This window comes from Schistocerca nitens, chromosome 5 (genome assembly GCF_023898315.1).
Source record: "Schistocerca nitens isolate TAMUIC-IGC-003100 chromosome 5, iqSchNite1.1, whole genome shotgun sequence".
Taxonomy (NCBI): Eukaryota; Metazoa; Arthropoda; class Insecta; order Orthoptera; family Acrididae; genus Schistocerca; species Schistocerca nitens.
Genome location: NC_064618.1, coordinates 522,226,748 through 522,515,105, shown reverse-complemented (window position 1 = coordinate 522,515,105; position 288,358 = coordinate 522,226,748). Strand labels below are relative to the sequence as shown.

The window sequence follows — 288,358 nt, the reverse complement described above, 5'->3', positions numbered from 1 at the left end:
TTGCACAATGTTCACGACTGTGCTGAGAATGAGGCACTAGATCACATTGTTAGAAATATTCGAAGCACTTCACACATTACACCTTACTGACATCACATAGGGCTAAACGTCGGGTGTTGTTGCTATGTTGTTGAAACGGCAGTAGGGTATGCTGGAGCATCTGCAGTACTCTGTTGAGATTGGACCAAGACCCACCCATATGATGACGGCAGTATGGTAGGAAGACACAGTGATAGGCTCTCCTCACGTCGATTAATTGTCTCTGAGGTCTACTTGTTGGGATACATCACTAGTCTAGGCCTCTTCTCTCGCTGGACAGTACTTTATGTTTCCCAATATTGCAGTTCGACGAGGGATGATGGCACGTGGAGTGACTATTGTTAAAACTGCTCTCTAATAGAGAGGAGAAGTAAGAAATGAGACCATACATTTGTTAGTGTGGCACAATACTGCTTTGTGTATGCAGATCGGCCAATCCTAGTGAGTTGTAAAAACGCAAACAGGTGAGTATAGAGCGTCCCTTTCTGTCCTGAGGCACATGAGGCGCAGGTTCTGACACGATATGTGATCTTCTTCGTGTACTCACGACAACGTGGTCTGCCGCAGGGAATCCCTCCAAACGGCTGCCGCGTCTGGAGAGCTAGCAGGCTGTCGCGTGTGGGTCGCGTGTCAGTGTCAACGGCCAGCCTCACTTTCGCTTGTGGCCTGGCGAGGGTCCCGCGTAATCCCTCAGGTATGCGGCCGGGTGACTGTCAGCCTGTGGACCGGATGCTCTCGCCCTTCACGTCAGGTGGGGTGCTGACGCTCTTTTCTTGCAGGTAGCCGTAGACCTCTTGTTCCCGCTCAGGCCGGCCTCCGCATTGCCACGATCCTCGTCATCTGCACAATTCTTACAAAAATCTTATGCCTAACTTTTTCCCATGACCTTCTATGTTATAATAAATTTACATAATGAAACATTGATGGTCTGTCATTTCAGACACTCTTATTTTACTTTTATAGTTATTAATCTATGGCAATCATTATAACATCTAATCTAGACATGGAAATAATTTATTTTCATATATGTGTAGAGACCGATCTCAGTATGTACATGGTGTGTGATAACTGATGCTTTGTAATGGATGAACAACTACATGCGCGGGCCCGCACCAATATTACTATTACTTCCATAAATCGACAGTAGATATGCTCAAGAATTAACTATCATATCCCAACGATCTACATTCTACGTCTTTTAATTAAATTATGTTGTTATGCAGGTCTAAGTTTTACTGTGCTATAAAGAATATGCAACTATGCTACTTTCGCTCGCCCGTCGTCACTTCCATCTCGGGTCTGTGGTTTGGTGACCTGAAAAATAGCATCTCAACAGGCGCGCGCCAAACACAACACTTGTGGTAGAAAACCCCCACAATATTAATCTAGTTATTGTTAAATCCTACACTTTAACTTATCCTAGTATATCGTACCCTTTTTTTATGTTTACCTTATACAATACTCTTACATAATTCCTGTTACGTTGAGATGTCTCGCTGCTCGCCGCTATTGCCGACAGTGATGTGTACGCCTCACTGAAACTCCAGAGACTGGGTTAGCCATGGCTATACACGACAATAAATTTATAGTTGCAACTTCTTTTTTTTTATGTTATGCAGTCTTCGCGATCAAAGCACACCTTTCCAGAGGCAATGTAATATGACCAAGCCAGGACTGGTTCCTGTTGAGGATTCAGTCGCCCAACACACGCCAGCTACACAGTGTGTCACGAATATCCAAGTATAAGTCCCTGGTTATTCATCTGTGACAGTCATGAGCAACACGCTAAATCCCCAACCAGCACATTGGCATGGTAGGCTTTATGCCCGCATTTCTCTCGTCTAGGGCACCATTGGAGTCAAACGCTCACAGGTTCACCCCGACTTGCAAGACAACGATGCTGGCGCAGCTATGCAAAAAACTATACTGCCCATATTCATCCTCGAAATCACGCAATATACCACAATCTTGCAGTGCACTGACGCGTGCCTGCAAGCATTGGTATGAACGTCTCACGAACTGGTTGTGTCCGCTATGGAGCGTATCACGACTTCTCAGAACGCTTCTAAGAGCACGTTCTTGTATGCGCCCGTTTGTGCGACATCTCGTCACTCATCTTTATCCCTTAACATGGACACCAGATAGGAAAGGACAAAAACATTGCTCATGGAAAGGTAGTGTCTCTTACCGCAACGACAGAGGAGATCCCGAACATAGACAAAAAAAAGTTAACAGCAGAAAATTCTTATGCGAGAAAACGCAGCGTGTTAATACTTTAACAATCTTAATCTATTAATGCAACGATTATTGTTCCCCGAAGAAAGGTTCATATATTTGCCTATTCTACTATGTACACCACTTAAAGTACTATTATTCCACGAACTTCTTTGTGTGAGAGAAGTGGTGGAGTCCTATGGACTAGCGTCAATCTCTTCTTAGACTCCCCCTCCTCTGACGTGCATTAGGATTTGGAGGTCTAATTTCAATCTCCTGGTTCTCCTGTTGTCCTTGATTTCGCTCTCTCCAATTACGGTCGCTTTGCCGTTCGTCATTCCTCCTGTCACAGATTGCTTGTCTAGATTGACCCTGTTCCCTGACGTTCTGGTTTCCGTGTCTCTGGTTTCCATAACCTTGAATAGCGTAACCTTGATTTCCGTAACCCTGGTTTCCTAACTGACCAGTGCGATTATGCGATCTGTTGTCGTCTTCCCTTGCTGGCCCGTGGTATTTGTTATTTTGCGCCTTCTTCCTGTCCTTTGCGTCTTGTTTATCGAAGACTACTTCGAGTTCGCGCAGTAGACTCTTGAATGCATCTATGTCAGATCCACACTTCCCGACAAGTGTCTGTTGATACCTAACTGGCAATTTCGAAAAGCAAAATTTAATGATTTCTCCGTTGCTATATGGACTATCTAAAAACTGATTCTTCTTGAGTAAATCATCAAAAAATTTGGTTGCGCTCCTATGCCCGGACACTTCCAGTTCAGGACAAAATATTATTTCCTCTTTAATCCTGTCTTGCGTTTCCTTTGACCAGTAGGTCCGCAGGAATGCACCAACAAATTCCTGATAAGTCCGACACGTCGCAGCCACGCCCCGCATCTTTTCCGCTGCTTGGCCTTCGATGTGTCCACACATGAATTCTAATTTTGCCTGGGTTGGCCATGATGCCGGTAATGAATTTGTAAACTGCATCACCCAGCTCTTCGGATGCATCGACCCTCCATTTTCTTTGAACTTCTGGAATTTTAGAATCGACAGGAAGTGATTGTGATCAAAATCCTGTCTGATCCTCGCACTGGTGTTGTCACTCGTTTCCGATACTTGCACGTCTGCTGAGTGTCCTGTTCTATCTTGCTGATAACTGTGATGTGCCACGTCTGTATCACAGTGGAAGTGGCATTCAGCATTCACTCTTCTAAGTGGGCTGCAATTATTGGAGCTATTACTCGCTGATTCTGCGTGTGCATTGTTCGTTCCGCACGCTGTCACTGGGCTAGAGCACGGCGGGCTTTTCCTCGGAGACACAATCCTGTGTACTCCATCATTGGTATCCGAACGCGCAGTGCTCGTGTGCCCGTTTCGCTCTAGTTTCGCTATCCGACTCTCTACTTCTTTCATTCGTTTCGTGATGTTCGTAACCGCAATATTACCTTGAGTCTTTAAGGCCGCTAGGGATTTTGAGTGGACTTGTGTCGCACGTCGCAAGCGCTCTGCGAGTTGAGAAGTTACTCTTGCGATTTTTATTGCCCCTGTTGCTGCAGTTTTGGCTAGGCCTGCTACTTTTTGTCCTACCATTGACATTTGTTTTGCTTCTCCACATTCTTTCTTTATTGTTAATAATTCCCCACGAATTTCCCCTATATGCGAAATTATTGCCTCCGTGTCCTTCTTACGCTGTTCGTCAGCTTCTTCTTTCTCCTTCTTACGTTGTTTCTCAGCTTCTTCCTTCTCCTTCTTACGTTGTTTCTCATCTTCTTCCTTCTCCTTCTTACGTTGTTTCTCATCTTCTTCCTTCTCCTTCTTACGTTGTTTCTCATCTTCTTCCTTCTCCTTCTTACGTTGTTTCTCATCTTCTTCCTTCTCCTTCTTACGTTGTTCATCAGCTTCTTCTTTCATTGATCGTAGGAAGCTCAGTATTGGGTTTACGTCATCTTCTTGATCCTCTTCAAACATGGGCGATGTAACTCTGGACACCTGGGCGCTAGAGCTCTGACGTGACCGAGCTGGCCTCTGTCTGCACTCGTTCGTTTGACTATAAACTTCTGCTGCTGTCTCGACCTGTGTGCCTGTCTCTGTTCCATCCTCCAATTCACTATCATAATCATGGCCGCGACGTTGCTCTAAGATCGCGTCCAAATCACCGTCCTCATCAATGACCCTGTCGTCCTGTGCTGCTAAAAATGTGCCCATCTCATCTCTGAACCTATCCTCGTTAGTAACCTGCCTCTTATCCATTATGCTATTCTCTTTTGTTTTAGTTTCGCTCGCTAATAGTCGTGCCTTACTTCTCGTGATCATTCATGAAAAAACAAATTTATCTAAAATATACAGTAAAAATTATCTACTCACTGTAGTTTTACACATAGACATAAAATTTCAACAACGCTGTTCCACCGCTGTAATTAACAACACAATTTGATGTGGTACAGAAACCGCACACAAATCCGATAAAGTGCGATGTACGGACACCACATCAACGAAACACAAAAAAAACAATGAACAAAAAAATATATACACTGAAAACAAAAACTGTAATCATGCGCCGCTACTTAAAACTAAACGCGGAACTACCAAAAAAAAACAAGTTGGGTATTAATCATTAAAAAAGTAGAGGAAAAAAAATTGAATGTTACTACTAAGAATCCTGTTTGCTTATCAGAGATTCACAGGAAAGATCCTGGCAGGGTCGCCATTTTATGCGAGGTGCCGGGGCTAGCAGTGTATTTATCACTAAGTTCTACTAGAATCCACATATGTAAATAATGCTCTAAGCCCCCCCTATTCTAACTCCGACTTTTGCTGTTGCACAAGGATAAAAGAAATACGCGAACTGACTCTAATCAACCCTGCTAGTGGAGTAGAAGAGAGTTTGGCACCTGCAATAATTTAATTTGATAAATAAGTTAAATAAACCAAGGTTTCATTAGCATAGTGAGGAATGATAGGGTTGCTCTATCGATTAACAGAATGAAAGTTCTGTCCAAAATAACAATATGATTTATTAAGATTAAACACAGAATAGTAAAAGAAATACAGGAAATATTTATAAAACATCAAATTGGCTAAAATTGGAGATTCATACAAACACTATAAAGGTGAAGTTGTCCCTAACTTAGATCGTGAGGTTTAAGACGAAGTGGTATGTGGAGCCAATTCCTTTCCACTCAAACCTCAAGAGACACACACAGCTAACCCAACAGTAATTGCTGCTACTCGAAACAGAACAAAGTTAGAAAAGGATGAACAGGCGCGCTCTGCTGAGCTCTGATTGTCACCTAGGAAAATCCCTATCTGCCGGTGCTGCGGACGTACATTACCAAACGGTCTTCTTATCTCCCAGAACACGATCTGGCGTACCGCAGGCGAGGGCTGGTTGCTTCGACGTCCTCGACCGAAAGGCGACTGCCGACTCTCAGAGCACCCGTACAGGCCGAACACACAACATTCCCGCCCCCACGACAGTGGCCGTGGTTACGTTCCAATCATCAACTCGAAAACCGGCGGAAATTCCACTCCATTGCCGGAGCACTACCATTCCACCAATGGAGATTCTTGGCGCCAATTTCTGTGCTGATTTTGCTCCGTCACGGAGCTATGCCCTGAGCAAGCCAATCACGGTTCCTATTTTGCAGAAAGCGCGGGAATTTTCCCGCCACAGCTGCCTGGGTACATAAGTCATTCCCACGCCTCGCTGGTAGCCCGCCAGAAAGTGTTTTCGCTAAGCTTCTGCGAAGCAACGGAACCTCCAGCCCAGCCGCCACTTCCGGCTCCCGCGGGCGCGTCTCCTGACAATGTCGGCGTCCGGAAAGTATTCACTCGACCCCCCACACCTGTCGGCCTACCCTTTCAAAGTCAGAAGAGCCCGTCTGTCACTGGACCACCCGGGTGGCGAGAGACGCTGCATGGGAAGTCCGCGTGTGAAGGAATAGCAACGGAACCTCCACCGCATGCAACTAGAGAGGAGAATCGTAAGATAGAAATATGAGAGGGGGCTCATGCCACCTCTCACAGAGTGAACAAAGACATACATTTATAAGTGATAAAATCAAGCTAGTAATGGCAACGGCCCTTAAATTCCAAAACTAACTCTTAAGGTCGGATAACGCATCAGTACTTGTTATTTTCTACTCTCTCGCCTTGTCAGACGGCATAAAATACGTCAGACAAACCTACTTCAATTACCAAATTTTCAATAAGAGGGTGGCTGGAAAACTGAGCTCTGGTAATCACAGTTGTGCGTAATATCGGATTAAATGCCGAAGCTGAGCATCACGTTACCAAATGCAGCGTCGTGGACACGTCAGCAAGCTGCCGATGTCGTCTGCGTCGTCGAGGAGCCTCAATTGAAACAAAATTAATTTATTTTCGCGAACAGGCTTCCTGTTCGTAAACTCCTATTCAAAAGCTAGTTCTGCTTTCTTTCCAATCGTCTCGCACTCGTTAAGACGGGACTCACCAACCCAAAGGCGAAATCCAGTAACGTCTTTAATAAAGTGTGGGTCAAGGAAATTGCTTTGCTCCTGTATGCTTCCTGTGAGACAGTATTCCCAACCGTAATTAGCCGAATCAGCCTGTCTGTAACAGTAAAACATGACAGTACCCCTAACTGAATACTAGTTTCAGTTGCAGCTGGCGGACTTATTCAAAGTTCTGCACAGCACACTGAAAAGAATTTACTTTCCTACAGCAGAGCCGAAAGCACGACGTCCGCTCGCTACAGGAGCTAAGGCGCTTCTCCCCGATAACAGCTCCAAAAGCTTCCCTCTGCAAAATAAGCACCCCCACGCTATTTTTCGAGCTGGCCAATCCCGTGGCTCTAGACCAGCTCAGTTCGCTCCCACTATTATTTCCTGGCTTCTTCCAGCCAATTAAAACATTCCGCGCCTTACTGCGCCTAGAATGTTCTGGAACAAACTGAAACTCCGTTCAAAATTGAACCCACCAATCGTGTCTCTCTGTTCGCCCTCGCGCGGGAAAAGGTCATTGTATTAGCTTAACTTCGTTTCTTAGAAAGCCCCAGAAAACGTTAAGATTCGTGGGAAGGCTCCCTTAGGCGCCAGCTCATCTCGACATAGTAACGCCCAGCGCCAACGAGGCGCCGTCCCTCCAGGGCCTGCCTGTTGTCCGTGCAATGGGTGCCTACCTGCTCCGGCGGCGAGTCTCCCCCAGTGGGACGCTTTCGCATGCCGACTCGTAATGGTCGGTTGTTAACTTCTGCACCCCTCTGCGCTGCCTTTGAGCAGTGCCGCTTATCCGCTCCAGCCAAACTCCATGAAAATATCACCCGAACCCCGACTTCATGCAACATGCGAATTTCTTAAAGTTAATACGCGTCTTATGCCGTCTGATACTCCCTACATTAATTTCAATAGGCTGATTGCCTGATGAATAACATAATAACTGATATCTAACTTGTCTTTGCAACACAGTAAGGTGCAAAATACTGCTACCCATCCTTCTCCATTAATTTTGTACAAGTGAGCTGACTCATTTGAAGTTACCTCACGCCGTACAAAATTCATATCTGTACATACTATGAGCTCACTACATTACGTTTGTGAGAAGGAAATTTAAGTGCCAATGCCTCCTGCAGATTCACTCGCCAATCATACTTGTATAAATACATTCATCAAGATATTATTAATCATTATTATGGAACACGGACACTTACTCTATTGCCGCCTCTATTTTGTTGGATCATAGTCCTGAGTTACGACAAATGCAAACAATTTTTGGTCTCATGTTCCCCAAAATACTCAAAATCAATTAAATTTGCTATGGACACGAACGCATTTACATTTACATTTAAGTCATCCTCTTATGCTGGTACATAGTCCTGAGATTACAAAAAATAACTAAATACAAGTCAAAACTGATTCGTGTCCCACAAAGAACTGAAAGGCAAGTAAATTACTAATGGACAAAATATATTTACATTTATTCCCTTCCTCTTTGCTGGAACGCAGTCCAGAGGTATAACAAAACTCAGCAAAACTTACTCTTGTCCCTGATCAAATGAATTTTAATTATTTATTTTCAAAATTAATACATCCTATCCTGTTCATGATTTTGACATAAGGTCCATTCATCCCATTCATCCTTCCCTACTTTACAACTACACATTAAAGTGTCCACTGTTTTCGACAGGTAACCTCTCTTTAATTTACGCTCAGCAGATTGCCCAAATGTTGTACAAAATAATTTTAACATATACTTCCATTTGAAGCTCACTTCATTCAGTCAAAATCGTGTTCCTGTTTCTGGATGTTTTCGTGTTTGTGGTGACAATGTGACATTCTAGCTTTACAAAATTTCAATATGGTCTGTTCAGGTCCAGTGCCTGTCAAAGTGTTAACATTTTGTGAAATAGCACAGAAATAATTATTGAATTAGTGTGGCAACTGCTGGCAAGAATAATATCACATCTATGTGGATTCTCTCAACACTATCTACCACACAAAGAATTTCGTAAAAACATATTCAAACAGTGGCCAAAAACACATAGTACAAAATCACATAAAACAATTGGCATATATCAGAGAGGTGACCCATAAAACAACATAGTACACACAACAAATTTAAACACACATGAATCAAATCAATACAAGACAAAATAAACAAATACACAAAAACTCCACAACATATACATTAATAAAATCGACAAGAAAATTATGAGTGATGACCAAAATGAGCCTTGCCTTATTCATTAACGTTAATCATGAGGCAGACGTATTGTCAAAACTATGAAGTGACCTACTACAGTGAATCTATACAAAAGCAAACACATAAATGAGGTTAGTGAGTACAGAGTTCCTAGCTGTCTTTCAAATTTTGTGGCTAGTGACTTAGCGCATATTGTTACACTTTTGTCACTTTGTATGCAAGCATAAACACAGCAAATTTAATTCAAAAGCACTGGCACCATTCGCAGGCACTTAGCACATGCTAACAAATTTAGGTGGCAGCTCTGAATTCTGCAAAAAGACCAACTGCTCTCAACTCGATCGTACCACTGCACCCACGGCCATGGCGCAGTGTCCCGTCCGGCTCCAACCTCGTCGTCACCTGGGCATAGCGAATCGCTCCCTGCGTCTCCAGTGGTAGCCTGGTGTGCGACTGTGAACTATCTGTATCTAGTTGTCAATCTTCATGTATGAACATCTAAGTAGTGTACCTAAATACAGGCTCTTCGTGTTTGTTCGGTTCTTGCAATCTCATGATTTAGGATAAGGTAAAGGTAAGGTTTTAGGTTCCTCAGCAGAACGTCCATTTGTAGGCATTCCCATCTTCTGTCCTCCACATTTCACAAGCATTCAGTCGCACGAACCAGACGCCTGGACTCACGCTTCTCTGCGTGACAGTCCTCCTCTCTATGTTGCTTCACCTGCCCGGCGAAAGGGAACCTCAGAGCCCAGACCGCTTCCCTGCTTTCGTAACCCCCACCTTCCTTCCAGCTGGGCCATTGTGTCTGCTGGAGAGCCGCCACACGCTGTGCTGACTTACGCCGCCGGCTCATCCATCTCGTCTCGGGCACGCGCCGCTCTGCGCTGTGCCCTCGTGGTTCTCGTCTGCTGTCCCGCTCGTCGTCAGCTGGCCAGTCACCGCCACAACGTGTAACTGCACTCACTAAGACTACGATATTTTATACATGATTACTTATTGCCTAAGCCACTTCCTCTTATGTCATCACGTACAGTACATTACAATTATTTTACAGAAAGATATTTCCTAAACAAAATGTTCAAAACAAAGTTATAGAAACAAGCATGATGGTCTTTTGCTGTGGATAAAATAAACGTTTATTAATTTAGTCATCCCATCACCACATGGTCTCTAACTACTAATTTCTGTATTTCTACTTTCTACAGTTGACGTCAACATGCTACTACTACATACTGTGACCTTTTATAGTAAACTTTCCCTGGCGTCGCTCATTTGCTGCTATTATCTGTGAACAATTAAAAACATTTGTTTCACATTATTGTAGGTTACTGTAACTCACCGAATTTCTCCGATACCCCTTTGATGCTGTGCTTGTTTGACTGGTTATGGCATTGGTCTTCCGTTCCTAGTCTGCTTCTGTCTGTAACGGTAGGCTCAAGTCAACGTCATGCTTATCTGTTGAACAAAACAAGAGCTAGTTTTGCACGTTACAGCAAGTAAAAAATCAGTAATAGTGGTCAAGGTTCTTGGCTGGACTTCTGTTCAGAGCATCTATCTCTTGTGGTGAACTTCGTTATCTTCCTTTAAACTGAATGGCGTGTTGTTTTAGCGTCTCTGCTTAACTCAAATAGTGAAACCCAGACTCAGCTAGCGTCGCTAACACGTCTCTACAACACTCCTACGGCGCAAATCATCAATAAGGTGTGTCGATCACGCTATTGCGTGCGACCAGCCACCTGATTTACGTCTTTCTATGACGGCTCAAAACTCGCCGTTTCACACAACGCCCTCATCGCTCCCATTACGAATTATCCATGTTTGGTGCGTCCCTAACGCCTAATTGCGATTGACTGGCCACCGGATAATCGTTTTGATCACCATACCCACACTAGCAACACAATTGACAAAACAGGTGTGTCTCGAACACTACTGCGTCGGACAGACCACCTCATAATTATCACCCGAAACACCCACTATCGCCATACGCTAATAACGCAACTGGTGGGTCCTGAACACTACCGCGTCGGGCATCACATCCCGCACTCGTCTCAAGAAATGCAACACATTCGGTGGAACGCAATGTCCACCTACCACATCACAACACGCTCAACACACCCCAAATCCGTCCACCACAGGTCCAGATTTTGTCCTAAAAGTTCTCCTGTCCAATAGCCTTGCCATAAAATTTTGTATACGAAGTTACCTACAAAAGATAACCCCTTCTATAACTAATCTAATACTTCTAAATATTGTTTGTGTCATAGCTGAAGCAAATTTTCTGTACTAAGTGCCCAGTGGTCCCCATACAACAAAATTTAACATGAAACACATAATATAGACAAAATCCATACCAAAATAAGACAAACACATGAAAAACAGCAAAATACATACACACAACATAAGACAAATAATCACAAAACACAAATAAAACACTGCCTATACTAATACAAATAACCATAGCCAACAAATCACAAAACTCTGATCTAATTATACACTACTTTGTTACCGGCCGCGTTCTGCCGCTGCCGAGTGTGTCGCCCTAGTCATTCTTGTCTGTTTTGCGCAGTTTGCGCGCGGCCAGGGTTCGCCGGACGTATTTCGATTACTTGTGCAAGTTGTGGATTGCGGTCTTCACTCGCTCTCCAGTTCTACACTGGTTGCTCCCTTCCGTTTTGATTGGCTGGGTTCCAGTTATTATTACCCTGGTTTCAACTACGGTCCTGTGGCGGAAAATTTTGTCGTCTATTATCGCGACACTGTGGGTTGTTTCCCCTATTGTTACTGTTACCGGCATAGTTATTCCTCACCTGGTTTCTGTTTCCTTGCCAATTCTGGCTTCTGTTTCTCTCTATATTCGCGCCTTGGCCTTCCTCATGCGGTTCCCTTTGCTTCTTCTTCTCACGCACCTGCTGCTCGTTAAACTCTCCAGTTCCCTAAGAGTGCCCTTAAATGCTCCTACGTCATTTCCGCATCTGCCAGCTAGCGTCTGCTGATATGTAAGTGGCAACTTCATATAGCATACGCGTATAATCTCCCCAGGGCTGCACGGTTCGTTCAGATACTGATTCTTTTTCAGCATCTTGTCAAAAAATTTCACAACACTTCGAAAACCTGAGCTCTCGAAGTCGCGTGTCATAAGGATTTCCTGTTTAATTCTGTTTTGGGTCTCCTTTGACCAATATCTGCTCATAAATGCGTCGCGGAACTCTTGGTACGTTCTGCAACCTTTAGCAACACTACGCATACTTTCCGCTGATGCACCTTCCAAGTGAGCACACACAAAGTCAAGTTTGTACATTAACGGCCTCTGTGGTGGTAACGTTAGATCAAACTGTCCAATGAACGTTTTTGGATGTAACGTATTGTTATCATCCTTATAGTGCTGAAACTTGCGTACCGACAGAAAGTGTTTATAATCAAACGGTCTAGTTTCATCTTTCTGCGGTCGCGTTTCGATGTTTTCATAAACTACCTTCGTGTGCGGCTCCTGAATATCCTGTTGCTCTCGCAAGTGCGTGGTGGATCGCCTAAGCGGGTAGCAATTGCTTGCTCCAGGTGTTCTGCTATTGAATTCCGCCTCCGGCAAATCATTTATTACGCGCGGTACTTCCGTATGTGTGAATCGCGGTTCATAGCTGCTCTGACGTTCTAACGGTCTGGTTTCCGGCATGCGTGCTTCATTATCACGTCGGTTCACAACTCCTGTGACAGATACTGTGTCCCGTTGCCGTACTTCCGAGGCTACCTCTTCCATGGATACTGTCTGAATATCAGCTCCAGTTTGTCCTGTATTTGTAGAAGTTCTGTCGACTGACAATGCCTCTGCCCTACTCTCGATTTGTCCTTTAAATTCGGCAAATTCTGCTATCAGTGGTGCCTCTACGGCTTCCTCCTTCCTGCTCGACACGGTTTCCACAATCTTTATCACTCGCGTCTGCAGCTTATTTATAACAGTTTTGCCGACTTGGTCGTGTTCTCTGTGACCTCCTCCGTTTCTCTCGCTATTCTGTTGGCTCTCCGCGCAATTAATTTCGCCTCATTGGCGGTTCTTTTCGATTCGGCTGCCTCTCGCTCTAACTTCTCGCGCAACGCTTTTACTTCATCCTTCACACCGCATGTTTCACGCTTTATGATGGCAAGCTGGACCCGGGTTTCCTTTCTACACTGCTGTATGCTGCTCTGTGTTTCTTTACTGATTCTTTCCAGACTAGCTTGCGTCTCCTTTCTACATGTTTCAATTCTTTCCTGCGTCACTTTCGTACTAGCTATCTTCTGCATCATACGCTCCAAGAATTCAGCGATAGCTGAACCGTCAACCGCCAAGTCTCCCCTTTCCGCATGATAACTACTGTCATGACTTGCAGGTGATCCCCTGCTCATTCTTTCGTCTCCTGTCGAGTAAGGTCTAAAACCTGCTCGGTACGACAGGGTCGGACTATTCCCTTCCGATCCTCCTTTACGTAACCCACTCATGCTTCTCGTAGGTTACCCAACAAATCCCACAAATTTTCCCCATCTCTGCGGATCCTATTCCCAACCAATTACTCTCATTATTTCCATAATCCAAAATATTTACTCAATCTGTGACAAAACACAGAACACGAAACAATGCAGTAATCCCAACAACAACAAATTAACCACGCGCCAGCAATACTGAAACAAATACACAACATAAATACACAAACACAAACATAAAGAATTTACGTCGCACAAATAACTGCCGCCGTGATTACTAATCAGAAGATTACAGCTGTCTACGCATCCTAGGCAGGGTCAGCCACGTGGAAGGGGTTTCTTTCAATAATTGATGATAAGGGACCCTAGGCGGGTCCGCCAAATGTCGAGGGGTTTTAACAAGAATGCTTTTACTTGTTCACTTTCCCTACTGGATCGGGTCGTTGGCTCTGGCTGAAGGCCTGTTATGAGACCCAACCTGTTAATTAAAACTGCTCCTTTACTAATTTTGATTAATATTTAATAATTAAATAGCGTTCAGGGAACTGATCACTACTAAACAAACAAGGATAGCATTGAACACATTTATTTAACAATAATCTTCCTAACATCAAAGTGAACTAAGACATACATTTATAAGTGATAAAATCAAGCTAGTAATGGCAATGGCCCTTAAATTCCAAAACTAACTCTTAAGGTCGGATAACGCATCAGTACTTGTTATTTTCTACTCTTTCACCTTGTCAGACGGCATAAAATACGTCAGACAAACCTACTTCAATTACCAAATTTTCAATAAGAGGGTGGCTGGAAAACTGAGCTCTGGTAATCACAGGCGTGCGTAATATCGGATTAAATGCCGAAGCTGAGCATCACGTTACCAAATGCAGCGTCGTGGACACGTCAGCAAGCTGCCGATGGCGTCTGCGTCGTCGAGGAGCCTTAATTGCAACAAACTTCTTTAATGCAGCAGCATTACGACAACTGCCACACCAATAATGAGGCACTCCATGTAGAAAATGCCTGTCAGCTCAAGTGTATCAATGACACTTTGACTGTCCTCAAATTAGCACACAAACAGCTGTCATACATGGCATCGACCATCACATGCAAACACTCACGCCTGTACTCATGCCATCTGACTGTACCTCACAAGGGCCACTGCACAACACGAAGATTAGTGCCACAATATCTGCTTCATCGCACACAGCCTTGTACTCTGCTTTTTCTTCATTCTAAAAAGCCCATATTATCAGAGCATGTGCAGTCCATGATGTCAGTGTGCACCAAATCTTATCAACCAATGGCCCCTTCTGTATGGCATAAAGCACACCGACTAGCACTGGCGAACTTGCATGCTGCTAGAGAAGCGATTGATGAGATACTGTAGGCTGGCACCATTTGTCCATCTGATAGCCCATGGGCATTGGCTATCAAATTAGTACCGAAAAAGGTGGCACTCTTCGCCTCTGTAGCGAATACAGAGCCCTCAGCACCTGTACATTGCATGACAGTTACCCAGTACCAAATATACAAGACTTTACTCGTGCACTGGTAGCTGCACACACCTTTAGTGTATCTAATTGTATGAAAGCCTGTTTACAAACAACCTCTATGCACATTGAAGATATCGCGAAAACAGCTATTGTCAGTAAGATGGAAAATACTGCTACCTTACACAATAATTATAAAAATTATTGTGTTAACATGATCTAACAAGTACCTTTTCAACCACATACACTTCTGTTTCCTTATGTAACCAATAAAAAAGTAAAATCACCATAAAATTACGTTAGGATAAAATCAGAATTAATACTGATCTTCAAACATACAACGCAATGTCAAGTAACAACTTCTATATATAAGAGTAAATAAGGTCAGAACAGAAATATACAAACTTCTTCGGTATTAAACAGTGCAACAAGCCGCCTGGTACCACAAAACAATCAAAAATAACTGTTTTAAGTGATACAACTTTCTCAAACACAAAAATCTGTTGTGGATCTTACAAGAAAAAATTGTGGTATCATCATTCACATGAAATACTGATCTTATATAATATACCATTTTTCTATTCGTATTTTCTACCGCCGTCTTTTGGGTATATCCTGCTGTTATTGTATCAAGCTCTACAGTTTTTCTACAATGTGACTTACAATATCTGATTCTTACTCTATATACTCAATTTCATAATGCACTGCATATTCGTTATTGCATCAAACTGTGTGTGTATTTGATGAAATACAGACAACATTGATTCGTATCTGTATGAATAAACGAAATGGAATGACAATTTTTCTGACTTTTGCCACCACAAGTGGCTGACATTGTCAAAACTTCACCTCCCATTGTTAGTAGTGGAGGGTGAAGCTTAGACAATGCCAGCTGCTCATCTTGGTAAAATTTTAGAAAAATCGTCAAACAAGTATTGGCAGAAGAACCCAAGACAGCAAGTGATAATGGAAGTCTCAACAATTTTGAAATGAAATGAAATTGAAGGCTCTACAGACAATAACGGTAGTTACTTGCATAACTCTACTAAAAATCCTACAAAACGTCTAATACCAAAAATGTAAATAACTGAAAGAAATATTCTTCCATACCTGATGGAATATCTTCGCCTTTTCATTCTTTTGTAGGTATAGATCACTGCTCTGAACTATCTGGACAGTGGAGTAGGAATACCCACAGAGTGAGTAATCGTGGTGCTCACCAACATATATTTCCTCCAAAATCACATGACTGTTGTACAGAGTAAGGTTTATCAAAAAGCACCCCGCAGATTTTTGAATGTAATTACATAGCTAGTACAAACTGGCCCCATCAAATATCCTGAGCATTTTGTACATGCATTTCATAGGCATTTTAATAACTGGTATGAACTTGGCTGGTCATATGTAAAGTACACATATGGTGAGACACAATCAATACCTTCTTTGCTCAATACTACGGCAATATTACCGATGACAGTATCACTAAAGTGCTTATTAAACTTAGTTTTCCCAAATTCATTCACCAAAGAAGATGAAAGAAAATACTGCAGAATTTGAGTCAAGAACAACTGCCAACGTAAGTAAATTAGAAGCAAAAATCCTCAGTGTAACGAAGCAGAGTATGTTGATACAATAACGCCATATTTAGCAATCATACACAAGCGATCGCTCTACGAAAAATCTATACCGAAAGCCTGCTCAAAAAAGGAAGTAGAAAAAATCCGATGAATTACAGATCCATGTTACTGACATCAATTTTCAACATGATAATGGAACATGTCCTGTTTTCACAGATTACAAATTACCTTGAAGAAAACGGTCTATTGACAAGTAATCAGCACAGATTCAGAAAATATCATTATTGTGAAACACAACTAGCTCCTTATTTGCATGAAGTAATGAGTTCTATAGACAGGGGATCTCAATTTGATTCCATATTTCTAGATTTTCAAAATGCTTATGACAATTCCTCACAAGGGTCTTCTAATCAATTTGCATACGTATGTAGTATCGCTTCAGTTGTGTGACTGGAGTCATGAATTCCTGTCAGAAAGGTCACTGTTCATAGTAATGCACAGAAAGTCATCAAGTAAAACAGAAGTGGTATTCGGTGTTTCACAGGGAAGTATTATAGGTCCTCTGCTGTTGATAATCTATATATACGATTTAGATTACAATCTGAGCAGTCCTCTTAGACTGTTTGCAGATGATGCCGTCATTTACCATGTAGAAAAGTCACCAGAAGATCAAAACCAACTGCAAATGATTTAGAAAAAATATCTGTATGGTGAGAAAATGGCAGTTGTCTCTGAATAAGCAAAAGTGCAAGGTCATCCTCATGAGCACTAAAACGAATCTGTTAAACTTCGGTTACACAGTAATCACGCAAGTCTGAAGGCTTTCAGTGTGACTAAATACCTAGGGGTAACAATTACAGACAATTTATATTGGAATGGTCACACAAATATTGTTGTGGGGAAGGCTTCTTAAACTTCGTTTAACTGGTAGAAAACTTAGAAGATGCAGTAGGTCTACTAAAGAGACTGCCTACAGTACACTTGTCTGTCCTCTGCTAGAGTACTGCTGTGCAGTATGCTCCCTTGCAAGACAGGATAGATGGAGGACATCGAAAAAGTACAGAGAATCGCAGTTCGTTTTGCAGTATCGCGAAGTAGGGGAGACAGTGTCAAGGATATGTTAAGTGAGTTGGGGTGGCAATCATCAAAACAAAAGCGTTTTGCTTTGCGGTAAGATGTTTTCAAGAAATTTCTCCTCTGCATGAGAAAATATTTCACTGTCACCTACCTACATAAGTAGAAATAATAATCGTAATAAAATAAAAAGAAATAACAGCTTGTACAGAAAGATTTTAAAGTTCATTTCCCGCATGTGCTGTTAGAGAGTAGAACAGTAGAAAAAGGAAGTGGTATGAAGAACCTCCGGGCAGGCACTTAAGTGAACTGCAGATTAAGCATCTCTTTGGAGAGAGCCAAATGAGAACAGGTCCACTAAGCAGCAGAGCCTAAGGCCAATAAGTTAAGCTTGCACAAATATACCCACAACCTAACCTTCCAATCAACTGACCTACGAAAACACCATACTGGCTTACTGTCACACCACTTGGCTTGAAATAGGCGGATTCATGAACGTAAGTGACGCAACAGTGCCCTGATCAGCCTGTGATTGCACGAGCCATGATGTCATAGTGATGCCTGTTCACAGAGGACAGTGTTTCTTCCCGGGTGTGGCAGTGGATTTGAGCAGCCACGATGGCAAAGTTCTCGGACGGCGATCGTAAGGAAAAAAGGAAAAACAAGTGAAAAAACTTAAGTGAGTCAATCAGCCATGGAAAAGTAAGAGTAACAAAAGTGGAATGTGCTGCACTGTAGAGTGAACTGATGGGTGATTGAGCAGGTTTTATGAATATTTCAGAAAGTAAAAAAAAAATGCATTCAACTTACTACTGAACAAGTTGGAAGACAATCTGAAAAAGCGAATCATACAAAAGAAACGCAATCACGCCAACAGAATGGCTCGTGATTTGCTTGAGCTTAGTTAATACCTAAAAAGATTAGGCACATGAATAACAGTGAACTTCCACAGTTCACTGGTAATCAAATATCTTATGTCAACATTCATACACCACTGCAAAACAGAACACACATATAACAAATCAGATAGATGTTACACAAGTAAAACTATGCAAGAGATAAAAATATGATTTATTTGTTAGTATAAGTACATGCAAAACTTGTTGAAAACAAAAATTCATTCAGACATTCAAACAAATCATGACTTTGGCATAAAACTAGAATACAACTAAATGTAAAACTTTCTTTTAGACTGATTTTTGTTCAGCAGGCGTACGAAAATGCCGTTCCAGTGAATTTTTGAGTGAAGTGGCCGGTTTTTTTTCATTCCTTGAAGTAGAATAATGAAAGTTTTGTGCAAGGGAAACTCGTTCAGCGTACTTCGGAACAGAATCAGTTCACAAGTGAATGACTCCAGAAATTGCTAATAGTCCATGAGTATTCTGAACTCACATTTTTGAATGCCTGTAAATATATCTGCTTTGACATAATGCCAATAACGTAATGGTTATTTTCCAGATTAATAAAAGCGTCAACAGAATATAGTAGTGGTGATGATACTTTCTGTGTTTTAATGAAGATATCCACTACAGTAGCAGCAGAAATTTCTGGGGTTGTAGCGTTTGGTAGCAACTTCTTTGTTATCTTTTGTGGAATAACACAGCGAATGGAGCGTCTTGGCTTGAGATTGTGTGGAGCAGGACTTTGTGAATTTACGGTTTCAAGAGTATTGGCAATCTTGCGTAATTTTGAGTGTTTTCTTCATTTTGGCGCGATGCTAATGTGAAATTTTCATTTGTTATTTCGTCAACGTATGGAAGTGTAATATGGACGGTAAGCAGATTAGACTAGAAGAGAATAGATGATTTTGAAATGTGGTGCTACAGAAGAATGTTTAAGGTTAGATGGGTAAATCATGTAACTAATGAGAGGTACTGAAAATAATTGGGAAGACAAGAAATTTATGTTACAACTTGACTAAATCAATGGATTGGTTAACAGGACACATTCTGAGACATTAATGGATTACCAATTTAGCGTTGAAGTGAAGTTGGTTGGGGGGGGGGGGCGGGGAGGAATTGTAGAGGGAGACAAAGACATGAATACTGTAAGCAGATTCAGGATGTACGTTGCAGTAGTTATGAAGAGGCTTGCACAGGATAGAGGAGCATGGAGAGCTGCATCAAACCACTCTTCAGATTAAAGACCGCAATAACAACATCAATGTTAGTGCTGGCTTCTGTAACCTTGAAGAATTTCTTAAAAAAAACCAGCTGCTTCGAATATTTGTAACGCTTCACATTCTGGCTCTTTTGGCCATTCACAGTTTTAGTTTTCTTCGAAGACTTTTTGAAGCAATCTCTAGCATTCCCTTCTATAGTTTGACATGACAGCCCTAAAACATAAAAAGGCGCTTTAGCGAAGTGAAGTTTCTGTATTCTCAACTTTCCACTAATATCAACTAATTATCTCTACTGTCTATATTTTTTGAGGATATTTGGCCTCTGGAGATGAGTTAAACATGATTTCATTTAATTATCACATGGGGTGTAGTACAGTTTGTAAGATCATACAAGAAACCTGCAAGACAATCACAGACAATATGATGTACAAATTGATGCCTAATCTGACTGAAGAAATGGGGAAGAGCATCCCTAAGGAATTTTATGAAACGTGAAATTTTCCTGACTGTAAAGCAGCTTTGAATGGGAAACACTTTACTATCCCAGCTCCATTCAGCACCACATCGCTGTTCTTTAAGGGATATGCACGTGAAACACATACTCTCATGTCATCAGACAGTTTTCCTGAGATATTAAAGATGAACAAGTAAAATTTTATATGATGGTTAGTAATAGTATGATGCAACATAAAATTCAGTTTTCAAAATGATCATTCGAATTTAGAAATTATTATAAAATTCTTAATTTTAATAAATCTGTAATTTTTTGTGTTTCTTCTCCCTATATCCCATAAAACAAATCACTGCCAAAGTAGAATTTCTTTCTGTCTACATTCATATAAACAATTTACATCAGCAATTCTGAATATGTTTGATATCAAAACTGATAATATTTGACATCTTTTTTTTATAGGAATCGCTGTAGGAATTTCGGCATGTATATCTAAATTACTCAGCTTAAATAAAACATCTGAAAATTTAGCACTGTGTATTTGTTTGTTACAATGTAAAAGATTTATGGACCAAATATCACGGTATTATATCACAAATGTCCAGAGAGAAAGGTACGTAAGTGTCACTAAAGGTAATGTCTGGGAAATTGAAATTGAAAGTTAAGCTTGTGGGACTGACTATCGACAGTCGACAGAAAACTATGAGCATGATCTCTGGGGCAAGTTTCTTTGGGATTAAGTTTGAGAAGTGTGTTTCGTTTTCCGCTTGATGTAATTAGTTGTTCTATCAGGCTGTATAATACACTACTGGCCATTAAAATTGCTACACCACGAAGATGATTTGCTACAGACGCGAAATTTAACCGACAGGAAGAAGATGCTGTGATATGCGAATGATTAGCTTTTCAAAGCATTCACACAAGGTTGGCGCCTGTGGCGACACCTACAACGTGCTGACTCGAGGAAAGTTTCCAACCGATTTCTCATACACAAACAGCAGTTGACCGGCGTTGCCTGGTGAAACGTTGTTGCGATGCCTCTTGTAAGGAGGAGAAATGCGTACCATCACGTTTCCGACTCTGATAAAGGTCGGATTGTAGCCTATCGCGATTGTGGTTTATCGTATGGTGACATTGCTGCTCGCGTTGGTCGACATCCAAAGACTGTTAGCAGAATACGGAATCGGTTGGTTCAGGAGGGTAATACGTAACGCCATGCTGGATCCCAATGGCCTCGTATCGCTAGCAGTCGAGATGACAGGCATCTTATCCGCGTGGTTGTAACGGATCGTGCAGCCACGTCTCGATCCCTGAGTCACCAGATGGGGATTTTTGCAAGACAACAACCATCTGCACAAACAGTTCGACGACGTTTGCAGCAGCATAGACTATCAGCTCGGAGACCATGGCTGCGGTTACCCTTGACGCTACATCATAGACAGGAGCGCCTGCGATGGTGTACTCAAATACGAACCTGGGTGCACAAATGACAAAACGTCATTTTTTCGGATGAATCCAGGTTCTGTTTACAGCATCATGATGGTCGCATCCGTGTTTGGCGACATCGCGGTGAACACACATTTGAAGCGTGTATTCGTCATCGCCATACTGGCGTATCACCCGGCATGATGGTATGGGGTGCCATTGGTTACATGTCTCAGTCACCTCTTGTTCGCATTGACGCCACTTTGAACAGTGGACGTTACATTTCAGATGTGTTACGACCTGTGGCTCTACCCTTCATTCGATCCCTGCGAAACCCTACATTTCAGCAGGATAATGCACTACCGCATGTTGCAGGTCCTGTACGGGCCTTTCTGGATACAGAAGATGTTCGATTGCTGCCCTGTCCAGAACATTCTCCAGATCTCTCATCAATTGAAAACGTCTGGTCAATGGTGCCCAAGCAACTGGCTCATCACAATACGCCAGCCACTACTCTTGATGAACTGTGGTATCGTGTTGGAGCTGCATGGGTAGCTGTACCTGTACACGCCATCCAAGCTCTGTTTGACTCAATGCCTAGGCGTGTTGAGGCCGTTATTACGGCCAGAGGTGGTTGTTCTGGGTATTGATTTCTCAGGATCTATGCACCCAAATTGCATGAAAATATAATCACATGTCAGTCCTAGTATAATATATTTGTCCAATGAATAGCCGTTTATCATCTGCATTTCTTCTTGGTGTAGCAATTTTAATGGCCAGTAGTATATTATCAATTCAGGAGTAGTGTCCCAGATTTTGGAGTTCATAGAAAAAATGAACTTAAATATGCTATAATGTTAAAGCAGCGTGGTTTCCAACCACACCGGTCGTGCCGTCGTTTCCCGCGACACTGCCCCAAAATATTGCCTCTCACAGCCAATCTACAGGACACAGTGAAGTCAAGCCAAATGCTAACATGTTCACTTTTCCGTCACCCGCGCCAGTGACGCTTCTGCGAGCTTTTCACTCGCCAGTTCTCGCCGCCCAGCCACGTCGTGATTGCAAATTCGGGCCCCGCCGTTTGTGCCCATACACCTGGAGATGGGGTTCACTGTTATGGAGAACATTTTCGTGCAGCAGCAAATAGTAGCTAATTTCGAACAGTTCATGTCGGTGATCTGCAACCTTGATCAATATTCTTCATCGGTGGTGTCAGATATCATTTACACCCCTCTCCACAGCAAGCTTACGTAACGCTAAAGACGGCATTAATCTCTCACTGCACAGCGACTAACACAACTCCTGTACTACAAGAAGCGCTTTGACAGGTTGCCTTGAGGTTTTGGAGGCACTTACACACTATGATGGAACCTTGTGTGCTTACTTTCGCACATTTGGCTACAACAGCTGCCTCCACAGGTGCATTTAACCTTGATAGTGTATGCGAATGAGTTATTAAGTGAGCTGCTGCAAGTGGCCAATAGATCACTTGCCCTGCTCTGCTCACGTGCCAAGGTGGCGATCGGTGCAACCACCATAGAAAACGAATCCCCCTGAGTGTGGCCGATCTGGTGGATGCTGCTGCCTGGCCTATGCTGCCACGGCTGCCTAACGACCACCGGACATGAAAAAGATCTTCAATCCCTCCACACCACTGACGCTCAGCTGCAGCACTTATGTCAACGAGAGGTCGCAATAGAGGATGCACATACACGATCGCGCCCCACGATGCAGTCAGCACGATAGGTGAACAATGAAACTGGTTATTGCTGGTTCCACAAACGTTTTGGCTCGCAATCTACCAAGTGCAGGGCACTATGTTCACTCCCAAATGTCTCTCATGGCCTGCCTTACGCGCAGCCGAACATGACGAACACTATGTGCGCATAAACTCACAGCAGAGCAAGACTCTCCCATTTCATTGCGAGCCTATATTATACAGATTGACTTCAACAGCTGTTCATCACTGATTGCTGTATTGCATGGATTTTTTTGGTCGACACTGTATCTAATGTCATTACCCTACAGTTAATTCCTTCCCCACAGACAGATGCACAGATGAAGTTCAATTGAAAGCAGTCAACGACTCATCCATTCAAACATATGCACGAAAAACACTGGCAATTGACAATGGAAACGCACAGAAACGCAACTGGCTCTTCGTGCTCACCGAAATCGACCAGCTTATACTGGGGGGCGGGGGGGGGGGGGCGGGGGGGGAGGAGCCTTTCTTGACGAAGTACGCATTGACTGTGTAATTACACAATGCGTGCCTCGTCCATTTCGCTGATGGCCGCATTCTCCATGGAATACAGGGCAGTTAACACCTCATGCCTGGGCAAGGGTGGAGAACCTCAGCGTACTTACATTGGAGGGCGACAGAAGCTCGTGGAAGCATTATAACCACAATCTGTAGTCGACCACCCATAATTTGGGGGAATAGTGGTGCAAACACAGACATGTCCAACAAGTTAGATTTAGAAAACTACCATGCCAAAGGGACTCTGACCTGCAGACAGCTCAAATGACCATAAAATGGTTGATGGTGTAGCAACAGCACACCCCACCTCCATCCCCTCTGCTTCCCTTGCAGTGGCAGCACCCGAGCCACACTGACACAGAACAAAAAGGGGTATGTTTAGGCACAAGACGGTGTACCACACCTGAACAACCCAGGACCACTGGTTTGTTTCCATTTTCGCATACTTGCAACTGATTACCTAGGTGAAACGAAGTCCGCTTTCGACGAGATGTTACAAGAAGGAATCACCCGACCATCCAGTAGCTCGTGGTCCTCCCTGCTACACTTTGTCCGTAAGAAATATGGTTTGTGGAATCCGAGCAGTGACTGTTGGGCACTGAATGTCCAAACAGCACAGAGAGTTGTGATACAGGGCATGGCAGAAAACGTCAAACTACGCAAATTTTGTTTCGCTACTTCCCATAAGATTTCGAATAGGAAGCTTTTGGAGCTAAGGAGCTAGTTGTCAGTAAATTTTACTGTTGACTATAAAAAAATGAAAAAATAAGTTTTTGCTCACTTTTGCACACATCACACGCTTAGTTACAAGAAGACATTCTCCATGATTTGGTCGGCTCTTGCAGACACTCGCTGTAACTTTATTGCCACTGAGTCTGGTGCATATGGAAAGAGCAGTAGTGGATGAGCTTTTTGCCAATTCAGAATCAGGTAAAACGCTTCAACAAGGCTCCTTGAATATATGAGCAAATTCTATGATAGCAGACACTGATACTCAGTTTCCACCTATTATTGAAACCGACAAAGCAGTTCCTCTGAAAACATATTTAATACAAAAACATCCAGGGAATAATTTGACGATCGTAAGTGTGACTACGACCCTTGTTTGAGTCATGCCTTGAGGAAATCAGACAACTGTTTCGGTATACTATCTCAAAACTTTTGACTTTACCGTAGGCAAATTCAAGCCACTCCGACATTTGTGGATTACATAATAATGCCCACCTGATTACTGCATAATTTTATGAAATAATACAATAGAAATACATATGATTATGTAACTCAGGAAGTGGATAGAGCAGGGGGGGTCACACATTACAAAATGTGCATTTGCAAGGAGGGAATATAACGACAGACACATTTAGTGTGAAAGAAATGCTCACTGAATACCTCTTTTCTGAGACTGACGTTCTGATCCGATTATCAAACACACAGATATAAAAAAATGTTACAATTATGGCTAAAACTCTCAAAAATAATGTTTTACCTAGCTTGGTTGCAATTATTGGCGTAAAATCAGAAATATAAGCATGTTTACTTCCTAGTTGCTTTTATTTCTGCTCCTATTTCATTCCAGAATGTGTTCTTGATCTCTGTGTGCATATATTTAGGACTGGAGAGGTTATACAACAAAGGATAACTTATTGACTTAATGCAGCTTCCCCTCTACTGCCCAAGAGTTTCAACAGCTGCCACTAGGTGCATTCTCTGTCATAAGGCTTGCTCTCCTTTTACAGCACAGGTCTTTAACAATTAGAGTCATGACAAAAAATGGATTCTTTCTTCAGTTCGACATCAACAGCTGTTTACCCTGATTGCTGTATGGCATGGATGTTTTTGGTCGACACTGGATCAAAAGTCATTACCCTACAGTTAATTCCTTCCCCACAGACAGATGCATAGATGAGGTTCAATTGCAAGCAGTCAATGAATCGGCCTTCAAACATATGCACGAAAAACACTTGCAATTGACACCGGAAACGCAGAGATTAGCAGTAAAATAACACATCATACTGTAACATGACGTATTTTGTAAGTATTATTACGGAAAATGTGGGCTTGCTGAGGTTCACGTTACCTCATAAGTTTCAATATTCTGAAGATCATTTGGTTTAAGTATAATTTTAAAATTTTTGCTTTAGAGTTGGAGTGTAAAAATAACAATAAAGTGAAAATACAAAAACAGATTATGTCTCCACAGATTTAAAGCTACTTTTGACCTGAATTAAATCGTTTGATAACTTAAAGCCACTTTTACACTAAGTCTGAAACATATTTTGCAACAATATTTGCAGCACTGTTTCCTTCTACTACTTGGATATCGATGTTTGCAACATGTTCCGAACAGAAAAATTATGTTCCATGCCAGTGCCGTGCAGATCAGAGGAAAAAGTATTGTTTCCAGTGTGCTACCACTAAATGGCACTGTGCGGTGTTAGTGTTTCTTTATTTTCTAACATACTTCATATAGCAGAGTATCATAAGTTAAAATGCCCATTGTCTTGTCGAGACAACAAAGGCAATAGATATCTGATCTTATCACATCCTATGAAGCAGAGGAGTGTCTATGGAATGCATGATGTGAAAACTATATGTTCCAAGTTAAAGCAGGATTCCAGCCAGAAAATCGCTGTTTTGTATAATATCAGCAGCAGTGATGCTGAAAATAAGTTAAAGTCTCCACCAACATAATCCAGAAAAATTGAGATAGAATTGAAATTATATAAAAGAACAGAACTGAGTGTGGATACATCAGAAACATCAACAACGACAATGTTACTTTGAAAGGGTACAGTACCGCCCGACATTGAAAATAGGTACAACATACTTCATTATTTTTGTCAGAACAACACATTTTTTTCTAATAATAACTCAATTTCAATAAATACAGCGAAGACGGATACCAGTGTGGGAAAGAATGACAATTTATTTATTTAATTGATCACATGTGCACTCTCACAAAATAAATCCCTACATCCAGTTTGGTGAGATCTGTGAAATGAATGAATGTATGGTCGTCTGCTAACCGCAGATAGTGAATGTGAATATATGGTCATCTTTGAGACGATCCTTTGGCCACCTTTGGTGGGACCAAAGAGATGAAATTTACCTGAGCTTTGAGCGCCTGAAATGTGCCTGACCAATACGGTAGCAAGGTGCTCCCCCACTTCGGCAGAGGTGCGAGAGGACCTGAAGAACGGCCATGTTTCGGCACTCTGCCGCTGGATCTTGTGCTGTTCAGACCTGTCTTAGGTGTGCTCCGTAATGACAAAAGAGTGGAGACATGGTATGCATGTGGAATATTTAAGAGTAGTTTGAAATAATAATTTCTCTATTTCAGGAACTTTTGTGGGGAGAATTAAATGTCAGGCAGGTAATATTAATGGGATCGTAGTAATATTCGGAAGTGACCAATGGTCACAATGAAACCACGTGTAGCAGTAAGTTGAAATACTTCCATGTGCTTAAGTTAAGCTGAATTACTAGCGTGTGTACTATAAGTTAAAATATTTAAGGAATGGTGTGTGCAGGACTTGAAATTAGAGACGAGTACTTCCACGTGGTGAGTACTGTGTGAGTCTCAATCTGTGTATGAGACAAAGGATAAAGAGAAGTACTCGTCCATGGTATCAGTTGAGGACTCATGTGTGTGATGAATATGTTCTTAATATTACTTTGCGTGATATGTTTCCGTGTGACGCTTGATTCAAACTATAATACTCTGAGAGAGAAGCAAGGTGAGTCAGCCGTCTATTCAGCAACGCCACTTGGCTTGCATTGCACAGGAAGACGTGCATATATCTCCAGAGTTCATAGTAGGAAAGTAGAATTACGAAGTGGGGCAGTGTCGTGTGAAACTGGGATAAATATTAATTGAAGTGGGAAAGCGGAAAGTGATAATGTTGTGACTATTACCTGTGTTGTATTTCATGTTGTAGTGTGGTGTATGTCATGTAATTTAAGTATGTGTGGTTTGCATGGAAGAGTAGCAAGGTAGTTTCAGAGGTAGTGGGTTATGCGTGTTCCTTTTGTACCGCTCGGTCTGGAGGAAAGTTTCGTGACGATGGTTGTGAGAGTCGAAGTGTGAGATATAGCAAAAGATCCACCATCCTATCCAGAAAGTGCACGGTAGCGTTAAATAATTACGAGACCATAAGATAGAGAATCACCAATGTACAGCCATGCCCACTGGGCGGAATTTCTCATGTGTTATTGTTGTAGGTTATAGAATTTGTGTGTTTAGGTTATAGAATTTATCGGAATAAATAAGATAGTGAAAAGAAAAAGATTGGTGGCCTTTTCCTTCGAACTGTATGTTGTCATGATATCCAGAAATTATAATGTGTGCGCCACTCATATTCAGTGCGATGGCCACGTGTTGATAAAAGCCGTTAAATAAAAAAAGAAAATGTGGTATTGCCAGTGCGTAGTGAACAGTCAGAGTTCTGTAAATTACTGATAGTCAGATGTGTGTTTCCGTTGCGTATTATTCCTATAGGAGGATAACTTGTAACTTAATTGTGAGTACGAGAGTTCATGTTACTCGATAAATAAGAATGAATCCACTCGCTTGGCAGACCACTCATCTTGCAGGCCTGACTGCTTGATGCCACAGTATGAGCAAGGCATGTGGGTGCCTTTCAACTTTTATATTTGGATTGTATTTTCATAAACCATCAATCAATTATTTACAAAGAGCAGGAACTTTCTGGGATATAGCTGACTTTGAAAAAATAGAATAAATGTGCAAGGCTTTGAAATTAATCTCCTATTGACAAAAAGTGAAGACTGGCAGCAAATCTTTGTTTCGCAGAAACTGATTTTCTGAAATTTGTGTATTTCTTTAAACAAGAAGCCCTAACAAATCTGTTACAATTTAAGAACTAGAAGGTAACGTCCCTGTGAAATTACAAATAGCGACTCCTTCCTCCTCATTCCCGCCACATCTGATATAGTATCCTTTTGTTTAAGATGATGACTGTGCTTTTGTCTTTGTCTGCTTGTACTATGAGTATTAATAATCAGTGCCATGTATCATTAATTAATCCTCTCCCCTGGGCATAATGTAGCTGTCTATTTGAATACACAATGTGAAATGTTCAACACAGCAGAAGATACAGAAATGTTTGCCACTAGGATGACCAGAATTGTGAATGGCGAACATAGTTGCAAACATGTTGTATGCTTCGTAGGAAACAATTTTGCGAAGAGAAACATGTTTCCAAAATCATTGTAAACGCACCTTGGTAGTGTCTTTCTTGTTGCAGTCACTGTATGATCAATGTCTATGCATAACAGTATCACGTTTTGTAGAAAATTAGTCTACGTGATAAATTATATTTACAGTATCTACTTCCGATGAGAAACCTGACTAACTTTAACAACAAAAACGAGGCAGAACTGCTTGTTGGGATAAGGGGCTTACTTTCCAGGCTGTTGTAAAAAGCAACATGTCTGTCTGAAAACAAAATAACACCAAAGGTCGTTTGATGTGAAGCGAGGTAGACTGTCAGTGGTGTTATACAACGTGGGGTCCCCCATGTGCATTACCCACCATCGTGTTCGAGAGCTGCGATTCATGCAGTTTCTACTGGCACAGGTTTCAAAATGGGGTACTGTTCACGGAAAATAAATAATATTTCCATACTGTCTCGTGTTGTAAATGTTCTGCACCATACCTACACCATACAGGTCGACATTGGTGCCTCGCGATGGCCGCGAATTACGACAAATACGCACTGAACTGTGCACTATATATCAATAACGCAGCCACTGTGAACGACTACGAGTCAAAATTATGGAAACGAGAGCAGCGCCTTTACATACAGTGCTGCGCCACCAATTCTCCAAAGAAGTTTACTTGTTAAAAGTGACAATGACACTCGCCAGTCAAGTGCCGAACAATGGGACATTCACCTATGTTACCAACGCCAGCCCTCCTGCAGTGTTGCATGACAACCTAGTATAGGGCAATAAAGCGGGTAAAATGTTCAAAGTCCCAGAACGAATCTATCTCGCTACATTACGGTAATTTCACCACTGAAACTCAGTCAGCGCAAAACACAACATGGGTGTCAGAAAACAGACTACAGCAGAATGTAGTGAGTCAGAGCAGCTAAATAGGGTCACGTCACTTTCGTTATAAGACGAATGAAAGGCTAAGCCAAATGCAACAAACGGTATCAACAACTTCACAAACCAATTCTACGTTATAACAAACTCTTTAAGCAAGCACAGCAGAGGGAAAACCGCTGACACCGTCATAATAGAAAGATCTATGTGGTCATGACGAATCACGTTGGGTAAACACTAGCTGCTACTTTGCTCCATAAATACCCCAGCAGTTTAGCTCGTAAGGCAGTTGATCAGATACACATGGCTTACGTAACGTTCGCACTCGAGTCCCTGATTGCAGTGAAGTGACGTCTGGCACGAGTTGGTTGTAGGTTTCCTGCATGCTATGGACAACAAGAGCCAGTACTGGGCGAGATGGCTACCTTGCCATAATCACCAGTCGCAGAGCGTCTGTTGCAGATGGAGGACCAGAAGATCTTTTCTTCCCATTAGGATCAGGACACCAGCTTTCCTGACATTCTAGCAAACTGAATAGTGCCTACCTGGACGACAGGGCAGGCCAATATCGTCGAATTTCACAACTACACACATGGTGGGGACAGAGCACCTTCAAAGTAGGTGTGTGTATGTTCAATACATGTACCACTATCACTCACTGCCTTGGTGTCACGGTACAGGGGCCACTGCAAGTGGCGAACTACTAGTGCAACTGCCGGGTTGACTGAAGTGTGTGGTGTCAGCTGCTGTGAGCGAGCTGAAGGCTGCTTACAACACAATTCCTCAGCAGGCATTGATGGACAGTGCCAAACATGAGTCAAGTGGCTACCTGTATGTTTATGGAAATAAATAAGTAATTCTGAATCTTCTTTCACTGCACCTATCAGCGACCAAAGGTCAGTACCATCCTTATGAGGAAAAATGGCAAGGAGCGGATTGGAAATGTACCTCTTGACACAGAACCAACTGTACTTATGCCCTCCCAATAGTCGCCTCTTGTAGTGGCAACTGACATGGCCACCCACAGTGGTCGCCTCAAAGTAATTTAGTGCTTATCCCAACATACTGCCATTCCATTCCGATTAGCCCTCCTTGTAGTTCGTTATGATGGGCAGCATTCTCGCTGCTCATGGTGTATCAGTGATGCTGCAAAATTTGTCATACTCCACAGCCACTTGGGTGAACATGCAGACATGGCTAGCGACATCTTCGTTGCACCACTGGTGGACAATAAGTATTTTACAGTGAAATAAGCACTTCTGCAACGTCTTTCCAGGACTCTTGAAGAACAATTACAAGAAGTACTCTAAATGAACAATTAACAAACAGAACCACATCACAATTACAACATTGTTTACAAACATTAATCAACTTGTAACTGATGCCTGACTATACATTGTTGATATTGTGGGTAGCTGACCTCCCATCTCAAGTACAGCTTTCCATGATCACCAACGAGGAGAAGCATCAGACTACACACTTAAATTACTGGACAGAATTCTTACTGTTACTCAACACGCAGTATCAGTTTAGTTGACAACAATACCACCATGCATGGACAGCAGCACCTGTCTCAGTGTTCACTGTTCCCTGCATCAGCCAAACCAGCCTGACCACACCCTACTGTTGTCGACTATGACGTCACAGCATCCAGCCAGGACAACGATCTTCACATGGCTGTGTCAACAAAACAAACTAGTGACAACTGCACTCCGCAAGACACCACCCTGCGCCTATGCTGGTATCACGCACAGTTTGGTAACCCTCTGCACAACTGCAGTCCGTACTGTGACCACCCAAAAGGGCTGTGCTGCTTGCAACAGGTGTATCGAGCCCCAATTTTGATGCCACTCACCTCATCTTAAGTAGCAAGGGACCACTGCACATTTCACCAAGATGAGACAATGGCAGACTCTGTATCTGGGATCACCTTTTACAGCAACGATATTTGGTCGATTTCAGCTCTGAAATCAGTGTGGCACGTCTGACATTACCCAACACACCCTATGACAAAACGGCAATACATCTCCAGGCAACAAACAATTTGGCAATCACTGTAACATTAAACTTTCTAATCACAGATGAGTGAATCAGTAGTCAGTGCCAAATTTCTCTGTTACTTCTGGCTCCTATTGGACATGTCCAATGGCACACTCATCCAACGTGACACAGGTTGTGTCGTCGCCAGTGTCATCAACCACAGCCTCCTCGAAAAGGAACACACCTTTATTACATCGTCTCCAGTCTGCAAGCAACAGTGCACCCCAACAGATGATCACTATCGTTTTTGATTGCATCAACACGCTCGCAAAAACTTAACAAAACTAATTTCTTTGCTTCAAAGCTTGCATGCAGTGTCTAGTCCTCTAACAGGAGAATGAAACAATATTATTGGCAATACAAAAAACTACTGAAGAGCTAACCACAACATGAAATCACCGACAAAATCTTCGACCAAATCAACCATCAACAATGACTTCCAATGTGCCTACAACAGCTTCAGAGGCACTGCTGCCTACACAGCCTTCTCATATCGACAACATTGGTAATGCACCTCTTGCTCAAGTGCTGTCCACTCTTAATCCTGCCACCCATGAATTCTTCGCGAGTGTTATTCACTCAGTGCGCCACCACAAACAGAACAGTATACAGGATCCCTACCAAGTGTGTCCCCTCAGTCCAACCCGGACCACGCTGGCTCCCACCGGGCAAACTTCATGCTGCCAAGGCAGCAGGCGATGAACTTTTAAAAGCACGAATTGTTAGACACTTTAACAGTTCATAGGCTTCACCAATTAAACTAGCGCCAAAGGAAGATGGTATCTTACATTTATGTGGTGACTACAGAAATCTTAAGGTCTATATTATAACTGACAGTAACTCGGTACCAAACATACAGGACGCTACTCGCTGCCATGTGTGTATTTCTGTCTTCAGTGTCCTGGGTTACAAACAAGCTTATCACCAAATACCGATGTACACATAGTATGTACAAAAGAGAACAATCATTACATATTTTGAGCTATTTAAGTACCTTTTTACGTCATGTGGACTCAAAAACGCAGCCCAAAAATGGAAACGATTTCTGGATGGTATCCTATTTTAGATACCCTTCTGCTACGCTTATCCTGATGACATTTCATTTTTTCTCGGGATAATGATATTTACGAATTTTTGATGTGCTTAATGGAAATGGCGTCATTATTAATTATGAGGAAAAAAAACCGACTTCGACAACCTGAGGTTATTTTTCTCAGCCATGTTGTCAACGCTGCGGGCATTTCCATACACCACAATGTGTCCATAGGGATACCACGTTGAGTAACCACGCTGAATGTCGATCTTGTTTTGATGTTGACTGTGCAGTGACAGTGCGTTCATGTAGACCAGATGTGCTTTGCTCACTGTATTCTGTTCGCTAAATATAATGAATATTTCAGTACGGTGTCGTGTTGTATATATTGAGCTTCATACCTACCTAGGTCATACGGATTTACAAGTATTTGGAAGTTTTCGTTGCCAGTGGAATCAAGGCTCTATGCTCCATAGATGCTCCTACTGTATTCCGAACCACTTATTGTCATCTTTGCTGAAATGTTGACTAAAGTGTTAGTAAACAATTTCATGTTATGCTAGTGTAATTGTGCATACACAGTCTGCTGTAGTGGTATGTGTACAATACAGAAAAATGGATGAGGGGTTAAGTGAATTAGAAGTGTTATACTCCATTGATGGTGAATACATAACGGATAATACGTGGGATGTGGTGGAGAGAGTTGTGAATTCTTCGTTATTGCCGAAGTTAGACTCCGGGTTTGATCTACCACCTCAAAGAAAAGATTTCGCAAATCATATACCCGTTGTTGCTCGCAATTTAAAAGCCCTCAAAGATTTTATGAGGACATTGAAGTCAAGTAGTAATTACGGAACAAAAAGTGCGAAACTTAAATCGAATTTCGCTGTTTCTTTGTTAACACTTTGTGGTGAACATATTAGTGAAAATATATGGACAAATCAAGAAACGAATACCAACAGTCGTGAAATAATATCTTTGCTGTGTGAGATTTTCGTGTGCGATAACATTGGGGATCTTCTCGTCGGCGAGAAATGTTACTCAGACACGGAAGTTCCAAGATTGTACAAATCAGTGTTAACTGCATTACGCCCAAAACTTCTCAAAGATACATGGAAACATTTCCCAGGGGCAGTTGCGTGCTACTATTGGCTGTTGTTCCAGGTGCATAGAAAATATTTAGGCGATTATCTCGGAATGATTGTTCCTACAGCGTTAATTATGACAGATGACTTCATTCCAGAAAATGCCGCGACAGGCATAAAATGTATTGCTTATATCGCAGAACATTCTACTAAGGCAGATTTATACTGCCATGCAGAAGTTATGTATTCAGCAATAAAGCAGTCTTTGGTTCACAAGAATCCACAAGTCGTTAAAATTGCTGTCCCATGCCTTGTTAATTTATTGGACAAAATTGAAAGAAACTATTTGAAAGATGAATGTATTACAGAGTGGTCTAAGTACGACGAAACTTTCGAAATCATACTTGAAAATCTTGAACTGTGGCAAAAAACAGACATTAGGGAAGCCTACATGGAAACTTTACCTGTATTTCTTGAAAATATGCCATTAAGTCTTGTTAATTGGTCGTCTCGCCTTTTGGAATTATTCAGTAACTATATGGAAATGGGAGACCATTCTAGTCCAAGTTTTTTGAAATATACTGTGTTGTCTCTTAAGGTTTATTTACAAAAAGTATGGCCAAGAATCCAGCATCATTGTAACAGGCTGCTGAGGATGCTTTTTAGATTCCTCATAGATGTGACAGACATACTACACAATCCAGATAATACAAAGTTGTCTGTCTGCAATGTAGCTATTTATAATGAAGTTCTGAAGGAGGCTGAAGAATGTTTGTTCATAGTTGGGTATTGTGCCCCTGAACAAGTGAAGACCATATGTTCCATACTGTTGGAAAAAGATTTATTCAGTGAAGACTTCCATAAAGTTATTCAAAAGATTGTTACATCTCTTTAATCGATTTTCTTTTCTTAGAAAGGAATGATAAGTGTATCTTGATGTTTCCATACAAGAGGCAGGCAGATTGTTTCTGCTATCCTTGTGGGATGATACCACAGTAATGCTACATGAACTGATCATCTTCAGCCTTTATTTCTTTATTGATCAAACTTGTCAATTAGAATACATACATCCTTAACATCTAGGAATGTTTGCTTTATGACTAGTGCCTTTTAAGTATGTATTTCTAATGCTATATCTGACATGCCTCACACCACAATGAATAGCTATTCTTTTATGTTTGCACTTATGTAATGTATATTGTATATAAATTGTTTTTAGTGGACATTACACTGAAACCATTTGCTGCAGTTGTGATCTGTCTGTTAAATATGTTTTGTTGTAATAAATTAATGAAGTACATGTGATTCCTTAAACTTGAAAATCTTATGTCTTGTTGTTATGTTTGTTACTGTGCACATCAACCAGAGTAATACATTGTATTAAGTAGTATGGTGACAGAAAAAAATGGGAACATGTAGGCCTACATACTAATCTGACTGTACAAAATATTAGCTGCTCCTTTAAAAGAGCACACTGGTCTCTTTGAAGCACTGCAAGTGGTGTAGAACTGATACTAGGTAGTCATTTGATCATCCACAGCTGATTTAACACATAGCACTGAAATGGTGCATATGTGCCAGTCAGTTGTATGGAACCAGCAGAGTAAGATGGACATGGAGACATCACAGAAAGGAACTATCGTGTTTGGACATGCCCAGTTTGTTAGTGTGTCGAAGAACTCTCTCCAGTGTGTCTGTAAGAAACAGTGTACAATTCATACCCAGGTAACAATGTCTAAGAACAGTCATTTTAAAAGTGTCATAAGTGTTAGGGACTGGAGATGAATGTTGTTGTTATACACAGTAAGTTACACTTACTAATATTGTGAGATAACTGCCAGTCATTATACCGTGCATTTATTTTCTGCAAATCCTCATTGATTTTTTCACAACTTACGTGTGATACTATTATCCTGTAGACTACAGCATCATCGGCAAACAGTGTAATCCCACTGTCAATACCATATACCATATCATTTCTGTAAATCGTAAACAGCAGTGGACCTATTACACTGCCCTAGGACACACCTGATGTTACACTTGCTTCTGTTGAAGTCTCCCCATTCAGGACGACATACTGCTCTCTGTCTGTTAGAAAACTTTCTGTTGTTGTTGTTGTTGTTGTTGTGGTCTTCAGTCCAGAGACTGGTTTGATGCAGCCCTCCACACTACTCTATCCTGCACAAGCTTCTTCATCTCCAAGTAACTACTGCAACCTACATCCTTCTGAATCTGCTTCGTGTATTCATCTCTTGGTCTCCCTCTATGATTTTTACCCTCCACGCTGCCCTCCAGTACTAAATTGGTGATCCCTTGATGCCTTAGAACATGTCCTACCAACCTATCCCTTCTGCTAGTCAAGTTGTGCCACAAATTCCTCTTTTCCCCAATTCTATTCAATACCTCCTCATTAGTTATATGATCTACCCATCTAATCTTCAGCATTCTTCTGTAACACCACATTTCGAAAGCTTCTATTCTCTTCTGGTCTAAACTAGTTATTGTCCATGTTTCATTTCCATAAATGGCTACACTCCATATACATACTCTCAGAAAAGACTTTCTGACACTTAAATCTACACTCGATGTTAGCACATTTCTCTTCAGAAATGCTCTCCTTGCCATTGTCCATCTAGATTTTATATTCTCTCTACTTCAACCATCATCAGTTATTTTGCTCCCCAAATAGCAAAATTCATCTACTACTTTAAGTGTCTTATTTCCTAATCTCATTCCATCAGCATCACCTGATGTAATTTCACTACATTCCACTACCCTCATTTTGATTTTGTTGATGTTCATCTTATACCCTCCTCCCAAGACAATGTCCATTCTGTTCAACTGCTCTTTCAAGTCCTTTGCCGTCTCTGACAGAATTACAATGTCATCCACAAACCGCAAAGTTTTTGTTTCTTCTCCAAGCATTTTAGTTCCTGCTCCAAATTTTATTTCCTTTGCTGCTTGCTCAATATACGGATTGAATAACATCGGGGATAGGCTACAACCCTGTCTCACTCCCTTTCCAGCCACTGCTTCCCTTTCATGACCCTCAACTCTTACAACTGCCATCTGGTTTCTGTACAAATTGTAAATAGCCTTTGTTCCCTGTATTTGACTCCTGCAACCTTCAGAATTTGAAATAGAGTATTCCAGTCAACATTTTCAAAAGCCTTATCGAAGTCTACAAATGGTAGAAACGTAGGTTTCCCTTTCCTTAATCTATCTTCTAAGATAAGCTATAGGGTCAGTATTGCCTCACGTGTTCCAACATTTCTAAGGAATCCAAACTGATCTTCCCAGAGCTCAGCTTCTACCAGTTTTTCCATTCGTCTGTAAAAAATTGGTGTTAGTATTTTGCAGCTGTGCCCTGTTAAACTGATAGTTCAACAATTTTCACATCTGTCAACACCTGCTTTCTTTGGAATTGGAATTATTATATTCTTCTTGAAGTCTGAGGATATTTCGCCTGTCTGATACATCTTGCCCACTATATGGTAGAGTTTTGTCAGGGCTGGCTCTCCCAAGGCTGTCAGTAGTTCTAATGGAATGTTGTCTACTCCCGGGGCCTTGTTTTGACTTAGGTCTTTCAGTGCTCTGTCAACTCTTAATGCAGTATCATATCTCCTATTTCATCATCATCTACATTCTCTTCCATTTCTATAATATTGTCCTCAAGAACATTGCCCTTGTACAGACCATCTATATACTCCTTCCACCTTTCTGCTTTCCCTTCTTTGCTTAGAACTGGGTTTCCATCTGACCTCTTGATATTCATACAAGTGGTTCTCTTTGGTTCAAAGGTCTCTTTAATTTTCCTATATGCAGTATATTTCTTACCCCTAGTGATATATGCCTCTACATCCTTACATTTGTCCTCTAGCCATCCCTGCTTAGCCATTTTGCTCTCCCTGTCGAACTAATTTTTGAGATGTTTGGAATTCTTTTTGCTTGCTTCATTTACTGCATTTTTATATTTTCTCCTTTCATCAGTTAAATTCAATACCTCTTCTGTTACCCAAGAATTTATACTAGCCCTCGTCTTTTTACCTACTTGATCCTCTGCAGCCTTCACTATTTTATCTCCCAAAGCTGCCCATTCTTCTTCTACTGTATTTCTTTTGCCCGTTGTTGCCAGTCGATCCCTAATGCTCCCTCTGAAACTCTCTACACTCTCTGGTTCTTTCAGTTTATCCAGGTCCCATCTACTTAAATTCCCACCTTTTGCAATTCCTTCACTTTCAATCTACTGTTCATAACTAGTAGATTGTGATCAGAGTCCACATCTGCCCCTGGAAATGTCTTACAATTTAAACCCTGGTTCCTAAATCTCTGTCTTACCATTATATACTCTGTTTGAAACCTTCCAGTGTCTCCAGGCCTCTTCCACGTATACAACCTTCTTTCATGATTTTTAAACCAAGTGTTAGCTATGATTAAGTTATGCTGTGCAAAATTGTACCAGACAACTTCCTCTTTCATTCCTTACCCCCAGACCATATTAACCTACAGCTTTTCCTTCTCTTCCTTTTCCTACTGTCGAATTCCAGTCCCCCATGACTATTAAACTTTCATCTTCTTTCACTGTCTGAATAATTTCTCTTATCTCATCATACATTTATTCAATCTCTTCATCGTCTGCGGAGCTAGTTGGCATATAAACTTGTACTACTGTGGTAGGTGTGGGCTTTGTGTCTATCTTTGCTACAATAATGCATTCACTATGCTGTTCGTAGTAGTTTACCCATGCTGCTCCTATTTTTTATTCATTATTAAACCTACTCCTGCATTACCCCTATTTGATTTTGTATTTATAACACTGTATTAACCTGACAAAAAGTTTTGTTCGTCCTGCTACCGAACTTGACTAATTCACACTATATTTTACTTTAACCTATCCATTTCCCTTTTTAAGTTTTCTAACCTACCTACCCGATTAAGGGGTCTGACATTTCACGCTCCGATCCGTAGAACGCCGGTTTTCTTCCTCCTGATAACAATGTCCTCCTGAGTAGTCCCTGCCCGGAGCTCCAAATGGAGGACTATTTTACCTCCAGATTATTTTACCCAAGAGAACGTCATCATCATTCAACCATACAGTAAAGCTGCATGCCCTCGGGAAAAATTACAGCTGTAGTTTCCCCTTGCTTTCAGCTGTTCGCACTACAAGCACAGCAAGGCCATTTTGGTTAATGTTACAAGGCCAGATCAGTCAATAATCCAGACTGTTGCCCCTGCAACTACTGAAAAGGCTGCTGCCCCTTTTCAGGGACCACACATTTGTCTGGCCTTTCAACAGATATCCCTCCGATGTGTTTGCAATTACGGTACGGATATCTGTATCACTGAGGCACGCAAGCCTCCCCACCAGCAGCAAGGTCTATGGGTCACGGGGAGAGGTGAATGTTATACCCTTTCAATAGCAATCTGTTTCAAACTAGATTGAAGTTGCTGCTGTCGGTGAAAGTTGGTCCACTTCAACCAGATCCTGAGCACACATTGTGTGTGCAATGCATATTTGGAGTTGGATAGCTCTCAAAAGGCAGTTGCTCGCAGCAGCATGTACAGCTTCTCCACACTAAGGCGATGATTTGCGCAGTTGCTGTCAGTAATGACACGAGGCGTGCTTTTCCCCAAATAAGGAATGTCAGGGAGAGAGGAGCAGTGACAGGAAGGCAGCATCGTCTGCTTCCTGTCATGCTGGCTCCATTACCCTTGACAATGTGTATAGTAATACTTAATGTGTAGGGGCAGCTTAAGGTTGGCGGCACTTCTCTGTTTATGGCTACTCAAGTAAAATCAGTAACTTATCATGGACAAACTGCATAGCTGGATGTTTTCAGTGGGCAAATTAAACAATAGTTGAATGGAGACATGAAGTGTGGTCTACTGATTCGCTGGTTTGCCTCTCTGTAAATGATACAAGATTGTGAGTGCATTACAGTTTCCGTGAGGAATTTAACCTGCAATGTGTGGATGGTTTAGTTCAGAACAGATATAATCTTTTGGGGGTGTTTTTTGTATGATGACTTCAGTGCACTCGTTCTGGTTACCATGAATTTGAAACAGGGTAGTGATTTCAGCATTCTCAGTGCCTAAGTATTGTCCTTTCTTTCAAATTTTCATTGTGAGTACACTGTGGACACTACAGTCTTGCGTAATGACAACATTCGTGTTCACAGGGCTCCAAGCATACGTTCCTGGTTTGATGAAATCTTAGGGACTTTATCACACATCAAGTGGTCCCTAAATCTGCCAACCTTGACCCCATAGAAAATGTTTCAGATTATTTTTTACAGCAGGTAAAAGATAGCATTCAACACCCCTGGAATTTGGTAGTTCTAAAGGATCTGTCACCAGTGAGTGGTCTCAGCTGGGCATTGCATATCTGGAGAAAATTTTGGACTCTTCTCCATGTTGAAGAGAGGCCATTATCAAAGCTAGAGGCAGTGTTATATGGTATTGATGTCTGCTGGGGTTGATTAATTTTTGTTCAGTTTGCTTATAATGCAGTCTGTTTAATAAGTTCCAGCTGTGTGGCTGTAGCTGTGTATTTGCAGGGAATGTATATGGAAAGGAGGTGGGGGTGTAGTAGGGTGGATGGTATCTTACATATGGCTGTAGGAAATTTATTTTTGTTCTGTGCACATTTCACAAAACACTGTTAGCACTAATAGAAAAGGCATCATTATTGATCTTCTTGTAAAATGTTGACTGACAAATCTCTAAAATGTAGCATTCAAAGATTTCGTTGCTCACCTACAAGCGGTATTATTTTCAGAGTTGCCGTCGAGGACTGGCTGTGTGTTAAATTGTACTGAATCTTAGAGGGGGTCCAACAACGGACTCCTTGATTTTAAAATTAAGTAACGTGAAAACTAAGATCAATAGAAGGATGCAACAAATGGTAAATTTATTATGAAAGCTATAAGAATCTTATACAGACATTCAAAATAGTAGCTGCTAACAGGTGGTTCTGTACAGCTCATATCAGCATGCATAAATGAATTTGTCGTCTGCAGGCAGTCTTTACAATCACATCACAGTCTTTTCAAAATGTCCACAATTCATATTACAGAGGTGGTGCAAATGAACTATGAATTTTGCAACTTGAAATGTCTCAACAAAAATTGATTCAGTTGACAGACAGACTTACTATTCTAGCTCGTCCAGTGGCTTTCAATTCACCCCACAAAAAGTAGTCACAAGGAGTTAGATCATGTCAGTATGGTGGCCAACCCATTCTGGCATTTGTAAATATGGGACAGTAGTGACTCTATCTTCATATTGTTCATCATGAAAGAGAATTGCCTGTTCATTGCAATGTGATTGGACCACATCTCGGATGAATGATTTTACGCCTAGTTGATCGTTCAGCATTTGCTGCATTGCAGCAAAGTGTTCCATAATAGGAATGTAATGTTCACTAATTATCAATTCTCGCATGAAAAAAGGTCCAGCAGTGCCTCTGATGCATATCTTAGGCCCAAACAGTAACTTTGAGAGAATGCAGTGGTTTTTCTTCACACAAATGGGGATTTCCAGAACCCCAAAATTGCCAGTTCTGTTTATTCACAAATCCCTTCACATGAAAATGTTAAGCAGATGGAGCCAGTGTCAAATCCTTCACTATCCATAACTGCAAGAAACTGCTTTGCAATGCCAGCCCTTTGTCACACATGACTTCAGGCATCACAGTGTGATTTTGGAGTTTGAGTGAAACTGTGCAGACTGTGTCTCAGTATTGTACGCATGCTAGAACATTTCAAAACAGTTTCTGCAGCAATTTTTTCGATGAATATCCTCGGATTTTGCTGAATATGTCCAGAAACTGTAGCTGCATTTTCAAGAATGACTTCAGCTGGTCTGGGGCCAATATTCCCCATTATGCAGTTAGCCACACTGCCTGCTCATTCAGATTTGGTGATGAACTTACAAATGTTTTCGCAGTGGGTCCTCTTGTAACATTAAATCACATTTGAAATCTGTGTCTTGTTGCCAAATTTTGTGTTCTAACTAATAATATTCCAGTGCCAGAAACACGTTTTTCAATGGAATACATGATGTCAGCATCTTCGTTGAGTACGCTAAACTCCTTTCACATTTCAGCAGCGGACATGCTTGGTCTGGACTTCGGAATATTATTTATAGGCACTGTGTATTGCGATTACAGCACAATATGTTAGAAGCTTTTGTTAGTAATGCTTTGAAACACCTGTATATAATTCTTATAACTTTCACAATAAATTTACAGATTTCTGCAGTCTTCTATTGATCTTTGTTTTCATATAACTTAATTTTAAAATTGTTTTAAGCTACTTCTCCTGTTTGTTTTACAACAGATTGTGTTAACTCTACTCAGTGCAAGCATGCAGTTATCTACTGTTAAATAATTAACAGTTCTTCATTTTATCTGCAACAAATGTCAATACAATTACAACTAACTTATATTAATGTATATTAAATAGTGGCATCTCTGCAAAGACTATTAAAACTGTAGTTTTGCTCTGGCATCCTACACTAGTAAAATGTGTGCATAGCAGTGCCTACACAATCATGTTGATTCTCAGTGTAAACCTTTTTAGGTGTATAAGCTCATGTAACTTAAAGGATTGAATTATTAGTTATATTCATTTGAGCTGCTTCGTCATCTTATTCTGTTCCTCAGTGTGTGGAAGGTGCAGATAGACTTTTCTGATAGCTTCTAGACATTCTTCATCCATCTAGTTACTTATTTTGTCTGTGGTGTTAACATAGTGACTCTATTCACAAAGTATTCGTCACAGTCTTGAGAACAATCACCATCACCTCTCTTGACATTGTTTTGCCCTTAAACCTCAGAAATACTTCTCAGTGCAACCTTTTCACAGCTGTTTTGAATCTGGCCCAATTGAAGCTTATGTAGCACTAAACTGACTGCAAAATATACCATTGCAGTTATGATAGCTTTTTGTGAGCTCTTGTTCAGTATGGTAGAATGCTATGAAGTTACTTGTTTCTTCTGGCAAAATGGACTCTCGATAACATGGAGCCATTTGATAATTGTGTTTTAGACCACAATTTTCTTATTATTGTGATATATACTCTTTAGTTTACTAACACCTTGCATTTCATTTGGGTGCAAAAATACCCTGTGGCTCATTACATTTATGTTCCAAATGCGCTCTGCATTTTACTATTAGCATTTATTCTCGTTATTGTGAAATGTTAATAATGGTATACCTGATATTCACTGTGACAGTGCTACATCCTTAGAGTGTTAAGTACATCACTATGCAAAATTATGTGTGTTTTATTCCAGTAATTAATCCTATCTAAATAAATGACCACCTTTTCCGCGAAGTAGGCAATTTGCAGCCCTATCACAGAAGCACTACTACAAGTAGTTATTACTAAACCCAGTCTACTACATTATATAATATACTACCAGTTTAAATTTACTGAACAGTGTGTTACAACATCCTCTGCAGTCATTGCTACAGTGACTGTGAACTTCACCCTCAAAGCTTGTACTTTCCATACTCATGCCTAGCCTACTGGCAGTAGTTTATATGGCTGTTTGGTTAAGGGGTGCAGCATTTTATTTAAATTGCTCTAATGCAGGAATTATTAAGTAAAAGTAATCATTTTTTAAGGAATTGTTAACATTAGACCTTTATTATACTTAAAACAAAATAAACTTTCAGAGATTATAGTTTGAAGCAATCTTGGAAACAAAGTACTGCAGCACGGTCTCTTCAGTTTCTACTAGTTTTATATAGAACTTTAAACATTTTTCTTTTCTTTCATGAGAAAAGGTTGTAGTTTCTGATTAACCTCGATTCTTTTCCTTTCTAACAAATATCTAAATATTCCATCAACATAGATATACCTCCATTTATCTGACAAAAGTTGTGTTACTCTTCATCAACAGATGGCAGAGAAATATAGTTATTACCTGCAACACTACTGGTGGCAAGCTCACGATCACGCTACTGCCAGTGCAAACACTTACAGAGTATGAGTGCATGTTCGAGATTCCCAACTTGACATGTTAACACACCTAGTGCCTGATTGTGCCAGCATTCGTATAGTTTGGAGGTTCCAGGCTGACAGTCAATGATTTTTGCCATTGTATCCCTCCACTGGCCAGAGTTTAATGGATGACCTGTAGCAGCCATACACTTTCAGCTAGTGTCATTCATTTGTACTTATTTTCAATGCTTTGGAAAGTCATCCAATACCTTTCTAGGCACTGACTCTGTTCGGCTAGTAGTATAGACCGTGTTTGCATATCTTTAACTGTTTCAATTGTATTTTTATTTGGCAATGCCTGTCTTCACCAGAGGCCAACTGGATATATACACAGAGCACGCATGTATTATATAAACGTGATTTCCCTTGGCAGCACTATGCCTGAGGAAGACCGTTTTTCTGTCCTACAATTATATGCCTAGGGGCCATGGCCTGTACGTAAGTGCAACTTTTCACATGTTGGCTTGGCTCTTAAGTAAATTAGAATATTATGGTGTCACTGGCAATGCTGTGAAATGGCTTGAGTCTTATCTATCTAACAGGAAACAAAGGGTGTTGTTGTTGAAAAATATCTGTGCAGTAAGCAGTCAGTCTTCATATGATTGGGAATTAATTACATGTAGTGTTCCTCAAGGTTCCATCTTGGGTCCATTGTTTTTTCATGTGTACTTTAATGATCTCTCGTCTGTTACATTGCCAGATGCTAAGTTTGTTTTGTTCGCAGATGATACAAACATTGCAGTAAGTAGCAAGTCAAGTACACATTTAGAAATAGCTGCTAATCAAAATTTCACTGATGTTATTAAATGGTTTAAAGCTAATTCACTGTTATTAAACTTTGAGAAGACCCACTATATGCAGTTCAGATCCGGTAGAAGATTTCCTTCCAGCATACATATAATATATGAAGACATGCAGATTGATGAGGTTGACGGTGTTGAATCTCTGAGATTACAACCTGATAGAAAATTCAGTTGGGAAGGGCATACCACAGGATTGCTGAAGTGCCTAAACAAGCCCGAATTTGCAGTGAGACTGATGTCAGATATAGGAGATATAAATGTTTAAAATCTTGAAATATAAAAAAACTTTCATACATTGCTTACTTCCATTCTGTTATATCATACGGGACAATATTCTGAGGTAACTCTTCAAACTGAGCAAAAGTTTTTAGGGTGCAAAAGCGTGTGATAAGAATCATTGTGGTGTAAATTAAAGAACATCATGTAGAAAACTGTTCAAGGAACTTTGTATTCTAACCACTGCTTCTCAGTATATTTATTCCTTAATGAAATTTGTTGAAAGTAATATATCTCTATTTCCAAATAATAGCTCAATACATAGTATCAATACTAGGAATAAGAACAACCTACATAAAGACCGAAAATAACTTACCTTGGTCCAAAAAGGGGTTCAATATTAAGGAACACACATTTTCAATGAATTGCCAGCAACCATTAAAAACTTGGTTTCAGATAAAGCACGGCTTAAAAGAGTTTGAAAGACTTTTTGATAGTCAACTCCTTCTACTCTATAGATGAATATCTTAGCAGAGACTGTTAAGCCAGCTTAAGTAAAACTGTCTGTTAGATTTCAGTTTTGATAGCACTTGGTCGTAACAGTCAAGATTGGTATTTTGTGTATGACAAATTTATTAATAGTGCATAACTATGTTTCATTCTGACAGCGTATTAATTCTGTAAGTACGAGGCGTGTTTATCAAGTAAGTACCATTTTGAAGTTTAAAAAAAGACATGCTAAGATATCTCAATAATTTTATTTTTACATGAAAACCTGTACCTTAATCTACTTTTCTACATAATTTCTGTCAATATTGAGGTACTTGTCATAATGTTGTACCAGTTTTTGAATACCCTCCTCATAGAAGTCTGCCACCTGACTTGTTAACCACTGCATCACCACTGTTTTCACTCTGTCATCGTCTTGAAGACGCTGACCGCCCAGGTGTATCTTCAAGTGCAGGAACAGTTGGTAGTCAATGGGCGCAAGATCGGGGCTATACGGAGGATGATCTAGAGTTTCCTATCGAAAAGATGTGACGAGATCTTTGGTCTGATTTGCCTCATGTGGACGGGCATTGTCTTGCAGCAAAACGATGCCCTTGCTCAACTTCCATGGACTGTTGCTTTGATTCTGGTGTGACGTAGGCCACCCATGTTTCATCGCCCATAACAATTTGGCTTAAGAAATCATCACCGCCATTGTACCGCTAAAGGAAAGTCAATGCACTGTCTAAACATTTGGTTTTGTGTACATCCGTCAACATTTTCGATACCCAACGTGCGCACAATTTTCAGTAATTCAAGTGCTCGGTCACAATGCCATACAAAACACTATGAGAGACAGGAAAGGCATCCCGCAAGGAGGAAATCGTAAAGTGTCTGTTTTCTCTCACCTTATTGTTCACTTCCTGCACCAAACTTTCATTAACGACCGAAGGACGCCTACTCCGTTGTTCATCATGCACATTTGTGCAGCCATCTTTAAATGCTCTCACCCACTTTCTTACCATTCCATCACTCATAATGTTTTCTCCGTAAACTGCACAGCTCTCATGATGAATATCGATCGCTTTTAGGCCTCTAGCACTAAGAAATCTTACAACAGCCCGTACTTCACAATCGGCGGGACTCACGATTCTCGGAGGCATCTTAAACATTCAGTACACAAAGTAAACAAGGAAGAATCAGACTGTAATGGTGTCAGTGCATAGATTAAGGTACAGGCTTTCATGTAAAAATAAAATTATTGAGATATCTTTGGACATATTTTTCTAATTTCAAAACGGTATTTACTTAAAAAACACGCCTCGTATTAGCTATTCCAGTTTACTGCATTATATTCACCTATTTTGACAAATGATCAGGGTAGTAAGTATTATATTCAAATGTTTTATGTTATACTTTCTGACATGTACCACACCCACGAGAATCATCTCATTTTTTTGGTCTGTGGAATGAAAACTGAATCTATCTATCTATTTTGGGAAGTTACAATTTTAATCTTTCTCATACAATGCAAGAAATTATAAAAATTCTTTAGAATACATGAGAGATTGCTCATTGTCTCTGCTGTAAATATAATATGTCACTTTCAATTTCTTGCGTCCTAAATGCTGGTTGAAAAATTATCTATTTAATTTTGTCAGAATTCCCATTATTTAAGCAGTAACATGCAGCTCACTGTAGAGAGTATTGATAAGTACTGAAGGGATTATGTATTTCCCATAACAATAAGCATCTCATTAATTCATTAATAAAGGAAATAAGTTCATTTAATGAGTCTGTGATTATTATGAATGTGTTAATAAAGCTGTCTGGATTGCTTGACATTTTTTGTCACTATTATTACAGTATTCCGTCTACTGCCATCAACAGATCAAAACTTAGAACTTATCAAATTCCAGTGTCAACTGCAAATGAAACAAGCCCTGGCCTATTTATGCACACGTTTTATTGCAAGTGGCACTGATCGTAGTTTGACATGTCCAAAGGCCTGATCTGATGATGACAGTAGCCAAAACCTCATAAAAAAATGAAAATATAATGAGTGATCTGAACAACATTATTCCCAAAAATAAACATCTAATTTTCAGTCATTCCAATTAAAGCTTCGGTGTTCTGAGACTGGCTCTGTGACTGTGGCTTTGAATGTTATCCCAGAGGAAGAAATCTGTGGAGTGAATATATTCTGCTGGCAATATCTTAATCTCTGTTTGTACCGTTTTGTCTTTTCAATAGTTCGTGGAACAACGGTATATGGGCATTATGAGGATGCCAAGGTTTTATGAGTATGTATTGCTATTTTGATGTTTACTGCATCATATTCATCACAATTGTCATAATACTATTGGCCTAACTAAAGGGATTATTTAGTACTGTTGTGTCTCTTCTAAGACCATACCAATTTGGGTTCAGTTCGGCTACCCTTTTGTAAGCCAGTAGTAGATTGCATAAGAGATTTTTAATATTTGACCCAAAGTATGTAACAAACACATGGGTCAGTATGATTTTACTACTGGTGGGCCTTTTTTTCCATTTCTTTATTATGATGCCTTGGACTTCCATGTGCACAAAAATTCTACCTTGGACAATTGACTTAAAATTCTGCCCTGGACAATTGACTTATGTTAAAATTCTTCCTGAGAAATTGTTTGCTCCCTTGCTTTATGGAGCACTTCTGTACAGATTATATTTTAGTTCAATTTCTTCCACCTTGTCAATAGCACAACAATCATTGATATCCTTAGTGTGTGAAGAATACACCAATGTGCTCTGAACATTGTGGTCATTAGTTGAATTTTGCTCCATAAAGTGAGAGAGCAACCTATTTCATCAAAACTTTAAGCTAACACCTTTCTTATATAGGTTTGACAGCTGTAGAGTCTATCTGATCCCCTCTGGTAAAATTCTTATAGTATTGCATTCACATTTAATTTTACTTTATCAGTATTACCACTACCAGTGCCCCTTTCTTGAGTTTTGTGCCTTCTCCTGATAATTGCTCTTGATTGTTAGTTCAGTGGCATGCGTTTAAACCATTTCTCTGCCTGGAAGTGATTTCTGATTTCCTCTTTGTGTTGACTCTGTGTTTAGCAAACAGATTGCTACAGTCATGCATTTAACCAATCCTAGTGATGAGGATTCTGCTGCAGAGGCATGTTCCTCAGTGACATTCTTTGTTCTGAAAGATTCCTTATTCACTCACAATATCATAAATACTTTATAAGTGTCCAGTGATGTTTGGAGCTCAATTTCCAACTCCTCTAGATAAGCTGTCATCAGTATTGAATAATTCTGTATCCATCTGTATGAATGTGATAAGTTACTCATTGATGTTATCATCATGTCCCGCACAACATGGCTGTAATTAAAGATCAGATATTGTCTTGTTAATGACCAACAGATTCATTTCATCTATTACTTTTTACAGTTCTCCATTGTTATTCTATTCTATTCTACAGAATGGGGTTACAGGTGCGCACATTTATAGGAAGTTAACTTGATGAACATACTCTAGCATTATCTGTCAAACACTGCAGTGATTTTCTTTTTGTCCCATTACAGGGGCTGTCATGAGCATGCTGATGGCAGACATTACTTTATACACAACTCTTCAGTATTCACTAACATAATCTATGGCTTCTACCTCCCTATCACTGTCCAGTGGCCATTTAAATAATTCTGATTCAGAATCATTGCATCATGGGGATATAAAATCTCTCCATCCCCATCCATTTATTCATTCAGTAATCTACTTTACATGATATTCTTAGTGTTCCTTTCTGCTGAACAAACATTTTATGTACTTTAAATTCACTGCCCCCAGGAGATAATTCCATTTGAACACAAAGTGAAAATACACAAAATAAGCCAACACACTTTTCTTTATGTCAACACAGTGACATGTTTCTAAGGGCATAACATTCTGAACTGAGCTTCTTGGTTAGTTTCTGTGTCTTGGCTCCATTTTAATTTGTTATCCAGCTGGACCCCAATAAATTTTACAAATTGTGCTTTGTTCAATGTATGACCATTAATTTCTACTTCCAGTGCTAAAAGGACATTATTGCTTGTCTGAAACTGCATAATGTGAGTCTTTGTGAGACAGAAACAGGAACTGTTGGCTGTGAATCACTTCTACACCTGTTCTGCTATTATCTCAGCTGTGTGTGATAATTTTGAGCTTCAATCCTTGATGAGTATGCTTGTGGCATCAGGAAACATTGCAATTTTTGAGCTGTCCTTTAAAGTCAGTGGAAGAACATTCCTATTGTTGATTCTCCTGTCCAGGATTTTTTTGGAATATTTTGAAACTGTCTTGATTTTGCTTAAAAATAACATTGGAACCTTACATATGTTCCACATAAAGAAATACAAATGGATATAGATCATGACTGACAATATGAAGTCAGTTTGTAGTAAAAACATTTCTGTTACTGATAAGTCAGATATACACTATGTAGCCCGCATCTCGTGGTCGTGCGGTAGCGTTCTCGCTTCCCACGCCCGGGTTCCCGGGTTCGATTCCCGGCGGGGTCAGGGATTTTCTCTGTCTCGTGATGGCTGGGTGTTGTGTGCTGTCCTTAGGTTAGTTAGGTTTAAGTAGTTCTAAGTTCTAGGGGACTTATGACCACAGCAGTTGAGTCCCATAGTGCTCAGAGCCATTTGAACCATATACACTATGTGATTAAAAGTATCTGGACACCTAGCTGAAAATGATTTACAAGTTTGTGGCGCCCTGCATCGGTAATGCTGGAATTCAATGTGGTGTTGGCCCCCCCTTAGCCTTGATGACAGCTTCCACTCTCGCAGGCATATGTTCAGTCAGGTACTGGAAGGTTTCTTGGGGAATGGCAGCCCATTCTTCACGGAGTGCTGCACTGAGGAGAGGTAACGATGTGAGTCGGTGAGGCCTGGCACAAACTTGGCGTTCCAAAACATCCCAAAGGTGTTCTGTAGGATTCAGGTCAGGACTCTGTGCAGGCCACTCCATTACAGGGATGTTATTGTTATGTAACCACAATGCCACACACCGTGCATTATGAACAGGAGCTTGATGGTGTTGAAAGATGCAGTCATCATCCCTGAAATGTTCTTCAACAGTGGGAAACAAGAAGGTGCTTAAAACATCAATGTGGGCCTGTGCTGTGATAGTGCCATGCAAAGCAACAAGGGTTGCTAGCCCCCTCCATGAAAAATACGACCGCACCATAACACCACCACATCCAAATTTTACTGTTGGCACTACATACACAGGCAGATGACATTCACCGGGCATTCACCATACCCACACCCTGCCATCACATCACCACATTGTGTACCGTGATTCGTCACTCCACACAACGTTTTTTCACTGTTCAGTTGTACAATGTTTACACTCCTTACACCAAGCGAGGAATTCTTTGGCATTTAACGGCATGGTGTGTGGCTTATGAACAGCCACTCGACCATGAAATCCAAGTTTTCTCCCCTCCCGCGTAACTGTCATAGTACTTGCAGTGGATCCTGATGCAGTTTGGAATTCATGTGTGATGGCCTGGACAGATGTCTGCCTATTACACATTACGACCCTCTTCAACTGTCAGCGGTCTCTGTTTGTCAACAGATGAGGTTGGCCTGTATGCTTTCACGCTATATGTGTCCCTTCACGTTTCCACTTCACTATCACATTGGAAATAGTGGACCTAGGAATGTTTAGGAGTGTGGAAATCTCGCATACAGACGTATGACACAAGTGACACCCAATCACCTGACCACGTTCGAAGCCCGTGAGTTCCGCGGAGTGCCTCATTCTGCTCTCTCGTGATGTCTAATGACTGCTGAGGTCACTGATATCGAGTACCTGGCAATAGGTGGCAGCACAATGCACATAATATGAAAAACATATGTTTTTGTGGGTGTCCGGATACTTCTGATCACATAGTTTTATGTAGAGTATTTAACAGTCACTTTCTGAGCATTGCTGGTGAATTAAATAAAAACATGATATCATTTTATTTCATATAATTTGCTATCAAATGTACAGTTCAGTTTTAGAAGTGGTTTAACTGCTGAAAATGCTATATTCTCTTTCCTCTGTGAGGTATTAGATGGATTAAACAGAAGGCTTTGAACACTCGGCATCTTTTTTTTATTTAACTATGGCATTTGATTGTGTTGATCACAAAATATTGCTCCAGAAGTTGGACAATTATGGAATACGGGGAGTAATTCTCAATTGGTTCACCTCTTACTTGAACAACAAACAGCAAAAAGTCATTAGAATGGCTATGACATGGGGTCTGAGTGGGGCATGGTTAAATGGAGGGGGGGGGGGGTACCCCAAGGATCAGTGCTGGGGCAATTCCTGTTTCTTATTTAAATGAATGATATGCTCTCTAGTGTTACAGGTGACTGTAAAATATTTCTGTCTGCTGATGAGATTAGCTTGGTAGTAAAGGCTGTTGTGTGCAATGTTGGCACTGTTTCAAATAATGCAGTTCATGACATAAGTTCATGGATTGTAGAAAATAAACTAATGTTAAATCACAGTAAGACTCAGTTTCTAACACACAATTCAACAAAACACCATGTTTTAACTTCATAGAATGGGTCTATGATTAGTGAAACTAAACAGTTTAAATTTCTAGTTGTTCAGACAGACAGTGAACTGTCATGTAAAGCCCACATTCAGGATGTTATTCAGAGGCTTAATGTTGCCATTCATCTGAAGTAAGCAATAGTTCAACATGAAAAGTAGTCATTCGCTTATGACGTATGGTATTATATTTTGGGGTAACTCTTCCCTTTCTCAAAGGATATTTTTGGCTCTGAAATGGGCAATTTAGGCAATAAGTGGTGTAAGTTTGCAAACCTCTTGTCGACCCCTGTTCATTAGTCCGGGTATTCAGACATCGTCCTCTCTGTCTGTCTCTCTCTACCGGTTTTCTTGTTAACAAGATCAGCTTATTCCCAAGAATTAGCAGTTTTCACTCAGTTAATATTAGGCAGAAACCCAATGTGTATTTGGATCACACTTCCTTGCACAAAGGTGTGCAGTATACTGCTGCATCCGTTTTCAATAAGCTACCACAAGAAATCAGAAATATTAGCAGCAATTCACATGCTTTCAAATTGAAACTGAAGTGTTTTCTCATGGGTCACTGCTTCTATTCCATTAAGGAGTTCCTTGAAAAATTAAACTGATTCCTGTGTTATACTGTTGATTGTGTTTACATAAACTTGTGTGTTGTAATTTTTTGGATTTATAAACATTTCAGTTAATCTGTTATTACTTTTATGTTGTAATTTCATGTATTGACACATTCCACGACCGTAGAAATTTGCTCCTCAGTTTGGTCCTACGGAACTAGATGTGTAAAATACAAATAAATAAGTAATGGTTATGAAGATACTTGCACAGGATAGACTATTGTGGGGAGCCACATCAAATGAATCTTTGCACTGAAGACCACAGCAACAACACCAGAAATTAGGAACAGCACAACAACATCGGAAATTAGGAACAGCATCAACTACTAGCAGTCACATTGTCTCTGAACAGCCATGAAAAAACAGTGTGCACCCATTTCCAAGGGTGTTCTGGTGTGGGTCACAATGAAAATTATTGTGTGGTGGAGGACTGGTTTCATGAACATGCATGGCAAACTGTTTGTTTCATTTCATTGTCAATGAATAACCTGTTCCTGAAATATTGCCTTCAATCTGCTCACACCACTTCTGCCGCCACCACCACCATTACACATTCCCCACTAGGTCTGCATCTGTAATGCCAGTCTCTGTGAACTATTGTCCTATCACTAATTTCATGAATAGCTGTCCTGCTGTGGTATGGGGCATTGGTCTCAGTCCAACTGGGTGTTGGCAGTTGCCTTAAAATTGCCACATATTCCTATAGCTGTGCTTGGTTTCTTTATCACTATAACATGTAGCCCACTAACACATTAATATAAGAGTAATTATTGTAATCAATCAACATCTGCTTTTACTGTATCTTTCAATGTACTGGTTGTGCTCTATAAAAAAGCTGTTTTGCCAATGTTTCAAGTGTCAATTGCACATGAAGACTACTTGCTCAAACTAACACGATTCAAGTAACTCTTGGTAATCATTCTACAGTTTTTCTAAATCCATGTATGGAATGTCCATTGGTACTAGATCGCTTTGGTTTTCATTTTTGAACCCATGTAATGTAATATCGCCAAAGCCAAATTTGCTACTAGTCATAGGGGAATTAATGAAGAATAGATTACAAGCTACTTGTAGTGTGATTTGGCTCGCATTGGGATCATGATGATCTCACCATTCTGGTAGTGCCGGAGTGACAATTTTCTGTCTGCTCCTACATTAGAGTATCTCATGATGCTGTAGGAGTTACTAATATAACTACTTTACTGGCTTCTGTACAAATCATTGCCTTGTGAAAGTGAGTCTGGTAATGATGATGATGATGATATACTTTCATCAGATGACAAATAACTGCAAAATTGTCAGTTCATGAAATACACTCAGTCAAATGTTTTATGCAGAAAAATAATTATTTCCATAGATTAGGCTTTTTTTTTTTTTTTTTTTTTTTTAGCGCTAGGATTGGAAGCACCTAATGCCTTGTCATGTACTTTATAATCAGAAGCAAATCGGTTGATGATTTCCCATTTAAGAAAATTCACATAGGAAACGTTGAGGAAAAAAGATGAAGAGAGAAAGAAAGAAACACCTGCCATTTAAGGTTGTGACTGGACTGTAGCCAACCAGTAAAATGCATTTTTGCTATCAAAAATGTTAAAAAAAATTCTAGGTAGGTTCTACTTACCAGTGCAGTTTTTGGGCCACTTCTTATGGAGCAGCATTCAAAGAAAGCAGCTTAATTTGTTGCTGACTCAGCTCATTAATATTATTTACCTCTCAAAGCACGAAGTGATGAAGGTAAGTTGCAAGCATCTCAATGGATCACTATGCTGCTGCTCTGTCTGTCACTAATGTTTTAGTGTCATCTGCTGGTGTAGCTCGTGCTACTGTTGTTGCAGCATTAACTCCTGCTGGCCCTACTCCCAGAACTTTGTACTCATAATGCATTGAAGACTGGTTTGATGCAGCCTTCAATGCTAGTCTATCATATGGAAGCCTCTTCATCTCCGCATAGCCACAGAGACCTACATGCATTTACTGCTTACTGTAGTCAGGCTTAGGTGTCCCTCTACAATTTTTACACCCCTCTCCCCCACCCGCACATTACACTCCTTTACCAAATTGATTCCCTGGTGCCTCAGGATGTGTTAAGTCAGTTCAGAACCTCCACATTAGTTATGCAATTTATCCATCTAATCTTCAGCATTATTCACTAGCACCAATTTTCAAAAGCTTCTGCTCTCTTCTTGTCTAAACTATTTATCATCCATGTTTCCCTTCTGTACCAGGCTACACTCCAGACGAATAACTTCATACTAGACTTCCTAACATTTAAATTTATGTTTGATGTTAATGATTTTTTCTCTTTTAGAATTACTTTTCTTGTTATCACCAATCTGCACTACTCTATTTTGGCAATAGTCAGTTATTTTGCTGTTCTAATAACAAAACTCAACAATTAATTTTAGTGTCATTTTTCAATTTAATTCCCTCAGCATCGCCTCATTTAATTAGACTACATTTCATTATCTTTGTTTTATTTTTGTTGTTGTTTATGTTATGTCTCTCTCCAAGACACTACCAGTTTCATTCATCTGTCCTTCCAAGCCCTTTTTTGTCATTTTCACAACTGCAGTGTTATCAGTAAATTTCTGAACTCCAATTCATTTTCCAAATTTCTTCTTTCTTTCCTTTGCCAGTTTCTCAGTGTACATATTGAACAACATGGGGAATAGGCTATGACACTGTCACTCCCTCTCCTCATCTACTGGTTTTCTTTCATGTTGTTTGACTATTATCACTGCAGTTTAGTGTCTGTACAAGTAGCAGATAATATTTTGCTCCTCATATTTGAGGCTATCAGCACATAGTGGCCTAACCCACAGCACAGTGGTTTGTGGGAATGGTCACTGGAAGATATCGACGTTTGCAGAATTGATGTGTAGTGATTGTGGCGTATAGCAATGATTGTGGCATACATAACGTGGTATGGTGTCCGGTAATTGGCTATATGTGGAGTTAACCGTAATAGCATTTTTAGACCATTTTTTGTGTGGGTAGGGCCACTATTGTTTCGGCGCACTTGGCTGTAATACACGAAACATGTGGGATAGGCCATTATTGCTTTACACACTGTAGTCGAACATTGGACAAGATACCCATGAGGTGTCAATGTTCACCATCCGTATCATCATTTACAGGGATGGTGTTGCCACGCAGCTGTGCAGATGTCTTCAAGTTACGGTAATAACCATGGTGCACTGGAGGTATGAATTGCAGCAAGGTCATTAAAACGGTCTTTTTCAATGCACTGATAGCATGTCCTTTGGGATGTAGTACATCCAGAGTCTCAATTACTTTTGACCCTGGTTTACCAAAACTGACGCCGGTAAATGGGACATCTGGCTCATTGGAGTACTTATAAAGCATGATATGGGGAGAAGATGCTTTATACTGAAGCCACTGAATATGGAACCATTGCACCCTGGTATTTTGTGTCGACACTTTATGGTTGTAGTGGTAATGACATTCATCCAGTCAGAGGGTGTGTATATATTCAGGTGAATTTTCCTGTTCTTTGCGATGATACTGAAGTCCTGGTCACATGGTAGTTATGAATGCCCATTGACTAGGAATTTATGGTGGATTACTTCTGGTGTGAATTGTGCATGCAGAACCATGAATTGACACAGTAAGGCCATTTTTATATTCTGATTTTGCCCACAACATTGATCCAAGTACATAATCAGTTGCTTTGTTTGGACATTATGTTTAATGTAATGCATGAGACACAATCTAATTTCTTGCGATCCTCGGGATGCTTTGTCCTCACTCCATACATACATGGTAGGTTTCTTGGTACGTAGATCGTGTATTCCAAGGCAGTATGTCCACAATTGCTGCTTGTAGTAACAGATACCTGTCGTAAGTACCAGTGTCGGTAACGTCCTCATCAAATCAGAGGCAATCTCATTCGTATCATTGTCCTGATGCCTCCCTTCTGCTACATCGTGATGCATTCCCGCCCGCGCGGTCTCGGCCTTTCATTGATGTAACTCTCTTTTATGTTCCCATTTACCATTCTCTTCCACAGTGTTGGCTGCAGCATGTTTGATTTTATAGAGGTCACATTACGGCAGGAATCAGTTACAGGGGGGATAGGGGGATGAAAGGACAAATTAAATCTTGTATTAAATATCTGACCAAACATGTAGTATGAGACCGGATCATCATGCTTGTCTTTATGTAAATGGTATAACTTCCCCATGCTCAGGTCTAGTGACAAATACTTCCGACCACAGCTTCATTCATTTATGCATAACGGCTCCGATATTCTGGAAATCATTTTATGAAGTTCTCTACCGCAACCATCTTTGTTATTGGTGTTTTGTTTTTAGCAGGACATGCGCCTCGCTTATTGATGGGTGCGGTCTGTTGCTGCATTTTGTGCGAAAGAACCCTTGTAATCCTACCATCTGATATTTGCCAAATGTTCTTAAAGAACATTTTACACACCTTCATGTCCATTTCCTCTTCATGCTGGAAATGGTACAGGTGTGTTACTCATGACTATGTGGTCCCAGAGTAATATAAGCATGCCGTAGGGACTATCTTCACCATAGCAGAAATGTATGCCAACTGCAATTCGAAACTACCTAATGCATAGAATGAGTCGGAGAGATGTTGCCAGTGTTCAGGTGAAAAATGTTGACCACATTCCTTCTGACGTGTGTATGCTCTGAGGATGGGACATTTCTTTAGCACTATATTTCCCTTCACGTTAATGTATTCTTCCCCTTTCGATCGCTTTTCTTTTCGAATGTTCGGTGCCCACAGGTGTGCATTCTGGACCCATTTTCTTCCTCATTGCAGTGCAATTACGGTACCAGTACTACGATCCCCCTCCGATACGTCCATGGTTGACGTAGTGGGTGTGGTGTCCTTCGATGTATTGGGTAGATAGGGCTCTACCAACATGACATGTAATTCATCCACTGTACCACTTGCACGCTGGCTGAATTGGCCAGGTGCATAAACAACATCTGGTGCTGCCACATTGTCCATGGCATCCGAATACATGTCCAGCGATTGTAGGATGGAATGGTAGGGTGTAAAGTGATGTTCTGTGTGAACATTTTTTCCAAAAATGTGGTTAAGGCCACTATTGCACTGGTAGCCTCTTTTAACCCTGCTACCTTTAGAATTTCATTGAGAGTATCCAGTCAACATTGCCTAAAGCTTTCTCAACATCTACAAATCCTATAAATGTGGGTTTGCCTTTCTTCAATCTACATACTAAGATAAGGATCAGTACTGTCTTGAGTGTTCCAATATTTTTACAGAATCCAGACTAATCTTACTTGAAGCTGGCTTCTACAAGTCTTTCCATTTTTTTTATATATATTTTTTTTAATAATTCGTGTTAATACGTGCAACCATGATTTTTTAATGACAGGTAAATATTGTCACCTGTCAATACCCACCTTCTTTGGAATTGAAATTCTTACTTTTTTCTTGAAGTCTTAGGCTATTTTTCCTGTCTCATATATCTCGCACATCTGGTAAAATAGTTTTTTCATGGCTGAATCTTCCAGAGATCTCAATAATTCTCAGGGAATGTTGTCCCACTACAGGTGCCTTGTCAAATATAGGTAAGATTCTTATTGCTCATTTTTACACAATAAATTCTTATTGATTCAGCTTCAATGCGTTACAAAATTGCTCTGTAAGATATCAGCTGGTGACAGTGTGCAAAATATGTTAGCATTTTTGTATGCAGTTCAAGACAGCAAGATGCACTTCTAATTGCTAGTCAGGCTCATCTGTGTTTTATGATCAGCATGTTCAAGTGCTGATCCCATCTCAGTTATCTGTCCATCCAAATGCCATAAGGGAGGAAGATCAGGTTTTAGCATGAAGTCGATGGTAAGGTCATGAGAGTTCCAGGACAAGTCTGAATGGGTCAAGGATGGTGAAGGAAATTTGCCACACCTTTTTTCAAGGCAACATACTGGCAATATCATAACCAATTTAGGGAAACCACAGAAACTTAAAACAGTATCGTCAGGCAGGAAATTTTAAAATTTGTCGCCCCAAATATGAGTCTTCATGAAACGGTAAATGTCAAAAAATAACAGTCCTGACTGGTTGACGAGTTACTGGAGACAATGAATGAATGAGATTTTGACTTGCACAATTCGGAACTATCAGAAATTTCTGGTGAAGAAGATTCCTTACAAGATACAGTTAATAATGACAGCAAGTTACAGTGATGACTTTGATGGTGGTAACAAAAAATGACATGATTTTATAACAAAATTATTTAAAAATTTGTAGGAAATAAAGTAGTTCATCTTTTCGGTAGGTCATGACAAGGAATCAAAATCAGAAACTGGTTCCAGGAAAGGCATTTTCAAATAATCTATGAAAAGACAGACAGTGGACAGAACCATACTGCCCAATTGACTACATCACTGTGCTATTTGTGTGCCAGTCTTTCAAAGGTGAATCAGTTATTGACAAACATCAAAATGATTAAGTGAGGAGGCAAAAGTTTTCATATGAATGAGAGCTTTGGTTGAGGAAATGATCAGTGCAGATAGTTGGTGTAATGAAGGAATGTTGGTAAAGCTTTAGTTTCAGTCAATGAAGAAACATTTTAAGTTGATAGCATTTGTTGAGGAAATGTTGAGTAGCAGACAGTTGGTGTACACTACAGATGTTGGTAAAGGATGCAATTTCAGACAGTCAAGAAACATTAAAGAAAATTTCAACAAGTAACAAGTATTTATTAACAAAGATGGCATATCAAAACAAGGCACAAAACTGCATGACAAATACTTCAAATTTTTTTCTGAAAACAATTTGCATGCTTCCATTCCAGTGATGTGCAGCTGCACAGCTGGCAAAAGCTCTCAAACACAATATCTTCCACAAGTTTCTATTATTTTAGAAACCACTTGCATGATTTGCAATATTATCTACAGTAGAGTGTGGAGTCTGTATTCTTGAATGAACATGCCTAAGAAGCTATAAGAAAATCTGATACATGAAACAGAGCACACACATATGTTTTAAAAAAGTTAAAAACATCTTCCATAGTTAGTTACTCCTCCACTGTTTTTATTTTAGTGACAAAAAAAAAAAGCTAAACACAATGGAAAGCTCAGATGTTAATAAGATGATCAAATATGTTGTGAAGGAAATTTTCTATAGAATGTATAGCAGTTGCAGAAATCACACGAATTGCTTGTTTTAGTCACATCATGCATAAACATGGAAAATACATTGTCAATCTCTGTAACTGCTATGACATCTTTCACAGGCATTGCAAGCCACGTGGCATGAGGTTTATGGCCTCATACTATGTGAGCTGGTTGCCTGGACTGTTGTAAGCCATTTTGGTGTTCATGTATGTCCACAAATTAAAGTGACATCTGTATCCTCTTCATAACACATCCTGCAATCTTCAGGACAGTGTTTATTTTGGTTTTTGGACTTTCGTATATCTGCTACACTAAACTCATGTCTGGATGTGTACTGTGATTGGGTTTCTTCTCCTGACTTGCCTGCCTGAGTCTATGGTGAATTTACCTGTTTCTTGTTTTATGAAGCGTTTATTCCATGTATTTGTACAGAGTCTTATATGGAAATAAATGTTCAGTGATGTCTACAGAATCCAAAAGATCAGCTCGTGATCAGACATATGTACTGGTATTTTCAACTACAAAGTATGCTTGCAAAGTGCTGTGATGTACCAGTGGAACGGCACCAAGTGAACTTTCATTTAGGAAGGCTGTTAAGTCATTCAATGGTTACTCAAATAACAGCAGTAGCAGCAGACAACGTCAGTATTAGACTCCTAAAAGCAACTGCAGAAAGCAGTAACATCTGTCTCAGTTTGTCTCAAACAATGCAGAGGCATTGTATCAGTCTCATTATTTGTGACATACCTAAATTTAAAATCTTTTCATAATGCAACAAATTTTATCTAGTTATTCACCAAAAACCATTTTGGGCCAAACTCCAAACTTGTGAAATTTTCAATATTCAGTTTACAAGAGCATACTGAAAAGTAAAGCTTCTGAATTTTTTATGTGAAAACTCTTAAATCTTCTCAAGCAAAACAAATGTTATTAACATTCTACACTTTTATTTTTTATATCTGCATATTCTCACCCTGATGACGAAACATTTCTCCCTACAAGAGAGGAGTTTTTTGATACTGGTGCTGTAGAATATTTGACTTTGTTGACAGAGCCACAATCTTATCTCTGCTTGCACCGTTTCATCGCTATCAAAATGAAGTTCTTGTAGATATTCTTTAAATCTTGGAAACAGTTGGAAATCAGAGGGGGGCCAAGTTGGGGCTGTATGGAGGATGATCGATGACAGTAAACCCAAGGTGTCGGATTGTTGCTGCAGTCATGTGTGTTCTGACATTGTCATGCTGAAGGAGAGGATGTTCCATGCAAGGACGAACTCTTCAAATTTCCGCTGTTTCTCATGCACCGGCACAGTTACATTACACACCTCTATGTTACATGCTACAATTTGGAGCCATCTAGTGGTACAGGGCTGCAAATGTGTAGACATGAAGAATAAAGATGTAGAATGTCAATAATGTTTGTTTTATTTAAAAAACTTTAAGAATTTTCATGTAAAAAAATTGGAGGTGTTACTTTTCAGCATGTAAACTCATTGCAATAATGTTCAAAAGCAGATGCACTATCTATTTTGGCTATGGAACATGATCCAAACTTTCATAACCAGGAAACTTTGTTGTTGCAAATAAACCATCACATTGTCCAACCCTCAGAGAAGTTCCCTCTCACGCGTTGGGATGCGCCCCTGTGATAAGGCAAGCTCCTACTCTCAGCCAAGTACTGTCTTATATGCAACAAGGTTGGTGAACCGCACTATTAACAGCATAACAGACCAGTCTTCATTTATTTGACAAAACAACACCAACCGCATGATTTCAAAGGAGTTACCCTCTTAACATCTGGAAATGAAGTGTAATGTGGACACTACAATGTAGCAGCCAGCCACAAAAAAAAAAAAAAAAAAAAAAAAAAAAAAAAAAAAAAAAAAAAAAAAGGGCCCAGCTCACTATTGCAGGCATGGCAGTCTACATGCACATTCTTTCCTTCTGCTAAAGCAAAACTGATACATGGTTGCAGGTGTTGCTGAACTGTTCTATGGTAGAAAATATATTGAACTGTGTAACTGCTGTGGTCGTACTTAGCCTGGGAGTTTATAATCAGATTGTGTTATGTGAGAAAGTCATTATCCTGACACAGGATAATTGTTTTGAATATCTTCCTAAACATGGGAATTAATAATATTGGCCTATAGTTAAAGACATCTTTCTTACTTCCCTTTTCATACACTGGTTTCACAACACTCATTTTTAGAACAGTTGGATACATTTATCTAATGTTGCAATTACTCATGTAGGTAAGAGGTTTTGAGATTACTTTTAGGCACATCTTAGTAATTGCACTGGGTATGTTATGCGATACAGATGATTTTTTTTTTTTCTTTACCATTTGTGTTACTTTGCCAACTTCCTGCTCATTCACCTCCACAAATTCACATTCGGCATCTTTGGTGACGTGGTATGGGGTCTCAACCCGTGTATTTATAATAAGGGTTGGTTTAGTTACTCCCAGGATGCTTTACTTATATTATCAGAGTGCTCCATGCTTTGTTGTTAATCTGCTTCCTAAGATTAGTAGTTTCAGTTTTAAAAGTTTTCTTTTCCTGGTTATACTTTTTCCTTAAAAATCTGTAGATTACTAGCTTTACGAAGCAGGTTTAGATTGTATATGCTGTGCCTGAGCCTAATAAGACTTGGTGGGAGCTTCAGTCTAGGGTTACTTCCATTTTGACAATGCTTAACTACCTTTTGGGTTTCTGTGACAGAGCAGCAATAAACGTAATGTCTCAACAGGCTGGAATAGAACTCTTTCCATACATCATTGGACCATTTCACCTGGTACACAGAATGCCATTTATCCTTTGCTAGTTTATAATTAGGAACATTCATATTTGATCAGTTCAGAGCTTGTTTCTGGAGAACAACCTTCACCATTTTGGCACAGATGAATTTAGGTACTCTGACAAAAAACAGTCAGAGTAATGAAAATTAAGCTTACTATAATCACCTTATCCATAGTATTTCTGCTGATTATAGCTTAAGGTATTTGTCTGGAGTGTAGCCTTGTACAAAAGTGCAGTTCAGACAAGAAGAGAGTAGATGCTTATGAAATGTGGTGGTATAGAAGAAATACTGATGATGAGAGAGAGAGAGAGAGAATGCAGTAACCAGGTTCAAATGGATGTATGTATGTAGCAGCAGTTATTCACAGGTGATGATACAGTAGCATTGAGAACCACATCTAACCATTCTTCACATTGATGACAATGACAAGTTATGAGTTAATATGCAGAAGCAGCCATTGCAGGCTACTATCAACTGATGACGAAATTCTTTGATGTGTGCTTTGAGGTTCTTGCAGTTGTGATTACATTCTTTTATTCTGCACTTTCTTAACTTTAGTAGCCGATACAGAAGACAGTACCACAAAACATATCTTTTATCATGAAGCAGCATGCTCTTTTATCTGCTGCTCAATTTGTTTGTGTTACTCTGCAGTAGTTGAAACAATACTGAAAAGCACTTTTTAAATAGATAATTGCGAAATACTTACATTCCTTCACCTGATGGAAGTAACTAAATTTTTGCAGCTTTTTTTAATAATTAGTTGTAGAACAGTTATGATGGTTTCACTCACAAATAAAACTCAAGGAGAAACTGTTATGAACTTTTGTTTCTTATATGACATAAACTGTTATAAACAGATACTTTTTTCCCACGTGTCTCATGCTGGATAATTTCAGTGGTATCAGAAAATAGCACTATAATGTATTTATGTTTTGTGGCACAAAAATATCATGTAACAGTTATTCTTAATCAAAAGTTATGGAATTACAATATATTGCCATACATTAGAAAACTTTAAAACAAGTCATGCATATTTTCCTTCATGCTGTTCAGTAGCATTAATCCTTGAGAATTTCTCCTGAATACGTAAGTTCCTAAATGTAAGACTATATCCATCAGACTGTTATGTGTGATACAAACCTCTGCAGCACTGATAATAACCTGGCACTCTTATACACCACCATTATGAAATACATATGAAATAAAAAAAAAGTCAACTCAGAGCAGTTCATTTATTTTATTTTTATTTATTTATTTACAAACCTCCTCATATAAAAATTTGTCCTGTTTCTTAAATACCATTGAGGTACTAGACAAAGGGGTTATTTAAAGTAACCATTCTGTACCAGAACCAACAGCAAACTCAATGTGAATCTTTGCAGTATGTCATTTATACCAAAATAAAATTCCAATAAAACTGCCGCATAGCAAATTAGCTTATTATGTTTTAAAAACTGACAAATCTGACTGACCACGTTCTTCCTCTCCATCCCCCCACACGAATGAAAATGAAAACTACATGATTAGAAGCAAATTTATTGCTATATAACACATGTGTGCAACACTTGGGCGTTTCCCTTAAAGTTCCAAAAACTGATAGTATCACATGAAATGTTTTAAATCACTAGATGAACCAAAGATGTACAGAAATTACGAAGCCCCTTCACAATTTTGCATGACCATAAACATTTTAAAAGGTGTAAAACATCCGCTAAAATACTGTGCTGCTAAACTGTTTATGAGAAAGCTCTCTTTTGGCATCATTCATACAATACTACTATGCCTTTTACGCAACATTAGGCATATCGTGTATACAGTTGTTCGGTGACATTAAAGTATCCCTTTATCCGCGATGAAGTTCTTTTACTGACGGTGAGATCCCAAAACGTAACAATCACGTACAGCACCTATAATTTTCGACTTTTTGTCCGTTTTCCTACGATATTTAAAGACAACGTTTAATGTTTGTAGTTATGGCTAAATCGATGCAAATAAACTTATGTGAAGAAAGAAGGGAGGAAAAATATTACAGATATACTGCAATCCTACACTAGAACTCCCACATACCCACGTCTTCCTCATTACAAAATTCCTTGATTTGATACCGCGTCTCTGATCGCTCTTCGATACATGTATCTATGGTCAAAGATGTTATCACCTGTCTACATTACCAACATTTGCCTAGACTGAAAGGTTAATACATATTTCCATAAGCAACATTTGAACCATCGTTAAAAACCTCATTTATGCTACTCTAATTTAGCATGTAAGTACAATGCGTTATGTAGGAGTTTCTTTTTTGTAACGTTGGTATCACAACATTTTGCTGTCAAGCTCAGCGACGAACCTCTCTGATATAGCAGAATATAGTTGTTCTAGTCGATGAAGGTGCGAACTGTGCGGTGGTTGTTTGGGAGTCTAGGTGCTAAGTATACAGCTGACTTCGCATTGATGCAACTGTGTGCTTTAAATAAAGCCTCATGAGTGAAAACGCGTGTATACAGACCGAATTCCTCATCAGAAGCCTCTTGAATGAGTGTCGCTGAAAGCTGACATGACCCTTGAAGATCCATTCTTTGTAGTCAAAGAGTGAGTAAATACAATTAACTATATCTTTTCCGTAGGTTACCTGCACTCACACTAATATGCATTATTTAACAAAAATATTTGTTGTCTTCTAGTTTCTTATTACTAATACGACATAAATTAATTATTGCCTTGAGCCGGTGCTGCGGGAAAAAGTTTTCGAAATCCAGCGAAGAATCAGAATTTTGAAACTTCTCTGGTCTCTGTAGCGATCTAAAGCATTTCAGACGATAAAATTCTTTCCTTTTAGTGAATGTGCCTACGTGTTCAATATTTATCGCAACGCAGACGGTTCCTTACGAATCACTGAAGTTGAAAAGTTTCAGCGACAAAGCAATATACCTTACGGTATTTTACATTTCTCAGTATGTCAGATGTGTATATGCAAGGAAGAAATAGATGTTTCTGAATTCTTCTTCACCTCCCAATAGTTATTGTGCCATGCGTATAACAGTGCCCATCAAATTCCTTCGTTCTTTTTTCGACAACTTTTGTTTGCTAAGTTAAAAAGCGCACGTCAGACATTTACAAAGACCTTTTTATGATTTACATCAAAGTACAGAGTGTTTTTTTTTTCTATGGTATTCGTAAGGCAAAGTGAGTGTTATATCTGCATTGTTCCAGTAATTAAATATTGTGGATCTTCCAAGACAATTTGAAGTTCACTTTTGTACTTTTCCATTAAAACAATACAACACTTTACAATTTGTGTATTGTATTAATACAGCATTGAACAAGCCCTTCCTTTTTCAACTGTAAAACATTCATTACGAAGTCGTTGCTTGTACTGAAGGTTTTTTCCACCTTGTCACCCGAAAAAGATTTACTCACATTCCAGCCGCTATGCCCCGACTCGAACCCCGCGGCTTTGTCATTTATGCTCTGACAGTCAACAATGAGACGGATTCTACTCGTTTATTTTCTGTTTAACTCAGTTGCCTGACGTTAATCAGACGCCGAAGCATCTTGTCTATGCGCGGATGATAATGAGTGCGCCGAAGTTTGTGCTTTAAAAATACGGATAGTGACGTTCTGGAATTTCTTTTCACACTGATTCGAGAACAAGGCAGTGTCTTGTGTAAATAGCGTATGTTTAAATTCCAGAAAAATGTATGTTATTCGATTTAAAATGGGCAAAGTAATGGACAGTGGAATTATGTGAAGCTTCTGCGACAAAGCGATTTCTGCCGTGTCAAAATGTCAGGTAATAATCTGTCAGACAAAAAGAGCGAGCTAAATGTAGTAGTTGCGTAGAAGCAAAAGTGAAACAGCTATGTTCGATCAATATGACTCACGTGAACGCCTGCTTTCGTTGTACATGCTTCGATGTTAACGAATAAATGAACCATTGCACGTTATTTCACTGTTGCGAGTTTTAAATTAGACTAAACATGAGAAAGAAAAGCAACAGCTGTATGTAGATCTAACAATCGAATTTGTAGTACCAGTGCTGAAGCCATCAGGCAATAACAGTAACTTACCTCATTATATATATATATATATATATATATATATATATATATATATATATATATATTATTAGAACTGAAAAATATTGAAGTGAATACGTCTGATAATAGTAGGAAAACCTTAACAGACGGAACGGAAAATTGAGATGCAAAAATAGTTTCCAAAATCTGTAAAGAAATACAAGGACCATGCATTTCTTTAATTGCCAGAGGCTAGGTCGCACCGCCTTATTAGCGTGCGAAGATCACCGACGTGTTGGCGATACGAGACAGTTTCTCACGAACCGGGTAGATGTTAGTGTACCTCATCCTGTATCAGCTGATGGAGAAAAAATGTCATATGAAATGCAAACTGTCCAGTTTTCCTCGGAGACGAAAAAGTGCAGAAGAATTAAAGACTCTATTTTCTAGACCTAGCTTAGTTCCATTGTGAAACCCCGCGCTTTTCATGTCAGTGCTCCAGCAGACGCACAAGCAAACATAGAGGCAATAATAAGTTTCCTTGTAAATTTACTTGTGAAGTCGCACCTTCAGTAGATACCTCCCATAAAATAATGGCTGTGGTCATGCCTGGGCGCATGCCCACGACAGAACTACTTTGGGCGGAAAGGCTTCTTTAAAACTACTTTGTTGTGTAGGCCTATGTTGTTGCTAAAATAAAAAAAAGGGGGGGGGCGAAAGATTCAGGCATCAAGAGTGTCGGATGTCGCAGGTCAATAAAGTCTGTTATGAACGTCGATAACTATTACAGAACTAAGCAGTCCACCGCTTTCTTCGCCAGCCATTGAGAGAAACTCTTTCCCCTCCTTGTTTTCGGTGAAACTGAATGATGAGGGATAAGGAAGAAAGGAAAAACATGACTATTTATATGGCTTCCTTATGACAACGGGACATAATTGGATTCAGACCATATGTGGAGTTACAGAAGTTCTAGGAACAAAAAACCATTTTGCATGTGCTTACCAGAACCCATTTAAAAGCCATTGACACATCTAAGAGACTACTAGCTCCATAGGCAAGATGAACTTACTAGAGAAGAGATTAAAGGCGGAGTGGATATGTTTGTTATGAAACATATCATTGTTTCCTAGTTCTCGCACTGGCTTTCAGCTGTTGAGGTTCCTGCACAAATCAAGATCGCAGTGAGTTCTTTATGCCTGCCATGATGTGTCCCACTGGATGAAAAAGTGCTTAAAGAGGTCACGGAACTCCTAGTGGAAGACTTCATCGCGTTCTGTGTGTTATGAGGCTTAGTAACCGTCTGCCTCTGGAGTCGAATGACTGAAAAATCGTTCATGAAGGATCGCCTTTGGCCATTGATCTCTGTTCGTCAACCCCCATAGACACTACATATGGGGAAGTGACCAAAGGTTTGTATTCCAGTGACAATACCCCAGTAGTGTCCAAAAGGAGTCAGCAAAAATGGAACATCTGCAAGGCAAATTTAACATCATAATGCTAGATGACTATTTTAAACGAGACAGTAGTGTCCGGAAGATGGAGGATAATAAGGGTAGCGCGGTTCAACAAACCACAGAAGAATCTATAGGTAAGACGGTCTTTCGACTGGTAAAATGAAAAAAAAAACAAAAAAACACTTCGCAGTTGGTGATAGGTGTGCTTTTATGCAGAACTTTAAATTTAATCAATCGGCAGAAAATGCTGCAGGCTTTCGAAATGTGGGAGCAAATGCATGATGCATGGTGTGTGAGAAAAGTACTGAGACTGATTTATCTACCAAAGTTTATATTTTCGAATGGTAGTTACCCCTTCCAAGTGTTGCCCTTTGGCAGCTATACACCAATGGCGCTGAAAAGCTTAAGTTGGTGGTGGGGCCTTTTACATGTCTGTCACATTCTTTTTTATGTTCTCCAGTCCCAAAATGACGTCGTTTTAAGACATTTTTCAATTTCGGGAAAAGAGAAAAGGCCCAATGACTCAGATGAAGTGAATAGGGGACCTGTGGAACAACAGGAATGCCTTTTGAGGTAAAAAATTCCGTAATGGAAATGGCTGTGTGACCTGGAGCGTGCAGCCCACTTGTCAGTGGTGGCCAGTCATACTCGATTCACCCATTTTCTCAGCCTTTCAAGAACATCTTTGTAAAACGCTTGGTTAGTTGGCTGGTGAAACAAATTGTTTGGACGCGATACCCCTACTATCAAAATAATAATAATAATAACTAAAGAAGGAAACTAATCAGCATTGTTTTGATCTGCTCATTCGAGCTTTTTCGGTTGAAGAAATCTCTCTGTGTGCCATTGCTTCTCACTTTGCTGCTTTGTCTCAGGATCGCACTCAAAAATCCAGAATTCATCATCTGTGATCACACCACTGAACCATTCGTAGTCATTGGAAATCCTGTCAAGTAGAACAGTGTACATGTTTCTTAAATTGCCCTTTTGCTCGGCTGTGAGATTTTGACTATGGAAACTCTGAACGATACCTGATTGTCAGTCTTTATGTACTCAAGTATTGGTCCACGACAAGTAGAATGCCCACATGTATGTCTGTCCAGATGGGATCGGAACAATACCTGTAAATTTACGCTGACGAAAATGGGAAAGTGTTACACATTGAAGCACCAGTCCGATATTTCTTAAACTTTTGGAGATGCTCATCACAAAACGTGTAATAAATGATTAAATTTTGATTCCATTCGGAACCGATGTCCTTCATCAACATCAATATAAACATAGACAAGAATACATTTTTGTATTCGTTGTGGCTTGGAAGTAAACGGCCTTCGAATGTCATCTAGTGGAGTTTCTTACCAGACACAGATGATGTGTCAGTTCATGGAGATTTCTGGCTGGCTGCTCGTATGGAAGTATGTCATCTCGTCGCATCCCAATCATGATCTGTGGGTAACAAATGGGATAACTGGGCAGGCCAGTGGAGGATTCATACATTCTTGGAGGCGCTTGTGTGATCTGCATTGTCCTAATCTTCATTATCCTGCGGGGATGTGACAGCAGGGTGTACCATTTCTGCCACTTATTCATGGACATGCAACTTCCCTTCAACAATTACCAAATCACTCCTGTTACCATATTCAGTAGCTCTCCCCATAGTTCCAGGAGTTGAATTGGAATGCTTCTCGAGGATGTCTGCTTCCGGCCTACGGACACGTTGGCGTCAATCTGACCACCACAAACAGAAGTTAGGCTCATCGCTGAGCACGAGAGGATGCTACTCAGTGTCTCAGTTTTACTGTGGCCGTACATCAGAAATATTGCCGTTATCTGTGGTATGGTGTTAACGGTAAACGACCCATGGCAATTTGAGATATCAACCCAGTTTCCAGTAATTTGTTCCTGGCGTTTCGTGGCGACTCTCCACTACCACCTTTTACCCGTATTCCAGCTGTTGTCATCCAGCTATTCGTCAGAACCAGTCGAGCAATGAAACAATATTCTCGTGGTATAGTTCTTCTGGAAGAATCGGTGTCTGCTCTCTTTGCTCTTTGTCACACTGCTGTCGTGAGTCCATCTCGTCTCTACTCGTTTTGCAGTAATTCCAGTACAGTCAGTTGCCTCTGTGGTCTGTCGGTGCGATACTTCCACGTTCCTCATGCCAATGGTTCGACCCCTCTCAACGCCTGAAAGATGGAGATAAGATGCTCGAACATATCCTTTCGGCATGCTGTATTGCGATTTCCGACTGAAAAGTTCCAGTAACATTAGATACACCGAACAGCAATCATGTGCTCACACCATCCTTCATCTGTAAGAATGCCTTTTCTTCTGTACTGGAAATATGCGCGAATAAGAATGGGATTTTAATCAACATATCCTACGCCATGGGCATAATACTGGAGTATTAGTTTGGTAGCGTCTGGTCAAGGTGTTCATGGTCTAACACTTTCCATTTCCGTCAGTGCTGTTATTTCCAGGTAAAGAAACACATTTTATCTGATTATTGCGTGTACCGCGTAACAGACAGGCTCTTGGATGTAGATTTTGTATCTCATTCCACGACAAAACAACTAAAATAAGGCAGTTAATGCTGCAGCTTTTATAGGTTGTAAGTTACTTGTAGCACACTGTTTCATTAATACTTTATCAATATTGAAAGCATTATTGTAATCAAACTATAAAAAAGGTCGAACTTAAATAGTTCTGTAATGTTCAGGCCACAAAATTTATAATACGGAAAAACATCTTAATAGCACTGTGAAACAAGAAAGTAAATGAACAGAGTAGCTAAAACTGATTTAAGTATAGATTGACAGGAGTGAACATATTTGTCATTGCCTTAATATATATATATTTTTTACCTTAGTAGTACATGATATATTGTCCATGTTTTGTTTAATAAAGTTATTTATTACAGTGAAGTATGCAAAGCTTTAAACAAAACGAGAGGATTGTATCGTCGTTGGCTTGAGCTACATGATGACCCAGGTAATAGTGTATCAAAAGATGAATTGGAATGGACTACAACAGAACTACGAAATGCGCTTCGCAGCATTGAATGGGATCTAGAAGATTTGGAAGATACTATTGATATCCTTTTTGAATGAATTAAGTTTTTTGGCAACGTGAAATAGTATTAGTATACAGCCTTCCTTTTTCATATAATTAATTTTATTGTGCGAGAATTACTAATGTCCGAATAGCGTTTTCTCTTCTGCCACAAACGTCGCATCCAAGCTGTGACGAGATCTTTTGAACTAACCTCGAAAAAATTCTTTTATATTGCGTCTTGCAATACAGTATACCACATTCTTTTGTGAAAGATTTGAAAAACGGTGTTTCCTCTTATTAACCGCGGTTAAGCGTATAATATTTCAACGGAAGAATAGCGATACCTGAGGCGATTGTTTAGACAATCATTGTGTGCAAAATTATAGTTCATTTATGGTCTTTAAATATTGTACGACTTCCTATGGTGACTAGAGACTCTGTAGTTTGCAGCTAGCTTACCCTTGGTGTTTGCCAGTGTGCGGCGTTAATTGTATGGGGTGACAGAAATGGAACAGAAAAAATACTGTTGATGCATAATACCGTCATAGCGCCACAAGTTGAATGACAGTACGTAGACACATGAATAATCGAGAAAGACAGACCAATAAATAAAGAGAATAGACTCATATCACTCTCTCGAAGACCAAGCGAAATAGTTGAATGATAACGAGTTTTTAATATCGGCGTACTAATTTTAAGTATTCTGTCGTCTCCTCAGAGCACAGCGTGCAAGTTTTGTCTCCAGTCAACGCCAGACACTTTCCAACCGTCTTCTCGTCTGATTCGCGACGACGGAACATCTAAACGAAAAACTGTAGTAAAGAATAGAGAACAGAAGACGAGAGAAGAGGACGACCTGGTGGAGAGAATCTTAAGTGTAATTGTTTTCAAAAGCGTCACTTGCTTTTACTGCTTTTTTTCTTTTATCTTTGATGTGCACGGGACATAATGTAGCAGTTAACGATCCATACAGCGGACGGACCATTGTCGCCAGTTTTTAATCCAGTTTATCTGACGTATAGCAGGACGTTGGAAGTTGTACGGAAAACATTTGTAGGAGCCGCAAAGTACTCTGCAGTCATAAAATGACAAAATTTTTGCTGCATGACAGTAGGAAATAATTAATCATCCATTCTCGCTACCATAATCGATTTCTATGTTCGAGCCATTACGAATATGTTGTGAACTGAAATGAGATGCGGAAGCGGACATTATATTCCTACAGCTGAAATGTTCACCGAGCGAGGTGGCGCAGTGGTTATCACACTGGACTCTGATTTGGGAGGACGTCGCTTCAAACCCGCGTCCGGCCAACCTGATGTAGTTTTTCCGTGGTTTCCCTAAATCGATTCAGGCAAATGCCGGGATGGTTCATTTGAAAAAGGCACGGCTGACTTCCTTACCTATCGTTCCCTAATCCGATGGGACCGATGATCTCGTTGTTCGGTCCCCTCCCCTAAATCCACCACCCCCACCACCACTGCTGAAATGTTCGCATTTCGTTTCGCCAACCAAAGTGAAAACTGTGTGGTGTGGTGGTTACTGAATAGTTCTCGAACTTATTATATTGTTTCCCGTGTTTGCATCTTCTTAGGAGCTCTTCTTGACCATTCAGTTCCAGTCTACATACCGAAGCACTGATTGATGATGGAAATAGTTTTGAGATTTCACGATGAATGGTTCTGAATGTACTTGCTACTAATCATTATCCATTATATGCTCCGCCTTTCTTCGAGGTGATACGTCTACTTGCGTAGCAGAGTAGGATTAAAGTTCGAAGTATTTTTTTGTCTACGGAGGATAGGGGCAGTTGAAGTTTCGTCTATTTTGATTCAAGGGTAAAGCAACCTTCTGGAAGCATAATTCTATTCTCACTGTTCCTAAAGGAACAATATGTAAGAGGTTCAAAGACATTCATTGACTTCTATGTGGCAAGCAAATCTCAGAACTTTCAGAGTATGCTTTCATAGATATTTGGTTTATTTCTTTTTCTTTTGAGCGTCTGTCAGTTTAAATTTTGCAGCATTTGTTCCGTATCCTCTCACTAGTCAAACCAGTCTGTGTTCATTCACGTTGCTGTTGTATGTAGTTGCTCGATGCAAACTAGAGAACAGGGAAATGACGTTCCGAAACCTAAAAATTGCATTTGATTATGTGCTAACGCTTTGGGACCTCCCCTGCAGTCTCTTCACAGGGGACGGCAGTCGCGCGTGAAAATATAATTTACATCAGCGTGTCAATCTGTTTATCGTACTACTAACTAGTCGTACTGTCTTTCGGGGGTGGGGGATTACTCACAAATTCAGAACACGGAGTTGATCGTATTTAATTCATTGTATTCAAAAATTAGTACTGAGCGTTTGGGTCAGATACAGGAATCTCGCTTTTCCATCGTGGGCAAGAGTTAGTTTGAAGTTGTCTTATCACAATCAGTAATATGTAGAGTTCCTTGTGACGTGTGGTGGATGTATTGGGTGAGAGGAAGCAAAACTGTGAAACGCGGAGGCGGCACATAGCTTAGTTACTCCTCTAGAATAACACCAAGCGTGGCACTGAGATTAACGTTTCCATTCGAACGGATCACAATCAACAGTGTAGCATGCTCCCACTCGATGGGACACTGCGAAGAGATTTGGCAGCCAAGAACGGTCATTGCCCCCATTTTTTAAAGATAAACAACTTTGCTGCGCCGCCACCTGTCTTACCTCTACGGGCCAAATCTGCTGAATGTATCTTCCGCTATCATTAATAAAATTGGCTACTTCTGAGTCGAGTGCCAGCATGCTGTAGTGCGTTAACGTCCTCGGCGGGGAGGTGGGTTTGGGTTCGTAGTATACAACACCAATAAAATATTTCTCCTAGACTTCCCTTGGAATCTTTCACAAACAAGTCAAAATAAACTTTCGTAAAATAACGTACCAAGATTGCATTAACATGAAATTAATGTCTGTGTTTACAACTTACTATACTAAAACGTTTCAACACGCGAGGAAACACCAGCAATCGATGACGTTTTGTAACCTTGAAGAAAGTGTCTTTGTTAAAGATTTATGATTTATCAACACAACTAGAATCACAGAGAGTATACACGGCTGACGAAAAAAGTCAAGCACCCCGAAGACATGGTTGGATGATAATGTAACTTCGTACACGTACATACCCTTGAAGTCTAAGTAAATTATTACAATTGTAGTTCCGTGTGACAGGTAGAACCGCCACCAGAGAACATTAGTTTTGTTCGTTTTTAGTGCTGTTGCCATTCTCGTAGGGTATGGGAGGCGCATGAAAGCGTTAGGCGTTCAATGACAGTTGCGAAGGACCCAGATGCCGCGTACTCGTGTTAGACAGCATTATCAGCACCGGACAGAGTGTGGAAAATGCCGCATTGGGGGTCTCCATTTGGCCTACTGGCCCAATCGTGTAGCAGCCATCTTTCTGGGACATTCGGATGTGTTGGTGGCCCAATGTTGGAACTTAGGGGAACGTAAGGGTCGGCATAGTCGTCGTCGATGCTCCAATCGACCATGTCTAATCTTGACGAGGTAGGATCGCCATACCGTGCACGAAGCACATCATAACCTCTTGACATCAGCTCTTGCCATCCGAGAACAAGTAGTGGACTGCCAGCAACATTGTATATTCCCGTACCATTGGTCGGGAACTAGCATGTTTAGGCTGCCGTTAACACTACAACACAGACCGCTGCGTTTTGAGCGATGCCGTGACCAGGATGCGTGGACCGCTCCTCTCGGTAGGAGTCCACTGTTTTATGCCGTCTACGCATTGGTCATACCAGGCTCGCCCATTGTTTCCTCCTGCGTAACGAACCACTCCTGCAGTGTGGGTGTGGAGCCAGACTGACTGTGTCCCACATATGGCTGGAATATCCCCTTCTTTTGGCCCTTCGTGCTAAGTCTAGTCTTCCCGATACCTTAATTTTAATATTAGCAGACGATTCACGGATGGTTGAACTGGTCCTCAGCTTCCTCTCTCAAAGTGGTTTTTATTTCCAGATATAAGGTTTTGCTTTACTTCGGGAGCAGGGGCAGGGTGGTTGTGGTTGGGATCTCTCTTCAGGTCTTGAGGTCTGTACCTCCATGACCACTCCCCCATGGAAAGACCGCCCTTTTTTCCAGTTTTTAGATTTGGACTCGCCTTCTATGCTTTTTACTATGCGTATTTTAACTTCATTTGTTTATAATTTGACTCCCCTGACTGGATTCGTCTACTTTTAGCAGACAGTACCTTCGGAATCGCGGGGCTGATGACATTGCCGTTTGGTCCCATAAACACTCTCAATGAATCAATCAATCACGAAGCGTGGGCAGCTGATGAGTGGCGTTGCATTGTGATCAGCAATAAATTGTGGCTCTACATTATTACGGATGACCGTCGTCAGCGAGTACGGCGGCGGCTGTGGAGAGGTCCCATCCTTCCAATGTTTCATAGAGGCACGGCAGTGGTACTCTTGCCGTCACGGTGTGGGGTGCCATTGTGTATGATTTCAGGTCACGTCTGATAGTGACTGAGGAAACTCTGACAGCACAATGGTATGTCACGGACGTCCTGTATCCTCATGTGTTAACTCTCATGCGTTAATATCGTGGTGCCATTGTTCAACAGTACAGCGCTCACACTTGGCACGTGTCTTTATTGTGTTCGTGATGTTGAGGTACTACCGTGGTCAGCAAGATCCCCAGATATGTCCCCAATAGAAAATGTGTGGGACCAGCTGGGTCGTAAACTCCGCCCTAGTGCCTGTATCCAGGATATCAAGGATCAGTTAAAACAGTTGCGGGCCAGCTTGCTTCAACAGAGGATGCGACAGCATTGACACCTGTCCCAACCTAGTCAGTGTGTGCATCTACGCCTGAGAGAACGCAAAGTCTTATTGATATGTGGGCTTATACTGCCGAATTCTTTGTCACTTTGACTCGATTTTGTAATCAGAGAGATAACATCACGTACACTATGTGATCAAAAGTATCCGGACACCCCCAAAAACATACGCTTTTCATATTAGGTGCATTGTGCTGTCACTTACTGCCAGGTACTCCGTATCAGCGATCTCAGTAGTCATTAGACATCATGAGAGAGCAGAATTTGGGGGGGGGGGGGGAACTCACGGACATCGAACGTGGTCAGGTGACGGGGTGTCACTTGTCATACGTCTGTACGCGAGATTTCCACACTCCTAAACATCCCGAGGTCAACTGTTTCCGATGTAATAGTGAAGTGGAAACGTGAGGGGACACGTACAGCACAAAAGCTTACAGGCCGACCTCGTCTGTTGACTGACAGACACAGCAGGTAGTTGGAGGGTCGTAATGCGTAATAGGCAGACATCTACCCAGACTGCATCAGAATCCACTGCAAGTAGTATGATAGTTAGGCAGGAGGTAAGAGAACTTGGATTTCATGGTCGAGAGGCTGCCATAAGCCACTCATCACGCCGGTAAATGCCAAACAATGCTTCGCCTGGTGTAAGGAGCGTAAGGAGCGGCTGAACAGTGGAAAAACGTTGTGTGGAGTGACGAATCACGGCACACAATGTGGCGACCCGATGGCAGTGTGTGGGTATGGCGAATGTCCGGTGAACGTCATCTGCCAGCGTGTGTAGTGCCAACAGTAAAATTCGGAGGCGGTGGTGTTATGGTTGTGGTAGAGTTTCTCATGGAGGGGCCTGCACCCCTTGTTTTGCGTGGCTCTATCACAGCACGCCTACATTGATGTTTTAAGCACCTTCTTGCTTCCCACTGTTGAAGAGCAATTCGGGGATGACGATTGAATCTTTAAACACAATCGAGCACCTGTTCATAATGCACGGCCTGTGGCGGAGTGGTTACACGACAATAACATCCCTGTAATGGACTGACCTGCACAGAGTCCTGATTTGAATCCTGTAGAACACCTTTGGGATGTTTTGGAACGCCGACTTCGTGCCAGGCCTCACCGATCGACATCGATACCTCTCCTCAGTGCAGCGCCCCGTGAAGAATGGGCTGCCATTCCCCCAAGAAACGTTCCAGCACCTGATTGAACGTATGCCTGCGAGAGTGGAAGCTATCATCAAGGCTAAGGGTGGACCAACAGCATGTTGAATTCCAGCATTACCGATGGAGGGTGCCACGAACTTGTAAGTCATTTTCAGCCAGATTTCCGGATACATTTGATCACATAGTGTACCTCTCAACCCGTGAAGTTTCGTCTCCTCGCCACTCTGTATTTCCATTGTAGGCTTTTCCTCATATTTTAAAATGTTTTAAAATGCGTGAAGGGACATGAAAACAGACTGTTTTAGTGAATATTAATTTGTAAGTGGAATCGTGGAAAGACCAAGTATCGAAACGATAACTCGTTATCACAAAAATTTTGTCACAGTACATGTAAATGAACTGTGTATGGGAAGAGCCTCATCGCTAAAGACTGTCAACTTACAAAATACTGTAGCGGAAGGAGAGCAGCTGTGATGGTGAATGAAAGTAGAAATGTCGATAGCTGATTTCTAGTTTTTAATGCTAGCTCTGTCTCACGTAGCTAAACTCTATACTCGTGTTTTATTCATTAAAGTTTCCCCGTGTGGCTACTCCTCGTGAAATTCTTACAGCGAACTCGTACATTTACAGTTCACTCTGGGTTTGTAGGATTTGTAATTATCGGTAAAAAGTTTGTGTAATTCTGCTCCGATATTGCGAACTTCCTAATCTTGGAGGCATCTGTGAAACCAGGCGAGTTGTTTCACTTGTTTACGAATCGAACTCGCATCCGGAACAGAGTGAGATGGTGCACTGGCAGCACACTAGACTCGGTCTCGCGAGAACGGTGGTTCGTAACCTTGTCCAGCCAGGCTGATTTAGGTTTCCGTGATTTCCCTAACCCTGTTAAGATCATTTCAAAAGCCACGGCTGACTTCCTCTCCCAATTCGAGCTTTTGCTTCGATTCTAATGACGTCTTCGTTAATTTTCCGTCCTTCCTTTCGTATCCAGGGGGAGGAATTTCCCAGAATGCCTCAGGCAAAGATAGGGATGATATATTGATAACCCCGACATCTTTCTCTCGTTTCTGTCCAAATGAAATGGCACTCAGTCTTCAGTCACCTGCATATTGACAGATCTGTCTTCTAATACTCTTCCTCCATCTTGAATAAGGAATGTACCGTAGGCTATTAAGCGTATTATGTATATGCTCTTCACCTATAAGTAACTATAACCAATCTCATATTTGGAAACTTTGTCTATTCCAGGCAGCCTCCACTAAAATATTTCTTTATGACAATTAGTTTCAAGAATTCGATTCTCAGATGTCACTGTTGCCTGCTTCACAAGAAGTGATCCTTGTGATATTTTAATACTAGAGTGAATTCTCAGCACTAGTTGCGCCATAAAGAAAAGCTTTACTCAATCTTAATGGAGTAAATACGTAGCATGTTTGATCAGTCGCGTGACCTACGTACAAGTTCATCTTCGTGTTGTATAAAGCCCTACATCCTCGCATTATTAAACGTATGCAATCTACATCTACATGGATACTCTGCAAATCACATTTAAGTGCCTGGCAGAGAATTCATCCAACCACCTTCACAATTCTCTATTATTCCAATCTTGTATAGCACGCGGAAAGAATGAACACCAATATCTTTCCGTATGAGGTCTGATTTCCCTTATTTTATTGTGGTGATCGCTTCTCGGTGTCAACAAAATATTTTTGCATTCGGAGGAGAAAGTTTGTGATTGGAATTTCGTGAGAAGACTCCGTCGCAACGAAAAACGCCTTTGTTTTAATGATGTCCAGCCCAAATCCTGTATCATATCAGTGACACTCGCTCCCATATTTCGCGCTAATACAAAACGTGCTGCCCTTATTTGAACTTTTTTGATGTACTCCGTCAATCATGTCTAGTAAGCATACCACACCGCGCAGCAGTATTCTAAAAGAGGACGGACAAGCGTAGTGAAGGCAGTCTCTGTAGAAGGTCTGTTATATTTTCTAAGTGTCCTGCCAATAAAACGCAATCTTTGGTTAGCCTTCCCCACAACATTTTCCATGTGTTCCTTCCAATTTAAGTTGTTCGTAATTGTAATTCCTAGGTATTTAGTTGAATTTACGGCCTTTAGAGTTGACTGTTTTATCGCGTAACCGAAGTTTAACGGATTCCTTTTAGCACTCTTGTGGATGACCTCACACCTTTCGTTACTTAGGGTCAACTGCCAAGTTTCACACCATTCAGTTATCTTTTCGAAATCGTTTTGCAATTTGTTTTGATCTTCTGATGACTTTATTAGTCGATAAACGACAGCGGCATCTGCAAACAACATAAGACAGCTGCTCAGATTGTCTCCCAAATCATTTTATAGGTAAGGAACAGCAAAGGGCCTATAACACTACCTTGGGGAACGCCAGAAATCACTTCTGTTTTACTCGATGACTTTACTACGAACAGTGACCTCTCTGACAGGGAATCACAATTCCAGTCACATAACTGAGACGATATTCCATAAATTCCATAAGCATGCAATTTCACTACAAGCCGCTTTTGTGGTACATTGTCAAAAGCCTTCCGGAAATCCAGAAATGCGGAATCAATCTGAAATCCCTTGTCAATAGCACTCAACACTTCATGTGAATAAAGAGCTAGTTGTGTTTCACAAGAACGATGTTTTCTAAATCCATGTTGACCCTGTGTCAATAGGCCATTTTCTTCGAGGTAATTCATTATGTTCGAACACAATATATGTTCCAAGATCCTGCTGGGTATCGACGTTAATGATATGGGCCTGTAATTTAGTGGATTACTCCTACTACCTTTCTTGAATATTGGCGTGACCTGTGCAACTTTCCAGCCTTTTGAGCGAAAGAATGTTCTTAACATCTGGAAGAATGATCGGAACGGTGGCAACCACATGAGTGAAGGTACTAACTAACAAGCGAGCGGAGTTTCAGTGCGTACGCAACCTCCGGTATAACTAGTGGAAACACCCAAATTAATCTTCCCATTAATAAGTGAAATATGATGTTGGTAAATATGCCTCTACTCCGGAAATTGTTTCTGTCGCTGTATATTAGGAGGTCTTGTCCTTGCCTTTTGCAACAGGTAATTTGCGAGTTTTGAGAACTGTATTCCGGTCCATCGTTAAACATGTAAGGTGGACACATGAGAGCATAATACAGTCTAATCATTTATTCCGAAATTCGCTCTTGTGCGACTTACAAATGCGCTGCAAAAGTTCTTCATTGTTGTGCTTGGTATGTCATGGAGCCGAGAAATGGGGGGCTTTGCGTGTGGATCTAGTAAGGACGCCCGTTAGACTTTGCCAGCACATCATGTTTATTTTGAGGCATTGGCCACAGACCGTCTTAAATTTCTTACCACGATAGACGTTATACATAGAAACTCTTATGTCTATAGGTACTGCAACAAATAACTCAGTAACAGAAGGGTGAGTGTTGGGAGCTGTTAATTGTGGCTCGATAGTTTTTATTCTGGAAGGATATGGTTGATTTTCGTCATCTGGAGGCCATATATGATTCTACCGATCAGAAGCATGGGAAGAGACCTTTGTCTCGTGTGGGCCGAATTAGTTTGCATACGTTCGCGGAAGGTGGATACACACCTTCAATCGCAACTGAAAAAATGTTGGACAGTTTTGTCAAACTGGTATTTTGGAGCGAGGTTCCGAGGTAAGGGGCGAAAGACAAGCTGATGTGGGACGTAGTTTCTTCACGACAGGCAGCCTGCTCACAGAGCGGCCAAAATAGAAGCATTCCTTGAGAACACCCGAGTCGACACCCTTCCGCACCCATCTCAAAACTAAGTCCAGGTCCCATGTCATCCTCTCAGTACTGTCCATAACAAGACAAGCCATTATCAGCATCGATTTGAGTCCTCGGAAGTGGGTGTCTGCTTACAAATCATTATTGAATACTCCATCTAAAGAGACGTATTGTGGCCCCTCACTAAGTGGTTTGAGATTATTTGTTCCTGCATATCATCTCCAGAATAATTTGAGAATATGCGAGTGCAAATTTCCTAACTCCAGGAATTTGAATTACTTTCTCAGAACTTTGAGTGATCCTCACATATAATTACTGTTTTACATTTCTAGCACAACACCTGTTAGTTATTTATTGTTTAACAAGTCTTTTGCGCTGTCATTATATTTCAAAAACAGGAATTTTATCTGCGTTTGGAACATACATTTATCGCCATAAATGTAAGTTCTGTACAGAGTTGCGGACAAAACTCACTTTTGTCTCTTGTAGAAAAAGAGTACCAAGAACAGTAACTACAGTGCAGAACAGGTTTTCTGATAAGAAGTTATCAAATGTTTTGCGAATTCATCATCCAAGGAATATTCAAATTGAATGGTCAGATACTATTTTTCTAATAGACGCAGAAGAATTTTACGGTTTTTTTTTCGGTTTGTGAACAATACTTCGATGGAGTAAGAAAAGATGCATCTTGCTGAAACATCTTGTTGGGTAGCAAGTAATATGGCTGAGAATGCGCTTCTTGTGCCCACACTCCTTGCTGCTGCACGGACATTGGATTGTATTTCCCGTGAATTGTACGTAGCACCAGTTGCAGCGTTTCACTGCAAGGAAAGCTTAAGGTAATCTGATTTAACCCACACCAAGCATTCATTTCGGCCCATCCCGACCACGTTGCTCCAGTGTGTGGACTTCATCATCAAAGATGAAAACATTTCCACGAAACATTCCCGAGAAGGTCAGTATGAAATTTGATGCGAATAAGCATATCTACATCCAAACCACGCAAGCCGCTTTCAAGTGTGAGGTAGCGAGTAGGCTACTCATGATGCCACTATCAGGCCCCCCTTTCTCCAATTTGTGCCATTTGCGAATGATGTATGGGAACACAGACTATAGGTAGGCCTATGCATGAGGTCTAATATTTATAGCAAATCGACTTCGACGTTAGTTGTAGACTAATTTGCCATTATTTCGAACTTTGAGGTCTACTGGCGATTTGCCGCAGCTTTTTGTACGTTTGGCGATATGTTATTGTTCGATTAACATTAAGTTTTATTTTTGTTTGACGAATAATATTTAGTAGGATTACGGGGCACAACTCTGCCGTTACCTTCACATTTATGCCGAGAATTCTCCGACATGCATTTTAGTGTATTCCCAGTACGGTACCTAGAAACTCACTGAACCTTCTCCATTTATAATAGAAACGCACTTCGCAATTTATTCGCCTATTTTAGTTTTCGCTGTAAGTGAATCATTTGGGACGCTGCAGCGAATTTGCAATTTGATGTCTTAACAACACTGTCACTTACTGTTGGAGAATAATCAGTAGGTAATTACGTGGACATCTTCTTCGTAGGGGGGCGTAATACTTACTTCTGTCAGCCGTTGAAATGTGGGAGATTCGAAAGAAACGCGCAGCATTTCGGCGAGGAAAAATGGTCCGAGATGTACATTAACAAATTTTTTACTATTACTGAAAGTCTATCAAATGTTCATCTGTGGCGATGTTGTTTTCTCCGCTAACCACATGATTCTCTGGTAAAATGCTGAACTCGTAAATTCAGACGTAGCGGCGCTACCCAGAAACTTTTTTCCATCATGAAATCAGGCTGATGACTGAACTGTTTATTTAGGAAAGGCCACACTCGCGTTCTTTTTTTATCATCTGAACAGACGAATCTTTCGTCTATAGGACGGTGAATAAAGAGAGAACGACGAAAACTGGCGTATAGCAACCACTGTTAGTGACACTGAGACTTAGGCCTGCCTGTCCTTTGGGCGCTACAGTCTGGAGCCGAGCGTCCGCTACTGTCGCAGGTTCGAATCCTGCCTCGGGCATGGATGTGTGTGATGTCCTTAGGATAGTTAGATTTAATTAGTTCTGAGTTCTAGGCGACTGATGACCTCAGAAGTTAAGTCGCATAGTGCTCAGAGCCATTTGAACCATTTTTTTTTTTTTTTTTGTCCTTTGGGAAAGTGTTTCCTCGGTACTGGGCAACGCAATAGCAATTTTAGATATTCCCTTTGAGTCCTTCATCGTGTACGATGACCAGTCGTAAGTGACTAGTTGGCGGCGTTGTGTGGTATCTCAAGCACCTCAACCGCGTTGTACTCCACGCGAAGGCTACTTGATATATGGGTCGCGGAAACGATACGCTCCGCGGAACACCAGTTGCTCAAGAGAATGGGATTTCTGCAGACACGGAAAGCAAGCAAGCGTGACTATTTCCTTGTCTCGGATTTGCCCTTGAGTTTCCTATTATTGTCTCATTCAAACGTGTTACACCTCAATGGAAAAGCGCGTGGAATTTGCATTTTCCGTTTGCGGCAGGTGTGTAGATTCTCGGCAAGGTATCAGCTGGACAGGCTGTCCTGATGTACGTCTGATATGATTCTGCAAGTGTGCAGTGCATGGCGGAGGGTACTGCGTACCAGTATGAGGATCTTCTGTCTTATTCCATTCACGTATTGAGCGAGAGAAAAATGGGTAAGGACTTCAAACGCTGGAACAGTGATCTAGATTTCCCTTACAGGTGCATTGCACTTTCCCAGAACCCTTCCAATAAATCTTACTTCTTCCATTCACCTTCCCGAATACTGATTTCACGTGATCGTCAAATTTCATGTCGCTTCTTAGTAGTGTCCCTGTAAGATGCGGCGTTCTCAAGAAGTTCGCCCCTAATATTCTAATCCGGTACTATCGGATTCTTTCTCTTTCTTATAAGTATTATCTTGCAAATATCCACAAGTAAAGAGAGCTGCTATTCATTACACAAAGTGGAAATATTTGTCCTGGTCTTTCTGTAGTTATGCCTATTCCCAATTTCTGTCTTCATCCTTAGCTATCATGGTTCTGTGCCCTGCAATGAAGCATGACGGATATTTTAGTGTGGTTGATGTTCAGTGCTACTTGCACAATTTTACTGCTCATAGATGACACAAGTACCGTTGTGCCAAAGGAAAAAAGAAGAGGACTATCTGTGTTGTCTAGCTGCAAAGAGAGAATGTAATTGTCAGTGCCCTATTAGAAGGAAGCACGCGGAATTGCCTTTTAACGAGTCAAGAAAACCACGGAACACTTAAATGTTGATGGCGGGACGGTGATTTGAACCCCTCTCCTCCCGAATTCAATTTCATAAGTTCAAATGGCTCTGAGCACTATAGGGCTTAACTTCTGAGGTCATCAGTCCCATAGAACTTAGAACTACTTAAACCTAACTAGCCTAAGGACATCACACACATCCATGCCCGAGGCAGGATTCGAACTTGCGACCGTAGCGGTCGCGCGGTTCCAGACTGTAGCGCCTAGAGCCGCTCGGCCACCCCGGCCGGCAATTTCCTAAGTACAAAGGCATAATTACCTCCCTTGAATTCGAGACAATACACGCAATTTTCACGAGGCTAGTAGAGGAGTCTCACACGTGAGGCAATGACCAATTTATTGGCCGTTTCTCGCCTGTTGTTGTTATCATTAGTAAATGCGTTTTATTGCTCCTACTACCACCACGTAGTTGTCATGTGAAAAAAACCCTTGAGATGATCGTAATCATCAATTACGGACAGTGATATTGTTTTTCATAGGGGATCTGTAGGGTTTGGAGAGAAGTATGGAAATGCATGCTTTAACATAAATGCAGATGCTAGCCACCCCCTTCAGGTTGCGCTGTTGTATTTGACCACGGACGGCACCTGTGCAATGCGCTCAATGCGTGAATGCTTTATGTGGATAATCCAAGACAAGGACCCTGTCCAGAGTTCACATCGCCCACGACTGGCTTTGTGAGAACGAAGATGAACTGTCTCTAATCTCCCCTGGCCAACAGTCACCAGGTCTCAATATTATTGAACCTTTGTGGCCATTTTGGAGAGAAGGATGCGCGGTCGCTATCCACCTCCATCATCATTACCTGAACTTGCCCCAATTTTGAAGGAAGAATGGTGTAAGGTTCCTTTGAAACCGGCATATAGGACCTGTATTTCCGAAACAACTTGAAGCTGTTTTTAATCCTAACGGGCTTTCTACGCCTTATTAGACATGATAAAGTGTTGTGTTTTTGATGTTTCCATATGTCTGATCTACCTCTGTACGTAATATTCTGTAATGCTGTGTGTTTCTTATTGACAAAAGCGCTAACGTCGAACTTAGCCAGTGGCAAAAACTGTAATAAAAATTAGGACTGTAAGCGCAAAAATGACCACTTTTAAATTTCTCTTTAGTATCTTATCCTGGGAAAGTACGACGTGTAAGTTTCGAAACGGAAATGCTTGTTAGTGCGGCAGTTGCGTTGCCAGAAAGGCGTACGATAAGCTGCAAGCAATTAAGCACACCAAAGGGAGAGGTGTGATACAAGAGTAGATGTATCAGTTCCCCTTGATCAGAAGAGCCAGATCTTTCAGGGTCCATTTAAGCATTAACACAAGTGGTGCCGAGGATTCATAGCAAAATAAATGTCTCCGCTTTTTGGATATGTGAGATGTTTGTCAGAAGTACACTCATGCTCATAAATTAAGGATAATGCTGATACAAGGTGAAACAACGCTCTGGTGGGTGGTTTCTGGGTTTAAATCACCTCGAGGTATGACAATGCGGTGCATCTGACCTGCGGTCGTCGCACAGTGGCGCTCGCAGCAGTCCACATACGCAGAGGTGTGTTGGTGCATGTCAGAATACGGTGCAGCGAGTAAGTGTGCAGAGGTTTTCAGACGTGCTAATGGTGACTGTGTGTTGAAAATGGCTCAAAGAACACATATTGATGACGTTATGAGGGATAGAATACTAGGACGACTGGAGGCTGGTCAAACATAGCAGGTCGTAGCACGGCCCCTCCGTGTGCCACAAAGTGTGATCTCAAGATTATCGCAACGATTCCAGGAGACAGCAAACGTGTCCAGGCGCTACAGTACGGGACGCCCACAGTGTAAAACACCACAAGAAGACCGATATCTCACCATCAGTGCCCGCAGACGGCTACGGAGTACTGCAGGTAGTCTTGTCGGAACCTTACCGCAGCCACTGGAACAGTTGTCTCCAGGCACACAGTCTACAGACGACTGAACAGACATGGTTTATTCGTCCGGGGACCTGCAAGGTGCATTCCACTGACCCCTGGTCACAGGAGAGCCTGTAAAGCCTGGTGTCAAGAACAGAGTACATAGTCATAGGAACAGTGGTCCCAGGTTACGTCCACGGACGAGTCCAGGTGTAGTCTGAACAGTGATTCTCGCCGGGTTTTCATCTGGCGTGAACCAGGAACCATAAACCAACCGCTTAGTGTCCTTGAAAGGGACCTGTATGGAGGTCGTGGTTTTATGGTGTGGGGTGGGATTATGATTAGTGCACGTACACCCCTGCATGTCTTTGTCAGAGGAACTGTAACAGGTCAGGTGTATCGGGACGTCATTTTGCACCAGTATGTCCGCGTTTTCAGGGGTGCAGTGGGTCCCACCTTCCTCCTGATGGATGATAACACACGGCGCCACCGAGCTTTCATCGTGGAGGAGTACCTTGAAACAGAATATATATCAGGCGAATGGAGTGGCCTGCCTGTTCTCCAAACCTAAACCCCATCGAGCACGTCCGGGATGCTCTCTGCCGACGTATCGCTGCACGTCTTCAAACCCCTTAGACACTTCAGGAGCTCCGACAGGAACTGATGCAAGAATGGGAGGCTATACACCAGCAGATGCTCGACCACCTGATCCAGAGTATGCCAACCCGTTGTGCGGTCTGTGTACGTGTGCATGGTGATCATATCCCATACTGATGTCAGCGTACATGCGCAGGAAACAGTGGTGTTCTGTAGCACATGTGTTTCGGGACGGTTTTCTCAACTTGTCACCAATACCGTGGACTTATAGATCTGTGTCGGGTGTGTTCCCTATGTGCCTATGCTATTAGCGCGTTTTGTGTAGTGCCACGTTGTGTGGCACCACATTCTGCAATTATCCTTAAGTTATGAGCATGAGTGTATATCGTGAAGACGTTTGAACTTTTGCTGACCAATTTTCTGCGCCACTTACAATACAGCGCCCTGAACCCGGTGATGCTGGCGTTGGTGTGAGTCGTTATCCCCTGGAAATCTTAGCGCGGGCCCCACCGCGGCAGCCGCAAAGTGCCGGCGAAACCTTAGGACGGCGTGCCGCCGCAAAGAGCCTTACCTACCGCCTGCTCCACCCGTCTCACTTCTCGGCGCCCCTTACTTGTTTCCGCGACTCACAGGATTCTCTGGCACGGAGACTCCAGACAATCGAGGGTCAAACAAGCAGTCGTCATTGACAACACTACCACTACCACCACCCCCTACCTGAAGTTTTAGGCCTTTCAGTCTGTTGCGAACTTCATGTTTCATGTTGAATTGTTGATTTTTGCTTCTAGTCTTCGGTCGTCTACGCACTCGTTAGAAGGCCCTAAGCCAGGGGTTCCCAGTCTTTGTGGGACATTTACTCATAAACGAGAGCAGATGCGAGCCATTATAAACAACAAATTTTGCCACCAAATTCACCCTTAGACCGAAACAAAATCTAATTTTTTTAAAATTGATGAATTCATTTATTTTACGCATCCAGGATACAAAATTATTACAGAACTCGGAGCATTAACAAAACACACACACACACACACACACACACACACACACACACACACACACACACACACACACAGAGAGAGAGAGAGAGAGAGAGAGAGAGAGAGAGAGAGAGAGAGAGAGAGATATTAATTACGTTGAAAGAAGTTACAAAGGATATTCAATGAAATACAAACATAAAGTACACGACTGACCATTAAAATTCCTACACCACGAAGACGACGTGCTACAGACGCGAAGTTTAACCAACAGTAAGAAGATGGCTGTGATATGCAAATGATTAGCTTTTCAGAGCATTCACACAAGGTTGGCGCCGGTGGCGACACCTACAACGTGCTGACATGAGGAAAGTTTCCAACCGATTTCTCATACACAAACAGCAGTTGACTGGCGTTGCCTGGTGAAACGTCGTTGTGATGCCTCGTGTAAGGAGGAGAAATGCGTACCATCACGTTTCCGACTCTGATAAAGGTCGGATTGTAGCCTATCGCGATTGTGGTTTATCGTATGGCGACATTGCTGCTCGCGTTGGTCGACATCCAAAGACTGTTAGCAGAATACGGAATCGGTTGGTTCAGGAGGGTAATACGGAACGCTATGCTGGATCCCAATGGTCTCGTATCGCTAGCAGTCGAGATGACAGGCATCTTATCCGCATGGTTGTTACGGATCGTGCAGCCACGTCTCGATCCCTGAGTCAACAGATGGGGATTTTTGCAAGACAACAACCATCTGCACAAACAGTTCGACGACGTTTACAGCAGCATGGACTATCAGCTCGGAGACCATGGCTGCGGTTACTCTTGACGCTGCATCACAGACAGGAGCGCCTGCGATGGTGTAATCAACGACGAACCTGGGTGCACGAATGGAAAAACGTCATTTTTTCGGATGAATCCAGGTTCTGTTTACAGCATCATGATGGTCGCACCCGTGTTTGGCGACATCGCAGTGAACGCACATTGGAAACGTGTATTCGTCATCGCCATACTGGCGTATCATCCGGCGTGATGGTATGGGGTGCCATTGGTTACACGTCTCGGGCACATCTTGTTCGCATTGACGTCACTTTGAACAGTGGACGTTACATTTCAGATGTATTACGAACCGTGGCTCTACTCTTCATTAGATCCCTGCGAAACCCTAAATTTCAGCAGGATAATGCACGACCGCATGTTGCAGGTCCTGTACGGGCCTTTCTGGATACAGAAAATGTTCGACTGCTGCTCTGTACAGCACATTCTCCAGATCTCTCACCAATTGAAAACGTCTGGTCAATGGTGGCCGAGCAACTGGCTCATCACAATACGCCAGCCACTACTCTTGATGAACTGTGGTATCTTGTTGAAGCTGCATGGGCAGCTGTACCTGTACACGCCATCCAAGCTCTGTTTGACTCAATGCCCAGGCGTATCAAGGCCGTTATTACGGCTAGAGGTGGTTGTTCTGGGTACTGATTTCTCAGGATCTATGCACCCAAATGGCGTGAAAATGTAATCACATGTCAGTTCTAGTATAATGTATTTGTCCAATGAATACTCGTTTATCATCTGCATTTCTTTTTGGTGTAGCAATTTTAATGGCCAGTAGTGTATTATTAATAGAAATTAATACGTACGACAAATATTTATAAAAATTTGTAAAACAGACAGGAAGATAAAAAATAAGCAGCAAGCTAATGCTCTTAATATTCTGTGGAGAGCCCAGTATTCGGTGGTTTTGATTATTTTGTTAGCTGCATCAAGATCACTGGCAGTATGTGTCCGGCAAGTTGCTGCAGACCACTAAACGTTATTGGTTCTGCAGGACACCACACTGACAAATTTCATCATCACTGCTGAAGTCCATTATCTTAGGTTGACTTTGCATCGTGACACCTTAGTTCTCAATTTGTTCAGCGTCCTGCATGTCACATAATGCATGTGTGAACCTGTGGCTGGCTCCTCTATGACATTCGTTCAGTGTGCTTCGGACAAAGAATCTCCACAAAGTTCTACGCCGCGAGTTCCGGAAGATACAAGTTATGTAGTTGTTTGCACGAAGCTCTTGATGTGATTCTTCGTCGTTGATGCCTGTGCCCAAACAAGAGATCCCTTGGACCAGTTTTTTGTCTGTCTCTCCACTTCTGAAGCCAGAATTTGGTACAGTTTATTGGTGGGAGCCGGTCGTAGACAGCATGTCACACTGCGTCTCGTTGGAGGCTGTATCAGCCTGTTTGGCAGCAAAGTGATGAATAATAAATCATACTTAGTTAACTGATAAAAAAACGGAGTGTTTTTGCTGTTTTTTTTTTTACTAAGTAAGAAATAATGAGTTACTGAGGGGGTTGATTCTGCAATTTTCTAATAATGCTTTTCCATAAAAACGTAAGTCGCAGCGACATTCTTGGTTAAATGTTTCTCCGATTTCTTGCTGCGTCAGAAAGGTGTGTAAACCGAAGCTTTCAGCAACTTTCTCTGTCGTCATCGTAAGGAGTTATGTCATACGAAAATGATATGTGGTATTTTCGTATTTATGTCATGAAGGCTTCACGAAGTCATGAAATTTCCATATGGTACTATAGATTATGTCGATGTCTATGATGAACATTGTCGTGCCGATTCCGTTAGACGGTGGATAATTCAGCTTATTTCTCTTCGCCCTTTCAGTACCGTTTCAAAGCGTCAGTGAAGGTATACCTCCTGTCCTGGTTAAAGTGTAACAACAGGAAACACTGCCCATAGCTCTTCCGGAATAGGAAACCGAGTTGGTCTTTTTTAGGTTCATGGCGTTTAGTTTCCACACACTGTTTTGTCCGCTGCTTCGTTGCTGGCATGAAGTTGTGAATCCACATTTCATTTACCGCAACAGATCGTCGACAAAATTCGGAGGGATTCTGTTCAAAAAGGCCCATGCATTGCAGACATATTTTCCTGTTTTGATGGACATTCGGAAAATGCGGAATTCATATCGAACATATTTCTCTTAGTTGATTCTTCCGGCCATATGTAACGTACTACTTTCTGCAATATGTCTGTGGCATCAGCCGTTTCAGACACCTTTCATGGCTGATAGTCCAATATCATTTTGCACACTTTCTCCATTTCATCATCCGTGGTTTCACTTTCAGGGCGTCCTTCGCGTAGATGTGTTCAAGCGAAATAGGGCCACGTTTAAATTCATCCGCCCATTTATTAACTGTTGACAATGATGGCGCAGACCTTTCACCGACGTTGGTTAATTCGTTGATAAACTACCAAGAAAAAAAGAGTTTTATGATCAAACGTTATTTCATTTTACCCTTTTGAATGATACATATACAACACTACTATAAAATGACGGTCAAACAAAACTGTTCCGCAGATATAGCTCAATCGCGACTTATATTATGGCATAGCGGGCACCAAAATTTTTAAAAAAATCTATTGGTATCATTGCTACCTCTGTGCCCCGCTGAGATTTCCCTCGCTTTCTCCTGTGTGGTTTATTATAGATTCATATGTTACATAGATATAACAGAAACATTCGTATTCGCATCGAGCGAGTAGAAGCAGTGGCAAGAGTTAGGACTCGTATTCAGGACGAAAGTGGTCCAAATCCCTGTCCCGACAATCCATATTTAGGTAATTTCCCTAAATCGCGTAAGGCAAATGGCGGGATGGTTCGTTCGAAAGGCAACAGCCAATTAATTACCTTCACCGTCCTTCCCCGACCTGAACTAGTGCTCCGCCTCCAATGATCTCGTCGTCTGCGGGACGTTAAACTCCCAGCTTTCTGTACTTTTGATTCCTTTGCTCGTGGTACTGTATAAGCCAGGAACCAACGCATATTAGGTGTTGTAAATAGCTGGTAGCTTCATAACTATTCAATTAGCGTTAAGGTGGCACGTCTTTCGTGGTAAAGTTAAAATGAACGAAATAATTAAAAATACATTGATCTACTCGTAATCAGTAGCATACTGCAAAGCGCTGTGGATTAACCACTACTATTTAAAAAACAGAGAAATAAACGACAGATATTTCAGCTGACAAATGTGACTGACGTCACTGGTAAATGGAGCAGCTCTCTTCATGCACGGGTGCATGTTGGTTATAATTAAAGTGCAACTGCTCACGAAGGTCCATTGTGGACTGTAATTATTGTATGGCAGCGAAACGTAGTAATTATGCTAATGCGTTAATGTGGGACCGATTTGCGCTCGAAAAAAAATTAGTTCCAGTTTTGGCCACCAAGGTGCTAATATGACACTGTACTCAATTTGTACGATGATATGACATCCACCCAGTCATTTGACAAGCCATAACATGAGTCAGCAGTATGGCTGTCAAGAAAAGAGAGACGATGCACTGTTAGTGAAACTGTTTGATGTCAACGCCAACAATTACAGCACTCCATTGAGTGAATATCGCCGACTGAAAGGTCAGAGGTTTAAAGAAGACGATAAAGAAATTCGAGAAGTGGGATAAACTTGGTGTGGCATATGTAAGAGGGAAGCGTTCTATCCAGGTGGAAGTTGTTGACGAGGCTGCTGTTCTTGTAACTGAGCATATGCTTTTGCAGTGTCTCGAGAATTGTATATCTCACGGTCAACAGTACGGAAAGTTTTGCTGTCTACGTTACACTGGTACCTGTGCAAGATGCAGGTGGTGCAGCAACTGAAACTTCGTGATCCGCAGCGACGTTCTGAATTTTCTCTTCGGTATCGAACACTGGTCGTAGTTGATGGCATGTGGCTGGTCAACAAGCACTTCTATTCTTGGTCCATCTTTCCGTGAAGAGAATACACACAGAGGGCGTGTCAGGGGTACCGTGACGTCTGGACGTCATCGAGGCCTCCTTGTACAGCATGTGATTCCTGCATTGGAAGAGCGCAACTGTGTGGACACTACTGTTTTCATGCAAGGTGGAGAAACACCTCACTCAGTGAACGAGCTGCTTAATGCTGCCTCCACGAACGTTTCATGTCCTGAGGTTTTCCAGATGCATGGCCTGCAATAACTTCTGATATGAATCCATGTGACTTGTAGTTCTGCGGATATTTAAATGAACGCGTGTAGCAAGGACACGTTTGGTATCTGTCTGATCTCAAGGTCAGTAGACAGGAACACGTTGTCAGATTCCAGCGGAACTAATGTGAGCTACCCTTTGAACACGCCGTTTTACAGATGAAGTATCTCGTTGACGTCTCCTGTGCTCATCTTGAACAAATTGTGTAAGCAGCGGATGATAATAAAATCAGCGTTATGCCTTTCTCACTTGTCGACCTTTTCTGCCCACATTTTTATACGTCTTCCTAGCATTCACAGCGCCAGATTTGCACCTAGTCTTCAAAATTGGAACTACTTTTTTTCCAGCGTAGATCGATTCCGCATTATCACATTAGTAGATTACCAAATTTCGCTGTCATACGATAATTATAGCCCACATTGGACCTATGTGAGTAGCAACACTTCAATTATAGCGACGCGGTTCTTGCTTATGACAAATTTCGAAAGTGTTCCCGTATCGAACTCGCTATAGACTCAGATACTAGCCAATCGCCAAAAATGTGATATAATAACATTTAAGAGATGGCGCACACGGCAAGCAATATCACTGTCCTTAAGTATCATTAATCCGTAAAACAAAAAGCAAATAATAAATACGTCGTGATTGTTGAAAATCTGTGCCAGACCAGTCTTCAGTCCACATTCCCTACTTTTGGTAAGTAGTCATCATAACTATTAGACTCTCTGAGCGTACATCCACGGGGGACTGATGACCATAGATAAGTCCCATAGTGCTCAGAGCCGTACATCCACGACTGATTCAAACTTCCATTGTCACCGGAAACTTTGGGGAACGCTGTCGTTGGAGGATCTTGGCTGACCCTGCCACAAGGGCAGCATGAAATCAGTGAAGAAGCAAAGACATGAAATCATAGCAGTGCAGACCGCTCAGAATCGCTGACCCTGTAATGTGTCGAGCCATCTATTTCATTTCATTACATTACTTTCTCATTCAATCCATAATAGATAAATAAATGAAAGGAGACATAAACGCACAGAAAGAATGTATCCAGCACTTACCGGTGGCACACTTCTGTAAAGTTTCTTAATTATTCGTTTCGCTCGCAGCAGTCCTCTCGTTAAGTGAATTGTCACGGCCTTAAACTAGTCTGGAAATTCTGAGTGCCTGCTTATACACTTCACGGGAAAAAAACCCGGACAGACTCAGATAAACTGAGAGCGTGAAGGGCAGACTGTTAGTAATGGTGTCTTGGCGCGTGCTCAGCAGACAATGGACAGTACATCATTATCCAAAAACTTTGAGGAATTATTTTAGAGTTCTATTAACCAATCGAAAGTATTGGCATTTAAGTCCGAAGGCTAGTTCATTTCTAGTTCATAAGGGACGAATTAAATGTCGCTTTAGTGGAGGAAGCATTTTAATGTTCCGTAAAGTGGTTTGGATAAACCATGGAAATTCTACAGCTGCAGTGCATGTTGCAATTTGATTGCTGTTCTTTCCGAATAAAAGTGCAGTTGCCCCACATCGGGTACATTTTTAAAGTTTGTCAATTGACTGAAGCCGGGCGAGGTGACGCGCTAGTACGACACAGGACTAGTACTCAGGAATATGGCGGTTTAAATCCTTGTCGGATCATCCAGATTTAGGTCTCCCGGGATTTCCATAAATCGCTCAATTCGAAAGATGCCGGAATTGCTCCTTTGAAAGTGCTCGACCGATTTCCTTCCCACATCTGAGCTTCTGCTCAGCTTCTAATGAATCTTTGTCGATGAGTTTTTAAACCCTAATCTTCCTTGCGAGATAAATAAAAAATGGAGACGTGAGTAGATAATTCAAGATGGTCCACACAAACATGGCAGCTTTCTGTTTGTGATAACAAAGGTAAACGTATTTGACAGTGTACTTCAAACTACTCGACCGGGACAGGTCTCGATCTGGTACCCTTGTCTTTCGTGGACAGTGATCTTGCCGATTTTTAAAAGACAGAATTCACCGTTGTGAACATCCCTGGACGTCTGTATTACATATAAGGAGCTGTATGAACTGCTTTTCAGCAACTCGCCATCCGCTTTCACACCTTCGTCTGTCTCTGCTACCCAAGTTTCCTGACGATCTGGGGTCTGACGCACTGGAACTCTCACAAAAGAGAACACTCCTTGCAGAATAAGAAATTCACTGCGACCTGTGTACTTTGTTTATAATTTTCGAATGGCAATACAATACCATTTGTGTATTACAACCGATCTGATTAATTTTTTGAACAGTGCATTTGTCAAATGTGCCCCACCAATCTCGGATACAGCTAGAGACTTCACTATATGTATAAGTGACTTTATAGATGACGTCGGAAGCAGCAGGAGACTGTTCGCGGATGTTGCTGTTGAATACAGAGAAGTCGCAACGCTAGAAAACGGTAGCGAAATGCAGGAGGTTAGACAATTGGTTCAGTAATTGCACACACAAAAAAGCGCAAAAAATAGGTGGAAACTGCCGCTGTATGTTTACACTGTTGCTGAACGAGAACTGGAAGGAGTTACACCCATAAAATATCTGGGAGTGAGTATAAGGAGCAGAGCGACTGGGTCGAACGATCGCGTAAGAAAGACAGAAGCCAGACTGAGATTTTTTTGGAAGAATCCTCAGGAAATGCAGTCCATCCACAAAGAAGGTAGCTTACATACGAAACACTTTTTTTGTCAATACTTGAACAGAGCTCGTCAGACGGGGACCCGTACCAGAAAGTATTGATAGAGGAAACAGAGATGATCCAAAGAACAGCGGCGCAATACGTCACCGGTTCGTTTAGCGAGCGCGAAAGCGCCACAGAGATGCTTAGCCAACTCCAATAGCAGACGCTAAAAGTGGGACGTTGTGCTTTACTGTACGGTTCACCATTAAAATTCCGGGGAGCGTACTTTCCTGGGAAAGTCAACCTATAAACAATATTTCTTACACTTTCGCATATTCCGCGTAAGGCCATGATGGTAAGATTAGATATTCGAGCTCACTCGGGCTTACCGAACATCATCCTTCCCTCGCTGTGTTTGCAACTAGAACAGGAAGAGGAGAAAAAGATAGTGGCACACAAATTACTCTCCGCCACGCACGTAAAGGTGATTTGCAGAGTAAAGATGTAGATAACCCATTCAGTCAGATAGAGCCTGAAATATCACGCGGATCGTCAACTGGATAATGTTCCGAGTAATGCTTATGTACATATGCGATTTAAGATGCCTTGAAGGAATTAGTCATCTAATCTCTGTATGTCCATCTATTTAGCGATGGTTGCAGGACTCGGCTATTCTATAGAGGATGTCAAATTAAATGCCTTTCAGCCGTCAATTTTCAACCTTATTTTACTGGGCAACCAGTTTCAGCGTTTTACTACCTTCTTCAGGTAGGTAGTGGTCGAAGTGGTCACTGCAACAAATATCTACTAATACCAGTATTCCTGGCCCCTGTTTTGATTCCAAGCGAAGTAGATTATTCCTACACGTCGATCAGGGGACTGGAAGATGGCGTAGGAAAACGCTGAAACTGGCTGCCCAGTAAAATAAGGTTGAAAATTGACGGCTGAAAGGCGTTTAGTTTGACATCCTTTAGTCACCTAAGGTCACGTCTGGCGAACGTGCAGGCGACGGAATGTCTCCTCTCCACTGGATCACGTACTGGAAACATATCTTGCCTCTGGCAGGATGTGCTGTAACGCCATCTCACTGAAATCATTTCCCCCGGCTGGAGATTTCACGGCGGCACTGAAAACACGAATGTAGCATCCGCATGTGCCGACAAGGATTAAATGACAACCCTCCCACGCTTTAAAGATGTATGGACAAGGGCGTACCCTCCTAGGGTTAGGGGAGGCTAGCTACTCCCTCCCTATCCCCGTAACGAGAAAAACTATACATATTCACCAACTGAACTCGCAACTTGCCCCGTCAAACACCGAAATATCAGTTCAGTATCAGAGTGTAGCTAGCCAGAACGTTTAATGTGTAATGACTAGTAGCAGTGTTACCCAGAGTCAACGTATGAAATGTCAAAATTATTTCGTCCTCTGCGAAACTGATATGATAGCTACTCCTCCACTTTCTCTCCGCCTTCCCCACCCCCACTTCCCTGCGCATTTTTCGGAACCGAGCCGGAGTACCGCGATGGTCAGCATACTGGAGTCGCAATAGAGAGGACGACGGTTCAAACCCGCGTCCGGCCATTATGATTTAGTTAATCGCTTAAGGCAAATGCCGAGATGGTTCCTTCGAAAGGGCACAGCCTCTTTCCTTCTCCATGCTTCCCTAACCCCAACTTGTGCTTCGTCTCTAGTGACCTCGCTGTCGACGGAACGTTAAACACTAATCGACTCATCCTCCTCTTCCTCATTCTCCTTCTCCTTCTTATTCGGATCCTGGTTACGCTCTTGCTTTGTGCGTGTAGAGTGTATTTTCGCGAACTGGGCTATGAAGAGGACACATGACCAGCAGCAACGGATTTGCTTCTGACCAGTAAGGAAAATTTTTTCGTTTCACCTTACCCGATATAAGGTTACGGGTTTCTTCACTCATTGTAAGAACCGTGTCATAGGTCAGTTCATTAAGGAAAATCTCGCAGAATGCGTTACAGTTAGTTATGTCACAATCACATATACATCTATACTCCGTGAACCACCTTGTGGTATGTGGCGGAGGGTACTTCGTAGACCACTGTCACTTCCTCCGTTTCCTCTTCCAGTCGTGTATGGTTCGAGGAAAGAACGATTGTCGGTAAGGCTCCGTCTGGGTTCGAGTCTCTGGAATTTTATCTACATGGTCTTTTAGCGAGATCTGACTTATTCACTCTTCCAGGAAAATATGCTCTAGGAAATTTTACACTCAACACACCGTGATGCAGAATGCCTCTTTTCGCAGTGTTTGCCACTGGAGTTGGTTGATCATCTCCGTGACGCTTTAGTGCTTACTAAATGAATCTGTTACGAAAGGCGCTGCTATTCTTTGGATCTTCTCTGTTGCCTCTATCAATCCTATCTGACACGGATAGCACACTGCCGAACAACATTGACGGACCCTATTCCTTGAGAATTCTTCCAGTGAATCTGTTTGGCATCTTCTTTTCCTGCAATTACTGTTATGTGATCGTTCCCTTCAAATCGCGTACTCTTAGAGATTTTGTGCGAGTAACTGCTTCCAGTTCTGCAAACGTGTAACCTTACAATAATGGACCTTTTTGTCTATTTATACGCAATACGTTATTTATGTTGGCGGTCGCTTGTCCCTCCCTGGACAAAGTGTCGATCCTGTGCATGTCGTCCTGTGTTTCACAACAGTTTTCTAGCATTGCGACTTTGCTGTATATAACAGCATCGTCCGCGAAAAGTGTCATAGAACTTCCGATGAACAATTATGGACCTATAACAGGCCCATGCGGTAAGCTAGAAGTCACTTCTACGTCTGAAGACTGAGTTCTTATATCACAGATATTAAAGTTCAAATACTCTTTCAAGATTTTGTGGGAAACTGGTACGAGTTACCTGAATTGCGGCTCATAGTTTTCATATTGAGTGTGGAGAGCTCCTTATCAGCGCATGCTTCAGTGGTCGATATTAATTGGACTTCGTACACATTTTATACGACGAGTTGGTTTCATCTTTTGAGTGAAAGCTGATTCAACGGAAGGTACTAATACAAAAGCCTGTTTTACAGTGTAAAGAAAACTTAAAGATCTTCTATAGAATCTTCGACGGCTCCCCGCGATATTTTGATGATATCTTTTATAAACTTGGACTGCGTTCGTCCCTAGCTTTTATAAAAGAATTGTCAGTTATCTTTGAGAGAGTAATACTGGCTAGATGGATGCTGTGTTGCGGCTAGTGACGCGACCGTGACGTGCAATATTGAAATGGCGACGGAACAGTCGCCGCATCTTCACGACGGAGGCAACCTACAAAAAAGAAAGAAAAAACTTTACTATGAACACAGTGTGGATTACTACTAAAGTAACGTCTCTTGTGTAAGCAAGCAGGAAGTATACTCAGCGCAAATACTGCAGTTTGGTCAGGCTACCAGTATTGTACTCAGCATCCTTTAAGGTTCCTTGGGTCTCACCTTGTGTACTATCTCAGTCTGAAGGAAAGTAAAATTGCAGTTGACGCATACATCTAGTAGATCATCGGAAACACACAGAGTATGCCTTCCTTGCGGTTTCTCGTGTGTGTGTTGCGAGCAAGATCGAATTCAGTGCCGGTTTCTTTCCTGTAGCAGAGTAAATATAGAAGGCCTGGACAACCAGCAAGTTGTTAACTAGTATGTTTGCGACCACTGTGGCGTAACAGCGACTAGGAGAATCAGTAGTTTCCTGTTCCCGGCTGCACGTCTGCCTCACTGCACGACTGTCTCCCTTTTATGTAAGACGCAAACCGGACATTAAGAAACGTCGTTTCATAACTTCCTTAACCCATTTCCTCAGTCGTTCTCTGTCCCTCCTGTACGTGTGTATACATAAAGAGGACAAATTCTTCTATTAAAAACGCATCAATATTAATGCACATTATAATGCAAGGAGGTCGGCTCCACAGTACAAAGCGCGATCGCGCTATACTAAGTAGTGATACAAATTATCACCATTCAGTAGCCGCACTGGTTCAAAGATGACTTAGTCGTTTTGAAAACAGTCGGAAACTGATAAAGCCCGTAAACGCCCATATGGAAAATGTCAGGTCCTACCAGAATTTGCAAGTGAATTAGCTCGTCTCGTGACTGTAATTGGTTGCAGATTTCTTGAATAGAACACAGCTTTCTGCGAGCAGGAAAGGTGTGGGATCACTGTAATCTACAAAAAAGGCACCAGAGTGGATTCCACTCCCGTCATCGTCACTCACCTCTAATTATAGCAGCCTTCTGTAGCGTATTCTGATGTCAAGCAAAATGACCTACCTCAAGGGGAAAAACAGAAATCACGTAACTAGACGACACTTTCTTAAGACAAGGCAATTAATTGCTGGTATGGTACCACTGAAAGCGCACCACAGATTTTCTTCCACAGTCTGAGCTTGTGCTCTGCTTTAATGATCTTGTCGTTGACGAGGCGCTAAATCCTAAAGACACACACACACACACACACACACACACACACACACACACTACAAAGTGTTCCACAAAGAACTCTGTATGTCCGAGAAGCTTTTGATTCAGTACACCATTAATAAAGAACGTACGTTCATATGGGTTATTTCTCAGATGTGCGATTATCTTTGATGAAATTATATCTGACGTAAATTGCAGTAACATCTAGTTATATGCTAATAAAATATAAAACTGCTGTAAATATTGGCATCTAGCCGGGGTTGAATCCCAAGTCACTTTGCAATGTTTTAAAGACTGAGTCGTGCTGTATCATTGGACAGTTTTGTAACCGAAGGCCTAGTTGAGAGGCTATTTTCTGAAGCCATGGTCCGACTTGGGAAGGTATCTCACACAATTTGTCATAACTTCAGCGTACAGCCGGCGGAAGTGGCCGAGCGGTTTTAGGCGCTTCAGTCTGGAACTGCGCGACCGCTACGGTCGCAGGCTCGAATCCTGCCTCGGGCTTGGATGTGTGTGATGTCCTTAGGTTAGGTAGTTTTAAGTAGTTCTAAGTTCTAGGGGACTGATGACCTCAGAAGTTAAGTCCCATAGTGCTCAGAGCCATTTGAACCATTTTAGCGTACAGAAATGCATATACAGTAGTTTGTGAACTTGTATTAATGCTAATAACATTTTAACTCGTACACTGTAGAAGTGGAAGAGTACTCTTAAATGCTTACCCCGTGTAGGGAGTTCTGACACGTGTACAGAACACACTTTTCAAATTCACAATGGAAATATTTTTGAAAAATAGATTTACTCTCAGCTAGTTTACAGTCTTCTAGCATTGCAATGTGCTAGTACGTAGTCTGGCATAGAATATGAAAATGTGTTTCCAAGTAGTCAGTTATTTCTCGATAAAGGTAAGGGTAAATACAAGCCGTAACATAAATTAATTTTGCGTAGGCACGATCGCATTCAACTGCAGAATTTTGGCCACTATTTTCTTTATTAAAAAAACTAATTTTATTAGCTCAGCCAGCCAGCTCTATAGCGTTAATTGCTAAGCAGAACAACAACAGTCAGTTCGCCGATGAAAAAGGCGACGGAATATGCTTCCAGGATTATAAAGTGTTCAGAGTGACAACTGGTAAAATACGGAACGGGAGATACCATGTGATGATGGGTGAAATTCCAATATTTTCTCCCAAGCGACGAAAGTACTTAGGTGTTCTTTTCTCGCAAGAGACAGAAGTACTTAGGTGTTCTGTATAAACTACTCTACATAAAGGTGCTGAGAGATAACTGTCTCTGCGTACTATGAACAGTGTAGTCACTTGCTTCATCTCTGTATATTGCAGTTTTTGTATCACAGAAGTGGACTTTAAAGTTAGCCATGGGAAAAAGACAGTTTGTTTTACCGATACGATCCTGTTTCAAAGGTGCCAGAATAGACCAGCGACCAAGTGCTAACAGCAGACCTTTGTTGCCGCTTGGAGTTTTACGATGAAAAATACAATAGGAGTCTAAACGGCTATTGATTTACTTACATAAGACCAGCATTCGCATAGTACAGGGCGAGTGAGTGTTGGCAGAACGACACTGCTCCTCAATGTTTGTTTTTCCGTCTCCGGTTCATTCAGTAGACGAAATTTTGCAAAAAAAATGTTCTAACCACTCCGACAGCCACTTTACCGTTCACTGAAACCCATAAAAATAAACATACATCGAATCCTGTAAAAAATCCGGTGTCGTTTCAGATTTAAGTGCTTAAAAATAGCATTCTGTCTGTCCACTGACAGTTTTAGACGAAAAGCGCTATATCCTAAATAAATAAGTCAGAAATGCTGAGATGACTCATATATTGGCGAACTATGGACCCTAAAAGATGTTCCGCTAGACGCTAAGTACCTTAGCGAAGAATAAATACGGCCATCGGTGACCGAGGTGATGGAAGACAAATCCTTAGCCACAGGTGTCGACTGCGGAATCGCCGTAGGAACTACTTGCGCACATACTGTCAGAGAGACGTGTTAGCAGCAAGACAGGAAGTTAGTCTTGTTTGTTTTCTTGTAGGAGCTTGCCAAAATTTTAGTAACGTGTACTCAGCAGCGAATAAAAACATTCTACTTGTAATAACAGTGGATGTATCTGGTTTATGCCTCAATCTTTCTCGGTCGCAAACACGACGTTGGCTGATGTCAGACTTATCCATCATCATCATTATTCTCCTCCTGCTTATTCTTCTTCTTCTTCATCTTCATGCCCTTATCGATCCTTCTCTTCCCTGCCCGTCTTCTTAGTATGTCGTGTTCTGCTCCTTTCTGAAACCACAATCTGTTCTATGTGGTTCCATTTGTTTGAGATGACTAAACCACTCCAGCCTGGCCTCAAAACCAAGTGGTTGTTTGATATATAAGGCGCGCGCGCGCGTGTGCGTGTGCGTGTGCGTATGCGTGTGCGTACGTGTGTGTGTGTGTGTGTGTGTGTGTGTGTGTGTGTGTGTGTGTTTGTGTTTTCTGATATTGTTGTTGTCTCCATTTTTTAATCATAATTGTGAAGTACTCCATCTCCACCACTAGTAATTTGCTATTCCTTTGTTGGTTTGCGTACATATTTCTGGACGTATTTGGTAACTGGTACATGGAACATTTATACGTACACCGCCATATTTCTGCTATATTCTGTATTTCTTGTATACAGCAGCTATGGCGACTATATGATCGTACGGCAGACATTAAAGTTTCAAATCGTGTATGCAACATACCCATTATCCTAAAGTGTCTACGTATCTATTTAGTGCTGTGGAAGCAAGTGGGGCTGTCGTACACACGACATCAACCAGACCACAGCTCTACGTAGATTTGAAAGACGTTTTACAATAATGGACATGTGGTATACACCACTATCTAACTTTAAACTCTGTCAGGTGATAACATACAATGTCGAAACTAGTTGTAATAAAATAAAACCTAAAACAATTTTCTGCAGTGTGCATATGAGATATATGTCATCAAAGCTGTGGAGTAAGACCTAAAGAAGATTTAATAGAATAAAGAAGCTCCTGTAAAGTTACTTTTGATTTTAAGGAAACTTTTTTATCCCAGTCAAGCTTTCTCGCCACGTGGCTAAATTATTGTCCAGTGCATAATCGACCAGTGATTTCAGCAGATGGTTGGTTATCAGTTGTTGCTGCAATACCAATACAACGGAACTGCCGTGCTTGTAACCACTTTTTCGTGCACTGTGATAGTAGTACATATGTCCCGTTGGCTAACGGTAAAACTGCCGGTTTGGACTTTCTTATTTTCAGAACAAACTATATATATATATATATATATATATATATATATATATATATATATATATATATATATATATATATAAAATATTGAATATTATAATTGTTTAACTTCTTGTTTGTGATCCTAATTTTCGTCCCCTGTTAAATTATCTGCAAAGAGAAGAACCTGAAACTCATCTTTGTTGTTGACTCTTTCGATTCTCTTATTTATTTCATCATTGCTGTGATGAATAAAATTGGTGAAAATGCATTGCCATGCTGTACTTTCTGCTCGATCCCTAGGCACTCGCGGCCATCATTTATTTCAACAGAACTCTGGCAGTGTTCGTACACCATTTTGACCCGATCAATTAGACAGTACGACGAGATATACTCTGAGTATTCCCAGATTTTATGTCTGTACTTTTCCAAGCCTCCTCAGTATAATCAAGGAAATGAAGATTTTCCTTTATCGCAGTGCTTCTTCACGATCAAGTTTACAGAATATATCAAGCGTGTTTCTTCTAAAACCACACTGCTCTTGGAACTTCCTGGCAGGTTAAAACTATGTGCCAGATCGGAATTCGAACTCGGGACCTTCGCCTTTCGCGGGCGACTGCTCTGCCGAATGACCTATCCAAGCACGACAACGGAAGTACAGCTGTGAGGACGGGTCGTGAGTTGTGTTTAGGTAGCTCATTCGGTAAACCAGTTGCCCGAGAAAGGCAAAGGTCCAGAGTTCGAGTCTCTGGCACAGAGTTTTAATCTGCCAGAATATTTCATATCAGCGCATACTCCGCTGCAGAGTGAAAATTTCATTCTGCATACTGCTCTTCTTCAAGGTTCTGAATTTTCGTTCAGCGTTCAAATCCAGTATTCTGAGTCCATCAGACAGAAGAGTAATACCCATGTAGTGTTGGTATCCGTCTCTCTTCTTTAAGTTTATATTATGAGGTAAAAATTTCAATGTTTTGCTAGAATGTAGGTTTCAAAATGGCTCTGAGCGCTATGGTACTTAACATCTGAGGTAATCAGTCCCCTATAACTTAGAACTACTTAAACCTAACTAAACTAAGGACATCACACACAGCCATACCCGAGGCAGGATTCGAACGTGCGACAGTAGCGGTCGCGCGGTTCCAGACTGAAACGGCTAGAACCGCTCGGCCACAGCGAATGTAGGTTTCCTCGTAATTAAATTGCTGTAGAGCAGAAAGCTGAAACAGGTGTTGGCTGTAGTCACGACATTACCAGATGGTCGAAACTCTTTGTAGTCATGCACTCGATAGCTTGTTGTAAGAGGAAATTTCTTAGCAAATGCTACATCAATCCTGGGATCACAACTTTTTAAACAATTTGCACGGCATTGTGAAAGTCGAATCTACTGCTGAAGATTTAGAGCGCCCCTGTATTAATTCACCCACCGATATCTCTTCCTGCGTGACGTCCAAATGAGCCCTAAGACAGCGTAAGCTGTTAGGTAGCTGTGTGTCTGTCTTCGCCCTTCGTCGGACTATAACCTCTTGTTTGGAACTGAACACTATTCCTTTATCTCTGCCTGCCTTGCATCTGAACTGTAGTTGACCCCAGGTTTGGCTTTCCGCTTGACCAGTTACTCAGATAACAGATCTAGACAATACTGTTTATGGATGTTAACCCAAGCGTAACATTTCAGTGCATATTCTTCATAGGTTGACTCTTAATTTCTAAACCGCCATATATTTTTACACACGCTTGGCGCCAGTTTCTCTATTGTTTCACGTAACCACATTCGTATAGTAACAATTCTTGCCGATTTCAATCAGTTTTTTTTAATACTTCCGTCCATCTAAATATGAGTAGTAGCGTGCGGTGTAGTAGGAACAAAAGACAATGTGTGTGATAAATATTGTAATTTTTAATTAATATGTAGTGTACGACGAAAACGAAATATTTGTAAATCGCTGTCATACTAACTTGTTAAATAAATGCAAACTTGAACTGTTACTGTGTGTTTTTTATCTCAATGAATTGGACTTCGTGACCAAATAAACGAACTATCGTTTGAATGTTTTTTAACAACGGCAAAAATCAAAGTGGCGAATGTTTTCTATTCAGCTATTGTAATCTAAGCAGCAGCAAATATCTCTAACTACAGTGTTCTTTTTATCGGTTTGACGTTAGTCAGTGGAGGTATTTTTTTGGGTACTATGACTCGTTATCGTTACAACATCGCTATTTTAAATCAACAGCTTGTAATGAAAAATTTACAGAATTTTCACCTACGTGTGCAAAATAATTTTTTTAAATGCTTAAAAGTAGAGTTCACATCGTTACTGTTATTCTTTTTAAGGATTGTTTTTAAACTTCCGAGCGACGAGCGAGATGATGCAATGGGAGTCACTACTTCGATTTCGTGAGGAGCAGGAATCAAAATCCCTCCGGTCAACCGAATTTAAGTTTTCCGCGCTTTCCATTCTAGTTCGACAAATGCCGAAATGGTTCCTTAGACGGGGCGCGGCCAGTTTTCATCGTCATCCTTGTTCATCCAGTGTTGTGCCCCGTCTTTAATAGCATAGTCGTCAACTATTCGATGACTGTCTTGTTCATGTGTGAATTGCCTTGAGACAAATATTTAGTTTTGTAATTTGTCTTAACAATATCCATTTGCTCAAGTCTGTCTGTCATTTGTAGAACGCCGTGCCGTTTCATTACTCTCAGAAACAATAAAGACCTTACTCAACCTCGCCGTTAAGTCTCTGTTCAGCTTTCGGACCCGCGTGGCGAACTGCTTCATTCGTCGTTGCTATCTAATCTCGATTGAGATATGGGCACCGAATACGCCGTGTCCAACACTAAAGGCGAAGATACCCTTTTGGAAAAATTACTTCCATCTGCGTTCTTCTTCACATTTACGGTAGTTTAAAATCCATAATACCACCTTTGGACATTGTAATTGTGTTCGTTGTGGATTACATCTTACGCCACATTCTGTATGGGAGGAAGTGCAGAACAATTATTGTAAAGTTACCATTATCTTATATTTCGTAAAATTATCGAATGTTACAAATTGTGCAAAGTGGATGTTTGTGTGTATTATCGTTGATGTATTTTACCATGCAGATACCGACGTAAGGCAGACAGGTGAGTGTCAAACTTCACGAAGAAAAGAAAAACAGTGGACGAAACGCTTTGAAATTGCATCTTAAAAAATCATATTTCACACAAATAACCGGTAAATCAATCACAAAGTTCAGTAAGTATAAAAGTTTCGACATCCGTGTTGTTACTGGTCTGCGGACATCAGCAATCGAAAGTTAAACATATTTATTTCATTTTATTCTGTCGGCGATATGGATATGTGACATATCATCCTAGAATAAATCATAACACACACAGAACTTATTGATCTAAAACAAAATATAATACTATAGATGACATATTCGTCCCAAGAGAATCAGCAACTGTATTGCTATTTGAAACCATTTTCATTTACTCTTCATTCTCAGTCGCACAAAGAAATGTGCAACTGACCGAATAACGAATAGGAAGTACTCAAGTTTCCAACCGCATCAAGTAATTAAAATTACACGAGCTTTCGACGAAGCATTCCTTGGCCATTGTCAAGTGCTATGTCATTCCACTTGACAATGGCCAAGGGCTACTTGGCCGAAAGCTAGTGTAATTTTAATTATTTGACGCGGTTGGAAACGTGAGAATATATTATTAAATGTTACCACTGCGAGACTTTGTATTGATACTGAATAATAAATGAGAATTATTTCAAAACAGAATAATAAAATAATAATGCGCCATGAATTTCGTGGATCGGTATGACAATAAAACAACATTATTACGATAGTAATTAAATTAGTATCACTGTTAACATTATTCTACAAATATTGATAACTGACAAAGGAATGGGAACGCTTAGGCTATGGTGTGTTACTAAGCACTGTTTCGGGATTCCCGGAAACAACTTGGAAGTCCCATTCAAACATCATAGTTTTCCTCTTTCAGGTAAATTTACCCTAAGTTTTACTTTCGAATCCATTTACGCGACTAGCTATATGAAGGTATATTCTTTTAAGTAATTCCGCCTAAGGAAAATTTGGAAGGGGCCATGGAAGATACTGGCCACCAGCGGTAGGTACGTCTTGCTTTTCACTTTTCTTTTTTAACAACATTCCTCTCGAAAACGATATGATCGTTAAATTTGATAAGACAGATAACAAGTCACATACATACGCTTAGCTTCATAATTCTCGGGCTGTTCTGTAACTTAAAGTGGGATTAAACTTTACGTTAAGGAATTCAGTTCATAGTCTTGATATTGTCTCTTCAGCAGCAGACAAAACGGATTCAGTAATTAAAGTTCCAAACGAGAGTGTCACTACTATATATATATATATATATATATATATATATATATATATATATAGACAATACAACTGTTGAATGAAGTCCGTCTCAAGTACCTCATATCGTACATTTTAATTATTTTGTTCTAATATTTTACAGCTCTTTGGTAAAAGTTCTTCTACATTTCCTTTCTTCTTCTTCTTGAAAATCATGCAAGTGTATGATTTTTCTTTAAATATTTCTTTGTTCTGAATATCTTCTAGGTCTTTATATTTTTGCTCTCTTTGATATTGATGTACTGAAAAATTAGTTTGGTTAATCTGCACTCTCTCATGCTTCTGATGCACGCAAAAAACAAAACACGTCTCTTCTGTGATTTTAAGAGTTGTGTGTTATTTTTTTAAAGTTCTTGGTTGTTTCTTAATACTTACTTGTTTTTGCTCCAGATTTTATCGAAGCATTTTTCACTCCTTTTCGCATAATGTGCTCTTTGCCTTACTTTGGTCAAATCATTTATTTGTATTACTACTCCAAGCTAATCAGTTCTTGCACTTTATTGACTTTTACAGAACCAGTTTTTAACGCCTTGTGTGCTGCGCAAATGTTGGTCGTGTACTCTATTTTGGATGTGGGGATTAGAGGGCTTGATTTGTTTGAAATTTTTGCCAAAATATCTGTTTATATGACGGTTTTAGAAAAAATAGGTATATTGTCTCCGAAGCGAGGCACTTAAATGGACGACTTGATATTTGGTCCTTAATTTGCTTTGGTTCTTTATTGCAGTTTCTGGCAGTGACTGATCCCACTGTTGCATTTTTAATTTTTTTTTTCCAGGACACAGTTAAAGAGCACGGGCGACTTATATATAGTATGCCCCATTGTCAGAGTATTGTTTTCATTTCGATTAGTTGTGATATTTTTGCTAGAAACTTGGCTCACTATTTGTGTGAGAGTTTTTGATTCAATTCATCAGTTTGTTTTGTACTATACATCAGGTTGCGTAGGGAACAGAATTGATCCATGACTCGAACGCTTCTTGGAAATATACAGAAGTCATGACATTCTGCTTCGTCATCGTGTTCTGTGTTGAGGTTGAAGATTTGCTCAATATACTTTTCGGAATGTTGCCCATAGCAGTAAAACAAGCAGAAGTGTCGTGCAAGATTAACGCACTTCGTAAGTAGTAAAATACACATATATATTAATACAGAGGGTGTAATAACTGTCTTTAACGTAAAACTATAATAAAATCGTGAAACATGATGCGTGTAAATGTGTATATACTGGATGGGTCGCTTAAAGCGTAACACCCCCTTTATGTCATGGACGGTTAAGATTTTCGACAAATAGTAGTACGCAGAGGTGCACTTAATTGTGGTGCGTGTTCAAAAGTCGTAACTGTTGTAGCAACCGAAATATTGGAGAAAGTATATTTTTTAATGGAATTATGTAATTTTTAACGCCGTTCAAAAGTTCTTGATATAACGCATGTTCGTATCAAGCCATTCGACTGTTTACTTGTCTGCACTGCGGAAGTAGCAGGATATTCTTGCTGCAGATAATATCCGAGCTTTGCATCGGAGCTCCGTTTGGCGGCCTTTACACTGCAATAGCTGATTTCGGCCATCTTGCCAATTTTAAAATAATTCTCGGATCCCTTTACGCAACATTTCGATGCAGACATTAACAAGATATACGCCGTACTCGTACTTTCTAGAGCTTATGACTACCCACAGGAAGAAAAATACACTTCCATAAAACAGCAAACTCGCTTCAGTACCTCGGTTGATACAACAGTTAGAAGTATGAACCATGCAACAAAAATTATGTGGCCCTCTGTGCACTATAATTTGCCGAAAACCTCGTTCTGGTATCTTGAACCATTCACAAATTTAAAAGTGAGTGAACTTCCGCGAATCACATTGTGTATCAGGCTACTGAAGATACTTCATATTAAATTGAGAAGAAATTGCACAAGGTAAAATATACAGATTGTTTCAAAGTCTTAGAATCAAATGTCTAGGGGTGATGGTTTGTGTTAGATACGAAATGTTGCTTCCCGGCGATACTATGCGTCGTTTTATTTAATTCACCGGCCTTGGGACGACAAGATTTCACCGAACTAGCAGGATCTACTAACCAGGTGTGCTGCATCTGCATACTACGCACCTCAATAAATTGATAAGAGCCATTTTTAACAAGAAAACTATAAGAATGGGTGTCCGTAAGCGGTGAAAGGTATGCGAGTCCAGTGTGCTAACCACTGCGCCACCTCGCTCGGTTCCAAGGAACAGCGGCGTTTCGTCACGGGATCGCTTAATCGACACGAGAGCCTTACAAAGATGCTCAACAAATTCCATTCGCAGACATTACAAGAGAGGCGTTGTGCATCACGGAGGGATTTACTATTCAAATTTCGAGAAAGCACTTTCCGGAAAGAGTCGGACAGCATATTACTTCCTTCCACGTACGTATCGCGAAATTATCACGCTGAGAAAATTCTAAGAGTTAGAACTAATACAGAGGCTTACCGACAATAATTCCTTCCACGCGCCATTTGCGAGCGGAACAGGGAAAGGTGGTTGAGTTTGTGGTACCAGAAGTACCCTCATCCACACACTGATAGGTTGCTTGCGTAGTAAGATGTAGATGTGGTCTATCGCCCTTAGACGTTTGATGTGAAGACTTGAAACAACCTGTACGTGTAAAATTGCATTCAATCATGTGGACGTAGACGTAACCTCGGTGTCATCGATACAGTGTTGCTACCAAAAACCCGAGGATGGACAGATCAGCGGTATTAAAAATATTTATCCCAGAAATTTCGATATCCTTTGCCTTACTGAATAATAATTTCCTGTTCACAGACATAGTAGTGCAGTCTTGTGTCAACAAGAATGAACTGCAGGAATGCTACGTAGATCGCTGATGGCAACAAGATAATTGAGACAGAACGAAACGGGAAAAACATGCTCAGTTCTTGAAGCAAGTTGGAGTACCTCTGACAGCTCTTTCTAGAGACGTTGCGAAACTGCGGCTTTCGCGGGGATTCGCTCGTGTGCATACTACTCACGTAGCTGCCGGCATATCGCGAACATTTGTCTCCTCGTCCCCGCAACGGCCCTGCATAAAAGCGGGCCATTACCGCCGCCCCGCGAAAAAGCTTTTCCGGCCCCGAGATGGCGTTGTGGCCAAGCATGCTTCAAAGAAGTACAGCATTGTCTACGCGCGCCTGGGTAGCTGGGCATATCCGCACAGCCTGCCAGTCTATAAGCAAGTGCTCCCTCCCTCCAAAACCATCAGCCGGGGAAGCCATCTAGCTGACTGTGAAAGAGTTCCCAACTAGAAATGTGGCCGTTCGGTGAACTTAGTTAAATCGGTTTCGATGTACCAACGCTTTTCAGCACTTATTCTATGGTGTGGGAATTTAACTATGATTGTTGTACTGCCGGTGAGCATTTTTTGTACTTCTCTCTTGGATCAAAGTTTCCGAATGTGTAGAAATTGCAAAACTTCAGACAAATAAGATTTTTTCGCGAAGATTCACAACTGAAGCAAACGCTGCCATAACGCAGCAGAAACCATAGCACCTTTGTTCAATGCTGTTTCCTTTAGTGTTCCACACCTCGAGTATTTTCTGTGAGTATCGGCGATGAAGAAAGGAAGATTATGGTTTAACGTCCCGTCGACGTCGCGGTCATAAGATACGGAGCACAAGCTCGGATTCTTTCAAGGATGGGGAAGGAAATCGACCGTGTCCTTATAAAGGTACCATCCCCGCATTTGCCGGAGTGATTTAGGAAAATCACTGGAAACCTGAATCTGGACTGCTGGACACAAATTTGAATCATGGTCCTTCCGAACGCGAGTGCAGTTTGCTTACCAGTGCGCCACCTCACTCAGTATCGATGATGAAACAGAGCATTTTCTATCGGGAGACAACAGGCGGCTCCTTGCGGGAGACGTAATTTCATTCTCGTTTACATGATTTACGTAAACCTTCATTAGCTTGACATATCAGGTTTTTCCCTTGTAAGTGCTTGGAATGAAATATTGTTTCAGTTCTTCTGTGTGCTGCGTTAGACACACAGTGAGCTTATTATATTTATGTGTGAGCTGGTACTTACTCCATTCGATCCTCGGATCAACCCTCAGGAAGTAGCGCTGAATTTATCAACATACAATAAATTACTTTCTATTTTCTTACTAATATTCGATTTATTTATGGTTTTTAGGAACTGAGAAAATTCTTGTTGTGCAAATGTCGAAAACCAAAGGTTGGTAAAATACCCGTAAATGAAGATTAAACAGATGTAATTCATTAACTTGGAACTTGTCTATGCATAATTTCGTTCTTACCATGACGAAGAATTGATCACGTAATTTCACGTGTGACAGGCATTTCAAGCAACATTCACCGTGTGCCGGGAATGAATATTAATGGCCTAACGCTCCATCGACAACCATGTACGTAAAGACGGAACACAAGCTCGGATAGGACAGAGTTGGGAAGGAAATCGATCGTGTCCATGTCCAAGAAACAGTCGCGGTAATTGCCTTAAGCAGTTTAAGGAAAGCACAAGAAAAACATAAGAATTAGCAGGCCCGAACGGGAATTTCAACAATCCTTCACCGGAATAAAAGACCATTTTGCCTTAACCACTGCACCTTCTCGTACGTGCAATGTACGGGAATTCGAAAAACACTGTGCACCCAAGAATAAGACAGTGGTTTTGGTATTCAAGTTAAACTAAAATACAAAGTGGAAGAAAAATATTATTCAGTTGATTTACGTGTTACATATCATAGACACAGAAAACGAGCAATATGTATGCAGGGTGAATCATCTAAAACTTGCACCGTAAATACTGCGGAAATGGAAGGTGCTACTGATGTGAGGCTTTCACAGAATGGATTGGTAGACAGGGGCTCGTATTGTCAGCCAAACTATATATTGTAATGATACTTAGAAAGTGTTTTTTTGTGCAACATGTATTTCTTTAAAAATGGAGCAATGCCTATTGACATTAACAAACTAAAAGCAGTGTAAATTAGAATGTCATTGATGTTTGCTGCAGGATTCTAACGCGAAGTCGTTTACGAGATATCGTACTTGATAAAATTCCCGCACCGACATTTGTACAACCTAAGTGCACACAAGTTATATGGATTCTGACCAGTAACGAGACACTTGACCATCACAGGTTGTGTTCAAAATGACCGCCGGCAGCGGCAATATACGCTTCCAGTCTGGTATGGAACTACTGCTGCACACGTGCTAGCATTTCAGCGAAGATGTCAAAGCAGGCTGCAGTAATAATAGGTCGTTGCATATTATCGGGTGAAGTTGGTATGTTGTTGTAGACAGCGTTTTCCAGCTTTCCCCGCAGAAAAAAAGACTACAGTTATCAAATCCTGGAACAGGCCGGCCGAGGTACAAGTCCTCTGCATCCAATCCAAAGACCTGGAAACAATCCGCGAAGACATGCTGTAGTACTCCGTGCATTAACGACTGGACAGCCATCATGTTGCTACCCCAAGCTCCTCTTAGCCTGCTCAGGAACCTCTTCTAGCATCCGTGGAAGATGGTCTGTTGAGAGGCTACGATACTCGAGCGCGTTCATTGTTCCGCCTATGAAAAACGGCCCCATGAGCTGATGGTTCACTATCCCACACCACACGTTTACACTCCGTGGACGCAGGTATTCCAACTAAGGAAACCAACGGGAATTGTCAACAGACAAATAGTGCATGTTTCTGCGGTTTACGTGCCTATGTTTGGTAAATGTGGCGTTAACAGTGAACGAGATACATGCTACATCTGGAGATGTTTTAATGCCCATGTACAGAAGTTAACAAGATTCTCATAATCGTAATCGTGTAGCTCTTGATGGGGTGAGACGTGATAGGATGGAACTTATGTTGATGGAGAATGTGGAGGATATTTGCCTGACTCATGCCACTTCCTCGTGCGATTGTGTGAGAGATAACGTGCGGATCAAGTGGAACAGCAGCAAGAACATCAATTGTCCTTTCTTCTGTCGTCATTTTTTCTTCCGTCTGTTACGTTGTCTAGGTGTTACGTTAACACTTTCTCGTAATTGGCTGAAGAGGCTGGTAAATAATTACAAGATAGTTGACATCTGTCAAGATATCTTGCCGCATAAATCGTACAAGAACGAATAGTATTCTTCCTACACTCTCTAGTCACCATGAGTATATTGGCTTTTTCTGTATTGATAAATCGCATCACCTACTCACAACGTACTGCTTGTACACAATCACAATGTAAGCAAATTTAACATCGTATCTAGCAACTACGCAGGTTGAATGGCGCAAACAAGTATCCATGTGGAAACTTTTCGAAACGCGATATCTCGTAAACGACTTTCTAATTTACCCTACTTTTAGTTTGTTAATGTCAATTGTATTTAAAAAACGTATGTTTGCAAAAAAAAAAAAAAATTCGAAGTATTATCACAATCTGTTGACTGATTAACAGTACGAGACCTGACAACACCGTGTTCTGTGGAAACTTCCACATCAATAGCACTTTCCATCGCAAATATTGCGGATCCACCCCTATATTCATACATGGACACATAGGGTTAAACAATGTAAGACGTGCAGCTGCCAAACTAACGTGTTTGGAAAACAAAAAATGTTGCAAAGTACCAGCATTGTATTGTTTCTCTATTACATCATTAGTTTGGTTCGTTGAACATATCGGGTCAGTGAAGATGTGTTGAAGTTCGGAAGTCGTCGCAGTCATAAAGATAGCTGCTATCAATTCGACGGACTCTCCATTTCATTGCGCTATGTTTAGTTCTTGGCATTCCTGATCTAATTCGATTGCTAGATCTCTCCATGTCTTTCATCCACCTTCCGCGCTGCCGGGTAACTTTTCCCGAGTCTGAATACATCCCTAGTGTCGCCCAAGCACGCAGCTCATTTTTGCTTACGCGCTGTTTGGGTGTGGTTGTGATTTCATTGTCGGTATTTAGAAAGCTCTTTGTGGATAAAAGTCGCTATCTTAGTGCAGCAGTGATGACTGGGTGTTGTGAGGTGTCCTTAGGTTAGTTAGGTTTAAGTAGTTCTAAGTCCTAGGGGACTGATGACCATAGCTGTTAAGTCCCATAGTGCTCAGAGCCATTTGAACCATTTTTTTCTTATTGCAGCAGAGCACACGGCGTGATATGCCCCGAAGAGCGAAATAATCTGGTACACCTGTCTGATATCGTGTAAGGCCCTAGCGAGGACACAGAAGTGCCACAAGACGACGTGGCATAGACTCGATTAATGTCTCAAGTACGGCTAGTTGGAAATTACACCATGAATCCTGCCGGGCTGCCCATAAATCCGTAAGAGTACGAGGGGTTGGAGATCTCTTCTGAACAGCACGTTGCAAGGCATCCCACATGTGCTCAATAATGTTCATGTCTGGGGAGTATGGTGGCCAACGGAATATGTTCCTGGAGCCATTCTGTAGCAATTCTGAACGTGTGGGGTGTCGCATTGTCCTGCTGGAGTGCCGAAGTGCGTCGGAATGCGCAATGGACGTGAATGGATACAGGTGATCAGACAGGATGCTTACATACGTGTCACCTGTCAGTCGTATCTAGACGTATCAGGGGTCCCATGTCACTCCAACTCCACACGCCCCACACCATTGCAGAGCCTCCACCAGCTTAAACAGTACCCTGCTGACATGCAGGGTACATGGATTCATGAGGTTGTCTCCATAACCGCACACGTACATCCGCTCGATACAATTTGAAACGAGACTCGTCCGACCAGGAAACATGTTTCCTGTCATCAACAGTCCAATATTGGTGTTGACGGGCCCAGGCGAGGCCTAAAGCTTTGTGTCGTGCAGTCATACAGGGTACACGAGTGGGCCTTCGGCTCCGGAAGCCCATATCGATGATGTTCCGTTGACTAGTTCATGCGCTGACACTTGTTGATGGCAAAGCATTGAAAACTGCTGCAGTTTGCTAAAGGGTTGCACTTTCGTCACGTTGAACTATCCTTTCCAGTCGTCGTTGGTCCCGTTCTTCCAGGATCCCTTTCCAGCCGCAGCGATGTCGGAGACTCGATGTTTCACCGGATTCCTGATATTCACGATACACTCGTTAAATGGTCGTATGGGAAAATCCCCACTTCATCGCTGTCTTGGAGATGCTCTGCCCCATCGCTTGTGCGCGGACTATAACACCACACTCACTCACTTAAATCTTGATAACCTGCCATTGTAGCAGCAGTAACCGATCTAACAACTGCGGCAGACACTTATATAGGCGTTGTAGACCGCAGCGGCGTACTCTGCCTGGTTTTATATCTGTATTTGAATACGCATGCCTACACCAGTTTCTTTGGCGCTTGAGTGTACGTGGTATGCTTTTGTAAATTCGACGTTTGCTGCAACCTCTGTGGGTGCGTGGTGGCACTACAACCACTATGTATAAGGTTTATACATAGGCAGCCTGTGATGCTGCAGCTGCTAGAGCTATGTGCCATGTCTACTTTCTTTGCTTGTGCATAGACACACCATACTGGGCTTATGTATTCTATTTGCTTGAGTATTCTGCTGGCGAACAGCACAACAAAGCGGCTGCTCGCAGCCTGGCAGTCTTAGCTACTTACAATGTTTTGAGACTGTTACGTTTCTTCTTTGAAGTTCTGGCAACACGTGCTTCGAAAGATAGGATTCTGTCAACGATAACTAACAAATAGTGAGGATTACTCCATGGCTCCATGTCCGTTCCATTTCACTTGACTTTTTGTTCTTGTTGGCCTCTACTTGGAGGATAAAAGCGTATGTCTGAATTTTGTCTGCATTAGGCCGTAATTTGCTTGTGTCTTGGTATGAATGCAATATCATTGAAACTTAATGCTTGAATAGTAAGCGCTAGGTCCTCTTCATAAATAAGACTGAATTGCAGGTCCAATTGGCTGGTTATGTAGGTATCCACTGATCAAAAACATTTTAACCACATGTGTTGATCCACCCTTTGGAACATAACACGGCGCTTTTGCGAGGCGCGGATTCGGAAAGTTCTTGATAGTTTTCCGGAGGCGTGAGGCACCAGATGCTAACCAACAGGTCACACGATTCCCATAAATTGTAGGGCGGTGGTTTGAGGATCTGATGCAGGCGCCCGATAGTCTCCCAGATGTGTTTCATCCGTTTCAGATCAGGGGAAATTGGTGAACAAGAAATCAGCGTTAGTTCAGTTCCATTACGTTTCTGGCTTTGTGATTGGACAGTTGTCCTGCTGGAAGATGCCAGAGCCGTCGGGGAAGGTATGAATCCTGAAGGTACCAGGTGCCCGCAACAGTGTCCACGTAGTTCAAAGCTGTCGTAATGCCTTCAATTTATACCATAGGTCTCGTGAAAGCCCGGGTGAATGTCTCTGACAGCATAATACTGTCCCTTCCGGCTTTTGTCCGTCATGCGGTGCAGGTTTCGAGCAACCGTTCGGTTGGATGGCGCCTATCTGGACACGACCATCGGCCTAATGCAACAGATAGGATTGCTGCGTGGCTGCGAGTCCCTTCCATTTCACTAGACTTGTAGCTCTCGCTTGGCCTCTGTCTTTCGAAGATGAAAGGCGCATGTCTGAGTTTTGCCTACATTAGGTCGTAATTTATTTGACTTTTGGTATGTATCGAATCTCATCAAAACTTAGTGCTTGGACAGCAAGAGCTAGGTCCTCCGCATAAACAAAAGACTGAATTTCAGGTCCAGGGGGCTGGTCGTGTGTAGTTTGCTGCGGAGCGCAATGTTCAACAGTGTGCTCCGAAACACTTGGGCTTCCACAAGCATAGTACTCTGTCGTCAGATCTGCCACAGGTCGGAGCATATCCTGCTTTACTGAGCGAGCAAACCTCCGATTTCCACGTTCACAGTTGAAGGCTTGGACTGGACACCTTGTTGTCTGCTCATGGTTTCAACTTCCACTACCCACTGATGATGCTCACGGCAGTAGCACATTAACTGCCGATCAGCTTCGTCCGTTCAGAGATGCTCGTTGCCAGGCGCCGGGCCATGACATCATGACAATATACTCTTTATTAGAGTCGTCTATGGTAGTGACGTTCAACTCTGCAAATGTGTGTGAATTCTCAAGGGACCAAACTGCTGAGGTCATCGGTCCCCAGACTTACACACTACTTAAACTAACTACGCTAAGTTAAAAAAAAACACTCTCGAACCTCCGACGGGAGGGGCCGCGCAATCCGTGACATGTTAGTGACGTGTACCGTCGCCAGAAGATCGGCCTCCCTTACCGTGTGGCATAACCGCAACGCCACCAGATGCCGTTCAGTCTCTCGGTGAGCAGGTGTCATAATTTTTCAGTTCATCGTCGTATATTAAATTGAAGAGCCCCCAAAACGCTTTGCTGAGGTAAACTGTTACGTTGTACTCTCCAGCTATTCTTGCATGCCTGAAATTCCATAAACGGAGCGCCTGTCTTTAGCCACTAAAGGAGTCTGTCAGATTCGTGCCATAAATTTTAAACTTGATGAAGAACCAATAACAGTTATTGCATCAAGAAATCATTTAACCCTATTCAAGCAAACCGCAGATGGGTTACTTCCCAGATGTTGGCCTTTTGAATCAGAGATGAGTTCGTCTTGCCGGCCTCGGTGGCCATGCGGTTCTAGGCGCTTCAGCCCGGCACCGCGTGAGTGCTACGGTCGCAGGTTCGAATCATGTCTCGGGCATGGACGTATGTGATGTCCTTAGGTTAGTTAGGGTTAATTAGTTCTAATTTCTAGGGGACTGATGACCTCAGATATTAAGTCCCATAGTGCTCAGAGTCATTTGAGTTCGTCTTTTTTAACCAACACGTAAACATCAGAGTAGGTAGACATTAGACATACGGCGTCTAGCCAAGAATGTGTACTGAGACGAACTTCTAAATCAAGGCAATACGAAGATTAAATAATATTATGCACGACTTATTCATCAATGAAAGACCGCAAAATCATAGATTGGTAGTGTCAATTGTGGGATAAACTTCGTCCATCTGAAAAAGTGACGTCTGCTACCTTGGAAATTCCAGATTCTTGACTAGATCTTTAGCATAGAAATAAAAGGCGTAATAAATTAAATACACGTTGTAGTTTAATGCAACGGAATAGTGGCCTGAGCCATGCAGCATTTTACATTATTTTGCTTCTTGTAATCGCAAATTGTCCTTTCAAGTGCTGAGTGATAACTTTTTTGTACAAAACTGTTAAGGCTTCAGTTGCGACTTATTGACAAATTGCCTGTTGGCTTCTGTCTCGGCTTCTTATCAAATGTCAGCCGAACAAACCGTGACTGAAGCCAAAGGCAGTTTGTTAACTTCTTTAATCGAATCCTGTCAATGTAGCGTTGTGAGGTGTGTAACAACATTATCGGCGGGATGGTAATTCCGTTTTCCCTCGTAGATGCGAAAACGATATTTCGAAATGCAGCTGCATACACCTCACGAATATGACCAGTGCCCAGTCCTAGCTTTTCCCCCCATAGCTTTGAACTTGCTCACGTTGAGCGGTGCTTATAAAGAAGAGTGTTCAATTAAAGCTGAACTAACACTGGCTACGCTATATCTACATCTACTTATATACTCTGTAAGCCACTATCTAGTGCACTTTTGGAAACGTCTTATCTTTTTTTTTAAGGGCCGCGTGGTTTGAGGCGCCGTGTCACGGATTGCGCGGTCCCTCCCACCGGAGGTTGTCCTCCCTCGGGCATGGATGTGTGTGTTGTTCTTAGCATAAGTAAGTTTACGTAGTGTGTAAATCTAGGTACTGATGACCTCAACAGTTTGGTCCCTTAGGAATTGACACAGATTTGAACATTTGATTCTTTTAAAATTAAGTGGCATTTGATACTGAGTGTTTTGATCACATTAATATCTTTCACATACACGAGCTGGTCAACGTGTTTTGGTCATTGCTTTAGATTGTAAACTATTCTCAATAAAGAGACACTAAAATAAATTTATTTAAAAAAAGAAAAATCTTATATTCACACGAAGATTATCAGATTGATGCACAAAGGCTGTCTTGTGCAACTCATTGGTAAATCCGCTATATTCGAGGAACTGCCAAAACAGTTCAAAAGGTAGCTATTGAACAACCGTAGGTTATGTGAAAAACAGCGTCCTGAGCATTTTAATCTAACTATTCCTTGTACATCAACCGTTAGAACACAAAAGTTTACATTTACATCCTAGATGAAAAGTAGAATCAATTGCGTCGGTTCTTAATTGTTGAAGCAGGCACACTTGATATTTGTCGATTACAGCACCATCTGGCACGAAAGAGAAACAACGGTTTGAGCAAACCGTACGTAATTACTTTTTTTTTTTTTTTTTTTTTTTTTTTTTTTTTTGTAGATTCCGAATATGCAGTAAAAATGTGAGGCTCCCATTTTACAATACAAAGCTGACTTGGCCCATCGTGTAGGGGTGTTAAGGAGGTGGCCAGTTGTAACACAGACAGATGTCCCCTTTACTAATATTATTTTTTTGACCTAGTACATTTTTCTTCCTGCAATCCTTAGTTTTCGAGATATTTACTTGCCTTAATTTAAAACAAACGCCGTATATACTCCACAAGCCTCCGCACACTTCGTGGCAGAGGTAGAGGATTCCTCGTACCGATATTAGCGATTTTCCGTTTTATTCCATTCGCGAATTGAGCGGGGATAAGTGATTGTAAATTCCTCTTGTCTTATTGTCGTGATCCCTACTGGAGATACACGATGGTGACAACAGAATGGCCATACATCTTACTCGAATACACGTTCTTCAAACTTACGCAACAAGGTTTTGCGAGTACTGCGTCGCCTTTCTTCTTAAAATTCCGATTTGAAATTCCTGAGAATTTCTTTTACACTTTCATATGAGCTACAACGATCTGTTACGAACCTGGCAGCGCGTCTCTGAGTTTTTGTCTGTTGCCAGTGCGTACTTATTAAGTACTCCGAATATCGGAACAGTATTTCAGGAATGGTCGCACTAGTCTTTAAAGTCGTTTCCTTTACAGGAGTAGCGATACTGCACTTTCTCGCAACCTTCCAACAAATCAAAGTATTTAGTTCACTTTCCCTAACATTGATCTTACACGTTCGTCCCGTTTCATACAACATCTCATTATTACCCGTAAATGATTATACGATGGTGTGATATATACTGTCGAGTTCATTACCTTTGTTTCAGAAATTATCTGAACGCGTACAGTTTCGTGCCCTATAAAAAAGACATGGATAAATAAGGATCTGTTTAAGAAATTCTATGCAAAGCGATGACCTAATGCTCTATCCCAAGAGCGTATCCAGCGAGGGGAAGGGGAGTGCAACCTCTCTCAGCCCCCTCCCCCTATCGACACGAAGGTTACCGGTGTGTTCCGATCACAACTTCGTAAAGCAGCTCAGATTATCTTGGATGTACGCACACGCTCGCGCGCCCACACACACACACACACACACACACACACAGTACCTCGTTCCACGCTCCCATGTTGGTCACCTGGTGCCACGTCCACTGATGTCGGTACACTGGAAAATTAGAATTAAGTTGCGATTTAATACATGTGTATTTTTGTAAATGTCAGGTGCTGACTTATTCCAGTGAATTAAGAAGAAAAAAAAATCCCAGGAAGATGCCGGGACATCGCTTCGGCAATTTCCGACCGAAATTAATCCCTGCCCCACATTATCCAATAAGGGATGTTTATTCCATCACAACAGTGGCTTTACTTACATAATTTTTAGGTGTTTCATCTACACCTCTCCGCAAGCCACTTAATGGTGTGTGGCGGAGGCTACTTTTCGTACCAATAACTGAGCTCTCCAACCATGTTCCATTCGCGAATAGACCGAGCGAGGTGGCGCAGTGGTTAGCACACTGGACTCGCATTCGGGAGGACGACGGTTCAATCCCGTCTCCGGCCATCCTGATTTAGGTTTTCCGTGATTTCCCTAAATCGCTTCAGGCAAATGCCGGGATGGTTCCTTTGAAAGGGCACGGCCGATTTCCTTCCTCATCCTTCCCTCACCCGAGCTTGCGCTCCGTCTCTAATGACCTCGTTGTCGACGGGACGTTAAACACTAATATCCTCCTCCTCCTCCATTCGCGAATAGCGCATGGGAAGAATGATTGTCGGTAAGCCTCTGTATTGTCTCTAATTTCTCGAATTTTCTCTTCATAGTCATTACGCGAGACGTATGTAAGGGAAATAATATGCTGTTCGACTCTTCCCGGAAAGTGCTCTCACGAAATTTCAATAGTAAATTTCTCCGTGATGCACAACGCCTCTCTTGTAACGTTTGCCAATGGAGTTCGTTGAGCATCTCCGTAACGCTCTCGTGCCGGCTAAGCGATCCCGTGACGAAACGTGCCGCTCTTCGTTGGATCTTCTCCATCTCTTCTATCAGTCCTATCTGATAGCCATCCCAGGTAGAACGAAAATACTCAAGGATGGGTCGAACAAGCGCCTTATAAGCCACTTCCTTTGTGTATGAGCTACATTTCCTTAAGATTCTTCCTATGAATCTGAGCCTGGCATCTGCTTTTTCCGCTGTTTGTTTTATATGGTCATTCCATTTAAGGTTGCTCTAGATAGTTACTCTCAGATATTTTCCGGAAGACATTGTTTCCAGCGGTTTGTCGTCAATAGTGTAGTGGATTTCTTGTCCTTAATGTGCGCAGTATGTTACATTTTTTTTACGTTCAGGGTTAAATACCAGAGCCTGCACCATTTATCAATTCTCTGGAGGTCATTTTGCAAATGTTTACTGTCCAGAAGATAGTTGCTGTTTTGGTGTGGACAACCGCATCATCTACGAACAGCCTTAGAGAGCATCAGACGCTTTCTACTAGATCATTCATTAAACGACAGTGCGGGATGGCGTCAAATGTCTTCTTGAAGTCAAAGAACACGGCATCAACTCGAGCATCATTGTCTGTGGCACTGTGGATCTGATGGAGGAACAGAACGACCTGAGTTTCGTAGGATCTCTGTGTGCGGAGCCCATGTTGATTATTATAGAGGAGATTTTCCTTCTCCAAGAACATCATAATTCTTAAGCGTGAAACATGTTCTAATTCTACAACAGATTCACGTCAGCCATATAGGTCTATACTTGTGTGTATCTGTATTTCTACGGGAATAACCTGCGCTTTCAAATGGCTCTGAGCACTATGGGACTCAACTGCTGTGGTCATAAGTCCCCTAGAACTTAGAACTACTTAAACCTAACTAACCTAAGGACATCACACACATCCATGCCCGAGGCAGGATTCGAACCTGCGACCGTAGCGGTCGTGTGGTTCCAGACGGTAGCGCCTTTAACCGCTCGGCCACTCCGGCCGGCCCTGCGCTTTCTTTCAGTCCCTCGGTACTCTTCGTTGCTCAAGCAATCTACGGTAAATTACTGCTAGAAGTGGAGCAAGTTCTTTCGCATAATCTTTGTAGAATCTTGTATGTATCTCATCTGGTCCTGGCAGCTTTTCATTACGATGTTGTTTTTCTATTGCGCGATCGGTTATCTCAATATCTGCCATTTTGACTTTTGTACGACGATTGAAAGGATGGACCGTGTTACTATCTTCCGCGGTGAAACAATTCTGGAAGACCAAATTCATTATTTCGGCCTTATCTCTGTCGTCTTTCAGTATGGTCACTGAGTGAATGAATAGATGATTTTGACCCACTTACTCATTTTACATACGACCAAAATCTTTTAAGGTTTTTATTCAGATCGGTTGACAATGTTTTACTTTCAAAGTCATTGAAAGCTTCATTCATTGCTCTCCTTACACTCATTTTCATGTCCTTCAGCTTTTGTTTGTCAGCTAGGGTTTTACTTCTCTTGAATCTGAGGTGTTCACTTTGTTTATGTAGCAGTTTTCTAACACAGCTATTGTACCAGGGTGAGTCTTTCCCAAGTCTTAAGACCTTATTCGGAACATATTTGTCTAGGACATTGCATGATTCCTTTGAATTTTTTCCACTTGTTTTCCTCATCTTCGTCCTCATCACCGAATATTTGATGTTGACTGCTCAGATACTCTGAAATTTGTATCCTGTCACTTTTCCTACCTTTCTTAACATTCTTTGCCAGACTCGTTGTCGTAGATGCTATCACAGCCCTATGATCGCTGTGATACCTTCCTCTACTGTAACTGATTCGATAAATTGAGGTTTTTTTGTTGCCATGAGGTCTAAGACGTTACCCTCACGAGTTGGTTCTCCATCTGCTCACACCTAATTTTTGGAGGGAATATCCAGAATCACACGAATCCCTGTGTCTGGCACCAGTGTTGACAGTACGACACTACCAATCTATACATGAAAGTTGAAGACACCCCCTATTACAAAAGTATGATCAGGAATATTACTAACAGTATTCTGCAAGTTCTTCTGAAGCGCTCTACCACTGGAGCTCCTTGCCCAGGCGGTCTATAAATGCATCCGATAACCGTTTTTGGCCGATCTTTGATACTTCACCCACATTAATTAACAATCGAAATCCGTGATAACCTCGCTAGATTTTATCGAATTCTTTGTTCAATAAACACGCCGTCACCATTGGCGACTAACGTTTCCTTCTTATAAATATTCCTTTTTTAACTTAGGATTTCGTTGTCATTAACTTACGGTTTCAACCAACTTTCTGTTCCTAATACTATCTGTGTTTTATAACCTTCAGTAAGCTATACTAATCCTTGGACTTTTCCTTGAACGCTCTTGCAGTTCAGGCGTTTCATTCTGTGTTTTCTGAGTACTGCATATATTTTAGGTATTTTTTAACATAAATTGTATTCACTTTGAACATTTCCCAAAGTTTTAGTGAATCACACCATTTTTTTTAAAAATTTGGTATTTGAGTCTTATTTTATCCTGGAGCAATGCATTGACTACCAATATAAACATTTCATTCATAAAATATAAACTGAGGACTGAGGAGGTTAAGGCGTCCGAGTAAACGTGTCGGATGACGTAAGACAGGAATTAGTCAATCGATCGGCGGCCCCCTTTGAGCGGCAAGTTCGGTGCCGTCCTTCCGTCCCGGCTGAGTAGTGTTCCGGCGCGCGCAGCGGCTGCGTCACACAGTAGGTCGGCGCCCGCCCGCCCGCCAGCCCGCCAGCCCGGCGACAATTTACGAAACGGGCTGCTGCTCCTTTGTATGCGCACAGCATCGACCGGCGCGATGCCCACTTGACTGTACGCTCTCAGGTTGCAGCCTCATTAGTCCACGGAGCGGGCGGTGCGCGGCTCCGCTGCGAGTATCGCTAGCACAGGCTATCCACCCGTGCGTTCACTTCGCGGCGGCGAGCTCCCATTCAGCTCCACGGACCCACCGTATTAGTTTTCTTGTTACCGTTTCGTCACTTGCACCTTAAAATTTTGTAACAGTCTAGGTGGAGCAATGCTAGAGCCTCTTCAGTGAATCTTACGTTCCAGTACTCGCGGTGCAACATCCCCTGTTTTCGCATCGGCGCTAAAGGCGCGTATACACTAGGCCAACGAACAACAGAGACTGGTTTCGGCCGAACGCTTTTCACCAGTGCATCGGCGTTCGGCTTCTCATCCACACTAGATGAAGGGCATGGAGCCAAGGGATTCTGCCATGTTGAATGGAATCGCACTTCGCTCTGACGACGAAGTTGCTCACGCTTTGTCATTGTTATAAAGTAGTGTTTCAATTACAATTTCACAGGCCTATAGGAGGGAAGAAGAGGATTTAGCAGTCGCCGCATGTGCAGCATTTATTTTACTGCAAGAAGCTGAGCGTCAGAAAAAGAAGAAGAAGAAGAAGAAGAAGCGACCCTGGTGGACGACCTCTCTTTTAAAAAATGGCTCTGAGCACTATGGGACTCAACTGCTGAGGTCATTAGTCCCCTAGAACTTAGAACTAGTTAAACCTAACTAACCTAAGGACATCACAAACATCCATGCCCGAGGCAGGATTCGAACCTGCGACCGTAGCGGTCTTGCGGTTCCAGACTGCAGCGCCTTTAACCGCACGGCCACTTCGGCCGGCTTCTCTTTTAAAAAGTAGGGAGGAATGTGATGGGACAAAATTGTCTAACCTTAAAGCTTGATTGGAACGTGGGCTATTTCATAATTTTATTCGCTAATGAAGCTACAGATTTAGAATTTTTATTGAATTATGTAAGCCCTAAAATTTCCAAAGGTGACTCCTCTCTTTTAGATCTGTACCTGCAGCAGAAAGTTAAGTCACCCCCAGTTTTGATTTTTGGTTTTTGTCAATGAAGAGTTGATTTTCTTTTTCATATCGTGCATATCACTTTCTAAAAGCTGAGTGATTTCCCTCCAAGTGTCTAATCTTTTCAGTTTGTTCTTATAATCGCAATTCTCAGAGACCTATAAACATCCCCGTTCACGATTAATTCTATCAACTTTATGCTTTCTTCATACTCCACTTTATACTTCGGTTTTTAAACACTACAAATACGCACCGTTAGCGAGAGCAGGCTTTGCTTACAGGAGAAACAGCGAACGTTGAAATTGTTTTCCAGGCCAGCCACAAGTCGCACTCGGTATGTTAATGACTGGTTTCGCTCTTTAATTTGACAGCCAATTGTGTGCCTTAAAATACACTCCTGGAAATGGAAAAAAGAACACATTGACACCGGTGTGTCAGACCCACCATACTTGCTCCGGACACTGCGAGAGGGCTGTACAAGCAATGATCACACGCACGGCACAGCGGACACACCAGGAACCGCGGTGTTGGCCGTCGAATGGCGCTAGCTGCGCAGCATTTGTGCACCGCCGCCGTCAGTGTCAGCCAGTTTGCCGTGGCATACGGAGCTCCATCGCAGTCTTTAACACTGGTAGCATGCCGCGACAGCGTGGACGTGAACCGTATGTGCAGTTGACGGACTTTGAGCGAGGGCGTATAGTGGGCATGCGGGAGGCCGGGTGGACGTACCGCCGAATTGCTCAACACGTGGGGCGTGAGGTCTCCACAGTACATCGATGTTGTCGCCAGTGGTCGGCGGAAGGTGCACGTGCCCGTCGACCTGGGACCGGACCGCAGCGACGCACGGATGCACGCCAAGACCGTAGGATCCTACGCAGTGCCGTAGGGGACCGCACCGCCACTTCCCAGCAAATTAGGGACACTGTTGCTCCTGGGGTATCGGCGAGGACCATTCGCAACCGTCTCCATGAAGCTGGGCTACGGTCCCGCACACCGTTAGGCCGTCTTCCGCTCACGCCCCAACATCGTGCAGCCCGCCTCCAGTGGTGTCGCGACAGGCGTGAATGGAGGGACGAATGGAGACGTGTCGTCTTCAGCGATGAGAGTCGCTTCTGCCTTGGTGCCAATGATGGTCGTATGCGTGTTTGGCGCCGTGCAGGTGAGCGCCACAATCAGGACTGCATACGACCGAGGCACACAGGGCCAACACCCGGCATCATGGTGTGGGGAGCGATCTCCTACACTGGCCGTACACCACTGGTGATCGTCGAGGGGACACTGAATAGTGCACGGTACATCCAAACCGTCATCGAACCCATCGTTCTACCATTCCTAGACCGGCAAGGGAACTTGCTGTTCCAACAGGACAATGCACGTCCGCATGTATCCCGTGCCACCCAACGTGCTCTAGAAGGTGTAAGTCAACTACCGTGGCCAGCAAGATCTCCGGATCTGTCCCCCATTGAGCATGTTTGGGACTGGATGAAGCGTCGTCTCACGCGGTCTGCACGTCCAGCACGATCGCTGGTCCAATTGAGGCGCCAGGTGGAAATGGCATGGCAAGCCGTTTCACAGGACTACATCCAGCATCTCTACGATCGTCTCCATGGGAGAATAGCAGCCTGCATTGCTGCGAAAGGTGGATATACACTGTACTAGTGCCGACATTGTGCATGCTCTGTTGCCTGTGTCTATGTGCCTGTGGTTCTGTCAGTGTGATCATGTGATGTATCTGACCCCAGGAATGTGTCAATAAAGTTTCCCCTTCCTGGGACAATGAATTCACGGTGTTCTTATTTCAATTTCCAGGAGTGTACTTTTATCTTTAAACTGCGGAGGGTTCTTATTTTAAGTTACGGGAACTTGAAAGATAGATTGCTTTTCCCCAACAAGATGGCTCTACGTGCCACACATCTCCGTCACTATCCCGTATTCGTGAAGCCGGCAGAAGGACAGATGGGGATGGTGGTCTAGAAGTAAATATCATGCCTGGAAACCGAAGGATCGCGGGATCGAACCCTTGTCAGACCATGAAATCTAACACGCTGCCTTTACTCTGGATTTCACCCTTCTTGAAAGACTTGCATCAAATTACCGAAAATCCGCCTTTAGAGACTCCCGATCTATCACGCGTTACCATTCTCTCTCTCTCTCTCTCTTTTTTTTTGCAGAAGAAAGTACAGTAACCAAAAGTTTAGTTTCCCGGACCTACCTGTCTAGGATTTTTATTTATAGGAATATTTCAAAGGAAACATGTACGAAAACAGCCGTAAGAAGGTAGACTAGCTGAAGGAAAATATATGCCGGAGTACTGAAACAGCCGATGTTATAGTTCTGCGTACAGTGAGTTTGAATGTGATTTCAAGAGGACAAGAATGCATAAATACAAAGGGAGGCGACCATTTTTAATATTTGTTGAAACCACGCGACCGCTACGGTCGCAGGTTCGAATCCTGCCCCGAGCATGGATGTGTGTGATGTCCTTAGGTTAGAGAGGTTTAAGTAGTTCTACGTTCTAGGAGACTGATGACCTCAGAAGTTAAGTCCCATAGTGCTCAGAGCCATTTGAACCATTTTTTGAAATTTCTAAATTGTTGTAATTCGTAAAAGTATTTTTCCATTTCCAGGAGTGTATATACAAGTATTGACAATGGTTCCAAAGAACATCGGGCCGCTAATTCACTATCAGAAATCGAAGATGAATTCGATGCACAAACTGAGCGTTTTCGCTGGTCCGATAGCGTTTAGTATGGCTATTCACGTGGACGTAATAATGAAACAAGATTTAATAACTGGTAAAATACAGAGTCGGATCACGTTCGCCATCCACAATCGTTTCAGGCAACAACTCGCAATAACTCTTCTCTGTTACCTAGAAGTAATGCCTAAACACATGGAGGACCGTAATACTTGAGGTATTAGGACTTAAGTACAAAATGATAAGATGTACGAGGGGGCGTCCAATTAGCCAATGCGGAATTTGTTATGGGAGATCGTGGAATACTCCCTCTTCAGCGCCTGTAGTTCCATGAACTTACGATAGGTGGCGGCGCTGTACATAGCCTTCAAAATGGTGTCTTTTAAGGGAGGAGTATTCCAAGCAAAGAGCTGTCATAGAGTTCCTTTTTCGCGGAAAACAGAGCATCCCAGACACTGATAGGCGCTCGCAGAATGTGGATGGAGACCTGGCAGTGAACAAAAGCACAGAAGATCATAAAAAGCAACGAAGGACTATCGTGTGTCATCATCGCAAAAAGCCGCTCTGACCTAACCGACCTCGCACGTGTCGGCACACAGCTATGATTCCTGCATTGTTAGGACGTGCGTACACTCTCATCCGAGGTGATCTACGGATCACAGCAAACACGTCGCTCCACAACTGGACGTCCACTGCTTTTAGGCTGACACACTCGGCCACTGCTTTTAGGCTTGGCGTACTCAAAGTTAGGTGCCCGCTGGCTTCCTCGCCGCCTAACGGAAGACCATAAAGAACAACGAGACCATCTGTGCGAAATTGTGTGCGCTTTTCGAGGCTGGTCGTCACTATTATTTGTCAAATATCGACTAAGGCGATGAAACATGGGTTCATCACTTCCAACCGGAAACAAAGCGGCTATCCATGGAGTGGCGCACACCACCTCTTCTGCAAAGACAAAATTCAAAGCCGCACCCTTAGCCGGTAAAGTCATGGCGATTGTCTTCTGGGACTCTGAAGGGGTTATTGTGTCTGAGTCCTCCTTCGCCGTGCAACGATCAACTCTGAAGTGTATTGTGCTACCCTCAGGAAAATAAAGAAACGATTCAGCGTCTTCGTCGCCACGAAAATGCAAACGAACTTCTCCTTCTCCATGACAACGCGAGGCCTCACACAAGTCTGCGCGCGCACACACACACACACACACACACACACACACACACACACACACACACACACGCTACAGACCGTATCTCGCTCGTTCCTACTGCCATCTGTTGGGCGCAATGAAGAATGCACTCCACGGGAAGCAGTGTGTGGATCATGGGGAGGTTATTGATGCAGCAGTACGTTGGCTCGGACATCGGCCGGTAGAGTGATACCATGGGGGCTCACAGGCCCTCCCAGTAAGGCCGTCGCATTGAACGGAGATTATGTTGAAAAATACGGTTTTCTAGCCAAAAGTGTGCGGAATAATGCGGTGTATTGGAATCGTGAATAGAACTAACCTGATTTCAGAGAAAATGTTTTACATTACTCCCTTGTACGTTTAACACCTGTCTGTTGCGAAAGCAGCGTGACCGATTTTTTTTCAGGCTATCAGTAAGTTGCACAAAATGTTCGCAACCACTTCCGGAGTACTAACTGAAGGCTTACCGTTACACTTAGAATTAGAGGCATCGCCACTGAAGAACCATTTTGCTATCGACTTCTGAAGATAACTTTTTCAGGAGCGCTTGCATAGAAAATTTCGTCATGGAAAATTTCACGAAATTCTTAGATGAATCAGTACGAATTCCACCCCGTTTTATTCAAAGAATTTGGCATGCCTTACCTGAATAACTGATAGAACGTCGAAAAAGCACCGTACTTTCAGGCAACAACTGAAGCTTTGACGTTTAACTATTGTTGTATTGTGATCAGAAGATTGGATGAGCGAGAAACCTAACATAACAAGGTGCTTATGGAGGGAAGTGCATTTATTTCGGACATTCTATATTTGTTTAGTTCCCACTTACGAAGTGAACCTTCGAGTAAATGAGCGACTAAGCCTCATTACTTGATACTCTATCTGACACGTATTTGGCCAGCGAGAACATACCCCCTCTAAACCTTCCTGATTATTGCCGATTTCACACTTCAGGTATGGTACTCAAAAACAAGATCCGTTCTTAAAGTCCTCGGCCTTAAGAGTGAAAGATCTTTATTTTGTAAACACAGTCATCAAGTAAATCATGACGCATTGTCCAACGGGGTTATGAGTACTATCAACAGAATTTGTGCGATATAACATTCGTCTCAGTCTCAACGTTTGGTATGTAGCTTTGTTCTCTCAATCTCTTCTGTAGACTTGAAAACAAAAAGTAATCCCTGATAGCCATATTCGGAGAATACGACGACGTAAAAGCACTTTGAAGCGACGGTCTAACATGTTTGTAACAACAGTCTGAGATATTTGTGAGGGCTCATTAATGTTGTGTAGAAAAGCTAACTACTTTGCACGAAACGTAGGCGTAGCCTGAATAACGTTCTTCAGTTTGCCCGGTAATGAAACGTAATAGTCGCAGGTCATGGTCCTGTCATTCCGCAGGTACTCTGTGAGCACTAGAGTACGAGAGTCCCAAAAAAATGTTAGCCATGGCATTTTCTGTTGGTAAAACCGTTTTCGCTTCTTTCGGTGCTTTCCACATTTGGTCATCCATTCTTTTTCGTCGTGTCATTTGTATTTGTTATATCTTCTCAATAGCGAATCCATATATAATCTAGTTTTCTGAATCGGTAGCGGTATTCACTGGAATTGCGTACGAACAAGTGAAAACAATCTTGACCGGAGGCAATTCCACTGCGTTTTTGCTCGATTTAAAGGCAGAAACTGCACCTAGGAACTGAAAGATTTATCATACTAAAAAACCGTGTAAATGCGGTGATCAGTATACCAAAATATTTGAAACTCCAGTGAGCTCTCGTACTACCAGCAGACAATATTTAGCTACAGCGTTGTGAATTTTTTCCTCAGTTCCGTTGTGGTATAAATTTTTAAATGAGTGAGGGCACGTTTTGATCAGTGGTCGGACGACCACGATTAAATTTAAAACATCACTTCTTAACGATTCAAAACGAAGAGGATGACTGTCACCATCCGATCAAACTCATTTTTTGTATCTGATGGGCTTAAAACGAAGTATTTTACGTCAGTTCGTGAATCACTTTTATCCACTTATCCCTCGAGCGAGATGGCGGAGTGCCTGACTCACATCGCAAAGGACAGTTGTTTAAATCCCCGTACGGTCATTCGGATTTAGTATTACATGGTTTTTGTACATCGCTTAAGGCAAATTTCGAGATGGTAGCTTTGAGAAAAGAACACGGCCGATTTCCTTCCCTATGTTAATCCAGTCCGAACTTGTGTTCGTCTCTAATAACTTCGTTGTCGAAGAGACGTTAAATTCCGGTACTTGTTTGTGTATTCTGACTCCACAAACAAGAAACTCATCTTACGGCAGTGAAGTAACAGTGGTCTTGCAGAGAGTCGTTCTTCTCAAAGATCGCAGAACTTCGGCACATTCATTCTTCTTCATTCTTAAACCGAGAAATTTCAGGACGTGCCTTGTACGTGCCAGTTCCAGATGAAATTGTGTATAATGTGCGCAATCTGTTTCGGCTTTAGTCCGTTATCGTATTCTAGGCGTCACCATTTCAGTACAGCTGGACGAAGATAAGTCTCACCAGATGTATAACTGCGGTGTGTGACCTACTGCTAAGTCCATGTATTTTATAGTGTCGTATTTGTGCTAAACCGCAAATGCACGGTGAACGAACGCGAGAACGAGGGACTATACCTCATTAAACCTGGGGCGTAAATTGGCCAATACACACTCAGGCTCTTCTGCACATGAATGCTTATTGGCCAGTCTGAATTCAAGGAATAGTACGCAGTAACCAGTCACGTCCCACGTCCATTCGTTCGTTCATACTGCATTGCACCATTATCTAAAATTATGCCAGCAAAAGGAAGCGATAGTGTGATGCCCTTGCAGTTATGTTAATTTACTCGTCTCGAAGAGCACGAGGAGCCGCATTAAGTTTGTCAGCGCCAAACGAAACAATCACAGCACTATGCTCTCCCGTTCCCGCCCCATAATAAACTAAGACGAAGTTTAGGATTCGGTACAGGATCCTGCCTCGTTCTCCGATGACCGAGGAACAAAACACCGCTACGTGTTCAATTCCTCCCTGGACATATTCTGATGACGGCAATTTCTTCCACCGCCGTATTCGCGAAATTGCGCCATTAGCCGCGATTGATGCACATGGACTTCGAAAAAACAATTTGAGTCTAACGTAACTGGAAATGATATGTGCAAACATTAAAGTGCTACCACTTCCTCTGCAAGCCTGCGCTTCAACAAGCTTTTACACAGTAAGTACTTCCACATGTTGAAAAATTCTCTATCCATATTCCCAATATTTCGACTATTGCTGACGCTGATTATTTTGTGTCCTTGAATACAGACGATGAATAGAACCTGTTTGAATTATTAAAATAAATTAGCGATTTAGGGAAATCATGCGATATCAAAATCTGAGTGTCCGGACACGAATTTGAACCGTCGTCCTCCTGAATGGGAGTCAGTATGCTAACAACTGCTCCACCTCGTTCAGTACTTGATATCGAATCTCGCGGCTTGCCGATGTTACCTCAGCCCGCGGCGATACTTGACTATGCTGCAGCTTTCACTTTCCCTGGAAGTAAAAAAGTTGACTGACAACCAACTCCCGCCCTCTATAGCGGACAGCGTATCGTAGTCACTCTGGAGCACGGCAGACTGCTGGCCTGTTCTGACAAGGAAATGAAATTCCTGAAGCGTGGCCAATCAAAGGGTTATGGGCAACCTTACATCTGAACTCGGCAAGCGACCATGCGGTATGTGACGGAGTTAAGCAGTGCTCTAGAATTTTCCCCATCCATTCACCTTTGTGCGCGGCAATAAGCGCTCCAGTGTCTGTAATTTTACCCTAGTGGTCATTATGAGAGTAGAAGTTTGAGGATGTAGTGAAACATGGCCACTCGGTATTTTGAGACTAAGAGTTTAATGCACTGAACAGCCCCCTCTTCATGTCTCCCTTTGGGGTTTGTCCAGCACTTCTGAAACTAAAAAAATGTGCGACGAAGCGCGCAGTTCTCAATCGAATCTTCTGCCTCTCCTCCAGTGGTTCAACTAGACAGACGTCCCACATATGGCGGGAAGCGGGAAAATGTAATGTATCCAGGGACACTGCCGAACACGATCATTTGAGTGGTCCAGGTCTTATAGTGCGGGTTCAAAATGGTTCAAATGGCTCTGAGCACTATGGGACTCAACTGCTGAGGTCATTAGTCCCCTAGAACTTAGAACTAGTTAAACCTAACTAACCTAAGGACATCACAAACATCCATGCCCGAGGCAGGATTCGAACCTGCGACCGTAGCGGTCTTGCGGTTCCAGACTGCAGCGCCTTTAACCGCACGGCCACTTCGGCCGGCTATAGTGCGGGGAGGCATAAAGTTCCATGGGAATGCTGACCTTCAAATCTATGAACACGGTACACTGAGCGGTCAACGTTGTCGTTTCGCTGTACTCATTCGTTATGCACTTACTCGTATTTTCAGAGGTGCATTCGATCAGGCATCATTTTTATATGTGGCAATTCGGACCGCATCGAACAGCGCAGGTGGAGCAGCTCTTGAAGCGAGTGGGCTAGCTTGCCGTTAGCCCGACTTACACTACTGGCCATTAAAATTGCTACACCAAGAAGAAATGGAGATGATAAACGGATATTCATTGGACAAATATATTATACTAGAAGTGACATGTGATTACATTTTCACGCAATTTGGGTGCATAGATCCTGAGAAGTCAGTACCCAGAACAACCACCTCTGGCCGTAATAACGGCCTTGATACGCATGGGCATTGAGTCAAACAGAGCTTGGACGGCGTGTACAGGCACAGCTGCCCATTCAGCTTCAACACAATACCACAGTTCATCAAGAGTAGTGACTGGCGTATTGTGACGAGCCAGTTGTTCGCCACCATTGACCAGATGTTTTCAATTGCTGAGAGGTCTGGAGAATGTGCTGGCCAGGGCAGCAGTCGAACATTTTCTGTATCCAGAAAGGCTCGTACAGGATCTGCAACATGCGGTCGTGCATTATCCTGCTGAAATGTAGGGTTTCGCAGGGATCGATTGAAGGGTAGAACCACGGGCCGTAACACATCTGAAATGTAACGTCCACTGTTCAAAGTGCCGTCAATGCGAACATGACGTGACAGAGACGTGTAACCAATGGCACCCCATACCATCACGCAGGGTGATACGCCAGTATGGCGATGACGAATACGCGCTTCCAATGTGCGTTCACCGCGATGTCGCCAAACACGGATGCGACTATCATGATGCTGTAAACAGAACCTGGATTCATCCGAAAAAATGACGTTTTTCCATTCGTGCACCCAGGTTCGTCGTTGAGTACACCATCGCAGGCGCTCCTGTCTGTGATGCAGCGTCAAGGGTAACCGCAGCCATGGTCTCCGAGCTGATAGTCCATGCTGCTGCAAACGTGGTCTAACTGTTCGTGCAGACGGTTGTTGTCTTTGCAAACGTCCCCATCTGTTGACTCAGGGATCGAGGCGTGGCTGCAGGAACCGTTAAAGCCATGCGGATAAGATGCCTGTCATCTCGACTGCTAGTGATACGAGGTCGTTGGGATCCAGCACGGCGTTCCACATTACGCTCCTGAACCCACCGATTCCATTTCTGTTAACAGTCATTGGATCTCGACCAACGCGAGCAGCAGTGTCGCGATACGATAAACCACAATCGCGACAGGCTACAATCCGACCTTTACCAAAGTCGGAAACGTGATGGTGCGCATTTGTCCTCCTTACACGAGGCATCACAACAACGTTTCACCAGGCAACGCCGTTGAACTGCTGTTTGTGTATGAGAAATCGGTTGGAAACTTTCCTCATGTCAGCACGTTGTGGGTGTCGCCACCGGCGCCAACCTTGTGTGAATGCTCTGAAAAGCTAATCATTTGCGTATCACAGCATCTTCTACCTGTCGGCTAAATTTCGCGTCTGTAGGACGTCATCTTCGTGGTGTAGCAATTTTAATGGCCAGTAGTGTATTTATGTTGTTGCAGGGTGCAATCCCATCGTTTTCAGTTCTTTATAATCCTACATCATGTAATTCTGTGAATGTCCAGGGCACGCTTTCGGCTCATTTATGCCAAATACTTAATGTTCTTGTCATATGGTTTGGTTCACGGCGCGTGATATGCTCGTAGCAGCGTAGGCGATTCTCTTGTAACTTTTCCGCTTTTATGAAACTTCCTGGCAGATTAAAACTGTGTGCCCGACCGAGACTCGAACTCGGGACCTTTGCCTTTCGCGGGCAAGTGCTCTACCAACTGAGCTACCGAAGCACGACTCACGCCCGGTACTCACAGCTTTACTTCTGCCAGTACCTCGTCTCCTACCTTCCAAACTTTACAGAAGCTCTCCTGCGAACCTTGCCACCTTAAACAACCCTCGGACATGGTCGTTCCTTATCCTGTCTTTTAGGATCACTCCTCCAGGCCTCCTTGTCTCCGCAACCTGGAATTCCAGTTCCTCTGGTCTGCGCTTGCCCCAGCTTTTTGAAACGTATGTTAGAGGTAGTCTTATCGCTCGTGTGTTTAGATTTCCTTTGACTTCGATAGGCATTTTCGTATTGCAGATGACTCTTGTTAAAGTCCTCCATATCAGCGGTCCAATTCTTGCACGGTTTTCAGTGTCTTTATTAGTGGAAGCTGTGGATGTTATTACCGAACCGAGATACTCGAACAGATAGATTGGTGTTTGGAGAGCATTGTATAGATCTAGTTGCGGTTTCGAACTTCAGCCCGTTCTTGATAAGATGCGATACACTTACTCCGGTTTGGTCCCGCTTCCTCTAAGTCCTTTATTTTCTAAACCCGTGCACCAAGCATTAAGGTCGTCGTGAATTTCTGGTAGAGGTTTTGCTATGAGAATTAAGAGGGCCACTCCAAAAGAAATTCACACTATTTTTGTAAAAATACAGTTTTCATTCTGGATGTGTGAAAGTTTTACAATGTGTAGATACATCCTTCCCGCTTATTTTCAAACTTAGTTCAACCTGTTTCCGTGAGTGGCGCCGTCACAACATGTCTTAAAGATGGCTGCTACACTTGACGTTCGTCAGAAGCAACGTGCTGTCATAGAATTCCTGTGCTGTGAAAACGAGACAGTGGGAAACATCCACAAGAGGTTGAAAAAGGTGTATGGAGATGCTGCTGTCGATCGCAGTACAGTTAGTCGGTGGGCAAGCAGGTTACGTGATGAAAGCGGGCACGGCAATATTGAGGATTGCCCTCGCAGCGGCAGGCCTCGTACTGCACACAATCCAATGTGCAGAGAGTTAACTAATTGGCGACTGCTGACAGACGCATCACAGCGAACGAATTTTCACGGTACGTTGGGTTAAGGGAAGGAAGTGTTTGCAGAATACTGAAAGTGTTGGCGTTAAAAAAGGTTTGTGCCAGGTGGGTTCCCAGGATGTTGACAGTGGCTCACAAAGAAACAAGAAAAACAGTATGCAGCGAACTTTTGGAACAGTACGAGAATGGTGGAGATGTATTTCTTGGAAGAATTGTGACAGGTGATGAAACATGGCTCCATCATTTTTCACCAGAGACGAAGAGACAATCAGTGGAGTGGCATCATGCAAATTCACCCAAGAAAAAAAAAAAAAACTACAGCTTTTGCTGGAAAAGTTACGTATACGGTGTTTTTTCGATTCCTAAGGACTCTTGCTTGTGGACATCATGCCAAGTGGAACCACCATAAATTCTGATGCATATGTGACGTCACTGAAGAAACTTCAAGCTCGACTGAGTCGTGTTCGACCACATCGGCAAAAGCAGGATGTTTTGCTGTTGCACGACAATGCACGGCCACATGTCAGTCAAAAAACCATGGAAGCGATCACAAAACTCGGATGGACAACACTGAAACACCCGCCTTACAGTCCTGACCTGGCCTTATTTCACTATCATCTCTTTGGGAAACTGAAAGACTCTCTTCGTGGAACAAGGTTCGAAGATGACTCCCTTGTGCACGCTGCCAAACAGTGGCTCCAACAGGTTGGTCCAGAATTTTACCGTGCGGGTATACAGGCGCTGGTTCCAAGATGGCGTTAAGGCAGTTGAGAGGGATGGAAATTTTGTGGAGAAATGAAAATTTTGTTCCTAAAGGATGTATCTACACACAGTAAAACTTTAAAACATGTAGAATAAAAGATGGATTTAAAAAAAATAGTGTTCATTTCTTTTGGAGTGACCCTCGTATATCGTGATGGTATAAAAGCGTCACAGAGTCGATTTCTGTAGATGTTCTGTAACATAGTTCTGGATCAGATTGGATAACGGTGCACTCAAAGCAGAGCCTAGGTATGTTTGATTGTCTAGCTGTGCATATTAATTGCATTTAAATTCTATTACTTTAATCGATTTGCTGTAAAAAAAACATGTGTGTACTTTTAACATCGTGTGGCTAAAAAAGCAGCAATATGGCTGCCGCCAGCTCGTTATCTGCCATTAAAGGAAAAAAAATGCGAATCGGTGGATACCATTTACTTGTTGTAGAGCAGTAAGAAATGTTACCGATGGAGAAAATGCTCTGTGGGATACCCGGCGTGCTGGTTGCGGCATTGACTGGAATGCGAAACAATGCGGCTCGTGGCTCGTGAGTGCCACTTGGCTTTTTTTTCCGTCACGACTCAGCGGCCCCGGAAACAGAAGCGGGCGAGAGCGCAGGCGCTGCTTAGAAAGTGCTCACTAGGTAGGAGCAGCTACCGACCGCGAATTGCTCCGGCGCCGAGCAGCGGTAAGGCTAATTTGCGCTCGCGGTTATCGGCACTTGTAACCGTGCGTCACAACCGGACAGAATCGTCTCGCGTCAGTAGAAGCGAAGCGTAGCACACAGAATTCATTGGGCGACGTCAACGTTTTAAATCAGGCGTATCACATTATCGTACCAGGTCTTCTTTTGGATTCAAGTGAAAGCTCACTATCTGATCAAAAGTATCCGGACAACTTAGTAGACATTAATATGGGGTTTTTCCACCCTTCACCTTTATGACGACTTGAACTGTGATGCGAACGGTTTCAATGAGGAGGAATGGCAGCACGTCCTTCCTTCAGAGCCGAAACGAGAGGGTAGTCATGTTGGACACTGGGTCTGGGGCGAAAGATGTTCCATTGAGTTCAGATTTTGGCTAGGCCAGTCCATTTCAGAAATGTTAGTGTGCACAAACCTCTGTCTTAAAGAGGCTGCTTCAGGACAGAGTATATTGTCGTGCTGGTACAAGTAATCATCGTCTCCGAACTTTTCTTGTACTGCATGTATTACACAATAATATAAAAGATGTTTACATCTTTCCACAAGTAGCGTTTTCTTAAGCGCGATAAGGGGACCCCACCCTAACAACGAGAAACATCCCCATACGCTAGCGCTACCTGCTCCGAATTTCACTGTTGGCACTACACATTATGACAGGTAAGGTTATCCACGCATTCGACAAATCCCAACCCTTCCATCGCACTGGCACTGGGTGTAGCGTATTTCAAAATCCAAATTACTCGTTCCCAGTCATATATTGCCCATTGATGTCGCTCTATGCATCACCTAAGGCTTCGGTTAGCACTGACTACAGAAATGTGTGGCTTTTGAGGAGCGGATCGCCAATTGTACCCCATTCTTTTTTACCCTTTACGCACAGTTATTGTGCTAGCTGACTGTTGGTAGCACTTCGGAGCTCGTGGGTGATTTCTTCCTCTGATTTCATGCGATTTTGTTTTGATCCCTCCAGTGCTCCACGGTCCTTGTCCGTCAGTACATGAAGTGTGCTTGGCCTTTTGACAATCACATCTCCAACAGTTGCTGTTGGTAGCTTTAGAAGAGTTGAAATGCGTTCGATGGGTTTGTTACTAAGGTGATAGCGAATGAGAGACAGCAACGTTCGAGGAATCCGTACCACGCACACTGAGGCACTGAAATATATTGAATTGTTATTCCAATACCCAAGGCAAAATTCATTTGTACCGATATACTGACTCTAGGTAAAATGAGAATAGTGGGCAGGAAAAGAGTGAATGTATAAACGGGAAAGGTGGAAGATTGTTTCCCAAAAGTGAACTGTTACCAGTTCTCCCGATAAAATTTTGTATTATTCATGTTTTTCGATTATGCGTGCAATCTCGGGTCCACATTAATCGGGTATTCGAAACTTGCTGTAGTTGGTTGTAACTTCTGCAGTTCATTCAGCTTATTACACTTTAGTGTGTGGGTGGTTATGGCCTATCTCTTGATTTTCTTACAACGAGTTTCCTATCGAAGATGTTCTCTGTGTTGAAATAAGTGTCCAATTAATTTACTTTTTCCTCATCTGTATGATATTACAAGGTGGCGACTTGTCCGAACAACGCCGGCCGAGGTGGCCGAGCGGTTCTAGGCGCTACAGTCTGGAACCGCGCGACCGCTACGGTCGCAGGTTCGAATCCTGCCTCGGGCATGGATGTGTGTGATGCCCTTAGGTTAGTTAGGTTTAAGTAGTTCTAAGTTCTAGGGGACTGATGACCTCAGCAGTTAAGTACCATAGTGCTCAGAGTCATTTGAACCACTTTTTTGTCCGAACAACCAGGAAAATTGGGACTTCCCAGAGAAACTGAATTTACTGGAAACTTCAGGGAAATGCCAGGAAATAATGCAAGACTCAGAGGTTTGTAAAGGGCTATAAGGGGAACTGAAGTGTTCGTTGACGAAAAAAAAAAATTCTGAGTCATTTTGTTACAAGTCACCGAGGAATTATTTTATGTTATGTTCTTTAGTGACAGTCGGATGTGGAGTCGTGTGTACTCGGCAGTTTGTGACCTAATGTGCAGATGAAAATTCTTGACAGATTAAAAATGTGCGCCGGTGCGAGACTCGGTCGCCAACTTTCGCAGGCCGTTTCAAAACAACGGCCACGGCGATCCAGAACAGGGGTGTCCGACGTGCTAGCTTACATCGGCCACATTGGAAGAAGAACGTTTTTTGGGTCGCACATAATATACTTAACACTAATAATAACTGCTGAAGGGGGAAAAATTAGAAAGGAAATGGGATGAACCAATGAGAGAGTAGCGTCATGTGGCGGGAATTTCACTCTGAAAATATTCAGTTTTTCGTAACTTTACAGAAACCGAATTCTGTGAGATTTACGTATTTATATTTTACCGATCGTGTGGTGGATGCTCACTTCTTGTGCTCCATTGATACTTGTTTTGGGCTGCGAGTTGGGCATCCCTGCTCTAGAGAAAAAGAAACCGCTCTAAAAAACCCACCTATTCTGGCTAAAGCGCGCTACACAAGTGCAGTTAGAAGTGTTATTAACTGTCAGGCCATTCTGAGGCCCGCTGAGTACACACACGGTTCAGGTTTGTTGGTCATTGGCTCAACGGACAAACGATTCCTCTATGACAATCTAAGGAAGTATTAAAATCAGGAAAAAAATGTGAAGTTGTGTAAATAATGGAATAATGGTATTCAGCTATCAGTTCGTCATGAGAAATTTTATTTTACGTGCTTCAGCTCTAGTATCCTCGTGGCCACTTTCTAAACGAATCATTCCGTTACTTTTTACAATTCCTTTCTGCAAGTGGCGATCAGTAAGTAATGCAACACTTTTTTTTCTGCCAGTATCGGTTGAAGAAATGCTGAATCTGTTGCTGGACATCTTGGAATATTCCCACTTCAGCCTCTATAGTTTGACGAAGTTCTACTAGGTGGCAGCGTTATACGCAACTTTCAAAATGGCGTCTGTAACGGAGGTGCGTTCCAAGAAGAAAGCTGTCAATGAGTTTCTTTTGGCGGAAAAACAGAACGTCGCAGATATTTTTCTCCCGCGTGCTGGCAGGCCGCACACAACTGTGACTCCTGCAGTTTTCGAACGTGCAGACACTCTCATTCGAGGTGACCGACGGATCACAATCGAACACCTCGCTACTCAATCTCTGTTGATAGTGCTGACACACTCCTCGGCCAGTTGGGATTACCAAATGTGTGTGCCAACCGGGTTCCTCGCTGCCTAATAGAAGACCATAAAGAGCAACGAAGGACCCTTTGTGCAGAATTGCGCAATTGAAGGAAGTATCCGCAGGAAACAGTATGTGGATGGTAGGAAAGCTGTCGATACAGCAAGACGTTGGCTCCGATGTCGACCAGTAGAGTGGCATAAAGGCCCTCACAATAAGGTGGCGTAAGGCCACCGCATTGAACGGAGATTATGTTGAAAAATATGGTATTCTAGCGAGAAGATTAGGGAACAATATAGTGTATTGGAATCCTGAATAAAATCTGATTGCTTTCAGTGTTGCCTTGGTTATTGAATATAATTGCTTCTAACATTAATTTAAAAAACTGTTGTGTTTGTTGACAATAGATTACATTTTTCACTTTTTTCTGTTAAAATTGAGTATGCCACTAGTTTTTTCTTGCGATTGCGACCTACAGCGGGAGAAACGATCACCGTAAGAAAGTAAGGAAATCAGAACTCGCACGCAAAGATACAGGTGTTCCTTTTTTCCGCGCACTGTACGAGATTGTAATAACGGAGAACTATTGTGAAGGTGGTTCGATTAACCGTCTGCCAGGCACTTAAATGTGATTTACAGAGTATCCATGTAGATAGATATAGATTTTGCATTTAACTTGCCAAAAGCAATGCTGACTGCAGTAAATTTCTAAAACTAACCTCTCGCGCATTTGCTTTGATTTGTGAAGCCATTCCGTTAACGTGCGCAGAGCGCTTTACCTGAACCGCGTGTTCGCGCGCGGGCATACTCAGGTATATGGAATCCTTCTTTCTTTTGCGTAGCATTTATCCCGTCTAGTGCGGTGTCCGTTTTTTCAGGATCTGGCAAATTTTTATTTTGTTATTTAGCATTGTGGCGGTGCTCTGCCTGACGTCGAGGTAACCTAAAGGAAGGAAGTCCTGTGCGCCACCTCTCTGTGAATTGTGTGCACTTTTTTCTGTGTGATACCATGATTTAATTATTTGCTTATCGTTTTTCAAACGTGGGATTAGGGGACCACCCCAGCATGTATCTAATCGAGCGTCTGTAACCACTTAAACCACGCTTAGGATGGCCATTAAACCACCCAACTTTCGTTAGGCCTCTGCGCGGATTCGTCAGGGTCTGGCTCACTTTGCTGTCTCGCAAGCTACGACCTGGTGACCCGCAAATATATCGAATAGCTTTATATATATATTACGGTCCCCTGCGGAGGTAAATAACCCTGCTTGTTTGGCTTTCCGCAAATTACGATTTGACTGCATAGGCATAACTGCGCAGGTAAACCAGTTAAATCTATCAGAACGCGCATAATAGCCTTAATCCTTTCTTCATTCGTCCAGCAGCATATGCTGCATCTGTAGGGCATGGGGGGACTGCAGAATTTGAAGTTGCGAAGGCGAGTGGTGGGTCGTGCTTGTACACTTGAGTCAGGAAAGCACTCACCAAGAAAGGCAAAAGTTCGAATCAGCCCCACTGCAGCACATAGTTTTAAACTCTCAGGAAACTTCACGGAATCGTACCTGCGTTGCAGAGTTACAGGTTCATTCAGGATATTGTTTTTTTTCTTTTATTTATCGCGTTTAAAGTAAATTAAAAGTATTTATAAAATATGTCCTATCAGCTAGCAAGTACAACGTAATGAACACGTCATTACTCTGTTTTTGTCCTTTTACCGAAACATGTCCCCTTCAGTAGCGCACTGTGTTGATTTGTGGTGGTCCTTCATCAAAGTGCCGGTCCATTGCAGTGGACGGTCTGTGGCCCGCTCTTTTCCGTGTACATTCACAGCGTGACTCCGCACTGAAGCGTCCCACGCCTCAAGATTGACTCTGTTTTCTGCTGACACTGGATCACAGTGTGTTCCGGGTCTTCTAAACCAGGCATCCTCTCGTTGTGTTGGAAGAAGCTTCCCATTCAGTGTCAGGTAATAGCGAAGGTTCGCAACGCTGATTCACTAGTTTTTTTTACTCAACGTACTGAGATTGGGTTTTCAAGTAGTGAGGGGAAACCGGGGGCTTCCGAAGACAAGTGTGTATGTGTGTGTATGGGGGGGAGGGGGGGCGGGCACGCACGCACGATCCAAACTAAGCTGCCATGTGACACGGCACAGTGACGTTAAAGTCCTACGTGTGTGAGCCGTTATGTTGTAGCACAAGCATAGTTTTCAGTAACAGGAACATCCTCACCAGCAAGTACGATTGTTTCCTTCTAACGTTATTAAATTGACAAAAATGGCTCTGAGCACTATGGGACTTAACTGCTGAGATCATCAGTCCCCTGGAACTTAGAAATACTTAAACCTAGGGACATCACACACATCCATGCCCGAGGCAGGATTCGAACATGCGACCGCAGCGGTCGCGCGGTTCCAGACTGTAGCGCCTAGAACCGCTCGGCCACCCCGGCCGGCATTTAAATTGACAAGCAGAAGAAGAGTAGAGAGAGAGCCGATGAGAATGGTATTGAAATGTGCTTCCAAGATATTGAGGTGGTATTAGAAGACTTCATTTAAAACTTCGACGCTGAGAGTCTGTAGTTGATATCTATCTCAAAATAAAATTCAGTGAGACCAGGGTTTTAGCAAAGACATTGTTATGTTCGCGTGTGTAGAGGCCATAGAGATTCGTAAACGTCGCTATAATTTTAACTAAAAACAATAAGACGTTAAGTTAGATAAAATATGGATGTCGACTGGACATCAACAGAATGATGATCGATTGCGTTTAATCGAGAACGATGATGCCAACCAGAGATAATCACATGATCGGCATCACGCGTGGGCGTAATATTAAGGGGAAATGAGTTACGCCGTACGTTCCTTTCATGCCGATGCCACACTGTTACATTCCCCAAAGTATAGCAGACTACTACTTATGAATGTTTCTTGTTACTAAGTTCTGTCGTGTGCGCGAAAGAGTTATTTTAACACGCACGCGCGGGCGTCTACAACCAATGGCTCACTCTAGAGTCTAGATCCTCCATCGCGCAGTGGCGCACCCTCGACTGAACAAATTATGCTACCAGCAATACAGTAACGTATGATGTATTACCTGTCAGCCAGGCGCAACGAACAGTTACGAGTAAAATTTTGTGTAGGGCTTCAACGAGACAGCTTTCTGAATAAATGAGATATCACGTAATTTGTGATTTAGTGTTAAATTATTTTATGCGATATATCTCGTTTTATAAGAATGGACTTAACACCATTTTCAAAAGAAAAGGTCAGTATATTAAAGTAGTAACATAAGATGTTTGAAGATGACCGCTGGCCCACATCAAGAACCAGGAGAAGCAGCGCCGACAGATGAAGGAAGGCTTAAATACGCGCGCCGCCCAATAGAGAGAAAAAAATTCTCAGAACAGGAGTGAACGTGTTAAGTACCAGTAGAAAATTTTGGTCCTTTCGTGAATAACACAAAGTTATGTAGGCATTTTCTGGTAGTAAATACATCTTTAATCCAGTAATACGACACATTTCGATCGTTAGTGTGACTATGTGATATGTAAAGTCTGCTTTTGTCACTCAACATTTTTCATAATACGGAGTGACGAAACTCATATTCGGCCCACTTCCTAGTCCCAAAAACGCTGAAAACTTATTTTATGTTTTGTCGTTTCAAGTCTTTCCGTCTCCCAGCGTTGATCCATAGAGTTTTTCGAGTTGTACTGATAGAAAATCTAAAGGCAAACGACAGAAATAAAGCACTCGGTAAAAGTAAACAGCACAGTCAAAATTCAAGTATATAAAAGAAAACGTCGCTTGAAAGAGTCCACTTCCGAATGGGATGTAATTCCTTTACACTTCAGACTATAATCAGAATGTTTAGTATAGCTGTAAATGATAGATTAAAACCATTCAACTAGAAGGGGCAACTAACATGGCGGGCGTCGGCTTCAAGTTTGTGACGTCGTGAGAATTCCACTTATTATACGTCCATGGTATCACGTGACGAATGGTGATTCCCTCTTCGCAGCTTTATAAATCCGGTATGCCCTGTAACCCTTGATGCAGCGGTCCAAAGCCTAATTGTCGCGAACATGAGACTACCAGAAGATACGTCATAGCAAGCATTTGCAGTCAAGAAGATTCAGAAAGAAGAACCCAAATGCAGGAAACGCCACAAGGTCAACCGTAAAATGACCACCCATTAATAATTAATAATAATAATAATAATAATAATAATAATAATAATAATAATAATAATAATAATAATAATAATAATAATAATAATAATAATTCCCGTGGAGGCCCGGGAAAAGAATAGGCCTCCGGTATGTTCTGCCAGTCGTAAAAGGCGACGAAAAGAACAAACCACTAATAGGGCTAACCCCCCTTTTAGTGTGATTACTTGGTTCAGGACAGAACTAAAGAAGCCTCGGACAAGCGCCGTTATGGTCGGGGACGACGCTTGAACCCTATGCCCGCCCACAATGGTAACGACACTGCTAGCCAACTAGAAAATGATTCAAATCCAAATAGAGGTGTTTTGCAGGATATGCTTCCTGCAACCACCCTAGAAGGAAAACAAAGACAGAGGATGAGATGGTCAGATGAAGTTAATCGACACCTCATGTTCTGTTATTACCAAGCAACAAACCTAGGAACCAACACAACTGGATACAGATCACAAGTATACACAACATTTATTACCAGATACCCAGAATTAAAATTTTTAACAGAACAACGACTAGCTGATCAGATCCGTGTAATAATCAAAAATAACAGGATACCCCAGTCAGAATTAGAAAACATCAAACAACAAGTACAACAAATACTAGAACAAAATAATGTGCAATCAGAAGAAGAAGAAAATACAGTAATGGACTCAAACATCCAAGAGCAAACAAACAAAGAACAACACACATCAATTAAACAATCAGAGGAAAACGACATCTTAAGACAGCCACCAGAACAAGCACAAATAGAACACGAAGTAACACACATGTTAGATATAGAAGAGAAATTTCAGCTGACATATATAGAATACAAAGACACAAATACAGACATTAGACCATTCTTGCATAGACCACCAAATAACCCACAAGTCGAAACAACAATAACAACTATCAACACAATCATACACAACAAAATAAATGAAAATACAACAATGGAAGAGTTACAACTACTGGTTTATGTAGGAGCACTCACTACAGTAAATATACACACTAGGCAGAGATCAGAACCAACCAACACACAGAAGAAACACACACAACCAGCATGGCAACACAGGCTACAGACCAGAATAGAAAAACTGAGAAAAGACATCGGACAGCTAACACAATTTATAAGAAATGAAATCTCGGAAAAAAAACGAAAAAGGTTAGGTAAAATCTCACAACAAGAAGCAATAGAGCAATTAGATGAAAAGAAGCAAAAATTACAAGCTTTGGCGAAACGACTTAGAAGATACAAAAAAAGTGAAAATAGAAGGAAACAAAACCAAACATTCAACACAAACCAAAAGAAATTTTACCAAACAATAGATAACACACACATAAAAATAGACAATCCACCAAACATAAGAGACATGGAACACTTCTGGAGCAGCATATGGTCAAACCCGGTACAACATAACAGGCATGCACGGTGGATTCAAGCAGAAACAGATACATACAAGATGATACCACAAATGCCTGAAGTGATAATTTTGCAACATGAAGTCACCCGAGCAATTAATTCTACGCACAATTGGAAAGCCCCTGGAAATGATAAAATAGCAAATTTCTGGCTAAAGAAGTTCACCTCAACACATTCACATCTAACTAAATTATTTAACAGTTACATTGCAGACCCATACATATTCCCTGATACACTTACACATGGAATAACTTATCTGAAACCTAAAGATCAAGCAGACACAGTGAACCCAGCTAAATATCGCCCCATAACATGCCTACCAACAATCTACAAAATATTAACTTCAGTCATTACACAGAAATTAATGACACATACAACACAGAACAAAATTATAAATGAAGAACAAAAAGGCTGCTGCAAAGGAGCGCGAGGATGTAAAGAGCAACTGATAATAGATGCAGAGGTGACATATCAAGCTAAAACTAAACAAAGGTCTCTACACTACGCATACATTGATTACCAAAAAGCTTTTGATAGTGTACCCCACTCATGGTTACTACAAATATTGGAAATATACAAAGTAGATCCTAAATTGATACAGTTCCTAAACATAGTAATGAAAAACTGGAAAACCACACTTAATATCCAAACAAATTCAGATAATATCACATCACAGCCAATACAGATTAAGCGTGGAATATACCAAGGAGACTCATTAAGTCCTTTCTGGTTCTGCCTTGCTCTGAACCCACTATCCAACATGCTAAATAATACAAATTATGGATACAATATTACTGGAACATACCCACACAAAATCACACATTTGCTATACATGGATGATCTAAAATTACTGGCAGCAACAAATCAACAACTCAACCAATTACTAAAGATAACAGAAGTATTCAGCAATGATATAAGTATGGCGTTTGGAACAGACAAATGTAAGAAAAATAGCATAGTCAAGGGAAAACACACTAAACAAGAAGATTACATATTGGATAACCACAGCGACTGCATAGAAGCGATGGAAAAAACGGATGCCTATAAATATCTAGGATACAGACAAAAACTAGGAATAGATAATACAAATATTAAAGAAGAACTAAAAGAAAAATATAAACAAAGACTAACAAAAATACTGAAAACAGAATTGACAGCAAGAAACAAGACCAAAGCTATAAATACTTATGCCATACCAATATTGACCTACTCATTTGGAGTAGTGAAATGGAGTAACACAGACCTAGAAGCACTCAATACACTTACACGATCACAATGCCATAAATATAGAATACATCACATACATTCAGCAACAGAAAGATTCACATTAAGCAGAAAGGAAGGAGGAAGGGGATTTATCGATATAAAAAACCTACATTATGGACAGGTAGACAATTTAAGAAAATTCTTTATAGAACGAGCAGAAACTAGCAAAATACACAAAGCAATCACTCATATAAATACATCGGCTACACCACTACAATTTCATAACCACCTCTACAACCCGTTAGACCACATAACATCAACAGATACGAAGAAAGTAAATTGGAAAAAGAAAACACTTCATGGCAAGCACCCGTTTCATCTAACACAGCCACACATCGATCAAGACGCATCCAACACATGGCTAAGAAAAGGCAATATATACAGTGAGACAGAAGGATTCATGATTGCAATACAGGATCAAACAATAAACACCAGGTATTACAGCAAGCATATTATTAAAGATCCCAATACCACAACAGATAAATGCAGACTTTGTAAACAACAAATAGAAACAGTAGATCACATCACAAGCGGATGTACAATACTAGCAAATACAGAATACCCCAGAAGACATGACAATGTCGCAAAAATAATACATCAACAGCTTGCCTTACAACATAAACTTTTAAAACAACAAGTTCCTACATACAAGTATGCACCACAAAATGTACTGGAGAATGATGAATACAAATTATACTGGAACAGAACCATTATAACAGATAAAACAACGCCACATAACAAACCTGACATCATACTCACCAATAAAAAGAAGAAATTAACACAACTAATCGAAATATCCATACCCAATACAACAAATATACAAAAGAAAACAGGAGAAAAAATTGAAAAATACATCCAACTGGCTGAGGAAGTCAAAGACATGTGGCATCAGGATAAAGTTGACATCATACCAATTATAGTATCAACTACAGGAGTCATACCACACAATATCCACCAGTACATCAATGCAATAGAGCTACATCCAAACGTATATATACAACTACAGAAATCAGTAATTATTGATACATGTTCAATTACCCGAAAGTTCCTAAATGCAATATAACACATACCATACAGTTAAAAGGAAGTGACGCCTGATCAAGGTCCGCGTCACTTTTCATTTTTAACCAGACTTAACGTCTGAGAAAGTAAAGAATAATAATAATAATAATAATGGCGAGCGGCCATTGATGCCACCACATGCTCTACTAAGGCCTAAAGTTTTAACAGGATGACATATACACTGTGAAAGTCTACATTGTCTGATTATTAGGGGAACTATTTTATACATTTAGTCTTCCATTCTTCCAGTTTTTTTTCCTTCATTTGACACTTCATTATTTCTTTGTACTGGGTCTGGCGGAATAAATAGGAGGATATAAAGAGAACATAACTTCGAAGCGAAATAACAAATTTATTGAAATACAATTTGAAAACAAAGAAAAATACATGCCGTTACATATTACATACGCTCTTTACTTTGTTTTGAATACAATACCATCTAGATGGTCGCCATCGCGCTCCGCGCATTCCACAAGGCGGCGATCGATAGCTTCGACCGTTTCAGAATCGTCGGTGGGCTCTATTTCACACCCTTTATTCTGTCCAGCCACGGTATGAGGACGTGTAGAGTACACTTGACTCTTAAAGTATCCCCGCAAGAAGAAGTCGTGGATAGTTAGATCGGGCGACTGTGCTGCCCAATGAGTAACTCCAAATCTGGAAACCAAAGAAAATGACTCCACGCCGCGAGACATTCATGGACTGGCGGGCCGTATGAGCTATTGCCCCGTCCTGTTGGAGCCATATAACGTTGTTCAGCCGGCCGCTGTGGCCGAGCGGTTCTAGGCGCTTCATTCCGGAACAGCGCTGCTGCTAAGGTCGCAGGTTCGAATCCTGCCTGGGGCATGGATGTGTGTGATGTCCTTATGTTAGGTTTAAGTAGTTCTAAGTCTTGGACTGATGACCTCGGGCGTTAAGTCCCATAGTGCTTAAAGCCATTTGAACCATAACGTTGTTCAACATGTGAAGGAAGACGTCATTTAAAATTTGGAAATAACGATCGCTGGTGACATTTACCGCACTGCCATGAAGATCCTCAAAAAAATATTGACTGATGGTGCCAAACGAAGTCACGCCGCACCGCACGTTCACAGTGCACGATTTTCTCATGCTGTTACCGATAATTATCTTAGTTACGTGGCGTCCAGAACCTGTAAGTCTGTGTATTTACACCACCATCTAGATGAGAAGGGACCTCATCCAACATTAGTATGTTGTTTCCCATCTGCGGGTCGGCTGCTAAACGTTTCAGGAAGCGTAAGACGAAGGTTCGTCGGGTAACTTTGTTGTTCGTTTAGCTCCTGCACGACCTGCAGTTTGTATTGGTGGGAGTGCAGGTTAGATGTCGCAGTGAGTGACCTGACGTTGTTAGCGCCAAGGTATGTCTGGCAGGAGAACGGTGGACTCCGGATGAGTGCTTCTCGCTCCTGCTCCACTCGCTCCGCGGTCCGCTGCGTCCTTCTTCGCCCTGGACTTTTCTTCTCTATACAGATGCGGTAATCTAAACTGATGCTACCACCGTACAATCATCGGATCATCCAGAACTTTATCATTTCGTTTCAAATTGAAACAGTGACGAAAGACTCGCTGAAATACGGGGAGACTCGTTATTCTCGAAATACCCCTCGACGGCGAATGATCGATATTTTCAACTCCAAAAAGCCATAATTACAAATGGCTGTCCTTCCTACTGCCCCGCGCTCAGCTATTTCACTCAGGCGCAACAGCATCTCTGTACTAAGTGACTGAACTCCTACTGTTCATTCTTGCGGTCCTCTTCTGTGCATCGCGACGAGCTCGTTTCGGGAATTTTTGTCATGTTCAAGTGATCCTGTAATGATGTTACAGTTTTTATCTTATTATACGATAAAATAATGTTGTTTACGTCTATTGTTAATTGTTTGTTCTACAACAAATATTTCTGTCATATAATATTAGAAAAGATTATACCATTATTGTAGGAACACTTTAGAATGACAAATGCCGAAATGAGCTAATCATGATGTAAATTGCTGCAAAAACGTGGTAGAATATTATATAATATGCCGTTATTGGACCTAATAAGTGCTGCGGGCCCATCAAAAAGAAAACGTTAGGAGACTTAGGTTTTAACGTTCCGTCGACGACGAGATCATTAGAAGCAGAGCGTAAGTGCGGATTGCACACAAGGATGAGAAGGAAAAAAGCTGCGTCCTTACAGAATACCGGATGTTTAAAATTAACATGCAGCTACTCACAGAGATACAGTATGGGGTGTAATTATCACATGGCAGCGAAAATTGGCAGATTTTGTAATGCTTTAATGTGAAACACATTTACATTGGAAAAAATTTGGTTCCAATTTCGGCCACCGGGTGCAAATCCGGCACTGTGAATGCAAGAAAGATGTATAGCAATGTTTTCATATGTAATGGATTAGGGACGGCACGTGGGCAGAAAAAGGTCAAATAAGTGAGAAAGGCATGATGTTGATTTTATTATTAACCTCCGCTTACACACTTTGTTCAATATGAGCACCGGAGGCGTGAACGAGATGCCGTACAGTGCCAGATTTGCACCTGGTGGATAAATTGGAACTATTTTTTTTCAGCGCAAATTGATGCCGCATTAACGCATTAGCATATTTGCCATTACATAATTCCAGTCTATACTGGACCTCCGTGAGTAGCTGCACTTTAATTCATCTACATACATACTCCGCAATCCACCATACGGTGCGTGGCGGAGGGTACCTCGTACCACAACTAGCATCTTCTCTCCCTGTTCCACTCCAAAACAGAACGAGGGAAAAATGACTGCGTATATGCCTCTGTACGAGCCCTGATCTTCTCTTTGTGGTCTTTCCGCGAAATGTAAGTTGGCGGCAGTAAAACTTACTGCAGTCAGCCTCAAATGCTGGGTCTCTAAATTTCCTCATTAGCGATTCACGAAAAGAACGCCTCCTTTCCTCTAGACTCCCACCCGAGTTCCTGAAGCATTTCCGTAACACTCGCGTGATGATCAAACCTACCGGTAACAAATCTAGCAGCCCACCTATGAGTTGCTTCTATGTCCTCCCTTAATCCGACCTGATAGGGATCCCAAACGCTCGAGCAGTACTCAAGAATAGGTCGCACCAGCGTTCTATAAGCGGTCTCCTTTACAGATGAACCACATCTTCCCAAAATTCTACCAATGAACCGAAGACGACTATCCGCCTTCCCCACAACTGCCATTACATGCTTGTCCCACTTCATATCGCTCTGCAATGTTACGCCCAAATATTTAATCGATGTGACTGTGTCAAGCGCTACATTACTAATGGAGTATTCAAACATTACAGGATTCTTTTTCCTATTCATCTGCATTAATTTACATTTATCTATATTAAGAAGAGTTAGCTGCCATTCTTTACACCAATCACAAATCCTGTCTAAGTCATCTTGTATCCTCCTACAGTCACTCAACGATGACACCTTCCCGTACACCACAGCATCATCAGCAAACAGCCGCACATTGCTATCCACCCTATCCAAAAGATCATCTATGTAGATAGAAAACAACAGCTGACGTACCACACTTCCCTGGGGCACTCCAGATGATACCCTCACCTCCGATGAACACACACCTTCGAGGACAACGTACTGGGTTCTGTTACTTAAGAAGTCTTCGAGCCACTCACATACTTGGGAACCAATCCCATTTGCTTGTACCTTAGTCAGGAGTCTGCAGCGGGGCACCGAGTCAAACGCTTTCCGGAAGTCAAGGAATATGGCATCCTTCTGATACCCTTCATCCACGGTTCGCAAGATATCATGTGAAAAAAGGGCGAGTTGCGTTTCGCAGGAGCGATGATTTCTAAAGCCGTGCTGATGCATGGACAGCAACTTATCTCTCTCAAGGAAATTCATTATATTCGAACTGAGAATATGTTCGAGAATCCTGCAACAAACCGATGTTAAGGATATTGGTCTGTAATTTTGAGGATCCGTCCTTCTCCCTTCTCGTTATGAACTCTTGATGCACCACTCGCAGCGCAGCACGAAAACAAAGCAGCAATAAAAAAAAGACGAAGAAGATACAAAAGCACAATATCCATTATTATAACACCAGTGAGTACTGCGAGAATAGGTTAACTTCTGATGTTAACAGACGACGATAAAGTTCCGCGGTTCTGCGCACGCGTAGTTTGCAGCATACCCCTTACTGGCCGTAGTAATTGATTATCGACATCACTGACCTATTCGTGACGTGACTGGCGGAAGATTTTCGCGCATGCATGTGACGCGCACCTGCCGCGAGTAGTAAGTTTTGAGTCGCTGGCGCAAAACGGGCTTAATGCAGTAGGAACTCGATAGCCGTTACAGTACCGCCGCGACGGCGAGCGTGAGCGGCCTATTGATTTTAAATGGCCGAGGTATTTGCAGCGAGCTGCTAATATCCGCTGCTGGACGGTACGGGCCGTGGCGCCTGTTCAGACAATTAGGTGGCGGGCCACGAGTAATTGGGCCGGCGCCATCGCCTAACGTTAGGCTAGCCCAGCTGCAGCACTTGGCGGCTGCGCCGCGGCTGCACGACCCCCGGGGCCCGCCGTCGTTGCGGGCGCGCTCGCGCCGGTCGGGCCGCCGCGGATCGTAGATAATCAATTTTTCAAGGCGGATCGGAAGGCTATTTCGTTTACTCGCCTTCTCCACCCTGCGGAAGTAAAAGAAATTGCAGCCATAATAGAGACGTAGGTAGGGTGTATCGATCCAAAACAACGTACCGCTGGGGCGCTATATACCGCGTCGCGCAGAGTACCCCGTCGCCTGCTCTGATAAGCTGCGAGTTCATTTTAACGACTAAGATATTTAGCCAACGGGACACCGAAGTTGCTCGTCTGTAGCAAGACTGTGCTACATAAAGAGATGTTAACAAATGTTACTCTCCTACGAAGCGGTTCTCCAGCGTTATCGAGGAAACGAAGTTAAAAACTTTGTGACCGAGTTGAATACCAGAGCGAACCGTAGAGCAATGGCGTTAGCGCGACTGGCTAAAGCGCTATTCACACTGGCCGTCACGCACTGTCACGTAATGTTACGTCATGGCACCGTCACGTCAGGGTGCATTCACGCAGTCCGTCACGTCAGGTCACATCACATCATCTCAACTCGCATGCCTGTCCTCAATTGTTTTCGGTCAGTACCAAATAATACGAAATAAGAAAGAACCAATAACAAAGACGTAGAATAACAACTGATATCAGCCATGAAAACTATGACCTAACGAAAGGATGAGCGCATGGCCATATATCGCCAGAAAATGTGCTTGAAGATCACGTGATCAAGTACGATGACGTCAGCCTTCAAAACTTTGTTCCGCAGAAACCTTGACGCTACCGTGACGATACTTGACGTGACGGTCAATGTGAATGCCGACATTTGGTATGCTATGTGGAATATTTTGACGTGGCGTGACGTGTCGGCCAATGTGAATTGGCCTTAAGATGGCAGACTAAAAGTCTGTCCGTACGGTCATCGATTCTTGTAACTTTTTTCTAATCTTCAACCAGTTACTCGTATGGTTACAACGAATCATGTTTCTTCGGAAATGAACAATAATGATGGTGGTGATGATGATGATGATGATGATAATAATAATAATAATAATAATAATAATAAAACTACTGGCAGCAACAAATCAACAACTCAACCAATTACTAAAGATAACAGAAGTATTCAGCAATGATATAAATATGGCTTTTGGATCAGACAAATGTAAGAAAAATAGCATAGTCAAGGGAAAACACACTAAACAAGAAGATTACATAATGGATAACCACAGCGACTGCATAGAAGCAATGGAAAAAACAGATGCCTATAAATATCTAGGATACAGACAAAAAATAGGAATAGATAATACAAATATTAAAGAAGAACTAAAAGAAAAATATAGATAAAGACTAACAAAAATACTGAAAACAGAATTGACAGCAAGAAACAAGACAAAAGCTATAAATACTTACGCTATACCAATATTGACCTACTCATTTGGAGTAGTGAAATGGAGTAACACAGACCTAGAAGCACTCAATACACTTACACGATCACAATGCCACAAATATAGAATACATCACATACATTCAGCAACAGAAAGATTCACATTAAGCAGAAAGGAAGGAGGAAGGGGATTTATCGACATAAAAAACCTACATTATGGACAGGTAGACAATTTAAGAAAATTCTTTCTAGAACGAGCAGAAACTAGCAAAATACACAAAGCAATCACTCATATAAATACATCGGCTACACCACTGCAATTTCATAACCACTTCTACAACCCTTTAGATCACATAACATCAACAGATACGAAGAAAGTAAATTGGAAAAAGAAAACACTTCATGGCAAGCACCCGTTTCATCTAACACAGCCACACATCGATCAAGACGCATCCAACACATGGCTAAGAAAAGGCAATATATACAGTGAGACGGAAGGATTCATGATTGCAATACAGGATCAAACAATAAACACCAGATATTACAGCAAGCATATTATTAAAGATCCCAATACCACAACAGATAAATGCAGACTTTGCAAACAACAAATAGAAACAGTAGATCACATAACAAGCGGATGCACAATACTAGCAAAAACAGAATACCCCAGAAGACATGACAATGTAGCAAAAATAATACATAAACAGCTTGCCTTACAACATAAACTTATAAAACAACACGTTCCCACATACAAGTATGCACCACAAAATGTACTGGAGAATGATGAATACAAATTATACTGGAACAGAACCATTATAACAGATAAAACAACACCACATAACAAACCTGACATCATACTCACCAATAAAAAGAAGAAATTAACACAACTAATCGAAATATCCATACCCAATACAACAAATATACAGAAGAAAACAGGAGAAAAATTGAGAAATACATCCAACTGGCTGAGGAGGTCAAGGACATGTGGCATCAGGCTAAAGTTGACATTATACCAATTATACTATCAACTACAGGAGTCATACCACACAATATCCACCAGTACATCAACGCAATACAGCTACATCCAAACGTATATATACAACTACATAAATCTGTAATTATTGATACATGTTCATTTACCCGAAAGTTCCTAAATGCAATGTAACATATACCGTACGGTTAAAAGGAAGTCACACTTGATCAAGGTCCGCGTCACTTTCCATTTTTAACCAGACATAACGTCTGAGAAAGGAAACAAATAATAATAATAATTAGTAGTAGTAGTAGTACACTTCCATAGCAAGTCAAAAATTTCTTGCAGCAATTGCAGAATATCTCTACATTGTTGCTGGGCCTGAGAAAATTGACATGAGAAGACTTCACTGGTCCTCATTTCCTGTAAGCGCATCAGTAAAAGAGAGCAAATGGAAAACGTTCTTAAAGGCCTTTTTGCTGTTTTGAAAAACGCGTTTTCAGCACTATTGTGTTCTCGGTACTCAATTGAATGTTCCTAGACATACTGCAACTGTCAAACCCTGGAGAAAATGTTTCATACTTTCATTACTAGAAAGTGGATTGTATTTGCGCCAAGCAGAACTGTCTTCAGGACATGCGTCAGTAAAAGCGAAGAATCCCATTCCATGTAATTTCAATGCACACAATTTACTTTTTGGATTTACAAGATGATACTAAAACATTGTCATTGAAGGCATCTGAGATTGCCACATGCAGTATCACCGAAGTGTGTTATACTCATCTGTCTCAAATAGCTATTAAAAATCCGTAGTCTGAAGGACGACAGAGAAGAGGAAAGACCAGCTATGTTCCTCAGCTGGAAAAGGAAGATCTGTTGACGATGTTGCCATTCCTTCCTCAACAGGAGAGGGATTTTTACAGTAAATTTTGTAACGTCTGATGAGAAGAATGGGGTTGTGTAAGAAACAGAAGTCAATGTGAGAGATTTGTCAGTTCTTTGAACACAAATACATATTTACGGTAGCGTTCTCGCTTCCCGCGCCCTGGTTCCCGGGTTCTATTCCCGGCGGGGTCAGGGATTTTCTCTGCCTCGTGATGACTGGGTGTTGTGTGATGTCCTTAGGTTAGTTAGGTTTAAGTAGTTCTAAGTTCTAGGGGACTGATGACCATAGATGTTAAGTCCCATAGTGCTCAGAGCCATTTGAACCATATTTACGGAAAGAGGCATTGTTTTTTGATTCTCCTGAATAATGAGAGATTTGTCATTTATAACCTGAAAGTTTGCCACTTCCGCTCTTCAGCTGACACCTCAGATACTCGTATCACCTTGAAATACGCATTATTTGCCTTAAAAAATACTATATCTGAACGGTCATTCTTCTTAAATATTAGTGAGGTGTGTTGTTTTCGCAGTCATTAAGAATAAAATGTGCTTGTCATAAACTGGCATTCATCTACATAAATAAATTTCAAGCCACCGAACGGCGCATGGCGGAGGGTACCTTGTACCACTATTAGTCGTTTCCCTTCCCATCCCACTCGCAGATAGTGAGGGAAAACGACTGTCTTTATGAGTCCGTACGAGCCCTTAACTTCTTGTATCTTATCTTCGTGGTCCTTACGCGAGGTGTATGTTGGCGGCAGTAGGATCGTTCCGCAGTCAGTTTCAAATGCCGGTTCTTTAAATTTTCGCAATATTGTGCCTCGAAAACAATGGTGCTTTCCCTCCAGGCATTCCGTTTTTGAGTTCCCGAAGCATCTTCGTAACAAATGGCTCTGAGCACTATGGGACTTAACTTCTGAGGTCATCAGTCCCCTAGAACTTAGAACTACTTAAACCTAACTAACCTAAGGACATCACACACATCCATGCCCGAGGCAGGATTCGAACCTGCGACCGTAGCGGTCGCGCGGTTCCAGATTGTAGCGCCTAGAACCGCACGGGCACTCCGGCCGGCATCTTCGTAACACGTGTTGTTCGAACCTACTGATAACAAATCCAGCAGCCCGCCTCTGAATTGCTTCGTCGTCTTCCTTTAATCCGACTTGGTGCGCAACCCAATATTTGAATAGTGTTCAACAGTGAGTCACAATAGTGTCCTATATGAGGTCTCCTTTACAGATGAACCACACTTTCCTAAAATTCTACCAATAAACCGAAGTCGACCATTCGCCTTGCCTACCACAATCCTCACATTCTCGTTCCATTTCCTATCGCTTTGCAACGTTGCGCCCAGATATTTAAATGACGTGACACTGTCAAGCAGGACTTTAGTAATGTTGCACTCGAACATTACGGGTTTGTTTCTGCTACTCTTCCGCATTAACTTAAATTTTTCTGTTTAGTGCCCGTTACCATTCATCACACCAACTACAAGTTTTGTCAGTCGTCTTGTACCCTCCTACAGTCACTGAACGACGACACCTTCCCGTGCGCCACAGTATCATCAGCAAACGACCGTAGCAACTGCTCACCGTGACCCACACATCATTTATGTATATAAAAAAAATAAGTGTCCCTGGGGCTCTCCTGGCATACCCTTGTCTCACCGTCGAGGCAACATACTAGCCACTGACATCGGGGAACCTATTCCTTACGTCCCTGTAAAGGATATTAGTCTGCAATTTTGCGGATCCTTTCTCCTCCCCTTCTTATATTCAGGAGACACATGCAGTTTTTTCCAGTCGCCTGGGACTTCGCGCTGGGCGAGAGATTTGCGGCAAATGCAAGCTAAGTAAGGGGCCAGTGCCGTTGAGCACTCTCTGTAAAACCTAATTGGAATTGCATCTGGACCTGGCGACTTATTTCTTTTCAACTCTTTTATTCGTCTAATATGCTTGTGCAAGCTTTCGCTTTGATTTCATGCTTGATATCCAATCGCTGATGTTGTCGGCGTACCAATGACGACGATGAATTATAATTGAAATGATTTCAGTGTAATAACTTTTTAGTGCACGTATAAATATATAGACAAACGTCCATTTCGTGGCCGACTGCGGTGGTCTAGCGGTTCTAGGCGCTCAGTCCGGAACCGCGCGACTGCTACGGTCGCAGGTTCGAATCCTGCCTCGGGCATGGATGTGTGTGATGTCCTTAGGTTAGTTAGGTTTAAGTAGTTCTAAGTTCTAGGGGACTGATGACCACAGATGTTAAGTCCCATAGTGCTCAGAGACATTCCATTTCGTGAAGATTCCTTATTATACCTTGCCACTAACGTACCTTATCCTTATTCTTATGGTTCCTTTTCGAATAAGCACAATTTGTTGTAGCGATACAAATATGTAGTAACAGGTTAGAGGGGAAAAAAAGAAAATGAGGGGGCACGAACGCAGTATGGATAGGCATGTACTGTGCCGCCTTAAAGCGGTTGCACCTAAAGCCGCTGTTTGACGTATGGCGCTCTCGTTGGTGTTCTGCAGGTACGGTGAATCTTTGAAACTCGATTGAGGGCACATCGTACTAGAACGACATTTGCTACATCTAAATATGTACAATAAGGGTGCGAAAGAGGAGCAAAATCGGTAACGCATTGGGTGCTTGCTTTCCTTGTAAGATGAACGGCGTTCAAAAAGTAATTGGCATAATAAAACACAATAATTATTCCTTGAAATTTTCAATAAACGGTGTATACAGCCAACCGGTTGCGTGAAGTTTGTTTAATAAACCTTGGCCAGGTTTCAGTACCACCAAGGGTATCTTCTTCAGAAGGAATAAAGTCACATAATTTACATTATGTTAAAATTATAAACACACATTACGAGCTAAAACGTTCAAGTCAGACAACAGCAATTGTGGATAAAGTCCTCCATGGAAAACAGCAAAAATTATTACGCACATAGGGCGTAGATTGAACTAAGTAATTTTTTAGAAATATTTGTTTTAGTAACAATTATGAAACCACTAAATAACTAACAAGCGGTTTCTCAACCAGTATTTAATGACCTGGCCTTGGAAATGAAGCACTCAGTAACCGATTCGAAGCGCACTTCACGCTTTCCCCATAAACGATTTCAAATGTTCAAATGTGTGTGGAATCTTATGGGACTTAACTGCTAAGGTTATCAGTCCCTAAGCTTACACACTACTTAAACTAAATTATCCTAAGGTCAAACACACACACCCATGCCCGAGGGAGGAGTCTAACCTCCGCCGGGACCAGCCGCACAGTCCATGACTGTAGCGCCCTAGACCGCTCGGCTAATCCCGCGCGGCCATAAAAGATTGCAGAGGGCATTACGTGACGTGTAGGTTCGTATCTAGTAATGCGCCATGCCATTCAAATCAACCTATGAATTTATGACGGCTGTTTTAGCATAAGAAATAATCGTAGTATCTAGTTCGTCGTCTTTGCACTAGACCCCGATACCAGAAGCTGTGAGCAAATTAAGTGGCAGTCAACTGTTTATCGGTGTGTCGTACAAGACATGGGAATATGGTCAAGCTTGTCTTTTCAAAATTATGAGCTTCTGTCGCATAAGCATTCTTTCCCCTTCTCTCCAACCAACCGCCATCCTCGAACTACGGAGTACTTGGTAGTTAGCAACGTACACTGAGATGACAAAAGTCATGGGATACCTCATAATATCGTGTCGGACCTCCTTCTACCCGGCGTAGTGCAGCGAATCGGCATGGCAAGGACTCAAGTCGTAAGTCCCTTGCAAAAACATTGAGCAATACTGCCTCTATAGCCGTCCGTAGTTGGGAAAATGTTGTCGGTGCAGGATTTTGTGCACGAACTGGCTTCTTGATCATATTCCATAAATATTCGATGCGATTCAAGTAGGACGATCTGGGTGGCCAAATCGTTCCCTGAAATGGTCCAGAATGTTCATCAAGCCAGTCGCGAAAAGTTGTGGCCCGGTGACATGGCGCATTGTCATCCATAAAAAATTCCACCGCCATCTGTAAATGTGCACATCACTATCCGATGACTTTGGTCACTGCGATGTATGTCCCTTGCATTACGGATGTGTTGAAGATCCTTCACATTAGCCAAATAATTCCAACAGCTGTTTCTCTTGGACTGATAGTATTTCTGAAGTTGATGCCAATATGATGCTGTATGATGGTGCTACAGACCATTTCCGCCCTCTGTGGCTAGTGACTAGCGTCGGGGCACAGGCTGTGATTGCGAAAGGACAGAGGGTGAACTCGGCCGTGTTCTTTTCAGAGGAACCATCCTGCCTGTTGTCTTCAGCAATTTAGGGATACCATTGAAAACGTAAATCTGGGTGGCTGGAAGAGGTTATGAACCACCGTCCTCATGAATGCTTGTCTAGTGTCTCGACCACTGCGCAGCCTCTCTCGGTAATGGTGGTGCTGGAATGTACGCTACAGGGTGCTACACGATGGGCCCTCTGGCATAAAAACCAGACATACGGCGTGTGTTCAAAACATAAAAGAAGTTTTTTTTGAAAGAATTTAAATTATTCTTCTACAACAGTGTTATCTCCTTCAAAACAGTCTTCATTTAATATTACACATTATGTTAGCGCTTTTCTCAATGCCCGAAACACTTCTGGAACTCGATCTTTTGGATAGCTTTTAGCTCTCTCGGTGGTGCATTTTTAAACTGATCTATGCCTTTAAGACAACAAAACTTTAAGGTTTTCTTGTTTCGTGGAATATAACAAATCCTCATGGTGCCATGTTCGATGAATATGGAGACAGTGGCATAGTAACGGTATTGTGACTTAGTAAGCTTTCCCGACGGAATATCTTGTGATACTCTTGCACCCGGATCTTCAAGCCACGGTGACGCAGTATCTCGAAGGATAGTCTGGCCGTTATCCTCAGCTGATATGCTACCTTTGCTGAGCCTCGTTGATCTGATGCTGTGCCGGAACCGCCCCCTACACGTGGGGGGGGGGGGGGGGGACAAAGTATGGAAACATCAAAAACAAAACATATCACAACGCCTAATACGGCAAAGGAAAGCCACAGGCATTCTAAAGAGCTTCCAGGCGTCTTGGAATGGATAAATACGTGTTCTCTGTAGTTTTAAAAGGAGTCTTACACCATTTTTCCTGCAAATACTGGGAAAGTTCAGGTAATATTGATGGAGGGTGGATACCGATGACGCAACCCTTCTCTTCAAAGCAGACCTCAAAAGCTCAAAATATTATCTGGTGACTGTTGTGGTTAGGGAAGATGCGGCAGTTCACCCTCGTCCTCACGAAACCAGTCCTGTACGATGCGAGCTGTACGAACAAGGACCCTCTCGTCTTGGAACATTGCATCTCTATTGGGAACAAACAGTGTACCAGAGGATGGACCTGAAACGCCAAAATGGTGAAACCCTATGTGATCAAAAGTATCCAAACATCTGGCTGAAAATTACTTAAAAGTTCGTGATAGTGTTGGCCCACCCTTAGCCTTGATGACGGCTTCCACTCTCGCAGGCATACGTTCAATCAGGTGCTGGAAGGTTTCTTGGGGAATGGCAGCCCATTCTTCACGGAGTGCTGCACTGAGGAACAGTATCGATGTCGGTCGGTGAGGCCTGGCACGAATTCGGCGTTCCAAAACATCCCAAAGGTGTTCTATAGGATTCAGGTCAGGACTCTGTGCAGGCCAGTCCATTACAGGAATGTTATTGTTGTGTAACCACTCCGCCACAGGCCGTGCATTATGAACAGGTGCTCTATTCCGTGATTCGTCACTCCATACAACGTTTTCCCACTGTTCAATCGTCCAATGTTTACCCTCCTTACACCAAGTGAGTCGTCGTTTGGCATTTACCGGCGTTATGTGTGGCTTATGAGCACTACTCGACCATGAAATCCACGTTTTCTCACCTCCCGCCTAACTATCGTAGTACTTGCAGTTGATGGTGATGCAGTTTGGAATTCCTATGTGATGGTGTGGACAGATCTCTGCCTGTTACACGTTACGACCCTCTTCAACTGTCGGCTGTCTCTGTCAATCAACAGACGAGGTCAGCCTGTTCGCTTTTGTGCTCTACGTGTCCCTTCACGTTTCCACTTCACTATCACATCGGGAATAGTGGACCTAGAGATGCTTAGGAGTGTGGAAATCACGCGTACAGACGTATGGCACAAGTGACACCCAATCACCTGACCACGTTCGAAGTCCCTGAGTTCCGCGGAGCGTTCCATTCTGCTCTCTCACGATGTATAATGACTATTGAGGTCGCTGATACGGAGTTCTTGACACAATGCACCTAATATGAAAAACGTATGTTTTGGGGGTGTCCGGTTACTTTTGATCACATAGTGTATAATTCTTGGCAGTAATGCGATCGTGCAGAGTATATACGGGGCCGATGGACTGCCACGAAATGCCTATCCAAATTGCTGTACCCCGCCATGTTTCACTCTTGGGACGTAAAGTGGACCAGAAATTGGGAACAGTGTGAAACAACTCATCCGGCCAAAAGACTTCCTCCCATTTCTCCTTAGTTCAGGTTTTATAGCTTCGACTCTGTTTTCTTGTTACGGGCATTTGCATCACTGACGTGTGATTTTGGAATTCCAGCTCGCCCTGCAATTCCCTGCCTATGGAGCTCCCTTGGTGTTGCTTTGGTGCTGACAGGGTTTGCGAGTGCGACATTTAGTTCTGCAGCGACATTTGCAGTTGTCCTCTCATTTTTCAGCACAATCTTTTTCAATGACCTTCCGTCACTCTCACTAAACGCACACTTTCGTCCGCATTGTGGCATAGCGTATGATTTTCCGTATTCCCTTTATGCAAGAATAAGTCTTCGATACGGTGCGTCTTCAAACACCGAACACCTCGGCTCCCTTGGGTACGGTAGCGCCCACCATACGAGAACCAACAATTTGCCAACGCTCGATTTCACTAAGCTCAGACATAATGAACTCATAACTGCACAGAACACTGTTCTGTCCATGGCTGGCACTTGCAATGTATTGAAGACATTGCACAGGCGTCGTTAGTGCTCAAATGCACCTGCGCAAGCCGCAGGCGTGACTAGCTCCCTGATTTATTTTCAAGCATGCATTTTTCGCGGTGTTTCCATATTTTTCTCCAGACCCTGCATTTGGGGCAGCAGAGAGCGTCGAGGGCACCACCAAATGACGTCACTACTGCCCGCACTGCAAACGGTACACTAGCAATTCCGCCAGTGGTGAAGGCACACAAGAACAAGCTATCGCTGCTGTAACTAGCTGTCACATTCTTCTGCCGATTGAGAACGAATCTGTTTTAATGCAGGTCAGAGCAGGGTTCCACTAATTGCTCAGATGACAACCGTTTCCTTTAGCAGCCGCTATAATTCAGCAACAGCAGCGTCTCACCTGAGGATGAAGCCCAGGTGGACCGTCGAATTATTGTGTCAACTTGACTTGAAGATCCGGGTACAAACGCGCAAAGAGTATTACTAGTTACATTATTGTTTTTGCCTAAAAATTTACAAACAAGCGACAAAGTGGCAGCAGGTGCATTATCGCGGTGCAAAAGCCATGAAGTCTTTCGCCACAGATATAATTTTCTTTCGGACTGCATCACGCATACGGCGTCGAACTTGTCAGTCGTACTCCGTATTGATCGTTCGACCTTGAAGCAAGAACGCGTGTTGCACAATGTCCTTAAAATCGAAGAATGCAATGAGCAAAGCTTTCGCATTTGACCGCACTTTGCCATCTTTTTACGGTTTTTGCGATCCAGAATGCTCCCAAAGGGAAGAGTGAGCCTTATATTCGTCGTCATATCAGTAAACCCATGTTTCATCACCTGTTACGACAAGTTTCAGAAGTTCAAAATTGTTGTGAATTCATCTAATGGCCCTGAGCAACTTGCTCTTTTTATTCAAAAGACAACAAACAGGGAACAAATATTGCTGTCACGCGTTTCACACACAAACTGATATGCAAACATCGTCATCGACTTCCCCAGTTCTGATTCGTCCATCGTTCAAAATCATTTCTTTCACTTTTCATTATTTCATCAGTTTATGTGGTACAGCGGCGTCCATTTCGCTCGTCGTCTTCAACGTATCCACAGTCTTCTTCGAAACGCTTCTGCCACTGGTAAATAAAAAACTAAACTCCGTGCGAACGGGACTCAGAAGGCCCAACGGCCCGGGTTCGATTCCCAGCTGGGTCGGTGATTTTCTCCGCTCAGGGACTGGGTGTTGTCGTCCTAATGATCATCATTTCATCCCCATCGACGCGCAAGTCGCCGAAGTGGCGTCCAATCGAAATACTTGCACCCGGCGAACGGTCTACCCGACGGGAGGCCCTAGTCACACGACATACACATTTATCCCCAGCTGAGAAGGATCACTGGATACGGATGTGGAGGGTTGTCAGTTTTCGTGACCAGAGCTGCTGCTTCTCAGTCGAGTTCTCAGTTTGCCTCACAAGGTTTAAGTGCACCCTGCTTGCCAACAGCCCTCGATAGACCCGGAAGGTGGCCCATACAAGTTCTAGCTACGCCCGACAGCACTTAATTAGTGACCTGAAGGGAACTGGTGTTACCACTGCGGCAACACCGGTGGCTATACGACTTGCAAACATTCGCTGTATCCGTAACAGACTCACCAAAAGCAATATTTACAAATTTCTAAATCTATGCTGTCGTTTATTGTGTTCTTATGGTAAAATTTAATACAAATTTTCTAGTCAGTTTTTATACAAAATAAATTATCCCCGATACTACCAAAATACGTTTAACCTCTTTCAAAACTGATAACGGATTAAATGTCTGATATGTTTAGCACTGTAGAGAGATTTTTCAGGCATGTTTACTAACCTGAAACGAAAAAATCTTTGACTAATACAACACGCGAGTGTAACGTTCCTATTACTTTTTGAACATATTTTATTTGTCGAAGGTAGCTCTTACAAATGTTGTTCTGCAGTTCTGTTCAAAACTATATTATAGCCTCAAATTATCAATGCAACAAACATGTACTTATACGCTTAATAAATTTTCACCACTAGCCACCCCTAAATCCTTTTTGTATCGTTCCACAATTAGTCTTCAAGATTACGGTATTTTGAAACTTAGTCATGCAAAACGAGCATAAAAGAATAAATCTGGCACAAAAATGCGTTATTTCCTCCGAACTCTCCACGAACATGCCGCTTTTCTTTTCACGGTGCACGAGGTTTATGATCCATAACTGCCGCAAAGATAAAAGAGCTAACATACTCAGTGTACGAGAAAACTTTGAACTTTTAATGACTACTTGGGTTTTTACGGTGTCTTAAAACACGGTAACACGTGGACTGTACGCAGGAGATGTCGGTCGTGAAAATGCCATGAGATTATCTCTTATACTGATGCTAGTGAAATAGTTAAGATTTTTGTGATTGTGAAAAGAGTCCAGGAATTGTCGGCCGTCTGTAGAGAACTTCAGCTGGGAAAAGTCTTGGCGTGGGACACATTTTCGTAGCCACTTTCGGATGTTTCAGCATTTCCCGTTGTCAGAATCGTAAAGGACTTGTTGGGACTGGATTTAACGCCACACCTTTTCCAAACATTTTTTCCAGTACTAATAATATGACTGATTCTGTTACACATACATATACATCATGTAGAATTTTACCTTTAGGGTACCCGTCACATTTGTGGATGAAGTGTGGAAAAACGTTAAGTTATTCACAGATAGGAATGATGGTGACTGTCGTGGCTTCTATTCCTGTACTGTCTTAGCTGGGAATAAAAGGGTTGCATTCAGTCAAGAGGATAATAACATGCTAAGGGAGTTACCTGAGATAAAAAGCAAAACCCATCACGGTAAGGCACCCATTTCCATGCGGTGGATTGTTGGAAAATGTTGCCACTTTTGACAGGTTGTTCGTGTACTAGACAGTGGCGAATGCTGCATATTTTTCAGTTAGTTGGTTTCCCTAGGCGAAGATTCACATTGGCTTCATTAGTCTAAGAAATTACAGCAGGTATGCTGATGAAATTGAGCTATAGATAAGTCTTCTCGACATTACGACAGCTTTTAGTCTACTCCCATCCACTACTACCAGACGCTTCACATCAATTACTGTCCGAATGACTTATCTACATTTTACATGCATTACGGTCTTCAGCGGTACGTGTCGATGCCATTCCTGCACGTTTTATGAAACCATATACTCGCCTTACATTAAGCTTAATTCTCGGTATTATTCTTCTTTCGTGTAATTCAGCAAAGAACGTCCTTGGTCCAGTTAAAATTCTGTCGCCCACATGTCCTGTCCACCTCTCTTTCACTTTCAGTACAGAAATACGTCTTCCAGTCCATTTGTTTGTTTTTGCGCGTACCTAGTCCCACTCTGATCGAACAATATATATCATCTCAGAAAATACCAGATGACATTAAGTCAAGTAAGTGCACTTCTTTGTGTGTGTGTGTGTGTGTGTGTGTGTGTGTGTGTGTGTGTGTGTTGTTTTACAATTACAATGGATGGTCGCATAAGTTTACACCGAAATAAACTGATATATATTTTTTAAAAAAATCATGGTTACAAAAGGGAAAACAACACTTTCGGTACATCCATCTGAGAAGTACAGATATTTGCATGTTTAATATCTCTGCAAAGTACACAGCTGGATTTATAGAAAAAAAGTCGTCGATAAGTGTAGTTAAACTTCTTGACAGATTGAACAATTGTACCGGACCGGAAATCGAACCTAGTTCCTTTGCCTTTTGCGGACAAGTCCTCTTATGACTAAGCTATCCGACCGTGACTCACGACCCGCCGCCACAGTTTTAACTCCGCTAGTAGGAGAAGAGTTACTCGCTGATGATGATGAAGATGATATTTGGTTGTTGGACGCTGAAATCTGTGGTTATCAGCGCCCGCATCAAGTCCCAATCTTTTCACAGTCCAGTCACGCCACTTTCCCCGAATCATGATGAAATGATGAGGACAAAACAAACACACAGTACCCATGCAGAGAAAATCCCCGATCCGGCCGAGAATCGAAACCAGGACCCCGTGATCCAGAGGCAGCAACGCTAGCCACTTTTCTTTTTGTCATTTTGTTCGTTGTTGATCGTTGTTTGATCTTTGCGGATGTCTCATGACATCCGTTAAAGTTCGTTGTTGATCCTTTCACTCAGTTTTTTTTTTTTATTAGAGGCCAACCAGGTCTCTGACCGAACACGCTGAGCTACCGTGCCGGCTGCCATTAGACCGCGAGCTGCGGACTGAGGTACTTGCAGAGGCGAAGCTGTTGAGGCGCCCGTGAGTCGTGCTCGGATATATCAGTCGGTCGAGCACTTGGCGAAAGGCAAAGAATAATAACAGTAACTGATTAGATTACAGTATTCTCAGAAGATGGGTATAAAGCACCTGCGCCCCTCCATCCACCCACGCCATCTTGGTACTGTGTAGGTTGATGAATACGAAGACATGGTAAGCAGTTTACAGAAGAGACGAGGCCCATTTCCATTTGTTCGGTTACAACAAGCAGAAGATCTCCAGAATGAGATTTTCACTCTGCAGTGGAGTGTGCGCTGACATGAAAATTCCTGGCAGATTAAAACTGTGTGCCGGACCGAGACTCGAACTCGGGACCGTTGCTTTTCGCGGGCAAGTGCTCTACCATCTGAACTACCCAAGCACGACTCACGTCCCGTCTTCACAGCTTTACTTCTGCCAGTATCTCGTCTCCTACCTTCCAAACTATAGGTAGGAGACGAGGTACTCGCAGAAGTAAAGCTGTGAGGACGGGGCGTGAGTCCTGCTTGGGTAGCTCAGTTGGTAGAGCACTTACCCGCGAAAGGCAAAGGTCCCGAGTTCAAGTCTCGGTCCGGCACACAGTTTTAATCTGCCAGGAAGTTTCAAGCAGAAGATCTGGTTTTGCAGTCACGTGAATCCTAGAGAACAGCATCAGCAACCTCCCTGTGCCACAAACAGTTGTGTTGTGCGCTGTGCCCGTATCAGCGATCGTAGAACACTGCTTTTCCGAAGGCGATCTATTCAGCATTGTACCCATGACTTCACAAAGATACACAAACATGTTGGAAAACTTTGACTCTACAACGTCCTAATTAGGATGTAAACGTGGTGACATTTTTTGGCCGGCCAGGGTGGCCGAGCGGTTCTAGGCGCTACAGTCTGGAACCGCGCGATCGCTACGGTCGCAGGTTCGAATCCTGCCTCGGGCATGGATGTGTGTGATGTCCTTAGGTTAGTTAGGTTCAAGTAGTTCTAAGTTCTAGGGGACTGATGACCTCAGAGGTTAAGTCCCATAGTGCTCAGTGCCATTTTGAGCCATTTCACATTTTTTGAACAAGACGGAGCAACCTCCCACACTGCAAGAGAAAGCACGAATGTTGTTAATGCTTTGTATCTCGAAATGGCGATGTTGCAATGGCGTCTCCGTTTACCGGAGTTAACAAAGAGCGACTTTTTCTTGTGGGGTTATAGCTAAAGAGTAAAGTGTGTCAGTATAACCTCCCCCCCCCCCCGCCTCCCCTTCCCCACAAACCAATCTGTCAGGAGGTGTTACAAATGCTACTGGGAATATTGTAGAATGTGGTGATTAACTGCAGGACGTGGTGATTAACTGCAGCACTCGTCTGGAACAATGTCTGTGCCTGAACTGACGTCATCTTACTGGTGTTGATTTAAAAATTAAGACGATTTACGTAATTTACGTAAATGCATGTTATTTGGAGAAGCTGACTGAATTTTACACAGCATTTTCATAATCGTTTTTTATTGGGGGCGGGGCATAAGTTCGTTGTTTTTCCATAAGTTTAACAAACATAGCAGGCACGTGTAACAGACTTCAGTCATCGATAATATATTCTCTTTCACTGTTTACAGTAGGCTGCCAACGCTGGGGCAACGTTTCGATTCCGCGACTGTAGAAATCACGTGGTTTTGAGGCAAAGAACTCGTCGAGCAATGTTCGGAGCGCATTTTCATCCGGAAAGAAAGTTCCTTGAAGGTTGTTCGATGGAGAGGAGAAAGTGAAAACTTGAAGACGCAAGATCAGATGAATAAGATGGGTGCTGAATGACTTCCTAACCCAACTCCTGTAAAGTGCTTTTTGTCAAAATGGTTCAAATGGCTCTGAGCACTATGGGACTCAACTGCTGAGGTCATTAGTCCCCTAGAACTTAGAACTAGTTAAACCTAACTAACCTAAGGACATCACAAACATCCATGCCCGAGGCAGGATTCTAACCTGCGACCGTAGCGGTCTTGCGGTTCCAGACTGCAGCGCCTTTAACCGCACGGCTACTTCGGCCGGCTGCTTTTTGTCAGTCCAGCTGAATGCGGGCAGGCGTTATCGTGGAGTAGCATCATTTCACGCAGTCTTCCTGGTTGTTGTTCTTGGATTGCTTCTGCAAGACGTCTCAGTTGTTGGCAATGTCAGTTGGGATGGTTACAGCTCAGGGAAGCAGTTCGTAGTACAACACACCGTCGCTGTTCCACCAGATGCATAACATATTTTTTGGATGCGTGCAAGTCTTTGTACGGGGAATTGCTGCTTTCTTTGGGCTCAACCGTTCCTTTCTGCTCCTTAAGTTAGCATAAAGACACCATTTCCCGTCAGCGTTAACGATGCAGGATAAGATTGGTTCAATGGTTCAAATGGCTCTGAGCAATATGGGACTTAACATCTGTGGTCATCAGTCCCCTAGAACTTAGAACTACTGAAACCTAACTAACCTAAGGACATCACACACATCCATGCCCGAGGCAGGATTCGAACCTGCGACCGTAGCAGTCGCGCGGTTCAGGACTGAGCGCCTAGAACCGCTAGACCACCGCGGCCGGGGATAAGACCGGTCGGTGTTGTTCACGAGCCAATTGATGACGAGCAAGCAGAGATACACACGTCGCCACCCGCTGATTTTTGTGTTTTTGGCTTAGAGCATGCGGTACCCATACATGCGATTTTTGAACCTTCCACATTGCATGTAAATGATCACAGCTCACCACATTTGCCAGTTCTCGAGTACACTGACGTGGATCGATGTGGATTAATGCGTGTAAACGATATTCATCAAAACCCAAAGGTCTTCCTAAACGTGGAGAGACACGATCGTCCTTAAAAATAGAAAACTATTTTCTTGCCGTGTTCTGTTTTCATGAACGGGGCAAATGTCTCTGGCTGCCTCCGCTGCTGTTACCCCTTTACCGAATTCAGACAGAAGAAAAAGTCGGAGATGATCAGATTTCTCCACTTAGCGCTCCAGTTTTCTAGCGTCCACAGCCCCACTCACTATCTCCAAATGACAATACGTAATCTCAAACAGCAACAGTGCACTACAAATAAAAAAAACACCACGGATAAATAAACCCATAGGAACCGGATTACCAACATGCAAAACAAAAACACTAAACACTTATGCTTGAACCTAATACACTACTGGCTATTAAAATTGCTACACCAAGAAGAAATGCAGATGACAAACAGGTATTCATTGGACAAATATATTGTACCATAACTGACATGTGATTACATTTTCGCGCAATTTGGGTGCATAGATCCTGAGAAATCATTACGCAGAACAACCACCTCTGGCCGTAATAACGGCCCTGATACGCCTGGGCATTGAGTCAAACAGAGCTTTGATGGCGTGTGCACGTACAGCTGCCCATGCAGCTTCAACACGATACCACAGTTCATCAAGAGTAGTGACTGGCGTATTTTGACGAGCCAGTTGTTCGGCCACCGTTGACCAGACGTTTTCAGTTGGTGAGAGATCTGGAGAATGTGCTGGCCAGGGCAGCAGTCGAACATTTTCTGTATCCACAAAGGACCGTACAGGATCTGCAATAGGCGGTCGTGCATTATCCTTATGAAATGTAGGGTTTCGGAGGGATCGGGTGAAGGGTAGGGCCACGGGTCGTAACACATCTGAAACGTAACGTCCACTGTTCAAAGTGCCGTCAATGCGAACAATAGGTGACCGAGAGGTGTAACCAATGGCACCCCATACCATGACACCGGGTGATACGCCAGTACGGCGATGACGAATACACGCTTCCAATGTGTGTTCACGGCGATGTCGCCAAACAGCGTCAAGGGGAACCGCAGCCGTGGTCTCCGAGCTGATAAGCCATGCTGCTGCAAACGTCGTCGAACTGTTCGTGCAGATGGTTGTCGTCTTGCAAACGTCCCCATCTGTTGACTCAGGGATCGAGACGTGGCTGTACGATCCGTTACAGCCATAAGATGCCTGTCATCTCGCCTGCTAGTGATACGAGGCCGTTGGGATCCAGCACGGCGTTCCGTATTACCCTCCTGAACCCACCGATTCCATATTCTGCTAACAGTCATTGGATCTCGACAAACGCGAGAAGCAATGTCGTGATACGATAAACCGCAATCGCGATGGGCTACAATCCGACCTTTATCGAAGTCGGAAACGTGATGGTACGCATTTCTCCTCCTTACACGAGGCATCACAACAACGTTTCACCAGGCAACGCCGTTGAACTGCTGTTTGTGTATGAGAAATCGGTTGGAAACGTTCCTCATGTCAGCACGTTGTAGGTATCGCCACCGGCGCCAACGTTGTGTGAATCCTCTGAAAAGCTAATCATTTGCATATCACAGCATCTCCTTCCTGTCGGTTAAATTTCGCGACTGTAGCTCGTCATCTTCGTAGTGTAGCAATCTTAATGGCCAGTAGTGTACTTTGCTCTATCCTGTAACTGGAAAACACGATACCCGAGCGGGGCTACCACGGCAGACCTATGTCCGCCGAGAGGAGTTAGTTCCGCTCGGAAATACGCTACAGTTGGCCGACAGGGGCTTAATTGCAACGGCGGTGGAGGGCCTGAGTGATGGTGACGTGACGCCGCGTACATTAGTCAGCTTCGTAGACGGCGAGTGCTGAGCGGCGTGGGAGCGGGCCGTGCGGCGCTGTGCTCTGCGGCACAATATCGCCAGCATACCACTGCACTCGGCTGCGGCGGGCGCGAGGCGCATTCCAGCGCTCTCGCCTCTGCAGGCGCAGGTCCCGCTGCCTGGCCGTTCCAGCGTTCCGGAGCGCCGTCTCGGCCGCTTTGAATATGTGTATAATCATATCAATTCCCGCTGCCACACACACACACACACACACACACACACACACACACACACACACACACACAACCGGGAGGGGGGGGGGAGGAAGGAGGGAATTGTTGTCAAATTTTCCTCCTTACTACACTCCTGGAAATGGAAAAAAGAACACATTGACACCGGTGTGTCAGACACATCATACTTGCTCCGGACACTGCGAGAGGGCTGTACAAGCAATGATCACACGCACGGCACAGCGGACACACCAGGAACCGCGGTGTTGGCCGTCGAATGGCGCTAGCTGCGCAGCATTTGTGCACCGCCGCCGTCAGTGTCAGCCAGTTTGCCGTGGTATACGGAGCTCCATCGCAGTCTTTAACACTGGTAGCATGCCGCGACAGCGTGGACGTGAACCGTATGTGCAGTTGACGGACTTTGAGCGAGGCCGTATAGTGGGCATGCGGGAGGCCGGGTGGACGTACCGCCGAATTGCTCAACACGTGGGGCGTGAGGTCTCCACAGTACATCGATGTTGTCGCCAGTGGTCGGCGGAAGGTGCACGTGCCCGTCGACCTGGGACCGGACCGCAGCGACGCACGGATGCACGCCAAGACCGTAGGATCCTACGCAGTGCCGTAGGGGACCGCACCGCCACTTCCCAGCAAATTAGGGACACTGTTGCTCCTGGGGTATCGGCGAGGACCATTCGCAACCGTCTCCATGAAGCTGGGCTACGGTCCCGCACACCGTTAGGCCGTCTTCCGCTCACGCCCCAACATCGTGCAGCCCGCCTCCAGTGGTGTCGCGACAGGTGTGAATGGAGGGACGAATGGAGACGTGTCGTCTTCAGCGATGAGAGTCGCTTCTGCCTTGGTGCCAATGATGGTCGTATGCGTGTTTGGCGCCGTGCAGGTGAGCGCCACAATCAGGACTGCATACGACCGAGGCACACAGGGCCAACACCCGGCATCATGGTGTGGGGAGCGATCTCCTACACTGGCCGTACACCACTGGTGATCGTCGAGGGGACACTGAATAGTGCACGGTACATCCAAACCGTCATCGAACCCATCGTTCTACCATTCCTAGACCGGCAAGGGAACTTGCTGTTCCAACAGGACAATGCACGTCCGCATGTATCCCGTGCCACCCAACGTGCTCTAGAAGGTGTAAGTCAACTACCCTGGCCAGCAAGATCTCCGGATCTGTCCCCCATTGAGCATGTTTGGGACTGGATGAAGCGTCGTCTCACGCGGTCTGCACGTCCAGCACGAACGCTGGTCCAACTGAGGCGCCAGGTGGAAATGGCATGGCAAGCCGTTCCACAGGACTACATCCAGCATCTCTACGATCGTCTCCATGGGAGAATAGCAGCCTGCATTGCTGCGAAAGGTGGATATACACTGTACTAGTGCCGACATTGTGCATGCTCTGTTGCCTGTGTCTATGTGCCTGTGGTTCTGTCAGTGTGATCATGTGATGTATCTGACCCCAGGAATGTGTCAATAAAGTTTCCCTTTCCTGGGACAATGAATTCACGGTGTTCTTATTTCAATTTCCAGGAGTGTACTTTAACCTGCTTCCCTGTTGGCATTAAAGGGCTAAGTGAACCTCAACCGTGCTCCAATCCAAGCAATAATCCAATCGGTCAGTGAAAGACAAACCCGGGACCACCACGTTTGAAGACATCACAGCGTGGAAAAATCACGTTGGGGAGTTCCAGAGCAGTATCTAGCATGTCAGATGTTCTGAACGCGAGTCTGAATGTAGACCAGTGAGATAGAAGAACGCTACCTACGTCACAAGTACGCCATCTCTCTTCAGTACATAGGCGCGAGACGCCATATTGGTTTCCATTTGGAGCCGATATGTATATTTGCCATTTCTAAACACCAGTAAATTGAAGATCTTTCGAAAACCCGTCGTTAATTGTTTGATTTGTTGTAATGACATGACCGGGAACGTCATATAGCTGGTTAATGAGTTACTGTAACTTGCTTATGAAAGTATGCCGTTTCTGTGCAACGGCACGTTTGATATCCATCAAAAACGCATTGTTCGTGGTACAGTTTGTTATAATTAAATGTCAGTAACAATACTGCGATTAAAGTTTTCAGCAGATTGTAAAACGCGTAGTATGGTCATAAATCATTCATGGTCGGTGTAGCGTAATGAACAGAGTCGCAGAATTGTGAAGTGATGCGCAGCAGGTCCGCAACTCATTATATCCAAATATTTTTTAGTAACTATCGTGTTTACTATTACCTTCTGATATTTTCTTATTAGTTTCATAAAAGTCTGCATTAAGCGATTCGTGGAAATGACGGAATATATAAATCTGGATGTTTGGGTGGGGATTTGAAGTCATCCTCTCGCATCCCGGGTTTGTCTTTCACTGACCGATCGGATTATTGCTTGGATTGGAGCACGGTTGAGGTTCACTTATATATATATATATATATATATATATATATATATATATATATATATATATATATGGCGCTCTTCTGACGTTTGTTAGACTGTTGTAATCTACATGATAGCTTCCGATACTTGCAGTAAGATAGTTCAGAATATCTTCTTTCAAGTTGTGTATTAAACTTGTTATAAATATTTTACTACGGAATAGGAACGGTTATCAAGTAAGCATGACTTCAGGGTTTTACTAAAAAGTGGGAATGACATAATTTTTATCTTATGTGGAGATCTGTTTTAAATTTGTGTCGCACTATGTGTTATGGAGCTTTTATAAGCCGATGTCGTTATTGATTGTACGCGGCGCTGTCCTTTTTGCCTTAAAAATTTTGCATGGATATTGAAACTTTTATTCATGTATATTGCAGACAGAACAACGTGACTAGCATACGCAGAAAGGAGTAAATGTGCCTTTTATTAGAGCTGACGCAGGAATTTTACGCTCCTTCCATTTCGTAAACACTGTAATTTGTGAGCCACATACAGCCAACAACTGCCGCTGGACCGCGCTGATATCGCGTTTACCTTGTTGAGGCATGTGTAGATGCACAAGTCACATCGTCTCTGAGCGTTCGGCGGCACTTTGAACTCGGTACGCTCAACGTTGACGTTCGGAAGCACGGCCTGTTGTGGGGCGGCGGTTTGAATTTACTGTTGATATTTTATATAATGTTTGGTTTGTAATGTAGAAACACTGCACGGCCGATGCACCATATGTGGGGCGGCTGGTGGAATTTAATGTTTGTTATATAATTTTGTAGAATGTAGAAACACTTCAGTTTATGCTGTCTTTTGCCGTTCTCAACACTGGCTCTCTAACTACAATATTGGCAACCAGGAAGTGATCAGCAAAACGTGAAGCCTGTAATTAGAATTCCTAGTGCCCACTTCATCTGAGAAATACACTCATAGTTACAGCTTAAAGCTCTGAGGAATTAGGAGATTGTCTGGGATTCATAATCAAAAAACGATCGTGGAAAAAATGTTCACTATATTCTGAAAGTCACAGATGAAAAAAAAAAAAAGAATCCACACAATCTGACTAACAGAGCAGTTCAGAGTCTAATACGCTGATGCAACTATAACTGTCCAAATTAAATGTTTGAGTGAATGCTCGCCATAATTTGATGATAATGTTCATCAAAAGCCACGCTAAATAATGGTACAATGTCTGTCCCGCGACGGCACGTGAAAATACGACATACGCAAACTGAAGATAGATAATTGAAGTCATCCCAGAATTAACACTTCACTCGAAAATGATTTCATGGTTACGCGTATCCCGAGTAACTTATTACGGCATCCGAGGCTGTTTATAGCAATGATACCGATGCGACGCGACTCCGACACAGATGGTGTGCTATTCAGCGTCTGGAGAGAACTGGAGCCTTGCTTCCTCGTGCAGCGTTCTTATACACTCCTGGAAATGGAAAAAAGAACACATTGACACCGGTGTGTCAGACCCACCATACTTGCTCCGGACACTGCGAGAGGGCTGTACAAGCAATGATCACACGCACGGCACAGCGGACACACCAGGAACCGCGGTGTTGGCCGTCGAATGGCGCTAGCTGCGCAGCATTTGTGCACCGCCGCCGTCAGTGTCAGCCAGTTTGCCGTGGCATACGGAGCTCCATCGCAGTCTTTAACACTGGTAGCATGCCGCGACAGCGTGGACGTGAACCGTATGTGCAGTTGACGGACTTTGAGCGAGGCCGTATAGTGGGCATGCGGGAGGCCGGGTGGACGTACCGCCGAATTGCTCAACACGTGGGGGCGTGAGGTCTCCACAGTACATCGATGTTGTCGCCAGTGGTCGGCGGAAGGTGCACGTGCCCGTCGACCTGGGACCGGACCGCAGCGACGCACGGATGCACGCCAAGACCGTAGGATCCTACGCAGTGCCGTAGGGGACCGCACCGCCACTTCCCAGCAAATTAGGGACACTGTTGCTCCTGGGGTATCGGCGAGGACCATTCGCAACCGTCTCCATGAAGCTGGGCTACGGTCCCGCACACCGTTAGGCCGTCTTCCGCTCACGCCCCAACATCGTGCAGCCCGCCTCCAGTGGTGTCGCGACAGGCGTGAATGGAGGGACGAATGGAGACGTGTCGTCTTCAGCGATGAGAGTCGCTTCTGCCTTGGTGCCAATGATGGTCGTATGCGTGTTTGGCGCCGTGCAGGTGAGCGCCAGAATCAGGACTGCATACGACCGAGGCACACAGGGCCAACACCCGGCATCATGGTGTGGGGAGCGATCTCCTACACTGGCCGTACACCACTGGTGATCGTCGAGGGGACACTGAATAGTGCACGGTACATCCAAACCGTCATCGAACCCATCGTTCTACCATTCCTAGACCGGCAAGGGAACTTGCTGTTCCAACAGGACAGTGCACGTCCGCATGTATCCCGTGCCACCCAACGTGCTCTAGAAGGTGTAAGTCAACTACCCTGGCCAGCAAGATCTCCGGATCTGTCCCCCATTGAGCATGTTTGGGACTGGATGAAGCGTCGTCTCACGCGGTCTGCACGTCCAGCACGAACGCTGGTCCAACTGAGGCGCCAGGTGGAAATGGCATGGCAAGCCGTTCCACAGGACTACATCCAGCATCTCTACGATCGTCTCCATGGGAGAATAGCAGCCTGCATTGCTGCGAAAGGTGGATATACACTGTACTAGTGCCGACATTGTGCATGCTCTGTTGCCTGTGTCTATGTGCCTGTGGTTCTGTCAGTGTGATCATGTGATGTATCTGACCCCAGGAATGTGTCAATAAAGTTTCCCCTTCCTGGGACAATGAATTCACGGTGTTCTTATTTCAATTTCCAGGAGTGTATATAAAGCTGCGGTGCGGACGGCTAAGGGAACGCCTGATCAAATCGGCTCTCCCGACTAGCCGCTGGGCTGGTAATGCACCACTTTAAGTTATTGAATAAATCATAGCTTCTTTTGCTGATGGCCGATGAAGCTCTCAATTTAAATGTGCAATCAGCACACAGGCAAGTAATCATAATAAAAGTCTGACGTGGCTAAGTAAAATATTTTGGGCGAGAGAATTAATTTAATTACACTACACGCAGTAGACGAGCTCTGAACTTGCCCTTTGGAGATACGCTATCGCTATAGTTTTATAGTTATTCAATTTGATTATAGCGGATCTCCATTCTACTTAAATATAAACATCCTAGCCTTATTTATTAGCCTACTTAATCTATCTTGCTTTCTTAATTTTAAAGACAAAAACCAGAAAATTATGAATTTCAACTAAAATCTTAATTTGTGAGATCCAAAGTACTGTTTCTATTAAATTATTATGAAAAAGGAATCTAAATATAAATTTTTAAATCTCTAGCTCTTTTTTGTTGCGCCAATGATTTTTACAGAAAAACGTCCAAATTTCGAAAATGGTTAAAGTTATCGAACTGATATTCACCACATATTAATTTAGTATTACTCCTGACATGCTAGAACCGTTTCAGGTTATTTTCTTGATTTTTAAAGTATTGCGCAACATTTATGACGTCAGAGCTAGTTACAGCGGACTGGCTGGCACACAATGGAAAGACTGATGTGAATTTACTACGGCGTGAGTAGAGTGCTTCCCTACACTATGTTCCGACTGCTTTAGAGACGGAACGCAAGCTCGAATCGGGAAAGGAAATCGTGTGTCCCCTTTCAATGGAACCATCCTGGCGTCTGCATTAAGCGATTTGTGGAAATGACGGAATATATAAATCTGGATGTTTGGGTGGGGATTTGAACAGTCATCCTCTCCCATTCGAGTCCAGTGATACCACAGTGCCACCATACTTGGTACGTGCACAGTGCTGTGAATGTTTTACACTTCTCTTCTGTCGGGCAACCTCTAATAGCCACTTACCGATCGCGTAAATTACATTTTTAGTGTATAATGAAATACACTTGTATGCAGTGCTAACTAGCACGTCTCTGGTTCCTGCGTTCGTACACCTACGTTGTGATTGTACAGTGCGAGAGGATTGATTGCACTCACCTTATTTCCACCAAAATGATAAGTTAGAACCCAAGACAAATTACATGGTGCATAACGCTTTCCGATCACTGCGGAGCTTCCTGGACAAAGAGACGCGTCCACTCGCTGCGGAGTCTCCAAGTAGTCTCCGGCCTGGGCTAAGGGACTGGAAGCTTCAGGTAATATCTCTGACGATAGACAGAAAATTATACTGCATGGGTTGACCTGCCTACCCGCAACATGCAGCACTACACTCCATTTACTTAAACTTAGTTACTCCAGTGCTAATTAGCATATACATTGAGATGACAAAAATCATTGGATACCTCTAATACCGCGTCAGACCTCCTTTTGCCCAGCGTAGTGCAGCAACTCGACGTGGCTTGGACTCAACAAGTCGTTGGAAGTACCATGCAGAAATATTGAGCCATGCTGCATTTATAGCCACTCGTAATTGTAAAAGTGTTTCCGTTGCAGTATTTTTTACACGGGCTGACCTCTCGATTATGTCTCATAAATGTTCTCCGGGATTCGTGTTGGGCGATATGCGTGGTCAAAACATTCGCTCGAATTGTCCAGAATGTTCTTCAAACCAATCGCAAACAATTGTGGCCCAGTGGCATGCCGCGTTTTCATCCACAAAAGTGAAGTCCATGAATCGATGCAAACGGTCTCAAAGTACCCGAACAAAACCATTTCTAATGAATGATCGTTCCAGTTGGACCAAAGGACCCAGTTCATTCCATGAAAATAAAGCCCACACCAGCTCGCACAGTGCCTTGTTGACAACCTGGGTCCATCGCGTGATGGGGTCTGCGCCTCGCTCGAACCCTACCATCAGCTCTTACCAGTTACTGAAATCTGGACTCATCTGACCAGGCCACGTTTTCCAGTCGTCTAGGGTCCAACCGATGTGGTCACAAGCCCAGGAGGGGCGCTGCAGGCGATGTCGTGCTTTTAGTAAAGGCACTCGCGTCGGTCGTGTACTGACGTAGCCCATTAACGCCAAATTTTGCCTCACTGCCCTAAAAGTTAAGTTCGCCGTACGTCCTATTTTGATTTCTGCGGTTATTTCACGCTGTGGTGCTTGTTTGTTAGCACTGACAACTCTACGCAAACGCCGCTGCTCTCCTTCATTAAGTGGAGGCCGCCGGCCACTGCTTTGTCTGTGGTGAGAGGTAATACCTGAAATTTGGTATTCTCGGCACGCTGTTGACACTGTGGATCTCGGAATATTGAATTCCCTAACGAGTTCCGGAACGGAATGTCCTATGCGTCTACCTCCAACTACCATTCCACCTTCAAAGTCTAAGTCTGTCTGTCTCTGTAGTATACAGAGAAGTTGCAGCATTAGAAAATTGCAGCGAAATGCAGGAAGATCTGCAGCGGATAGGCACTTGGTGCAGGGAGTGGCAACTGACCCTTAGCATAGACAAATGTAATGCATTGCGAATACATAGAAAGAAGGATCCTTTATTGTATGATGATATGATAGCGGAACAAACACTGGTAGCAGTTACTTCTGTAAAATATCTGGGAGTATGCGTGCGGAACGATTTGAAGTGGAATGATAATATAAAGTTAATGTTCATCAACAAAGGAGGTGGCTTACAAAACACTCGTTCGACCTATACTTGAGTATTGCTCATCAGTGTGGGATCCGTGCCAGGTCGGGTTGACGGACGAGATAGAGAGGATCCAAAGAAGAGCGGCGCGTTTCGTCACAGGGTTATTTGGTAACCGTGATAGCGTTACGGAGATGTTTAGCAAACTCAAGTGGCAGACGCTGCAAGAGAGGCGCTCTGCATCGCGGTGTAGCTTGCTGTCCAGGTTTCGAGAGGGTGCGTTTCTGGATGAGGTATTGAATATATTGCTTCCCCCTACTTACACCTCCCGAGGAGATCACGAATGTAAAATTAGAGAGATTCGAGCGCGCACGGAGGCTTTCGGCAATCGTTCTTCCCGCGAACCATACGCGACTGGAACAGGAAAGGGAGGTAATGACAGTGGCACGTAAAGTGCCCTCCGCCACACACCGTTTGGTGGCTTGCGGAATATAAATGTAGATGTAGCAGCCATAATCATGTCGGAAACTTTTTCACGTGAATCGTCTGAGCACAAATGACATCTCCGCCAATGCAATGCTCTTTTATGCCATGTGTACGCGATACAACCACAATTTGTATACATGGTGTTTGGAAATTCCCGTTACAAACTTCTAAGAGTTATGAAGGGGACTGAGTAGATAATATGTCCGGAGGCGTGCCGTTTCCTTGCTACGATGATTTGAAAATGTGTTGGTAGCGCAACCACTTTCGCAAGTAAGTGATTAGGCGTGACCCAGTACATCACTTGTTTCACAGTTCCACACATTAATAGCTAGAGAAATTGCTTGTGTGTTGATGGGTTCTCTTCAACGGCCTCTTTGAATTCGGGTGTGCGACGTCTCTTTGGCGCACCATAGTTACGCTTGCTGAAGGTGAAAAAAATGTGTGTGAAATCTTATGGGACTTAACTGCAAAGGTCATCAGTCCCTAAGCTTACACACTAATTAACCTAAATTATCCTAAGGACCAAAACACACACACACACACACACACACACACACACACACACACACACACACACATGCCCGAGGGAGGACTCGAACCTCCGCCGGGACCAGCCGCACAGTCCATGACTGTAGCGCCTTTGGCTGAAGGTATCCTTTCCCGAAACCGTTCCGTACGTAATTGTGGCGAATATGATATGCGATGGAGTCATATGTTGAGGAGAACGATCTAGATAAAGGCGATGAGCAGCTCTTCCATTACTGTGAGCTTCGCCATTGAGAAGGATCATGTCTGTGTCTTATGCAAACGTGTACGCAACCATGTTGCTCTAATGTTCAGAGACACGTGAATGAGGTTCGAACAAGGTCAGTGAGGTAGGACAGAGGTCAAATGACATCAGCCGATCCGAATTAACCACCCCAACATGGTTACTCTGTTGCATACCCTTCAAGCAAACATGCTTTCAAATGGCTGTCGACATGGGTTCCTATTCGAAATATTTTATACTCACTCCCCTCTACATGTCCTAGAAAGGGAATTTCCGAGCACCTTATATGTGCGTATCGCTATCCCATGACTTACCGGCTGATTCCAGATTCACATGTCAGTGAAAAAGTAAAACCGTCGCAATTAATTTTAGCATTTGTAATGCAGTGGTACACAACTTTAAAACAGTGTAATAGGCGTATCACCATAAGCTACTAGAGTACGTATAGCTTTTAGAGAACGACTGGTTTCGGTAGCATGACCTTTCTCAGGACCAAACGGAATACATTGTACCCAGTGGATGCCTGGAGATGCCCGAGACACTTCATACTCAAACATCGGTATGTGCATGCTTTCTGTGGACTGAACACTTTGTTTAATGGTTGTGTGATCTTATTAGACACTACATGTAGTTTCATTATTGAAATCCACTACGTGATGATAGCTCCTCAAAAAATGGCTCTGAGCACTATGGGACTCAACTGCTGTGGTCATAAGTCCCCTAGAACTTAGAACTACTTAAACCTAACTAACCTAAGGACAGCACACAACACCCAGCCATCACGAGGCAGAGAAAATCCCTGACCCCGCCGGGAATCGAACCCGGGAACCCGGGCGTGGGAAGCGAGAACGCTACCGCACGACCACGAGATGCGGGCGATAGCTCCTCACTGAGCGTCATCACTGGGGGTGGAAGGGGGGGAGCGGCGACTTTGCCTTAGGACTCTTTTTTTTTTAATTACAAGCCATTAGGGTTATGCCTTCTTCTATTTTGGGGTGTTTTTCTCGATGCCTCCAAGTTGACTTCATAGTCTGCGTGAATAAAGAATATAATACCTATATGCAAAGGCACATATAAAACTAAGGAATTTCGCTGCATTTTCTTACCCATAGTCCCACATTTTACAGACGTCCATTTCTGCATTGGATGTAACGTGCTGCGTGTAGCATTGAGATTGACTGTACAACCGAAACTAGCTTCTCAGTAAAGGTTATATTCTGTAGCAGCTTACGGTGGTTCAATATCAAACTGTTTCAATTTCTGCATTATTTTAAACATGCCTTTTCTTTCTGTATACACCAAATTGCGCTACAAACAGTATACCTCTTGAATTAAATACTTTTTACATTATCTGTTACGATATATCTGCTTCCTTTCTAACAGCGAACAGGGCTAGAAAGATATTCCAAACGAATGAAAGAGCGATTATTTCCTAATACTCCCAATGAGAATTGTGGAAATACAGTATCCGTACATGAACAGTTGTTGTGGTCTTCAGTCCAAAGATTAGTTTGATGCAAGTCTCCACGCTAGTCTAGCCTGTGCATGTCTCTTCGTCTCTACTTAACTACTGCATCCCACATCCGTTTGAATCGGCTTACTGTATTATTCAAGACTTGGTGTCTCTTTATAATTTTTGCCGCTCTCCCCCCCCCCCCCCCCTTCTCCATACTTCCCTCCGTTACCAAATTGAGGATTCCGTGACGCCTCAGGGTGCGTCTTATCACGAGCCCTAATCTATCTGATCTTGTCGTCATGGTCCTTCCGCAAAATGTACGTTGGCGGCAGCAGAATCGCTCTGCAGTCAGCCTCAAATGACGCTTCTCTAAATTTTCTGAATAGTGCTCCTCGAAAACAACGTCGCCTTCCCTCCAGGGATTCCCATTTGAGTTTCCGAAACACCTCTGCAGTACTTACGTGTTGTTAGAACCTACCAGTATCTAATCTAGCGGCCCGCCTCTCAATTGCTTCGATGTCTTCCTTTAATCCGACCTGGTGCGGATCCCAAACACTCGAAATGTACTCAACAATGGGTCGTACTCGTGTCCTATATGCGGTCTCCTTTACAGATGAACCACACTTCGCAAAAGTTGTCACAGGAAACTGAGGTCGACCATCGCCTTCCGTGCCACAGTTCTCACATGCTCACTCCATTTCGTTACGCCTAGATATGTAATCGACATGACTGCGTCAGCAGCACACTGCTAAAGCCGTACTCGAACGTTATGCGTTTGTTTTCCTACACATCTGCATTAACTTACATTTTTGTACTTTTAGAGATAGCTGTCATTCGTCATACAACAAGAAGTGGGTATTATTGAAGTCTGAGGTTGTTTTGCCCGTCTGACGAATGTTGCACAGCATGTGCAATAGTTTTTTCCGGACTGGCTCTCGCAAGGACGTCAATAATTCTGAGGGTGATCTTGGCTACTCCATGTTTCCGCTTGGATCTTTGAATGCTCTATCAGATTCTTCTCACAGCATCGGATCTGACACCTCATCTTCATTTACTTCCTCCCCCTTTTCCATAATGTGAACTGTACCGAGTAAAAAGGAACGCCAGCCTCTGTGGCCGAGCGGTTCTAGTCCGGAACCGCGCTGCTGCTACGGTCGCAGGTTCGAATCCTGCCTCGGGCATGGATGTGTGTGATGTCATTAGGTTAGTTAGGTTTTAGTTCAAAATGGTTCAAATGGCTCTGAGCACTATGGGACTCAACTGCTGAGGTCATTAGTCCCCTAGAACTTAGAACTAGTTAAACCTAACTAACCTAAGGACATCACAAACATCCATGCCCGAGGCAGGATTCGAACCTGCGATCGTAGCGGTCTTGCGGTTCCAGACTGCAGCGCCTTTAACCGCACGGCCACTTCGGCCGGCAGGTTTTAGTAGTTCTAAGTCTAGGGGACTGATGACCTCAGATGTTAAGTCCCATAGTGCTTAGAGCCATTTGAACCATTTAAAAAGGAAAACAATCTTCAAAACCATTTTTATGCGAGATATCTCGGGATGGCACTAAATGCTTATTAAATTAGCTTTCCTCATAGCTTTCGCTGCAGTTTGCCCAACTGCAGAGTTATCCTTCTCTTTATCTTTTTTCTTGTATTCTGAGCTTTTTTGTCCATATTAAAGCTGATACACACTAAGGGCATTTGATAACACCACCAGTTTTTAAGAATCGTTTGAATTGTCTGTGGAAAGGAAACCAGTACACAGTAATTTCTCTTTGCCCACACAACATGTGTAAACAATGTTAAACGACGTCCGACATCTCAAGCTAAGCTGTCCTGGTACCATTTGTTGCCTCGAAATGTATGGAATAAAGCTCACAGTTTTTGCCTGGCGCCACATCCGGCCGCTCGGCGTCGTGTTGTATTACTGCGCGTCTGTTTGCGGTTTGTGCGCACAGACGCACAACACAGTTCTTGCTGCTGTCGTGGTTGCCTCTAGTGGTGATTCCCCCCCCCCCCCCCCCTCCTCCACCCCACTAGGCCGCATGTAAGCAGTATGTTTTCAGCAAAGCCGACTACGAACACACATGTCGATAGGAAGAACTGCAGAACCGAACTTCTTCCTCGAGAGAAATTCCGACGCAACAGTGCACTGCAGTATTCGTGTTTCCATTATCGTTTTAATTAGTTATGATTTACAGTTACAAATGTGTAGGTCACTGCTGAAAGGGTGAAAACCGACATTTGTCAATTATTGTACGGAGTTTCTGTTGTGATGTTTCGCTTATATAACATATTCGTATAAAGAAGTTTATATGCGTCTCCAGTATAGGGCTCCTTTTCACGAGCCGCATAAATTTGAGCAAAAAATTTTGAGATTTTTTCCACATAATTAATCGCTCCTATACTGCTGACATTTCTTATAAAACGGGTGAATTGTTATATCGTTAATAATCTCCAACTTATAAACAAAATAGACAGCTTTTGTAACACTAGTGAACAGCGCACTAGAATATACTTCTACGCGTACCTCTAACAAATGAAATGATATGATCGTATGGCATTGTTGGCCGGGATGTCCCAGTCGGGTTCGGCCGTCAAGTTCAAGTCTTATTTCAGTCGGCGCCACATTGGGCGACTTGCGGCCGGTGATGAGGATGAAGTGATGATGACAACACAACACCCAGTCCAAATCTCGAACCCGGGCCCAGTGCATGGGAGGCAAGCACGTTACCACCCAGCTAAGCAGGCGGACGTCTTCTAACAAAGAGTGGTACCGATAGGTTGGGATCGCACTTTTGAACCCATCTATACGGTGATTCAGGTTAAGGTTCCAGGTATCACACCTTGCACCCATTCACCCTGGTGGACCCTCACTTGCAAGTAATCGACGAAAGAAATCGGAATTTTGCATGGTATTCTAGAGTCCTGAAAAAGATGCTACTCCACAGTGGCATTGTGGTGTAGCGGTTAAAGCATATACCTACAATGCAAAAAGTCTAGGGTTCGAATCTCGTCACGTCTTTCCAAATTTCTAATTTTCAAATTTTTATCAATCTGACTTTGATCATTATTCTTGTTTAATTAATTAGTTTAAATATATTTTAACATTTGTAATCCTTTAAAGCATCATACTACTTGGCTCATTTACTCTTATTTTGTCTTGAAAGAAGGGTGACTACGGAGTCTTTCGCGACGGTGTTCTTGTATAAAAAGAAAGGTGATTGGAACCCTTCTGTATGTGAGTTTAAGTAATTATCTATCATAATACTTCAACGTTTGAAAACGCTAGTGTGTCGGTTAAAAAACAAAAGACGAAATAATCTATTTCTATTTGTTCTGCGGTGGTGTTACGAACATATTTTTCGTTACAAGATACTATATTTTTTTAGAGCAATCGTCATACAAACATTTAAAACATAATTTCTTGTCGATTTATGGACAAAATAAGCTATATGAAGATTTAAACTAAAGAAAGGATTAGAAACAAAATGAAGTTCAAGAAACGAGAGGAATGGAATTAATGGATGCAGTAGTGCGGTCGAAAGTATAAAATGATAAAACGGAAGAAATTAAATCAAATTTAATACATAAAAAATAATTGAAATCACATGCACAAAAATTATAGATGAAAAAAGAATGATTGGAAGACAGAATACGAGGAAACAAAATAGTTAACATTATGATTAAAATGACATGACGAAGGATTAGAAATGTACAAATAAAATACATTTAAAATAATTAAATGAATAAAAACAATGATCAATGTCATTTCGATACAAATTTGAAAATAAAAAGCTCTGAAGGACATGACTAGATTCGAACCCACAACATTCAGTGCATCAGGAATGTACCTTAACCGTTGTGTCACAACAACACTTTGTACTGTTATCGTTTTTAATGCTTTAGAATATCACGCGAAATTCTAACTTTCTTCTTTCGTCGAGTACTCACCAAAGAGTGAATGGCTGCTGGGTGTGATACGTGGGACCCTAACCTACATCAGCGTAGAGACGATTCCAAAAAGTCGATCCCGTCCATGATGACCTCACCTTGTTAAGAAAAAAGTTTCGTGTCCACTGTCGTGTGAGTGTTTCAAAAAATCGTATGCGAAAATGGAGAGTTTTCTTTGCAAAGGAACCATTGCGGCATTCGCATTAAGTGATTTAGGGAAAGCAGTAGAAAACCTAATTATGATAGCTGAACAGAGATGTGGCTGCAGCTCCTCTTGAATGCCAGTCTGGTACCACCTCGCTGGGTAATAGTGCCGTCGTCAGTCGATTAGGTTTAGCGTTCTAATGATATAGCTACGAATCTATATCTAAGCCCACGCGGTACAGACAATTCTGAAGGGTGTGGTAGAGACTACCTCTGATTGAACTAGTTATTAGAGCTTCCTCCCGTTCCATTCACGTCTGTAGAGCGGGAAGAATGTTTAGAGGTCTCTGTGCGTGTTGTAATTAACCATGTCCTCGCGATCCTTGCGGGAGTGAAAGGTAGAGTGTTATAGTACACTCATAAATTCATCGTTCAAAGCTTGTTCTTGGAACTTCGTAACTAATGTTTCTCGGGACAGTTGGCGTCTATCTTAAACTGCCTGCTTGTTAAGTTCCCTCAGCAGCTCTGTCTCCTACAGGTCAAACAAACCTATACCATTCGTGCTACCCTCCTCTGTATACGTTCAATATGTCCTGTTAGTTCTGTCTGGTATGAGTCCCACAAACGTGAACAATATTTTAGGATGGATCGCACGAGTGATTTGTTAGCAATCTCCATTGTAGACTGACTGCATTTGACTGCTTTAACTTCGACTGAGCCAGTATGTTCGTTCCACTTCATATCTCTAAAAAGTGTTACACGCAGATATTTGTAAGAGTTAACAGGTACCAGATGTGACTCCTTGATAATCGTAGGATACTACGGCTTTTCATTTTGTGAAGACCACACTTTTCCATTTCTGAACATTTAAAGTGCCAGTCGTTCCACCACTTTGAAATGTTATAAAGATCTATTTGTGCAGCTTTTTTTTTTCAGACAGTACGTAATTATACGTAGCAGCATCATCTGCATAAATTCTATTTGCAAGATCATTAACAGAACATGAACTGTAGGGGTCTGAACACACTTCGTTGCACAGTCGATGGTACTTCGTCTGTTGATGATCCTCCATTCAAGATAATATGCTTCGTCCTCCCCAACAGCTTATCCCCAATCCAGTCATTAATTCTTACTTTCGATATGGTATTGATTCAAATGCTTTTCGGAAATGCAGAAGATATGGTCGACTGAAGTATGGTTCATTCTCAATCCGGCGTATGTGTCAAGAATAAGTTTTCATTCGCCAGCGACAGACAGCGGGCATTTGTTGTCATAGAATTTCGAATCATTTCATAGGTCGGTCGGTACGAGGAAGAGTCGTTGGGTTGTTTTCCGGATTCTGATCATCTTTCTTTTCACAGTCTTCCAATGAGTCGATATGTACTTCACTCACAGTGCCTCTGTCTACCTCGTCACCTTATTTATTGCTACACTTTTTTCTTCTTCTCTAATATTTGATATGAATTATATTTGGTTTTCGTCGAAGACGCTGGTCAGTGCAAACTAGTTGTCCTTCCAGTTAGTGACTAGTTCTCTAAGTGCTTCGTTCTAGTGACTAATCTCCGCCCGAACTGGCAGTGAAGGCCCAACAGTACCGACCGGCTGCCGTGTCATCCTCTGCCCACAGGCGTCACTGGATGCGGATATGGAGGGGCATGTGGTCAGCACACCGCTCTCCCAGCCGTATGTCAGTTACGAGACCGTAGCCGCTACTTCTCAATCGAGCAGTGCCTCAGTTTGCCTCACGACTGCAGCCCGCTTGCCAACAGCGCTCGCAGACCGGACGGTCACCCATCCAAGTGCTAGCCCAGCCCGACAGCGCTTAACTTCGGTGATCTGACGGGAACCGGTGTTACCACTGCGGCAAGGCCGTTGGCTGGAATTTCGAGGATAGAAGCCGCTACCCTTTATGAAGGTCTGCTCTTCAGCGCAGTTTTCGCAATTACTTCCTTTGTATTTTTGAATGCCAGAACTGAGAGGAGTTCGTGTGGTTATACTGACGAGTTGTTGCTTTGCTGAGAGCATTGAGTAAAAAAAAAATGGTTCAAATGGCTCTGAGCACTCTGGGACTTAACTTTTGAGGTCATCAGTCCCCTAGAACTTAGGACTACTTAAACCTAACTAACCTAAGGATATCACACACATACATGTCCGAGGCAGGATTCGAACCTGCGACCGTAGCGGTCGCGCGGTTCCAGACTGTAGCGCCTAGAACCGCTCGGCCTCCGCGGCCGACCCCCAACATAGTTTGTATTAGCATTGAGTCAGTTCCTCTCGGTGTTTAGGTGTGGTTCCTGCAATTGCTTGAGAGCTCAACGTATCAATTGCTTGAAAGCTCAACATACGTTTCGATTTCGTTTTCAATGTGCTTAAGTCTCCTGAGGAAACGAGGATTTGTGATTATTTTAGAAGTACCGTAGGCTTCCCTGTTTTCGAGCAGCTCTTTACCACTAATACATTTTGGCTCTGATGGTTCCGCGAGGGGGATATCATTATGATTATAGACATAGTTTCTTATAACCTAGGAATTTTGTTTGTTGACTTGTGTTTCTATTGTGGACTGACTAATGTGAAATCGTTTCAGAATATAGTTCGGTTGTGCCTACCGTAGGGGCTAACAATGTAGGTGCTATGTTATTGAGAGTTATATTGTTCAAAAATGGTTCAAATGGCTCTGAGCACTATGGGACTCAACTGCTGTGGTCATCAGTCCCCTAGAACTTAGAACTACTTAAACCTAACTAACCTAAGGACATCACACACATCCATGCCCGAGGCAGGATTCGAACCTGCGACCGTAGCGGTCGTGCGGTTCCAGACTGTAGCGCCTTTAACCGCTCGGCCACTCCGGCCGGCAGGTAAGGATTTCCTTAAGTTGACTCGATTGTAGGAGAATCTTAGTAGTAAAGAATAAATGTATTAAAATTTAATGTATGATGCGACATTTTTCACTCATCTCGGTGTTTTATGGCGTCATATACCTTCTGAACTATGATGTGTAAAATGTTCTAAGCGCCCCACCCCCTCCAGCGATTGCTGACTTATGGCAAGGGATATTTGTATCAAGTTTGGTTGAAATCGGTGTAGTAGTTTGAGATGTGGAACGTACATAAATACATGCATGCATTCATTTTATAATATTTATTGGTTTCGTGAGCTATTTGGTGTCTGTGTCGCCAAGTGTTGTGATGAAAGCATGGAAGTAAACTGTTGATATGTTTGAGGTATATGTTTGATATCCTGTGGCATCATCAACACCACCACCACCACCACCACAAACAGCAAAGTAAAATCCTGCATCGATGTCCTAGGTGCCTACTCAGTATTAAAAAAACCCGAATCCTTCATTCTGTTTGAATGTTGCAGAACATGTTCTGTTAGCAGTTCGATCCCTCTCTTGTTGCCTTCAACAACAACACAAAATGTATTCATCGCAGTAAGATGAACAGTTGTACTAACGGATTTGACTGTCATCTCGCAAGGGAAAGGCAAACTGCAAAAGTGTCTCAAAATTTCTCAATAAACGGTACCAAGCGTGATTTTACAGCGAAACCGTAGGCGTCCCTTAATTTCAGCAGTATCAGCGAATTTATTTTCTTTCTTAGATTGCGAAAGGTTGCTAATTACTCAGAAGAGACATTCAACGCACTTGGCCGTGGTATAACACGTACATGCTAGTAATATTGCGTACAGGTCATAATTCTGAACGAAAGCAGCGTCACCCACGCATTCACGTATTATGTGTGAGTTTATTATTCTGTTCAGCGCAAAATATGTGACGATGTAAATCTGTCATGCATTGAAACAATACAGAGAAGAATAAAGTTCATTTAAATTACACAGTCCGCCCCCACGGAATGTTACATTTCCGTTCGTTCTACCGTGTATTCGCTGTTTGTGGGCTACATTGCTTTTGCTCTGCTGGTAATCTAATAGTAGGGAGAGCTGTTGTCGTGACAGTCTACACGGAACTTCAAAATAGGAACTGTATAAATATCATGCTTTATTCTGCAGCTACGTCCAAGGGAAAAATTGACAAAAAATTGTTAAATTTGAGTTAGTGAAATGTAAAGTAAGGAGCATAAAATTATTTTCGGTACGTGAACAATGTAGGGCGAAGAATATCGCATAACAAGGGCAACAACTTCCTCACAGACAATGGCTTAGCAGCGAGCAAACTCCGACAAGAGACGGCATAGAAATTACATTCGTTTTAAGACCGCAATTAAGAACAAAAATTGTGCCAAATGTTCTTGCTTCCTTGTCTTTTACCTTGGAAAAGTCCTCTAACGTAGGTGATCCGCGTCTGCAATCACAATAAACCGCAAGCAACCATTCTGCATAGAACTCATCTCAAGGCAACAGAACTGGTAGATTGCCAAGTTGGTCTCTGAAAAACAGTCAACTTCTCCCCGACTACAAGCGAAGGATTGCGTCAGCCATTCTGCTAAGGCATACTCTTCAAGAGGAAACCAAACAGTCGTTACATTTTCTGTTCGCGATATATTACAAACAGACGCATTTAGAACATACTGTTTAACTCACCAGCCACAGGCCGCTGAAGAATACCAAGAATACGCTGCAGTGTCCAGCTATGAGCGTGATTGCGTGAGACACGAACTTGCCGGTGTGGGATGACTAGCACGGGAAGCAAATTCGCTAATTTGTTTGCGGTAACCATGCTCTTTGTAAGACCAGAATACAAAATATGTTTTTTTCTGTCTCACTGAACCCAACTTTTAGCTGCGCACAAGCGTGTCAGCACATCTCAATTTTTAAAAGATTATGAATGGGTGTTACTATTGCACTATTCGATTGAAAATAGAGATTCTGTTCCTATCAATCCTAACCTCTTCCGCACGCCAACTGTGTAATTTCGATGTATTTCACGCTGTATGCCAGAAAGACACTTAAGTTAGGCTACCTCGGTTTTACATCTACGTAAATATTCTGGAAGCCATCGTTCAATGCATGACGGAAGGTACTTTGTACCAATATTAGCTATCTTCGGCCCTATTCCTGTGGTGTACTGAGCAAGGAATAATGAATGTATACGCCGTGAGACGCGCCCCAGACCCTCCTATGCCGTAATGAACACTACACCACCTATCACATGGAGGCAGCAAAACTGGACAATTGGTAAGATAAGTTGCTGAATCTTCAACTTAAAAAAAAGAGTGACATCACAGAATGCCCAAAATTCAGTCCCAATACTTGCGACGCCCTCTCGGCAACAGTAGGTGATAGTAGTAGATAGCTGTCTGTGGGTGGTCTCAGCTACCAAAATATCACACGAGTGAACTATGAGACGCTTTGCGGGGAGCATCGAGGATAACTTTGCCCCGACTAGCGACACAGGCGCCTTGCATTGGTGTCTCAGATCTCCACTGCCAGGTTCATGTGGCTAGCGTATCCTGGCGGGAACCTGACTGGATAATGTAACGCGCTAGTCTTCGAGACAGGGAGGTGACCCACACCCGCAGTGAGTCCGCGTGCGGGGATTTAACGACCATGACTGTGCAACACCGGCCAGCCTTAGACATTAGTATGCTTTATGTATGGTTTCCCAGGTCCGTCCATGTAGGTACACGGTATCGAACGGAAAGTACCGATACTTTTATCGTGGTATCGTGAGAGAGGTATCTTACTGTTAAAAATATTGAATGAAAAGTGTAGATACCTTGGGTATCGATTCTTGTTTTTGATAAAAAGATTAGTGTAGATACTATCTGTCGGCTCCAATCTCTCCCGCTCTGTCTTTAACACATGTCTATAAGAGAGAGAGAGAGAGAGAGAGAGAGAGAGAGAGAGTGTGTGTGTGTGTGTGTGTGTGTGTGTAAATTTTCGCAACTTTTAAACAGAATAAAACAAACAGTATTTTTATTTTCATTACAGCTTGCAGCTTTTAAAAGTTTGAAGCTTGAAGTATGAAAGTACAGGACTTATAATCAGAAAAACAGCTGAAAAATGTCCAAAAGCAAATTAAATCTACCTAAACTTCATTATTATACCTTTTATCAAAAAACAGCCATTCTATCTGCTGATTCAGTAATTCCTGCTCTTATACACTGTTTAAGGGAAAGAGTAGGTCGAATCGTGAATATAGGGAGATTCCAAGTGAAGGAACTGCGAACGAAACTTTGTCGAAACCATGTGCCGGAGCGGGACTCAAACGTGGGACCTTTGCCTTTCACGGGCAAATGTTCTACCAACAGGGCTACCCGAGCACGACAAACGACGCGCCCTCATAGCCGTGCAGGGTGATTAAAAAATAGCGAACAGATTTCAGTTGTTTATTACAGACATACTATAAAACATAAAAACACATTGCGCATGTGACTGGATAGAGGAAGGTTCAAAGTTTTGACACAGTTGCTCTGTTGTTTGTTTGTAGCATTTTGGCGGCTACACCACAAGAGAAATCATTTTATGTATTGGAATTTGCGCGCAGTCAGTCCCATTATTAAAACCGAGCGAGGTGGTGCAGTGGTTAGCACACTGGACTCTCATTCGGGAAGACAATGGTTCAAACTCGCGTCTGGCTATCCAGATTTAGGTTTCCCGTGATTTCCCTAAATGGAGGCAACTGCAAGGTTTCTTTGAAAGGGCACGCCCGATTTCTTTCCTGATCCCTGACACCATCCGAGCTTGTTCTCCGTCTGTAATGACCTCCAAGTCGACGGCACGTTAAACACATTTTTCCTTCATTCCTTCTTTTCCAACTGTCCAAGTGCAAAGTGCATTCCGCCGTCGATTCAGCAAGAAGCCGCCTCTGCACAAGCAGATTTATGTATGGCATAGAAAATTCTTGGAAGCTGGTTCCATATGCAAACGGAGGAGCACTGGTCGGCCACGCATAGCTGATGAAAATGTCGAATGTATGCGCTATGCGTTCACACGGAGCCCTCGGAAGTCCACAAGACGGGCATACCAGAATATTCGTCTTCCTCAGACGATGATCTGTTTTCAGACGCCGCCTGCATGTGAATACTCACTAATTGCAGGTATTGAATAGTTGCGCCCCGGCGATCACAACAGAAGGTAAGAATTTTGCATTTGAATTCCCAGGATGTGGCAGAGGACAATTTTTCCAAATGACTCATATTTTCGGATGAATCGACTTTCCAACTTTCGGGTAAAGTAAACCGCTGTAACGTAAGAATTTGGGATACAAAGTCGTGCTGTCCTCGTCGAACATGAGACTCACAGAAACTGAATGTGTTTTGTGCTGTTTCTTTTCACAAAGTTTATGGGCCGTTCTTGTCTGCGGAGGAAACTATGACAGGATTGTCATATTAGGACATGCTGCAAAACTGGCTTGTTCGTCAACTTCACGAACATTCCAGTGATTTCATTTTTATGCATGACGGCGTTCCGCCTCACTTTCGGTTTGTGGTGCGGCGTTACGTCAACACCATCATCCCACAACGCTGGACTGGGTCACCAGGACTTGGACCTTGTTTTTTTTTTTTTAGTGGTGGTACATATAACATAGTCTTTGTCCCACTCATGGCAGCAACGCTTCGGGATCAGATAAATCTAATTGTTGAACCTGTCGATTCAATGACCAGGGACCTGTTGAGTCATATGTGGAAGAAAATGGATTTCCATTTCAATGTTCCTCGAGCAACGCATGGCGCTCATCTTTGAGTATATGGTATAATGTCTGCCTGAACATAAAACTTTGAACCTTCCTCTGTCCAGTGACATGCGCAATGTGTTTCTGTCTTTCACTATTCTTCCTTTTTGAATCACGCTGTATTTCCGGCCAGTACCTCATTTCATACCGGCCAAACTTCATAGGAGTTCTCCTTTTGATACGCTGTGGTACCAACACTCCTGTTTTGATAACAGCACGGTGACTGGTTCGAGTATTGGTAGTGGCAACATTTTTCCACTTATAACTTCCCTATTCGTAAACAAACAAAAATGTTATTTAACAAATATTGAATTAAAATTTTTATTAAAAAAAGTTATTTTTAATTGCTGTTTGTATCAAACAAGATTAAAATTTAATACAAACACGTAAAATTCTTTATTGTAAATAAAAAATATTATGTACATCAATAATACTGTTCCATATCCGTAAATAAAAAATAGTATTTTATTTTTTAATTGACTCTTTTACGCCAGATTTTAATTTATCGTGAATATTATGTTGTGCTGTATTTTTAGACAGTCAGCAATTAAAAATAAAAACGTTAGTTTTGCTAAAAAAAATTTGATTCATTATTTGTTAATGGACATTTTTGTTTGTTAATAAATATTTTGCGCTCGAAAATCTTAAAGGCGATTTTTTCGCGTCTTTTTGAGAATTGCGTTGTACTGCCGTAGAAAACTGATGTCCTGTCTGTGGACTTCAGATCCTCTGAGTATATAAAAAAACGAAGAGAGCCCGTCAGCCGGCCGCGGTGGACGAGCGGTTGTAGGCGCTTCAGTCCGGAACCGCGCGACTTCTACGGTCGCCGGTTCGCATCCTGCCTCGGGAATGGATGTGTGTGATGTCCTTAGGTTAGTTAGGTTTAAGTAGTTCTAAGTCCTAGGGGACTGATTACCTCAGATGTTAAGTCCCATAGTGCTCAGAGCCATTTGAACCATTTGAAGAGCCTGTCTGTGATGTCTTCTTGTCAGTAATTAATACATATGATATCCAACAGCTGTACTGTCTGCACTACGACATGTGTTTTGTGCGGTAACCCATTATTATTATTATTATTATTATTATTATTACTATTATTACTACTACTACTACTACTGATAAGGAGTTCTTGTGGTAGTGTTCCACGGCACCACCACCACACTGCTCGATGGTAAGTGCTACAGTATGTCTCCCCAACTCATCCCACATGTGCTCAATGGGATTATGTCCGCGGCAGGGGGGGGGGGGCGGTCATCCCTCTCCGTTCACCGAATATCTTCTCATTCCAAGACCTGCACCACCTGCGCATCTCGATGCGGTCGCGCATTGTCATCCACAAAAAGACACGCGCAAGCACACGCGCGCGCGCGCGCGCGCGCGCGCGCTCTATAACACTGGGACCACCACTACGATCATATTAAACACTTCCTGGTTGCATTTCATAAATTCATGTGGCGAGAGGGAGAACACCCTTCGTCAGATCCCAGATACGAAGCATATTCGGTAAGTAACGCCTGTTCGATCGCAAAATGTTTTATTTGTAACAGTTAGCTACTTCTGTACATAGTCACCGCTCCGATTTAGACATTTGCGTAGCGTTGTACCAACTTCCCAATAACCTCATCATAGAAAGAAGCCATCTGTGTCTCCTGCCAATTCTCTACGCTGGTCTACCGCTCGTTGTCTGTGCCAGAACTTTGTCTTCATTGCTAGCTGTTCATGGAGCAGAGATCAAACTCAGATGTAGTCAATTACAGGCTCTGTTGTGGGTGGTCAGACGCTTCCTATCGAAAACTCTGCAGGAGCATCTTCATTGCCCCTTCAGCGTGCGGCCGAGAATTGTCATGCAGAAGGAAACGTATGTTATGTGAGCTGCATGATAGCAGGTGAAATCTCACCAAGCCCTCATACTTGGCGGGAGACACTATTGTTCTAAGCATCTTCACGTGCTCACTGTGCGTTCAGAACTGAAAAGAGCTACGTGACGCGATCGACGGGCATACTGCAGACATTGCCCAAACCATCTGTGCGAAGATTCATCGGATATTCACTGTGGTTTCCATTTAGCACCCCATGAGACCTTACTTTCCGAATAACCCTCGTATTTCGCGGTATAGTCCGTCTGGGATGACTCGTGCCTGAACTTCCTGCTACACGGCTGCCCCGAGTCCACCGTATCGTTATTCTCACGTTAGTGATTCGAACTTCCTCAAAGGCGGAAAGACTGCGACAAGTTGCACATGCATGTGCACGTGCAGTTCCACGTCCACACATGTTGCCATCATCACTTGAAGAATTCCAGTAACGTGACACACGCCGTTCCTCAAGTGTAGGAATGGCTTCTTTCTGCACTAAAAATACTTAAATAAGCTCTTATAAGTATAAAATTGTAATCTAGATATCCCAAGGACGTGGAAATAGAAGCGCTCGGCCAGAGCGATCATTGTGTCACACTTTTCATTTCAGCCATTGTACTAAATGGATCATTTGTAACAGACGTTCATAAGAGTTCTGTGGAGTAATTCACGTTTATAATCTTGCTCTGGACATGTAATATTGTGTGAATCGTTTGAAGGTAACATTCTAACCATTCTTCATAGCTGTCGCTATTGGTTCAAATTGCTCTGAGCACTATGGGACTTAACATCTGAGGTCATCAGTCCCCTAGGCAGGATTCGAACCTGCGACCGTAGCGGTGGCGCGGTTCCAGACTGAAGCGCGTAGAACCGCTCGGCCACAACGGCCGGCGCTGTCGCTATTATCAGACTGCACTGATTATGTGAATGAGGGGAAATAATGTCAGAACAGGCAACTTCTGTCCTTACTGTCGTAATCCTCCGTCGGCTCACGACAGCGAGTTCACGTTACACAAGAAAATGAAAGGTGGGACTAATAGGCGACTATAATTTCATGGTCGGCAGTTGGAAAACTTGTCGCCCAAGGCCGACGTGGTCTAGAGTACAGGTTTACGTGTAACGAGACACGCCGGTAGTCAGTGTTAACCTGTCAACAACTGCACCGTGTTTTTTGCAAGTCTGTTTGAACGCTTACAGGTGTCCTGCGCGTGGGCCCCGAGTTCATCTTCGGGTCAGTAAAAAGGACCACCAGCGTTTCACAATTGGCATACTGCATTTAAGTGTCCCGAATTTAACGGCATTTGACTTTCAGAGTGCTTGAGAATCACGAATTAAAAGGAAGCACAGTTCTGCTTTGCAAACATGAAAGTCAATGATGTGGCCTAAGGAGTCGCGCGCAGGACGTAAACAGTTGAAAGAATACCTTCCGGCCATGAAAGACATTAATCGAACTTTGCGAAATGTCGTTAAGAGGTAATGACATGTATCCTCCCATATACCAGGATACGATAAGAGGAATTACTGTGCTGCATAAATGTATTGTCGTAACAAATGTGCATAGAAAGACAGTAAAAATAAGTTTATTTACTAGCCAGTCTAGATGCTGGCGATTGGAAACTCCACGCGAACATGAAGATATCGAAACTCATCCACATTTTTGTGGGATGGGTTAGTTCGCAGGGATGCAAAAGTCTTAATTTGTTAGGCTACAGAGAAAGCACTGTTACTATAGTACTCAGACATCTTGGACTGACAACTTACTTTTTCTCCCTTCTTGTATAACCGAGCGAGGTGGAGCAGTGGTAAGACACTGGACTTGTATTCGGGAGGACTGCGGTTCAAATCCCTTCCAACTATCTAGATATAGATATCCCGTAATTTTCGTAGATCGCTAATGCGAATTCCGGGAGAAACGGCGTGGCCTGTTTCCTTCCCCATCTTTTTCCAATCCAACTTTCTGCTACATCTGTAAAGGCGGGTCCACACTGAGCGCTCCGCGCCGCGCCGTGCTGCGCCGGGCTGCTGCACCCCGCGCACAGCTGTTAACAGGGAGTGCGCCGTCCGCGCCGCTCCGAGGCGCGCACTGTGTTCCAGTTGGATCGCGCGCACGGTCTGAAGATGGAGCGAGCGAAGCCCCGTCTAAACTGAGCGCGCGCAAACGCGCCACTTCCTTTGATGTACCGACAACAGCCGGAAAACTGCGCGGCGCGGCGCAGCGCGGTTTGCCGTCCACACTGAGCGCGCAGAGCCGTTTTGCGCAACGCGGCGCGCTCAGTGTGGACCCGCCTTAAGGACTTCATGATTGACGGCCTATTGAGTCCTGCTCTATCTTCCTTCCTTCCTAATTTATGTAATCACCAATCTTAACTTTAGTTCTGTGTCAGGTGGAGATTTTAAACCTGTGTGGTGGGGTATTATCATCATATTGTGTACAAAACTTGTTCTGAAGTGTAGTTGCTGAATTTGACTCACCTACATTAGCGAAAGCAGATGTTTTCAAATGAAACGAAGTCGTCACTTTCATAACAGAATTTGGAAGTATGTTAATAAGTTAGTTCCACGTTCTGGAGCTCATATTCACGATATTATATGTATTTCTTGACAACTGCTGAGGAACAGACACATTGTTGGAGAGGATTAGTCGCAGGCTATGATGGACGATATGAAAAACAGTACATACGTAATGGAGGTGAAGTGGTACATTTGTAACGAAAAGTGGTACAGATTTCACCTTTCGTGAAAGCAGGATGATAGACGTAAATAACATTAATTTTGTTGTTGCTGCTGCTGCATCTGGAGGGCGCGCTGTACATCGTGGTCATCAGCGCCCGTACGCTGACTGTGACAGGCGAACAGGGCTATAGCACGCAAAATGAGAAGAGCCGTAAATGCAACATAAGACCACATAAATATCGTTCACGTTTGGCGCAGGTTAGATTCCAAACATATAGGTCGATATGGGACTCTCGGGAAGGAACATGTCGTCCTCGGGCAATAATACACATTTTGCACCTGTTGTTAAAGCTGGCTACCAAGCTGTAGAAGAGTCCGTGGGTGATGTCGTCACGCTCCTCTCTCAAGCCAGTTTTCAGGTCTTGCACGGTTCAAGAAGGGGATGTTCGTCGACAAACACGTTTGCCAAAAGCATCCCAGGAATGCTCTACAACAGCGGTTCCTAGACTTCTTAGCTGTGCGGACTACCTATCTTCTAAAAACTGCTTAGAAGCCAAGTAACTAAATAGACAAGTAAAAAACATAAAACCACACAAATATATTAGTATGAGCACTTGTATCAGTAGGCCTAATTAGTAAAAGACCTATGCAGAAAGGATTGAAAAATATTTATGATTCTTTTATTAAGTAAAGATCTGTATTGTATTCACGTAGCTGTCACAACTACACTCCTGGAAATGGAAAAAAGAACACATTGACACCGGTGTGTCACACCCACCATACTTGCTCCGGACACTGCGAGAGGGCTGTACAAGCAATGATCACGCGCACGGCACAGCGGACACACCAGGAACCGCGGTGTTGGCCGTCGAATGGCGCTAGCTGCGCAGCATTTGTGCACCGCCGCCGTCAGTGTCAGCCAGTTTGCCGTGGCATACGGAGCTCCATCGCAGTCTTTAACACTGGTAGCATGCCGCGACAGCGTGGACGTGAACCGTATGTGCAGTTGACGGACTTTGAGCGAGGGCGTATAGTGGGCATGCGGGAGGCCGGGTGGACGTACCGCCGAATTGCTCAACACGTGGGGCGTGAGGTCTCCACAGTACATCGATGTTGTCGCCAGTGGTCGGCGGAAGGTGCACGTGCCCGTCGACCTGGGACCGGACCGCAGCGACGCACGGATGCACGCCAAGACCGTAGGATCCTACGCAGTGCCGTAGGGGACCGCACCGCCACTTCCCAGCAAATTAGGGACACTGTTGCTCCTGGGGTATCGGCGAGGACCATTCGCAACCGTCTCCATGAAGCTGGGCTACGGTCCCGCACACCGTTAGGCCGTCTTCCGCTCACGCCCCAACATCGTGCAGCCCGCCTCCAGTGGTGTCGCGACAGGCGTGAATGGAGGGACGAATGGAGACGTGTCGTCTTCAGCGATGAGAGTCGCTTCTGCCTTGGTGCCAATGATGGTCGTATGCGTGTTTGGCGCCGTGCAGGTGAGCGCCACAATCAGGACTACATACGACCGAGGCACACAGGGCCAACACCCGGCATCATGGTGTGGGGAGCGATCTCCTACACTGGCCGTACACCACTGGTGATCGTCGAGGGGACACTGAATAGTGCACGGTACATCCAAACCGTCATCGAACCCATCGTTCTACCATTCCTAGACCGGCAAGGGAACTCGCTGTTCCAACAGGACAATGCACGTCCGCATGTATCCCGTGCCACCCAACGTGCTCTAGAAGGTGTAAGTCAACTACCCTGGCCAGCAAGATCTCCGGATCTGTCCCCCATTGAGCATGTTTGGGACTGGATGAAGCGTCGTCTCACGCGGTCTGCACGTCCAGCACGAACGCTGGTCCAACTGAGGCGGCAGGTGGAAATGGCATGGCAAGCCGTTCCACAGGACTACATCCAGCATCTCTACGATCGTCTCCATGGGAGAACAGCAGCCTGCATTGCTGCGAAAGGTGGATATACACTGTACTAGTGCCGACATTGTGCATGCTCTGTTGCCTGTGTCTATGTGCCTGTGGTTCTGTCAGTGTGATCATGTGATGTATCTGACCCCAGGAATGTGTCAATAAAGTTTCCCCTTCCTGGGACAATGAATTCACGGTGTTCTTATTTCAATTTCCAGGAGTGTATATGAAAACTCAAAATCGAGTGCTCAGTGTCAAAAATAAGATCTCTTTGGGATTTTTGATATTTGTGTTCCCCATGAGAGAATAAAGATCTGCAGTAACACTGTTAATTTTAACCTCACATTTAATTTTAGCCTTACTTTTAGTATATTCCTTTACTTTTTTTTAAAAAAAAAAGTGAAATTGAAAAGGCATGTTCACACAGATAGATTGTCGAGAACCCCATGAAGTGGCTCAGTAAAATTTCGGCAATTGCTGGATACTCTTGCTGAACACTATGCAGAACGAGCTCGATATTGTTGTTTCAAAAACAAGTTTGGAAACTAATCACGTGATTCTTCAATTAATGTTAACGAGGCTTCTTCATTTGACGACTTTTTAGGTTTTTTAAGTATTCTTCTTCGAAAGAATTTCTGATTCATTGGATTTTGCCCACATTTTTAGGGAAGTAGTTCCTAAAAGAAACATGAAAAGGCACAGATACTACTCTAGTAAGTCTAGTTAGTCGATTCCTCATTCATATGAATGAAGAACAAAATTTATACTTATGGTTTAAGACAAGTAACTAAAATAAGTTATTACTTTCAAAAATCGTTGCGTTTGAAAAAAATAACTGTTTTAGAAAAAAATATAGTTTAAAGGAAATTAGTATTTACAATTAGACCTACTAAAAATATTCGCATAAAATTGAAGAAAGTATACAGGGTGTTACAAAAAGGTACGGCCAAACTTTCAGGAAACATTCCTCACACACAAATAAAGAAAAGATGTTATGTGGACATGTGTCCGGAAACGCTTCATTTCCATGTTAGAGCTCATTTTAGTTTCGTCAGTATGTACTGTACTTCCTCCATTCATCGCCAGTTGGCCCAATTGAAGGAAGGTAATGTTGACTTCGGTGCTTGTGGTGACATGCGACTCATTGCTCTACAGTACTAGCATCAAGTACATCAGTACGCAGCATCAACAGGTTAGTGTTCATCACGAACGTGGTTTTGCAATCAGTGCAATGTTTACAAATGCGAAGTTGGCAGATGCCCATTTGATGTATGGATTAGCACAGGGCAATAGCTGTGGCGCGGTACATTTGTATCGGAACAGATTTCCAGAACGAAGGTATCCCGACAGGAAGACGTTCGAAGCAATTGATCGGCGTCTTAGGGAGCACGGAACATTCCAGCCTATGACTCGCGACTGGGGAAGACCTAGAACGACGAGGACACCTGTAATGGACGAGGCAATTCTTCCTGCAGTTGACGATAACCCTAATGTCAGCGTCATAGAAGTTGCTGCTGTAGAAGGTAACTTTGACCACGTCACTGTATGGAGAGTGCTATGGGAGAACCAGTTGTTTCCGTACCATATACAGCGTGTGCAGGCACTATCAGCAGCTGATTGGCCTCCACGGGTACACTTCTGCGAATGGTTCATCCAACAATGTGTCAATCCTCATTTCAGTGCAAATGTTCTCTTTACGGATGAGGCTTCATTCCAACGTGATCAAATTGTAAATTTTCACAATCAACTTGTGTGGGCTGACGAGAATCTGCACGCAATTGTGCAATTACGTCATCAACACAGATTTTCTGTGAACGTTTGGGCAGGCATTGTTGGTGATGTCTTGATTGAGCGCCATGTTCTTCCACCTACGCTCAATGGAACACGTTATCATGATTTCATACGGGATACTCTACCTGTGCTGCTAGAACATGTGCCATTACAAGTACGACACAACATGTGGTTCATGCATGATGGAGCTCCTGCACATTTCAGTCGAAGTGTTCTTACGCTTCTCAACAACAGATTCGGTGACCGATGGATTGGTAGAGGCGGACCAATTCCATGGCCTCCACGCTCTCCTGACCTCAAACCTCTTGACTTTCATTTATGGGGGTATTTGAAAGCTCTTGTCTAAGCAACCCCGGTACCAAATGTAGAGACTCTTGGTGCTCGTATTGTGGACGGCTGTGATACAATACGCCATTCTCCAGGGCTGCATCAGAGCATCAGGGATTCCATGCGACGGAGGGTGGATGCATGTATCCTCGCTAACGGAGGACATTTTGAACATTTCCTGTAACAAAGTGTTTGAAGTCACGCTGGTACGTTCTGTTGCTGTGTGTTTCCATTCCATGATTAACGTGATTTGAAGAAAAGTAATAAAATGAGCTCTAACATGGAAAGTAAGCGTTTCCGGACACATGTCCACATAACATATTTTCTTTCTTTTCGTGTGAGGAATGTTTCTTGAAAGTTTGGCCGTACCTTTTTGTAACATCCTGTATAATTTTAAATTGCCTGCGGCGGTGGTCAAAGATTTGGGATGAGCTGTTATTTGATCAGTTTCGACGTCGTTGGTCTCCAGAAAATCATGTAAAAATGAAAACACGTCGAAGGTATCCTGTTCCACTTTTGAAGTCATTGCTGAAGTTTCATTATAATTACTTCTACTTTGTCTTGTATTAAAAAAACTTATGAAAATCCTTGCCCCGCAGAGCAGTTACGGACGTTGAAGGTACCGAAAACATCCATCAGTTACGCCAACCGTGTGAACGAGTTTTGATCTGTCACACTCTAAGTAGGACCTTGCAAGTTTTCCGTCATAATCTCCACCCATAAGTAAAATACTAACAAAATTTACGCCTCAACAACCACCGAACTTCGCAGTGAAGTAGAAGGTGTGTGTTCGCTGCCCATTTCATTACGCAAGACACTAACAGTCTCGAGTTCTTAGGCCTTGCGTTAATAAAGTTGACGCCGGCTGCGGTGGTCTCGCGGTTCTAGGCGCTCAGTCTGGAACCGCGCGACTGCTACGGTCGCAGGTTCGAATCCTGCCTCGGGCATGGATGTGTGTGACGTCCTTAGGTTAGTTAGGTTTAAGTAGTTCTAAGTTCTAGGGGACTGATGACCACAGATGGTAAGTCCCATAGTGCTCAGAGCCAATAAAGTTGACGACTTGTGATGCATCAAGAGCTGTTTAGGACACTCGTCCAAAACCTTTAACTACAAGAGCGTACATATGCTGAAATGTGTCCACTTACTCAAGGAGGCAACTATCCTAACTTTGCCGACTGTTAGTATGAGTACCAGACATAACACATGCCCCATCAGTTGACAAACGTTCACACTTGGACCAATCCATTTCATTCGCTTTCTCAAGTTCGTCAACAGATACGAAAATCTCTTCACCAATTGTTTTTGTCGGAAGAGACTGAAAAACAACTTCTTCAATATTGCCATTCAACTCACAACGACCAAGTGATGTTAAATCAGAGTGGCCATCCAGCAACGTATTTACTCTCATCAAGCTGCAGCGAGAAGTGTTCCCTTTCTTTGAAAGCAGTAATGACAGCTTCTTTCACATGTTCCTATATTTCATCAATTCTTCTCTTCACAGCTGTTTTTTTAAAGGAATTTCATTTATTTTTTATGTACATTTTCATCAAACATATTTATTACTTCTGCTGCAGGTATACTAAGTTATTTTCCAACGGTGTATCTTGACCCCTTCTTTGCAGTTAACGAACAGCTGATAAGAAACTTTGGTTCGCCGCGTGGGGTAGCCGAGCGGTCTGACGCGTCTTGTCACGGTCCGCACGGCTTTCCCCGTCGGAGATTCGAATCCTCCCTCAGGCATGGGTGTGTTTGTCGTCCTTAGCGTAAGTTAAAGTTAGATTACGTAGTGTGTAAGCTTAGGGTCCGATGATCTCAGCAGTTTGGTTACATAAGACCTTACCACAAATTTCCAAACTTTGGTTCTTAGCTTGTTTCGCTTTTGAAGACTTTTCCGTGGTGGATTTAGTAGTAGAAAAATTTTCTTTCTTAGACTGAAAAGAAATCGAGAGACTTCCCTCCACATTCATGATGTTTAGCTGACAGATGTCTTTCAATTTTGTAGTTTGATACAGATCTCTCTCACTGAGACATTGGCTCTTCCTCGGCACCACAATGCATACACCAGAGTTTTTAAAAATCAGAGTTATACTTACAAAACCATGTTTCCATGTTCTTTGCTAGTTTGCTACTACTTACAATCAGCTATTGACACTCTCTACTTACAGAATCTGATATGACAAAAATGGTTCAAATGGTTCTGAGCACTACGGGACTTAACATCTGTGGTCATCAGTCCCCTAGAACTTAGAACTACTTAAACCTAACTAACCTAAGGACATCACACACATCCATGCCCGAGGCAGGATTCGAACCTGCGACCGTAGCAGTCGCGCGGTTCCGGACTGCGCGCCTATATCTGATATGACAGTTCATTCATTCATCACTGCACTGCTCGTGTTACGGCAAGACCCCGTCCGAAAACAAGAATCTATATTGACATAAAGTAGCGCTAGGTAATAGCATGCACATCCCCACGCTACAACGCACAGTCACTGACTAGAGGTGGATTTACACATGTAAGTGAGGCAGCAGCACCGTGGCTGGCCCGTGATTCCACTGGAGTTGGACGAATTGTTGTAGGAATTTAAATGGCAGATTTCACTTTCACCAGTGATACGTCCGTGACCGTGACAGTGCAACCCGTACTCTCGTCGGCGCCGAATTTCCAAGATTCCTGAGGGTGCACATCGCTGGCGAAACGAGTTGTGTGTGTTCAGGGAGGTCTCTATATTTTTTAAAAAAAAATACTTATTTTTGTTTGTCGCTAATGACCTACACGAACGGGCAGAAGTCACGTGCTAGGGTCCCCTATTTTTTTGACTGAACATTGTTGTTCAGTATCAGTAATATTCAACTGTGGTGACAACGACAAACATGCGACGAGTTTACCCATAGCGACTAGCAAATTGCTCGAATTCAATAGTACATTAAAGAAGCAATGCTCAATATCGTGTTCGAGTATTCCACACGCGTCCACTTATCGTGCCCCGTTTGAAAATAGCGAAACTTTTTGCTCGCGGAAGAATTTTACTCCACATATCCGCTCAGTAGATCATCTTCTTTGTACTATTACCACAGTAACGTCCCTTTTTTTCTGAAAATGAGAACTTCTTGGTCTACATTCTAAGCTCCCGCGTCCTTCCATACTATTGTGTCTCGGAGAACAAGCAAAACGATAACAATCAAGATTACGTGAAAATACTTCTCCGAAATTGTAAACCACACCTCTCTTATCTGATTGAAACAAAAGAAGGAAAAAATCAACCACAGAACTGATGTAGTAGGTCACAACTTCCATATTTTTCGGTTTGTTCTTTTTTAGTGCTCAGTATTGGAAAGTAGTTATTCTAAAACAATTGTTGTGAATGGCGTAGAGGGTATTGTAGTGTGATTCGTCAGAAAACGTCTGAGCAAGCCTAAAAGACGAGATTATATTCACAGTATGTTCCACTCTTATTGTGGGGATTGCCTTTCGCTTAGCCAGAGACAGGCAAGGAAGGGGGGAGTGTCTTGGATGGTTGCCTGGTGCACACTTCCGAAACAAACAGCTACGTCTTAGAGTTAGAAATTTTAACTTCCACCTCAAAGTTTTAACTGCTTATTATTTTTTGATAATGGTTAGCGAGAAATGTTTGTTTTCTTTTGTTTTTGTCAAACTATAATCTTGAGTGCGCCGCACCCACATGATTACTTGTTTGGGTGCTCGAGCCCCCGAGCATCCACGTAGTCGGCGCGTATAGCTCTCGTCGTCGCCGTAGCCAGTTGTCACTCATTCTCTTAGGTTTCGTGTTAATATAACCCTTCTTTAACGAATTTTCTTACATTATCACAAAACTCTGAGCCATTGTTAGAAACATTCACACAATAGGAAAGAAAATAGTATTTCCAAGTCTCTACAACCTCAGTCACCGCAGTCATCCACACAGTTTCCTTACGTCTCTGCTGCTTCCAGACCTCCGTTAAATGGGCGTTTGCAAACAGAATATGACGGCGTTGATAATTCATTGCATTTTGTTGCATTTTTTTAGTAAAACTGTCAACGACAGTTAATGAGACACAGCTGTGTCGGATCTCAGCTATAACAGTGCATAAGTAATACATAGATTGATTTTTCGATGTATTCTGAAATTTTACTGGTGAAAATTACAGGCACCATTCAGCAACTGTTCTTTCTTTTTTTTATTTCGCAACGACTTAACTTTACCTTTAACGACTTAACTATGAGCATTATTGTAGATACCGAAATGTCAGAATCTCAGTATCAGTTCTACAAATCAGCACAAATACAAAGTCTATTAGCGGCCAAATATGAAAAAAAAACTCAGTGAATGCTAATTCAGCATAATTTCCACGGGAACTGAGCGAGTTGATATAGCGGCCAACACATTCAACGTGCGTTCGAAACAACCGGGTTCCACTTTTGGATCGGCCATGCAGACATCGGTTTTCTGCGATCACCCAGGCAAGTGTCGGTATGCTTCCCTAAAAAGGGCCAAGGCCGCTTCCTTCTATTCCGATGGTAAGAAATCCGAGCAAAGCTCTATCTCTAATAATACTAGGAGAGTAGCTGTGGACGGGACGTAAAACGCGAATCTTCCTACCTTCCTTCCTTCTTTCTTGTTGTGTCTGGATATTAAATGAGCCTATTCGAGTGTGTCATTCTTCCGAACAGCTGTGACCGAGAAACTACCAACTCGACAGACTACGATAGGATTGTGGCCAGTTATGTGTTTACGCTGTAGGCAGCCAGCCAAGGCCGTGCATCATCCATGTAGCGCAGTGTGTGTGTAAGAGTGTAGACAAAAAAATAAAGCAGGGCAGGTTTCGACATGTCAAAATAGACCATTACGTTGTGGATGATACAGGATAGCGATAGGGCAGTTCTACTCTTTATTTCATTCTGTACTCGCTGACCCTGACGACTGACGAGTGAAACCCCTGAAACACCCGATAATTTTTATCTTGCCTTCTCACCAGCGTTTATGGCCAAGTCCCAAGTTGCCCGTGGTCCTGAAGTCGGCCGCGGCCAACTGGTTCAGAACCGCTGCTCTGTAGGGTTTAGGTCTGGAGAGTATGCAGGCCATTCCATACGTTCAGTATCTTTTTCTAGTGTGTGAGATACCTCAGTGGTCCTGTATGGGCGGGCATTCTGGGCCAATGAACAAGAAGTCGGGACCTAGAGCAGCCTAAAGAGACGTACACGATCCAGAATCATATCCCTGCAATACTGCTGTGCTGTAACGATACGTCGCGCAAAGTTACCCAACGCTGTTAGGCCATTGAGGATAATGCCTGCTCACATCATAACGCCTACGCCATACCGACGATGTTCATGAACATTATGTGATGTGCAACGTGTTCCCCCCTCTCCCCACACTAACTGGCGGCCAGAATCACTTGCCACAGCGAAGCGATAGGGGGGACGAGGAGGAGGACATTATTGTTTAACGTACCGTCGACATCGAGGTCATTAGAGACAGAGCACAAGCTCGGATTAGGACGAAGGAGAAAGTCGGCCGCATCCTTTCAAAGGAACCATCCCGGAATTTGACGTAAGCCATTTAGGGAAAACACTGATAACCTAAATCTGGATGGCCAGACGGGAGTGTATACCGTTGTGCACCCAAATGCCAGTCCACTGTGCCAACAACTGCGCTACTTTTTAAGCGGTATTCGTCGGAGAACATCACTCTGAACCACTGTTCTGACTCCATCCAATATGATCCCTACACCAACGAACTCTTTCTCAACGATGGCGTGGTTGAAGTGGGATGCGTTTTTAGCAGGCTTCCGAGTGTTACAAACCAGCCTGATTGAACCATCGCGAACATAGGAGAAATGACTGTTCCGTTTCACCACTAGAGCGAGGTATCGATCCTGTAGCAGTGTGATGGTCCATCTACGGCCACCAGCATGGTTTCACATAGGCTTTCCACCTTCAGTGGCCTTTTTTGGGTCGCGAAATGACACTTCTTGACACACCCATTACTGTTACAACCATGGTGACACTTGTTGCGAGTTCCCGGGTTCGATTCCCGTCGGGGTCAGGGATTTTCTCTGCCTCGTGATGACTGGGTGTTGTGTGATGTCCTTAGGTTAGCTAGGTTTAAGTAGTTCTAAGTTCTAGGGGACTGATGACCGTAGATGTTAAGTCCCATAGTGCTCAGAGCCATTTGAACCATTTGAACTTGTTGCGACATCCAGTCGTCCACGATCGGATGCACTCGGATGGCGTCTTGCAGGCATGTTACGTAGCACACGGAATGTCGTACTAATCGATTCCACAACCATCTTCGATAAACACCACACTGCCTGACTCTCGAATGCACAGAGTGTTCGTGCACAGGCTTCGTTGTGCGGTTAACACGTCCCATTTTCTTTTACTGTCATTGTTCTGGTGTTTCTTAGTAATTGTCGGCTGTTTGGTTGTTTGGCAGTGGGTCTTCAGCAGTTGTCAAGTACATACACAGATATACACCAGAATATTATCTTGGAGGGGATCATTGTTTGAAGATGTGTTAACTTACTGCTTTTAGATGATTAGATTAGTTTTTCGTTCCATAGATCCACGCTGAGGAGATCCTCGTGGACGTGGAACATGTCAACGTTTTTTTTTTTGTTTTTTTTTTTAGCTGAAATAACAATACTAATAGTATGAATATATACATCATTTGTTTCTATTAAAAAATTCGTCTATGGAGTAGAAGGGGTTGGCCACAAGTAAGTCTTTCAGGCTCCTTTTAAATTAATTTTTATTTGTAACTAAATTTTTTATGTTTGCTGGCAAATTATTGAAGATGAGTGTTCCTGAGTAGTGAACCCCTTTTTGAACTAAAGTAAGTGCTTTTAAGTCTTTGTGCAGATCATTTTTGTTCCTGATATTGTATTATGAACTGAGCTTTTTGTTGGAAAAAGAGATATATTATTTAGGACAAATTTCATTAAGGAGTAAATATACTGAGAGGCAGTGGTTAGTATACCCAGTTCTTTGAAGAGGTTTCTACATGACGTCCGTGAATTTACTCCACAAATAATACTTATTACACGCTTTTGGACTCTGAAAAATTTTGTTTGACTTGAAGAGTTACCCCAAAATATTATACCATATGACTGATTAAATGATGATGGCGTCCTCTTGGGTAAAATATTCCGGAGGTAAAATAGTCCCCCATTCGGATTTCCGGGCGGGGACTACTCAAGAGGACGTCGTTATCAGGAGAAAGAAAACTGGCAATCTACGGATCGGAGCGTGGAATGTCAGATCCCTTAATCGGGCAGGTAGGTTAGAAAATTTAAAAAGGGAAATGGATAGGTTAAAGTTAGATATAGTGGGAATTAGTGAAGTTCGGTGGCAGGAGGAACAAGACTTTTGGTCAGGTGATTACAGGGTTATAAATACAAAATCAAATAGAGGTAATGCAGGAGTAGGTTTAATAATGAATAAAAAAATAGGAGTGCGGGTTAGCTACTACAAACAGCATAGTGAACGCATTATTGTGGCCAAGATAGACACAAAGCCCATGCCTACTACAGTAGTACAAGTTTATATGCCAACTAGCTCTGCAGATGATGAAGAAATTGATGAAATGTATGACGAGATAAAAGAAATTATTCAGGTAGTGAAGGGAGACGAAAATTTAATAGTCATGGGTGACTGGAATTCGTCAGTAGGAAAAGGGAGAGAAGGAAACGTAGTAGGTGAATATGGATTGGGGGGAAGAAATGAAAGAGGAAGCCGCCTTGTAGAATTTTGCACAGAGCATAACTTAATCATAGCTAACACTTGGTTCAAGAATCATAAAAGAAGGTTGTATACCTGGAAGAATCCTGGAGATACTAATAGGTATCAGATAGATTATATAATGGTAAGACAGAGATTTAGGAACCAGGTTTTAAATTGTAAGACATTTCCAGGGGCAGATGTGGATTCTGACCACAATCTATTGATTATGAACTGCAGATTGAAACTGAAGAAACTGCAAAAAGGTGGGAATTTAAGGAGATGGGACCTGGATAAACTGACTAAACCAGAGGTTGTAGAGAGTTTCAGGGAGAGCATAAGGGAACAATTGACAGGAATGGGGGAAAGAAATACAGTAGAAGAAGAATGGGTAGCTCTGAGGGATGAAGTAGTGAAGGCAGCAGAGGATCAAGTAGGTAAAAAGACGAGGGCTAATAGAAATCCTTGGGTAACAGAAGAAATATTGAATTTAATTGATGAAAGGAGAAAATACAAAAATGCAGTAAATGAAGCAGGCAAAAGGGAATACAAACGTCTCAAAAATGAGATCGACAGAAAGTGCAAAATGGCTAAGCAGGGATGGCTAGAGGACAAATGTAAGGATGTAGAGGCTTGTCTCACTAGGGGTAAGATAGATACTGCCTACAGGAAAATTAAAGAGACCTTTGGAGAGAAGAGAACCACTTGTATGAATATCAAGAGCTCAGATGGCAACCCAGTCCTAAGCAAAGAAGGGAAGGCAGAAAGGTGGAAGGAGTATATAGAGGGTTTATACAAGGGTGATGTACTTGAGGACAATATTATGGAAATGGAAGAGGATGTAGATGAAGATGAAATGGGAGATAAGATACTGCGTGAAGAGTTTGACAGATCACTGAAAGACCTGAGTCAAAACAAGGCCCCGGGAGTAGACAACATTCCATTAGAACTACTGATGGCCTTGGGAGAGCCAGTCATGACAAAACTCTACCATCTGGTGAGCAAGATGTATGAGACAGGCGAAATACCCACAGACTTCAAGAAGAATATAATAATTCCAATCCCAAAGAAGGCAGGTGTTGACAGATGTGAAAATTACCGAACTATCAGTTTAATAAGTCACAGCTGCAAAATACTAACGCGAATTCTTTACAGACGAATGGAAAAACTGGTAGAAGCGGACCTCGGGGAAGATCAGTTTGGATTCCGTAGAAATGTTGGAACACGTGAGGCAATACTAACCTTACGACTTATCTTAGAAGAAAGATTAAGAAAAGGCAAACCTACATTTCTAGCATTTGTAGACTTAGAGAAAGCTTTTGACAACGTTAACTGGAATACTCTCTTTCAAATTCTGAAGGTGGCAGGGGTAAAATACAGGGAGCGGAAGGCTATTTACAATTTGTACAGAAACCAGATGGCAGTTATAAGAGTCGAGGGGCATGAAAGGGAAGCAGTGCTTGGGAAAGGAGTGAGACAGGGTTGTAGCCTCTCCCCGATGTTATTCAATCTGTATATTGAGCAAGCAGTAAAGGAAACAAAAGAAAAATTCGGAGTAGGTATTAAAATTCATGGAGAAGAAGTAAAAACTTTGAGGTTCGCCGATGACATTGTAATTCTGTCAGAGACAGCAAAGGACTTGGAAGAGCAGTTGAACGGAATGGACAGTGTCTTGAAAGGAGGATATAAGATGAATATCAACAAAGGCAAAACGAGGATAATGGAATGTAGTCAAATTAAATCGGGTGATGCTGAGGGGATTAGATTAGGAAATGAGACACTTAAAGTAGTAAAGGAGTTTTGCTATTTGGGGAGCAAAACAACTGACGACGGTCGAAGTAGAGAGGATATAAAATGTAGACTGGCAATGGCAAGGAAATCGTTTCTGAAGAAGAGAACTTTGTTAACAGCGAGTATAGATTTAAGTGTCAGGAAGTCGTTTCTGAAAGTATTTGTATGGAGTGTAGCCATGTATGGAAGTGAAACATGGACGATAACCAGTTTGGACAAGAAGAGAATAGAAGCTTTCGAAATGTGGTGCTACAGAAGAATGCTGAAGATAAGGTGGGTAGATCACGTAACTAATGAGGAGGTATTGAATAGGATTGGGGAGAAGAGAAGTTTGTGGCACAACTTGACTAGAAGAAGGGATCGGTTGGTAGGACATGTTTTAAGGCATCAAGGGATCACAAATTTAGCATTGGAGGGCAGCGTGGAGGGTAAAAATCGTAGAGGGAGACCAAGAGATCAATACACTAAGCAGATTCAGAAGGATGTAGGTTGCAGTAGGTACTGGGAGATGAAGAAGCTTGCACAGGATAGAGTAACATGGAGAGCTGCATCAAACCAGTCTCAGGACTGAAGACCACAACAACAACAACATGACATTATGGAATGAAAGTAGGTAAAGTATGCAAACTTTTTCATTTTTATGTCGCCTATGTCTGCTAACACTCGAATTGCAAATACAGATTTGTTAAGGCGTGTCTGCAGTTCTGTGGTGTGCTCCTCCCAACTGAATTTATTATCAAGTTGTAATCCCAGGAATTTAAGACTGTCAACCTCTTCTATCTGCTCTTCTTCATACTTTATGCGTATGCTGGGTGGAAACCTCTTACAGGTTCTGAACTGCATGTAGTGAGTCTTTTCAAAGTTTAATGTCAATGAGTTGGCTTTAAACCATTTATTAATATCCATGAAAATATCATTAGCAGATCTTTCTAGAACTACACTTGACATACTATTTATTCCAATACTTGTGCCATCTGCAAACAAAACGAACTCTGCTTCTGGCAGTGTAACTGATGAGAGATCATTAATGTACACAAGAAAAAGCAATGGCCCTAAGATGGATCCTTGTGGGACACCACATGTAATTTCTTCCCATTCTGATGATGACTGATGACTTAATTCACTAGTCCCTTGCACTGACACCCTTTGTTTCCTGTTAGTGAGGTATGACTTGAACCATTTTGCAGCACTGCCCGTGACACCATAGAATTCTAATTTATTTAAAAGGATGTTGTGGTTCACACAATCAAATGCCTTCGACAAATCACAGAAAATACCTGCTGCTTGTAATTTGTTATTTAATGAATTAAGTACGTTTGCACTGTAGGTGTAAATAGCCTTCTCGATATCAGAACCCTTCAGAAATCCAAACTGTGTTCTTGGTGATATGTTATTTGTGGCCAGATGGTTGAGAAGTTGCCTGTACATTACTTTTTCTAAAATTTTTGAGAATTCTGGCAAAAGTGAAATCGGTCTGTAGTTTGATGGTATCTCTTTATCCCCTTTCTTGAATAGAGGCTTAACATCTGCATATTTTAGCCAGTCAGGAAATGTCCCTGTTATAATTGACTTGTTACACAAGTAACTTAGAATTGTACTAAACTCACAAGAAAATGCCTTAATTAACTTTGTTGATATTTCATCGCAACCACTAGAATGCTTTGTTTTCAAAGATTTTCTATGGAAGTTATTTCTTTTGGTGAAGTGAGTGACATATTCATGTAGCTGAAGCTATTTGTGAAGGCTAGTTTCAGATATTCTATGTCCCGAAAGTTGGCAGTTATTCTTAGGCAAAAGTAGCTGAATGAGGACGTTTCAGCCGGTGTATTATATGTAAATTGGAAATTTGTGGTAAGTTCCTACGGGACCAAATTGCTGAGGTCATCGGTCCATAGGCTTACACATTACTTAACCCTTTAACTGCTCTGGACGTGTTAACGCGCACCTTCGTACCTGTCCCTGTGTGCTCTGAACGTGTTTACGCGCGCCACCAGTCCTCCTACCTGGTACTCTGAATGAAGGTGCCTACGCGTAGACATGTTCAGAGCACGCAGGGACAGGTACACGTCCAAAGGAGTTAAAGGGTTAATCTAACTTAAACTGACTTGCGCTAAGGACAACACACACACACCTATGCCAGAGGGAGGACTCGAACCTCCAACGAGGGGAACCGCGCGAACCGTGGCAAGGCGCTCTAGACCACGCGGCTGTACTATATGGTTTTCCCAATTTAAGTTTTCATCAATCTGCACTGCCAAGAACTTAAAAGTTTCTACACTGTTTATTATTATTATTATTATTATTATTATTATTATTATTATTATATGACGCTATCTCGAGTCCTCGATGTCTTATTTTCCTTTGATGTGACCGTCAAATTGTTTCCATAACTTATCTGGATAAATTTGTGTGTTTCTATGTCATGAAGGCCGTACTGAATCACCTGCGTACAGTTACACATTTATATTGTCATATGTACACTGGACAAAAACTGACTGCCCCTCTGTACTAAAAGGCCGACCGTCTGCACGATCTAGCAACTCTGTTGCATGCGGATGTGTCTTGAGGAAGTATTGTCTTCAGCTCGAATTTTTACATTGCTGTATCTATTCATTTTCTGGTGGTAAACGTCGCGCATTGCAATGCAAAGTAGCGGTTTCGAGTCCACACATTCCTTCATTTTTTTATCCGCATTTCGGCTGTCTGCTAAAGGTATCAGTCTGAAGGAACCTTAAAGATAATTTGATTCCCTTACGAACCCACCAATAATAGCAACACCATTCACGAAAGAACTCGTGGCTGCGTCAAGATCAGAACAGTTCATGGTCGAAGGCGTCCTCGTCCTACAGCGGCCACTTCACGCTGGTGAGTATCAGACCAGGTGAACGGGAGTGGCACATCTTGGGCGCGTCTCCGCTCTCGCACTGGTAATCAAAAAATTGCTTCTTATTGTAATTTGATTTTCCGTGCCAAATAATTTCGATAAACTGAGTGAAATTTGTGCTGTTATACAGCATGCGTACGAACTGGATTTTTGCGTACTTATCATTGCGTACTTTATTATGGAAGAGGGTCGCAAGTGGAGAAAGGTCTCAAAAATACGACATTTGTTCGCTTTAGTTTAATAGAGAGTTGAAGGCAGGAGAGGTACTTTGAAACATGTGTGTCCTGTATGGGGCGAGTGTTATCCGACAAATCACGTCAGATAAGGATTTCCTTGTTTAAAGATAGATCGTACCGGCGTCACTGACGTTCCACGTTCCAGAAGTCTCGATAATTAAATGTGACGAAATGCGACATTTGCATTCAGTAGACTAGAACGTCATGACTGATGTTCCACATTCCGGAAGTCTGGATAATTAACATGTGCGACAAAGTGCGACATTTGCATTCAGTAGACTTGGTTCAGATGCTGGGAGCAGGAGTACTGCATGTACGAGGTGCATTCAAGTTCTAAGGTCTCCGATTTTTTTTCTAATTAACTACTCACCCGAAATCGATGAAACTGGCGTTACTTCTCGACGTAATCGCCCTGCAGATTTACACATTTTTCACAACGCTGACGCCATGATTCCATGGCAGCGACGAAGGCTTCTTTAGGAGTCTGTTTCGGCCACTGGAAAATCGCTGAGGCAATAGCAGCACGGCTGGTGAATGTGCGGCCACGGAGAGTGTCTTTCATTGTTGGAAAAAGCCAAAAGTCACTAAGAGCCAGGTCAGGTGAGTAGGGAGCATGAGGAATCATTTCAAAGTTGTTATCACGAAGAAAATGTTGCGTAACGTTAGCTCGATGTGCGGGTGCGTTGTCTTGGTGAAACAGCACACGCGCAGCCCTTCCCGGACGTTTTTGTTGCAGTGCAGGAAGGAATTTGTTCTTCAAAACATTTTCGCACGATGCACCTGTTACCGTAGTGCCCTTTGGAACGCAATGGGTGAGGATTACGCCCTCGCTGTCCCAGAACATGGACACCATCATTTTGTCAGCACTGGCGGTTACCCGAAATTTTTTTGGTGGCGGTGAATCTGTGTGCTTCCATTGAGCTGACTGGCGCTTTTTTTCTGGATTGAGAAATGGCATCCACGTCTCATCCATTGTCACAACCGACGAAAAGAAAGTCCCATTCATGCTGTCGTTGCACGTCAACATTGCTTGGCAACATGCCACACGGACAGCCGTGTGGTCGTCCGTCAGCATTCGTGGCACCCACCTGGATGACACTTTCCGCATTTTCAGGTCGTCATGCAGGATTGTGTGCACAGAACCCACAGAAATGTCAACTCTGGAGGCGATCTGTTCAACAGTCATTCGGCGATCCCCCAAAACAATTATCTCCACTTTCTCGATCATGTCGTCAGACCGGCTTGTGCGAGCCCAAGGTTGTTTCGGTTTGTTGTCACACGATGTTCCGCCTTCATTAAACTGTCGCACCCACGAATGCTCTTTCGACACATCCATAACTCCATCACCACGTCTCCTTCAGTTGTCGATGAATTTCAATTGGTTTCACACCACGCAAATTCAGAAAACGAATGATTGCACACTGTTCAAGTAAGGAAAACGTCGCCATTTTAAGTATTTAAAACAGTTCTCATTCTCGCCGCTGGCGGTAAAATTCCATCTGCCGTACGGTGCTGCCATCTCTGGGACGTACTGACAATGAAAGCGGCCTCATTTTAAAACAATGTGCATATTTCTATCTCTTTCCAGTCCAGAGAAAAAAAATCGGAGGCCTTAGAACTTGAATGCACCTCGTAATTCACAGAAAAAAAATCAATGGTGTGACTGTTGCCACATTTTCGCTTGAACGTGTCAGTTCGCTCATGGGGCATTCGTATGCAATATCGTTCCTGGTGATTAGTTACAATGCCTTTGGGTTCATTTCTTAAGAGGAAATTAATGTTTGCCCCTTAACGAAAGACATTGCCTCAAGGAAAGGGTAGTGTGAACAAATAATACTTTGCATGAAACTTCCTGGCAGATTAAAACTGTGTGCCGGACCGAGACTCGAACTCGGGACCTGTGCCTTTCGCGGGCAAGTCGTAGAGCACTTGCCCGCGAAAGGCAAAGGTCCAGAGTTCGAGTCTCGGCCCGGCACACAGTTTTAATCTGCCAGGAAGTTTCATACCAGCGCACACTCCGCTGCGGAGTAAAAATCTCATTCTGGAAACATCCCCCAGGCTGTGGTTAAGCCATGTCTCCGCAATATCCTTTCTTTCAGGAGTGCTAGTTCTGCAAGTTTCGCAGGAGACCTTCTGTAAAGTTTGGAAGGTAGGAGACGAGGTACTGGCAGAAGTAAAGCTGTGAGGACGGGGCGTGAGTCGTGCTTGGGTAGCTCAGTTGGTGGAGCACTTGCCGGCGAAAGGTAAATGTCCCGAGTTCGAGTCTTGGTCCAGCACACAGTTTTAATCTGCCAGGATGTTTCACATCAGCGCACACTCCGCTGCAGAGTGAAAATCTCATTCTAAATACTTTGCATCTTCTGGGAAAAAAGGGTGTTTTACGCTACGCACTCCTCTCCTGGGGTGTGTCCATTGCAGCTGGCATTTGTTGTCAACAATGATTAATGAGCAAACAGATGAAGTCTAAACAAATGTGCGGTAATACTCACCCTTCTGATTTTTGTTGCTTTGAATTAGAGCAACCAATAATCCTACTCCCCACATCTGAACCTTGCCTATTGAATGCAAATGCCGCTCAAAGGTTAAATGGTCTGAGTTCGTTACATGCGTCAATCATCGAGTCTTCTTGAATGTAGAAAATCAGTCACGTCAGAACGATCTTTACTGAAACAAGAAACTGTTTTTCTGACCTGAAATTTCAGACAGCACTCGCCCCACACAAGGCATAAATATTTCAAGGCGTCTACGCTGCCTTCACTCCTCTATTAAACGCAAAGCGAACAACTTGTCGCAAATGGTAGACCTTTTTCCACTTTGCAACTCTCTTTTATAATGCTCCGGCAACGTTCACAATGCAAAATCCTGTTTGTATCTGAAAGACAAATACTAGAACTTCAAATAAGAAAAATACACTCATGCTAACCTCCGCATGTTGTGTAAGTGCACGGAACTCATTCGACTTATCAAGTTATTTCGCACGAAAAGTCTAACTACAATAAACTCTTCAGTTGCAGTAGTAAAAAAGTACGAAGGGCATTCGATAAGTAATGCAACACTTTTTTTCTGAAAGCGGGTTGGTTTTATTCATGATTCCAATGCACCATATCATTCCCCACTCTGTTGGCTACAAAACCCCAATTTACGCCACCGTACAGGGAGGGCGTGTATGTCCGCTTGGTACCACTCTACTGGTCGACGTCGGAACCAACGTCAGCTGCATCAGTAACCTCCCCGTCATCCATGTACTGCTTCCTACCGAGTGCATCGTTCATTGGGCCAAGCAGATGGAAGCTCGTTATGATCTTCTCTTAGACGGCGAGAACCTTAGTAGGCACACCACTTTGACTACCCCTCTGGTGGACGAAGGTGTCAGTAGTACCAACAGAGACGTCCAGTTAAGAGTGAGGTGTTTGATTGTGATCCGTCCATCACCTCGAATGAGTGCGTCAGCACGTTCCAACATTGCAGGAGTCACAGCTGTGTGCGGCCGGTCGGCACGCTGGAGACTGGACAGGTTTCCACGACCTTGTTGCGATGACAACAGACGCCTCGCCCAACGACTCATCGCGCTTTTGTTCACTGCCAAGTCTCCGTAATCATTCTGTAAGCCTATAAACATCTGCGAAGCTCTCGTTTTTCCCCCCAAAGCAACTCAATGACAGCTCTCTGCTTGGAACACACCACCATTCCAGACCCAATTCTGAAGGTTGCCTATAGCGTCGCCACCTACAGGAACGTGACGGAACTATAGAGTCTGAAGCGGGAATAGTCGACTACGTCTCACAACAAATTCCGGATTTTTTCAACCGAAACTGGTCGAGAAGCGAAGTGTTGCCTTACTTATAGAACACCCCTCGTATACTTTTCTAATTGATATTCGTATTATGCCTAATTAATGGCACAGGTTACTGAAACTTGTTGCAGTAGATAGTGACACCTTGCGGAAGGTGAACAAAATATTAGCTTGTTTATCTTAGGTGTTACAGTGGTTTTGTATGCAGATAAGTAAGCAGTTCCGTATGTCGTATACGACATGCGAGAAGCGAAGAGGATGAGAAACAGTTTTATGCTTACTAATGCACAAGCACAGACGTGCCCGAGATGTGCCAAGAGGGGCCACGCTGTATTCACCTCGTCCGATGGCGACTGACGTAAAGCGGCCGGTGACGATTGGCCGGTTGCCACTATAGGGCGAAGAAACACTCGACCATAAACTGTTCTGATCGTGACGCAGCCGCGAGTTCTTTCGTTGAAGGTGGTGCTATTACTGGCGGCTTAGAAACACAAAATGAAGCAAATTATCTTTGAGATTCCATCAGACATACCTTTAACACACATCCGAAATGCGGTTAAAAAAAAAAAAAAAGGAATGTGTTGACTCGAACTCGCGACTTTGCGCCAACAATGCGCGACGTTTGCCATTAGACCATCAGCAGATACAGCACTGTAACAGCTCAAGCGAAAAAGACACCTTACTCTAGGCACTTCAGCATCAAACAGTGTTGCAGGTCGTGCATATAGCTTAGAATTCGGAGGGGCGGCCAATTTATGTGACGTCAGGTGTCCTAGCCTGGCAAATGTAATTCCGTTTGTATTCACCCCTTTTGAGAACATCTCACAAGGCAATGACGGATATCTCAAGCAGCCATCATTGGTATTTTAACTCGCAGCATACTAATTTTTTAAAAAGTAGTAACGAAACATGATCATAATAATAAATTAAATAGTGGAGTCTCAAAATGCGCCGTAACACAAATTCCTCCTATGTAGACAAGTGTTCCCTGTTCCTCCGTTCCAGTCCTCCGTACCTTCCCATGCACCCGCAGTGCAGTGAAATATATCTTCTAATTTACTGTCACCATCCTTGCGAACAGCGATTCTACCACCAGTTTCTCCTCTTTAACTATTTGTGCTACAGTCATTATAAACTCTGTAAACATTATAATATATTTGTGTGTCGCAGAAGAAGAACACATAATTACGGTTGATGAATAATCCCTCGTTATAAGGAAAAAACTGTGGGGAGAAAAATGAAATTTCAGTAGAGGAAGGAGAGTACTGCCATTTCGTTTCCTTATAAGCACCTCAGTTCATAAATAAACCTATGCTTAAAAAAATCACTGCAAAAATGAATATGCAGAGTCCACAACTAACAAAACTTCTTGGAAGATCATAACTGTGAAACGGGGCCCAAATGCTGATCTTTGCCTTCTTAGGAGATAGTTATTTCAGATTTGACCAGTTAATCGGACGTTGAGGTATGTATGGATGGCCCAGCTGGTAAGAGCGTCGGCGGTGTAAAGAATAGGCCTGGTAACAGTCCCGATTCAGCACGTGGTACTAATCTTTCAGGAATTTTTCCAACAAACCGGTGCTTTGCCGGCAATAATCTAAGTCTACGCTACCGTGCCTAACATGCACCACGTGTGCTAAACGCTTCCCCTGTGTAAATACCGGCTGTGGAAACATCGATGAGTTTTGCCGCTTTCTCACACATAACCAGCTAACGTGTAGGACACATTCGCAGGTTACCTAACGCAGTAAAGTATCATTTCGACATAATGAACGGAACTCGGTCTTCATTTCTATCAGCCGAAGGTTCATAGCATACTTCGTTGTTTATATTGACTACTTCTTCGTGCTATTGGTATGCAATGCTCAAAATTATATTAGTGTTTTGAGTACGGCGGATTGGTTACGTGATTCTGGTTCAACAACAAGAATCGCAGTCAAACATGTTTGCAGTTGGTCTACAGAAACCGTTAAAGTCTGTGTCAACAGGCGATTTAAATCTTATCTCTAACAGCTGCAGAGTTACAAAAGTACATATTTATGCTAACCTACGGCAGTATATGTAGCGACACGCCGAATGAAATGTTCTTTCATTGCTGCCAGCGGAAAAGAGATTTTTTTCACATTTTTGTTTTTGTTTACTGCAGCAAAACGGTTAAACATAGACGTCTTCTGCAGGTTATTGGCAGTAACGATTAGCGTGTGGCTCTTCCTGGAAGATTACTTCTGTCATAAACTTTTGTGTTCCTCGCGTTTTATTTCAGCGGTGTTGAGCATAAACCTGCGGTAATGTTGTTTTACCCTATACGACTTTTAAAGTTTGTTATTTCTAAAAAAGAAGCAAAGCGTCGAATATTATGACTCCCATGTCTTACTAGGGCATGGAGAAATTTATCTGTCTGCACAAAGATGACGCCGATATCAGTGAAATTTTGTTTTCATTATGTTGGTACATGTTATGCCATATGTTTACATAAGTTTCAACATTATGTGCGTAATGATTGTTTGTTTATATGACCTGGCGCGTGTGGGTGTTTCTTTCAAAAGAATAAAATAGAATGCATGCTGTAATAAAATTTTCTTACTTCATCCAACAAAACTAGAAATAATAATTATTATTTGGCACATTAGTAGAAACTCGTTTAACCATAGGCGTACATATACTTCAACCAATATGCATATTGTAAATGCACGAAAATACAGTTGAATGTTATTAAAATATGACCTGAATTTCAGTTAAAAATAAATATTATAGGCAATATACTTTAAAGATTTTTAGGTACAGCAGGACCCTTACATAAGTCGGCAGAGGGCAGCCCTTGTTGACCAGATGTAGTTGTTTACTTGTAGTATCATATCTACATATATACTCTGCAAACCACCGTGAAGTGAGTGGCAGCGGGTACGTCCCATTGTTCCAGTTATTACGGTTTCTTCCTGTTACATTCACTTGTGGAGCGTGGGAAGAATGACTGTTTGACTGCCTCTGTGCGTGCAGTAATTATTCTAATCTTATCCTCACGATCCCTGTGCGAGCGATACGTAATGGATTGTAGCATATTCCTAGAATAATCATTTAAAGCCTCTTCTTGAAACTTTGTTAATAGACTTTTTCGGGATAGTTTTCGTCTGTCTCCAAGAGTCTGCCATTTCAGTTCTTTCAGTAACTCTGTGACAATTCCCCTGGAGTAAACAAACCTGTGACCATTCGTGCTGCCCTTATCTGTATTTGTTCAATACCCCGTGTTAGTCCTATCTGGTACGGGTCCCAACACTTGAACAATTTTTTAGGATGGATCGCACGAGTCATTTGTAAGAAGTCTCTTTCGTAGATTGATTCTCCCGCAGTATTGTGCCAATAAACTAAAGTGTACCACCTGATTTACCCACGACTGAACCTATGTGGCCCGCATCTCGTGGTCGTGCGGTAGCGTTCTCGCTTCCCACGCCCGGGTTCCCGGGTTCGATTCTCGGCGGGGTCAGGGATTTTCTCTGCCTCGTGATGGCTGGGTGTTGTGTGATGTCCTTAGGTTAGTTAGGTTTACGTAGTTCTAAGTTCTAGGGGACTGATGACCTGAGATGTTAAGTCCCATAGTGCTCAGAACCATTTTTGAACTTATGTGATCATTCCATTTCATATCCCTACAAAGTGTTACACCCAGCTACTTCTATGAGTCGGCTGTTTCCGACAGTGACTCACTGATATTACTGTCATAATTTTCTACGTCTTTTGTTTTGTGAAGTGCAAAATTTTACATTTCTGAACATTTAGAACAAGTTTCCAAACTCTGCACCAATGTTGAATTCTTATCAAGATCTGACTGAATATTTATGCAGCTTCTCTCAGATAGTACTTCATTATAGATAACTGAATCATCTGCAGAAAACCTGATTTTACTATTAATATTGTAGACACGTGCTATTTACCAAGAACTGGGCACGGTTTTTTGTTCGCGGATTCTAAGATAGACTGTAGTGAGAAAAGCGGCTAACTCAGCCACAAATTCAGTACAGAATCTGACAGGGATTCCATCAGGGCCTGGAGCTTTGTTCAGTTTTAACGATTTCAGCTGTTTCGTAACATTACGGACACTGATATTTATTTCATTTATCTTCTTCTTTTTCTGATGATAAGCTTCTTGCATTAAAATAAATGCTGCACTTATTACGACTGCTAACTCCTTTTCTTCCCTCATAATATCGGCCGGTGAATTTGTAATTAAAACGCTACTTTCTAATAATAATAATAATAATAACGAACCGTGAGGAACATCGGAAAGGTTATCAGACGCAGCTGCGATTCCACATGGCCGAATCTCTTGGCCCTAAGTTCTTCGTTTGGTGTAGATGAAAATCCGAACGCCAATTCAATGGCTACCAACATTCGGCCGAATCCAGTCTCTGTCGTGCGTTGGCCCTCAGTGACCTACTATGGACGTGCCTCAACACATGTTATCTAGGCCGCTTTCGAGAATTGTAATATTTTATTAAATTATTTTTATTTTGTAGGTTATAAAAAAGTTGCCAGCCATTAACTTGATGATTTTACTTGAATACATTTTTCTTGCCATTACTAGTTCCGAACATTTTGTTTATCATATGGCTGCATTGTATTAACAGGACGAGCTGTTAATCAGATGATGAATGCTTTGAATACCATGGTGCCCTACAGTGAAAATATTACAAAGAGATAAATATTCCAAAATGAAATGAAAACAGGCCGGCCGTTGTGGCCGAGCGGTTCTAGGAGCTTCAGTCCGGAACCGCGCTGCTGCTACGGTCGCAGGTTCCAATCCTACCTGGGGCGTGGACGTGTGTGACGTCCTTAGGTTAGTTAGGTTTAAGTACTAAGTATAGGGGACTGATGACCTCAGATGTTAAGTACCATAGTGCTTAGAGAACCATTTGAAATGAAAATAGAGGATAAATTCATTTCGGATATTACGTTATAAACACACAGCACACGCACTTAAAAGTGAATGCGTCCTAGTTGCTTCGAAGGCTTGCAGGAAAAGAATACAAGCCTTTAAAACAACTAAGGTATATGCGCTGAAAACATGACATTCAAAACATTGAACAACGTATTAATAGTTCATCCTGTAGCCATCTGATGATGAACAAAATGTTCGAAACAATTAATCACAAGAAACAATAAAGTGCATTAAAGAAAAATGTCAGCTTTGTGGTTGGTGGCTGTACGAGGTGCATTCAAGTTCTAAGGCCTCCGATTTTTTTCTCCAACTGGAGATTGTTTTAAAATGAGGCCGCGTTCATTGTCAATACGTCCCAGAGATGGCAGCACCATACGGCAGATGGAATTTTACCGCCAGCGGCGAGAATGAGAACTGTTTTAAATACTTAAATGGCGACGTTTCCCTTACTTGAACAGCGTGCAATCATTCGTTTTCTGAATTTGCGTGGTGTGAAACCAATTGAAATTCATCGATAGTTGAAGGAGACATGTAGTGATGGAATTATGGATGTGTCGAAAGTGCGTTCGTGGGTGCGACAGTTTCATGAAGGCAGAACATCGTGTGACAACAAACCGAAACAACCTGGGCCTCGCACAAGCCGGTCTGACGACATGATCGAGAAAGTGGAGAGAATTGTTTTGGGGGATCGCCGAATGACTGTTGAACAGATCGCCTCCAGAGTTGGCATTTCTGTGGGTTCTGTGCACACAATCCTGCATGACGACCTGAAAATGCGAAAAGTGTCATCCAGGTGGGTGCCACGAATGCTGACGGACGACCACATGGGTGCCCGTGTGGCATGTTGCCAAGTAATGTTGACGCGCAACGACAGCATGAATGGGACTTTCTTTTCGTCGGTTGTGACAATAGATGAGACGTGGATGCCATTTTTCAATCCAGAAACAAAGCGCCAGTCAGCTCAATGGAAGCACACAGATTCACCGCCACCAAAAAAATTTCGGGTAACCGCCAGTGCTGAAAAAACGATGGTGTCCATGTTCTGGGACAGCGAGGGCGTAATCCTTACCCATTGCGTTCCAAAGGGCACTACGGTAACAGGTGCATCCTACGAAAATGTTTTGAAGAACAAATTCCTTCCTGCACTGCAACAAAAACGTCCGGGAAGGGCTGCGCGTGTGCTGTTTCACCAAGACAACGCACCCGCACATCGAGCTAACGTTACGCAACAGTTTCTTCGTGATAACAACTTTGAAGTGATTCCTCATGCTCCCTACTCACCTGACCTGGCTCCTAGTGACTTTTGGCTTTTTCCAACAATGAAAGACACTCTCCGTGGCCGCACATTCACCAGCCGTGCTGCTATTGCCTCAGCGATTTTCCAGTGGTCAAAACAGACTCCTAAAGAAGCCTTCGCCGCTGCCATGGAATCATGGCGTCAGCGTTGTGAAAAATGTGTACGTCTGCAGGGCGATTACGTCGAGAAGTAACGCCAGTTTCATCGATTTCAGGTGAGTAGTTAATTAGAAAAAAAATCGGAGGCCTTAGAACTTGAATGCACCTCGTATTTTCAACATATCTTACAACACAGCCACAGAATCATCATAGTTTCATCTACAGAAAAATAATTTTTATTTGACAGTTTGTTAGATTCGCAATACACGCAAGCAAAATTTCGGTACTAAATGTGATAATGGAACTAAAACGAATAAAATAACAATTTTCTGCTCGGATACTGATTGTCCCATGCTTCAACTAGAAAACAACGTCATTTGAGGAAAATCTGCGGAGTTGTGCTTCATAGCGGTAGGAACTTACAGGGGTAGACAAAAATAAAACACCAAGAAATGCGGTCTTGAAAACATACGTCGCTGCTAGTGAAGCCTGCATTACGTCGGAGCTCAGTGCATTCGAACGTGGGCAAATTGTTGGTGCTCTTATGGAGGGCGCTTCGGTGTGTCAGGGTAGCCGATGAGTTTAGTGTTCCAAGAGGTACCACATCGAAGATTTATACTGCATACAGGGAAAGCGGAAAATCATCATCCGATAAGTCTCAACCCGGACGAAAGTGTGTGTTGAATGATCGTGACAGAGGTCGTTGAAGAGGATTGTGACGAAAAATAGGCGACGTCAGCTGCAACCATGTCAGCACCAAAACGAGAAGGGAGCTGCGTGAGCGGGGAATTGCAGGGAGAGTTGGAAATCCAAAACCACTCATGTGTGATCCAAATACCGGTATCAGGAAAACGCGGAGCCCAAGCCATAAAACCTGGTCCGTGGAGCGATGGAAGATTGTCATGAGGTCGGATGAGTCTTGCTAGTAATGGGCATAACGCCCTGGTTCAAGCGACAATTCTCTGCCTGACGCTTCGTCTTCCCTGCTGGAGACTTCTTTAGAGGCCTTAACGACTCGGAAAGCTGTTACAGACTCAGACGAAGCTCAGCAAGCGGAACTGTTTACATGCATCCACGCAACGGTCGGTTCGTGACGTCATCATACTGCTGCCTAAGATCGCGGAGTCGCGCCTACGTAAGCTGGCTATTTTATTTAGCACTAGGAGCCACAACGTATCCACTTTCAATCCTTCTTTTCTCTTGAAATTGTTTTTGTGCTTTTGAATTTCTGTGGCCTCTCTGTACATCCTAGCGTATTAATTATTAGATCTTGCTAAAACCACCATGCCAGAGAAACGAATTTGGTGGTTTCCCGGTCCTGGTGCGTGAATTCCTACAACTGATTAATTCCTCTTGCCCAGGCGACAGTTGCTGTTGTGTTCCTTGTGGCGTTGTTAATGGTTGTACACTTGCCCGCAAGTGCAAGGGATTTTATATACTCGTTTTGTCGCAACCGGCTTACGTATGTCATTTTCATTGTTTAAATATTCGCACACCTTTCTTGTTGGTTTATGCACCGTATTAATTCTGTGTTTTCTGAATACTTTGCCGGTGCGATCTGTGATAGTCTTTACAAATGAAAGGAAAACTTTCCTTTGGTTCTTTCATTAGAAACTTCAGACCTTGTAGGATATAGCGCCGTGTTTCTCTCTTTCCGAGAGTAGCCATTTGTTCTGAAGGCTGTTCTTAAATGATCGAGCGCGTCTTCCAAGCCTACATCGGATAAGTCCTGTTTTCCACTGTTCCCAACTTCGGGCGGAGTTCACTAATACGTCCCAAGAGTGAAACATGGAGTGGGTTCGGTGATGATCTGTGCAATCATCAGCTATATCGTGGTATTCCATGGTTACTCTGCAAGGTTGCATTACTACCAAGGTTTACGTGACCATTTTGGCTGATAAAGTCCATCCCATGATACACGATATTCTCCTATGCTGATGCTGTGTTCCAAGAAGACAGGGCCCCTGTCCACACAGCACGCATCGTTCAGGACTGGTTTTTTGAGCACGACTATACATTGTCACATCTCCTTTGGCCACCACCTTCACCAGGTCTCAATATTATTGAGCCTTTGTGGTCTGCTTTGGAAAGAAGGGTGCGCAATCGCCATGCACCCTCCGTCATCGTTACCCGAACTTGCCACCAATTTGCAGGACGAACGGTAGAAGATTCCCTTGAAAACCATACAAGACCTGTATATATTTATCCATTCCGAGACTACTGGAATATGTTTCCAATGCCAACGGTTTTCCTATTTTCCATAGTTTTCACCATCCCTTGTACGTACGAAAGTTTGTATGAATGTCAAATTTGGAGTGGGATTCGAGATTTTTCAAATATGACAACGGCGGCAAGAGTGTCACAATCTTAACATCTGTCGGGACTGCAACGTCCGACCATCTGAGCGCCATTCAAGCATTTTGCCGTCGAGAAAGAACTGTTAGCTTAGGATGCCAGAGGCTGGCACTTGGCGGTGAAGAGGACGACAGCACTTTCCTCTGATGTTTGGTCTGTTCTAGAAAGTGCACACATAAGCGTGCAGTGAAAGTCTTGTTACCGAAGCTCGGTGTTAACCAGCGTCCATAGGAAACCGGTCTGTCATCACGTAATGCGGTTCTCCATGTCGGCGTCCCGTCTACAACAACCGGAAACACTCTGGCAGTGGCCGCATTCAGAAATTTCAAAAAATTAATCCTATTTTGTTGTGTCTCTGTGGAGCCTCTTCTTTAATTCTGTATAACGCTTTTTGTTACCAAAGTCCTGAAGTTTCAGAAACGTCAGCGTCAATGTAAAAATGTGTTAATGCGGATGAGGAGAAAGAACAAACCTATAGTGTTCGGATAAAGAATTACTAGTGTCCTATTTGACTCGGTCAAGTCGTTTAAATATTTGGGCGTAATGTTGCAAAGTGGTACGAAATGGAACGAGCATGTGGGGATTGTGATGGTCAAGGCGAATGGTCGACTTCGGATGATTGGGAGAATTTTAGGAAAGAGTGGTTCACCTGTAAAGGAGACCACATATAGGACGTTAGTGCGACCTATTCTTGAGTCATGCTCGAGTGTGTGGGATCCGTAACATGTAGGATTACAGGCAGACTTCGAAGCGTTTCAGAGGCGGGCTGCTAGATTTATTACTGGTAGGTTCAAACAACACGTGTTACGGAGATGGTTCGGGAATTCAAATGGGCGACGTTCATATTGAGAAACACTGCTGAGAAATCCAGAATGAGATTTTCACTCTGTAGCGGAGTGTGCGCTGCTATGAAACTTCCTGGCAGATTAAAACTATGTGCCTGACCGAGACTCGAACTCGGGATCTTTGCCTTTAGCGCGCAAGTGATCTAACCCTCTGAGCTACCCAAGCACGACTCACACCGCTTCCTCACAGCTTTACTTCTGCCAGTATCTCGTCTCCTACCTTCCAAACTTCACAGAAGCTCTCTGCAAGGTTCGCAGGAGAGCTACTGTGAAGCTTGGAAGGTAGGAGACGAGATACTGGCAGAAGTAAAGCTGTGAGGAAGGGACGTGAGTCGTGCTTGGGTAGCTTAGATGGTAGAGCACTTGCCCGCGAAAGGCAAAGGTCCCGAGTTCGAGTCTCGGTCCGGCACACAGTTGTAATCTACCAGGAAGTTTCACTGCTGAGAAAATTTAGAGATCCGGTATTTAAAGCTGACTGCCAAACGCTTCTACTGCCGCCAACGTATACTGCGCGTAAGGACCACGAAGATAAGACACGAGAAATTAGGGCTCATACGGAGGCTTATAGACGGTCGTTTTTACCTCGCTCTATTTGAGAGCAAATGACAAGTTGTGGTACATGGTACCCTCCGCCACGCAACGTACGGAGGCTTGCAGAGTATATATTTGGATGTAGAATGGATGCCCTTCCGAGACCGGCATCAACGATGAATATGGCGAGAAATCAGAAAACGGTGCATAGAGTCTGCACTGAGACCGCGAAACGTGTATCACTGAATCATTAAAAAACCCAGTTAGAATCAACAGTATGTCGTATATTTGGAATTGTATGAAAGACGCAGTTTGTTCAAAGTTCTGAGTATTCGGTGTTCACGCTGTTCTCACTGTACATAAATTACTTTTTCTTAGATAGAAAAGTATCTAACAAATAATGTATCATTTTTAAGGAATCCGTAATTGTTCCATGTGAAGTACACAGAAAATAAAACCTTAAAACTGCACGAATACGTTCTTACAATACAAATTGCTCATCTCAAAAAGAACGGCATGAGCCATTCTATACAAATCTGTGCGTCTTACCACAAGAAACATTTGAATTATCACCTATTCAAGGTCTTAGAGAGGAACTTCGGCAACGCGAAGAACCGAAATATCAGTGTAATAGGACCAAACACACGTTTCAGTGTCGTGACTTATTGCTGTTTTTCCCTGCGAAGTCTGAGTAACACATTTTCCTACTGACCTGAAAGTGTTGCACAGAATCAGTCCTCAAAGTGCACGTGTGGGTTCCAATAAAGTTGTCAAAGCAAAGTCATCTTTTCACATTCAACATCACTTCTGCACCCAAGCAGTCCTATATTAAACGTCACACTAATAACATTTTCAGTGTATGGCATTGATATGTCAGTGTCATAACCTGCCTTTTGCCAAGCATAATTATTGTAACAAAGGCTTGTCAGATGTACATCGTCAAAACTCTTCTTCTGAGCGAACGTTCTAATCGGGCGATTTCGACTGACGTTATCAAGGGTTTATACGAATATTTGTTTCAAAGAATGCTGTCGTCGTTCCTTTCCACCTTAGCGTTACAAGTGAGTCAATGCTCAGTCTTTTAGCTGGCAAGTATCGCTGTAGGCTCGTGCTGAGATATTACGCTGGGTACTCCGCTGCGAATCTCCGAGCAGAATAGAGGTGCGCGTGCAGCAGCAGAATTGTAAATGCAGGTAACAGTGTAACGTTAAGTGTTCAGCTCGCGTGTCTTCTCCATCAGATTTTCGACATTGTTTGCAAACTCATTGCACCTGTTAACAACTTGTTCTGCAGACGTACCGACTAGAGACTGACTCTTCGAAAACACTTCGCTGTGGGGATTTGGGACAACGGTAGTCTTTTAAAATCTGTCAGTCAATGCTCACATACACTACTGGCCATTAAAATTGCTACACCACGAAGATGACGTGTTACACACGCGAAATTTAACCGACAGGAAGAAGATGCTGTCATATGCAAATGACTAACTTTTCAGAGCATTCACACAAGGTTGGCTCCGGTGGCGACACCTACAACGTGCTGACATGAGGAAAGTTCCAACCGATTTCTCATACACAAACAGCAGTTGACCGGCGTTGCCTGGTGAAACGTTGTTGTCATGCCTCGTGAAAGGAGGAGAAATGCGTACCATCACGTGTCCGACTTTGATAAAGGTCGGATTGTAGCCTATCGCGATTGCGGTTTATCGTATCGCGACATTACTGCTCGCGTTGGTCGAGATCCAATGACTGTTGGCAGAACATGAAATCGGTGGGTTCAGGAGGGTAATACGGAACGCCGTGCTGGATCCCAACGGCCTCGTATTACTAGCAGTCGAGATGACAGGCCTCTTATTCGCATGGCTCTAACGGATCGTGCAGCCACGTCTCGATTCCTGAGTCAACAGATTGGGACGTTTGCAAGACTACAACCATCTGCACGAACAGTTCGACGACGTTTGCAGCAGCATGGCCTATCAGCTCGGAGACCATGGTTGCGGTTACCCTTGACGCTACATCATAGACAGAAGCGCCTGCGATGGTGTACTCTACGACGAACCTGGGTGCACGAATGGCAAAACGTCATTTTTTCGGGTGAATCCAGGTTCTATTTACAGCATCATGATGGTCGCATCCGTGTTTGGCGACATCGCGGTGAACACACATTGGAAACGTGTATTCGTCATCGCCGTACTGGCGTATCACCCGGCGTCATGGTATGGGGTGCCATTGGTTACAAGTCTCGGTCACCTCTTGTTCGCATTGACGGCACTTTGAACAGTGGACGTTACATTTCAGATGTGTTACGTCCCGTGGCTCTACCCTTCATTCGATCCCTGCGAAACACTACATTTCAGCAGGATAATGAACGACCGCATGTTGCAGATCCTGTACGGGCCTTTCTGGATACAGAAAATGTTCGACTGCTGCCCTGACCAGCATTGTCTCCAGATCTCTCACCAATTGAAAACGTTTGGTCAATGGTGGCCGAGCAATTGGCTCGTCACAGTACGCCAGTGACTACTCTTGATGAACAGTGGTATCGTGTTGACGCTGCATGGGCAGATGTACATGAACACGCCATCCAAGCTATGTTTGAGTCAATGCCCAGGCGTATCAAGGCCGTTATTACGGCCAGAGGTGGTTGTTCTGGGTACTGATTTCTCAGGATCTATGCACCCAAATTGCGTGAAAATGTAATCACATGTCAGTTCTAGTATAATATATTTATCCAATGAATACCCGTTTGTCATCTGCATTTCTTCTTGGTGTAGCAATTTAAATGGGCAAAATAGTTGTCATCGATAGCTCAATCAACGAGAAGGAAACAGTAAAGGAGACATATAACGATGTTTCATTAATTAAATAAAGAAGCAAGCTTACTACATGAAATTTAAACACTTTTAAATTTCATGTAGTAAGCTTGCTTATTTATTTAATTAATTAATAATAACGCTTTTTATTCTATTTTTACCGACTTCTTTTGCAAACTGCCGTTCTTCTGTTACATGTTTTTCCTTCTGTGACATGTTTTTAACCGTTGTTGTTTTTGATTAGTTTTTAGCTTTGAATTTGTTATTACATCCGTTATATTTCGTAATTAATTAATGTTATGTACATGGAATGGAATACGAAATTGACGTCTATTGCTTTCCTGCCATTTCCAGTATGTAATATTGTAATATATGAGTGCTATCCGGAAAGTAACCGTGCGGTTAAAGGCGCTGCAGTCTGGAACCGCAAGACCGCTACGGTCGCAGGTTCGAATCCTGCCTCGGGCATGGATGTTAGTGATGTCCTTAGGTTAGTTAGGTTTAACTAGTTCTAAGTTCTAGGGGACTAATGACCTCAGCAGTTGTGTCCCATAGTGCTCAGAGCCATTTGAACCATTTTTTTGAACCGGAAAGTAAGTGATGCTTGGAAAAAAATTTAACAAGACGAAAAAACCAAATTCGATGATACACATTTTAAAGATACTCTCTTAAGCCATTTATACATAATCGCCATTCAAATTGAGACACTTATCATACCGTGGCACAAGTGCTTCAATAGTGTTGTTGTGGAAATGTGCCGTCTGTGTTTGCAGCCATTGGTTTATACCAGCATGCAGTTCAGCTTCAGTATCAAAACATTGTGAAGCTTGTCATTTCTTCCATTGCTGGGGAAAGGTGGTAGTCGCTCGGCGCAAATCCGGGTAGTATGGTGAGCGATCAAACGCCTTCCATACAAAACTCCGTAGGAGATCTCGTGAAGGATTAGCCGTGTTTGGACGTGAGTTGTGAAGAAAAAAAAAACTTTGTGTAAAAGTTTTCCCCGACGCTTGTTTTGTATCGCCCGCCTTAACTTTGTGAGAGTTTGACAATATCTGTCTGAGTTAATTATTGTGCTTCGTTCAAGGAAACCAACGAGAATCACTCCTTAAGAGTCCCAAAACACAGTAGCCATGATGTTTCATGCTGACAGCGCATGCAAATACTTCCTTGGTTTCTTAGGAGAATTTGTGTGTCCCCATTCTATCGACTGCCCATTTATTTCACAGTTCACATGCTTCACCGAAGTGTCGTCCCCAGTTATGATACGATCGATAACTTGGTTACCATTTTTCTCGTAATCTTTGAGGAAGGTTATTGCTGCTGCCATTCTCTTGTTTTTTGTTGTCCTCCGTTAGGATTGTGGGAACCTACCTACCACAAAATTTGTGGTAACCAAAACACTCCGCCATAGTTTCATGCTCCAAACTCCGTGAAATTTGGGGAAAATGTCGCAAAAGTTCCATAATCGTGAAACTATTTTTGTCGTTGACTTTCATCACCAGTTGGTCAGTCACAAGGCTAGGCCTGCCACTGCGGTCGTCATTGTGAACATTGGTACGGACATGTTTAAAATCAATCGGCTTTCGTTCATTATTCCTTTCCCAACAAATCACAAAGTCTGGATAATTTCAATTGTTTGCAGTTTCTTGGTAACAAAAACCTAATCAGACGCACCTCACAAGTGGCGGGATTTTCTATTGCAGCGACCATTTGAACATGTCACAGAAAGCAAAGTAGCAGAGAGGCAGCCCACAGGCTATCACCGCTGGATGCGTACTGAGTGAAAGAACGTAATTGCACTAAGATGGCGGCTGTAGCGCCGCTTACCGCCGGGATAGACCAGCACGTTTGTTCTGGATAGCCCTTGTACAATCCTCGGTCAACGACATGGTTGCTTAATAACGCTATGTCGTCCTGCCAGCGTAGACGTAAAGTTCATTGCAAGCATTTGATGTCAATTAGATTTACAAAGTACCTCGATGATTTCTTCATCAGTGACCTGAAAAAGAACCACTCACCTGTTTCGTCTTTGAAATTACGTCAGCTGTTTATTCGCTATTAAAGGGGCCTTCCAGACATGTGGGGACGCTGTAAAATATTTATAAGCCGTTTTTAATCGTTATCGAATAATTATTGACAGCCATGGAAAATCGTAAAGCACACTTGTACGTTAACTTATTAACACAAAATCAAATGAGTGTAGTAAAGGCGTAGGAATGTGGGTAAATTTCTACCTGAAGCGTAGTGAACGCATTATCGTAACCTTTATAGATGGTTCAAATGGCTCTGAGCACTATGGGACTTAACATCAGTGGTCATCAGTCCCCTAGAACTTAGAACTACTTAAACCTAACCAACCTAAGGACATCACACACATCCATGCCCGAGGCAGGATTCGAACCTGCGACCGTAGCAGTCGCGCAGCTCCGGACTGAGCGCCTAGAACCGCGAGACCACCGCGGCCGGCGTAACCTTTATAGAGAAAAAGCCAACACCCACAGCAGTAGTATAAGTTATATGCCAACTAGCTCCGCAGACGATGAAGATATAGTAGAAATGTGTGAAAAACAAAAGAAATATTCATATAGTTAAGAGAGACGAAAATTTATGATGGAGGCTGGAAATAGATAGTATGAAAAGGAAGAGAAGGAAAAATGGTAAGAGAACATGGACAAAGGTAGGAATGAAAGGGGAAGGAAGCCGCCTGCTGGAATTTTGCGCAGAACATAATTTAATCATCACCAACACTAGGTATAAAAATCACGAAAGAAGGATGTTTACATTTAGGAGACCTAGAGACACAGGAAAGGTTCAAAAGAGTACACACTGCTAAAACAGAGATTCGAAACCAAATTTTAAACTGTAAAACATTTGCACATATGGATGTGAACTCTAACCATAATTTATTGGTTATGAGCTGCAGATTAAAAATCAAGAAATTGCAGAGGGGTAGTATTAAGTAAATGGGAACTGAATAAGTTAAAAGAAAGACACATTGAGAGTTTCAAGGCAGTATTAGGCAACGATTGATTGAAAAAGCGGCCAGGAAAGCAATAGAAGACGAATGTGTAGACGTGATACGTCACATAGTGAACGCAGCAGAGAATCAAATACGGAAAAAGACAAAGCTTAATAAGAATCCTAGGTAGCCATGTCTAAGAGATACAGACTCTACCTGACGAAAGAAGGAATGAGAAAAATGCAGCAGGTGAAGCAGGCAAAAGAAGTCTAAAAGACGAGGTTGATAGTAAGTGCAAAATGGCTAAACAGGAATGGCTAGACGAGAGTTGCAAGCAATTATTCGTAAAAAAAGGGCACAACTAAGAGAAAGATACGTGCCACCTGTAGGTCAATTAAAGTTACTTTTTAAGAAAAGAGAAGCACCGGTATGAATATAAAGCGCAAAGTAGGGAAAGCTGAATTGATATTGATATAGAAAGTGAAAATGAAGTAGGTAAAGATAAATTGGGTGATACGATACTGCGGGAAGAATTTGACAGAACACTGAAAGACCTAAGTCGAAACAAGGCCTCGGAGTAGACGAGTTCCTTCAGAATTAGTGAGAAGCTTGGGAGAGACAGCCACGACTAAACTATTTCACCTGATGTGCAAGATACGAGAAAGGGGAAATGCCCTCAAATTTCAAGAAGAATATAATAATTCCAATACCAAAGAAAGCAGGAGCTCACAAATATGAATATTACGGAACTGTCAGTTTAATAAGCCATGGTTACAAAATACTGACACGAATTGTTTACAGAAGAATGGAAAAAGCCAACCTTACGGAAGATTAATATGGGTTCCGGAGAAATTTTGGGGTCATGAGGCAGTATTGACCATACAGCTTAATTTAGACGCTAGGTCGAGGGAAAGGCAAACCTGCATTTATAGTATTTGTAGATTTGGAGGAAGCTTTTGACTATGTTAATTGGACTACACTCTTTGAAATTTTTAAGGCCACAAGGATAAAATACAGGGAGTGAAATGTTATTTAGAACTTCTACAGAAACAAAAAGCAGCTATTAGCGTCGAAGGGCATGGGGAAGCAGTGTTGAGAAGCTTTGTAACCTATCCCCAATGTTATTCAATCTGTATATTGAGCAATCATTAAAGGAAACCAAGGAGAAATTTGCAGACGAAATCAAAGTCGAGGGAGAAGAAATAAAAATTTGGAGATGGTAAGTTACTGTAATTTTTTCAGAGGCAGCAAAGGATTTGGAAGAGCAGAATGTGGAATGTGGTCTAATAATTAGGAAATAAGACACTTAAAGTAGTAGCAGAGCAACTTATGATGGCTGTAGTACAGGGAATATAAAATGCAGACAGCCAGTAGCACGAAAATCATTTGGGAAAAGAGGAATTTGTTAACATATTAAGTGTTAGGAAATCTTTTATAAAGGTATTTGTCTGAAGTGTAGCATGGTATGAAAGGGAAACTTGGTGCAAGCAGTTCAGACAAGAAGAGAATAGAAACTTTTGAAGTGTGGTGCTACAGAAGAATGTAGAAAATTAGATGGGTAGGTCAATAACAAATCAGAATGTACTAAATCGAATCGAGGAGAGAGGAGGTTCATAGCAGAACTTGACAAAAAAAGGGATGGAATGATGAAACACATCCTGAGACATAATGGTAATAGAGGAAAGTGTTTTACACCCGTTATATGCTATCTGAGCAGAGAAAATATTACCAGAAATCTTTCTTACTAAACAAAGTCTGAAGTTGGACCGAGTCATTAACGATCCTTGGTTTCAGATCTCATAAGCCGTCTACGTTGAAATTGTTCATGACAGATGTCTTACAACAAAGTATCTCTCACCCTGTAAATTAATAACCTGAACGCGCTTAGTTACCAAAATTGAATGACCGTGACATTTAAAATTATATGTGCGCCAGTTTCTGTTCGCACTAGCAAATCGGACTTGGTTAATAGTAGACAAGCAGGATCTATGTAATGTATGTAGTTAACAACTATCGTAATGTAATGCCCACAGTGGCGGCAAAACAGATCGCGGTCAAGCCCCTTAATTCTAATTACAAAAACTCACCGGTTGTTCCATGAGATGAGCTACTGAAATGGAATATTGTGATTAAAATAAATGACCAAAATGTAAGTAGATTCCTTTTTACATAAACTTGTTACTCAATAAGTAGTTTTGCATGGACCGTATGTCCGTACAGATAAAATCCAGAAGCATGAGAACTGATAACACGAAAAGAGTGTAAAAACGAGTGACACAAAAATGAAAAAGATTTTCCTTTCTTACTGTTGGAGATAATAGCTAAATCAGAGTTACTGTATGTCCAAATAGTATGCGAGTCCTATTATCGTGATAACAGTATTATCTCCCCTTTAATGAAACATCACTGTCTTTACGTTATCCAGCCAAGAAAGAACAGAAACATGTAATTGAGTCCTTGGGCTTTCAACTGTGTGAGAGAAAAAATGTAGAGGCAGAACAAGGCATCAATATAGTAAACAGGTTAAAATGGAGGTAGACTGGAGTAGTTTTTCAGGACACAGCAGCGTGGAGAACTGCATCAGACCAGTCTTCGGACTGAATGCCAAAACAAGTACTTAACTTTAAATACCGTATACAAAGCAAACTGTAATAGCATCCACAGCCACGTCTGACTATACGAAAACTTAACTACGACCAACCCCAGTCAGCTCTCTAGCACGACGCTCGTAGAAATGTTGACTCCTATTGTGCTTTTACGCTGCGTCGGCTGTGGAGTGCTTTTGGTATAACTTTTAAATTCTATGCAGTGTACTTACGTATTTATTTAATTTGTTAATTTAATGTTATATATATATATATATATATATATATATATATATATGCTTTCCTTCTGCATATTTTTTATGGGGCATTTGATAGTGATTAGCTAGTAGAGACCGCTACAGCGTGAGGAGTAACTAAAATAAATTTGATACTTAAAAATTATGTACTTACTGATGGTCTACGCCAATAACAACGCAAATATGAATGAATGACTGTAGTCTTCTTTAACAGGATTAAACCGCCTCGATTAACGTAACGTCAGCTTATTTCTTTTCAGACAACCATCGTACTCACTTAGGCTCTATGAAAGTACCTATTAATAATCTGCATAATTCGCCGCTACCTGTTGGTCAAAGCAACTGATATAAACAGATACAGAAGTGTCTCGCTCTTGTCAGTCACAGCTGCTGAGGAAGCGGCGAAGCTTGTCTGTCGGCTGCTGAGAATAGCTGTAGCGTCCGTATTTTGGTAACTACCGGAAGAGCAGCAGGAAGGCGTCTGTGTGACGCCCCTTCCTGCAGCTCAAGCCGAAAATTAGCAAAGACGGCCGGCGTTTAGACTTCTCCTTTGGCTACAAGGGGACGGCAGTCTCGCTTCGGAATTCGTATTAAATGTGCAAAGAGGAAGGGTCTGAAATACAGCAGAGAACACAGCCCATATTACATTCTCTTGCGCAGGTCAACTGTGCCCCCGTCCTAGCTCCCCGCATCCACACATCCCCTCTCCAGCAGAGGAAGAAATAAATCAATAGAAGAGACTGTGAAATGGAAGGAACAAACGGCTTAACGAAGAAGATGGAGCGTGTAAAAAGGCGGAACTGAGTCAGTATGCTGCAGTTATTAACATGTTTTTGATGTGTATGTGATCAGCTGAAATGTGAAGTATTCTGTGCTAAATTATATCAGTGCAATAAAAACAAAATATGGTTAAAAGTAAGGGATAATGATATATATTACAATAGGCACAAAATATTGGAAATAACGAGAAAATCATGGAGTAAGTATGGCAGTATTAATAAAACAAACTTTTCAATTTTTGAAAAAGGAAATCTAGCAAAAGAAACAGCATTCACAGATGACAAATGACGAACTGTTTTAAAAAATAAATGTTTAAAATACAAGATGCGGATAAATAACAAATCTCGAGCATCATGTACGGAAGGGAAGAAAACTATTAGGAAAGATGATGAAACAATATTATAAAAGCAGGAAACAAGAGAGAAGTACAGATAAAGAATTGAAGTTATGAGGTGAATAATTCACTTATTGATTAAAGTGGGAGATGTACTGAAAGCTGATGCATCACGCGAGATAATCATATGCAGATTAAAGCTACAAATAGCCTCTTTTACCTGCCCCATGAGTCTTTAATTCTTTTCTCAATAATTCTGAGTTGTTAACGATTGCCAGGCTCATTTGGCTTTGCTTTCTTTTTCTTTCTTTTATGAAGAGTTCCAAATCAGTCCGCGTCTGACAAGTTGGTGTATTTCTACGGCATGCTTAAATATTTTTTATCGTTGGATCGTTGTACATAAAGAATAATTCTTGATTATACCACTAGTGAAGTAAGTAACAAGCAAAAAAAATCGTAGAATCTTGATGCATCAAGTAATACTTTACACCACTTTTATTTCTGCAGAAATTGCCCTTTTTGGTGTAAATGAGTTGCTCAAACTTAGGTTGTGTGGTAATTGCGTAATTGCTAAGACACAGTGTTGACTAAGTGCGATCCGTGTCTTGAGGCAGTGTAATTGACATCGCGCAAGTACTCTGACTTTATTCATCCACTGTTTGAGAATGAGAACTTACCGAGTTCCCACAAACCTCACACACATTTCAAACATTTACGAAACTTTTTTCGCTCCCCCCCCCCCCCCTCACACACACACACACACACACACACACACACACACACACACACACACACACACACACACAATGAAGTTCACCGCTTACTATATTTTCGCTGTCCTTGCAGTAAAACGTTTTAATTTATTACTTATTTACTACAGACTGTATTCGCAACACAGTTCGCAGGCAGTGTCCACAATTAGACCATTGAATGTAACAGCAAAATAGTCATTCTGCGACACACAGTTCAGGAGAAATGACGTCTTTAACATTTAGATACATGAAAAACTTGCTTTTGCTTAAAATGTAGCGCAAATTATCCAGCCTATATTCATCCAGTGTTTCATAATGAGAGCACTTACCGACTCTTAACAAACTTCAACATAATTTCAAGCCGGCCGCGGTGGTCTAGCGGTTCTAGGCGCGCAGTCCGGAACCGCGCGACTGCTACGGTCGCAGGTTCGAATCCTCCCTCGGGCATGGATGTGTGTGATGTCCTTAGGTTAGTTAGGTTTAAGTAGTTCTAAGTTCTAGGGGACTGATGACCACAGATGTTAAGTCCCATAGTGCTCAGAACCATTTGAACATAATTTCAAAACTTTTCCAAACTTCTTCTCGCTTACATGCTTAACGTCAGATATTAAACACATTAACGTTTAAAGCGGTTTTGTAAATGGGAGTTCGCTTCGTTAAAGAATCTGGTGTTTGCTGGTAACTGGCTAATAGAGAGGTTTGGCGGAATCGCGATAAATCACTTCTGGAAGTGTATGAAAATATTGTGATGAACAAAAACGCTTTACTCCATATTCCAGGGGTTCAAGATATCGAAACGATGTTTTCTGAAAATAATGGTACACAGAAGTTCGTAATTTTGTTGCATTTTTATACTCTCTAACTTTAGTATGGACTCAGGCATTGATGCAAATATATTTTTGAATGGATGTATATAGTTTTTGTCAGGGCTCGGAATAGAAAAATACGGCGATATAACGTTTTTCGATGCTGTCGCAGAAATTTTCGCAGTGGTATTGGAGAAATGTGCCCAAATTGGAAGTAGTGCGGGATAAACACTGTCAAATGGGGCTGTCATGCCAGAACGTGAGATAAGAACTGGGTGGTCTGAAACGTACACCGTTCATGACTAGTAGTGCCCTAGAATCACGGAGAGCTTGGTTATGTTGCTAGACGATATCGCTGCACGCTGTTGGTTTGCGGCACATTTTTCGTTTATTGAAAATATAACTGCGCGAATCTATGAAGCTTAGTGAGCCGCTATACGAACGTCTAATTCAACTCAATCGAGTTTCTGTCGGAGAAAAGTGAAACTACTTCGGCGAGAAAATTTTTCGTTTCTAAAAAGTGATATGTCTTTCCGTGCATCTTTGTAGAAAGACAAAGTTAGTCAGTACAGTACTTTACTTCTTAGGGTTCCGTATCCCGTGATGTAAAAACGGAACCCTTGTAGGATCATTTTGTCCGTCCACTGGCTGCCTGTTCGTCCGTCCGTCCGTCCATTCATCCATCTGTTAAGGTGCCTTTTTCCCCAGGAACGGGTGGATGTATAAAGTTGAAATTTATGCCAAATACCACGGTTTACGGTCCCCTGGAGGCGTAAATAATTCAAGCTTTCAAGTCATTACAATCAAACATACAACCGTATATGTCCATATTTTATATTCGCAAACTCACTCATCAAACCCTACCGATGAACTATGTACGGACATACCTGTCGGGCCGGGTAGTTTAGCGGTAAAGCGTGTTCCTCGAAACAAAGGTCGCGGCATCGAGTCTTAGGCGGATTACGGATTTTTTGGTCTTCCATTTAACCTAGCCTTCAGCTCTCAACGGTGTGAGCCATCGCCAGAAACAATCGTTATTAATATTCTACATTAAACGGTACATCCCCTTTCGACGGTCGTGAAACTGGGGTTTGTTAGGGACACGCAAGTAGCCGAAGTGGCTCAAAATGGTTCAAATGGCTCTGAGCACTATGGGACTCAACTGCTGTGGTCATAAGTCCCCTAGAACTTAGAACTACTTAAACCTAACTAACCTAAGGACAGCACACAACACCCAGCCATCACGAGGCAGAGAAAATCCCTGACCCCGCCGGGAATCGAACCCGGGAACCCGGGCGTGGGAAGCGAGAACGCTACCGCACGACCACGAGATGCGGGCGCCGAAGTGGCGTCCATTAGAAAGACTTGCACCAGGCCATTGTGGCATCCGAAATTGTCCTTTTTTTTCACCTTTTCTTTGCCTTCTAAGCCTGACTTTCAATGCCTGAACTCATGATGCTAACCTCTTGTTGTCCTATGGTTAATTGTTAGTAGGAGAGAGCTAGTAGTTCTGTCCCTGTTGTTACGGAATGTTTCGAGAGCACGTACTGCAAGTTGTTAGCCGCGTTGCGCCGCCAAGCACAGGCTGACAGTGGCAAACGACGCTTGAATGTACTCGTCCGTATGGGAGTCTGCATTGTCTTACAGAACTGCAGCAAGTTTGTCTGTATTCTGCAGTAGCTTATTCTCTCGCAGAGATCCATACACGAGATTCTGCGCGAAATACTGTCGCTGTCCCCTCCGCGTCGCTGAATGCTACCAGAAGGTGCCTCATGGCAGCAGGAAGCAGCACCCGTGACGGGTATATCAATACATATTATAAAAATGGATGTATGTATGTTCCACTTCTCCTCCTAAACCTCTGGGCCGATTTCAACCAAACTTGGTACACACATCTCTTAGCGTCAGGCAAAATCGTTGTGGGGGTAAAAACCCCTGCTTATCATGGGATGTGATGTCATAAACAACGTGATGCGAAAGAACTGCGGCGCTATGCATGACAAAAAATTTATTACTTCTGTGGTACTAACCATATTCGCAATAAATTTCGCGAACAGTATACCTCCATATGCCTCTAAACGCACCTACAAAATTATATAATGGTACCATACATAGTTCAGGAGATCTGACGTCATAAACACTGACATGCGTGAAAAACTGTTCCACTCTGCATGATGCTTCAGATTAATTAATTATTGCTGCACAATTTCATTGTGTTTAGAGAGCGGCATCATAGAACCATCAAAAGCTGCTGTAACTTGTATTTCTTCAGACGCCCAGTCTCGGTAAAGCGACCGTCTGCATGTCACGGATTACCATTACATAAGGATGAGGAACACTCCTAGGCGTCAAATATATAATCATCATCAGTTCTAGACTCTAAATGAAATAGTAACAAAAGCAGTATGCATAAAGACATTAAAATATGTGGTATGCGGTCACTGATAAGCCAGAATATCACAACCATCTGCTTAACGCAGAGTTGGTTCACACTTGGAAGGCTGTACAGTAGCTATTCTGCGTGACATGGATCTGACAAGTCCTTGGCAGGATTCTGAAGGTACGTGTCTACACACAGGTCACACAATTCCCGTAAATTACGGGCCAGTAGTTTGTGGGCGCAGAACTGGCGCCCGTTAGCGTCCCATACATGTTCCGTTGGGTTCACATTAGGCGAATTTCGTGGCCAATACATCATGCTCATAAGACTAGTATAGGACGATTCTTGTGACTTGGATTGTTATCCTGAAGGAAAATGGTATCGCATGATAGGATGCAGGTGGTCCGCAGTAATGTTTACGTAGTGCAGCAACTACGTAGTCTCCAGCAACTACCACAGGTCCCATGGAAGCCCAGGTCAACGTTCCCCAAAGCATAATACTACCACCACCAACCTTCATCCGTGGCGCCGTGCATGCTTAGAGCAGCCATTCTGCTGGATGATGGGTATCTGGACACGACCATCGATATGGACCAGGCGACAAATTTCTATTGATCCACGGTCCAGTCTCCATGATCATGTGCCCACTGCAGTAGTCTGACGATATCGTTGTGTCAGCATGGAACACCTAGGGCCATGGTCGGGCACTGGCGGACCGCAGAAGGTCAGAAACTGGGGCGCCAAAAATTTTTGCAAGCATAAATTTCTCAAATTAAGTACGTTGCGTTCCTGGTTCAAAATGGTTCAAATGGCTCTGAGCACTGTGGGACTCAACTTCTGAGGTCATCAGTCCCCTAGAACTTAGAACTACTTAAACCTAACTAACCTAAGGACATCACACACATCCATGTTCGAGGTAGGATTCGAACCTGCGACCGTAGCGGTCTTGTGGTTCCAGACTGTAGCGCCTAGAACCACACGGCCACTTCGGCCGGCGTTGCGTTCCTGCTTTGCATGTTGGTATTCCGGTTGCTATGGATTTAAGTATCGATTGCCATTTTTTATTTGTAGCTGAATATTGCTATTTGAGTTTGCAGATTGCTAATTTGTCATTTGGAGATAGTGATTGGAACTGTGGACACTAGAAAATGGAATGCCAAGTGAACAAATAGGAATATTTCCGACATGTTCTTCTCTTTGTGTTCAATAGAGGGTTGACGGCAGCGGAGGTAGCCAGAGACATTTCCGCCCTGTAGGGGGATACTGCCAGTGGACAGAGCACGGCAAGAAAGATTGTTTTCTCGTTTTAAGGGGACCGGCATTAGTGATTCTCCACGTTGAGGAAGACCTTCGGGGTGTGAAGAAGATCGTTTAAACGCATTAATCCACAATGATCCACGCAAGTGTACTCGAGAACTGACAAATATGATCATTCCGCCATCGTGTGACATTTGCATGCAATGGGGAAGGTTCAAAAATCTAGTACCGAATACTCTAAGCAAAATCACAAAAACCAGGAGGTGGTCATATGTGCATCTGTGTTTGCTCGTCATCAGTTGGCTCGTGAACAACACCGATCATTCTTATCCTTTGTAGTTACTTGGGACGAGAAACATTGTCTTTACGCTAACAGGAAAAGAAAGGAATGGTTGGGTCCAAACCAAATAGGAACTCTCCGTTCAAAGACCTGCGCACATCCGCAAAAGATAATGTTATGCATCTGGTAGAACAGCGACGGTGTGGTGTACTGTGAATTGCTTCCTCGACGTGTAACACATCAGTACTAACATTTACTGTCAGCAACTAAACCATCATGCAGACGCAGTCCAAGAACAGTGACCAGGAGGATTGCGTGAAGTAATGGTACTCCACAATAACGCCCACCTCCACTCTGTTAGACTGACAAACAAACGCTATTCAGGAGTTGGGTCAGGAAGTCATTTTCTTGCCCACCTTACTCACCTGATTTTGTGCCCTCAGATTTTCACTTTTTCCGCTCTCTATCGCACAGCCTTCAAGGAACTTCCTTTACGAATGCAAATGCGCTCCAAACATTGCTCGACCACTTCTTCGCTTTAAAATCGCGTAATTTCTACAGTCGCTGAATAGAAAAGTTACCCCAGCGGTGGCAGAGTGTTGTAAATAGTGAGATACAGTGTAACCGCCAGAATGTTGAATGCAAGCATCCAGACGTGCATGCGTTGTGGTGTACAGGTGCCGGATGTAAATTTGTTCCATGCCTTCTCCACTTGGTCGGTTAATACAGGGATGGTTAACCGTGTCTGTGGATGACACTAAAATGGTCGACCGATGATGTCGACTGGAGACAGATCTGGTGACCGAGCAGGCCAAAGCAACATGTCGACACTCTGTAGAGCATGTTGAGTTAGAACAACGCTATGTGGGCGAGTGTTATCCTGTTGGTTCAAATGGCTCTGAGCACTATGGGACTCAACTTCTGAGGTCATCAGTCCCCTAGAACTTAGAACTACTTAAACCTAACTAACCTAAGGACATAACACACACCCATGCCCGAGGCAGTATTCGAACCTGCGACCGTAGCGCTCGCGCGATTCCAGCCTGAAGCGCCTAGAACCGCTCGGCCACAAGGCCGGCTATCCTGTTGGAAAACACCTCTTGGAATTCTGTTGTTGAATGGCAGCACAACAGACCGAAACACCAGACTTATGTACGTTTTTGCTGTCAGGGTGCGTGGGATAGTCACGAAAGTGCTCCTGCTGTCGTACGAAATCGCACCCCAGACCGTAACACCAGATGTAGGCCCAGTGTGTCTAGCGCGCGGACAGGTTGGTTGCTGGCCCTCAACTGGCCTCCTCCTAACCAACACACGGCCATCACTGGCACCGAGGCAGAACCAGCTTTCATCAGAAAACACAACAGACCTCCACAACAGAGACAATGAAGATGCTCCTGCAGCGTTTTCGATGGAAAGTGTTTGATCACCCTCAATACAGCCCGTAATCGGCTTCCCCTGAGTTACATCCCTAGTCACACGAACCGCTGCCTGTGGAGCTGACATTTTAGCACTTCTATAACAGGGTACTGAAAAAAAAAGTTCGTACAACACTAAGACAGACGTCTAAGTCGGAGCGACGACTATGTAGAGAAGTAGCTGTAAGGTGTAGCTAACTATTGCAAATAAAACATTTTTTTTTTTTCGATTTTCAAAGTGGTGTCCATTTTGTGACCTATCGGAGCTTACTTTCCGAATAGCCCACCTAGCTCGGAAACGGCGCAACGTATCGATTTTGTTCTTAACAATTATTTCCCAGCACAAGCTCCACTGCGAGACTCGTAGAAGCTTTTCAGAATCTTTCTGCTCACCGTGTGTACTTTCCTCGCTGCATCACGTGCACACAACGCCAGCAGGCGGCAGTCAATCTCGCTTTGGGCAGTGGTCACAATATTTTGGCTCATCAGTATACGTAGATTATGTATTATAATGTCTTTACGCATATTATTTTTTAACTCTTTCATGTCTATGCTGCAACTGGTAACAATTAGGTATTCAGCGACAAGGAACGTTCCCTTAACCTAAGGCAACATCAGTCCGTGACTTGAAGGTGGTCGCTTGACCGAATTTGGTTGTCTGTGAATAAATGCGTCTTACAGCATTTTTCGATGGTCCCATGACTCGCATTCTGCTAGACGGCGGTTCAACCCCCCCCCCCCCCCCCATGTGATAATCCACATTTAGGTTTTCGTGGTTTCTCCTAATTACTTACGCAAATTCCGGGCGGATATTTAAAAAATGACTTGGCGTATTCCGTAGCCCCAATACTACCGTGTGATCTCGTCGGCTTTTATCCCCAATCTTCCTTTATAAGAGTTCAGGAACTCAATCTGTAAAAACGGGATCGTTATAGGATCACTTTGTAGTCTGTCACTCGATTTGTCTGTCTGTGTCTGTCCGTCATATTGTTAAATATCAAGTTGAAATTTATGTCGTGTATTAAGGTCTACAGTCCTTTCGCGGCGTAAAAAATTGAAGCTTCTAAGTCAGTGCAATCAAAAGATACGGCAATTTAGGTCACATATTTTGATACTAGAAAATTCACTCATCAAAAGCTATAGGGCATTCCCCCTGACGTAGAATCATGAAATTTGGCAAGAAGCAAGGCTACACTGTACAAGTAAAGGAAAAATCATAAAATTGTTACACTGAAAACACACATATGTACACCACAAAATAGAAAGTGCAAATGATAAATGCGATGTGACAAAAGTGGGCGAAATAACGCCAGAAATCAGCCAGCTGGAGCATCGAAACTAACGAATACATCTCCAGGACAAGACGCATGAGTCAACAGCGTTGGAAATCGCCACTGAAGATGCTTCCTAAATAAAAGAAGCGAAAGGTGTATGGCATGGCAATAAACAGTCTTCAATTAGTTGCATGGACGGAACATACCTCCACGAATTTGTAGCAACTAAGGGAAAGACGGAAAACAGAAAAAGACGATAAAATCGTTAATTTATAAATATCACACGAAAAAATTCTTTCGTCATTTATCTGACGTCCTACTTGATATTAACACATTCTCGAAATTCTTCAAAGCCCTGAGACCGACATCTTGGCAGCATCAATATCGATAACAGGCAAAAAGCGTCGAAAGTCTCGATTCCCAGAATCGATTAACTTTCTGTAATCATTGGGTTGTTTTGAAAATCAGCCTTATGCAAACACAATTTTTGTATTTACCCAGACATGTTTAGATACCTATGTGTCATCTTCTGTGGGTCAGATTTTTATTTCTTTAAAGTACACTATCAGATTTATAATAATTTAACTGTAGTAGGCCTACGAATTACAATATGTGCCATTTGCTTTGTTTTGTTTAGACGCTCACCTTGAAATAACAGGCCGAATAAAGTACAGAAACGCACATAAAATCTACCCATGAAACAGTTCTTGATAAATACGCATTAATTTTCTTCACGGCTAATTGCAGATAACATGCTGTCAAAAAAAATGTTGAAAAAGAACACAAAAATGGGCGTATAATTAATGCAGTTCATCTAGCGATGTAATTTTAAGGTGAGCGTCTAAACAAAACAAAGCAAATGGCACATATTGTAATTCTTTGGCCTACAACAGTTAAATTATTATAAATATGATATTACACTTTACAGAAATAAAAATTTGACCCACAGAAGACGACACATTGGTATCGAAACATAACTGGATAAATACAAAAATAAACTAATTGTGTTTGCGTAAGGTTGATTTTCAAAACAACCCAATTTTAAATCGCAAACCTAGAAGAACATCAAGAGGAGCTTCAAACCTAAGTAAAATGAGTATTCTATATTCATATTTATATTTGTGCGAAACTCTCAGTACTCCTAATCGTACCTGGCCATTTTCTTTTCTAAACGCTTGGCCATCTGTCGCTCCTATTCTCGTCACTTTCTTTTTCTTTCGGTACTCGTGGTTTTTATTTCGCATATCTATGGTAGGCAATGAAAACATCATAACTCCATCTGTCTTTGAAAACTCGTAATTCCAGCAACTAGTAACTCCATAATCAGAGAGAGATTTGAAAGTGCAAGGACTTTTCTAATCTGCCAATTACTAGGCTTCTTCACATTTACATATGTAGCAACTTTCTGTTCCACTTTATATTATTTTTTAAAAAACTTCTTTTGCTTCACCTGCAAAAATTAACAAAATGGAGTTAGTAGGTTTCCATTGCCTACCATCGATATGTGATTTTCTGATGTCAACTACCTGGTCCCCAACGGCATTGAAGTTACCTTGAAAGTCGGAGTATTGTGTAACAAAGTTTGTAGTGAACCTTATCTGGGGGAAAGGCACATATGCACCAAATATGGGAGACATGACAGTGGTGCGTGTACAGTATCTCCCTATTAAGCGTGGAAAATCGGGTGAAACTGTACTGTTCCAAGACTATTTTCCGAAGATTTGTATTGTAAACTTTAACGAGTACAGTATCGTTATGCCCATTTCAAGGACTCCCAAACGCCGTGGTTTCCTCGGACATCACTTCAGGCAAATGTCCGGGTCGTTTTTTTGGAAACTTACTTTTTTTTTTACAAACTTACTTCTGTCTAACACCATTTATAAATAAGTGTTGCTTAAAGTACAATATACTGGATTCAGCATTTCAAAACAATTGTGATTATCATTAACTGCGAAGCAAAAAGCTTATCCTTCTGCCGAAAACCATGTTTCAGTAGCTTGTACCGCGTATGAAGTAGTAAGTAACTCAGTTTTTCGTAGCATTTTAATTACATTCGTGTCTATAAACCCAACTGCCAACTTTCTCTCTTTCGACTCCAGCAGCTGTTGGAGAGATTTTCTTTCCCCCAGACTCGCTGTTGATATTCCCGGAAGCACGTGCGAAGCAAGGCCAGCAAGAGCCGGTCGCGGTCTCAGCTTTCGCCGCAGGGTGCCAGATGCGTCAAGATTACAAGCGGGTTAATCTGCTCGGAAACTAGCTGTCAACTCAATTTAGGGCCGGTGACGCCATTACGCGCGCAATTTGCGGCCCCGCTGTCGTTCTGTGGATAACTCGCTGTTGCTGCCGGCAACTATCTTCCTTGCCAAATTCGAATGGATGGTTGCGCATCGCTTGACGGTGTAAGCTTTCCAAGGTAACTAAAAACCTAATCTTCTTAAGAAACTTTGTTTGCTAATTCATAACAAGTCTCGTATCCGAAATGTGTAGCATTTCGCTGTCTACATAACTAAAAATGTAAATCAAATGAATCTCTATGGTTCCAGAGACATTTCCAAGTCTCAAACATCAATGTTGTATGTATGCAGACTGAAGCGATGGCTGCGAATTTGTGACCAAGTCTCCTGTTCACTAGGCAGATGCGCTAACCACTAGCCACCCTGGCAAAGTGGCTTTACATAATTGGACGTATTGCGCTAGCCTGCATCCTCCATCAAAATTCCCATTCACGCCTGAGCCAACTTGGTATTCCTCCTAATCCCGAACAGAATTGTAGAGCCTCTCTAACTGTATCCGGACACCCCCTCAGCATCGAACAAAACAGGGGATCCTGTCTGAAACCCAGGCATACGTGCTTTAATGTGCAGGAGATCCGGGGTTTGAATCCCAGCCTTGCTACAAATTTTCATTCTTTGCTTCAGTCTGCATATACAGGGTGGTTCATTGATAGTGACCGGGCCAAATATCTCACGAAATAAAAGCATCAAACGCAAAAACTACAAAGAAAAAAAAATGGCTCTGAGCACTATGGGACTTAACATCTATGGTCATCAGTCCCCTAGAACTTAGAACTACTTAAACGTAACTAACCTAAGGACATCACACAACACCCAGTCATCACGAGGCAGAGAAAATCCCTGACCCCGCCGGGAATCGAAAACTACAAAGAACGAAACTCGTCTAGCTTGAAGGGGGGAACCAGATGGCGCTATGGTTGGCCCGCTAGATGGCGCTGCCATAGGTCAAACGGATATCAACTACTTTTTTTTTTTTAAGATAGGAACCCCCATTCGTGTAGTGCAAAGAAATATGAATGTTTTAGTTGGACCACTTTTTTCGCTTTGTGATGGATGGCGCTGTAATAGTCACAAACGTGTAAGTACGTGGTATCACGAAACATTCAGCCAGTGGGGACGCTATTTGCTCCGTGATACATTTCCGCAATTGGTAAACGGTCCATTTTAACACGGGTAAAGGTCGATATCGAGTTGATGTATGGCTATTGTGATCAAAATGTCCAACGGGCGTGTGCTATGTATGCTGCTCGGTGTCCAGGACGACATCATCCAAGTGTCCGGACCCTTCGCCGGTTATTTAAGGAACAGGAAGTGTTCAGCCACATGTGAAACATCAACCACGACCTGCAACAAATGATGATGCCCAAGTAGGTGTTTTAGCTGGCGTCGCAGCTAATCCGCTAATTGCGCGAGAATCGGGAATCTCAAAAACGTCGGTGTTGAGAATACTACATCAACATCGATTGCGCCCGTACCATATTTCTATGCTCCAGGAATTGCATGGCGACGACTTTGAAAGTCATGTACAGTTCTGCCACTGGGCACGACAGAAATTACGGGACGATGACAGATTTTTTGCACGCGTTCTATTTAGCAACGAAGCGTCATTCACCAGCAGCGGTAATGTAAACCGGCATAAGGTGCACTGTTGGGCAACGGAAAATCCACGATGGCTGCGACAAGTGGGACATCAGCGACCTTGGCGGGTTAATGTATGGTGCGGCATTATGGGAGGAAGGATAATTGGCTCCCATTTTATCGATGCCAATGTAAATGGTGCAATGTATGCTGATTTCCTACGTAATGTTCTACCGATGTTACTACAAGACGTTTCACAGCATGACAGAATGGCGATGTACTTCCAACATGATGGATGTCCGGCACATAGCTCGCGTGTGGCTGAAGCGGTATTGAATAGCATATTTCATGAAAGGTGGATTGGTCGTCGAAGCACCATACCATGGCCCGCACGTGCACCGAATCTGACGTCCCCGGATTTCTTTCTGTGGGGAAAGTTGAAGGATATTTGCTATCGTGATTCACCGACAACGCCTGACAACATGCGTCAGCGCATTGTCAATGCATGTGCGAACATTACGGAAGGCAAACTACTCACTGTTGAGAGGAATGTCGTTACACGCATTGCCAAATGCATTGAGGTTCACGGACATCATTTTGAGGATTTATTGCATTAATGTGGTATTTACGGGTAATCACGCTGTAACAGCATGCTTTCTCAGAAATGATAAGTTCACAAAGGTACATGTATCACATTGGAACAACCGAAATAAAATGTTCAAACGTACTTCCGTTCTGTATTTTAATTTAAAAAACCTTCCTGTTACCAACTATTCGTTTAAAATTGTGAGCCATATGTTTGTGACTATTACAGCGCCATCTATCACAAAGCGCAAAAAGTAGTCCAACTAAAACATTCATATTTCTTTACGTACTACACAAATATGTAATAAATGGGGGGTTCCTATTTTAAAAAACGCAGTTTATATCCGTTTGACCTATGGCAGCGCCATTTAGCGGGCCAACCATAGCAGCATCTGGTTTCCCCCTTCAAGCTAGACAAGTTTCGTACTTTGTAGTTTTTTCGTTTGATGCTTATTTCGTGAGATATTTGGCCCGGTCACGATCAATGGACCACCCTGTATACATCATAGATGTTTGAGACTAGAAAAGGTCTCTAGAAGCATATAGTTTCATTTCATTAAAGCAGCTGTGTTTGGATTGCAGGCCGGATCCCCCGTGTTTGCTCGATGTTGAGATGCTATTCCAGTACAGTTGGAGTGCCTCTGCAATGCTATTTGAGTTTAGAGGGAATACCAGGTGAGCTGAGGCGTGAATGTGAATTTGCATTGAGGGAGGAGGCGTTTTGGGGTAATCCGTGCAGTTGTGCAAAGCCACTGCGCCATGGTAGCGTGAGCTAGCGCATCTGCCTAATGCGCAGGAGACGGGTTTGAGTCATGGTTTTGGTACAAATTTGCATTCGTCTTTTAGTCTTCAAACATAAAAAATGTAAATGATCATTTGTTCGAAATCGTAAATCTTCGAAAGTTCTTACCGATTGTTTCTAAATTTTGACACGACGTTGCCTTCCAAGAAGCGCATGTTTTCGTAATGTATGTAATACATAAATAAATATTTAATATTAGTCAGTTCTAACTGAACTTTCCCTACTTAACACATTATAACACAGAAACCAATTACCGCACGAGTATCAGACTTGGTAGCATTAATGTCAAGGACATGACGAAGAGAAATAATGCAGAATCAATACGAAGCATGTCCGTAGGTGTGCTGGCTACCTCTGTTGGTAAACTGCGCTTCAGATCAGCACATGTGTGAATGTTTCCCTGGTAAACCCTGTCCTTCAGGTAGCCCCACAACCAGAAATCACAGGGAGTGAGACCAGGTGATCGTGCCGGCCAAATATTTGGAAATGATCGGCTGATAGTTCGATTGTTTCCAAATGTGTTTGGGAGAAGCAGGTGAACTTTACGAGTGATGTGCTATGGGGCCCCATCCTGCATGAAAACTATCTAGTTAAATATGTCTCTCTCCTCTGGGGCGGGTATGACGTATTGTTGTGTCAAAACATTGTTCCCGCCGCCCGAAGTGGCCGTGTGGTTCTAGGCGCTGAAGTTCAAATGGCTCTGAGCACTATGGGACTCAACTGCTGAGGTCATTAGTCCCCTAGAACTTAGAACTAGTTAAACCTAACTAACCTAAGGACATCACAAACATCCATGCCCGAGGCAGGATTCGAACCTGCGACCGTAGTGGTCTTGCGGTTCCAGACTGCAGCGCCTTTAACCGCACGGCCACTTCGGCCGGCTAGGCGCTGAAGTCTGGAACCGCGAGACCGCTACGGTCGCAGGTTCGAATCCTGCCTCGGGCATGGATGTGTGTGATGTCCTTAGGTTAGTTAGGTTTAACTAGTTCTGAGGTCATTAGTCCCCTGGAACTTAGAAGTTGAGTCCCATAGTGCTCAGGGCCACACATTGTTCCCGTACTGTACCGAAAGTCTTAAATGGATTTCTGCCCCTGATACGCCTTCCGACCACAAAAAACGGATCACTGAACGTTGCTCTGTTTTGGTGCAAATAGACTGCGGAGCAGCCATGATTAACAGCACGGCAGCGATAACGAAACTAACCTAGCGGCTTGAATATTGCAAAGGTATAACAACAAATAAACAAAGCATTCGTCATCAACGTAAAACGACAGTACTACCAAAATAAACAAAAATATAACTAAATTGCGGATGATAATTGACTTACCCTCATAGTTTAAATGCTCCTCTAAACTCAACTTCCATACCTCCATTATCTACACTGCTTCTTGACGCCTGGGCTTCCTACTTCTGAATCAGTAGAACACGTAGGACCAAAAAAGTGTTAGTGTTTCATGTCTGGTCGTTGCCAAACATAACGATCAAACAGTGTTGTGATACTTTAGCAGTCATTATAAAATGTTATATTACGTTCGAGATTTTGATGCTACAAAAACAAATACCTGGTCTATCGCAGGCACTAACTACGATTCCTCCTAGGAAAAGAAATCTAACATTCATAGGTGTACTAGCCACACCACTTGAGGGACGACTGAGACAGGGCTTGATACGGTCGCGCAGCTCCTAATACATGATCAGGAAATAAGCACTGCATGCATCCTCTGCCGCCTGTTTCGACTCCCTCTACGTCTGTCTAACCCCCTGCGGTCTCCAACCCCTCGCCATCTCTGCCCCCCATTTCCACCCTCTATCTCCTCGTAACCCCCCCCCCCCACCCCATCCACCACCTCCTAACTCTGCCCCCCCCCCCGCCCCCCGTCTCCGCCGGGGCTCTTCCCAAGGTTGGAACGTGGTCTCAGAACCTATTTAGTAATATTTAAAACGTTTCCCTCAGTGTTCTCCAAAACCATTCTCTCTGTGTGGTGGGTGAAATTAATAAACAATAATACACACCAGTACCTGTAATATGCAGTCCCTCGCAGATCTCAAGCTTACCTGTGCTGGAATACAACATAACACTTTGTCATATAAAGGGCAGTTATAAGAAAATAAGGTAGATGAAAGAAAGTAAGTAAGCTTTTTATTGTTTCAGAACTAAATGCCATAACTGTTACTACTTTTTTCCACTGTAAGATGAAATGGTCAATTTACTTATTTTTTTCCATTTGTCTCATTTTCATGTGACTGCCACTTACATAAGACAGGCAAGCTGAACAGTTGTTACGTTGTTAGCAGCAGTCTACAATCCTGTTGCTGTCTGCGCATCTGTATTTTGCTCGGATATGTGCAGTAGAATACCTAGCACAATACTTTGGCTTGAGCCTACAGCAATATCTGCCAGCTAAAAGACTGGGCATTGGCTCAGTTGTGACACTAAGGTGGAAAGGAACCATGTCAGCATATTTTTGGAACAAATATTTGTAAACCCGCGATGATGTCATTCGAAATCACCTGATTAGACTGTGAACTCTGTTCATTTAGATTTTGAAGAAGAATTTTGATGATGTGCATCTGACAAGCCTAAGTTACAATACACTGAGTTTACGAAAGTCGTGGGATACCTTATAATATGTATCACACCTCCTTTTGTCCATGCAGCAATTTGACCTGGCATGGGCTCAAAAAGTGATTAAAAGTCCTCTGCAAAAATATGAGCCATGCTGCCTCTTTAACGATTCATTATTGCAAAAGTGTTGCTAGTGCAGGACTTTGTGTGAACTGACCTCCTGATAACGTCCCATAAGCGTTAATGGGATTCATCTCGGGTAATCAGGGAGGACAAATCTTTCACTCAAATTGTCCATAATGTTCCTCGCACCAGTTGCGAACATTTGTGACCTGGTGCCCACATGGTGCATTGTAATCCATAAAAATTCCATCATTGTTTGGAAACATTAAGTCCATGAATGGCTGCAAATGGTCTCCAGTTAGCTAAACCTAATCATTTCCAGTCAGTGATTGGTTCAGTTGGACCAGAGGACCCAGTCCATTCTGTGTAAACACAGCCCGCACCATTATGGAGCCAGCACCAGATTGCACAGTGCCTTGTAAAAAAAACTTGGGTCCATGGCTTTGTGGGGTGTGTCACACATGACCCCTACCGTCAGCTCTTACCAGCTGAAATTGGGACTCATCTGACCAGGCCATGGTTCTCCAGTCATCTGGGGTCCAACTGACATGTCTCAAGGCCAGGAGAGGTGCTGAAGGCAATGTCACAGTGTTAGCAAAGGCACTTTCATCAGTCATATGCTACCATAGCCCATTACCACTAATTTTTGCCACACTGCCCTAATGTATATGTTCGGTTATTTCACACAGTGTTGCTTGTCAGTTAGCACTGACAACTCTACACAAATGCAACTACTCTCGGTCATTAAGTGAAGGCTGTTGGCCACTGCATTGTCCATGGTGAGAGGTAGTGAGTGAAATGTGGTATTCTCGGCACACTCTTGGCACTGTGGATTTTGGCATTCCCTAATGGTGTCTGAAATAGAATGTTCTATGCATCTAGCTCCAGCTACCATTCTCCATTCAAAATTTGTTAATTCCCATTGTGTGGCCATAATCACATTGGAAACCTTTTCACATAAATCATCTGAGTACAAATGACAGTTCCACCAATGGAATGCCCTTTTATACTTTTTGTACGCAATACCACTGTCATCTGCATATTGCTATTGCATGACTTTTGTCACCTCAGTGTGTTTTCTATAGGTGTGAAAACAGCTACTTGTCAAACTTTGTTAATTACAAAATAATGCAAAGCAGGGAATGGAGGAAGTGAACTCCCCTTAGCATGTGTCACAGGGGTAGAAATGGTGTGAGAGTCAACAAGCCCCAACTCCCCCACCCATTGCTAGTATTAACCAGATGCTTTGCGTTGAGCAGCTATCAAACGAGAAATTAGGTCATTTTACTGCACATTGTAACTCACCATCTCAGAGGAGAACTAACTTTGGGTGTACCCAGGGAAGTGTGTTTTCACCCTTCTTGTTCGTGTTGTATATTGATCTTGCAGACAATACTAATAGTAGCCTCACACTTTTCGCAGGTCAAGCAGTTATGTGTAATTAAGAACTGCCTGAAAAAAGCCGCACAGGTATTCAGGCAGATCATGATAAGCTTTCAAAGTGGTTCAAAGATTGGCAGCTTGCTTTAAATGAGCACTTTATGCTTTTTTGTTTCGTAGTGTCCTATGACTATAGTATCACTGAGTCGCAGTTGGTGTTGATCAACTCATACAAATACCCGAGTATAAAACTTATTTAAAAAACTTATATAAAAGCTTATATATTTCCCACGTGAAATGTTTCCCTCTATTATATTCATATTGAGTATAAAACTTTGGGAGGATATGACACAAAATAGTCACATAGGCTAAGTTGTAAGTAAAGCAGGTGGCAGACTTCAATTTGCTCATAGAATACAAGGAAAACACGATCAGTCTATGAAGGAGTGTGAGGACAATATTAGATTAATTATAGAATGCAAAGAAGCAATTAAACAGTCATTCTTCCCACTCTCCACATGTGAATGGAGCAGCAAGAAGCCCTAATGTATAGTGGCTAGCATTGCTGCCTCTGCATCACGAGGTCCCGAGTTCGATTCCTGGCCAGGTTGAGGACTTCCTCTGCCTGGGGACTGGTGTTTGTGTTGTCCTCATCATTTCATCCTCATCATCATCCATGACAGTGGCTAGATTGGGTTGTGAAAAAATTGGGACTTTGTATGGGCACTGATGACTGCGCAGTTGAGTGCCCCACAAAGTACCCTCTGCCATGCATTTCACAGTGGTTTGGAGTGTACGGATGAGGATTGTAGATGTGGAGAAGTTGTACATAACACCCTGGTTGACCTGCGATTGCATTGTCAGTCATATTGGAGCCAACAAATTAAAAGCACAGCACAATGTTTAATATGTAATGCATACTACACACATTATGGCTATTTTTAGATCCATAACATTAGCAGTGGCTGAACATAGAAGACTTGCTGCATGAAGCCATCAGACTGGTACTATTTAAAAAAATTAAATGGCACAATTCACAAGGAAAGTTTGACAAGCTGTGGTGAGATCTGATGTATTGTCTTTGACAGAGGGTAGCTTTTATTTACAGTGAGTGGAGGGACTTGATCTGCTGGAAGCCTGATTGCTGATTACTATTTGTGATACAATTTGGCAGTAGGCCCAGTGGCACAGTAAAACTCAGCCTTTTTTAATAGTCTTACTAACAGTGGAATCCAGATAAACATAACAGGTATCTACTATTTAAAATAACAGCAAAATAATATGTTAAAAAGGACAGTTTAATATTTGATCTTAAAGCAGAAATGCAGTACATTTGTGGAAGAAGAATAATTGATCTTAAAGCAGAAATGCAGTACATTTGTTGAAGAAGAATAATATTAATTTATATCTGAGACTGACATCTTATTTTGGAGTGGATATGAGCTGAGATTAAAGTATTTTGTTACAGTTTTCATAATGAAAAATATGCATGTTCTTTCAACTAATCTGTATATTTTGTGACATTTGGCTAAAGGCAGTTTAGCCTAACCATCTTGCAGGTATCATCACCATTATTTTTTATTTTTATTTTTTTTAGAAAAAGTTTGGTGGAAGCTGCAAGAGCTGTAGAAATGATAAATATATGCCTGGGGGGGGGATTGACAGCTGCTTTGTGGTTCAATAATCTGTGTACTGTGCGGTATTTTCTTATTATGTCTTGTAAACTATGGTTGCAGCCTTAACTTTTTCACGCATTGTTGAGAAAAATCCAGGAAAATTTAAAATTGACAACAAGGAATTGAGCAGCCGGAGGAATTTTATAGATCAAACACGAGACGAAGTGAAGGTGAGAAAATTTGTTTCTGCTTTTTTTCCAAATATTAATTACAGATTGTCAACTGTTAGACTGAATGTCACTATAAAGTTGTTAACATACTGCTGTCTACAAAATAAGTAATTCTCTGTTCTCGTTTGATCTCCTCTGCAGACAATGAAAGACAAGATGAACATTTCAAGAGGTAGAGACAGGGATCGCACTGCAAGACAGGTAATATTACGTTTAATCCCACTCCCATTCCACAGCTCTTTGCTTAATTTTATGTAAGTCACTTTACATGGTTATCACATAATAGTCTAATAACATATCAATATTTTACAAGATATGAATAAAAATCCCCGAAATAACATTACAAGAATGAATGTACTTGGAAAGAATCTTCTTCTTCTTGGCTTCTAAGTGTCTCTAAGGTCCCATGCTAATCTCACATACTGCCACCAAATACTTCTGTCTTGTGCTACTTCTAGCTAATTACTTATACCCAGCCAGTTGCATATTGTTTTAACTTCATTTAGCCATGTATTTCCAGGTGTCTCCATTGAGCTTTTATGAAATGACTTCACTCCTAAATATTCTTGTAACCACTTGATCCTCTTTCATTTTGATGAGATGGAGTCAGAACCATGTTACATTGGTTTGAGGTGCATTATAGTGAATTCTCATTGATATCTCAGCAACCAAATTCACCTGTTGTAAATCATACGGTACCCACCTGGGTTGCTGTCGGGTGTCATCACCATGTATGAAAATCAGTGGCCTGTTATTTACGTGAAATACATGATCTGTGCGTAGTTTAGTTTTAGTTTAGTTTAGTTATCTCATGTTCCATAGATCATTTTCACGATTATTGTATCGATATGATGTGGAACTGTGTGTGTGTGTGTGTGTGTGTGTGTGTGTGTGTGCTAATATTAATATTACTGAAATTTTTTAGTTCTACACATGCAACTACATTTAGAGGTACAATTCTTTTTTTACCAGTTTTGAAACAGAAACTCGTCCATGGAATAGGAGGAGTTGTCCAAAAGAAATGATTTTAAGCTAGATTTAAAACTTGATCTGCTACCTGCCAGACACTTTGTTGTTTGGCAATTGATCAAGGATTTTTGTTGCTGAATAATGTACTCATTTTTGAGTAACTGACAGCTTCAATAATGGATAGTAAAGGTTATTTTTCCCTCTAGTGTTGTACATATCGACATCACTGTTCTTCGCGAATTGAGATGGATTATTTATAATGAATTTCATTAGCGAATATATGTACTCCGATGGTGCAGGTAAAATACCCAGCTCCTTCAATAGATGCCTACATGATGTCCTTGGGTGAACATCACTAATTATTCTCCCTGCTCTCTTTTTTGCAATCAATACTTTATGTCTAAGTGGTGAGTTACCCCAGAAAACTATTCCATAAGACATTATTGAGTGGAAATATGCAAAGTACATTAGGAGGTTGATCTGTTTATTACCAAGACTCGCAATTATACAAAGAGCGAAAGAAGCTGAACTTAATTGTTTGAGACACTCAGTAAAATGCATCTTCCTGTTCAAGTTGTCATCAATGTGAACACTCAAAATTTGAAGAAATCTACCCTGTTAACTGGGCCCCGTTAATATGCTACATCAATTGTCAGTATGACTCTATTCGGTGTTCAGAACTGGATATAGTGAGTTTTTTCAAAATTAAGAGAGAGTCCATTTTCTGAGAACCACTTAATAATTCTTTGAAAGACATCCTTAACAATATCTTCATCTGCTTTTTCAGAAATGGGATTTATTATAACACTCATGTCATCTGCAAAAAGTACTGGTTCTGCTTGCTGAACGTTAAGTGAGAGGTCATTCACATGAATAACGAACAGCAAAGGACCCAAAAGTGAACCCTGAGGGACTCCCTTTGTGATAACTCCCAATTCATTACAATTTACCACCCTCCCAACGTTATTTGTTATATTCAACACAACGTTTTGCTTTCTGTTTGTTAAGTATGACTCAAGTCAGCTGTGTGTATAGCCTTCAGTTCCATAAAACCTGAGTTTTTCTAAGAGTGTGACATCTTGCGAGAATGCCCACTGGCTACCCTACTGCATCCCCCCCCCCTCTCCCCTCCCAATGAAAATACTCTGAAAAGATCCCACATTGAAACCCACTACTTACAAACATAAGACAATGACCACACATCTCTCTCATTGTAAAATTTTTAACAGGTAAAGGAGACATTTAGTTTTTTCAGTAACTAAGTTCAATTACAACAGTAGAGCTATTTAAACAACTAACAATAGTGGTCTCGAAATTCTCTCTCCACTAAGAAAGCAACAACTTTTATTATTACTACTACTAAGCCACATCTAATACCAATACCACCAAAACTTCACACAATTTCTTAGCTAAAACCAAAAATTCAAGTGGCCATTGGAACATTCAACGAAATTAAAATAGTGAATGAAAATTTTACTGAAATATTTCAGTAGACACAATAAAAAGTATCAGCTGAAAACCACTGCATGAAATTTGCTAAGCCACTTCAACACACAGAAAAAAAAGAGGTGGGAGAACGTTTCCAAAAAGTTTATTAAACCATTATTTCGCCACAAGCAGTATGAGACACCATTGAAAATACTAAATTTAATAACTGTGTATCAGTGCACAAACAATTTTGTCAGAATTTAAGAACCACTACAACTACAACTGAAATTGCATGCCACGAAATCTAAACACACTGCTAATATTTGGATGAAAGATTGAAAACTACTAAATTTAATATTCGAATACAGTGCACAAACCACATGCCGACTGGTGTGGCCGCTTCAGTCTGGAATCGAGTGACCGCTACGGTCGCAGGTTCGAATCCTGCCTCGGGCATGGATGTGTGTGTTGTCCTTAGGTTAGTTGGGTTTAAGTTGTTCTAAGTTCTAGGGGACTGATGACCTCAGATGTTAAGTCCCATAGTGTTCAGAGCCAGTTTTTTTGAACAAACCACATCTGGATCCCCTTTGTACCACATTGGTAGTGGTTGCTGTCTGGGTCCACTTAGACTCTGCTGTCAAAGTGTGCAACCTCTATCTCCCTTCTGAAAGGACACTTACAGCTGCTGCCTCAACTGCTCTCTCTCTGCAACTCCACTGTCTCCTCCTCTTTATAAGGGATTTTAATGCCCATCGCCCTTTGTGGGCAGTGCTTTCTCATCTAGTTGGGGTCTCCTCATAAACCTTCCAGCAGGAATATTCCATCCTGTGCCGTCTTCCTATCGTCCATACCAGTTGACCCATGGTTCTTCACTCAAGAGTGCCCTCCCCCCCTCTTTCCCAAATCAGCCTACCAACAATAGGGTGTTTATTCTAACTCTATTGAAAATAATGCATCATAAGAAAAAAATGAGCTACATGAAAAGTTAATATTAGTAAAAGGGTCATCTGCCTATGCTGCATCTGGCTACTTCCTAACCACCCCTCCTGTGTGAACAGGTCAGCCTTCTGTTTCCAGATGGGAACCCCCATTTTTATTGTATGCTCAGGTTCTGCTTCAAAAAATATATATGGTTTACTCAAGCCATTGTTTTCCACTGAAGGTGGATGACATTGTAATTGGCAAATATCAGGTTTCCTGTTTCTCCAATTAAGAACCAACACACACATTCATACATTTCTTTTGTGATGTAAATGTAAACCTTTGTGTTCTAATGGTTGATATTTATGTTTGAAATTTACTGTGCTGTTTCAAATTTGATTGTACTGTTTGAAGATCTGGTTAGAAACTACATTTTGCATGATCCAAGAACAATGATGTGGATGTAACAGTTTTCCTTTCCAACTAAGATGTTGGATATGAAAGCTTTACCTTTATGTGTGTATTCTCCTACTGCTACTTGATAAGTAGATTTTTCATCTAGCCAGTTACATTATATATAACCTCCTTCCCATCTTTGTGTCTGAACTTTTTCAGCCACTTTCCTTTTTACCACTGTCCCTTTTTTCTTCTTCGAATTTGTCATACGAGATTGGTTGTATTGCAGGTTTAGCATTTCTTAATGGATTTCACTGATATAATTTCTAGGAGTTTTAAGTTAAATGGCCAGTTAGTGTGTTTATTACTTAATTTTCTGATTATTTACATTTGGTCACTGTTTGTTTCTTTAGTATTTACGTATATCAGTCCAATTAACTTTGGTGTATTTCACAGCCTCTTCTTGAGAACAGTCCTGTGAGAGTGCCATCTACTCATGGAACAACAAAATATTCAAAACTGGAAAATGAACTGGACAGTCCCAACAGACAATTCTTAGATGATACTCTGCAGCAACAGAACCATATGCTCCGTAGTCAAGATGAACAATTGGATATAATCAGTGACTCTGTGGGAACCCTTAAAACAGTATCCAGGCAGATTGGAAATGAACTGGATGAGCAAGCAGTGTAAGTATTCATCAGAACTAATGTAGAGACTTTTAGAAGTCAGATGTATTCTTCCTGTAAATATTAGCCACTCACTTAGATTTGTTTCTTGTCGTAATATCCTTCGCACTGTAACGAAACTTCTGTTTCCAAAACAGGGAGATTTAAATCCTTGTTTTTTACATAATTCATTTTTCTATTTCAGTTGTGCATTTTTATTGCATGGCTAGTTTCAATGACACTCAAACATCTTCAGATCTATGTTGTTGTTTATTCTGATGTATAGTTCACATACAGGCACGGTGGGTTATGTACGCAAGTACATAAATCTAAAAATGATTGTGTGTGATTGAAACTAGTCACACAGTAAAAGAAATGAACAACTAAGATAGAAAAACAAATCATATATAAAACAAATTTTAAAAATCAACACAGTTGCAGAATTCTCTTGCAATGAATAAGTTAACCACAGTCACAGTGAGACTTCATTTTATGAGTATGGTGATTGTGAATTCTCTTGCAATGAATAAGTTAACCACAGTCACAGTGAGACTTCATTTTACGAGTATGGTGATTGTCAGGGGTTAATGCATTGTACTTCATTTTCAATGATTATTGTTGTGTGTGTGTGTGTGTGTGTGTGTGTGTGTGTGTGTGTGTGTGTGTGTGTGTATATGAATTCTTAAGATTTGCAAGAACATAATAATTTTTATGAAAATTTGATGGAAATATCTTTTCACAGGATGCTTGATGAATTTGGTAATGAAATGGAAAACACTGATTCAAAACTTGACTCTACAATGAAAAGAGTAGCTAAGGTTTTCCATATTTCAAATGGTATGTCTTCCATTTTTTTCATGTCTACAGTTCTTTTCTTAATGACCATGCATAGTAATTGTAAGACAAGCCTTAAATCTTCTAACCCATATCTAACATCACAACCCTGTACTATTCCTGACATTATCAGGTTAACTATGCCTGCATGCTCAAAATGAAAATTTGAGTACCCACTGGGGAGAGCTCTTGTCCACAGCTAGTATAAGAGATTAAGTTTAAAGACAATTAAATGCTGCATGGTAAGTTTAAGTACCAATGTTTTGGTTTAAAATAGATGCAGTAATTTCTGAAGCATCATATGTAGAGAAAACCACTTAAAATGAATGTGTTAATTTGTCACTAAAAAAGCAATCATCTTCAGTATACCTGCTGGTGATTTTTTTCACATTGTGAGATGGGTAATGCAGTTCAATATTTCATGTATCCCAGGCAACAGAAATATAAAGTACTTAAGAGCTTTCATGTGCATGTGTGTGCGTGAGAGAGAGAGAGAGAGAGAGAGAGAGAGAGAGAGAGATAACTGAGTGCAAGTGCACACACATCCTATGTCCTTTTTAACTTTTCCTTTTTTTCATAGATCGAAGACAATGGATTGCTATTGGAGTACTGTCGGGAATAATGGTTATTGTCATCATCCTGTTCATCTTTACATGAGGAGACCTACAAGCAGATTTGTGACAGTGCATGAATTTGTGTTTTATTTTCCTTATACTGCTGCATACAAGACGAAAGAGAAATTTTGGCACTGAGTGTGTAACATTCTTTGTGCAATAACTGTTACAAAATAGTTATAAATCATTGTTATATACATTGTTGAATAACATTGGGGGCTAGGATCACACAGTTAAATTTCTGATTTTTCATATGAAAGTGTAAGTATTACTGAAGGGGTGCTTTATTATTTATACAAGGTTTTTATTCATAGCTTATAGGATTTTATAAATTAGTTTTACTGTGCCTGTTATACAGCACTTTACCTAACATTCAAAATATGATCAAGAAGTAAAACTGTACTTACAGTGTGTTACTACAAAGTACATACTGAGATTTAAATAGTGAGTCAGCAGTTTTGTTTGCAGTTTACATTTATTTTTTGTAAATTCGCAGGTGATGCAAATAATGTATAATGTATATAATAGAAATAAAGAAAATAATTCTAAGTGATGTTTTATGCATAAAGTTGCAAAACATTTTATTAACTCAAAAGACTATTTGGTGCCAACCATCAACTTAACCTTTAATTCTAGAGATAATCATCTGGTATGTGCAAAAGATGTAGATGACAGGTAATATAAAAACTTAATGTACTGGAATTACTAGTGTTACTTATATGAAAAGATGATTTTCACAATTAATATAAGAAAAATACCAGTAGATATATATAGATAAGGTGTGCATCTATACCATCTGTTTGGTAATGGATTGCAAGTAAAAAGAGACTTTAATAACAGCAAAAGAAAAGTTCTAGATAGAATCAGATCCTCTCCCAACAAAAATCAAGTGGGACATGTTACTCAGAGGAGCTTCATGATATAAGTGAGAGCTTCAAAATGTAAATAATTTCACATTGTCACTTTGAAATGTATGGACTGTGTTACTCCACTTTCCTTAGGTACTTATAAGTCTTTTAATAGTGTCTAAGATTTTATTTATGCTTGTCTACTACACTATTACAATAAAGTAAATAGTTAAAACTGATCATTTTCAGTTATCCTCTAGGGAACAGCTGTATTATATTTTACTGTTTTAAATTTATGGTGCTGCTACAATGTATTGTTATGCACACTCTTTACTGTTCCTTCATATTACAGTATTCTGTAGTTAAGTTTCTTTCAATGATACTTCATGTAATTTTGTAAATACCTCATTTAGTTGTGATTTATACTGGTATGAACATTGTGTAAAAGACTGACTGACATTTGCCTGCTTTAAATGTGTATTTGCATATGCTACATTGGTATTGGCATAAAATTTTCATTGTTTGTTTCCAGTACAAATGAATTGTTCATAATAATTAATTTTGAACTGTGGGTGACAGACTGCAGAATTTGCCAGTGTTAAGAATAAGAGCAGTATCACACAGTAAAATAACAATTTGTAATTTCAAAATAGTGTATCAAAATCATTTGTTTAGTATAGCAAATCCACCAGAGAAAGCATTCATATTGCAGCATTTTTTTTACCTCATCTGGTTCAAAAATGAAACAAATTATACCTTACTAATGAATGTGTCGCATTTTTTAAATTGCTGTATAGATTTCTCTTTGTCAGCAGCAGCGGCGATAGGTTGAATGACTGTACTGCTGTTAGAGATAAATGGCATTTATGTGGACAATCGTAAGTTTCTGAGATTCATCTCAATGAAACATGCCACTTGCAATAGGATTGACTCTAACAAAATGTTAATTATTAAGACACAGCTGTGTTAATATAATAGAGAGTGGTATCAGACCACTTCTGTAAATACACTGGGTTTATATTTTGTGATGGTGATATGAAACTGAAGGTGCACAACTGAAATTTATTGGACTGAATTTCATAAGAAATTGGACCAGATAAGAGAAAATAAAAAACAAATGTATTGAATATTACAAGTATTTTTTGATTACAGAACATCTTTGGTTGTTAAACATTTATCATATTTTCAAAAACAAAAAGTTTGCTGAAAAGGAGCAAACAGTACTTCAAACTTAGATACAGATATTTGATAGGTAGTCTAACATTTCTTTATGTGAAAATACACAGAATACAGTTTATGTATATGTTAAAATTTTAGTTATTTATTTGTGTTCTGGATTTTAAAAAGCAGACTTTACTATATGTGCAATAAATTTACAAATATAGCCAGTTATTTTCAGTTTTATCCAGTTAATGATCCATTAACCTTAACAACGAGAACTGATATACTGTGTAGACAGAGGTGCAATGGATTGATACATGAGAATCATGAAATTTATGTTGTTGTTTTCGTTCATAAACAATGTACATAGTAGCCGCACATCATAAGTGTGCCAGTTGGTTGGCTGTCTTTTTTTCCCCCTTTATACATACAAGTAACAAAAGATTCTCTCAACTTCAATGTCTTATAGAATTGTATTATTGTGTTCTTAAGCTTTTTAAATAAATGTAGATTTGAAACTGTACATAATAATTTAAAATAGGCTCTAAGGATTATTGAAGTGTACATCAGAGGTGCAAGTTTATGGTGGTTCAGAAGAAAAAACCACTGTATAATCCTACTGATGGTCCCATTGTGTTGAATAACATGTGTCCTAAAACTGCATTTTGTGCGGAAATGTTAAGTGAACAATTACTCAATAGGGTAGTCACAGAAACTGGACTTTCTTGTCTTATTTTATTTACTCTCTCATACTGCTTATCAAAGTCAACTTTCTTCTTGATAGAAAAATGCGGAAAATTTGAAAATATCAAAAATGAAAATGGAATTGATTTTTAATTTCTGTACCATTTCTGTTAAATTCTATAATAAATTACAGAATGAACCTATATGGGCTTTTGTGAATAACATTTCATTTCTTTTCAGTTTGTTACAGACCAGCACTAATAACAGTTGCAACAGGTGATGGAGTCAGTTTCCATAACCAGCAACTTGCGTGAGATTCCATACAGTTCAGCAGTCTTACATGAATCAAATCTAAAGAATATCTACATAACTTAAAAAATATGCTTATACATAACTTCAGACCTGCTGACCTTCTTGGTGAGAAATGTAAAGGGTAAAAGAACGGATTTGCAGAACTATAAATCAATATCCTTAACTTTGATTTGCTGCAGACTCTTTGAGTATATTCTCAGTTGAAATATAATAAATTTCCATGAGGAAGAACATCTTCTGCCCACTAATCAGTACAGTGTTAGAAAGCATGACTTGTGTGAAACTCAGCTTACCCTTTTCTCATGATATTCTGTGATCTGTCGATGAAGGGGGAGTCTATATTGCTAGATTTCCGTAAACCGTTTGACACAGTGCCACTCTGCCAAGTCTTTGAAGGTACAAGTACTTGGAATAAGTTTCCAGATATGCGAGTTGCTCAAACACGTCTTAAGTAACAGAACCCAGTACATTGTCCTCGATGGTGAGTGTTCATCAGAGACAAGGTTATTGTCAGGAGTGCCCCAGGGAAGTGTAATGGGACCGCTGTATTTTATAAATACAAAAATGATCTGGCAGGCAGGGTAAGGCAGTCTGCGACTGTCTGGTGGTGGTGGTGATGCAGTATTGGGGGGGGGGGGGGGGGGGGGGGGGTTGGCATTGAGTTGCTGTAGGAGGATACAAGGCTTAGACTAAATTTCTGGTTGGTGTGATGAATGGCAGCTAGCTTTAAATGTAGAAAAATGTAACTTAATGCAGATGAGCAGGAAAACAAATCCATAATGTTCGAATACAGCATTAATGATGTGCTGCTTCACATAGTAATGCCGATTAAATATCTAGGTGTAACATTGCAAAGCAATATGAAATGGAATGAGCATGTAAGGATTGTAGTAGGGAAGGCGAATGGTTAACTTTGGTTTATTGAGAGAATATTAGGAAAGTGGTTCATCTATAAAGGAGACCACATATAGGGCAACAGTGCAATGCATCGCTTCATTGCTTGGAGTACTGCTCAAGTGTTTGGGATTCACATCTAAAAGAAGACACCAAAGTAATTCAGATATAGGCTGCTTGATTTGTTGTGGTGGTGATGTTGGTTTGTGGGGCACTCAACATCGTGGTCATCAGCGCCCACACAAGTTCCCAATATTTACATTTCCAGTCCAACCACTTCCTGAATGGTAATGAGATGAGGATGTGGTGGTGGTGGTGGTGGTGGTGGTGGTGGTGGTGGTGGTGGTGGTGGTGACGACGACGCAAACACCCAGTCTGCAGGTGGAGAAAATTCCCAACCCAGCCAGGAATTGAACCCGAGACCCCATTATCCAGAGGTGGCAATGCTAGCCACTGGACCACAAGCTGTGGTCTCTGGATTTGTTACTGGTAGATTTTAACAATATGCAAGTGTTACAGAGGTGCTCAAATGGGAAACACTGGAAGGAAGGTGTTTTTACTTTTTTTTTTATTTTTAGCACTGTTGAGAAAATTTAGAGAACTGTCATTTGAGGCTGGCTGCAGAAAGTCTACTAGAAAGTCTACTGCCTCCAACATACATTTAGCACAAGGACCATGAAGATAAGATTAGAGATTGCAGGCAGTACAGAGGCATATAGATAGTCATTTTTTCCCCTCACTCTATTTGCATACTTTACACTATGTTCTTTAATAGTCTATTCAACAAAGGAAAATTGGAGGAGAAAAATCATGCAGTCACAAATTTTTGTACAGTGGTAGGAGGGAATGTCATGAACAACATACTAAAAATCCCCACTATTGGGGTGTGAGGGTGGGAGTGGGAGGGGAGCGAGAGGGGAGAGGGTATTTAAAGTTTTTTTTTTTTAAATAACTTGAAAACTGCAGCAACTAGCAAAAATTTTTCCCAGTACAAAATTAAACAACATTAAATTTGCTAAAAAAAAATCTCATTCATTTTGTCTCTATTAAAAATAATATTGGAAAATCTCAGATTATTAAAAATAGTGTTGGAGTGGTATAAAATTATAGTTTACTGTTAAATGGAGTGGTTTAAGTACAAATATTAAATTTGTGAACCACCTTAGTGCAGTAGAGCCATAGTAAGGGATAAAACTGTTGTGTTCTGGGGGTGTAACAGGGTGGAAGGGGTGGGGTGGAGGCTAGAAGTGTGAGGGAAGGTAGGTCATTATATTGTGGTTGTGCACTTCTCTCCTTCATAGGTCGGCAAGCTGAAGAGTGAGCATATCATTCCCCAGTCTATCCACCCCACTACATCAAAGAAGCAATACAAGGTTTTTCACAAACTTATACTGCCCCTCTGCAGTGCATCTTATGAATTATTGGTGGCTCATTGTGTAGACATGCTCGGACAGCGTTTATTTCCCACAGAGTGCATTAACACTACTTGTAATACAGATATAAGTGACTAACAATGCTAACAAAAGAAACTCATGTGGACATAAGAATGTAAATCTCTGCACCCTGTTCTACACTGCTAGAGGATAGCATTTTTTTCAGAAAAGGCAATTTAACTCATCGCAGGTGTTGCTCACTTTTCAGTTTACAGGCAGACTATACCTCCCCAGTATTTTGTGTCCATTTCTTTTAAGGTAACAGATAAAATAACTTTACTGAGCTCATGTTTATGTACTGGAGTTATTTTCTGTTTATTAAATGGGTACTTATTTGCAGTTGTTAAGTGAACTTTTATATAAAACATGTTGCTGTAATCAGTGTCTGAATAATATGTAATTTGTAACTGCAATGTTACCAGCAACCTATATAAAACGTGTTGCTGTAATCAGTGTCTGAATAATATGTAATTTGTAACTGCAATGTTACCAGCAACCTCCTTAGTGTTGGTGGGAAAGGGATTGGGTTGGTAAATGTGGCACTTTCCGGTGTCTGTTGTTTCATTGACAGTGAATATCAAGCCATGTAATTTTGTAGTATTTGCTTTTTGGTGAATTAATGATTGATTAGAAAGTTATTGCATTTCTCTCACCACTAATTGTGTTTCTGGTAGACTGCATAAATCTCAGAATGAGATTTTCACTCTGCAGCGGAGTGTGTGCTGATATGAAACTTCCTGGTAGATTAAAACTCTGTGCTGGACCGAGACTCGAACTCGGGACCTTCGCCATTCGCGGGCAAGTGCTCTACCAACTGAGCTACCTTGGTAGCAGGTTCGCAGGAGAGCTTTTGTACAGTTTGGAAGGTAGAGATGAGGTACTGGCAGATGTAAAGCTGTGAGGATGGGGTGTGAGTCGTGACTGGGTAGCTCAGTTGGTAGAGCACTTGCCTGCGAAGGGCAAAGGTCCCGAGTTAGAGTCTCGGTCCAGCACACAGTTTTAATCTGCCAGGAAGCTGCATAAATCTCGTCCGTTCAGGAAATGCTGGCACTTGTGAGTTGGCTGCACAGAGTGAACCTGCTTGCCACACTTTCACAGCATATCTTCCAAGGTGGGTGTCAATATGTCTGATGGAATGGGATTTATCATGTTCAAGTCTAGAACAGTAGTCTGCTTTAATGCATCACTTGACTTAAGTCAAAGTATCTGAAGTTCCATGACACCTAGGTGACCTATTTCTCTTGCATAGGGAGACAATTTAAGCCTCTGGGCCTTTTCAGATGTTGGTAGGGCTGAGGCTGGGTGATTATTTCACAACCTTCATGCTGTGAAAGGTATTTCAGACAGTGACAGTGGAGACAGTAAAATCAGCATTGTGGAATACATATTCACTGTGTTACATCTGGGACAGGTTCTTCAGTGTGGTAGACACTTCCAACTGTTGAACTTTATGTATAAACAGCTCACTTACCAGCTGCAAATAAGTACGTAAGAAACTGAAAATAATTCCACTATGCAAACAAGAACTCAGTGAAATTATTTTGTTTGCTAACTTAAGAAAAGTTGACAGGAAATGCTGGGGAGTTGTAGTCTGTCTGCAAAATGAAAAGTGAGCAGTGCTTGTGGTGGTGAAGTTACCTTTCCCCAAAGAATGCTACAACTGCCATACAGAAACACTAAGCATCAATTTTGCCTCTAGCAGTGTAGAACTGTGCAGAGATCTATTTAGAATATGCCCATATGTGTTACTTGTGATTTTAGTATTAGTAACTCATATCTGCATTCCACGTAGTGTTAATGAACTTTGTGGAACATAAACACTCCCAGCACATGTCTGCACACTGCATCACCAGTGGTTCATAAGACATGCCAAGGAGGGTTGATATAACTTAGTGAAACACCTTGTAGGTGCTTCTTGTGACATATTGGGGTGGACAGAATGGAGAATTACCTGCTCACTCTTCCATTTGCAGACCTATGAAGGGGAGAAGTGCACGCCCACCATACTCCCTGATACGTATATCCTCCACCCCTGCCCCCTCCATCCCACCTCCTTCCTCCACCCTGTTAAACCTTCAGAACACACTAATTTTATCCCTTAATATGGTTCTACTGCACTTGTACATGGTACACACATTTAATATTTGAACTTAACTGATTTCATTTAAGAGTAAACAGTAATTTTATACCATTAAAACACTATTTTTAATAATCTAAGGGTTTTTGAAAACTATTTACCCCTAGAGAAAAAATGAATAGAACATTTTTTTTTTGTAATAAATGAATGTAATTCAATTTTGTACTGGAAAACATTTTCAATAGAAGCTGCACTTTTTGACTTATTCAAGAACAATGTAAAAAATGAGACCTTTAAATGGCCTCGCCCCCATGGTCATATCCCACCAGTGGGGATGTTTAGTATGTTGTCCATGACACTCCCACCTACCACTGTACAAAAATTTATGACAACACAATTTTTTCCCTTATTCAACTCTCTTTGATTGTCAGCTGAACTAAAAGTACAGAGAATAAATGCATGTTTTGTGTATCTGTACCATCATAGTATGTTTAATTAATCTCAATACAGTGCATGAATCATATACCATAAATCCCTCAAAGGGAAGACTCTGGTAAGCAGAAAGAAGTCAGTGGTCTATATTTCAAGTACTGTACTGTAGAATGACACAGTTATGAAATAATATTATATTAATAGTAGGGTAAGGTGGGAAGAAGTGACCAGAGTGGGAAAAGTGGCCAATGCATATGTTTTACCTTGAACAGTGCTGCTAGCTGTCGAGAAGTGGTCATGGAAGTTATACACCATCATTGTGATCAGTGAGTTTGACAGAGGAAGTTTGTGCCTCCCCCCCCCCCCCCTCCCCCCCTGTTTTTTAAGGTAAAACGCTTTTCTGCTTTTTCAGTCATCTGATGAAGGTAAATCATTTATGTTGTTCTATTTACCTCACTTATATGTAGACTAATACTTTTTGACAATAATAATGTTTAAATATCATCATCTGGCATAGTTCCTATTGTGTCTTTTGGTTTGGTAGTTTCATCTGTGAACCAATAATGCCAACAGTGTGTCCAATCAGGAAAAGTTGACAAGATGTTTAACCTCATCTATGTTCTGTTATATTTGGCCTAATTCAAATACCTGCTGGAAAATAGCCTGCTGCAGCTGCCTGGCATTGTTTCCGATGCTAGGACATCTAGATGCCTAGAAAATACATCCAGGAATTGGGCCAACTAATACAGGATCCTGCTGTGATGGTACTCGGCACATTACTACCTTAGACAGGGAAAAGCGCTTTCTATGTAAGCTTTTGGACAAATGTGTCTTGTTCATATATATTATTCTGTTTTTCATATAAAATGTGTGGTGTGATACCTTTTGATATGGAGATTTAGAGTTGCCAACAGGTACAACGAAAAGTCTACTAAACATTTAAGCTTTTACATTGTTTTCGACCACAACAGCCACAGAATCGTGGATCTGCACTACTCCTGGCAACCAACTTTAGCGAGTGTGGTTGTGATCTGGAGACAGGTCCTATTCTTCCATTGTTTTGGAGAGGAACAGCTGTGTTACTCCTGATGTTGTGGTTGGGAAGCCATCAAGCATAACTGCAGAACATGGCTGGTAGTGAATGAGGGAACTCGAATGACGTAATGGAACATCACAGACATCCTGTGTCTTCATGTGTTACCTCTCATGTGCCAGTATTGTTGTGCCATTTTTCAACAGGACAGCACTTATCCACACATTGCATGTGTGTCCATGAACTGTTTGCCTGATGTTGAGGAACTCTCATGGCCAGTAAGAACCCCAGATCAGTCCCCAATAGAACATGAATGGAACAGTTTGATCATCAACTCTGTGCCAGTGCCAGTGTCAGTGTCCAAAATATCAAGGACCGGTTATAATCGTTGTTGGCCAGTTTGCCTCAGAAGAGGATACAATAGCTTTATGACGTCTGCCCAGCAGAGTCAGTGCATGCATCAATGCCAGTGGGAGGTGCTATGTTATATGATAAGTGGACTCATACAGCCAAGTTCTTTCAAAATTTGACTTGATTTTGTAATCATTGTAATAACATCACATACCCCTTCAAACCATGAAATACTAAGTTGCTCTTAATTTAATTAAAAGAGAACACATCGGCCTTCAATAGTAACAGCTTCAGTTAAGTAAAATTACCAAATACCTACGGCAGACCTAAATGTATCAGTAAGAAAATAACAGTTTAGACCCCAAAATCCAAAGCTTAACTGAAGTTCAAGAATCAAAGCTGAAGCTCTCTGGTTCCAAACGGGTCCCAGAATTCAGCACAACAATTCTGGCTTCAACTCTCTCGTTGGTGCGCCACGTCCCAGAGCTGGCTGGCCAGGCTAAACATGTAGACGGCACTCGGAGTCAGCAATGTATTCAAACCCGCCCACAAACATGTGCAGCAACCACTCTCCAGACTCCATGTCCAAGACACTTGCACATGTGCTCATGTTAGTCGCCAGGCGAACCTCTCAACCCGTCCTCACTCTGTTACCACTCCCCAACTCCGCACCCCGTAATTCCCTCCTCCTCTTCTGTGTACTTGACTTTTTTTTTCAAGTAGTGTAGACTGATATGTATACTAACAAAACTTGGTACTGAAGTCCTTATGTACTGTTGTTAAGTGTGTATATTGTAATTCTTTAAGAATTCCTAGCTCAATTGTTTTCATGGGAATTTCATGCTATATTTTAAAGTCAAAGCCCTAAAATCACGGTTTTTAAAGTGTTTTTACAGTGGGTTGTACACTGCTTTCCTTTTGCAGTCTCGTTTTCCTCTGCACTACATTATTTCAAAACCAGCTTCTGCCTTCCTACACTATCTAGTTGAAAGCATCTGGAAGCCCCTATGGAAAATGGAATTGACTGCTACCTGTCACAGGAGGCAGACCCGCCAGTATAAAATGAGGCAGCGTGTATTGTATCATCAGTACAGAAGCAATAACAGCAGAATAGGTTGGCCAGGAGAGCTCAGTGACTTCAAACCTGGACTAGTCATTGGAGGGTAGTTGTAAAAAATCACATGAAATCAGTGGAAGGAATCACTCGTGAGATTCCAGAGCGCTACCAGCAGTGCAGCTAGCACAGTGACTATACATGTGGGGTTAAAAAGAATGGGTACAGTGGCTGAGCATCTCCTAATAAGCCATAGATTTCTGTATTTGACACTATGTGGCACTTGAGGTCGTGTAAAGAGTGACACCACTGGACAATGGATAACTTTAAATGAGTAATTTGGAGTGATGAATCAAACTATACCCTGTAGAGAAGTTTGCATTTGGCACATATTTGGAGAACATTACCTGCCATAGTGTGTAGTGCCAACATTGAAGTGTGGAAGAGGTATTGTTACGCTATGGGGGTGTTTTTCATGATTAGGGTGTGGTCCACTTATCGTGCTTAAGCATGCAGAAGTAAGTGAACTTATTTTATGGCACTTTGTGCCGCTTACAGTAGAGAAACAGTTCAGAGATGGTGACCGAGTGTATCAGCATGACAATTCACTGTGTCAAGAAGCAGCATCTGTGAGAGGACAGTTTGTGGACATACAGACACCTGATTGAAAGTCTCCCCCAGTGGAGAGAAAGCAATCATAAAGGTGTAGGGTGGACATACCCCACATCAATATCCTATAATATGTATCTGGAAACTCTTGATCAGATAGCGTATATGCATGCGTCTAGGCACTTTGTGAGCTTCTGATCTGAAAATATTTGATTTGATCTATGTAGACAAACACTGAATAATCCAAAACATACAAATATTAAAAACATATTTCGAGAACCTTCCAGAAATGACAAATACTAAATAACAAATTGCTGGTAGTTGTCTGAACTGGCAACCTGCAGCATGCATGGTAGTGTCAATGACCACTGCATTACATTGTATACCCTCAGTTCATGGCATAGCTCCCCCTCCTGGAGAAACAGTAACCTACTGTTTCAAAAGTTGTCATTAGAAGTGACTATGTCGCCCCGGATCTACATCTTGTAAGCAGTCCTCAGTACGGCAGCACTGGTGGATCCTTATGTTGTGGTCATGTCGTTACATCCTCGTCACCATAAACATCAAAGGTAGCCCCCAACTATCAAAACTACATTACACCACTCTACATTTCTACTGGGTCTTCAGATTCCTTGAACCTCCCATCATTGATTTGTGCCTCTGGACTCAAGTAGGACTTGATATGTCTCTGTCCTTTTGTATTCCTCATGAAAGGTCATAAGCCTCAACGTACCATCTCACATGCAATGAAGGTTATGATGAAACCCAACGTAGTACTTCAGTTACTTTTACAATAGTTTCTATTTCCAAACAGACTTAAAAACCCACACCAAGTGTCCCAGGCTGCATCTCACTTGGCATTATAGTGCTCTTTCTTGCTCCTGGGCATTCAGGGTCCAAATGTGAGCTGGCAGCCTTGCTTTGTCAGTCCTGGTGCTGCAATGTTTCATGTAGTCATTCTGAGTATCGTTTGGTTGAAACAGGATCAGTGTATCCAGTGTCATTTCAGCATCGCATCAATGGAGCAGAAAGAATGGTGTGAAACCCATAGTGTCTTGTTTTGCTCTGTTGTAAGTAAAAGGCACAACGGGCAGCATTGTATCTCAAACTTTGTGCTCAACATCAAATTACATCAAAAAGCAGCAGGAGAACACATGTATAAAAAGGTACTAGTATCGCAGTTTGCAAGGTTTTGGACCCAGAGGCCCCATCTTCTTGCTGAAGGCTTGAAGGGGAGTGTCCTCAGGTTTTCAAATCTCATCTGGTGCAGTCCCTAACAATCAGTCTTCCCTTCTCATCCCATGCAGTAAGTCTCCTCTGACCTGGGTTTCTGGGTGATGTTTCTGAACTCTACCCCTTTTCCTAAACCTCACCACTCCTTTTCCTTTACCCCTCTTCCTTTCCCTTCAATCCTTCTGTCAGGAGTAGGAGCCACTGGCTCTGAAAGTTTGCAGACTATGATATCTTTTTATGTGTGTGTTCTAGCGCCGCTGCTTCATGAGTAGATTGTTTATCTATCCAATTACTTGTATTTTCAAAAACTGATTATTTTGTTGATACATTACTTTGAGAGCATATCTCCCAATGTCTTATAAAAATGTACTGAGAGGCCATTTGTCTGTGGATGGTAAGCCGTTGTACTGTGGATGACGTTGCAATGTGAAATTATAGTCTCAACTGGAAAATGTTTCCATGATCAGAAATCATCTAATGGAGTGCACTGTGCTTCAGAATGATGTCTTACTAAAGAAAATCTGCAATTTCTGGAGCATTGGCAGTCAGCACAGCTTTTGTGAGGTACTCAATTCAGACTATTATCAATCGATTCCCATTTGTCGACTTTGGGAACCTCCCCATGAGGCCAATTCCATTACAGAGGACTGGTGCTGCTGCAAGCAGGATTGGTACTAGACTCCCTGAAGAAACCGAAGCATATGCTTCTGTCAGTGGCATTACTTGCAGTGGCTCACATAGTGTCTAAAAGATTGGTAAAATCTTGGCCACTGATACTAGCATCTGATTCTGCTTAGTCTTCATGAATCCCAGCTGACAAGGTGTGGGAGCGCCATGGAAAATACTTCAGGATTGCTCACCACAAATGAGCTGGGATGACAAGCAACAATCTCCACCCCATCAGATTATAGTTCCTCTTGTACAATGGTCAGTCTATTAAATGAAATCCACTTTTGGTTAGTTTCTCATTCTTCATGAGCTCTATGGTTTTGAGCAATGCTGGAAATTCCCTCTGTTCATCAGCAATGTCATGTAATGCAGTGATGACTGAGATTCCATCCATGCTGCTGTGTTGCACCAAAGAATTCTCTAAAAGACTGTCAGCGACCTTGTGTTTGTGTCTCTTTTTGTATACCATGATGTTGCACTCACGAAGCCTCAATACCCATCTCACCAGTCGACCCAACAGATCTTTGTCTAATCGGCCTTAATATGTATAAGGGCACTGATAACCTTAGCGTTGAGCTCCCATAAACACACACACACACACACACACACACACACACACACACACACACACACGTGTGTGTGCTAGTCAGAAGCATAGAGAATAGTGATCTGTCACAACAGTGAATAGTTTGTCAAATACATAGTGCCTGAACTTATTAATGGTCCAGACAACTACAAAGCATGCTTTCTCAGTGGTAGAATAGTTCATCTCAGATTTGGAGAGTACTCTGGAATCATAAGCCATCACGTTTCCAGCACCTTCTTGATTTTGTGCTAGAACTACCATATCCCAACTCCTAGCATTGGTGTGGAGTTCTGTCTTGGAATTCTCATCAAACAGTGCTATGACTACAGATGATTTTGGTGCCTCCTTAAAGACAAGAAAGATCTTTCATACATCCCAGTCCAGGAAAATCTGGCTGCTCCCTGCAGTAATTTTCACAAGGGGTATGTCTTAGCACAAAAGTCTTTTATGAATTATCAGTAATATGAGCACATTCCAAGAAAGCTTCTCATGTCACAAATGTGCTGTGGAGTCAGAAAATCTGTGACTGGCCTTATTTTCTCTGGATCAGGACAGACTCTATTGGAATTCATTAGGTATCCTAACATTTTTATTTCCTGGGTCATGAAGAAGCACTTTTAGTGGAAACCAGCTGTCTGAACACACTCCAGCACAGTTGTCAGGAGGCTTAAATGTTCTTCACATGACTTTGAAAAAGTGATAATGTCATCCAGATACTGAACACACGTCACCCATTTCAGGTATGAAGCACGTTGTACATCATATATTAGAAGGTGGCTGCAGCATTACATAACTCTTAGAGGCTGTTGGGAGATATGAAAACAGTCTTTTCTCAGTTAGCCTTAATTTTCCAATAGCCTGCCTCCAAGTTCATAGTTGAGAAATACTTTGCCTCTCTCACACAGTCTACGGTATCATCAATGTACATCAGTGGGCAGAGATGGTTTTTGTGATTTTGTTCAGTCATCTGAAATGCCAGGTGGCATCTTTTCTCACAAGAACCACAGGGGAGGACTAGAACTCTTTGAAGATTCAACGATATCATCTTGTGGAACTTTCTCCATTTCCACCTGCATTATCCATCACTTGGCTGGTGATTCTCTGTTAGTACTGACTATTTAGCGAGCGATCTCCAGTGTTGATACAGAGTTTTATTGTTGCCTGGTTGATCTGTCTTTTCTTCATTCTGGATTTGAAAGCATCTGAAAACTGGTACAGAATTCCTGCCAGACACTGGCATTGTTAAAAAGTTTCACAGTTCAATTGAGCATCTGGATAGACAATTAGCACTCATGTCAATGATGATGGCAAGATTACCATGTCTGCAATAGCAAACAACTTCCCAGAGCAATATTTGTGGTGTGTAGTTGGTGAAACAGCTTCATCAGTCTGGAGCTCAGATCTTCCACAGTCTGTGGCTGCTTTTGATATCTGCAAAAAGTTCCAGTTGAGAACAACAATCTGTTAAAAATTACAAATTCCAAGTGCCGTGTTTTGTTATTGATGGTTATTTTTGCAATGTGTATTCACGTCAGCTGTACATATTTTCCATCTGCAAGCTTCAGCACAATCCCTTTCATATCATAGAACTTCATCTTCTTTACCTGGTGACAATACACATTTTAATATTTTTTGTGGAATCTAAAATTTAAAAACCTCTCTCACACCGGCCTGATTTAGCTTCACTGATCAAAATAGTAAAAACATGCGTATGTTAAGGGAATTTTCATTCACAAAGCAGGCTTATCACATTCACACAGTTAAATACTGTTCTATCCTGATTAAATTGAGCTTAACTTAAATTCCATAAGGCAGTGAAGCAATTTCGAAGTCTCAGTGCGACGAAAATTGTCAGTCGATCTCCTGAAAACATTTGTAATAATTATTAACTTTCGGTGATCACATGGGGAAGACCAGAGATCTGCTGGTAAGACCGTGTTAGCCTATTTATTTGAAGTAACTGGATATCTTGAGCATACAAAACGGCAGGTTCGTCCAGTGTAAATCAGACGTTCCCCACTGATCCTGTGCAACACAGTGTAGTAAGCAGACACTGTCAATAATATTCAGTTAAATAATATGCGAACACACTTACTTTAGTTTAGTTCATGTATTAAATTCCTTCTCGTACAGAATCTCATCAAGATGGCGACTAGCTCAGCAATACATACATATACATCCTCCTCCTTTCACAACTAATCGGCAAGAATTCCTTCATTCTTTTTCCCAAGAGAAAACATAGATAGCAGAGAAACTATTCCATGGAGTAAATGGACGCTCCAAGGAATAATTGGGCTTGAAACTACTTTGAATTGATAATCGGTAAGATAAGAAGAGATATTTCGAGATATGTACTGAGTTACATAATTTATAAAATTTCTGAAAATATTGCGGAGAGACCGCTGCAAGAGACATTACAACATCATGACTTTAAAGAAAAAAGTGGCCCTGACTCTACTAGCATCTAGACTAGTCGGCCATCGATGAAATTTACTGTCATCTTGTTAACTATCATCCATGGAGGATTTTCAGCTGTGTTGTGCCGTCATCTCCATAGGTGGTTCTCTAAATTAGTTTTCCTGATTTTGGCAGCTAGGCAAGTGGCTGGTACATCAGTATGGCAACATGGAATGGCTACAGCATTTTGGGAAGCAACCTCGCATGCAGTGTACGGTGACGAGATTCAGCCCACAGGTTGACTATAATCTTCTGCATTTCACTGGCATGAATAGGAATGTTGTGGTGACTAACACCTTGTGGTGCAACAGTTTTCGAAACCTCACATTCTTTCTCTGAAATAGTGCACAATGTGTCCAGGGCATCCCCAGTGAAAATCCAACAAATTTTCCTCCACCCTCCAGTTGTCTGTTCTTCTGTGGTATGTTGCACTTCCTAAAGGAGTTGTACCTGTATTGGTTGGATGCTGGGTTGTCGGTTGAAGGCAGCAGCATAAGTCCAGATTGGATGAGTCTACTTTTCATTGTGTGTTCAATGGAGACCAGTGCCCAAGATTGAAACACCTCTTCTTCGACATTCTCTATTATCTCCTGATATTCTTCTTGATTCAATATTCTTTGCTGCTATCTCCTGTGAACACAGCCAGACAGCTCTGGCTGCTATAAAATGCTGTATCTCTTCTCTTAGAAGATGGAATATAAGAGGAAGGAGGTGATAGTGGTCTTCCATAACTGCAATACAGATCACATTTTGGAGATTGTCATACCTGTTTCGTTTGACTCTTTTTCTGTTGCATTTTTTTAATGCTCTCACAGCATTAGATTATTTCCATTGTTGTGCCATCCTTTAAGAGAAGAGCTTGGACATGATGTCTGTAACTCCTTTTGTTCTTGAGTTGGTCTTCTGCTAAATGGACTTGCTGTTGATTGGCACTAAAAGTTTTCTTCAGTTTGTCCTGTAATTTGTTCTAGCAGTTGAGCCTCTCTTCATTGTTCTTCAACCATTACTGGGCTGTGCTATCCAAGTAAAAGTACACATTTGCCAAACAATCATGTCATCCCAGCTTTTGTAATTGGCAGCTCGGTTGAATCCTCTGTCATTTCATCAGGTTCTGATCACATCTCCAGAAAAGACTGAAAGATATCTTAGTGCTATTTTGAAGTCCACCTCTCTCCTGAACATATGGGTCTTAGGAATGTACTGTTTGTATTCCATTTCCTGTCCATGTAGGCAACTGTTTTTATGTTGCCTATTTAGAACTACAGTTATGAAGATGTATTGAAGAACATGGCATCTCCACCAAACATTGTCATGCTGAAACTACAATGAAATCCAAATCCCAAGGCAGGGTGATAGGTGAAATACAAAACTTGGCCCTGGAAGAACATTTATTACTGAGACCAGTGTAGAACCAGAATGGAACTGACATCCTGGATGTAGAGTACAACTGTTGACACAAACATCAAATATTCCAGACGCTGGTATTTTTACCAACATTGAATATTCTAGCAATGGAAAGTCCAGGAATGAATGATGACAATATTATGAAAAGTAAGTTTACTACTCACCATATAGTGGAGATGCTGAGTTGCAGACAGGCACAACTAAAAGATTTCTAAATAAGTAAGCTTTCAGCTAAAAGACACACACATTCACGCACACGCAACTTGCATATGCATGACCACTATCTGTGGTTGCCAAGGCCGGAATGCAAGCAACAGCACATGATGGGAGAGTCAGTCTGGGTGGTGTGGGTAAGGAGGAGGCTGTCATAGAGGTAGGGAATGGTAAAGTGGTGCTTGTGAGAGCATACAGTGATGATGAGGCGGGGAGAGGGTAGGGCAACTTGATAGAGGGCAGAGGGGGGGGGGGGGGGGGGGAGGAGGGGGGGCAGCTGAGTGGGGGTGGGGGGAGCAGAAAAGGAGAGAAGTAAAAAAGCTTGTGGGTGTGTTGGTGGATTAGAAGACTGTAGTGCTGGAGAGGGAATAGCGAAGGGAATAGATGGGTCAGGGACAGTGGCTAGTGAAGGATGAGACGAGGAAGATTACAGGAATGTAGGATATATTGCAAGGAGAGTTTCCACCGGCGCAATTAAGAAAAACTGGTATTGGTAGGAAGGATCCAGATGCCACAGGCTGTTAGAAGCAGTCATCCAAACAAAGAACATTGTGTTGGGCAGTATGCTGAACAATTGGGTGGTCCAGCTGTTTCTTGGCCACAATTTGTTGGTGACCATTCATGCCCATGTAGAATGCAGCATAATGGTTGCAGCTTAGTTTGTAAGTCACGATTTCTTTCACAGATAACCCTGTTTTGGATGGGATAGATACTGCTTCTGACTGGAATGGAGTAGGTGATGGTGGGAGGATATAGGGATAGGTCTTGCATCTAGGTCTATTACATGAATATGGGCTCAGAGGCAAGGGGTTGGGAGCAGGGGTTTAAAAGGGATGGATAAGGATATTGTGTAGGTTTGGTGGGCAGTCAGATACCATTGTGGGAGGGTTGAGAAAGATAGTGGGTTAGACATTCCTCATTTGAGGACCCAGTGAGAGAACGGCAGAGAAAGTGACTCAGTTGCTACAGTCCTGGGTGGTACTGAGTCATGAGGGGAACACTCCTCCGTGGCTGGACGGTGGGGCTTTGGGAGGTGGTGGGTGACTGGAGATATAATGCGTGGGAGATGTTTCTGTACAAAGTTGGCAGGGTAATTTCATTCAGAGGAGGCCTCAGTGATACCCTTGGTATGTTTTGCGAGGGATTGCTCATCGCTACAGATGCAGCAGCCATAGATGGCTAGGCTGTATGGAAGAGACTTCTTGGTATGGAATAAGTGGCAGCTGTCTAAGTGTAGGTATTACTGGTGGATAGGTTTGATAAAGATGGAGTCCTTCCATCAGGTAATCCTTGTGGTTCAAAACCACAGTGGTGGAGCCTTTCTCAGCAGGTAGGATTATAAGGTCAGAATCAATTTGTAGGTGGTGGATTGAGGTTTTTTCTGTGGGTGTAAGGTTAGCTTGCAGGTTGAGGAATCTGAAGCATGATGATGAGGTAAGGTTTAAGGTTAAGAAAGTCTGAAAAGTCAACAGGGTGTGATTTGGGGGCAGTGAGGGTGGATCATGGCTGGATGGAGGAGTGAACTGGCTCAGGCAGGGCTAAAAATTGGTTTTGGGTTGATTCTTATTGGTAGGGATGTTGACAAAGAAGTGTTTCCACTGTAGGGGCTGAGAGAAGGAAAGAATGTCTTTAACAACAGGTCCAGCATGATTGAATTTTTGAGTGGGACAAGAGGTAAGGCACTGAAGGGACTGATATTTCTGTTAACTTTCCAGAACCTCAAAGTTTGCCTCATCATCATTCCCCAAATCCCTGAACATGCAAGTTAAACTTACATCAATAGAAATAACTGCAGTCCATCACCTGGAAACTGATCCCAACCTTATATTTCTACCTGCGGACAAAGGCTCCACCACTATTGTATTGAACCACAAGGATTACCTGGTGGAAGGACTCCGCTGTCTATCAGATTAATCTGCTTACAAATACTGCCGTGTTGCACCATCCTAAACCAACCTACTCAGGGGGGTAACTAGAGGTATCTTTCATAATCACCCAGAATCCCAAACATCCAGAACCACAACACTGTCTCCCCCATGCACTTCACATGATCCTTCTCAACCCAAAAAGCCATCGTCCTTGATGTTGACCGCCACCTCAAAGATGGCTACATCAGTACCTCCATCCACATCAGACCTACCATTCACCAGCAATTCCTCCTCGTAACTCAGTACCAACTGGGACTGAAGCACCTGAATCACATTCTTCGCCAGTGTTCTGACTACCTCTCATTGTGTCCTGAAATGAGGAATGTCTTACCCACTACCCTTCTCACCCCCCCACAGAGGTATTGTGCCACCATCTTAGTCTACACAACATTCTTGTCCATTCCTACACTACCCTTGCTCCTAACTCCTTGCCTCGTATCCCTGTAAGAGAGTTGTATGCAAGACCTGTACCATACACCCTCCCACCACCACCACCACCACCACCACCTACTCCTGCCCAGTCACAAGCATTACCCATCCCATCAAAGGCAGGGCTGCCTGTGAAACCAGTCATGTAATCTACAAGCTAAGCTGCAACTACTGTGCTATGTTCTACGCGGGCAATAGAACCAACAAGTTGCCTGTCAGCATGAATGGCCATTGACGAACTGTAACAAAGAAACAGCTGGACTACCAAGTTTTTGAGCACACTGCCCAACACAATGTTATTCACTTCAGTGACTGCTTTACAGTCTGTGACATCTGGATCCTTTCTACTAACAACAGCTGTATTGAAATGCGGAGAGTCGTTTTTGTGTGTGTGTGTGTGTGTGTGTGTGTGTGTGTGTGTGTGTGTGTGTGTGTGTGTGTGTGCGTGCGAGCGTGCGTGTGTGTGTGTGCGTGTGCGTGTGTGTTGATGATGATGATTATGATTATGATGGCCATAATGGCCAAAAGCTTTATTTGGGACAGTCTTTCTGTTGTGCCTATCAGCGACTCAGCATCTGCGCTATATGGTGAGTAGCAACTTTCCTTTCATAATACCGTTACAGTCTATCCAGGATATTTTCCATTGTTTAATCTATCTTTTTCATAATATTGTCATTGAGTATACTAGAATATACAAACATTACAAATTTAGGTTATTTCAAGAAGTGTGTAGAAATGATTAATACTAAGTAACAAATAATTGCTTGTGGGTGGGTTTGAATTGACAACTCACAACCCACCTGCCAGGTTGTCTTCCCTGCCACTAAGCTACACTGCATGCACCACAGTTCACAACACTGTTCCCTCTCCTACAGAAACAGTGACCCACTGTTTCAGAAGGTCACACTGGAGCTGACTGCAATATGTTTATGAGCGTCACTCACTAATTAAGTGGACAAATAGCTGGTAGCAAAACTGGTTTACTAAAGCAATACAGTTTTTGTAGATTTATTCTTGTAATACTCACCAATTTCTATAAATTTGCTTAATCTTCTTAGGTAACTTCTTGTCCCTTCAGCGAATAATTGTTTACCTAGTTCTTAAAGCCAGTTTTGTACTTTTTTTTTATCCTTTGTTGCTGTTGAACTTGATGCCACACAAAGCACCTTCTCATCAAATTGAGAAGAATCTCCAGGGCCAAGGTCAGATCTGTTGCGAGGATGAGCTAACAGCACCCTTTCCTTTACAAATAGTTTCCAGCATCAGATGCACTGTAAAAGATCAAGCATTGTGCTGAAGGAGCACCAAGTCTCCCCTCTGCATACTGGATGTTTCCTCTGTATCACGGAGTTGACTTTATTCTCAATTATGCCTGAACAGTATAGGCTGTTGACACTGCATTGCTCCTCAAAGGAAATTGGACCACTGGACCATGGGAACTGCAAAACATGGTAAACATGATCTTACCAGCTGATGGTTGTGTTCTGAATTCCTCATGAAAGGTGATTTTGGATGTTTTCACTATATACTTTGATGCTTGCATTCTGGTTCAGAATGACGTATCCAAGTTTTACTACAGTTTAAAATTCTGTGCAAACATATCAGTTCACCATTGAAATGATCTTTGAGTCTGATGTAAATGAAAAATCTTGTGAACCCATCCCGAAGAATATGTCATATGGTGATTCAGTTTGTTTTGAATAGTAGAGGTGAAATGTGGCAACACTTACTCAACATTTTTTTAAAAATTTGTTCAACTACAAGCCATTGGTCCTCTTAGTCATCAAGGCTGCTACTGATGCCAGGAGGGTATTCATTGGTTATGCTTTTTCAGCTACTTCTAAAATTTTCCACTCATACATAAAAACTCTCACTGTTCATGCAACTACAGCTGTACTGTTTGTTCTTTCGAGACAATGTTTCTGAGGATTGTAAAAGTAAAAATCATACACTCTAAGTGCATGTGAGGGTGAGGGTGGGGGTGGGGGGAGGGGGAGGGAAGAGTGCTTCACAAATTGATCAAGTCAGTGACACATTGGTCCACCTCTGGCCCTTATACAGGCAATTGTTCAGCTTGTTATTGACTGAGAGTTGTTGGGTGTCATCCTGAAGGACATCGTGCCAAATTCTGTCCAATTGGTGCATTAGAGTGTGAGAATCTTGAGCTTGTTGGACAGTTCTGCCCATATTGCTCCAAACGTTCTCAACTGGGGAGAGACCCGGCGGTGTTGTTGGTCAGGTTAGGGTTTGGCAAGCATGAAAACAGCAGTAGTAACCCTCATTGTGTATAGGCTGGCTTCATCTTGCTGAAAAGTAAGCCCAGGACTGCTTGCCATGAAGGGCAACAAAATGGGGCATATCATATCATCGACTTACCACTGTGCTGTTGCCTTGGATGACAACCGAAAGGGTCCTGCTGTGAAAAGAAATGGCCCCCCATAACACCACTGGTTGTCATGCTGTATGCTGGGTGACATTCAGGTTGGTATCCACTGCTATCCATTGTGTCTCCAGACATGTCGTCACTAGTCATTGGGGTGCTATTCTAATTGAGACTAGGTCACTGAAGACAGTTCCACTCCAAGTAAATATGAACTGTAGGAAGGGGAAGGGAAGGGAAAGGATGGGTGGGACATTATAATGGCTATCCACACAGGGAATTGTGGTAATGCAATGGCAAAAGTTGAAAATTGGTGCCAGACCATGACTCGAACTCAGATTCACCACTTGTCATGAGTGGTTGCCTTAACTGAAAATTTGAGTCAATCAGGAACCATGTTTGGATGGCC

General features: G+C 42.3%; 2 protein-coding genes and 1 pseudogene across 2 annotated transcripts; 2 read left to right on the top strand and 1 right to left on the bottom strand.

Annotated features, from left to right (window-relative positions):
* The first annotated feature begins 33,209 nt into the window (after positions 1-33,209).
* On the top strand, positions 33,210-35,268 carry LOC126259426 (TELO2-interacting protein 2-like). Its single transcript, XM_049956224.1, has one exon. The coding sequence runs from the start codon at positions 33,543-33,545 to the stop codon at positions 34,905-34,907; it is 1,365 nt and encodes a 454-aa protein (XP_049812181.1). The 5' UTR covers positions 33,210-33,542; the 3' UTR covers positions 34,908-35,268.
* A 29,789-nt stretch (positions 35,269-65,057) lies between these two features.
* On the top strand, positions 65,058-268,639 carry LOC126259821 (syntaxin-6). Its single transcript, XM_049956863.1, has 7 exons — positions 65,058-65,272; positions 71,074-71,246; positions 259,838-259,932; positions 260,074-260,133; positions 264,103-264,335; positions 265,057-265,151; positions 265,729-268,639. Exons 1-7 carry the CDS (start codon positions 65,238-65,240, stop codon positions 265,803-265,805), a joined length of 768 nt encoding a protein of 255 aa, XP_049812820.1. The 5' UTR covers positions 65,058-65,237; the 3' UTR covers positions 265,806-268,639.
* LOC126260997 (5S ribosomal RNA) lies at positions 189,937-190,053 on the bottom strand (annotated as a pseudogene).
* Positions 268,640-288,358: the final 19,719 nt, after the last annotated feature.

What these genes read in the sequence shown, in the direction of transcription:
- LOC126259426 (XM_049956224.1), top strand. Translation starts at nt 33,543, where the DNA reads ATGGATGAGGGGTTAAGTGAATTAGAAGTGTTATACTCCATTGATGGT.
- LOC126259821 (XM_049956863.1), top strand. Translation starts at nt 65,238, where the DNA reads ATGACCCTTGAAGATCCATTCTTTGTAGTCAAAGA. An exon ending in AAACACGAGACGAAGTGAAG is followed by an intron (nt 259,933 to 260,073) that starts GTGAGAAAATTT and finishes TCTCCTCTGCAG; the next exon opens with ACAATGAAAGACAAGATGAA. An exon ending in GGGATCGCACTGCAAGACAG is followed by an intron (nt 260,134 to 264,102) that starts GTAATATTACGT and finishes TGTATTTCACAG; the next exon opens with CCTCTTCTTGAGAACAGTCC.